Source organism: Protopterus annectens, chromosome 1.part2 (genome assembly GCF_019279795.1).
Source record: "Protopterus annectens isolate FY-2018-M chromosome 1.part2, PAN1.0, whole genome shotgun sequence".
Lineage (NCBI taxonomy): Eukaryota > Metazoa > Chordata > Ceratodontiformes > Protopteridae > Protopterus > Protopterus annectens.
The window spans coordinates 757576455-757864812 of NC_056727.1; positions in this window are offsets into that span (position 1 = coordinate 757576455).

The window sequence follows — 288358 nt, forward strand, 5'->3', positions numbered from 1 at the left end:
AGGCAACTGTGATTGCAATGCTACATGTGTAATATATGTTGACACCTGCAGTGGCTGTACAGCATTTATGTAAGAATAAACATTTGGAGACTTAGAGACTGAATGGGTAAACACCTTTATGACATTAAAAATATCAATCCGACAAATGCCTTGCTTAAACATTCCACAACTTGTTTGAATTTTAAGTTTATTACTGATCAGTTCATTAGATCTGTCAGAGGGGTGATGTTGATAAATTAGAATTAAAACAGTTGACTTGGCAATTGAGATTAAATGCATGCCAGCATCCAGGATTCAATGAGTCTACTTCTATTGCAAGTTTATTAAATAGTAGAGCAAGTAGACTTTGAAGGTTATTAAACATCAATAGTATTCAAAGTAACACATATACAACATTATACAAGTATAACACCATTTATTATATATAATTTATTGTTAGTACATCAGTATATATCAGAATGTAGTTGGAAGTGACGACAATGCAGTATGTAGAAATATTTCATAGGCTATTAAGTGTATTTAATATATACAAATATATATTATATATATATATATATATATATATATATATATACACACACACACACACACACACACACACACACACACACACACACACACACACACACACACACCAGGTCAGAATTAGGTGGAAGTTAATTGAATACATTGTTTAAATGAATAATGTTTTTAAGATGATTTTTATAAAGTTTTTTTACTTTTTTTAATAACTATTTAGTGATGAAATATGGTTGTGATTGTTTTGTTTGTTTTGTTATTGGTACGTGCATATTTTGAATAAGTACTATGTCACTTTAAATGAGTCTTCTCAAAGAGTTTATTTCATTGTTAATTTAAGGCACTAAATTGGTTCTGATTGTGGGATTTATGTATGTTTAAAAGGAAGTATGAATGGTTATATTGCAACTCTGTTGAAGTGCTTTCATCAATGAGTGAAGGCACTTAGTTATACTTTTCTGTGCTCAGTAAAGTACTTTACTTTTAATGGAACCAAATGCTGTTTTTGCTTGATTTGGAGCAAGAAGTAACTATAACAGAGAACTTAATTTGTTCACAATTTAGTGGCTAATGGGATACACATGCTAAGATCTAATTGTGTGGTGCCAGCTGGAGTTCTATTGGTTATAAGTATTTTCGTTCGTTTTTGTAACAATAATGTTATGTGTCATGCTCACACTTCTACTGTGTGATGGAATTTGCTGAAAAATACTCCATTTAGCAATAAAAATGAGATGATGCCACAAAGTTTTGAGTGACCCATTTAAATTCAGATTTGTACAATTTGACTACATTCACTTAGTGAAGTACATAAACTGAAAATTTTATTGGAATTAGCTGCCCAGATTTCTCTGCAGATATACCTACTTTTCAAGGCCTCCAAACCAAATTTTCGATGGCTGCTGGCTTAGAGGTGTGTTAGAGAATCTATGCTCCTAAGCTGTAATGATGGCAATAGACAGCAGAGAGACCTTACCCTCTAGAACGCACTGCGACATAATGGCTGTAGAAACTGCCCAGTCACACCATTTCATTTGCAGAGCAGGTTAGTGTGAGCAGGAGAGCATCATCACTATCGTCATCATCAACCGCTTCTTCCCAATTTCTACACGGGGTTGGAGTCTTGTGTCAACTGCCGCCTTCTCTCTCTCTTCAGTGCTACTATACTACCTTTCTTCAGCACTTATGCCTGGCTGTCATAGGTCATCTCTCACACAATCCATCCTTCTCTTGCTGGATGACCTAATTTCCTCTTGCCTTCCAAAATCTTCTTCACCAGATTGTCTTCATACTGAGGTATGTAAAAGAAGTGACAATGACTCATCGAATCAGATGAGTGATAAGCAGTGGAATGGTACACAAATATCTTGAAAGCAGAAATAACATACTGTATGCATAACAGAGAAGCACTGAGAAAGACAGTTGTCTTCTTTTGACACAATTTGCCTTTGTTGCCTGCACAAAACCCCTCCCAGCTAACTGACTTATTCATCCTCCATCATTGTGGCAAGGGTTGTGCAGGGGGTGCAAACATTAAGGCAGACATCATGTTTGATTCATATTTTTTTCTAACATAAGCTTAGCAGCCATACATGCTTGGAAGGTAGGACATTCAATGGCTTGGGGATGCGAAACATTCAATCACTTGTCAAGAGACATACATCAGCAAGAACTACGAACCTCAAAGCACAGCAGATGGTTTAACCAGTTTCCACTGGAGAAATACGACGATCCTTACGAGCTGCAAGAGCATGCACAACTTCTCTCCTCCCAGAGACAGGCATGAGTGCCATGTCCCTTCACTCCTTTCTCTTTCTGCCTGGCTTGTCCAGTGCTGAGGCTGTTAATCAAATCCTGAAGGAAGGGCTTCATCCCTGAAATCACAGAGCCAATAGAGTGAGCTATCTGTCTTTACAGAGTAGTAGGTGGTCAGAAAAATGAAGGACATAACATAAAATGGAGGTAAGATTATGAAAGGCTGAGTTGTACATGGTACACTGATAAAGAATAGAACAGCAAATGGGTAAGATGATGAAGGACAGAGCAGTAAATGAATACGATGATGAAGGATAGAGAAACTGATGAGTAAAATTATGAAAAATAGAAATGTAGACAGGTAATAGTAAATGTATATGATAGAGAACAGAACATTCGATAGGTAAACTGATGTAGCAAAGAATAGGTGGGTTAGATAACCAAGGACAGAAGAGTAGATGTGTAACTTTCTGAAGAACAGATTAGTATATTGGCTCTTAAGGGAAGCAGATACCTAACTGACCAGTGACTCTCTTAAGGGAAGCAGATACCTAACTGATCAGTGACTCTCTTAAGGGAAGCAAATACCTAACTGACCAGTGACTCATTCTTTGTCCAAATGCAACTGCACAGACTGTATATGGTCTTCAATTGAATTTCCAAACAGGGATCAGTGAATTACTTTTATTTTTCACTTAACAGAAATGCCATGCCAAGGCATTGTACTACATTTTGTTATGTGTCTGATTAGATCCAGAAATCATCACAATGGGAATTTCCTAGCTGAGAGGAATAATACTGTACATAAACGTCATGTAAGCACCTGTTGAATTCTGAAAGATGATAGTAGGTCATTGTATAAAAATTAACATTCCTTTTCAACATGATGTGGTTAGGTAAGTAAAAACCTGAAGTGAACTGAAAGTTCTAATTTTCAAAAACGTTAGCATAACTGACTGAAAACTGCTGCAACATTGTCATATTGTTCTCTGCCACAAACAGCATCTTCATAAATTTTCTAAAGACTCATATCAGTTAGATCCTATGTGAAGACCGAGACAGTTTTTCAGGAGGTAGTTCATGCAGCAAGCAAATCCTCATGTTATAGAGCAGCGCTGAACAGATTCTAATCAACCAGCTATTAATCAACATCATTGATTTAAAGAAAGGCTTTGATGGTGTCCACTGAGAAACGGTTACTAAAGCTATATGGTATTGATGTCAAATATATAAATATCTATAACATTAAATTAAAACTCCATCTATGTCAGGATTAGTACAGCTATTTCAGACAACTTTGACATAGTAACTGGACCAGATTGCAGAGAATCGCCATTTATTTTTTCCTCGTTACCATGTGTAAGGAAATTTGTGGCATATTTTGTGGTGGTACAGCGGTAGTGTTGTTACCTCAAAGCAAGAGGTTCTCCCGTTCGATTCTCAGCTTGGCTTGCGAGTGCCTTCTGTGTGGAGTCTGCATATCCTCCCTGCGGTTGGGTAGCATTCGAAAGACATGCGTGCGCAAATGGGTGTGCCTTCATTGAAGGTTGGGCGTCAAGCTGGCACCTCGGCGTTTCATAAAAATCTACTGCCAATCATTAGTAGACCGGAGTTCTGCTGTGGCAACCCCTTACCGTGAAAAAGACGAAAGACAAACAGCTTTTGGAATTAAATGGGAATGCAGGCAGCTGAAAGATACTGATTTTCCTAATGACACTGCACTTCACAACTAGATACCAGAGTCTCTGAAAAATGAGTTGATGAACATATGAATAGCAAATCCACACTAAGACTATCTGTAAAAAATGCAAAGCAGATGATACATGGGGTACACAACATCACATCCATGCAAATAGCAACCAAAACACTTCCCTAGTTGGGGAGTTATGTTATTAAAAAATGAAGACAACATTGGACAAAGCAGTACATGTTAAGGCTGGAATAAGGAAAAAAGGTTTCTTATTTTCAACATATTCACCCAATATGGTCAGTTATCGCAGTGAGAACAAAGATCAGACTGTGCCTCTACATGTTAGCTGTCCTGCTTGAAGAGCGTGATGCCTCAGAAATGTGGAAGAATACACCATTATTAAAACAACACCTTAATGCTTGTTTCTGCAGTAGCCTAAGACTAATCCTAGATGTTTTTTGAAAGGCCATAATTCATCATGATGGACTGATGGAAGGATCTGTTGTAGAAAGTGTGTAACACATTTCTGTATGCTTTAGAATGTGATGGACGAAAGACTAAAAAGTCAGAATGTATGGAAATTACATGTAAAGTATCAATGAATCAATGAAGTAGGTTTGAGACAAGGGTTATGGAGGCAGCACAAAATACAGGAAGATATAGTAAGCATTATAAACAAGAACTTAGTGAGGGATGAACTACTTGGGAATATGCACACTCTATATCCATGAAGCAAGACCGCCTCCTGATATTTCAGAAGAAATGGCAGTTAGAATGTCCAATACTCAACATGCCTCTCTTTACTTGCAAAAAAGATTAGGTGAACAGTATCATTCCTATGCTGCTGTATTTCCCATCAAATTAACCTCCAAAATCAGCCTTTCTTGTGATTATGAACCTCCTTTAGCACTACCGTTTTGAACCAGATCACTGCTAGGTACAGATCACAAAAAGTCATAACTCAGTTAAACTTTAAAACAAAAAAAAAATCCTACCGCAGTTAACAGTTCAAATGTAAGTGCTTACAGTAGGTTTTACATGATTTCATCAGCTAATTAAGATAAATTACTCTGTTGCAAAAAGTCTTCTATCAAATACCACAAAACTAGCATCTAAGACATTAGCCCCTTCATTGGTACAAGCCAGTGAATCATTTCCCTTTACAGTGCATGTCAAACCCATTTTATAAAATTCTGACTCATAATAATAATAAGACCTAACCTTGGGAAATAAAAGAGCTGTCTCATTTCCAACAGTTAATGTGGGAAGCACACCTCTGGTATGGTAGTGTTATATACCCTACTCAGGAACATATCGATTTATCTGTATTCTTTGTGCATTATCGTTATTAAATTTGCAATCTTGGCCTACATCAGAGCTATAAAAAGTCTGAAAAAGACCAGTATACTTCCCAGTTAACAAAGCTAATATATTTGATATTTATACAATGTGTATAGTGCATAATCTGGTTTCTTATTTATAGAAAGTTCTACTATATTTCAGTGCTATATCCATTTGCTCCATTTTTGTTTTTGGCATAGGTCATGAATGAAAACTCTCAACTGGGCTTTACTGTTTACCTAGCTATCAAATTAATCAAATGAATTCATACAAAACCAAACATGTTGCAAAGGCATGTAAGATTGTATCAGTAAAGTGATAACTCAATAACTTAAGAAGCATCATCTTCTTCTTCTTCTTTCGGCTGCTCCCGTTAGGGGTAGCCACAGCAGAGCAACTGTATCCATGTCCTCCTGTCCTCTGCATCTTGCTCTGTCACACCAACCACCTGCATGTCCTCTCTCACCACATCCATAAACCTTATCTTAGGCCTTCCTCTTTTCCTGTTACCTGGCAGCTTCATCCTTAGCATCTTTTCCCCAATATACTCAGCATCCCTCCTCAACACATGTCCAAACCAATGTACTCTTGTCTCTCTGGCTTTGTCTCCAAACCTTCCAACCTGGGCTGACCCTCCTAATCCTGTCTAGCCTCGTCACACCCAGTGCAAATCTTAACATCTTTAACTCTGCCACATCCAGCTCTGACTTCTCCCCTTTTGTCAATGCCACTGCCTCCAACCCATATAACATAGCTGGCCTCACTACCCTCTTGTAAACCTTCCCTTTCACTCTTACTGGTACTCATCTGTCACAAATCACTCCTGACACTCTTCTCCACCCACTCCATCCTGCCTGTACTCTCTTCTTCACCTCTCTTCCACACACACCATTACTCTGAACTGTTGAACCCAAGTATTTAAACTCATCCACCTTCACCACCTCTACTCCCTGCATCCTCACCATTCCTCTATCCTCCCGCTCATTCACACACATATATTCTGTCTTAGTCCTGCTGACCTTCATTCCTCTTCTCTCTAGAGGATATCTCCACCTGTCCAGGGTCTCCTCCATCTGTTCCCTACTCTCACTACAGATCACAATGTCATCTGCAAACATCATAGTCCATGGGGAGTCCTGCCTTATCTCGTCTATCAACCTGCCCATCACCACTGCAAATAAGAAAGGGCTCAGAGCTGATCCTTGATGTAATCCTACCTCCACCCTAAACGCATCCACCACTCCCACCTCAGACCTCACCGCTGTCACACTACCCTCGTATATATCTTGTACCACTCTTACATACATCTCTGACACTCCTGACTTCCTCATACAATACCACAACTCCTCACCAGGCACCCTGTCATATGCTTACTCTAAGTCCACAAAGACAAACTCCAACTCCTTCTGACCTCTGTACTTCTCCATCAACACTCTCAGAGCAAACATTGCATCTGTAGTGCTCTTTCCTGGCATGAAACCATACTGCTGATCACTAATCATCACCTCCCTTCTTAACCTAGCTTCCACTACTCTCTCCCATAACGTCATGCTGTGACTGATCAATTCTATCCCTCTGTAGTTACTGCAGCTCTGCACATCACCCTTATTCTTAAAAATTGGTACCAAAACACCTTTTCCTCCATTCCTCAGGCATCCTCTCACTTTCCAAGATTTCATTAAACAATCTAGTTAAAAACTCCACTGCCATTTCACCTAAACACCTCCATGCTTCCACAAGTATGTCATCTGGACCAGCAGCCTTTCCATTCTTCATCCTCTTCATAGCTGTCCTTACTTCCTGCTTGCTAATTCATTGCACTTCCTGATTCACTATCACCACATCATCCAACCTTCTCTCTCATTCTCTTCATTCATCAGCCCCTCAAAGTACTCTTTCCATCTGCTTAACTCACTCTCCTCACTTGTGAGTATGTTTCCCTCATTATCCTTTATCACCCTTACCTGCTGCACATCTTTACTAGCTTGGTCCCTCTGTCTAGCCAATCGGTACAGGTCCTTTTCTCCCTCCTTAGTGTCCAGCCTTTCATACAACTCTTCATATACCTTATCATTAGCCTTTGCCACCTCTCTCTTTGCCATGCACCACATCTCCTTATACTCCTGTCTACTTTCTTCATCTGTCTGAAAAAAAACACTTCTTCTTCACCAACTTCTTTCTGTCTATGCTCTTCTGTACTTCCTCAATCCACCACCAGGTCTCCTTGTCCTCCTTCCTCTTTCCAGATGTCACACCAAGCATCTTTCTAGCCATCTCCCTTACTAGCTCTGCTGTAGTTACCCAGCTATTTGGTAACTCTTCACTGCCACCCAGTGCCTGCCTTAACTCTTCCCAGAACTCCACCTCACAATTACCCTTTTTCAATTTCCACCATTTGATCATTGGTGCTGCCCTCACACTCCTCCTCCTCTTCTTGATCACCAATGTCATCCTAAAAAACACCATCCTATGCTGCCTAACTACACTTTCCCCTGCCACCAGTTTACAGTCTCCAATCTCCTTCAGACTGGCCCTTCTACATAAGATATAATCCACCTGTGCGCATTTTCCTCCACTCTTGTATTTCACCCTATGCTCCTCCCTCTTGTTAAAATATGTATTCACCACAGCCATGTTCATCCTTTTCACAAAATCCACTACCATCTGACCTTTTGCATTCCTTTGCTTAACACCATACCTACCCATCACTTCCTCATCCCTTCTGTCCCTTCACCAACATGCCCATTGAAATCTGCTCCAATCACCACTATCTCACACTTGGGTACAGTCATCACTACTTCATCCAACTCACTCCAAAATTTTATTTTCTCATCCATTGCACACCCAAAATATGCACTAACAACATTCATTATTACATCATCAATTTCCAGCTTCATAAACATCACTCTATCCGAGACTCTTATCACCTCCAAAACACTCTTAGCATACTGTTCCTTCAGGATAAGCCCTATGCCATTTCTCCTCCCATCCACACCATGATAAAACAATTTGAACCTGCCTCCGATACACCTAGCCTTGCTCCCCTTCCATCTGGTCTCTTGCACACACAATATACCAACCTTCCTTCTGTCCATCATATCAGCTAGCTCTCTCCCTATTCCAGTCATACTGCCAACATTCAAAGTTCTGACTCTCACTACCACAATCCTAGCCTTTACCTGCCTTCGGGCATGCCTTCCGCCTCTTCTCTTCCTTCGGCCAACAGTAGCCCAATTTCTGCCAGCTCCCTGTTGGCCAACAGTACTGGTGGCGGTCGTTGTTAACCTGGGCCTCGACCGATCCGGTATGTATATCTGTACTGTTGTCCACATGTATGATTTGGCAACATTTTATGCCGGATGCCCTTCCTGATGCAACCCTCCCCATTTATCCGGGATTGGGACCGGCACAAAGAAATGCATCCCCAGTGGCTGAGTTAAATTGATAACTTAAGAAGCATAATTTCATGATTTGAGACTCAAATTATTACCGCAATATCAGCCATAAAAATGTTTAAATGTGGGGTAGGTATCAGATAAATGAATATGAGATGCCCTGCATGATGCCAATCCAAACTGAAAACTAAAATTTTGCAAGCAGAAAGGCTTGTCTGTTTTATACAGAAGACAGTGACATATGATCATCTGGATTTTGTTGTCCAAAACAGGAATATTGCCTTTCAGGCTTAATATACAGCTAGGATTGATGCCTTCCATGCCATAGCACACCTCTAATAACTTATAAAAATGTGATGTCTTACATGGCATCGAGGCATATATATTCCACCCAGGATGTCCCTTCACACAAAGTGCTCAACCTTAAATTAACATTAAAGTCATCAGGGTCATTATCCACAAGACAGGCAAGGCAGTTTTCTTTCTGCTTTATATGTGTTTATGGGGGTGCACTTCCTTAATTACCACATCATAGCGATAAATGTATAGGCAGATGTCCTACTGATCTGTCCTGCTGATGCACGTTGTATTTAGATATTTGATACAGAGGTTAATTTCTTTGATGTATTCATTATACAGCCACTTTTATGTAGCTATTTTTAACCGAAAAATTCCTGATCAAAGTTTTTTTTTTTTATCCTGGTGCTACATTTCTGCAAAAAAATAAATAAATAAATAAAAAGAGTGAGAATTACCTGATGCTTCAGTGCATGCACTATTGCAATTGCAATGATTTTACCAGAACCATAAGAGTGTAAACCACAAAGACATTAACAGGCTCCCTTTCGAGGAAGACATGAACTGCTGCTGATGTACTAATAGGTTCATACATTCATAGGTGTGTACTAGGCTAATGGCCCTGGAGCCCTTAGAAGCCTAGCCCATAGACGTGCCCTGGCATCATGCTGCCTGAAGTTAGTTTCCAGTCTCTATCAAGTAGAGCCACCAGAGTGATCCCCAGGGTGAACTTTCTATTTCCCATCCACTCATCAAGATTTCATTTGTAGAGGGCCAGTGAGGTTCTCAGCTTGACATGTATGGGAAGTCTATTCCAGAGCATGGGCAGTCTCAGGGTTATGAACCTGTCCCTCCAGCATGTTCTGTTGATTGTGGTAATGAGGCTGGGGTCTCTGGAGCATGTGGTGTGGAGGGATTGGGATTTCTTTAGCTGTAGCATTTCTAACAGAGCTGGGTCAGACATGGCTTTGTAAGTCAAGCAGAGCGTGCCTCTTAGTAGATGATATGAGACAGAGAATAGCTGGAGTTTTTTTAGTCTGTCCATGTAGGACATGTGTTTAAGGCCTAGGATCCTCTTTGTGAGGTACTTTTGTGGCCTTTCCAGTTGTTGAATGTGTCTAGTGAGGAATATTCCAAATGGGCCATTATACTCAATGACTGGCCTAATGAGGGAAGAGAAGAGAGAGATGATGACCTCTTTTTTCCTGGATGCAAAACTCTTGGTAATGAAATGTGCCACACAGAAGGACTTTCTGACCACAGTGGCAATGTGATGGTTGAAGGAGAGGTTGCTGTCAACCTGTGTCCCCAGATCTCTTATAACACCTTCAGTGTTCAGTGTGCTCCCATCGATGTGGTAATTAGTGGGAACTGAGTTTTTCCCAAAGGCGATGACGAGACATTTTTTGGCATTAATCTTAAGGCCATGGTTTTAACACCAGACATTGGTCTCAGTGAGGCCTTTCTGTAGGATATCTACATCACTTGGGGAGTTAATAATGGCTTCCAGCTTGCAGTCGTCTGCGAACTTGGTCAGCCAGAGTCCCTCCATGTTGGCCTGGACTTCTGAGAAGTAAATGTCAAACAGGATCAGACCCAAGACTGATCCCTGTGAGACTCCACTTGTGACTGGTCGGCAGTCTGACTTGGAGTCCGCTACTTTCACACTGTGGGTTCTATCTGCGAACCAGTTTGCAACCCACCTAGTGATATAGGGGTTGATGCCTAGTTTGGTGAGTTTATCAATAATTACTGAGTGGGAATGGTATCAAAGGCCTTGGCTAGATTGAGGTAGGCTGTATGAATGGTCTTGCTTTCATCCACAGCTCTGGTGACTGACTCAAAGAAGTCAACCAGGTTGAGTAGGCATGATCTACCTTTCACAAAACCAAATTGCTTGGGATCTAGAGTTTGGAGATTCCTTATATCCTTGTTAATTAGGCCCATGATGATGTGCTCCATGGCCTTACATATCGGACTCATCAGGCTAATGGGGCGATAATTCCCAGGGTCAGTAGTCACTCCCCTTTTATAGAGAGGGATGACTGTAGCAGTGTGCCATTCGGTAAGGACAAAGCCTGAGGTGAGGCTGTGATTGAACAGGACACACAGATGTGGTGCCAGTTCACTTTGTAGTTCATGTAGAACACATCCAGGGATATTGTTGGGTCTCATGGAAGCTGTATTCTTGGCCTTGGACAATGCAGCTTTAACCTGCGCTACAGTTATGCTGGGAGCCTGACATTCCTCCGGTATTGTGATTGGTCCTTTAAGGGGGGGAGAGAGGGGTAAAGTTGTCACTGAATCTTTCGGCCAGTATGTTTGCAATATATGTTGGCTCAGTATAGGCAGTACCATTGTGCAGTAACTCAGAGCAAACCTGGGTATTGCTGTGGAGATTCTTGATATATTTATAGAAGGCTTTGTGGTTGTTTTTAGTGTCTGCCGTAATTCTGCCTTCATAGTTGGCCTTAGAGATTTTGATGAGGCATATCAACTTTTTACTGAGGCTAATAAGGGAGTTTTTCCAGTCTTAGGACTTCACCTTGTTTGCAACAGTTTTTCCTTCTGTTGTAGAGTTTATTAATGGCAGGGGACCACCACATTGGCTTCCTTTTTTTGGAGGAGAGTGTTTTGGTTCTGTTGGGTATGGCTAGTTCCATGCATTTATGTACGTGTTCGTACAGTGCATTGTTGTATGATTCGGCAGTCATGCATCTATTTTCCACTGACATGGGTGCCGTGAAGTTAGCCACCTCTGTTTTTAGGAGCCCAAAGTCAGCTTTGGAGAAGTTTTTCATGGAGGCTACCTTTGCAGGGGGTGTGGGTGAGATGTGGATTTCCATGGTGATTAGTTTGTGGACGGATCTAACCAAGGAGGAATTGACTATTGGTGTACAGCAACGGTTGCCCATGTTAGTAATAACCAGGTCAAGGATGTTTATTGTTTTACCTTCAGCTGTGTTAGCTTCGGTACTTTTTTGTTTTTCTTAGTAGTTACTTGTTACTGTACCAATCTATTTTTATTCTCAGCATACTTTTTACACAACCAGGTCAAGGATGTTGCTTCCTCTAGTGGGGGTAAGAATGGGCTGGTCCAGAGCATTGGAATTGATGAATTCCAGGAAGCATTGGGCCAGTGTATTGGTGCATGAGTAGTTTTCCCAGTTTATGGAGAGATAGTTGAAGTCACCTAGTATAAAAGTGTTGGACCCTAATGGCTTCCAGGGTGCTTAGGAATGTGGAATGAGAGTCTTGGGACATAGTTGGGGACCTATAGCAGGCTACGACCTGAATCGCCATCTTACCCAATGTTAGTTGTACCTGAAGTATCTGAGATGCATTATGCTGGGCTACTAGTCCAGAGGTGAGCATATCCTGTATGAATATGGATACACTACTGCCTTTGGAGCTTCTGTCCATATTCTGGGGCTGAAAGGTGTGGAATGAGTTATAGCCTGGTAGCAGAGGGGTGCTTTCTGCTGCTTTAAACCAGGTCTCCATTACAGCACAAAAGTCGATATTCTCCATTTTGAGGAGTGGTTCGAGTAAGTGCATCTTGAGATTTAGATTTCTAGCGTTGAGCAAAATGATCCTCAGACTGCATTTATTTATAGGTGTTACGGTGGTAATTTGGTCTTTGGAACACCACCTAAAAAAGGCACTATAGGGGTGGCAAGAGCTTAGCCAGTATCCAGAAACCCTGGGGTGACATATGTAGGCCATCTCTGGCAAAGCATTGAGGTCTGTCAATTATGTCATCACAAGTAGACAGATACTGGATCCCTTTAGAATGACAACAGAAACTTACCCAATTATTGAAGTCAATCATTTTCTTCTTGTACTGGGGTATCATAGGATGTTGCTCAGGGCTAGGGTCATACCTGCCTTGGCCACATAATCCAAGAGCTCCTCCATGTCTCTTTTCATGTAGTCCAGGGAGGTATGTCTCAGGTCATTCACACCCACATGGACAGTGACAGAGTCATACTTGTACTTGTTGTGGAGTGACCTGAGTGTGTGTCTTATGTCTTGGATTCTGGCACCTGATAGACAGCTGACTGTTACGTTCTCCTTATTCAACCTAGTGAGTGGGACATTAGTGTGCCTCACTATCGAGTCACCTATGATTAGTGTATTGGTCAAGCTGTTTTGCCTTAGGGGCTTAGGTTGAGGGGCACACTGTGTAGGTGAGCTATGTGTCTTGTGGTTTGTGCTGTGTTGTGATGGTCAAGTGCATTTCTACCTTGGAGGTCTCTGCTGTTTGGGTAGATTTCTATTGAAAGCCTTCGCAAAGGTGGGTGTGTGGTTTGTGTTTTTATATGAGAGCTGTAATGGTAAGTGTTCTGGAGGGATATGTGATGTGCTGCAGGTGTTGACCTTCTCCTCTTGAGCAGCTATTCCGGTCTTGGCTTGAGAGTGCATGGCTTCTAATTTGGATATATAAGTGCATCTCTCACAAGTCTGAGTGTTGAGAGATAAGAGGATATGGTTGTCTGTGTACATGAGGCAGTTGCTGCACTACCTCAGAATGCCCAAGTTCACCAGTTTAATCGGAGAAAGCACAGGGAGCTGACCTTTAGACATGCCATACCTTGGAGGTCTCTGCTGTTTGGGTAGATTTCTATTGAGAGCCTTCGCAAAGGTGGGTGTGTGGTTTGTGTTTTTATATGAGAGCTGTAATGGTAAGTGTTCTGGAGGGATATGTGATGTGCTGCAGGTGTTGACCTTCTCCTCTTGAGCAGCTATTCCGGTCTTGGCTTGAGAGTGCATGGCTTCTAATTTGGATATATAAGTGCATCTCTCACAAGTCTGAGTGTTGAGAGATAAGAGGATATGGTTGTCTGTGTACATGAGGTAGTTGCTGCACTACCTCAGAATGCCCAAGTTCACCAGTTTAATCGGAGAAAGCACTGGGAGCTGACCTTTAGACATGCCAGGAGGGATGGTCTTTATTACTAAGTACTGCAGCTGTTTCCTTATATATTCCTTCCACAGGAAAAATGTCACTCAAGGTGTCTGTGTATGTACAGGGGTCTATATGACTTGGTCGACAGTTCATATGGTCGACTGTTTATTTGGTCGACAGTTCATTTGATCGACAAGCATTTTAGGTGGGGGGCTTCACCCCCCACCCCCCCACCCCCCCCTAACTATATATATCAACTCCAGGGTCACACAACATTGGGGAAGGGGGCAAATGCTTGTCAATCAAATGAACTGTCGACCAAATAAACAGTCGACCATATGAACTGTCGACCAAGTCATATAGACCCATGTACAGAGCACTGCCAAACACTTGAGGGGAAACTAATACTTAGACCCTGAAAATTTAAGCATGAAGTATTTAGGCAGATATTCTGAAGTTAGGAAGAAATCAAACAGTACTTACTGAAAAATAAAGAATTAGCTTGTCAAGAATGATGAAAAGAGGTAAGTTACATGAATGGCTACTGTCTGGCTACTATTAATGCTGGTCTCAGCACAGCTTCACTCTGTTGGGATACAATACTCCTTTGTTTCTTTTCTCACCAGAAGCAAAATGTCAGCACCAATCCCAAGAATATTTAAATTTCCTTGTGTGTGTGTGTATGTGTGTGTGTGTGTGTGTGTGTGTGTGTGTGTGTGTGTGTGTCTGTGTGTGTGTGTGTGTGTATATATATATATATATATATATATATATATATATATATATATATATATATATATATATATATATATATATACACACATATGTATGTATATGATTCTACCATGAAAAGGTGAATACACAAATGAGAGAAACTCAAAAACTCAAAGAGAGTAATTCACAAACATTAACTTCTCTTCCAATAAAAAAGTCTTATATCAGTAAACCCAGCTACAAGACAGAGATTAAGTGTTGTCTTGGTAGTGGTATTGTTAGAAAAAGGGGATTTAGTAGTATAATGTGCCCCCCTGCCCACCTTACTCATATGAACTATCCCTATCCCTAAATCTAACCCTGGCCTTGACTCTAAGAATAACCCTAATCCTGTGCATTATGTTACTAAACACATATTCCCTAACACTATCACTATACAAAACAAAAAGGTTGCAGAACACACATGGCTCCAAACTTGCACAACACAGAACTGATCTCTTTACCTAATCTTTATTGTAACCCTAACCCATGGACACTTGGGCATACTGTCCACTTGCTATAATGCAGTCTTGCACATACTGACAACTACCATTTTTTCATTCACACATTAATTTTCCTGCACACTCCTACTTATCTACAGTTTATAAAAGTTTAAATCAACCATATGTGATTCATGCAAATGAGCATTTACATTATTTCATTTTATACTCACAAAAACAACCTTTTGAGTTACATTCATATATGAATGTATATGGATAGATTGATTTTACATTACTTGATATGAGTTTAATTTGACCTCTGTATTGTCAATAAACCATGGTCAACAATACAGATGGTCAACAGATGTGTGAGAATGGACAATTTCTTGGTTTGAAGAATATGCCCTTCCCTGGGGATTGTGCCATGCTGGAGTTAGTACATATAATTAGCAAATAGTATAGGTGAGTGCAGGGGGGCTTTCCCTTGCAAAAAAATGTTTTTGTTTATTTTTTGATTTAGGTTTTGCATGTGCCAAGGTTTTTGCTCAGTGTAGTCATAGTTGTGTTTCAATGTTCGTGTTGTCGACATTTGAGTGTTTTGACAAAAATGAGTACATCCATATATATTTATATATATATATATATAGAGAGAGAGAGAGAGAGAGAGACACAGAGGAGTGCAGAAATATATGAGATAAGGAGCAGCATACTTATGCAGATAAATTACAAAAAAAAGAAAATAAATATTTTTACTGCTATTGTAAAACAAGTGCAGGATTGTTTATACACATAATTTAATATATATGGGACAGAGATGCAAAAACATGTTTATTCTAAATTGCTATTATCTAAATTATTCTGTTTTGTTTCCATGTCAGTATTTTTTTGTGTGGCAAAATGTGATAATGGAGTATTTGTCCATAGAATGTTCCAGAAATAAGGTAGATTGTTGTGATGATCTGCTCATTTGACAACTGATTTCTTTACTATATTTTAAACAGTAGATGAAATGCAGGGTTCAGTATCAAATCACTTAGTTACTGAAGCTTCAAAAACTGTTGTATGATCACAGATAGCCTAAAGTGTAAGTAGTCAGGTTTTTTGTGATAATATTTTCGTCATCCAATATATACTGTCAATGAGATGGCATTAATTAAATATTCATGCATGGGATATTTCACTAATGAAATTAAACTACAAAAACTGACTTACTTTGATTTATTATTTTCTTGATTGATTGCACCATGATAGAGAGAGTGTTCCCCTAAAATATGTTGTCCCCAGCATATATTTTTATACAGATTATAATATCTATAGTTACTCTCATTAATGTAGTTCTGTAGTCATGGTGGGGTTCAGGTAGTAGTATTTGTATCATTTAGTTCTCGGCTAGCAAAGTTATAAAAGACCAGTGCCAAGTTGCTTCATTTTGAAACACTAATACTTAAAAGCTCATTTTGGGATATTGCAGTAACGTATCATGGACTGATTACATAATCAAAGTGTTTCTGACAATTGATGGCAAAAATATGTTATAACTAGCCTTTTTACAGGCAAACTCTCTTTTTTTTGTATTTCTAGCATGTTGATGTTAAAGAATACAGAAGATACTCGTCAACTTATTTTCCCATATGATTCTTCATGACCAGCACATGCTGACAATGTAAATACTGATAGCCATAACAACTGAAACATAAACTACCTACAAGACACCAAAAACGCATTTTTGAAGGGGGACAGTGCTCCTGCACTCTTTATCTATATACACTAATTTTGAGCTTTTGCTAGCTCAGAGAACGAGCACAATTTATTTTAAAGTATATTTTAACATGTATTCTTTATTGCTGTCTATATGATCATAGCTCACAGCCCAAGAAGTATTTAATCTGAAGATGTTTAAACATATATAACCTGAGCTAAAGATGTATACTGATAGACTCCTGTGAACAAAGGGGGTTGACCTGCTTTTGCTTTGTTTTTCCAGTTTTGCTTTCCTCCCACCCATCCCAATCTACTCCACCCCTCAATACACTTACACTCTACTGTGCCCAAACATGAAACAGCTCTCAAACCATATTTCTTAAAGATACCTACATACACAACATAAAATCGGCTTCATAGGAAACAAGCAAGTCTTAACACAGATAATTATTCCTACCCTCATTCTTACTTAGCATTGCATATTGTACCTTATTTTAATTACACATACGCTTGTCTTGTGTATATTATCTATATTGTTGCTCATCCTACATACCGCCCATCAATGCCCCATACACCCTACATACCACACATCAATGCTCCATACACCCTACATGACACCCATTAGTGCCCAATGCACCCTATATACCACGCATTAATGCTCCATACACCCTACATGCTACCCATCAATACCCAATATACCCTACATAGCCCCATCAATATCCACACACCTTACATACCACCCATCAATGCCCCATACACCCTACATGCCATCCATCACTGCCCAATACACCCTACATAATACCCATCAATGCCCCTTACACCCTACATACTACCCATCAATGCCCCACACATCCTACATACCACCCACCAATGCCCCACACCCTACGTGTGACCCATCAATGCCCAATACACCCTACCTACCACCCATCAATGGCCCATACACTACTGTTTAGGTAATGGTGTCTTAAACATGTTAGGAAAATGTATACTATCCATTAGCTAAACATCTCCTACCTTCAGCAATTCTTCTGAACTTCTCCTATCTCCATCCAACATATACCCGTGTCATTTCTGCAAAACCTCATAAGGTCACTAACAATATCTTCTACTTATTGTACTTTCTACTGCATTCCACTTTATCTTGATAAAGCATAAAGTGCCAGAGTTTACATTCTTACCTATTACAGTTAACGTGGCAAAAAAAAAAAAAAAACTGTTTTGAAAACTAAATGTGCATATCTGTCAACCAATGGACAATCTCAGACTTCTTTTCTAAAATGCATCTCAAAAAGTTTTGCACATTTTCTAAGATTAATTATACATGGACATATATGGTATTTAATCCTTTCCAGAATGTGGAAAGAATGTAAACGTATTCCTGTATTCAAGGGAGATAAACACAAAACTGAAGTCTACAGACCAAATTGCATCCTCAGTCTGCTGACTAAACTCCTCAACAGTTGTGCATACACAGCTGGGGGACTAGATAATCATATAAAATAAACTCACAATGACCCAGCACGGTTTTCATTCTGGCCATTGGAGCCAAACTTCATTAGTGGATATTGTTAACTATATTACAAATAAATGTGACAAATGCCTATTCACAGCTAATCCTTCCTTAGAGCTCTTAAAATACTTTGACATTTTAATCATGTTAGTCTTACCCAAAAGTACTCAAAATATTAGGTTGCAATACATATTCAATAATAGTTTACTATTTACAAAACAGAACTCAGACAGTAGCATGGCAAAACTCCCTGCCAAATAAATTCATCCAACAACTGCACCCAAAGTCCAAAGCGTTACACTGTGTTGATGACTCATTCATAACATGCAGCTACAAAGACATGCATACAGTTAACACTCGGTTGCAGCATTCAATAAATATGCTACTTGGTCAACTCAAGCCAACTACTGCTTAATGACAAAATAAATAAATAAAGTCAATAAAGATATAAAGTGTTGCACCTAACATTCTCCAAATAACAATATTGAGACATTTAATTCCTATCAATTCCTTGGTATGACCATGGACAACAAACTATCTTTGAGCACCCGTGCTTTGAACTTAAATTGAAAATGTGGCACCTTCCATAGATTTAACAAAAGCCTGCCCCCATGAACAAAATTCAGTGTTACAAATACAGTTATGATGCCAAAACTCTTCTACAGCTACTATATCATACACAATACAAACAAGAAGGGTAATCCAAAGCTTAACTCATCATAATAAAGAATAGATATATTTGCAGGCCAACCCTAGTCAGCCCTAGCACCAATTATATTTTCAGTAAATACAATGGATGTTCTTCAGTGATAAAATCAAAGTTATTCACCTCATATACACACACACACACACACACACACACACACACACACACACACACACACACACACACACACACACACACAGACTTCATCACCTGAACGAATGATCACTCCTCAGATATTTACTGTACTGGCATACAACAAATATGCCTCCTTGATCAATAACAAATTACTCTTCAGACAAAGAAAACAAACACGTTAAGAGACAATAGCATCTACTAAATATCTCTCAACTGTCCAGAACACTCTAACATTGGTATTAGAGGCTATAAATAACCTGCCACTTTCAAGTCAACATGGAAATTGTACCTTGAAAATAGCATACTTGTCTGACCACTTTTGCATTTAGCTATGTGCAGTATTCTCCTTAGCTAGTCAGTAACTAGCATCTTACTTGTATTACCCTTCTTACTACCCAACTTCATCATTTTAAATCACAGCGAATAAAGGCTCGTTGCTTTGAAACACTACCTGGTTTTCATGATTTTTGGGAATTATTGTGACTGAGCACATCAACAAAGATTTAACACCTCTAGTTTTTCTGTTTTTATTATTTGTTCCTCAACACTTGTGGTAGCAAGGTTAGAACTAGACAGATTACTATGCTTGTTCATTCATTTTTTTAGTATTGTTAAGAATATTACATTAACAGATCAATACCATAAGTCTTGTAGAAACTAACCAAAATCAGAATTACAACATAAAATGTTATGTAATCCTAAAATATAGCATATTAACATCAATTGCCAAGGAAAATATTGGAGAGCAATTTTGATTAGATAGGGTTATCATGGCATCTAACAAGAGGGTATGGTCAAAAGTCTATCTGTATTATATAAAACCAGATTGGTCAGGAGAGATAATATGGGCAATTATAGGCTTAAGTCTGTTATCCAGAATTGAAGCAAAAATGTTCATATCTAGGTTAATCAGAGAAATAGGTCTATAGTTCCATAGGTTTTTATGATCAGAGTTTTCTTTGAGGACAAATATTGTTTTAGAAGCATTGAGGTGCAGGTCCATAATTTCATTTTCTTTAATATAATTAAATAAGCGTAAAAGAATGTTTGAAATTTTCTGGGTGAAATTTTTATAAAATGCTGTGGTAAGCCCATCTGGTCCTGGAGAATTTGTTCAGTTTTAGGTTGTTTTTTGTCAAAATTATTTCTTGTTGAGTTATAGGGGATGATAAGGAGTCTTGTTCTGTCTGACAGACTTTCAAGAAATTAGTTGATTTAGGAAGTAATATAGTTCTTGTTCTCTCAAAGGAAGATTGGAAGCACTATACCCATGGGAGTATACGTTCTCAAATGGATGGACTGTATCTTGACTGGAGTAATAAGTTTTGTCTTGATAAGGTATCTCAGATATAATAGGGGAGAGCTTTCTGTGAAAATCAGAGGAAGCTGTCCCAAGAACTTAGACAGCATTTGTGACCATTCTGAATAGTTCACAAGCGTCTTTATTTTTTGGAAGGATAGGTGTTTCACGTTTAATAAGCATAATTCTTTCTGAAGCTGGATTATTTGCTTTCCTATTTCTGGACTGAAATTTGACTGTAGTTCCATCTCCACTTTGGTGATTTTATTTTTAATTAAAGATTCTTTGACAATATATTTTTTCCATGTAATAAGAAGCGTTATTAATAAAAATTCACATAATTATAGATTTTATAGAGGCCCAGTGAATATTGTAGTAATCAGGAAAGAGAGTGAAACTCTTGTAAATAGACATAACGAATTCTTACTGTCTAGTGCAAGGGGCATATATATTTAACAATAATACTGGTTTATCTAGATAATATCTCTTAGAATTTTATCAAAAAGAATAGAGGTGGATTATTAAAACATCATATTTGCACATTTACAAAAATAATTTTCATATCGAATATAATAATTGAAAAATACATCAATTCAACTCCCGCACTCTTTTTGACACCCAAAACATAATTGTCATTATGCTTCACAGTTCTGAATTTTTATAATAAATTTCATAAATTCTTGCCTCCTACGTATGCAGACTAAATGAGAAAACAATATTATTTATTGCTTCAATACAATAACATATTACCTTGCAACAGCATACCCATTTCAACCCTCCTAGCCTTTATTCATTCCACAGCTTTTTTAGGCATTTCCACAAAAGTTCTAGCCTGATAAAAGTGGAACAAAAAATGTTTTACCATTTCTTTCTCTCCTTAGATATGACAGCTGGACTAAGTAAAAGTTGTAAAGAAAGAAAGAAAACATATACATAGTTTATGGAGTATTGTGATTACGTTAAAAAAACTGTTAAATAATATCCTGGTTAACACTACTACCCAATCTTAACACTGCTTTGAGAATTGTTAAGCACCCCTATATTTACTTAAGGTCAGGTCTGCACTAAAAACAGAGATCTCTGACCAGTAAAAAAATGCATCTGGTAGAAACCGCTTGATTTCAATTTCCATTTCTACCTACTGCCTGCTAAGCTGCACAGGGCATTTTGAATTAACCAGCTTCCCTTATACAGGGAATGCAAAAGGACTTCAACCACTCCCCCACAGGTTTGGCTTTTGAAGCCAGTACAATGCATCTCATTTTTTTTTATCTAATTTTTGACTAATTTGAAGTACATGGAAAAGATGAATCTCCATGCACTGCAAAGAATTATGATTAGCTCTCTGATTGTAAATACATATAATAGGTCCTTGACATGGATGTCAAGTTTGACCTTTAGAGCTTCGATTTCAAGGTGAATTTCTTGACATCCATGTCTCGAAGACATAATAGATTAGTTACGATCAGTGACCTGATCATGATCCTCTGTGTAAGGTATACATAAAGAAAACTACTAATATGGTTTGTTTTCTTATCTATTAATGTATGTGTCAATGTCTTAAGTGATAATTTAATACAGGTGTTTAAAAATCTAACAACTAATAAATAATATCCTGCATTTCCTTCCTACACCAAAGGCCACAAAACATACTGATTCAGATTTTATAATGCTAACATTATGTCCACAAAGAACACACCAGGTAACTCTCTTCCAAAAAAACAGACTCCAGGCAGGACCTGCCTGGAGTCTGGTTTTTTTTGGAAGAGTGACCCTGTGTGTTCTTTGTGGACATTTGGTTTGGACTTTTTGTTTTTATTGTTTATAATGCTAACATTAATAAGTGAATAAAAGAACCAGCTTCATTTATATTTTTCCTTCTTTGTTTTTCTGTATCTAACTATATGTGATATGTTCACTATCTTCGTTTATTTCTTTCCTTGTCCCTCTGTTTCAAATATTCATACTTCTTTTCAGTAAAATATCATTCTTTACAAAAGTACATTCTTACTATCATCTATGTTCTTTTTGTTTCACCTTTTTAGTCCCCAAACAAAACATTCACCTGTCTACTCAGTAAGATGTCACGTTCATTTTTTTTCATTTTGAATATTATTTTTTTCTCTTGCTCTCCCTCAGCCTCTACACAATCAAATCAAATATGCCCTTTAAATATTTTGTCTATCATTTTTCGATTTTACACTATGCTCCTTCTCTACACACTGATTACAATGCCTCATATTGCATTTTCTTATAAAAGCCTTTTCTAGAATACTATACATATCTTTCCCTGACCAGCATATTTTTCAGCCTCTTCTTTGTCATTACAGGGGCACAGGCAATATGATGACATTATTTTATTTCACTAATAACACTGTCCCCACATCTCATGCTCTGCTCCATAGCAGATTGCCATGCATCTTTTTCTTAATACTTTCAGTATAAGCACAATCCACTGAAAAACTCTCACAATTCCTTTTTTAACTCCTGTTCTAAATTGTACAGTTAAAATTTGCATCATTTGGATATACATATTTGAAAAATATACTAATTCCAGGGGTAACTGTCCTTCGTTCTTTTTTTCAATCAACAAAACAAACTTATCTGGCAATTGAAATCCTTAAATATTATGTCATAAATATGCTTAAAGTCTAAGTGAATCACTGAATGAATGTCCTGACCCTTGGCTAATTTAATTTTTTCCAGATGACATACCAGTCAATGGTCAGTTTCTTCTTTAATGTAATCCTCTCCTCACCACTGGTCATTCTCTAGGGTGCATCCAGTTTCTACTCATACTTCTGTCTGCAGCCATAGATGCAAAACAACACCCAAACTGCTATGGCTCCCACAACCTTGCCTTAGACTCTGCAACACTTCGTCTTAATGTTCCATTCCCATACTAGTTCTACCAAAAACGTGGTCTAGTTGAAGAATTATTTCTAACAGTACATCATCACCTCTGATCTTGAAACAGTGATTTTTATCTGCAGGATCATTTTCATTCATTAAATCCATCAGTGTTGTATCATTTAATCATCCTTCAGATAAAAGAATAACATCTGATTCCTTGGAGTGCACAATAACTTCACTCTGAATAATGTATATTTATGCCTTGCTAGATTCAGCAGTATCACCGCTTTCCTTTACATCCATGTTAGCAACTTTCTCTGTCTGATGGCAGCCTCCATCCACCCCTACAAAGCAGTAGGGCTATTTTACAATAAAATCAAAAAAATCATAATTTTACATCAAACATTTCACTTTCGGTGTTTGTCTGTCAGATTCATTATGCACATTTCTTTTAGTACTTCAATGTTTTCATATTTTGTTGTTATACAAAATATTCACACAACTTCTCTTCCAAGTAACTATATTATCCACATTTTCTCTATTTACAGTTTCATAATATCCATATATCACAATACATTACCCCAGACTATTTAAGTAACTTATTTGTAATGCTTTTGCTATCATGTCCCAAAATGTTTTTATTTTATCTGGTCACATGCAAAAAAAGACTTGTTTAGTTATCGCATCTGCATCACACCCAGCAACCAAACATTTTCTCTCTTTAATTTTTGACTTCATCGTATTTTAATAGAAACCTTCCTATGTTAAACTTCCATAGAAAACCTCATATTTTAGGATCTTACTTGAACCCTCAACTTCTGTCACCAATATTCTCCATTTTCTATCTCTCTCAAGGCCATCCTAATTCCAAACCACATAATGTTTCTGTAAAATATTATAATACCATCTTCTTCAGTTTATGTATGCTTTTCATCTCTTTTTTTTGGTTACTACACTTCATTCTAAAATTGTTCTACATTTTTCCCTGTTAATTTTCTTAAAATTAATAACTTTCATCTCCCAAATAATAGCTTCATAATTTCCTTCTCAATAACTCCTTCAGTAAACCAGTCCCTTCTTAAATGATACCAGTTATCCTCACTAAATGTAAAGAAAAGCACCATTTATGTCCTATCCAATGCAACCTATTTCCTTCTTTCTATAAAAATACCCTTATTTATGAGGTTCAGACACAAACACCATACAAAGGCGGCTGTGGTGGTGCAGCGGTTAGTCTTGCCGCCTCACAGCAAGAGGCTCTTCGGTTTGATTCTCGGCTGGGGTGCCTTCTGTGCAGAGTCTGCATGTTCTCCCTGTGGTCATGTGGGCTTCCTCTGGGTACTCCAGTTTTCTCCCAAAGAGAAGGTAGGTGGATTGGACACTCTAAATTGACCCTAGGTGTGAGTGCATGCATGTGTGTGCCTTCTGTGGAAGGTTGGGTGCCAGGCTGTCAACTCAACACTGTAAAACTCCACTGCAAATCAAGAGCAGTCAGGTGATCCACTATGGTGACTCCTCACCGGGAAAAGCCAAAAGAAGAAGAAGACACAAACACCATGCAAGTCAAAATGCATTCCCATCAATTCAGCTAATACATTTTTTTTGAAAATGTTGGACCTGAAAATAACAAACATCACTTATTTTTATCAAATACATCTTTCTGTATGCCATTTTGTCAGATTTCTGTTTCCCTGTAACAGTTTTATATTGCCAAACATGGAATTATCTTACACTACACCATAGCTGCCATACCTAACTACTAATACCTCAATATTTGTATCATATACCTTCTAATATCTATTCTTCTTTCCTATTCAAATGTCTTACATTTTTTTTCTTTTCAATTCCAAAATAGTTTCTCTCAGTACATTTTATAGATTACATCATCTGCATAAGGCAAACTGAAATGCGAACCTAACCTGTTCCCAGCCACACATTCCACATTCCTCACTCTTCTCTAAACTTTTACAGTGACTACATTTATATACAGCCAAAAAAAAATCAAGTAAATTAATACACCGCTTTTCTGAATGCCACTGAATATGTAGAGTACTTCTCCTACATACCCATTTATATATAACACTACTTACACATTGATATACACCTCTTCCATAAAACCACTAAACTTTCCAACAAAAGCATACTCCCTTAATAATTCTAACATTGCCCCATACCCTAGATTATCATAAGTTTTTGCTATGCAACCTTCAACAAACCCCCTTTCTTCCCTTCTTATTACTTCTGCCACTTCACCAACTAAGAAAACAATTTGTATATCTTCTAAAACATACAACTCAACTTCTACTAGTATGTTGGCTAGTCATTCTCTATAAATCATCTTTAATCTTTTTGTTAGTATATTGCAGTCACTATTGGCCAATGCCAAAATATTTCCAGTTATGTAATTGCTCTATTTGCTTCTCCTTCTATATGAACTTAACCCAACTGTCATAAATCCTGTTCCTGTAGTCTCTGACAGACCAACATTCCTCCAACACCTCATTAAACATTCCAGTTGTGCATAATCCATAAAGTTATAAAACACGTAAGTTAAATAATCTTTTCCCGATGTACTCTTCTTCTTTACCTCTGGCCATGACCTTTCTTATCTTTCCAGTTGTACTATTCACTTCTGTCATATTCCTTTCCTCTTTACCTAGCTTATTAATTCCCTAATAACCCCTATGTCCTATGCCTATACCTGTACAGATTTGCCAGAAATACTCTTTTATATCCTACTGCTTTTCACATACTCCTGTTGTCTCACATCATTTATGCTTCTTTTCACCTATCCATCCAACCAAAGGTGAGTCTCATCACTTTTTCAATTGACAAAATGTTTTTGATTCCTCGTACTTTTCTCCTGATCATCTTTCAATTTCTTTGAACAATTGTGCTTCTTTAGAATCATCTTTCTTCATGTTCTTTTTTCCCTGAGCATTAACTGCTGTCTAAAATAAATCTTTCCTCAACCAGTCTGCAATATCCCCATTACAAAAATCCTTATGATCTGAAAAGCCTTACGTTTCCATCTAAATATACTTCTCCTTAAACACTTTAGAAGAAGCAAAGTAATTAATTTGTCAACACATATCTGCTTTCTTGTAAGAACTATTTTGCTTCTCCACAATAGATAATTCTGCTGTTCCCATAAAATCATTCAGCAAATTACTTCCTCTCTCATTTTTGTTTCATAGATAGCAAACAAATTACCTGCACATACTCTGTCATATCAACCACAAGATAGTATTCACATATTTCAATTAATTCCTACCTTGTAGTGGTATATATATATATATATATATATATATACATATATATATATATATATATATATATATATATATATGCATATATATATATATATATATATATATATATATATATATATATATATATATATATATATAAGTGTGTGTGTCAATCTGATTAGCTTTTTCTTCCAGTAATATTCGAATTCCATTTTTTCCACCCCACAATGTTTCAGATTTTCTCCGTTAAAAGTGAAAAACATACCATGTTTCTTTTTAGTTTTTAAATTCTAATTTTAGTTTATCTCTTATAAATAGGATCATAGGGTCATAGGAGATTACTAGGCTATTGATCTGGTGGTCATTTTAAGCCTAGCCATTTCAACCAAATGTAATATTGTAGAGGTACTAGTCAACACCCAAGATTGCATTTAGTGATGACTGCCCATGTCCAGGAGGGTTGTGGCCACTATCTCCAATAAGCCATTATGGTGGCCCATCCACTCATCTAGGTTCCTCTTGAACAGTATCATAGAGGTGCTCTGTTTCACATGAATTGGTAGCCTGTTCCAAAGATGCAGCAGTTACTGGGAGATAAATTTGTCCCTCCAGCATGTCTTATTTAAGTCGCAGGCCATGTATTTGTACGCATAGCCCAAGACCCATTTGATTTATGAATATGCAGTAAGATCATTAGGTTTGGGTCTTGGGTTGCTCTGTAGGCCAGGCATAAGTCTCCACTAAGAAGTCTATATGATATAGAGCATAGAGACAGTGATTTCAATTGGTCTATTTAAGGCACATGCTGGAGGCCCATTATCTTCTTTGTTAGAAACCTCTGAGTTTTCTATAATTGCTGTAGGTGTTTAGTATGGTACATACTGAATGGGGCATTATACTCAATTATGGGCTAGATAAGTGCTGAGTATAGGGGACTTATAACTTCTTTTACTCTTTTGCTGTCAAGGCAATGCTTTTACTAATTAAGTGAGCTACATGGAAAGCTTTCCTTATAATGGTAGACATGTGGTGGTCGAAGTTAAGGTTGTGGTCAACTTGTGATCCAGGTCCCTTACCCCTTCATGGGTACTTAGGATATTGTTATTGATTTGATAGGGTGAAGGGACGTTATTTGCACTGAAGGGAATGATGATGCATTTCTTTCAGTCTGAGACCATGACTAATATGCAGTTGTTGGTCTGTGTGTGACCATCCTGGAGTATACTGACAACATTTGGGGATTCATTGATTGCACCTAGCTTGCAGTCGTCTGCAAACTTGGTCATCCACAACCCTTTAGTTTTGACCTGACCTTCTGAGAAGTATATACCAAACAGTAGGGGGCCCAGCACTGACTTCAGTGGCACCCCACTGTAATGGGTCAGGTCTACTTGAGATTACTGAAATCTCAATAGACTGACAGTCAGAACACTAAGAAGACAAGCACAAAGTTTCACATTAGCAAAACTTCACATTGCCGAACTACAAATGCCCGACACTCCAAGCTGAGCAGAACAGGAGATCCTCTCATGTGCACGTTGTAGTGTGATCTCGGAGTTGGTAGCTGTAAGTAGCAGGTGTTGGGGGTGAAGGGGGCATCGCCCCCACTAGAAATACGTTAACTGGAAAGGTTGCTGTCATTTGGCAACTCACTGACTATGATACTTCTTTCGGAATGTGTCAGTTTGGATTGTCGGGCATTCGTAGTTCAGTAATGTGAAGTTTCGCTAATGTGAAACTTTGTGCTTCTCGTCTTGGTGCTCTGACTTCAGTCATTTTGATAATCTCAAGTAGACCCAATGGGTCTGCTGGCTGATGTGGAGTCACCCACTTTGATAGTGTGTGTCTTGTTTGTGAGTCAGTTGGCAGCCCATCTTAGAATGAAGGAGTTTACAATTCAGTTTACTAAGTTTATCGGTAATGCCTAAATGTGGGATTGTGTTGAAAGCATTTGCCAAGTCAAGGTTTGGTGTGTGCACAGATTTGCCCTCATGAATGGCCTTGGTCACACTTTCAAAGAAATGCACTAGATTTAACAGGCAGGGTCTGCCATTCACTAAGCTGAATTGTGTAGGATCCAGGGTTTGGAGGTCACCTATATCTATTTATGAGGTCTATAATGATATATTCCATGGCCTTACAGATGAGGCTGGTCAGGCTTATGGGTCTGTAATTCCCGGAGTCTGTTGCTATACCACTTTTGTGGAGGGAAATAACTGTAGCTGTTCTTCATTCTGCAAGAACAAAGCCTGTGGTTAGGCTATGACTGAAAAGAGTACTTAGGGGTAATGCTAGTTCATGTTTTATCCTGTTTATAAGACAGCCTGGGATGTCATCTGGTCCAATAGAGGCCGTGTTCTTTGCCTTGGACATGGCTTTGATGACATGCTCTTCAGATATGTAAGGTGGGAGGGTTTAGGGGAGGGTTTGTTATAAGTTAGGAGGGGATAAGGGAGTGAAATTTTCACCAAAACTATCCACTAGCAGGTTTGCTAACTATGGTGAGTCAGTGTGTCTCCTTGGCAATGCTTGCTATGTTTCTCTCAAAGGAGCTCTTGGAGGATTTGACAAGTTGTTTTATTTACCTGTTAAAGCTGAGGCGGGTGATTTTTCATTGTTGGATCCTTATCTTGGTGTTCTTGGACAGCAACTTTTTGCATTTGTTGTAGAGTTTGTTGATGCTGGAAGTCCACCATAGCAGCTTGATTTTACTAGGCCCTCTGGCTTTGATTCTGTCTGGTACAATTGAGTTTATACAGTTATACAAGTGATTGTACAGGACTTTAGTGTAAGCTTCAGCGTAGTTCCCATTTTCAGCATAGAGTGGGGCCTTGAATGCATGTATACCTTCAACTAGGAGGGTATAGTTTGCCTTGGTGAAGTTTTTTGTCTGATTTCAGCCTTTGTGAGTTCTGGTGTTAGTGTCAGTTCAAAGGTGACTGATTTGTGGTCAGTTTTAACTAATGAAGGTCCAACAGTTGCAGCAGTGCACCTGTTTAACATGTTGGTGAGCACCAGATCTAGAATGCTTGTTCCTCTTGTTTGGGTATAGATTAGGGCAGTTGAATTCAAAAAGTCAAGGAACTTTTGCACCAGTGAGTTTGGGCTTGAGTAGACTTCCCAGTTGATGGTGGGATAATTGAAATCCCTCATTTCTATTTTCATAATTTCCTCATTTTTCCCAGAGACATATTTTGGCCCCTTGCACAATGCACATAATCTGTTATTAACAGAGATATTAGCAGAATTGTTACCAACAAATATTTCATTCCCTGTGTAATTTTTCAAGTTGACCTCCATGTTCTGTAGACTTAGTATTAATAAGTTTGTTGGGGCCTTTAGTATGTATATTAGTATTCTTGTTATTATTTGCAGTATCGCCTTGTACTTTTTGAAAACATTATTTTTAAAATTAGGCTACATATCCTGTACTGGAGGAATGCCTTCCATACCATTGACCAATCCCTATCCCATTCATATCCCATCCATATCCCATCTATATCCCATTCTTTTGCAGCTGATACACTCCATACCAAAAGTATTTTTGTATACCCTATTTCTCCATACCTCTCACTTCATCTCCTCTGATAATCTTTCACTAAATGTCCAGATTAACCACAAAAGCAGTAATGTTTGAGTCACCCCGCTAATAAACATTTCCTCTACATCCATTTGCAATTATAATATTCAGCAAGTAAATCTCATTTCCTTGTTCTGTTTTCAAGGCTACCAACACAACTGATATCCTGTCCAAAAAATATTGACATCATTTAAGTTATCCAGTCTGCAGATTAAAGCACAATTCATCCAATGTCTTTCTGATGGATAACTCTTTAACAATGATTTTTTTTCCTTACATCTTTTAATGCCAAACAGCTACGCGCTCGAGAGACTTGAACCTCAGCACTGAAATAAATAGGACATGCTGGAGGGACAGATTCATAACCCAGAGGCTCCCTTCACTCTGGAATAAAATCCCAGTCCAGGTTAGGCAGAGTCCCTCATTGACTCTCTTCAAGAGGAATCCTGATGAGTGGATGGAAGATCGTAGGTTTACCCCGGGTATCACTTCTGTGTCACTGTTAGACAGAGGCACAGTATACTAACCTCGAAAAAGGGCATAGCAAAATTAATTTAAAATGGGTGGCGAAAGCCAAACACATTCTGGCTAGGCTTATAAATGCCCTAGGGCAGATAGCCTAGTATGAACCTATGAACCTATGAACAATATATACATTATTTATTACAGTTTCAGATAACAAAAATAAAGAAACATGGAAAAACAGAGATAAAATACTGTGCTGAGGGATGGGGAACTGTATTAAAGTTTTACCAATTTTTAAGTCTTCAAGCTGCTTGTATATATCTGATGGGTCTATATTATATCATCGAATGCTTAAAAACGCGAACGCTGATTGATCGACCTAATTTAAGTGAAAGATTACAATCTTGAACTGTCAGATCAGCGATTTTTTTCCCAGGGAAAAAAAATCATTGATCCAAAACACATACACACAACACAAGCACACCAAACAAACAGAAATCCACACACATACACCTAAAATCTGATACCTAACCCTACACTAAACTATGCACACACCACTAACTACCCACTTACCTTAACCCAAACCCTAACCCTAAGGTCCGTCACTATCGCACACTCACCTCACCCGCTCCCTAACCCTAACTCACTTAAATCCACCCTAACCCTCATGTCCACTCAATCACACACACACCTAACCTGAGCCCTAACCCTAACTCACCTAAATCACCCTAACACTCACATCCACACAATCGCACACTTACCTGAATCCGACCGGTAACTTTCCACCATAACATTGAAAATACCAAAGCAACAGAAATGGACAACCAAATTCTTTCCCTAGGAAAAAATTTGAGTTTCTGCTGCTTCGATATTTTGCAGTTTCGCGAAAATAAGTTCGATCAATCAGCGTTCGCTTTTTTAAACATTCGAGGATATAATATAGACCCTATCTGATAAACAAATGGAGAATTCTGCAGATGTTGGATTTGATAGCTCATTAACAATTACTTACCTGAATTACATAGCCGCCCTTTTCTTAACAGGTCCATCAAATAGCTTTACTCCATTTACATCCCAAAGCATCTCTTCTTTTAATTCATTAAACCTGATACAAAAAGGCAGATTTAGTTTCAAAATAAGTATAAAAATAATAGCAGTACCCAAATGAAGTTTAACATCAATTTGAATGACTGGTACAACTTTGGGTTTTAGCCAAAATATCCAGTGCGAATGTCTAGTAGGAACAGTCTCAGATGCATAATTCAAATGCATTAGATGTCTCCTGGATTACACACTTACAGGAGAGCTCACTCAGTTTCTAACAGTGTCGATGTCTCCTGGATTATACACTTACAGGAGATCTCACTCAGTTTCTAACAGTGTCGATGTCTCCTGGATTACACACTTACAGGAGATCTCACTCAGTTTCTAACAGTGTCGATGTCTCCTGGATTACACACTTACAGGAGATCTCACTCAGTTTCTAACAGTGTCGATGTCTCCTGGATTACACACTTACAGGAGATCTCACTCAGTTTCTAACAGTGTCAATGTCTCCTGGATTACACACTTACAGGAGATCTCACTCAGTTTCTAACAGTGTCGATGTCTCCTGGATTACACACTTACAGGAGATCTCACTCAGTTTCTAACAGTGTCGATGTCTCCTGGATTACACATTTACAGGAGATCTCACTCAGTTTCTAACAGTGTCTGCATATGAAACTCTGTCAGCATTTCACACTTGCTGCTACTTTCTCATCTCCAATCATAGGTATCAACTTCATCTTTCTTAGAATTCTCCAAAATCACTTCCTTCTGTTTCAATGTATCCAGTCTCAACATGGCAACCCCCAAAGAAAGTGCAAGTTATGGATTCTCTTCATTTATCATCTAGTGTAGCTGTGAGTCACTCAGTCTACCGGATTGAAACTGTTATTAAAATCTTCTGACTCTCACTAATATCCAAATCACATAATAAATCCATAGTCGGCTTCTTGTGAGCCCCCTTCATCACTTTTCCTCCTTTTCTTATAGTGTCTCTCTTCCCACTGGCCTCTGTACCAGAAATGGGAAGTGCATCAAAAAAGTCAATTTTTTTGGAGGTCTAGCCACATTTCCTTTGTTCAGTGTGGATGCCAGCTCAGGTCACACCTGAAAATAAACCACAGATTTAGTGGGACTAATTCAGTAAATAAAACATAAATACAATGAATAAGAGAACATTTCCTTCAGTGATCCATAGATGACTGCCCCAAAATTTCCTCCTTCATCATCTTCCCCAACACCTCTTCTAATCTGCCTAACAAATCTAGCAAATAATTTTGCATCAGAATTGATCAAAGAAATCAGTCTGTAGTTTGCAAGCAACTCCTTCTGCTCATTGGACAACAAATTTATGACTGCCTCACTCGCAAAGATTTTCAAGCCCTAGCAACAGCTGAAATATCATTCATAACCTCCCTCAAAACTACATTTTTCCCACCCCATCAGGTTATAGTAATCTACTGGGAAGCCATATACCCGTCTAGCTTTCCTACCTCATAAGATGATGAACTGCTGAATAAGCTTTCTTCTTATGCATACATCTCCATAGTTTAGTTTATTCATTCTCAGCATAGTCTCCCTTCTTCCTTTCCCTATCTTTCCCCGTCCACCTCTGATAATTTCTATGCACTGTTTTATTTACTGGATACCACCCAAAACAGGATTCTTTGCAAAACTCTCTGCCACTCCCAGCTATCTGAATACCTAAGTTGCATTAAACTACCAATGTTGTCATTCTTTTCTCTTCTCTCTTTTTGCCCTTATTACACAAATGTATTTATTTATAAGGCCCTAATCTTAACTTAAAGTTTAATAAAAGTTTTCTATTCTCACAGTCTTGAGGGAATATCAAAAATGTCTAACCATATAATAGCAAACCCAAAAGCTAAAATGTGGATTATATGTAAGTGCATAACAAATCCCACCCACTTTCTAAGATAGTCTAACTTTCTAAGATAGTCTAACTTTCTTTCCCATGAGTGGAGGAAATGTTGGGTTGACAGACTGTTTTTTGTTCCACTTCAACACAGCTGATTATCAGCTACCACCAGCTCTTCTCCTGGTCTTTCAGGTGTGCTAGACCTGCTATTGGCTCCTCTGTGCTCGACCCAACCAATGTCTAAGGGAAGAGAAGGGGTATACTGGTGCAAAATCATACTGCCACTTGAGATTGTGCTGTGACCCCCACCCCCTGAACCCTTGTGCTTCCACATATGCTCAGACTTCAGCCCAATCAGTTAGTCTCTTGTAGCATGGAGCCTGCCTGGTTCTTAATGCTGCTATTGCAGGGAGACATGGCAGCATCCCTTCCCTGGTTTGAGGTCTGTGTCTTGGTGTGTGGGAGGAGGAGGAAAAGTCATGCAAAAAAAAAGACCTCATAATGTAGAGTGAGGCGCTATGACCATTAGAACCACGCTGGGTATTAATTTGCTAAAATATTTGAAACTGTTGTCTTGACATTTGGAGTAGGAGGCTCATGAAGCCTGTAGCTTGGGACTAAGCCAGAAGACAGACAATCTTGCAAAATTTTCTTCATTATAACCAGTAAGTTAGGATGGAATAAAAAATGTCATTATAAGGAACACAGTAGGCAAAAAAACATGATTACAACCTGGAATGTTTTTTGAACTTGTCAAGAATGCATCAGCTCTTGAACAAGAGAGGGGATAACAATGAGCAAATTTGAAGACTGTTGCATTAAAGAAAAAGGTGAATTTGAATAATTTGCTTTGCTGGTGTTTCCCAGGTGGCATATTGTCCTTCCTTATTTTTATTGCAGTTGCAAGCTTCTGAATAAGTAAAGCTGGAAGTGTTAGTAATGAAAAATGTTGAAAGTAAACTTTACAGAGGTCACAGTAAGAATATTCAGGAATATTAATCTGAAGAAGCTGTCAGTGGAAACTTGATATTTTTTCCTCTCACTGTTCCATTATTATTACTGGCCAGACCCTCATGCCTGGTCCAAGCCGGGTAAACCAGTAGTCTATGCCCCCCTGGAATTATTCCTCTAATTTCTGGGGCTGGTCATGGATCCTAGGCACTGGGGCTTGGCTCATCTGAGCTTCCGTCTTGGTGGGTCTTACTTTTGCCTACCCTGTTACTCCCACTCCCTTCTGTGGCAGCATTGTATGGTCCTAAGGGACATGTAAAGTGGCATCTACATCATACTGCCCTTCTTCCATGGTATCTCAGTCAAGTCCCACTGCCCTCCACTGACCATACTTCCTCTGGTGACATCCCCAGCCTTCACCAGGGATTGATGACATCTGGAGACACCCACACTCCACCCCCACCCCTCAGAATGGGGACACCCATCCCTCCCTACCAATATGTCAGTCACAGAGGACGTTAATTGACCTCTGGCCATCCGGGTCAAATTCAGGGCTTTATCCCTCTATGCCACCAAAATGGTGCATGATAACTTGATGTGTGGATAGATCACTTGGAGGAAACAAAGTGGAAGACAGATAGAATTCTTTTTTAGATGCAAATGACAAAACCCACAAAAGGGTCATGCCATTCAATTGTAATAACTTAAAAGGGCTCCCTGTTATTACATTATACTTTCGTCTTCCCTCTCCATACAAATAGATGCATGAACGTTGTGTGTGTATGTGTGTGTGTGTGTGTGTGTGTGTGTGTGTGTGTGTGTGTGTGTGTGTGTGTGTGTGTGTGTGTGTGTGTGTGTGTGTGTGTGTGTGTTTCTTATGCCCTTCTGGATGAATTTCCTTTATTAACATTTTTCAAGAAAAAGAACTAGGACTTCATAAAATAAGAACTGTATAAATGCTGAGTGCCTGTTTTGTAATGAATGTAAATTTTATGAGGTATAATATGGTTCCAGCAATCAAATTATTCCTCTTCACAGCAAGAATCTGTTTTAGGTTCATAGGTTTGTACTAGGCAAACAACCACTGAGGCCTTTTTAAGCCTAGCCATGCATCTCAGATCTCTGACAAATACTGGTCCACTTGGTATTGAAGCAGGGCCTAAAAAGATGAAACATTTACAAGCAGAGGCTTGAGAGATGAACCATTTACAGGCTGCTTGTGTCCATTAGAGACATAGGTGCCAAACCAGGGGTGAATATCTGGTTCCCCATCCATTTGTCCAAGTTAAATTTGAATGAGGTTAGGGAGGAACTTTGCTTCACGTGGATAGGGAGCATGTTTCAGAGAACAGGTGGTCTCTAGGATGCATACTTGTCTCTCCAGCAGGTCCTATTTATATGATAGTTATGGTTTAAGTCTTTAGAATAGGTTGTTCTGATGCTTTGTTTTATGGATATGCAGGAGTACCATCAGAGTGGGGTCCAAATATGCCTTGTATGTCAGGCATAGATCTCCCCTCAACAGCCTGTAAAAGAAAGAATACAGTGATAGGGCTTTGAGGCGACCTGCATAGTATATGTTACTTATGCCCTGTATTCTTCTAGTGTGGAACCTCTATGAATGTTCCATTTGCTGGTTGTGCCTGGTTAGGCACATACCAAAAGGACCATTGTACTCAATGATAGGTCTGATGAATGCAGAATAAATTGGAATAATGACCTCCTTGGATCTATATACCATACCTTTGTTTATAAGTTGCAAAACATAAAATGTTTTTTCTCACTACTGTTGATATGTGATGGCCAGAGACTTGATTATTGCCTGTGTGTCCCCAAGTCCCTGCCAACTGGGTCTAATTTTAGGGGTATATTATCAATATGGTAGTTACCATGGGTAGCTGACTCCACAAAGGATATTATTATGCCTTTGCTCACAGTGAAGCATAGCGGTGACATAAAATCTCAGGCACTCTATTGCTTAGAGAATGTGGCAAGGTTTTGCAAACAGCTTAGCAAGCTCCACTCTAGAGGCACACTTTGCAAAGTTTAGAATTTTACAGGGATCCTAATGATTCTTTGGGGCCTGCAAGAAGGGAGAGGGTTGGTATATACAAACATTTATATATGTATAAATGAAAAGACTGTTAAAATGTGTTTTTTTTTCCTGAGAAAGCAAAAGGCAACAGTTTATTGATTATTCTCCTGTCTTTGTATCCTCCAATTCTTCCTTACGTCTTTTGCTCGTCTCACAGGAAGAAATTGGAACAGTCTTTTAATTTTGTAACTGTGAATGGTCACAATTCCCAGGTGGAATATTTTGATAGTGTTTTCACTAACTGCCAAATATAGAATGCACCACACTTCTGCATTAAACACACTTGTTTGTATAGTCTTATTAATAGAAAAGGTTGTTTTAAATTATGGCAGTTTTTTGGTTCCCTTTAAATTGTAATATGGAATACTTTTTTGTGTGTCTGTTCAGTTGGTGGTAGGAATCTAATGTAGCCACATCATGTCTAATAATTTTGCTAGGTAAACAGTTGGCCTTACTTTTAAATTTGGTGAGTGTTTACAGCTGATTTTCTTTGTTTAAGTCAAAAGTGAATGCTGGGTATATGTGCTAGTGTGGTAGACATCTTCAAAGTGACACCTGATTTTGTTAAAAGGTTACAGAGCTATCTGCTGTCTAAGGGAGGCCACATGGGCCTGCTGTAAGTGCTCATACCATACAGAGGTGGTAGGAGTGCTGTGAACACCAGAAATACTGTGAGAAGGTCATTGGTTTGACCTAAAGGTTAAAGATCAGGTAGCCATTCTACTGAATGGAGAACTGAGGATTTATTTTAAAAAAAGTAAATATATGTATACATATAAACTAAAACAGTAACCAAGATGAAAGTAAGGAAAGTTTTTGAGAATGCTGGGTAGCTACTTCTGTCAGCAGCTGTAAATCTCTTTGATTTAAACATGGGCAGCTTATTACCGGAGTATGCTGCAACAGACTGATGACATCTTCAATTTAGTGGCCTTAGTATTTTTGGCATGTACACTTTTGGTGGGAGTTCAAGTCACATGATGCATGATACAGTAGTTTGGGCATGTTTAGGCAGGGGACAGTCACTATTTAAGTTTTTTTTAATATTCTTTTGTTCTCCTTAGACCTTATTATTACTGACCTGACCCCCCCCCCCATTCTCCATGTCTGTGATGAATCTACTAGCCATCCTCCTATTACCTGATGGACTTAATCCAGAGTTTATGGGGCCAGTTGTGGGTATTAATAGTGTCCTGAGTGCTCAGTCATCAGTTTTTTTTTTTTTTTGCATGATATGCAGTACCCACTTTCCTTTTCCCTGCCCCAGCACTCTTTGCTCATATCCAAGGGTGACTCCACTCTTCACTCTTTGAACCAAACCGCCCCTTAGGGGGCATCATCAATGAGTGCCCTCCCCCTAGGGCATACATGCCCATCCCACACTGCTTCTCACCTGAACCATTAATTGGACCCAGGTCAGCTTGGCCACAGTTAGAGCTTTATCCCTCTACACTTCTGGAGTGGCTATGCCATTATTTAAATTTTGACCTATATCTGAAGAGTATATTAATGAAAAATAAATGTGTATGCAATAATAGTTCAATAAAGTGTTCTTTTTCTCTGCAAGCCCTCATATCAAATGTGACTGGGAAAAAGGAGTTGTATCAATAATGATGCTTCTGCTGCAACAGTGGCCCCGTCTCTGTCGATCTCACCTCTTTCCCCTCTATTGTTCTTTCTCTGTCTTCCAAACTGGATTCATTCATGTCAAATGCATAACACAGGATGTTTTAAGGAGCTACATGGTTAGAAAAGTAGGTTAATCAGTGTTGTATAGAGTTGCAGGACCAATGACTACCTAAGCTCTCAGTGGGGCATCTCAGACTATTATGGGGGCTGGACTTAAGGCACTTTGTTACTGGAGGCTGGATAAAGATGCACAGAAGAGCAATAAAAAGCACTTAGTGGTGCTGAGTAGAAGTTCAGCTTCTGTGGTTGGAGGCATCATGCACATGTGGATGGTGAGTTGGTGGTAAAAGAATGGACTAAAATACAAACATGTTAGGCTGAGCAGTAGAAAATAATGTATAATAATAAGACATAATATAAATTTTTTAAGAAGAAAAAATTACATCTGACTTCTTAAAGTATATACAAAGATTCTTATTTGTTAAGGGCATTACAGAGGATTAGTACAATTTAGTCTGTTAAAGCATGGTGGGTGCAGAATAGGGTCTATATTATAAACACAAAAGCTGTAAATAGTGAATACATCTACATCAACACATAAAGGTCGATGTACAGAAAGAGCAAAATACGTAATCGGCAAAAATGAAAACGCCGAACGTATTTCATCAACCAACAGTGCCATGCAGGTAAGCTCAAACTAACTAAATAAAAACACCCCCCTATTTAAATATATCAACTCTGAGACTGCACTACAGTGGGGAAAAGGATATATTTCCTCATCCCCACTATCGCCCTGCTGGCCAAGCAAATATTTTCAGCGTTTTTACTTTTGCCGATTACATTTTTCACTCTTATAGTACATCGACCTTTATGTGTTGATGTAGGTGTATTCGCTATTTTGAGCTTTCGTGTTTATAATATAGACCTGTAGAATAAAAGAACAATAGCGAGTGCCAGATGCTAGGGTCAGTAATCCAAAACGTTGCAGTGACCTCCCTTTCTCACACTCTAGCTGATGAAAAGACAGTTTGTCTTCAGAAAAGAGGTAGAAAACACTGATCTGCCTAACATAGAATAGTTACAGGGAAAGTTTAAGGAGACACAAGGGATTGAACCCAAATATTTGAGACACTCAGTGGGTGTAGTTATGCAGACAGAAATTTGAAGCAGAATGGAAAAAGATTTAGGAGTGCCAGTGCACAGGGAGTAACTTGAGTTGATTTTCAAAAATAGGTTGCAGATAGAGTGCTCTGCATAATAGACAAAAGTAGAGGTACTGTGGATACTCCAGGTAAGTAGAGGGATTTTCAGAGTATTGAGAATCCAAATAGAGAAAAATAAAAAGAAGTAAAGAAAAAGATACATAAAATGGGAAAGAAGAAGGTACTTGGTGCATGATGGTCTGCAAACAACGGAGAAGAGACACCTGTGGAACAGTCAATATGGTGACCTAACTGATTTTTCTTGATTTTACATGGGTAGTGTTAGCCAGTAATTTCTAGATGTATTTGAAGAAGTGTGCAAGCAGACAGCAGACCCAATCAACATCTGTCAGCTGCCATGTGTAAATGGAATTTGCATAATTCATTGTTCATCATTACATTCAGGACCGATTATTTAGTTTGTATTTTAAAGAATGAATACAGATTATTTGTGCAAAGGAGGTTTTCCTGGACCATATTCACTCCCTGGTATACTTATTTTTATTTGGCTGGGTTTCCATGAATTCAAATTTAAACACATAGCTAGCAGCCAGTTTTCTCAGATGGAGTTTCAGGATTGTAGTAGTATGCTGGTATGTAATTGGTGGAGGATAGTTTAAAAATATAGCAGATAGTAACAATCATACAATTTAATTATTATTCAGATTTGTTTCTTTGTGAAATGCAGGCATTATAGGATGTTTTTGGCCAGATAGAGCTGCACACAGAGATCTGTTATAGCTATGGTACAGTAAGATGTAAACCCAGACATAGAAGCCTGATCTCAAATAGGTCTTCTTTCTCAAAACCAGTAAATTCCAAGTTTCACTTCGCATTTCACTTGATGTGGCAGACACTTGTTTATTTCCTCATGAAAGAACTAGAAGATGACAGTTTAAACTTTAAATGAATAAAAGTACTCCTACAGTTCTTCACTGGGATACAAACCTGGTTACAGTGGAATTCCATATATTTAATTATGACTGACAAATTCTGTTTATTAAATTATGACAGACAAATGCTATTTCTGCATACCATTAGGCTGTAAGACGGAAACTTTCAGTTTGTATGCAGTCCCTTTTTCCCACTGGTCTTTATTATTAGGTAAATGTGTGCACCCATTTAATTTCTGTACTTCAAGGAACATATTTTCAAATGGTAATAGCAAGTATATAGCCTGTCACCCTCTATACTCAGCTAGTAACATGTTTTGTGTAAGCTGAGTCTATGGGATGGTTTTACCTGCTAATGATGTTATGAAGAGCTAACATTACCCTTACCAACAAAGAGGGAGATCACAGACTTGTAATAATAATCTTAAGGTGAATTCTAAGTTAATCAATTAATTTCATGAATTAGGAAGAGGCCACAGAAACATTTAGAGGTAGTTTAGACATTGTGTTCAAAAGAAAGAAAGAAAGAAAGAAAGAAAGAAAGAAAGAAAGAAAGAAAGAAAGAAAATGGGAGGAAAGCAAATGGTGCAGGACACATTAAAGTAATAGTAGAATGGTGAGGCAGGAGGCCAAAGTCATGAGACAGTACTAGTTATCTTGTTTTCTTATACGTTCTAGCTGAACTGTGGCAAGTTCATGTACCACTATTAGGGCAGGCATAGACACTGTGGTATCTGTGAACTGCTGAGAACCACATGGAAAGAGATGGAGTAAGTTACATTAAGCTGGGACACAGAGGCCTGATCAGAAGTGAACAAATGCATGCTAGTGATATTTGGAGGAGAAATAGCTTTAAGAATGTAATAACGGAACTAATTGAGGATTTGTGGAACTGACTAGATGAGTACATGAAAATAAAAATAAGTTTGGAATTGCTAAGTTCACAAATGTTAGTTAGGTTCATAAAAATGTAGAGAAAAAAATTGTCCTGTTAGGCTATCTGGTTCAGGAGAATGTCTTAGTAGAATGATTTATCACATATAATTAGGTGCAAATTCTAAACATGGCTCATGGGTCATATTCATACCACTCATATATATCATAGTTGGTAAACCCATAAATCGGGACAAATTTTAAAAATTGTTTCTATAAACTTAGAAAGTTGGTAGAATAACAGGATTTTGATTAGCATAATTTTCCGGAGGATATAAAGTCTGCAACTTATATGCCTGTCGTTATTTACGGATTGCAATGCTCAGTGATTTGCAAGAAGAAAAACACATTTTATGAGGTTGTTGTTGTTTGTCTTTCGGCTTTTTCCTGGTTAGGGGTCACCACAGCAGAACTCTGGTCCGCTAATGATTGGCAGTAGATTTTTACAAAACGCCGAGGTGCCAGCTCGACGCCCAACCTTCAACGAAGGCACGCCCATTTATGCACGCATGTCTTTCAAATGCTACCCAACCGTGGGGAGGACATGAAGACTCCACACAGAAGGCACTCCCAAGCCAAGCCGAAAATCGAACGGGAGAACCTCTTGCTGTGAGGTAACAACGCTACCACCGTACCACTGCGGCAGCTCTTACAGCTCAAAAATAAGAGGCAAAAAAATTGGACATCCTGAAAAATTGTGGACAGTTGAGAGGTATGGATCTCTTCTGGAGACCTAATGGCATGTTGTTGAGGTACTATTGATGGAAGTAGCTAGACCAATCTAGGTTCCTGTACCTCAGGCCCCTTACAGGTCTAGAGCAGTAGGTTAATGTGGACATAATTTTGAGGAGAAAGTGAGATGAAAGAAGATATAGACTGTGGTGGAGGTATGAAATCAGCATTAATAGTATGGGTCAGGTATGGGATGCATTATTGCCTTATGTTAAAGGCAGGTGCAGACAATGGTTTAGGGGTATAGGGAGAAAAAAAAAACAAGACATTGGTAATGGACTGAGAATGGCATTATGATCCATCAGTACTTGGATAAAGGAATTGACTGGATACCAATCTGAAGAAGTAAATTAAGGCATGAGCAACTTACATTTATGTTAAAAAGATTTGGGGTGAGTAAGATAAAAGGTATACAAAGGAGAAAGTTAAATAGAAAGGGAAAGGAAAAGGAATGTAAACCCACACTAGGTGGAGACTGATTAAGGAAAAGTACAGTGAGGCTCAGTTTAAGCAAAACAAAGTCATGGTTTATTGCAGAACAGGAAAATATATTAATAATTAAAAATATATAAAGCTAGATTTAAGAAATAACACAGGAGAAAAAAGAAAGAAAAAGTAAAAAAGAAGTAAGAAGGGATGGTTTGCCAAAACAGAAGGGGGAGTAGTTAGGGTGCCTATCCCAGCATGATATATACATGGAGGAAAGGTTAATAGGGATTACTAGGGGAAGAATGTCACAATTTGTGTCCTTTGTGGAATGCAGCCACCAATGAGAAGAAATGAGGGCTGACAGAAGAGGAGAAGTGAAGGTGTTTAGGGTGCCTATGCCAGCCTGATACATTTGGGGGAAAAGTTAATATAGGTTAATAGGAGAAGCAGGTCGCAATTTGTCTGCTGTGAGGAATGCAGCTAGATGGATGGATTGAGATTGTAGTACAGTGCAACAGTCAATATATGATCCCTTGAGGGAGGTCCAATGCCTCCTAAATAAATACTGATAAGGAACTGAGGAAATGTCCTTTTATGGCCTATCACCTTTCCTGGATTTGCACAAGGTGACATGAAAAAAAAATTATTTTATTATAAAATAAGATACATGGGATTATATACATGTGAATATAGCAAGGATCAGGGGATGTCCCATGCAATAATGGGAGTAGGAGAGACTCTTACACTGGATGATATGGTTATGAATGCAAGAGGACACTTCTGCATGAATGCGTAGGTAATGTATTTGCAGTCTCAAAGGAAGACTAGTCTGAAGGAGTCATCTCCTCTCTCTGTACACTTTTAGGACTTACTGGCAGAATGCTCATATTTAAAGATGATAGGGATGATGGCAATGCTAATAAAGCAGTAGAGCTCACAAAGAACTTATCAGTCTTTGCTCAGCTAATATTTAAAACTGGACTATAAGCACTTTGCTCTGGTATGGGCAACCTGCTGAAAGGACAAACTGCTGAAAATGAAAAACTGCTAATCCACACCAAAGAATCCCGAGTAGACCTGTATCACACACCAGATGAGTCCAACTAGATCCACAAAAGCAGTATTTATTAAGATCAAAAATGGTAAGACACTTTTTGTTAATCCACAATAGTTTAACTTCATCAGATAAACACTTCCTTAGAAGCAAGAGTTTAAATAACCCACTTGTCACACCACATGGTCTACAACCAAAGGTTGTTGGGTGTGGCAGCTAACACTCCTAAAAGGAACCCTTCCCTCTGAAGCACAAAAGCTAATTTTACCTATGCATGTGCCAAAGTTGTAGACAAAATTCTAAAGAAATATGTGCAATAAGAACCACAAATATATAAGGATTCATGGTCTTTCCTTATCAGTATTAACCAAATTCCTTTCAGTATAGATTTTAATTTTTTAACCATCGATGTCAAGGATTTGTATTCATCTATCCCACATGAGGTGGGTATAAAGTGGGTGGTCTCCATGATGTTGAGCAAAAAAGCACCAAATGATGAAATTCAACTGGGGAGTGAGCTCCTTGACATAATTCTTTCATATAATTTTGTGACATTCAACAACAAATTATTTTTACAAAAAGTAGGTGTAGCCATGGGTTCGCCATGTGGGGCTAGCCTGGCAAACTTAGTCATGGCACACTGGAAAAAGGAATATGTATTCGGTAACTCTTGCCGGCAGGATCAAATACAATACTATACACGATACCTGGATGACATCTTTATGGTGTTAAAGGGTGATGCTTTAGTCACGCAGGAACTTGTAAGTTATTTAAACTCCACAACTGACTTCTTAAAATTTACATCAATATTTGCAGAAAACAGGATAGGATACCTGGATGTGGACTTAATCAAAGATGTCCACAATAAGTGCTACATAGCCAAGATCTTCAGGAAAGAAACATATTCTAATTCATTCTTGCAGTTCACCAGCTGTCACCCCTTCGCACAGAAAAAATCTGTTGTGAAGGGCCAGCTGGTTAGAGCTGCAAGAATGGTTTCCAGGAATGAGGATTTTATTGATGAATGTAATTTTCTGAAGGGTATGTTCTTGAGGAGGGGGCACCTGCCTAACCTAGTTCAAGATTTAATACAAGACGTACAGATGAAAAGGGATAGGGATGTTTACCCACCAATTTTAAACAAACAAGTTTGTGGACATGAACCAGGTGTCGAGACAATTAAAAGACAGGAGTTGAGTATTTGTAGCTTCATATTCACATACAGCCTGGATGCAGAAAACATCGTATCTGTCATCCGCAAAAATTGGGATTTGATTGCGAGAGATAGCTACCTAAGGGAGAAACTTCCTGAGACACCTAGAATTGTCTACAGATGAGGCAATAATCTCAAACAAATCTTGGAGAGTCGAACCAAGATTACAACCACGAGCTGTGCAATGTAATATGTGTAGGTATTGCAAATATATGGCAGTTGGACAGTCCTTCTTAATAAGAGATCAGAAATATAAAATCAGAGGCAAATTTGACTGCCAGAGTAAACAAGTTGTTTATATGGCAAAGTGCACACGCTGCCCGGCATTTTACATCGGGAAGACCGACAGGAAACTGCGGGAGCGTGTGTACGAACATATTTACAGCATAGGTCGAAATAAGGTCGAAAATGCCCTAGCAAGACATAGTATGGAGCATCCAGGTCATGACCTTTTATTCAGAGTTATTGACCAATTTTTGAATGATGGGAGAGGGGGACCAGACTCACTTAGTTTAGAAAGAAATTGGGTTGGGAGGGTCAAAAAGGCAGTTAGCTTAGTACTAACCTATGAACCTAAATGAACTGCTATGGCAGTTGAGATTAGATTCTTGCCATTACCCTGGAATCAATGAAATAAGTTCCATCATGTGCATTTTAAAACTGAAAAGTTTGAATAGATAAACAGTAGGTACTATCTCAGTAACTGTGTGGGGCTGATATAGTGGTACTGTCTTTGATATTATTTAAAAGGCATTGAATTGCACTAACAATTTGTTTTTTAGACTTGGTTAAAGTGTGTGTATCTGTAAACACTTGTTATATCAACTTTTAGTGTAACAGTAACAGGGTTGCTTGTTTGTTTGAAAAACAGTACTTGTTTTAAGTATTTTATTGGTATTTTAAATATGCATTGTTTATTTCTGTATTTTTGAACTGCAGTGTGTTGCATTCAGTGAATCTTTCACTTGTATGCATTTACACGCATACACTGACACATGTTTATCAAACTGGATATTTTATTTTGTGTTACAAAATTAGCTTTTGTGCTTCAGAGGGAAGGGTTCCTTTTAGGAGTGTTTGTGTAGTGTGACAAGTGGGTTATTTAAACACTTGCTTCTAAGGAAGTGTCTATCTGATGAAGTTAAACTATTGTGGATTAACGAAAAGTGTCTTACCATTTTTGAGCTTAATAAATACTGCTTTTGTGGATCTAGTTGGACTCAACTGGTGTGTGATACAGTTCTACTCAGGAACCTGCTGAAAGGACCACAAACTGAAGACACAAACTTGTTAAAAACAAAAAACACCAAGCAGGGAAGTGAGGCCTTTCCAAAGTTTAATGTAAGCGCTTTCATCTTGACTAATGTCAAAACGAAAGCGCTTACATTAAACTTTGGAAAGGCCTCACATCCCGGCTTGGTGTTTTTTTGTTTTTAACCTGCTGAAAGGAGGTGATTTAATGGGAACTAAACATTTGCATTTTTTGATGTTTGGAATAAAAAAATTGATATTTTGGCTGGTGGAAGGAAATGACCTATGTGCATAGGATATAAATGGTTTGATTATATATTACATTTGGAATTTAAGTAATAATGATGTATGAAGTTGTATATGATGTCTGAAATCTAGCTGATGAAATGGTCTGATGTGGTATGTTAATCTACCTGAAGATATAATTGCATGGTGTGTGTGTGTGTGTGTGTGTGTGTGTGTGTGTGTGTGTGTGTGTGTGTGTGTGTGTGTGTGTGTGTGTGTGTGTTTCAAGAGAAAAGAAACAGGACACGTTATTGTCCAAGAGCTATTTTGTACAATATTATCTATTTATTTATGTTGGTTAATTGAGATATTCCAGCTAAGCAATTGCCACTTTTCAGCAGAGTCCTGAAGAAAGAGAAGCTTCACATACATAATGCAAAAATATGATTAGTACAATTAAACAGCAGCAGCAATACAGAAATGAATAATAAATATAGCTTTGTCTTTGTTTTTGATGTGTAGATATATTAGCTATGGCACAACAAAGGAAAAGAGATAGGGTATTACCTAGTATGAATAGATGTGTTAATTATACAATTAGAAATATACCTTGAAAAATGCTAGCATATTACATATGGCCTCATTCAACTTTCTTTCTTTGAAAAAAGGACCCCACAAATTCTTCTGATGATTTGATTCACCAAGCATCAATACACTAAATCTAATTAACTTCAAGGTGGTAATTATTTACTTTTGATCAGCTGATTTGTTCTTTTCTGCTGTCCTCATTTTTAAACCATCTGAAAATTATTTCTCAGTAAATTGGTAAAGCCCAATAGACTCTGACTTCTAATTAAACAGAGATAACTTTGCACACATCAAATTCCATTTAACAGGCCTCACTGCTCTTTTAAATAGTTTTTTATGCAGTAAGCAAATCAAAGGTTTGGTAATATTTAATTTCTGCAAACTGCACTTGACAATTTAAAAAGCAATTTTAAGTTGTTAAAGATACCTTGTACGGCATTTAAATAACTAAACTACTGCTACATGGGTTATAGCCCCAATATAATATAAATTATGCTGCTTTGGATGTTAGGGCAATGAAGAGTACATGCTTAAAGTTTGATGGATTTTATAAAATACTCTAAAAAGGATTCATCTGCATCTTTATTATCAAATCACAAATACAAAGGTATACTGAAGCGAAAGCAGTAAAACAAGAAACAGAGCACACTTACAGAAATCTTTCCTGTATACCCTGGCACAAATAACTGAAAATGACCAAGTAAGAAAACTAGCAAATTGTTAAAGCCAAGTGCAAGTGATACAAAAAGTCAGAACAACTGTCAGAATGAAAAACAAAGGATAAAACAGTAATTAGGATCTGCAGCTTTGTTAGATTAACCAAAGTGTAAGTTGTCTCAACATAGAAGCAACAGGACAAGTGCTGGAAGTGTTTGCCTCAAGACAACGGGCAACATAAGAGACACATTGCCAAAACCAGAACAATATCCACCCATGCCACAGCAGTAGTCCAAATAAGCATGTTTCCATGGTGACAGGGAACAAATGAGAGAATGGATAAAGACGTTGTACTCCTTCCCAGAAACAGTTGTCCATGTACAATCCAAAAGAACATAAGCAGTGTCCTCTAAACCATGAAAGCCAGGTCTGAAACACAAATATAGTTCCGCTGGTCGGAAAACCAATGAGGCCTTGGTAGGTAACTTGTTCAGGGTGCATCTCCACAAAAAGTATTTGAGTTGAGGCAAATTCATGTATCATTTTCTCCTGGAATTTAAACATTGCAGACTCCAAAAGGAGTACTCCTAGTACCCATCAATGGAGTGAAAAGTCTCAGGAAGGATATTGTACCATTTTCTTCTGGACTGCTGTAAGGAAGGTAATGTAACTTTCCACCACAATAACATTGTCAGTGTTCAGCATCTGGTGGCAGATGACTTCATTTACCTTATAGGCAGGCATAAAAGACAACCTCATAAGGAAAGGTCTGGGGACTGTAAATTTCACAGAACTGGGTGTAAAAACAAGGTGTGTAGAAATAAGAGATGATGAATGAGGAATACCCTTTCCCTTTGAGGTGGAGAGAAGAGGATGTCCCTCCAGACTGGATTGAGGACAGTCTACCAAAGAAATCAAAAACAGCTGTCATGAGTGTCGATGTCCACACAAGCAGAAAAACGTATACAGTAAACACATAGCCTAGAAGACTCAGAAAAGTTCCATTCAGCAAGTAAACCTTTTTAGTGTATGAAAGAGTGAAGGTGGACCAAAGCACTCCCAAGGTCTCTATGACTCATTGTTTCCACTTTTGCCATCTGCCACATACAATCTCTGCCTCTAATTAAAATGTTCTTACCCTCCACTCTGATGTCTTATACTCCAAGTGCATTATTCCTCTTCCATTTGATAGTTGCAACATCTTCTATTCCCATCATCAAACCTCTGCTCAAGTGAAATCTGCCTTAATAAAGACAAATCACTCACTTTCTACAGTAGGATTTTGATCTATTTAGTATTACTACTTCCACCTGTTTTACAAATAAACTCAAATGGAACCTTAAAACTGTTGATGGCTATTTCTTTCAGAACAATATGTAAAGTAGAGACTCTATTCTGACTGCCATATTTATGCTCCTACTGTGTCTGCACTGTCTGTTGTATTATCATTAATGAAGAAGACTGTATCAAAAGTGTTACAAATGTATATTTGTATAAATTTACAGAAATATTTATGCATTCATTTATTTAGGGAGTTTGTTTAAAACGTATTTATTTCAAAACTAATTAAACAATCCCAGGAATGCATTAAGATATGACTTGAGGTACAAATACCCTGTTACCATGATGCAGTGGTTTGTGATTAAGAGATAAATTAGCCACAATAAGGAAAGACACTATAATGAACCAGTTTGCATGTCTACAGATTGTGTAACCAACCATGAAGTGTAGAGCAGCAATTCGCACTGTAGGTAACAGTGTTGGCAGCCACATCATGGAAGCAGAGGCACCCCCAGCCACTCACACACACACACACACACACACACACACACACACACACACACACACACACACACACACACAGTGGATGATGTGAGATTAGAACCCCTACCTATCTAGTATTACACACTGCAGCTCATAGCTCATAGTACTTATCGCGCACACCACAGGTTATGTCTGTTTTACATGTGGATGCAGGCATAGTAATTGTGGAGTATGCAAAGTGGCCTTGTGTTCGATAGCATGTGTGGCCTGCAGAGTGATACTGCTTGGTACTGTTATTGTATCTAGTGTCCTGGAGATGGGATACCTGGTAATATCCCTGCTATGTGTGCACACTTACCAGTCTAGCCATATGTGGCTGTTTGCAGTTTGATAGGCAGACATGTGGCCAGGGAATATATGGCCTGTCCAACGTGTGCGTTGCACCCATTGTACGTTACACCACCTGCGTACCTGTGTCTATCTACAGGGTAACAGCCTGCAGGAACAGGAGTCTGTGGGCAAGTGGATTATTATGTACTGCTGCAGACTTGGGCTGGTTCCATCAGACAACTGTTGTGATGTGTAAGTGCAGATAACCCCAGCATTCTGGGGTATGTGGGGACATTCGTACATCCCTACTCATATCTATATAAATGTGTATAACAGGGATGTCTTCTTAACTGTTGTGTGTGTACATTATGTAAATGTGTTATGCAGCTATATCTGGAGGGTCTATGTATCATTGTACTTTATATATATATATATATATATATATATATATATATATATATATATATATATATAGCAGGTTATACCTCATACCATGCTTTTCGGCCCCAAAACTTGGACCGAACCACAAAAGGAGGGGGAGTATCGATATTCATCAAAGATACCCACACCTCCAGGTTGGTGGCAAAGCACGAAGCATCAGAGACTATCCATGTGCAACTAACAGTGGGTAAAACTGCCTTCCATTTTATAGCCTGCTACAGACCACCCTCTCAAACCCAGGAACACCACTCGGCCTTCCTGAGAACACTGGAAAATATGAAGGTCTCTCCAAACACCATTATATTGGGCGACTTCAACTACCCAAACTTAGACTGGGAGCATTACTCTAGCTCCAACACCCTAGCCCAAAGGTTCCTAGAATTTATAAACTCAAATGCTATGGAACAACTTGTTACCACTCCCACAAGAGGGGAAAACATACTGGACCTGATCATCACCAACATGGGGACTCTATGCTCCAGACGAGAAGTGTATCCCTCACTGGTAAGATCAGACCATAAACTAATCTCACTGGATATTCACATCCCGATCCCACCCCCTGCCCAGAAAACCACAGTGAAAAACTTCCGTAAAGCAAATTTCACACTCCTCAAAACTGAGGTGGAATCCTTCAAAGCCCTCCGGCCTGTGGAAAATACGGCCCAGACCGCAGAATCCTTTATAAACGCATTCTATGAACACCTTCAGGAATGCATGGATCATGCGATCTCAAATAAAACCAAGACCCAATCCTCCAAAGGCAGACGTCCTGTCTGGTGGACCCCAGCCATAAACAAACTATACAATAGAAGGAGGAAGCTACTAAATGATAGAGCAAAATCCCAAAAAGGGAAGGCATCACTGATCAGTATTAGCAAAAAACTACGGGCACACATAAAATTGTCTAAGGCCAGCTTCGAGAGAAAAATTGCACAGGACACTAAGGATAATCACAAGGCTTTCTTTAGTTATGTTAGGAACCTGGGTGGTAATTCTCAGATATGCTAAGAATTAGTCCAAAATGACAAAAAATACACCGAACCCACAGACATTGCCAACATCCTAGCTGACAGGTTCAGCGCAAACTTCTCCCCCCCCTCCCCAACAAAAGGGAAAATATCTATCCCAGCAGAGTGCTGCCCCCCTGACATCTCAGATGCTCAGGTAAGAGCCGCCCTCTCCAAAGCAAAAAACACAGCATCAATGGGACCAGGCGGTGTCCCGGGCTGCGTCCTACATGAACTCCAAGAAGAGCTAAACCCAAACATAAAACTACTGTTCAATCTCAGCCTTACTACAGGATATGTGCCCAAAGAGTGGCGTACAGCAACAGTGGTCCCTCTCCATAAAGGTGGTGCCTCAACGGGTCCTGGAAACTATCGCCCCATAAGCCTGACTAGCTTGGTCTGCAAAGCTATGGAAAGGATCATCATGGACCTCATAAATAAAGATATTGGGGACCTACAAACACTGGATCCTACCCAGTTCGGCTTTGTTAAGGGCAGATCCTGCCTCTTAAACCTGGTTGATTTCTTTAAAACAGTCACCAAGGCCATTGACGAGGGGAAGGTGGTCCACACAGCCTACCTGGACCTCGCAAAAGCCTTCGATACAATACCCCACTCGGGCATTATAGATAAGCTCACCAGCTTAAATATAAACCCCTATGTCACTAGATGGATTGCAAATTGGCTCAAGGACAGAACCCACATGGTTAGAATTGCTGGAGCCATGTCAGACTCCAAACCAGTTACAAGTGGTGTCCCACAAGGCTCAGTCCTGTGACCTCTCTTGTTCGGTATATATTTCTCGGAGGTACAGGCCAACACGGAAGGACTGTGGCTGACCAAGTTCGCAGATGACTGCAAACTGGGCCATAATCGACTCTCCAGCCGCACAAGCATCCTCCAAAAGGGCCTCATAGAAACAGACAACTGGTGCCAGAGCCATGGCCTCAAGCTAAATGCCAAAAGTGTATAGTCATCCCTTTGGCAAAACAAAGTTCCCACAAATTACCACATAGGTGGCAATCTATTAAGTACATAAGAAGTAATTAGGGACCTGGGGACCCAAGTTGATAGCAATCTCTCATTTGACAACCACGTGGCCAAAGTGGTTAGAAAAACATTTTATATAGCCCACCTAATCATGAAGGGATTCACATCTAGATCAGGGACGCCATCGTGCCTCTTTACTCATCCCTCATCAGGCCCATAATTGAGTACAATGCCCTTTTGGGATGTACCTTACCAGACACCTGCAGCAACTGGAAAGACCCCAAAAGTACCTCACCAAGAGGATCAAAGGGCTCAAACAGATGCCATATGCTGCCCGGTTAAAGAAAGTCCAGCTCTACTCAGTGGCATACCGCCTGGTCAGAGGCGATCTGTGCCTGACGTATAAAGCCATGTCCAACCCGGAATTAATGGACATGCTGCACCTCAGAAAATCCAAATCCCATCGAAGCCACGCTCGAGAGACTTGAACCTCAGCACTGAAATAAATAAGACATGCTGGAGAGACAGATTCATAACCCAGAGGCTCCCTTCACTCTGGAATAAAATCCCAGTCCAGGTTAGGCAGAGTCCCTCATTGACTCTCTTCAAGAGGAATCTTGATGAGTGGATGGGAGATCATAGGTTTACCCCGGGTATCACTTCTGTGTCACTGTTAGACAGAGGCACAGTATACTAACCTCGAAAAAGGGCATAGCAAAATAAATTTAAAATGGGTGGCGAAAGCCAAACACATTCTGGCTAGGCTTATAAATGCCCTAGGGCAGATAGCCTAGTATGAACCTATGAACCTATATATATGCCACATACTGATAGATATACTAACTAAGCATCAGGGGGATAGGGAATGACAGATATGTATATGTGGCTGTATGTATGTACAGACATATTTCCACATAGCAGGACTTTGGGCAGTAGAGGCAACAGACTTGGGCTCAAGCTAGCTAAGTGTAGGAGCATGCCCAGTCTGACTGCCAATACTCACAAGGTGACTCCAGACCACAGCTATCTGTTCTCCAGTCCAGGATTATGTGTGTTGCAGGCCATTGGCTGCTGCACCTGTTACCACAGTACTGCACTTCCCTGATATTGTGTAAGGCATTCCCTGGCTGATTGCTGACCTTAATATGTGACTCATACCTCACAAATGTACAGAGCTTCACAGACTGTCTGGAATTTTGCCTCATATTTTTGGTCCATTTTACATAATGTTGTTTTCTGGTAAATTAGTGGCAAATCAGTGAAAATTGAAGTCAATAAATAATGACAGATATTTGGGTTTCAGACACCATACACATCAGGAGATTCATGCTAATGCAAGACCTGTTATTCTATCAGCATTCTATATTTATTAGAGCAATATTTAAAACTTGTCCCTATTAGTGGGGCTTTCTTCCACTTTTATTCATGTCTTTGGCCAGATTTCTTGCTTTTACAGGTTGAGAGGTATGATGTGACTGGGGTACATGATGTAACACCACACACAGGGTGACAGTCTGCATACCTCTCCCTGTACTTGTTTTTGCTGAATGTCCAGCATTTTGACCGATATGTCTGCTCTGTTCCTCATATATTTGTGGTTTTATGATACTATACTGTAAAATGCAGTCACTGAACTGTTGTAACTGCTGAGACATTTAAGTGATGGCCTTTACATCCTGCAGCTAATCTGATCTGTTGCAACCTGCTGTTATACTAGCCACCTTCTAGGTTACTCTGAGCATGTTTGGTATCTACTTCTCTGAAGTACAGGCTAACATAGAAGACCTCTAGCTAACAAAGTTCACAGATGATGACAAACTAGGAGCCATAGTCAAGTCCCCAAATGATGTAGACATCCTACAGAAGGGCCTCACTGAGTCAGATGCTTGGTGTAAGAGCCATGGCCTCAAGCTCAATGCCAAAAAGCTCAGTGTCATCCCCTTTGGAAAAACTCTGTACCCATGAACTACCACATAGGCAGCAATCTACTTAACACCGAATGTGTGATAAGAGACCTTGGGACCCAGGTGGACAGTAGTCTCTCCTTTGATAGTCACATTGCCACAGCAGTCAGGAAGTCCTTCTACATGGCACACCTCATCATAAAAGGGTTCTCATCCAGGAAAAAAGAGGTCATTGTTCCCCTCTACTCGTCACCCATTAGACCCATTATAGAGTACAACGCCCCTTTTGGAATGTACCTCACAAGACATCTGCAGCAGCTGGAAAGGCCACAGAAGTACTTCACAAAGGGGATTACTGGCCTCAAACAAATACCCTACACTGACCACCACAAAAAACTCCAGCTTTACTCCGTAGCATATCGCCTACTCTGAGGTGATCTCTGCCTAACATATAAAGCTATGTCAAACCCAGAGCTGTTGGACATGCTACACCTAAAGAAATCCCAATCCCTCCGAGCTACACACTCTAGGGACCTAAACCTTGTCACCACAATAAACAGGACATGCTGGAAGGATAGATTCCTGTCCCAGAGACTTCCTATACTCTGGAATAAGCTACCCATCTATGTCAAGAAAAGTTCTTCATTAGCACTCTTCAAGAAAAATCTTGATGAGTGGATGGGAAATAGGAAATACACCCCGGGGATCACTTCTGTGTTTCTGCTCGACAGTGGCACAGGAAAATAACTTTCTTGGGTGGCATAAGCCATGGAACCTTGCTGGCTAGGCTTACGTAGGCCCTTGGGCCGATAGCCTAGTACCTACCTATGAACCTATGTATAATGTCTGTCTTTAGGTTTGGCCCTTTGTCCCCCCCATTCACTCTGGCTTTGTCCTGCTTTCTTGCAGTAACAGATTGAGGGCTTATGACAGTCCGTGAGATTACCACCTAATGCCTACCTCAGTTGCAAAAAATGTGGCTACTGCCAGATTCAAACCATCAACACCATCACCCACACTAATGTTCCTAGCCTACTGAGCCACAAAGGCTGCTAGACAGGATTGTGTCATTCATCACACAAGCAACAGCATACAGACATATGCATTGTCACCCCTGCATTATGTGAGACATAGAAAGTGTGGCCAAGTTCTGTCTCTAAGTCACAGCCCTGGAATTGGGTGGTCTGCTAATATATCATTGGGAGTATACTGCTACAGCTGTTATATGGGTATACTGATGAGGTGGGGGTGGGGGACGACTAGCCCATGCTCTGCTGGCATACACAGTCATGCGACTGTTTTCTGATACCACTGCTTGGTATCTCCATTGAATAATGTAGTGGGATTTCCAGATATGTGGCCTAGTGAATATTATGGGGCACATATTGGACAGAGTACCTGTTGTCCCAAGTGTCTATTAGATCTCTGCAAGTAACCCAGTAGTTCACTATATTCCTTTGCATACATGTGGCAGGTCCATACATATGCTACCATATTCTAGTACTCCTTACAAGTGGTGAGTAGCTGTGTGACTTACCTTGCGAAAGCAGCAGTTGACAGACCTGTAGTTCGGAGATGCCTTTGTCTGATGCATGCAATCCACATCCAATACATGGTGAGGTACAGGGTGTGTGAACTGGCTGGCATAATTTTTACTAATATGCATGTGAGTCGGAGTAAGGTGTCAGTCCCTGGGTCCCTAGCTTGTCAGTGCATGTGCTATGCATTGTCTACTGCCCAAGGCCAAGGCATACTGGGCACACCTACATCTGCCTACAGGGGCAACCGCAGGGTTATTCTCCTTGGACTCCCCCTGTGGGTGTGGTTGTGGTGACCTAGCCACTGGTGGGGGTGTGTGTCTCCATTCCCTTTGCTGATCCTGCTGCAGCTGTTTCTGCAGGATCATATTATGTACCATGGTACATACTGTGAACATGTGTTCACATGTGACTGGAGAATACTGCAGGGCCCCACCAGATATAGCAAGGCACCACAACTGTTACTTCAGCAGCCCAAACACATGCTCTATGATGTTCCTAGTTTGTGCGTGTGCCTCATTATGGCATTCTTCAGTGGGTGCGTGTGCATTTCTGATGGGTGTCATCATCCACAGTTTCAGTGCTTAGCCAGCATTCCCCAGTAAATGCTTGTGTGGGATTATCCCCCTAGCAAACATCTGGTACAGCTGTGATGTGTGCCAGATATGGGAGTCATGATAACTACAAGGGCTGCCAGCACACACATTCATGATAAAAGCCCTGGGCATTGCACTTGACCTGTCAGTTAATGAAGTGATACCCCTTGTTGTTCCATAATATCTACAAATAAATCAAACTACACTATATCCAACCTAATAACTATCAAACCTAACTACTATCCTGTTTCACTACTCCTGTCAGGTGATATCCACCCTAACCCAGGGCCCAGTCCTAACTCTATCACTCCTCACAATACCTTATCAACCACAAGTAATTTACCAAAAAAAAAACAAACAAATCTCCTTTTACTCTATAAAAACTTGAAGCATACTTAATAAAGTTAGCCAACTTCATGCTTGGATATCTGCTCAAAACCCAGACATTATTTCCCTTACAGAAACATGGCTTAAACCACAAAACCTAGATAAGGACATATTCCCTCCTGGATATAATATAATACGGCTCGATCGCCCTAATAAAAAAAGAGGAGGGATTGCAATTGTATATTCCAACAACCTCACTTTTACATACCCAAAGCTGTCTATACCTTCCTTTTCTCCCACGGAATTACTGGTAGCAAACCTTAAGCTCAATGACTATACTACTATTACTGTCATATCTATCTACATTCCACCAGGGGACAACATTCCCTTATTGGAAAGCATCCCATGAGTGGAGGAGATCCCTGGTCAGCCTCAGTAAGAAGCTGAGATCCCTTATAAGATCCTCCAAAGCTAGCTATGAAAACAAAATCACCACTAATTCTAAGGACAACCACAAAGCATTCTATAGCTATGTCAAGAATCTTGATGGCAACACCCATATCTGCTCTGAGTTACAGCACAATGGCACGTAAATTACTGAACCAACTGATATTGCCAACATCCTGGCAGATAGGGTCAGTGCTAACTTTACCCAGCCTCACCCCCTAAAGGGCCTATATCTATACAGGAAAATGCAGAGTCCCTGTAATCACAACTATGCAGGTAAAAGCTGCACTCTCTAAAGACAAAAACACAGCATCCATGGGACCGGACAACATCCTAGGCTGCGTTTTACACAAACTTCAGAACGAACTGGCTCCCCACCTAAGCACCATGTTCAATAATAGCCTCACATCAGGTTTTGTGCCCTCTGAATGGTGCACAGCAACAGTTATCTCACTCCACAAAGGAGGAGCCACCACTGATCTCGGGAACTATCACCCTATTAGCCTGACGAGTCTGATCTGCAAGGCCATGGAACGTATCATCATGGAACTCATAAACAAAGACCTTGGTAACCTCCAAACTCTGGATCCCACCCAGTTTGGGTTTGTGAAAGGCAGATCATGCCTCCTGAACCTGATCAACTTCTTTGAGGCAGTCACCAAAGCCGTAGATGAGGGCAAGGTGGTTCACACAGCCTATCTTGACCTCGCCAAGGCTTTCAAAACCATCCCCCATTCTGGAACTATAGCTAAACTCACTAAACTAGGTATAAATCTCTACATCACAAGATGGGTTGCCAACTGGCTCACTGACAGAACCCACTCTGTAAAAGTTGCAGACTCCAAATCTGACTTCAAACCAGTGACAAGTGGAGTACCACAGGCTTCAGTCCTGGGACCTTTCCTGTTTGGTATTTACTTCTCTGAAGTACAGGCTAACACAGAAGGCCTCTGGCTAATGAAGTTCGCAGATGACTGCAAACTAGGAGCCATAGTCAAGTCCCCAAATGATGTGGGCATCCTACAAAAGGGCCTCGCTGAGACAGATACCTAGTGTTAGAGCCATGGCCTCAAGCTCAATGCCAAAAAGTGCAGTGTCATCCCCTTTGGTTAAAATTCTGTACCCATGAACTACCACATAGGCAGCAATCTACTTAACACCGAATATGTGATAAGATACCTTGGGACCCAGGTGGACAGTAGTCTCTCCTTTGATAGTCACATCACCACAGTAGTCAGGAAGTCCTTCTACGTGGCACACCTCATCAAAAAAGGGTTCTCATCCAAGAAAAAAGAGGTCAATGTTCCCCTCTACTCAGCACTCATTAGACCCATTATAGAGTACAACACCCCTTTTGGAATGTACATCACAAGACATCTGCAGCAGCTGGAAAGGCCACAGAAGTACCTCACAAAGAGGATTACTGGCCTCAAACAAATGCCATACACTGACCATCTCAAAAATACTCCAGCTTTACTCCGTAGCATATCGCCTACTCCGAGGTGATCTCTGCCTAACATATAAAGCTATGTCAAACTCAGAGCTGTTGGACATGCTACACCTAAAGAAATCCCAATCCCTCTGAGCTACATGCTTTAGGGACCTAAACCTTGTCATCACAATAAACAGGACATGCTGGAGAGATAGATTCCTGTCCCAGAGACTTCCCATACTCTGGAACAGGCTACCCATCTATGTCAAACAAATTTCTCCATTAGCACTCTTCAAGAAAAATCTTGATGAGTGGATGGGAAATAGGAAATACACCCTGGGGATCACTTCTGTGTCTCTGCTCGACAGTGGCACAGGAAAATAACTTTCTTGGGTGGCGTAAGCCAGGGAACCTTGTTGGCTAGGCTTACGTAGGCCCTTGGGCCAATAGCCTAGTACCTACCTATGAACCTATGAACCTATTCTCTCCTACTTCTCCCACAACATCCCTAATGAAATCATCCTCCTTGGGGACATGAACATAAATTGGGAAACACTCATCAGTCCTAACTCAACATACCATATAAATCTATATGGCTTTTCACAACTTATCTCCCAGCCTACTCATATCAATAACACTCATTCTACCAGTACACTCATTGACTGGATTCTTGTCTCAAATCCCTTTAAATACCATAGTCCTGAAACACTCTCTGACTCCAGTGGCCACTCTCCAATAAAATTACTTAAACATATCTCCCACTTATCTAAACCACATAGATACATAACCTGTCATAAATTATCCAAATTCAACCCAGAGACTTTTAATAATCTCTTACTCTGAATGAATTGGAACTTCCTCACCCAGATCTCACTTGATGAAGCAGTTCAAGCTTTTAACTCAACCTTCTTAAATAGCTTAAACTCACTAGCCCCATTACGGAAAGTAAGGAAAAAAGCTACTATATCTCCTTGGCTATCTAAGAATACTCACACTCTCATGACAGCCAGAGGCTGAGCCTGGAAAACTTGGTCCCAAACTAAACTACCAGCAGATCTGCAAAAGTATAAAGAACAGAGAAATAAGACAAAAAAAATATTGATAAAGATAAAAAAGACTTCTACTATAACCCTCCAGCTGCCCTAAAATCCGATCCAAAAAAATTCTGGAATGCCATAAACCAAATACTTCATCCTGGTAATCCTACTTCACCTAATCCATCTCCTGACAAATCTCCCAAAACGACTGCTAACACCTTTAATGCCTATTTCATTCAGTCAATGGACAAACTTTTCAATCCTAATCTAAAATACTCCAGTAACAATGTTCCAAATTGCTTGGAACCTCCACCCACAGCTAACTCTGCAAACTCCTTTTTCCTTAAATCAGTCCCTACTGCTTACATCAAAACCCTTCTTTCCAAACTAAAGCCATGCTCTGTTTCGTTGACAGTATCCCATCTTACTTTCTTCAGATTGCTGCTCCCTCTATTGCTTTGACAGTATCTATTCTAATCAACGTTCCATCTCTGAAGCTAAAGTACCTGATATCTGGAAACAATTCTACACCATACCTATTCACAAAGGTGTCAATTCCACAGATTTCTCAAACTTCAGACCAATAGCTATCCTCTCCCCTCTGTCTAAAGTCTTAAAAAATGTATACATACACAAGTAATGCAATATCTTATACAGGGCACACTCCTCACTACCACTCAGCACAGTTTCTGACCCAAACATAGTACCACTACAGCTTTCCTTTCCTTTCTCAACACCATTTCTATAGCTAGAGATAATCATAAACTTATATCATGCTTATTCCTTGACCTCTCAAAAGCCTTCGACACTGTCTCACATCCTCTGCTACTGAATAAACTATCTGATCTCAGATTCTCTACTACAACAATAGCATGGTTCTGTAGCTATCTCACTGACTGACAGCAATCAGTAAGATGGCACTCCTCACTATCATTTCCCCTTCCAGTGAAAATGGGTGTTTCCCGAGGATCCATCCTTGGACCACTACCTTTCAATATCTTCACCAACTCACTCTACTCCTCTTGTCCACAATCCTCATTAGTCCAATATGCAGATGACTTCACAGTTATTACCATTGCTAACTCACCCTCTGAACTTCTAACAGCTACCCAGTCTTCTTTTAACTCTGTTGAAACCTGGCTCACCAATAATCAGCTCATCCTTAATCCCCCCCCCAAAAAAACTCTTACTCTTTTTCCCCTAAAACTGTTACTCATATCAAATCTACTTTTCAAATAAAATCACTAAATCACACTCTCATAGTTGCTGACTCTAGTACTAAACTCCTTGGTGTAACCATTGATGATCATCTAAAATTTGACCTCCGTGTAAATAACTGTATCAGGAAAACCCATCAAAAACTAGGACTTCTCTACAGAAATAAAAAATTCCTAACCCCTGAATCTAGAACCACAATCACATATGCTTATCTTTTGACATGCCTAACATACTGCTCCCAAATATTCACAAATCTTAACTCCACCTTACTTAGCAAACTTGAATCAACCTATCACAAAATAGCCAGATTTGCTGCACAACAAACCTACAAATCTCACCACTGTATCTCTCTCAAACATCTAAACTGGCTCGAACTACCACACCTCCTACTCCTCTCCATTATTTATTCACCATCCTACTGTCCAGCACTAGGCACCATAATCTCCCACTATGTCCCATCCAGACTACTCAGGAGCCCCACCCAAGACCTATTACAAATTTACAAGCCCAAGTCCAAAATAGGAGCCATTACATACATCTACCATCCCTTTATTGCTTGGAACAAACTCCCACAAGAAGTTAGATCCCTTTCACATCCTAAAGTATTCAAACTAGATACTAAAGAGTACTTAAAAAGTCACTGGATTTGTACCTGTTCTCAGCTTCCTTGAATATACCTTCACTAAATGTCGCACAAAAATGAGTCAGCAAACCAGGAAATGACACAAGCTGGAACAACCAGTAAAGCAGAAACGGAACCTCTGCACCGATATAAAGAGTCTTTTAGAAGTCTTTTAGAAGTCTTTTTTAAAAGTTTTAAATTTTATTCTCCAAAGCAACTTTCACACTGGTAACAATAAAATGAAACACAAATAAACGTGAAACGCAGCATGCGTTTTTCATTCTACTTAGTAGTTGAACTTCCTCAGACAAAAAAACTTTGGTCCAGTGCTCTTTTTAAATACATACATTGGTAATTACTATAATTAACTACCAATAATGTTTTAAAGTGCTAGTGCTATCAATATAATATCATAACTACAAGTTTATCACATGAGGTTATGACCTTTTTTATGACTTTTTTTATGATTTTTTTCATGACTTTCTATGACTTGTGGTTTATAATTTTAGCATGACTTGTTTTTAAATAACATTGTGATAAACTTGTAGTTATGATATTATATTGATAGCACTAGCACTTTAAAACATTATTGGTAGTTAATTATAGTAATTACCAATGTATGTATTTAAAAAGAGCACTGGACCAAAGTTTTTTTGTCTGAGGAAGTTCAACTACTAAGTAGAACGAAAAACGCATGCTGCGTTTCACGTTTATTTGTGTTTCATTTTATTGTTACCAGTGTGAAAGTTGCTTTGGAGAATAAAATTTAAAACTTTTAAAAAAGACTTCTAAAAGACTTCTAAAAGACTCTTTATATCGGTGCAGAGGTTCCGTTTCTGCTTTACTGGTTGTTCCAGCTTGTGTCATTTCCTGGTTCATACCTTCACTAAATAACAAACCTAACTTCCTTTGTCTTACCATCATTTCTTCTCCTCTATACCAAAACATTTACAACTTAAACTAGTCTACTTCATCATTTTTACCTAACACTACCTCCTTTCCTTCTGCTGCAGTATTCTTCATAAGAGTTTTATAGATAATTGTAACTGCATATATATATATGGTAACTGTTCTACAAGTTTTATTATGAATGATTATAATGTTAACTGTGTTTGTAATGGTTATATATTTTTGTAACTATGTTTTGGAGTTTTTCTCCCCGGGCCTTTGCTGAAAAAGGGCTTTTGCTCAGTCAGACAATCCCAGTTAACAAATGTAAAATAAATAAATAAATAAATAAAATAATAAATTCTACCCTCCTCACCAGGTGGCACCTTAATGCGTACATGAGTGCAATCTATGGCACTTAGTACCTCAGGGTAGTGTGCTACATGGTAGAAGTGTTGCATACTGCTGGCCCTCACCTCAGGGGTGAGGGGAAAATAAATGTGTTCACTGGCATGTGGTAACATGGAATCCAGGAACTGGTGGAGTATCCTGGATGCAGATGCCTGTGAGACCCCAATCATGTACCCAGTTGGTCTTTGGAATGTACCCATAGCTAGTATCCTACAACCTACACATACCTTAGTTTCCACTGGGATGGGTTCCCCTCTGTTGGCTCTGGGTCTGAGTTGAGGTCAGAAGAGTTCAGTGAGTTCTTGTAATATGTCCCTGTCCACCCTGTAGCTCTCTACAATCTCCAGCTCATGTAGCCCCTGGAAGGTTACCCTGGGCCTGAATACTCTTCCCCTTCTCAGTCTAGGCTTATGTTCTGCATCAACAGCAGAAGCATTGATCCCAGCATCTAGTACATACATATATAGCAGACCTGCAGCAGCCCCTAGCATTTCATTAGCTAAAAGTCCCAAGTCTGTACTCCAGTGGTGTGAAGTATGGGGGTAAAATCAGATTGTAGGATTTCTGCAACCTTTAAAATGCTCTGCTGTAGGTGCAGCCTTTGTGATTGGCTACGTATGATGCATTCCACCTGCCAAGTACATCATTAAGGACTGTTACTGGTCCTAGTTCAAGTGGAACAGGGGCCATCAGTAATTAAGATCTCATTGCCTTTCTCAGACAGTTTTTTTAAACAACCTTCTTTGCTCAGCACTGTGGAGTGCTTTGCAAACATGTGTCGCGAAGGTAAACAATGCTCAGCAGTCATTGTACATGCCCCCATGGAAGGTCATGTTCTGCACAGTGGCGTGCCACACAAACACACTTAAACACTCTGAAACATGCACCCCAAAGGTAAACAAAGCTTAGCAGCCAGTGTACACACCCTCTTGCTGGGCACAGAAGCATGCCACACAAACAAGTGCCATTGATCAAAAATGAGCTTTAAAAGATGCAGACACATCCACCTTTTAATGTTGGCTACCTCTTCTGTGGACACCAACATGGTTCTCTGCCTATACAGATGGGATCTGTGGACACGGATACCCATTTGTGCTATTCAGTAACTCCAGCTCATTTGCATAAAGATTTGTGCACAAAACCTGGGAACTAGACAGCTCCGGCCCTGCATCATTAGCAACCACAGCAGTCTACCGTTGTACATACTCCACGTAAGTCCTATAATGCATTACTGTAACATAATACTAATTTTTGTTTTTACACGTTTTACATTTTTTTCTTAACAGCGTGTTTTCACACTGTAGCATGCAGCACAAACATGATCTGATTATTAAAAAAAATGTTATTTTCCATTAGGTTTTGCACACACACACAGTGGAATGTTTTGCACATATGTGTCTCTGCTGTGCTATTTCTATCCTTCTGACTGCACATTTACAGCCCTTGTTCTCTGTTTAGCATCCTATACATGGAAATTTTCTGTGTACATTTCTGACATCAAAACAGGGTCTGCAGGACTGATTATCTGCTTGCTGGATCGCTATACCACCCTCATTTGCATGGAATTCACCTGCTTATGAGGTGATTTGCATGCCACCGACACTTCCATGTTGGCGCGCTCATGCATGCCCCTCAGCTCTGTTTCCTGGATCGCACTCCTGCTTACTTTCATGTAAGCAGTGTGCCATTATGCCTACATGGAAAATAAGTCGTGTAGGGTTTATTAAAGTCCCCCCCATAGTCTTCTTCTTCAGCAAATCTATCTTCATTCAGTGCATGATCTAATTAGAGACAGCACCCTGAGCACTCCAACCATAAACCTCCTACTGTGCATCATTCAAAGACCTGGGTAGTTTTCCATGAGTTGCATTATCCCCAAAGTGAGGGCGCTGGCCAAGATGGTAAACCTATTCTTCCTTTTGAATTTCAACTGTTCCACTACTAACATTTGGGCATTGTTCAAATAGAGTTATCAAATGTTTTGATATTGTTTTCCCTGTGAATTACCTCATATTCATCTAGCAATATTTGATATTCACAGAGACAAATATGCTGGCCTAACTGTGCTATTGTTTAGGGGATTGTTAATGCTGAGTCACTGTGGAGACTGTTTTTACAGTGGTACTTTAATAAATATCCATTTGTGGTGCAATGGAATGTTTAGAACATAATGGACCGAATGGTTATTTCAGTGCATTGCATGAATACTGTATCTTTTGGACTGTATTATAAACTTATGCAGTGGCTATTTTTTCAACAGCATACACTAGGTGTTACCAGTTTTGATGGAATGTAAGTGTACTCCATCAGCTAACACAGTAATCATGTACCCCAGACAAGGTGCTGTTCCTACATCTATTTATTAGGGCTTGCATAGGAGGCAAAGCCTTAATTAATTACAGTCACATTGCTCTATCCTCATAGTCATCTACTGTAAAACCAATAACTAGTACAGCAGAGAGGATATTCCTTTTAATAAAACTTAAATGTCTCTTTCATAGATTGTTTATATGCATCTTATTCAATAGAAGTTCATGCTTATTATTAAGCTATTTGTACTGCTATTTTTCAATATTCTGGCATACAAAACTGCTGAGCAATATTCAGTGTACATGAATGGAACACAGTGATCACCAAAATGTAAAATTACTAGGTGCTCCTCATTTTTGTGACAGGAAGTATTAAATGATTGCCATAAGCCTATTAGAGAACAACCTTTTCCATCAACAAATCAGAAGACAAATGAAAAAAGGAATAACATGTTTCTGTGTAACAATTTTGGATTATCACTTATTGTTCAGATCTCCATTATTCTTAAGTTGTTAGAGGTAGTGAACTAACAGGTCATATATTGCTTGTTTTTACAAATATTTTAACACTGAAATAATTTTAACAGTAACAGACTGTCAGCTATCACACTGTGTCTTATCACTTAACCAAAGGATGTGCAGGGAGTGGCCATCTCAGATATGGTATAAAAGGAACAAACACTTTTCATGTGTCATTCTAGTGAATTTAAAAATGTAAGAAATCCACAGAGAAAACACTTCTGGTGATATTGTTTTGTGGTACTTATATTTAATCTGGACTGCAAATTAACTGAACTATGGTGCCTTGAGGAACAGTGGTTAGATATTTTTATAAACTGTAGCCTCTAATTACATGTTTTAAATTATAAGTCTGCTGCCACTGAGATTCATGTTTTTCATGAACCTCTGCATTTCTTCTCTTTGTGATAACTGTACCCCCAAACTTTCCTACATCTCAAGGGATCTCAGTCAGGTCATAGGGCTTCAAACTCATCCTCCCATCTTGAATGGCACCAAGTCCAATGGAGAGGCTGTATACACCAGCCAACTGGTCACTTTATACTAGTTAATCAAATCATCTGTGAAGTACTTTTGGCACAAAGTTAGGGCTTTTTAACTCTGCATTCCAATAATAGCCTGCTTACAGAAATAATGAACTCTTAGCTTTGACTGTAAAGGCACAGCTCATAGACTTAATATCATGAACTGGCTCAGTTAACCAGTATTGATCTGCTTCACTAAGTTTGACTCAATTTCACTCTCTACATGATCCCCATGCACCCCATCCCAAGGGCTATTTCCTTTCTACACTGTAAATCACACCCCCACTTCCATGTGCCATTCACAACCACTCATTAAATATATCAAAAAATTGACATATTAAAATCTCCACATATTGTGAACTCACTCACACTCCAGCTAATCATTTACACTAACATAATAAATATCAAACCTCAAAACAGCTTTACAAATCATCTGTGATAATTCTCATTTCCCACAAAATTCTCCAGCAGCTACATCACACTGAACAGCACCTAAATTATAAAGGAACCTCCTTCCTGAACCATATAACTCAAATTGCTACCTACAGCTGTAAGCAACGAGATAAATATGAAACAATCACCAAAAAGCTAACTACTTACCAAAGTTTGATCCAAAAATGCACACATACTCACACATGTGTACACATGCACACACATACAATAAAGAGCTCTAACAACAACCCTAACTCCTTTTTTGTGAAAATCATCCTGTCCACCACTTTAATGATTACTGTTCAGAGATGCACAAAGGCAGGCAAAATGAACTATACATACCTAGGCATTATTAATGAACCTATGCCACAGCTTACACTAACTCAATTCAAGCCAAATATTCACATTCAACTAAATCCCCATTGTGTATGGTATTCCCTTTAGAAACTCAGATCATCACTGTCTCAGAAAACAAAAATCTTTATAAGAATCAAACTTACCTCCTCCTTCATTATATAGGGCTGTAAGAAAAAGCTCCAAGCTTATATACCTGGCAAACGTCATTCTCAAAAGCTCTTGTGACACCAGTCCTAACCTAAGCCCAATAAGTCCAGGGCTAAGCAACCAATGTCCCCAAACTACTTCCCAAACAACACATAGATTTATAAACCAATGGGAAAAGGGGTTGAGGATGGATGGATGGCTGGATGGATGGATGAAATGTCTAAACCTCAAAATAAATTGGACCTATTAGAATTCTGAGTAATCAGCCATAGTACTAATCTCCAAGGTATACTGAAATCTTGTTTAATGTCAACATATAGATGTCTGCATTGTTTAGAATAAAATATATATTCGGTAACAGTAAACCAAGTAAGAAATGGGATTTATGACTATGATTTTAATAAAACCTGATGTACAGATTAACATCAGATAGCAGTGCTAAGGATGAAGATTTCACACCAATTTTGGTTATTAGTCAAAGAAGTAAACTGCAACAAAGTACAATATACACCAATAGTGTACACATTTCCACCTTATGCCATAAATTTTATAATCACCCTTGACCAAATTCTAGCAAAATCACTGTAGCAGGTGACTAAAATGTATCTCTCTTAATGCAGAAATTCTGCTTCTTGGACATGTATTTAAACACAAACTGACTCTCACAAATGAACAAGTTCTCCTATTAGACCAAACTCACCACAGGTGAAAATACTCTAATATAGTTACTAATTACTAACATCCCATTTAAATATCAATTTATAGATATATTAGCCTTACCAAGCTCACTCAGTGACTATCGCCCTATCCAGGCAATCATATCTTACAAAAGCCCAAAACTCCATACAATGCGTTAACATACAAGGCTTAATCAGAATCAAAAGACGGCTAGCATCTGAAGTAGAAAACAATACTAAGTTCTCAGTACACCAAGAATATTCACCGACTACAGTCCTTTTAGCATTCAACTCTGGAAATAATTCAATAATACAAAAGGGTTACACTTACTAAAAGAAGAATAAAAGACAACCCTAGTGTATGGTTAAATATTGAAATTAAACAAAACATGAAAGTCTGTCATTGCACATGGTTAAACATTGCAATTGAACAAAACATAAAACAAAAGACAACAAAGTTAAATACAAACAGAGAACAATGCACACTATCAGGAAAGGAAGCCAGACCTAACCATCTATGACAAAAACAAAATGTACTTACAACAACGCTAAAGCAGCTCTGCAAACATACAAAATAAATCCCAAAAACTGATATGAGGAAAACAGTCTTAGGCTATCAAAATATTGTCTTTTTGTTATGAAAAGACTTTTACCAAACATATTGTATGAGAAATCTGAAATACCATAAACAATGGATACTCCTTTATACTCCCTCCCAAAGAATAGACTAACTTATCCTAAACAATGACATTAACACCTACAATAGCTTCATCTCAAATCACTATTTACCCCCTCCCCATTTCACTGCGACAGTCACAGCTAGAGTCCAAATAGCAAAGAGACAGAAAGTAAACAAATCTTAATGCAGCCATAATTTCTGCATATGGCAACACCACACATTAGCAAACACAATTGTACACATATTTAATTTATCCTTAACTACAAGCAAAGTTCCATCTCAATTCAAGACTGCACTAATATATGTAATATCTAAAAATTGCACCTACTATGCCCAGTGAATAAAGACCCATTTCACAGCCAGTCAAGAGGTGAAGGAAGACACTCACACCACACAACCAGTCTCACATAGACAAATCGCACCAGCAAACAAGACACACAAACTCACAAAAACATACATGGAGGCTCTAAATAAAAATCTGCCAAAACAACAGAGACCTCCAAAGCAGACATCCAAGCAACCACTACCACACAACAACATCCACGTAACACATACTTCACAAAGTCAGTGTGCTACACAGTCACAGCCACTAAGGCTAAATAACACACCTAATACACTAGTAATTGGAGACTCTATTGTCAGGCACACTGACGTCCCACTCACCAGACTGAACAAGGAGAAGGTCATTGTAAGCTGCCTGTTGGGTGCCAGGATCCGCCACATAACACAAGCACTCAGGTCACTCCAGCAGGTGCAAATATGACTCTGTCATTGTCCATGTTGGTGTGAATGACCTGAGACGTACCTCCCTGGACTACATGAAAAGAGACATAGAGGAGCTCTCTGATCATGTAGCCCAGGCCAGTATGACCCTGACCCTGAGTAGCATCTTACCCTCACCAAGAATGATGCCACAGTATAAAGACAAAATGATCAATTTTAACAATTGGCTAAACTATTTGTGTCATTCAAAGGGGATCCAGTATCTGTCAGTCTGGGATGACATGCTCGACAAGCCACGCTGCTTTGCCAGGGACAGCTTGCACCTGTCACCCTTGGGCTTTCGAATACTGGCAAAGGCTCTTGCCACCCCCATAGTGCCTTTTTTAGACAAGACTCAGAAGACAAAATCACCTCCATAGACAATACCAGAAACACAAAGCTAAGGGTAATGCTACTCAACGCCAGAAGTCTAAACCTCAAGATGCACGCACTTGAGGCACTCCTCAGCATGGAGAAGATCAATATCTGTGCAGTAACAGAAACCTGGTTCAAGGCTCCAGAGAGCACCCCAGCATTACCAGGATACAACTCATACCACTCCTTTCAGCCACAGAACTCGGACCGAAATATTAAAGGCAGGGGAGTATCCTTCTTCATCAAGGATACTCACACCTCCAGGTTAGTGTCATTGCATGAGGCAGAGGAGACCATCCATGTGCAACTAACAGTAGGTAAAACTGCTTTTCAGTTTGTAGCCTGTTACAGATCACCTACCCAGACTCAGGACCACCACTCGGCATTCCTGAGAACATTGGAAAATAAGAAGGTCTCACCAAACACCATGATATTGGGTGACTTCAACTACCCAAACATCGACTGGGAAAACTATTCAAGCCCCAACTCCTTATCCCTACGGTTCCTTGAGTTTATAAATTCAAATGCCTTGGAACAACTGGTCACCACTCCCACAAGAGGGGACAACATATTGGACTTGGTCATCACCAACATGGGGGCCAAATGCTCCATACCAGAGGTAAACCTCTTGTTGGTAAGATCAGACCATAAACTAATCACAATGGACATCCATATCCCGACCCCACACCCAGCAAAGGAAACCACTGTGAAAAATTTCTCAAAAGCAAACTTCACACTCCTCAAGACTGAGGTGGAAAATTTCAAAGCCCCCGAGCATATGCAAAATGTTACCCAAACCGCAAAATCCTATACAATTGCACTCTATGAGCACCTTCAGGAATGCATGGATCGTGCCATCCAAAGTAAAACCAAGACTCATTCATCTAAAAACAGGAGACCAGTCTGGTGGACCCCTGCTATAAATAAGCTATACAACAGAAGGAGGAAACTATTGCATGTAAGGGCAAAATCCCAAAAAGGGAGGTCATTCCTGATCAGTACTAGTAAGAAACTTTGATCCCTCATAAAATCATCAAAGGCTAGCTTTGAAAGAAAAATCGCCAAAGACTCTAAAGACAATCACAAGGCGTTCTTTAGCTACGTCAAGAACCTGGGTGGCAACTCTCAGATATGCTCTGAGCTGGTGCAAAATGGCACAAAATACACTGAACCCACTGACATAGCCAACATCCTGGTGGACAGGTTCAGTGCAAACTTTACCCCCCCCCTTTCCCCAACAAAAGAGCCAGTGTCTATCCCAGAAGAATGCAATCCCCCAGACATCACAGAGGTGAAAGCAGCTCTCTCCAAAGTAAAAAATACAGCATCAATGGGGCCGGATGGTATCCTGGGCCGTGTCTTACACAAGCTCCAAAATGAACTAAACCCTCACATAAATTCACTATTCCAACTCAGCCTTACCTCAGGTTATGTACCCAAAGAATGGCATACAGCAACAGTGATCCCGCTCCACAAAGGTGGTGCCACAACGGATCCAGGGTACTATCACCCTATAAGCCTGACTAGCCTGGTCTGCAAGGCTATGGAGCGCATCATCATGGATCTCATAAACAAAGATATTGGGAAGCTCCAAACACTGGACCCTACCCAATTTGGCTTTGTTAAAGGCATATCTTGTCTCTTAAATCTAGTTGACTTCTTCAAAATAGTAACTGAAGTCATTGATGAGGGAAAGGTAGTCCACACAGCCTACCTGGATCTCGCAAAGGCCTTCGACACAATACCCCACTCTGGCATCATAAACAAGCTTACCAGCTTAAATATTAACCCATATGTCATAAGATGGGTTGCAAACTGGCTCAGGGATAGAACTCACATGGTCAGAGTCTCGGGTGCCATGTCCGACAGTAAAACTGGTTACAAGTGGCGTCCCACAGGGCTCAGTCCTGGGACCCCTCGTGTTAGGTATATACTTCTCTGAGATATAGGCAAACACAGGAGGACTATGGCTTACCAAGTTCGCAGATGATTGCAAACTGGGAGCCATAATCGACTCACCGGCTGACATAAGCATCCTCCAGAATGGCCTTACGGAGACGAATACCTGGTGTCAGAACCATGGCCTCAAACTAAATGCCAAAAAGTGCATAGTCATCCCCTTTGGGAAAAACAAAGTGCCCACAAACTACCACATAGGAGGTAATCCACTAAGTACAGAAGAAGTAAGTAGAGATCTGGGGACCCAAGTAGATAGCAACCTCACCTTTGACAATCACATTGCCAAAGTGGTTAGAAAAACCTTCTATATAGCTCACCTAATCACAAAAGGGTTCACATCTAGATCAAGAGAGGTCATTGTGCCCCTCTACTCATCATTCATCAGGCCCATAATTGAGTACAATGCCCCATTTGGGATGTACCTTACCCGACACCTGCAACAGCTGGAGAGACCTCAAAAATACCTCACCAAGAGGATCATGGGCCTCAAACAGATGCCCTATGCAGCTCGACTAAAGAAACTCCAGCTCTACTCAATTGCCTACCATCTACTCAGTGGCGATCTCTGCCTGACACACAAGGCCATGTCTAACCCAGAATTGTTGGACATGCTCCACCTCAAGAAAACCAAATCCATCAGAGCTACACGCTCCAGGGATCTAAACCTTAGCACAACAATAAACAGGACATGCTGGAGGGATAGATTCATATCCCAAAGGCTTCCCTCGCTCTGGAATAGAATCCCAGTACATGTTAGGCAGAGCCCCTCACTGACCCTCTTCAAGAGAAATCTTGATGAGTGGATGGGAAATCGTAAATTTACTCCCGGGATCACTTCTATGGCCCTGCTGGACAGAGGCTCAGGAATCTAGACTATAAGGGAGGCAAAAGCCAACACATTCTGTCTAGGCTTGTAAATGCCCTGGGGCAGATAGCCTAGTACCTACCTATGAACCCATGAACTTAATCCTATGCCCCCTAATAAAGAATGTAAAATTTGCTTTGCACCCAAACAATTGACTACATTAGCACATACAATCTACTAGTAGGCCCACTGACTCAGAGCAGAATACAGTATAATAATGGCCATATACACAATCATTGTCAAAATCTGCTCAGTAATGGATAATAGAAGACTGAAAGAATAAACGCAGACCTACAAAGGGCATCTGAAAGTGTAATTTGCTTTCTCACCAAACTAAAAAAAGATTAGGTCACAGACATACCTCTGGATTCATGAAGCTTGGCGCAAGGACGGTTTTAGCCTTGCGCTGTGTCCTCCTTACAGATGGTGCAGCAGCACCATATGAATATTTATGAGGGTGCGCTGCCGCACCCTCGACGTGCACAGGTAACGTGTGCAAGTGCAGGGGGTGTGTTTAAGTGCTCTACGGAGGCTTAAACATGCCCCCACAGTTGCACAACCTAAAATGCTTACTATCAGAGCCCACCTCTAATAGTAAGCAATTAATTCAGTGCCCGTGGATACTGAAATGCATGCTAAGCATACAAGAGTGTCCACAAACACTGAAATAAAATCAAAGTACTAAACACACAAGCACGTAGTGGAATGTTGAGCCCCATCCCTAGAACTGTCATAAATAGATTCCCTGTGTCCCTATTTTTCATTTGTATTGCTTCATTATTGAAAGTGTAAGTGAAGAGCAGTGTGTTCGAGCATCGTTATATATATATATGAAGAATGAACGTCGTGACAATAAAGCATACAAAAAGAATGAAAAGGGAATCAACAGCAACCCCAGTATTATTTAGTGCTGTCAGCTTATGTCATATCAAGCTGGGCAGGAGTGAGCAAATCACTGCTACTCACACCACAGGCAGGACACTACCAGTCGGAGCAACATTGTTGATCTGCTAAGTCTACTTTACAATCACATGGTAGTCCCTGGTGGGACTACCCAAAAATTGCTAGGCGGTGTGGACTTCCGACCATTACACAAGTAAGGGCAGGTATGTTCAAGGACCAAATGGTGGGAGAGCCTGATGATACATGGGTTGGGACAACATACGTGTAGGGTCCATAATGCTTGGGAGATGGCAATGTGTGGAGGTGGGTCATGGCTGTGATAGCAACCGGAGAATGGATGGTTTGCGTGTATGTCGAACTCGTGTGGGGTAGAGAAACCATGGGTATGAAATTATGGATCCAGGTGTGTCAGGGTGGATGGCCTGGTTCTAATTGGACCACCTTGTGAAGGTCAGCAAGTTCGTTATAAGTATATATGCATACACACATGCATACATGTATATGTAGAAGTACATTCCCTGTAACACATGCATTCTTTTTGCAGACATAAATAACATGAAAGTGCCCCTACAAACCTCAACAGTAGATAGAATAATAGGTTGTGCATAAGAGGGTAGGGACGAATCTGCAAAAATGCAGAAGTGTGTACTTTGTCCAAAGTCAGTGCTGTTATCAAAAAATAAATTGTGAGGACTTTCTCACTATGAAATAGTGGAATCATTCCTGTGATCTGCCTGCTACGGCAATGCCAATAACTAAACCATAGCTATTTGTAATATAATGTCGCCAAACTCGTACATTACTAGCTCTCATGTGTAACGTGTACGTTACCACATAGTCATAGTTATTAATTTATTGTAGTGACTTGTTAATGGGAGTAATGATGTAATGAATTATAGAGTCTAATCTTGAAATAAAAATGTGTGTCCCAGGTGGGACAACCCAAAAATTATGAATAGTGTCCTATTGGTCACTCATTTCACCACTGTTTGTGGACTAAATGTTTGGGATGTCTGAGGATATGTGAAGTGAGTCAACCCATGGGATGGGTCTGCAGGAGTAGGGAGTGGCCAATGTATAGTGGTGTGGATACACCATGTATCCAACTGGAGAATGGGTGACTGCTGTGTCAGTGAAGTGTTGGGGTGGGTGTTTGGGGAACTAGGATCCATGGGTATATGGGTATATATGCAAATGAAGCAGCACAGCAATAGTGTAATGGTTTAGGCATAAATAAGCAGTAGTAAGCATATATAAGCACCAGTAAGTGTGTTTAAGTGCATTTGCGCGGGGGTATGCATTGCCTACACAGATTAAGCAAAGTAGAAGCTAACTGAGTGTAAGAAACTGTAACCGGAGGTTACAGACACACACCACACACACACACATATATATATATATATATATATATATATATATATATATATATATATATGGGTCTACCTGAGATGGTCGACAGGCCATATGATCGAAACTCATTTGGTCGACAGTTCATTTGGTCGACAGGCAGATTTGCCCCCCTCCCCAATATTGTGCGACCCTGGAGTTGATATATATAGTTAGGGGGTGTGTGGGGGGCACAGCCCCCCACATTAGGGGGGGGGCGAAGCCCCCCACATAACATGCTTGTCGACCAAATGAACTGTCGACCAAATGAGTTTCGATCATATGGCCTGTCGACCATCTCAGGTAGATCCATATATATATATATATATATATATATATATATATATATATATATATATATATATGTATATATATATATATATATATATATATATATTTATTTATTTATATGTGTGCGTGTGTGTAGATATACACAGATATACAGCTATGATAGGAAACAGCACACAAGAATGACATATGTTTACAGGCTATGCCAATGGAAGTGAGGGACCCAAGCAAGAAACATGTAACACGTAGCATGACCCCCCCAGCCGGACAGAGGAAACATACACAAAAACCCACAAACAATGTAAATAGTCCACTGCTCCCCAGACCACAGGCAGGATAGAACCAGGGGGGTACAGAGTGCACCCGTGAAATCTAATCTTGGAACACAGGCAGGAGCGTCCCTTGCGGGACGCCCAAAAACTGACATATAACCAAAGGAAGGTGATATGACGACCATTCTGGCTGGGGTAGGTACATACCCGGAATACAAGGGTGGGAAAGTCTGATGACCCATGGGTTGAGACAACATACAACATGGGTTCCGTGAAGTGGAGAGTGGGCAACGTGTAGTTGTGTGTTCAGACCTGAACTGCACCCAGAGGAAGGATGGGTGCTGTAGAGGAGGTGTGGGTGGGGGAACTATAGGTAGCTAGTTATGGGTATAGGTGTGCAGGGGTTGGCTGATGTGGGTCTACACGACCAGCCCTAGGGATGTGAGCAAAAGTGATCATTGGGCAGAGGCATCGCCCAATATGCAGCCACACCTGCCACGAGTCTCACTGCAGCAAAGTCTAATCTACATGGCAAAGAACAGAATAACCAGATGTAGATGTATATATGTAGAGGAATGTGTGTGTATATCTACCCATAGCTACATGGAGATATACCTCTCCCTCTCCGAAGTACAAATGTATACAGAGACAGAATACATATACATATATACATACCCACATATACATATATACATATGCAGACACCCATAGACCCATATGCTGTTAGATATACATAGACAGCAATATATAAATATATACATGTATGCATACATATACAGATATATCTGTATATAGTAATGTATATATATCTATATCTATCTATATATATATATATATATATATATATATATATATATATATATATATATATAAAATATATATATATGGGTTCCATACACTAGATCGAATTTTCACTAATTCGAAATAGTGCATGGAATGCTCACTGCAGCGAAAGTGCACTTAATCGAAAGTGCACTTACGCGAAGTTCAGTACAACAAACGGGTGTTGTACTGAACTTCCATGTAGTACAGATCTTAGGTTAGGCACGTCATAAGGGGATAGCCTGCAGGGCTATCCCCTTACCATGACCTGTGCCCTAACCCTAAGGTCTGTGATGACTCCAGCACAGTGAAGGACATAGCAATGTCTTCCACTATGGTGCAATAGTCACAAACTTTAGGGTTAGGGCATGGGTTAGGGTAATGGGATAGCTTTACTAACTATCCCCTTACCCTAACCTGTGCCCTAACCCTAAGGTCCATGACTATCACACCATAGTGGAGGACATAGCTTGTTTCTTATGTCCTCCACTGTGCTGCGGTTTTTTCGGTGAAGTGCACTTACTCAAAAGTTCACTTTCGTTAAAGTGAACTTTTGCAGAAGTGAGGCTTCCTATTACAAGTTTGAAGTAGTGAACTTTCGTTCTTGTAATAGGAATCTATATATATATATATATATATATATATATATATATATATATATATATATATATATATATATATATATATATATATTTATATATATATATATAGATAGATAGATATATATATGAGTGTGTGTGTGTGTGTGTGTGTGTGCGTGTGTGTGTGCGTGTGTGTGTGCGTGTGTGTGTGTGTGTGTGTGTGTGTGTGTGTGTGTGTAAATATACACATGTAAATAGCTAGGATATGACATAGCAGTTACGAATTACATATGTTCACAGGCCATGCAAATGGGGATGAGGGGTCCAATCAACAAACGTGTAACATGTAGCATCATCCACCCCCACCTAGATAGGTGAAACGTACAAACACAAGATACAAGTAAACACACCACTGCTTCCCAGATCACAGGCAGGATACTACCAGTGGGAGAGACCTGCCAGGTCTAATCTTGAAACAAAGACATCGGTGTCCCTTGTGGACACTCCAAAAATGAATGATCATCGGAGTCAGTCCCTGTAATGATTCATCCAACCAGTCTGTATACATACACGGACCAGTAGGTTGTGCAAGCCTGATGTCCCATGGGTCGACACAACGTACGACATGGGTCCTGATACATGGAGAGTGGGCAGTGTGTAGTGGTGGGGTTAGACCCCACCTGCTCCCAGAGTAAGGATGAGTTTTGTAGAGGAGGGGCAGGTGGAGGAACTATGGGTATGCAATTATGGGCCTAGGCATGCAGGTGTTGGCTGTCGCAGTTGTATTAGGACCACCCCAGGGATGTAAGTAATATTCCGAAATGGGCAGAGCTTACGCCCATACCTCTCAACCCCTAAGAGCAAAACCACTGGACAGAACATAAACTATTGGGGGAACAAATAGGGACAGAAAGCACATATTCCACTTGCAAGCTTAGAAAGCTGATGGAATGATAGGTTATGCATTAGCATGACTCGGCTGAAGGATGTGGGGACCTAAACCCCATTACTTGTCTGTATTTAATGGTGTCAGTTCCCAGGTATTTGCCAGACAGGTGCAGATTGTAAGAGGAACACACCAATAGTATGAAGCAAACTCTGGACAGGCCACGGATTCTGTACAGTCGACCGGCATGCTTACGCCTAATGGGCAGCCATTCCCAATATGGGTCCCACCGCAGCACAGTCCAGTTTATATGGCTAAGTACGGTATAACCATATCTGTCATTGCATAACCCACTAAACAACACCTACGAACACATGGTTGCAACACCCCACTGTAGGCATGTAAGCTGATGTAATAGGCATCACAAGGTATTATTGTAGTCCTCACCCCCACCCAGAGGTATGAGTGTCTGATGCAAACACCAACTGCAGTGCATTTGCAAGTGCGGGAGCAAGTGGGTGCAAGCCTGTTTGGCCGCCGGTATGTGAGTACCACACTGGTGAAGCAAACTGTAACCGGAGGTTAGCATTGCTTAGCTCCACACAAAACTGTGCACACCCGCTCACAACTCCTTTAAAGTGCCTTAATCACTCTGTACCCAATAGCTCGTGTTCTGGCCAGCAACAAAATAAGCAGCCTGTGCAAGGCTAGAACTCTGGACTCTGTACATCACAGTCACAGTAGTTAACCACTATGCCATGATAGCAATACATATAAAGGCGGTATCAGAAACTAATCCTCACCACAGGGAACTCAAATCAAACATGTGAACTGAATCTATGTACAGTGTAATGTTCTATAACCCGCCACAGACCATAAATATGTAAATTGGAGTACTGCAGTAAAGATAGAGTTGAGGTGTCACTGTAATAAAGTTATGAAGTCCCCAGGACCCCATACAGTGTATGTACACATGAATCACGAATGCCAGACACATATATATCCTGTAATGAATAAGACATAGCTTAGCCTTTTCAAAACCGGCCAATTACGGAAAAGTGCAAGAATTCAGCCCTACTTAAACCAAAGAGATGGGAATATGGCTCATAACTGGTTGCAGCATCCCCCTCCAGGCAGAATGGCTGGAGTGGGAGAAGGCACTCACTTTAGAGAACAATGCTGGGGCATCCAGGAGTCCAAATTCATGGTATGGCTCCTGGTAAAGCACCATGACAGGAGACTACTGCAAGGCCAGTACCAGGGCTCTCAGTACAAAATGGAGGCCTGGGACAGTCTTTCCCATGACCTCACTAGTGCCACAGGTATCCCCCAGACTGGTGAACAGGTCAGGCACCACCATGCAAACCTTAAGCGGCAGCGGGGGGATGTTCTGGAACAGTGGATCCAGGAAGCAAGGCAGATGCAGAATGCCCCAGAACTGAGTAAGTACTCCTTCCACTACATAGTTAATAATTGCCTAGCTTATGTATACTATGGATAGGTATGGCTAAATATCACTGTACCTCTCTAACAGCTGCAGATGAGCTTGCTGTGAACCAACAAGCCTAAGATGCTAGGCTGCAAAGGATGCGTCGCAAGGCAGGTTAGTAAATAGCCTGCATGTACTGTCATAACAAATAAATGAAAGAGCCTCAGAAAGTGTTGTACCAGTATACAGAATTGTGTAATATGCTGTGAATAAAGGTGTAACCCCTGCATTGCTTCTGTTTACTCTGCAGTCATATATTGTTGTACTGTTGCAGTTATTAAATAGTACTGTTGTAGTAAGCAGTGTTACCCACACTGTGGTATGCAGATAAAATGTGTATGAAGTGCTGTATAATAATGTTAGAAGTGCAAACAGGTCAGTCATATTAGACTAAATATATTGCAAAGCCTCACAACAATTGCCTAATAGCATAGTGTACAGTGATTTTAACTGTAATGTTTTTGTCACACACAGCAGGGCTTTGGATCCCAGGAGCACTAGGAAGTTGTATGCATAATCATTCCACACAATTGCACACAGTTTGTTAGAATGTTCAGAAAGAAAGCTGTATGCATATATACACTTAACAACTGTACAGAGTTTGCTAGAATGCTCAAATAGAAAGTGGTATACATATTCATACCCCTCAACTGTTCCAATCTGCCCAGTATGTCCTGATAAATGGCCCACGTCACCTGCCTTTTGCCCTGTTCCCCTGACAAATTAGTGTGATGATCCAAGAAATGTAGGCAGCTGTTAATGACATATAACTGATAGTCAGACCTGTACATAGTCAGAGAATGTACATGCAAACATACCTGTCATCCCAGCATCTCACTCAAAGTGTATGACAGCAGTCTCAAAACATGTTGCATTAACACCTGCATCTTGTCAAGCCTGTGCATAAGACACAGGTCCCGTACACGCTAATCTACAAACATACCATTGTACAATATAACGCCATTGGGTAGTGTAATAATACATGTAAGGGACAGACCACTGCAGTGACTATGAATGTTGTGGAAACTACAAGGATTTATTAGTTGTTAATTGAACTCTCTCTCTCTCTCTCTCACCCCTACCATATGTGCAAAAATAACCAATTTACTCCACTCATTTTGTATGTCTACACTCCTAACCTTTGTTGGGACATATGTCCTATTGGTTTATAAATATTCACATCTGTTTCTATGCATGTGCCATGTTAAAATGCTCCCATGTTGGTGTCCTGTTGCCATCAATGAAACCTGCATGTTGTTGTAATGGCCACTGTTTACCCATATATGCATGTGTTCTGCCTGCTCTGCAACTATTTTATATCTGGTGCCCTGGGTAATGGGAATACCTATGCATGCTGTTATAACTAATCGTGAATGCTGTTGATTATTACTAACCCATATCTGCCTTAAACATGCTACAACATAGCTTGTATGGGAAGGCCGGTCCTAGCGGACCCACCTGTCCCACCTCAGCTGGCCATGGCACCAGCCACCAGCCACCCAGCCTGGGACCTCCTCGTCCATTGTCCCTGCACCACCTTCAGGTGGAACCGCTGCAGAGGATGGGGCTTGCCCCCCCCCCCAGGAGCAGGAGTGGACAGGAACTTGTCACCTGTGGTATGGTACGGGCTGTGGTGCGTAGGGAGCTCAACAGGGAAATTCGAGACTGCCTATGCCAGCTTGAGGGCCGAGTGGTGCAACTAGAGGGTGAGCCTGCCCCTCCTAGACAGCCCCCAGCACAGACACCTTCTGGGCTGTGAAGGTGCAGTCGTAACTGCCCATGGGTGGGGACCTCAATCCCACTGTATCCATTTGTGGGCTCATGGGCTTGCGACTTCCAAACACCCCTCCCCGTCCAAGGTGTCCCCCCCAACATGTGTCATATACTGCTCCTGTATGTGTCTTGTTTGTCTTGTCTGTCATCCTACCCAACCTATCCTCCCTGATCATACCTACTCTCCTTCCCCAACATCCCACTCTCACCTAAACATAAAAGAAAAAACAAGGTAATCTGTTCCCGCAAAAAAAGCATGCCCCATACATAGCTGTCCATTTCTCTCACATGTCCACTGGACACATGTAAACGTTTCTAATTGGCATCACAACATACTATTGTTGTCCTCACCCCTCTCTCAGGGTTCTGAGTGTCCAAATGTACCGCCAAATTTATTGGATATGCACAGCCGTTGCAGTAGAAGAAATGGACAGTTATGGACCTTCCCTACACCCTTCCTGCACATACCTAGATACCTTGCCTACTGTCTTTCCCTCTTTGTGCCCTTTTTTCACCACTTTCCTATCACCCCTTTTTTCTTTTCTTTTAAAGAAATTAGCATGGGCGTAAGTGGGAGTAACCACTTTTAAGCAGCAGTGAGCGGGTTTCAGCCTGTTTGCATGGGGGTGAGCACTGCCTACACAGGTTAAGCAATCAAGAAGGTAACTGAGTTTAAGGAACTGTAACGAAAAGTAACCACTGTTTACCGTTGCACAAACCCATGCACACCTGCTCACAACTGCATAAAAGTGCCTTAATCACTCCGTATCCAATGGCCCTTGTTCTGCCCAGCAACAAAATAAATGGCCTCTGCAAGGCTCAAAACCAGGACCCTACACACCACAGCCAATGTGATTTACCACTAAGCTATGGCAGATATACAGACTTTGGATGTTATCACAAACATATCATCCAGCACAGTCATTCAACAGTATCAGAAATGTATTTCATTATGTAGATGTATGTGTGCGTGTTTATGTCCAAATATATATATATATATATATATATATATATATATATATATATATATATATATATATATATATATATATATATATATATATATATATATATATATATATATATATATATATATATATATATATATATATATATATGTGTGTATATATATATATATATATATATATATATATATATATATATATATATATATATATATATATATATATATATATATATATATATATATATATTAGATATACATACATAGATATAGATATATATAAATATAGTAAGAACATACCATGTGACAACAAAGCATTAAAAAACAATGAAAAGGGAAACACCAGCAACTCCTGTATTATGTAGTGGTGTTGTCCTATGTAATATCAAGACTACCTCAGACAGACATATGTCATTAACACATGCAAACATTTGTACATTGCCCAAATATATTACTTTGAGCATTTTATTTACATTAACAAAACAGTTCCTGTTCAATCATTATGTGAGAACAGTACTCTTTCAAGATGCTGTGTGCAACATCATCATCATTAAAAAGACCGGTAGTGCTGTGTGTACAATGGGGTCATCTGCATCAAGTGTATCTGGAACCTTTAGGAGTCTTGTGCATACCAGGATCGTGTGTTTGAGAGAGGGGTGAGGACAACACTAGTATGTTGTGATGCAAATTAAAAAGGTTACATGTGTCCAGTGGACACGTGTGTGAAATGGACAGCTATGTATTGGGCAAATGTTGTTCTGGGAACAGATTGGCCTTTTCATTCCATTTTTGTAAGGTGAGAGTGGGATGTTGGGGAAGTAGAGTAGGTATACTCGTGGAGGATAGGCTGGGTAGGATGACAGACAAGACAGACAAGACAGCATACAGGGGTGGTATATGACACATGTGGGGGGATACATGTTGCACAGGGAGGGGTATTTGGCAGTCACAAGCCCATGAGCCCCCAAATGGAAACAGTGGGATGAAGGTCCTCACCCATGGGCAGCAACCACTACACCTTCACAGCCGCAAAGGTGGCTGTGCTGGAGGCTGTCCAGGAGGGGCAGGCTCACCCTCTAAATGTGCCAATCTGCCCTTGAGCTGGCGTAGCTGGCCTCAAAACACCTTATTGATCCCCCTACACACCACGGCCTGGACTGTATGATGGCTGACAGGTTCCTGTCTGGACCTGCTCCCAGGGGAGGGCAAGCACCATCCTCAGTGGTGGTTCCATCAGAAGCTGGTGCAGAGCCAACAGAGGTGGAGGTCCAAGGCTTGGCCCCAGATGTGCTGGTGCCCGGTGCTATGGCCTGCTGAAGTGGGACAGGTAGTTCCGCCGGGACCTCCAATCCCATACAGACTATGGTGTTGCAGTTTTAACACAGATAAGGCTTAGTAATAGTCAACAGCATTCAGGATTACTTATAACAGCATGCATAGATATTACCATCAACCCAAGACAACAGATGTCATACATTTGCAGAGGGACCACACCACATGCATATATACTGCATGACATCTGTCCAAAGCGTAGATGACTTGTGACTGTAGCTATGAACAGTGGCCCATTATTGGCATGCCACTGTGATAACTACAGACAGTGACTGTCATACCACTGTTCCATGAGAAGTATGCCCAATCAGGGATGCAACGGCAGTAACTCTCATCACTGTCACCGTTTACTGACTGCAATCCTCACACTATGCTTCTGCAGTTTGCAGATGTGTGTTCTGTGAGTAACACCAGAAACAAATGGTTCCACACACTGACCAGTCTACAGATGACCCTACAGATGGGGGGTTTCTTGTCAGTTATTAAAACATGCAGACTAGCCATTACCACACACAACCTGTTAAATTGGCATTAGTCTGAATGAAGCATAGCTACACTTGCATGCTGTAGTCATGTCTGGCACATCACCCTCCTGTCTTTAGGCTATTTTCCACTGTGTATGTTGTTTGAGGAATATCCAGATTTCATCTATGATGCTGTTTACCAAACACCAGATCCAGGTTCCACTCACAGCAACTGTCATGGGCAAACACCAACATGATGTTCCTAGATATTGTACTGTGTTTCCATGCAATTGGCTATGGAAATGTCACCACAGCTGTTCCACATGCAATCAGCTAGAGGAGGACTGCAATAGGTGCAGAGGCCATCACCTGATCATGACCATCACTTACAAAACACAAGCTGCTGCTGAGCAGGTGTACATCTCCACACCCACCAGAGAGTGTGTGGGAGGGACAGACAGAGGCAAAGTACATCAGAGAAGGGCTACAAGTGCATGCAGTTACTCCATGTGCAACATAGCTGACATGTTGTTTTGCTATAAGAACATATATGTGTGCTGGTGAACGACATCTGCAACAGAGATATAGTAGACATACATTAGGTGTAGCACACATGGCTATCCACATGAACAGATGTCATTGTCAACACAGCCACACTCTCTAAGAGACTCACACACATTGGCACACTTTGGCAGGCTCACAAATACACTTCCTAGCTACTTAGTTTGCCACAATACATTAATGCACAGGTATTACATGCACCACAGGGGTTATGCTGAGGTTCTATGGGCTAGGGCATGTGAACATGTCTGACATCAGTCAGTATGCCAATGGGAGTTATACTGGGTGTGACTGTGGTTGGGAACATCATACCCCACATGCAGACACAAGGTGCCTGTACTGACATGCATGAGTGCATTACTTCATGGGGTGTAGTGGTTGGCTGTGCAAGATGGCTGTACAAGGCTGGGTGAGGAGTAATCCTTGGCATCAGGCCACCTGACAGTGCTCTGCAGTGTGGTTCAGGGTTGTAGTGTCTGCAATGTCCCACACAGATGGATATTGTATTAACCATCCTGTCATCCTGGTTACTATTGCGTGTGGCCATTGCTTTGCAATGCATGCCATGTCTGTGTTTGATAGTCCTTGACATGGACATTGCCTGGCATGTGCATGTCCCACATTAATGTACAGTGACATGTTTAAGTGTACCTGGCTTGCTTGGCACATTTTATGTACACAGACTGTCATCATCAGATGTGCCAATCCTGGCCTGGTGTGGCAGGACCTGCTAATAAACATCAGATTGACCCTGCACCTGTACGGATAGCATGAAACAGGTTTTCCCTGGTGTCAGTGGCATCTATCCATACAGGGTATGTGTGTAAGGCACTGTATGTCCTTTGTGGATCACATTTGATGGCACCACATATGTTGCAGGCATCCATTGGGAAACATTGTGACGGCGCATTGTCCACAATTATGTGCCTATTGTACTGGTGGGCAGGGTGCCATGCCCTCTGCAGCCCACTGCAATCACACCATGCCTACTATCTGTCAACAATGTGCAGTGTACTAGCAACATAGCGGGATTTTCTAGGCATGTGTGTTTGTGTATAACACATGGGTTCAGACCTTATTCTGGGTAATAGTAGGGTTGGTTACTTTGTTCACCAGGCCTTTTGTTAGATGTAGGGGTATAGCTTGCCAACCCAGTCTCTTGGCTGATTGAAATCTGTAATCCTTGTGAGGTGGACATTGTGACATATAATATGGCCACCATATAGGAAAACTACAAAACCCAGTCCTCAACATGTCCAGTGGTTAGACACTCACATCCACCTCCACACAGGCTCTGACTGACAAACACACACACACCTGCCATCTCTTGGAATAGAACTCCTACCTAACTAGTTTATCACACTACAGCATTATGCAGTCACAGCACGTGCTACCGAAATTACTGGGCTACCTCATCCCCAAAGGTGTATTTCACAAGGAATGACATCAGCAGGTTTACCAAAGTAGGGCATTTCAAATTTCCTGCAAGTGATTAGCCCAAAATGCATTGCTCACAAAACAGAAAGTGAAACACACAACTGACATGTGTGGGTATAGAACCCATGACCAAGATCTACATTACACTACTGCATGGAGATGTTATAGGATGCACCATGAGGATTACTAGGAAACTCCAGAGGTGTATTTGACAAGGAATGACATCAGCAGGATTACCAAAGTAGGGCATTGTAAATGTGAGTGAGTAGGCTATAATGCATTGCTCCCTACACAGACATTGAAACACACATAAAACATACATAACTGCCATGGTTGTGGATGGAACCCTACCACAGTTCTAAATCACACTCCAGCAGTACGCAGTTACCCAAAGCGCTACAGAGATTACTGGATTACAGCAGTCCCAGAGGTGTATTTCTAGGTGGGTGACATTAGCATCCTTGCCTAAGTTGAGTATATGAATTGTAAGGAGTGTGCTTACTCTAAAAAGCATTGTTCCCTTCTCAGACCGACAGACACACACACAGTTGGCAAGCCTGGAATTAGAACCCCTACTAAACTAGCTTATCACACTACAGCATTACACAGTTACAGGATGCACTACTGAGATTACTGGGTTACAGCAGTCCCACAGGTGTATTTCTAGGTGGGTGACAAGAGTATCCTTGCCAAAGTGGAGTATATGAATTGTAAGGAGTGTGCGTACTCTAAAAGGCATTGCTCCCTTCTCAGACAGGTAGAGACACACACACAGTTGGCAAGTCTGTGATTAGAACACCTACCAAACTAGCTTATTACACTACAGCATTACACAGTTATAGAATGCACTACAGAGATTATGGGGTTATAGTAGTCCCAGAGGTGTATTTCTAGGTGGCTGACATCAGCAGTATTGCCAAAGAAGGGCATTTCAAGTGTACTGCGAGTTGTACATGTCTTTTAACTGTGTGTACTCCCTGCTTACTGTTGCGAAAACACATGTACACCTGCTTATAACTGCCTTATTCAGTCCTAAATTGCATTTTCAACAACCCTTCCAGGTCTTGAACCCAAGACCATGCACACCAAGGTCACTGGACTTTCCACTAAGCCATCTAGGGTGTATACATGTTTTATGGTTTTTATAATACACATTTTACTACAGGTATTCCACAGTATTGAAAACAAATGGGACAGTCACTTTGTGTACATATGTATAGTACCCTTGAATGTACTCTACTCTGTGAAACAACATAGACAAGTCTACATATCTACAACTGCTATAACTATATATTAAATACATATATGCACTTACGGGATGTATACATATACATACACACACACACACACACACACACACACACACACACACACACACACACGCACACACATATATATATATATATATATGAAAACAAAGAGTTAAAAGGTCACACTGAAAAACCAATGAGATGAAGTCCAGCCAAGCTAGAATTTTCAAAGAGTGACCTCCCAAACCTCCTCTAACAGAGGCCCATGGGATATATGCAAATGACCCTTATGAACATCAGGTGTTTCAGCTATATGGCGATTCTGAATGCCCATGACTTTTACGTTTGAAGTAATTTTAATGGACAATTTGCCAATAAGCCACCCCACTAGCTATGGATATGCATATTGCCTTGTTATGACCTCTTCAGCATAAGCAGAGTGTTTGAAGCTTAAGAAACATGAGGATGTTATACCCGGCTGATGTCCATTTTCATTAGGGTGATTGCAAAATATCCCAAATAACAAATTAAAACAAATAAAAAGAAAGAGTTAAAAGGTTACAGGAGGTTTGGGAGGTCACTCTTTGAAAGTTCTAGCTTGGCTGGAGTTTTCATTTAGTTTTTTTTTCTCATTGGTTTTTCAGTGTGACCTTTTAACTCTTTCTTTTTATTTGTTTTAATTTGTTATTTGGGATATTTTGCAATCACCCTAATGAAAATGGACATCAGCCGGGTATAACAACCTTGTGTTTCTTAAGCTTAGTCAAACACTCTGCTTATGCTATGCTGAAGAGGTCATAACAAGGCCGAAATATGCATATCCATAGCTAGTGGGGTTTGGCTTTATTGGCCTGAAATTGTCCATTAAAATGACTTCAAACGTAAAAGTCATGGGCATTCAGAATCGCCATATAGCTGAAACACCTGATGTTCATAAGGGTCATTTGCATATATCCCATGGGCCTCTGTTACAGGAGGTTTGGGAGGTCACTCTTTGAAAGTTCTAGCTTGGCTGGAGTTTTCATTTATTTTTTTTTCTCATTGGTTTTTCAGTGTGACCTTTTAACTCTTTCTTTTTATTTGTTTTAATTTGTTATTTGGGATATTTTGCAATCACCCTAATGAAAATGGACATCAGCCGGGTATAACAACCTCGTGTTTCTTAAGCTTAGCCAAACACTCTGCTTATGCTATGCTGAAGAGGTGATAACAAGGCCGAAATATGCATATCCATAGCTAGTGGGGTTTGGCTTTATTGGCCTGAAATTGTCCATTAGAATTGCTTCAAATGTAAAAGTCATGGGCATTCAGAATTGCCATATAGCTGAAACACCTGATGTTCATAAGGGTCATTTGCATATATCCCATGGGCCTCTGTTACAGGAGGTTTCGGAGGTCACTCTTTGAAAGTTCTAGCTTGGCTGGAGTTTTCATTTAGTTTTTTTTCTCATATATATATATATATATATATATATATATATATATATATGCATATACACATACACAGCTATAGCCATATATATAAACATGTCTGAACACCCTTTGTGACACAGAAGGGTTCCAAAGGAATTGACGTGTACACAAAACAGAGGCAACTCTTGTATTATAACATTTAAATCTTAATCAGTTCACCAGAGAAGGGATGGTTGTTGTGTATGTGGAGTTTGGGTTGGGGAATGATGGCTAAGGAAATATACCCCGGGGATTGTGAAGTTTGGGTGGGGGGTTGTTGGTTATGGAAATACACCCCGGGGACCACTTCTGTGTCACTGCTCGACAGTGGCACAGGAAAATAACATACCCAACAGTAGTCATTCTTGAGTGTCTATTCCTTTCTATTCCTAACTATTGTAATAATTTGTAGACTCCACTCACCACAGATGACTACCATGGTGTGCAGCATGTTAAAAGACATAACACATGTGCATGCCTGGCTACAGGGTAGTCACACACAAACACACGCTCACATACTTGCCAGCATTGTGCTTACAAGTCTTGCCTATGTAAAGGTAACTAGTAGGGTGGTATGCAGTTGGGGTATGTGCCACAGAACCCATACAATTACACTTAATCTGATTCTGCTTCTGAGCTGGGTGACATCACAGGACTGATTACTTGCAGTGGGGAGGGGGGAAAAGGGTGGTTTAGCAGATAACAAGGATAAAGGCCAGTGCAAAAGGTGGTTTCTCTTTGGAAAGCAGTAAAACCCACTGTCATGACAGGATGCAGACACAAATACACACACAACCACACTCAGCCATTTGCTGGCACACACACACAGTTGCCAGTGGTGGGATCAGAACTCCGGCCTATCTACAGATCACTATTACAGTACTACACAGTTACGAGACACGCCACAGAGATGACACATTTTAAGGTAGTCAGAATGCCCTTCTAAGATTGAGGACATCAACATGGATACTGACAGTTAAGATGTACATAGCTGTAAAGCTGTGTGTTTAAAGTATTAGTCCATTACAACCTGTATGCACAAACAAGACACATCATCTGCAGGTAAGACATAGGTAGGCCTGAGAGGTATAGTTGTAATACAACAAGCCCTGAACAGGAGTATGCCCATCTGTGGAATGGACAACTACTATCACTATACAGGGTTAAAGTGGTCATGTTCATACACATAGAATCTCAGGACTTGTTTGGATGCATTGACTCCAATTACACAAGGTGACAGTGGGCATGCTCATACACTTAGTAGAACAGGGCCGTTTGGGATGCACTCTGACTACAACTACACAAGGCTATACTGGGCATGTTCATACACTTAAAAACAAAGGGCTTGTTTGGATGCATTGACTCAAGTTACACAAGGTGGCAGTGGTTACGGTCATGCACTTAGTAGCACAGGGCTGTTTGGGATGCACTCTGATTCTAATCACAGAAGGCCACAGTGTGCATGTTCATACACTTAGATGTACAGAAGACATTGTAATGGACTCCTATTGTAAACACACAGGTTTACAGCTATGTACATCTTAACTGTCAGTATATATGCACATCATACAGGTTTACTACCAGATGCCTGTATGTGGCCTGTAAATGATATATCTGCATCTGTGCTTTGTGATACACATGCATACATGTACATGAAGTACTGCCATATAAATGTGAAGTATACACAATCATGCATGTGGGGAAGTGACAGACAATTGGTTAACTGGGACACACAAGCAGATGCAAAGTACAGCATGTGTCACACACATTACTGCCCTGAAAGGCATACATTGATATTAGGTTGTGGACAGTGGCATTATACTTGGAACAGTGGCATGTGCAAGCATAATATGTGAGCCGCATTGTCTAATGGTACTGAGGTGCAGGTGTCAAGATGACCTCTCCCGGCTGTGTTAGTAGTTGTCATTATTAGCAGGACCGCTCCACTAAGTATATCTGACATTGGTCATCTACACAATGTCTGCTGCTGTCACCTTAGATGTAGCATTTGATACCAAGCACAGTACTACCACTCGCAGTCATGTCATGGTACGAGTGGCAACCACTTGATCAAAGCAATGAGCCAATGTCCTGCTGTAATTATGAGGTTGTCCAGTGTCTGTCATTCCGGGATGACATGACTGAAAGAAGACAAGCCTTTGTCACAGATCACATGCATCCATGATTCAAGGGAGTGTGGATAATACCTAGGTCGTATTTACCCATATAGTGCCATTCCAAGGCAAATGTCCTAAACACAGATGTAACACCCTTGCACCTACAAGACAATTGCATTGGATGCTTATGCTAACCAGTGCTAGATGTGTGGCTGTCATAATCCATTTGCTCAATGTAGAACCTACAGTGGGGAATACTGACATCTGTGCAGTGAGGAACACCTGGCTGAAGGCTCTGTAGTGCACAACAGCACTACCACCATATAACTCAGATCCAGACATGTGGGCCATATCACTGGTATGGACCACTCCATGTGGTGTTGACCACATATTCATAAAGGCTATTCACAAGTAAAGACCACTACTCCAACATAATGCATCACAGATGAGTCAGGTACAAGTGACAGTGGCAAAAGCTGCATTCTAGGTTGTATCCTCATATACATCCGCCACCATGTCCTCAGACTACCAACACACATCCATAAATGTGGTATGAAATAGTATGGTACAACACCAAATAACTTTCGACTGGAGGATTGTACCTAGCCCTACATCAACTGTGCAAAGTACCCATGTACTGACACAGTTGCATAATGTGTTATGCAATACCACTGTTTGCAACCAGGTCAGTTGTACGCATACCAGGGTCCCTCGGATGTTGTCAGCATTAACACAGTTGACTGTTGCTGTACACCAGTAAACAATACCCTCATGGTTGGATATGACCAAGATGTACCTGCCCTGGATATGTACATGCCACACTCATACAGCATAAATGAAAATACCATAGTTGTTGTCATTTGTACATACAGGTGGCTACATTCATTACACACATCGCCATGGAAGATAGGTCCATGGCTGCTGAATGCTAACAGTACATAAGGTTTGATATCTATGTTGACAGAGGTAATATTCCCTCTCTACTGGTCACCCATGACACCTAGCATATCATACAACAACCCATGTGGCATGTATGTCATTAGACATGTCCACCAAATGCAATGTCTACCAACATACCCAAATAACAGGATCACAGGACCTACACCCATGGCCCATATTGACAGACTCAGGAAAATACAGCTATGCTTTGTATGCTCCTGAGCAGTTACAGGTGATATGTCCATGACATGTACAGCCATGTGTGACCCACAGCTCCTACATATACCCCATGTCAACAATTGCAAGCCATGCATGCTGTGTGCTGTCTGGACATTAACCTTATTACCACAATAGCCAGAATGTGCTGGGGTGAGATGTTTACAAGCCACAGACCTCACACATGCTTGAATAAGTGTAATGCCTAGCCCAAACAGAGCACATTGTTGGCACTCTTCCAGTAATCATGAGGTGTGTGTGGCGAATATGATGTGTGCGTGGCAAATACGATGTGCTCACTGTTGACCATTACAATGCCCTGGCTTCACAGCTGAACTGTTAACTAACAGTTTGTGGGATCATGACATGGAATATTGCTGTGTGTGTGTGTGTGTGTGTCTTGCTGATATGTGCTGTTGGCATAAATGTACACTTAGCTACTCAGTGAAGGTGGTTGCGTGTCCTACCAGTACATGAATACAACATTCATTATGGTGTAATGCTCAGCTAGGTTTCACACATGGTGTGGGGAAGGTGTGGAATGTATCCTCATGACCTGCTAGTCCACTTACTGATGGAGATTGCATATGTGAACATGTATTGATGTGTGTTTAGATTCCATGCATGTGCAGTGTCTGATGTTTGAAGGTGACTACTGTCTTAGTACATCATGCAGTTGCAATGCAGCCTCAACATTGCCAACTGCATATGGTGATATGCTCAAAGTACAGTAAGCTGTACCTTAGGTATGGACAGATGTTTGGACATAACTACTAAGTGGTGGGGCTACTTTGCAGATGAATGATTACTGAGGACAGCTCACAGGTGTGTTACAACCATTCCTACAATAACCTGTGTAACTGCTAAGCTATGGTTTTGTTAATTGAAGGGGAAGACACACAACATAGAATGCAGTAAGGGTGACACTGAAGGTAAACCTCTTGACACCTGTAACAGTAACACCTCCCCTGTGTATATATTGTGCATATATCAGCACAGTTGGCAAAGAAAAGAGCCAGTATGCTTTTTAGCATGTGTGATAGTGCTGTAACTCTGTAATACCTATCATGAGATAGGCAGGTGTTTGATTCACAGTACTGGGACATGTGGGTGTGTGCGTGTCCATATATGTCACGTATGGTGGGAAATACATCCCAAATGTTTTTCACTCTCCTGTACACTGTTGTAGACATCTGTACAGAGTGAAGTGTAGAAAGCAAGACATAGGCAGGAGTTTGAATCTCACACGTCAAGTGTATGTATATGTGTGACATAGGTGTAAATCTTTGTGAATGCCACAGAGTGTGTGTGTGTGTGTGTGTGTGTGTGTGTGTGTGTGTGTGTGTGTGTGTGTGTGTGTGTGTGTGTGTGTGTGTGTATGTGTGTGTATGTATGGCTGTCTGGTCCCTGGAGTGAGGCTGTATTTTACCATAATGAAATGATAAGACCCCCTCCCCATCCACTCAATGCAATCTAGTATCCCTGTTGATGTCATCAATCTTAGAAGGGTATTCTAACCACCTGTAAACATGTATGCCCTGGGGTGAGGCTTGTTGTTACATAGCCTACTGATGAACCCTCCTCCCCACATACACTCACCACATTCTAGTATCCCTCGATCTTAAGCCATTCTGACTACCTGTACATCTGTAATCTCTGTGGTGCATCTTGTAATTGCGTAGTACTATAATGATGATTTGCACATAGGCAGGGGTTCTCATCCCAACACTGGCAACTGTGTGTGTGTCAAAGTGTGTATTACTGTGTCTGTGAATCCCTGTGGGTGTTTATGTGTGTTTGCATCCTGTCATGGGAGTGGGTATTACTGCTTCCCAATGAGAAGCTACTTTTTCCACTGTCCTTTACCCTTGTCATCTGCTAAACCACTCTTTTACCTCCTCCCCAATCCAGACAACTATACCTGTGATATCACCCACTATGGATGTGATGACTCTGGCCACAGTAGCTTACTACACAGCTATCATGCTCTTGGATCATTAGATCAGTAAACATGTTTGAAACTTGGGAGATTATAACTGTGATCTGGAAGCTACAAAGTGCATGCAGGTATTGTCATACAGACCTGTGAGTAGTCTACATTTACATATGGGACACTAACCGCGAACACTGACATCCCCCGGCACATGCAATTAAACCTGAAAGAGGAAGGCAGAACATCAAGATCAACACGCAGTTACTGTTGTTACACATAATACATACTGTCAAAAGTACAAAATACATTCTAAAACTGTAGTACATGGTATGTCTGCTGCTTGTCAACACTACTCAACAATGGTAATCTACAATTGTCTTCCTAGTATGTTCACCTTGTGCATCAGACTGTATGAGCATGTCCCTGCACTGATGGTGTAGATGACAGGGATGCGGCACAGGCATCATCATTTGCAAAGGGTGATAATGTTTGCCAGAGGCCTAGGCTGCACCATTGGATGACATCATGTGTGTGGGATAGGGCCTTTTATCTCATTGGGCGTGTGTGGATGTTATGTGTGTGTTTTGAGGTGCCCTACATTTGTTACTGGTGTGTGTGTGTGTATTTATGCACACAGGTCTGGCATGTGTCTGGCCTACACAGGGGTATTATTGACAGCTGCAGACTGTACAGGGCAGGGTTTACAGTTCACGGTGTCTGGCCACGTCCATGTGACCTGTGCCTGCCAGGGGTTGCACAGGCACTACCAGGCAGATGTCCAGATTGGGTACTGTCTGATGACACATGTCCACTGGAACTGTGTCCCATTTGGGAATGTCCAGGACCACGTGCACATGGCCTGCTGTGTCCTGGTGTGGACAGCACAGCAGCAGCTGCACTGCCGGTGCTACCGTCACTATGAGAGCAGGCATGTGATGTAGCATGTTCACGTAGACCTTCAACAGGTGATGTAGCTGGCCTACGTCCACGTTCCCGATGCCTCACTCCCACCAGATGTATCAGCACAGACATTCCACGCTCGAGGATTGACATGCCATGGTCAGGGACTCCTACCATGTCACCCAATCATCTATCCAAAACATCTGCAAGATGATGTTGAGCATTTGCAATTGCCTGGATGTTGTTAGTTAAAGAAAGGACAGCAGCCCTCTGAAACCTCAGACCTTCTCTGTTGTGCCATTCAGCATGTGCCTGTGCCTCCATTACAGCCTGAAACATGCATCTGGTGACACCAGCTAATGTGCTATGTCTTGCAGGGGCATGATGGCCAGAAGTCCTCCTATGAGCAGCCCTGGGCACATGTCTGTGTGAGACATCAGCAGTCAGTTTGCTGGGATCATGGTGTGCAGGCACACCTTCCATAGTCTCCACACATTCCTGTTCCATGCTAGCACCCACCAACTGTCCTTCCTCTATGGCCACTGGTGATGTGGTATGTGATAGTATGAGAACTGTGTGCGGGGATGAGGGGGATGCAGGTGGAATGGCAACCAGTGGCACAGATTCAGCCTCTGACAACCCTGCCTGTGCCTCAATCATGCTTTCATCATCACTGCTAGAGTCTGTGGGGACACTAACATCAGGTGGACCGCAGGAGGGCAACGCACCTACAGCAACACCTGTGAGGGGCAGACAAGAACCGTACATTACAATTTATACAGCAGAGTATAGACACACAGACAGACACACAGACACACAGACAGACACAGACAGAGACACATGATATGGCACGCAACGGCATGCAACATGCATGTGATATGGCAGAAGGCATTTAGCTTAGACAAATATAGTGGTAGTTATCATGCATCCCTGTTTTGCACACAACAGCATGCATGTGTTATAGCAGAAGGCATGCAACTTACACAGTTATAGTAGTAGTTAGCATACATCCCTATGTTGCACCATTTGTGTTAGTAGGTCATGCCCCAAACCTGAAACACAATGCATGCACTATGCACCGTTGCACTGCACTGCCATGTTTTTTGCAACGTACGTCATATTTTAACAGACCATCATTGACCTGTGTACATCTGCCACTGATGCTTTGTGTTGGCCACTGCCCCTATGTGTGATGAGAACATGAGCAGAAGGGTATGTTGAGTAAATACTATGTTTGACTGAGCTCTAGCTTGTATATCTCCCCCACAGCAGTGCATGTCTGTTCAACATTATTCTTCTTACCCCTGAGCTGAGTCTGCAGACAATGTGCATGTGGCTGTACACACATGTTTGACATGGCTGTCCCTACTTGCAATGGTGCCAGAGACCAGCACAGGTTAACAGTACACCAGCCTGATGTGTGGCATATGACCTTGCCAATCACATGTAGTATGACATGTCTTCTGCTGACGTGGGGACTGACATGCATGCATGTTTAACACAATAGTGTCCTTTCAAACATACAGCAAGGTAATGGTGTCCCAATGCAGGGACGTGTTATACTAACACGGACCTTCAGCTGACGCAATGTTGTCACTCCACCCTACAGATATACAGTGACATGTTGCACATTGAGCTGATGTGCATAGCCATTGCAGGGCATCATGTGACTTCACTATTGCTATACAGTGTGAGTTACACACAGTTCATAGCCATGACTGTTCAGATACAATACATATCTAATGTGGAATGTGACCCACATCACTGAGGTGTATACACACTAAACCTAATGTGGAATGTGTGACACAGGTTACTGAAGGGTATACAGATGACACCCCTGCACATCTGCAACCATATTGCTGAGAGTATCAATATTCGTCAAAGATACCCACACCTCCAGGTTGGTGGCACAGCATGAAGCATCAGAGACTATCCATGTGCAACTAACAGTGGGTAAAACTGCCTTTCATTTTATAGCCTGCTACAGACCACCCTCCCAAACCCAGGAACCCCACTCGGCCTTCCTGAGAACACTGGAAAATATGAAGGCCTCTCCAAACACCATTATATTGGGTGACTTCAACTACCCAACTATAGACTGGGAGCATTACTCTAGATCCAACACCCTAGCCCAAAGGTTCCTAGAATTTATAAACTCAAATGCTATGGAACAACTTGTTACCACTCCCACAAGAGGGGAAACATACTGGACCTGATCATCACCAACATGGGGACTCTATGCTCCAGACCAGAAGTGTATCCCTCACTGGTAAGATCAGACCATAAACTAATCTCACTGGATATTCACATCCCGACCCCACCCCATGCCCAGAAAACCACAGTGAAAACTTCTAAAGCAAATTTCACTCCTCAAAACCGAGGTGGAATCCTTCAAAGCCCCCGGGCCTGTGGATAATACGGCCCAGACCGCAAAATCCTTTATAAACGTGTTCTATGAACACCTTCAGGAATGCATGGATCATGCAATCTCAAATAAAACCAAGACCCAATCCTCCAAAGGCAGACATCTTGTCTGGTGGACCCCAGCCATAAACAAACTATACAATAGAAGGAGGAAGCTACTACATGATAGAGCAAAATCCCAAAAAGGGAAGGCATCTCTGATCAGTATTAGCAAAAAACTACGGGCACTCATAAAATCATCTAAGGCCAGCTTCGAGAGAAAAATTGCACAGGACACTAAGGATAATCACAAGGCTTTCTTTAGTTATGTTAGGAACCTGGGTGGGAATTCCCAGATATGCTCAGAATTAGTCCAAAATGACAAAAATACACGAACCCACAGACATTGCCAACATCCTAGCTGACAGGTTCAGCACAAACTCCCCCCCCCCCCCCCACAGGACTAATATCTATCCCAGCAGAGTGCTGCCCCCCCTGACATTTTAGATGCTCAGGTAAGAGCTGCCCTCTCCAAAGCAAGAAACACAGCATCAATGGGACCAGACGGGGTCCCAGGCTGCGCCCAACATGAACTCCAAGAAGAGCTAAACCCAAACCTAAAACTACTGTTCAATCTCAGCCTTACTACAGGATATGTACCCAAAGAGTGGTGTACAGCAACAGTGGTCCCTCTCCACAAAGGTGGTGCCTCAACGGATCCTGGAAACTATCACCCCATAAGTCTCACTAGCTTGGTCTGCAAAGCTATGGAAAGGATCATCATGGACCTTATAAATAAAGATATTGGGGACCTACAGACACTGGATCCTACCCAGTTCGGCTTTGTTAAGGGCAGATCCTGCCTCTTAAACCTGGTCGATTTCTTTGAAACAGTCACCAAGGCCATTGACAAGGGGAAGGTGGTCCACGCAGCCTACCTGGACCTCGCAAAAGCCTTCGATACAATACCCCACTCGGGCATTATAGATAAGCTCACCAGCTTAAATATAAACCCCTATGTCACTAGATGGGTTGCAAACTGGCTCAAGGACAGAACCCACATGGTTAGAATAGCTGGAGCCATGTCAGACTCCAAACCAGTTACAAGTGGCGTCCCACAAGGCTCAGTCCTGGGACCTCTCTTGTTCGGTATATATTTCTCGGAGGTACAGGCCAACATGGAAGGACTGTGGCTGACCAAGTTCGCAGATGACTGCAAACTGGGCGCCATAATAAACTCTCCAGCCGACACAAGCATCCTCTAAAAGGGCCTCATAGAAACGGACAACTGGTGCCAGAGCCATGGCCTCAAGCTAAACGCCAAAAAGTGTACAGTCATCCCCTTTGGCAAAACAAAGTGCCACAAATTACCACATAGGTGGTAATCCATTAAGTACAGAAGAAGTAATTAGGGACCTGGGGACCCAAGTTGATAGCAATCTCTCATTTGCCAACCACGTGGCCAAAGTGGTTAGAAAAACATTTTATATAGCCCACCTAATCATGAAGGGATTCACATCTAGATCAGGGAGGTCATCGTGCCTCTTTACTCATCCCTCATCAGGCCCATAATTGAGTACAATGCCTTTGGGATGTACCTTACCAGACACGTGCAGCAACTGGAAAGACCCCAAAAGTACCTCACCAAGGGATCAAGGGGCTCAAACAGATGCCATGCTGCCCGGTTAAAGAAACTCCAGCTCTACTCAGTGGCATACCGCCTGCTCAGAGGCGATCTGTGCCTGACGTATAAAGCCATGTCCAACCGAATTAATGGACATGCAGCACCTCAGAAAATCCAAATCCCATCGAGCTACGTGCTCGAGGGACTTGAACCTCAGCACTGAAATAAATAGGACATGCTGGAGGGACAGATTCATAACCCAGAGACTCCCTTCACTCTGGAATAAAATCCCAGTCCAGGTTAGGCAGAGTCCCTCATTGACTCTCTTCAAGAGGAATCTTGATGAGTGGATGGGAGATCGTAGGTTTACCCTGGGTATCACTTCTGTGTCACTGTTAGACAGAGGCACAGTATACTAACCTCGAAAAAGGGCATAGCAAAATTAATTTAAAATGGGTGGCGAAAGCCATACACACTCTGGCTAGGCTTATAAATGCCCTAGGGCAGATAGCCTAGTATAAACCTATGAACCTATGAACCTATGCCTGGCAACTATGCACAGACATGGCTAACCTAGCAGTACTCCATGTCCCACATGCTATCTGTGTATCTCACACACATGAGGAGCAAGCATTACAGTGATGTCTGACACCAGTAAGGTGAATTTACTGTATATGTGGCCTGATGTGGTTGTATGTGTATGTTGTGCAACACATGTATGTATTTGGATACTGTATAGGTGAAAGCTTTCATGTCGTGACACACTCAATATGTTCAAGACATGTTATGTGGTGGTTTGATGCCATGCCTACACAAGTTGTGCACAGGTCTGTATGATTTTAGTGTGTCACATCTGCAATATCACCATTATATAAAGGCCATAGTTGTATTGTGTCAAGCCAATGTACAACAGGGTGTACATACATGTACATCCCTTCTACTATATGTGTTGATTCATGTCTCTGGCCATCCTCCATGGCCATGTGTAAAGATGTTTTGTCCAATGGTTGTGATGGGCATTTATTCCACATGTCAGTGTTGTCCCATATGACATACACCCGTAAATGTCATATGCTCCACTGAGGACAAGGTTATGCAGACAAAGGCTGGTATGTTTGGGATGAAAGATATGTTTTGCAGGATAGTTAACCAGTGTTGCAGTCAGCCCACAAAATGTCATGGACATGTCGGATAGCACATGACATTGTGCGACAGTCATACCACCATACATTATGTGTATGTGTGTTAAATGGCCACATGGCAGATAGCATGCAATTAATATGATCTGTGCATTATCAAGCCGGATAAATAATAACAATCTTACCTGCAACAGGTTGCTGTCACTGCAAAATGCCAGAGGTACCTAAATAGGAGTGTCACAGCAGTAAGATTATTATCCACACCTGTGTGATAGTTACAGGGTGCAATGTGCATGTTAGCACATAAGCCAGTCCAATAGACTATACTATGGAGTATGCACATCTGTGCATATATAGAGTAGAACACAAAACTCCACAGCAACGGAAATAACAGCGCAGACTAAAACTTATTTGTACTTTAATAAATCTGATTCTGGTACCTCGGCATTCGCCTTCAATGGAATGAATTACAACTCAGACAGAGTCCTATAAGTAACATCTTGAATTAACATTAATTGAAATCAATTAACAATGAATAAATATTTAATTAACAATCAATATTTGAATTATAAAGTCACAAATACTGAAAAACCACTGTTGGACAACCTTATAACATGTAACATAATAATTTTACAATACCAAACACCAAATATTCAGTATCATATTCAAAAAACTCTTATATTTCCAGATTTAAACCATTAGGACAGAGTGTATTATAATTAATAATATATCTTGATTCCATCTCTAATAACCTCTTCAGAAAACTCTTATTTGATCCCCCCTCTCCATGAGGTCTGGCTATGACACTAAAAATTAAATCTCTAACTGAACCCCCATGTTCTTTACAAAAATGATTAGCCACCGGACTATTTAATCTTTCATTCCTGATGTCCCCTAGATGTTCCAATATTCTTAATTTTACCTTACGCTTGGTTTGTCCAAAGTACCATTTGGGTGCAGAACAATTGCACCCAATAACATAAATAACCCCTGAAGAATTGCAATCAAAATGATCAATGGCATTATATATAATGCAATTGATCATAAACCCATCCAAATTTTTAATCTTATCACAAACTTTGCACCGACCACATGCATATACTCCTGCATTAGCTAATTTCTTTCTTCTACCGTTGTTTCTAACTAACTCCTTCAAATTTTGATTTCAATTAATGTTAATTCAAGATAGTACTTATAGGACTCTGTCTGAGTTGTAATTCATTCCATTGAAGGCAAATGCCGAGGTACCAGAATCAGATTTATTAAAGTAAAAATAAGTTTTAGTCTGTGCTGTTATTTCTGTTGCTGTGGAGTTTTGTGTTCTGGAGTTTACAAACTGTTTTCAGCAGTTTGTGGTGTTTTTTGGTCATATATAGAGTAGCAAACTATAGTATGTGGCATGTGTGCATACATACCTTGCATATGATGTTATATTAAATATTGTACAGTGACACATGTTAACTATATGAAATATAGTTGTGTTCTATGTGCAGTAGTGACTTACCAGGCAACTCCCGGCTCAGTGGTTGTGAGACACCCACCTCCACAATTCTAGTTAAAGCTTGTGAATGGAGTTCTGCAGGTGTCCCCTTGTTGGCCAGTAGCTCCTCGGTACGTGTGAGTGGGGGCTGGGTGAGTGGCCCCACCTGTTGCAGCTTGTTCTCTGGTGATTGCATTTGCATGCTGTTTTGCCCATCTAATGAGGTCAGTGCAGTGTTGGCACACCTGCTGATAGGTGTGATTGTGGCCGCTAACATCATTTACCCTCCTGCAAAGTTCCTCTCACTGGGCATCCCACTGCTGTGCATCCTGTGCACATGGCTGAAGAGTGTTTCATGGTTGTCAAGGAGGTATGGAATGAGGACCTCATCCTCCAAGTGGGTGTATGGTGGAAGCCTGGCACACTGCATACCTGGAAGACATAATGATGGAGGCAGGTTACAGTAACTCACAAAGAAGTACAGAAGCACAGATGCACATACATGTGTATCACATTTATTATGATTACAAATATGTCTTTGCACATCTGCATGACACTAACACCACTGACATGTTTAACTCACACACATTTGACACTTACTGGTGATTTGATGTTATCACCATATCTGTGTGTATAAAAGTGATGACATTGCTCATACTCCATGTGGATGTTTTCTTGATGTGGGCATGTCTGTTTGCCTGTACTGGTGTCTTTACCTATCAACACATGCCTGGATGTGTTCACATTAATGCAAGAGACCTTAATGCTGTGTATATGTCACATATATAGTCATACACAGCCTTAAGGGACATGACCTTTGACCCTGCTGACATGTTCACGGAAAGTTTTACATGTATGTGTTTTGCCATATACATCTATATCGCACTGTACAGCAGTAGAGCATCCTGCCATGTATTACCTGTATTGCACACGTGAAACACATGGGACAATGACTAGCTTGATGGTATTTTCAGGGTTGGATATCAACTATAGCATATATGGTCATAGTGAACTAGTAGGCTATATGCCCTGGGCCATTTATGAGCCTAGGCTGAAAGGTTACCTAGCTGTAGCCAACAGACAGGTAGCTTGCAGTGGCCAGTTCAAGCAGTGCCACAGAACTGATCCACAGGGTTAGTGATATATTTTCCATGCAGTCATCACACCATGTCTCAAAGAGGGGCAATGTGCAGCTTTGCTGGGCAGGGATGTATAGTATGACAGGAGTATGTAAAGTGTATGGGACAGGGATCTGTCAGGCATGTTATGATCCTTGTACTAGACAGGTGGATGTCCATGAAGTATGTGTTTATTTGAAACCAGGATGTGTGAGTGTAGCATGTCCAACATCTCTGGGTTGGACATGGTTTTTTTCAGGGTAGGCATCATGCTACATAGTGGAGCTAGGGTTTGGGAAGGCTGGTGTAGGCCCTCCGAACATGGCCAATAACCCTTAAAGGAAATATGTGATCTATTATGGGTCACTTGAGTGTTGAGTATGGCTGAACAATGATCTCTATATTCATGGATGGCACCCTGTCATAATTAGGGATGCCACTTATGACTACCTGACTGGTGTGGTGAAGTGACTATCAAAGGAAAGACTACTGTCCAGCTGCATCCCATACACACACAGTTTCTATTATGTTGACCGCTGCCTAGGTGGTAGTTCATGGGTATAGGGTTTTTAACATAGGGGATGTCAATGCAATACTTAGCTGTCAGATTGTGGTCATACGTCACACACCACACATCTAACCCACAAAGACCCTTCTGTATGATGCCCGCAGCACTCATTGAGTCAACTACTGCTCCTAGCTCATAGTCATTTGCAAACTTCAATAGGCAGATGCCTTTTGTGTTAGTCTGTGTGGTATAGATAACAAAGAGGGGGAGTACCAGGAATGAACCCTGTATTACTGTAGCTGGCACTGGTTTGATGTGCGTGTATTAGTCAGACACCTTCTGTAGTGTTGGTTCTGCCAGCAGTCCAGTTGCCAGTCATTCCTATGACATAGGAATATACACCTAGTTTACGGAATGTAGCTAGAACACAGTATGGGTGATGGTATTCTAAGACCTGGCAAGGTCATGATATGCTGTGTGAATCAACCTTACTGTCATCTACATCTGTACTGACTACATCAAATAAGTTGATCAAAGTTCACGGCCTTACAGACCAGACTCAGCAGGGTAGTAGTGCACTATTACCCATTATCAGTGGTGACTCCCCCTTTGTGGGGTGTGATAACTGTTGCTGTGCACCATTCAGTGTGTACACAGCCTGACATGAAGCTATGATTGAACATGATGTGTATGTGGAGAGCAAATTGTTCTGAAATTTGTGTAAAATACACCCTGGGATGTTGACAGGTCCCATGCAAGCTGCTTTAGAGAGTGCAGCTTGTACCTGCATAGTTTTTATTACAGGGGCTCTGTAGTGTACATGAATATATAAATATGTGTACCTGTTGGGGGAAAGGTGAGAGTGGGTTTAAGTTATCCAAGACCCTATCTGGATGAATAACTGCTATTTCCTGTAGGTGCAGTACTTCTCATGCCATAGTGCTGTGAAGCACAGCAGGTCTTGTTGTTGCCATTACGATTCATGACACAGCTATAGAATGCTCTGTGGTTGGCCTCATAATATGTGGCTGATTAGTTTCACAGTAGCTTTGTGTGGTTTTATATGGTGTATCTGCATCTTACTGAGGCTGACCAGGGATCACCTCCACTCATGTGTGCTCACTCTTGCAACAGTTACTACCTTCTGTGGTAAGTTTAATCCAGGGTACCACCTGTTTGCCTTCCTGTTTGTGTTTGGTTGAATCTTGGTTCTGTTTCAATGGCACAATCCCTGCACTTATGTGAGTGCTTAAAGTGCATTTGTGTAGGATTCAGCATTTGCACATGCATTGTCCATCTGCATGGGTGACATGACAACCACCACGTCACTCTTAAGAAGCATAACACTGACTTTGGAGACTGACTATGTGTAAAATACTGTTAGCCCTGTTTGTGTGACTATGGTGATCCAGGTCATTGGGGTCAATGAAATCCAACATGCGTTGAGCACAGGTGTTGGTACATGAGGAGTCTTCCCAGTTCATAATGGGATAGTTGAGAGTAGCCATTATTATGGTTTTCTGTCTCAAACATAATATTCCCCATTGCAGCACAATATGACAGCTGGGAATTCTGAGGCATGGTAGGTGATCTGTCACAAGGTGCAAATTGGATTCCAGTTTGGCACAAAGGTAGTTGCTCAGCATAATGCATTTGAAGTTATGCAAGTGCAACTAGTGTGGGGGTGTTCATATCCTTCAGGAATATGGACACACCTGTGGCCTGTGTGTTCCAATAAAGGATAATGGCCAAGAGGTGAGGTATATGTTATAACATGGTCATGCAGGGGTGCTCTCTGGAGCATTGAACCATATCACAGTCACTGCAGTTATGTTCTCCATGTTAAGGATTGACATAAGTGAGTCCATACTGAGTTTCTGAAATGTATGACTGAGTAGCAAGACCCACAGTTTATTGCTTGGCCGTCCCTGTTACAGCAGTGGACTTTCAATTGAACTTTGCATGATGATGGCACTAGCCAGTATCCAGATTCCCAGGGGTGACAGGTGCAGGCCCTGTCTGGCAAAGCATCATGGTCTGTCAACCATGTTATCCCAGGCAGAGAGATACTGGATGCCCTTTGAATTACACCAGTACATTAGACAATTGTGGAATACAGTCCTTTTGTCCATGTACTGCAGTATCATTCTGGCCAATGGCAGAATACCACCCAGGCCTTGGGACATACCTACATGGGCTACAAGACCTGACAGTTCCTACATGTGCGTTTCCATGCAGTCCAGGCTACTGCATCACAGGTCCTGCACAACAACATGGAATATGCCAGAGCCATGTGTATAGTTCAAAAGGTGGTCTGAGTGTATGGGTATGTGGCTAATCATGGCAGACAGGCTGCTGGCAGTATGTTTGCCCTTATATAGCTTGGTGTGTAGCATAGTGCTAGAGTTTGCATTCACAAATGAGTACTGTTGGGCATGTTTCTAGCCACGTGTTCTGAGGGGTGGCACAATTTGGCAAACTATATCATACAGTTTGTGTATTAGTAAAATGAAAAAAGGCTTCCACCACAACGAGAAGTGCACTGAAAAATTCTGTTAGGATACAAGCTTTAATAAAACAATGAAATAAATAGCACAAATTGTGCTGTTCAGATTGCAGATCATACAGGATAAGCACTTTCAGTTAAATAACCTTCAGATCCTAGTGTGTAGACCTGACTTACTACTGTTAAAATAGGGATCCTTAATTGCTCAGCCAATCACATACAGCAATCAAACACACACATTCCTTAAGCCTCCATTTCATTTCTTAATCACACTTTTCTCTCTCAAAATGGGTTTAATAGGAACTACTCTGTTAAGCCCTGGAAACAGATTAGCTCTAAGGATCATGATCCATCTGGTTTCTTCCTTTTCAGTTTTGTTGACAATGTCTCCTCCACGAAGGTTAGTAGTCACATTTGAAATAACCATAAAACTAAATGAATGCCATGTATTTTCAGACACATGTCCATACAGGGCATTAGTTACCACTTTATTCTTGATGTCTAACAGGTGGCAAAGTATCCGTTCCTTGAGTTTTCTATTGGTCTTTCCTACGTAATAAGCTTGGCATAGTTTGCATGTGCCAACATTTATAACATTCCTGTTGTTACAGTTGGCAAAACCAGAGAACTTATAGCATTTGTTGGTTACTGGGTGAACAAAACTGTTGGAACATTTAATGTGGCTGCAAGCTTTGCAAAAGCTACATTTCCAAGTTCCTAACCTATTTCTTCCTTCTGTACTCTGCTTGTTAGGTATTCCATCATAGTTGCACAATAAATCCTTTAAGTTCTTCTTGTTTTTAAAACCAAACTTAGGTGTTTCCCCTACAATTCTCTTAATTTTCCTGTCAGCAGTTAGGACTGGCCAAAATTTTTTGCTGTCAGCAGTTAGGACTGGCCAAAATTTCTTGATGGTTTCACGGACATCAAAGGAGTCAGTGCTGTAGGTCATCATGCATCTGAGACTGTTACTGTTACCACCTTTCTTCACATCACTCTGCATCCGCTTTGAGAAGTATGGTTGCCTTTTGTTATGTCGAATGGATATTGATTTGCCTTTAGTCATATCCAGTTATTTTTTATTATAGCCTCTTGAGGCAAAATTCTGTAAAAGTTTGTCTTGTTCCTGCAGAAAATCATCGTCAGTACAGAGCTTGGATATCCAGGTCACTTGATTTTCAACAATATTCTGAAAAACATGTCTTGGATGTATGCTATTATAATACAGCATATGGCTCCTCCATTGAGGTTTCCTGAGTATAGTGGTGCCAATTCCTTTGCTATTATTCATTGAGATTCTCACATCTAATAACTTGATCTCACTTACTGACGTTCCCACTTCAAATCTTAAAAAGCTGGTCATTTTTTGTAAAATAGTTAACAAAATCATTTTGGCATTGCATACTGCCTTTCCATAGGACTATAACACCATCCACAAACCTATTGTAAAAGATGATGCATTCCTTCCATTCATTTTTCACATCCATTTCCCATTGCCTTTCCCATTCAGCTAGAACTATATTGGCATAGCTGTTTTTACAGGGGGTGCCCTTGGCTACCCCCATTTCTGACAATAATAGCTCTCACCATAGAGGAACACATTGCTCTCTAGGACCAATCTCGACAGTGGGATGATTACTGGGAACAAAGGAACTTGTTTTTTTTCAACACAGATGATGTGTAGTTTGTACCGGTGTTTTCATTATCAAAAAGACACTTCAGCGTAACATTCCTGCCAAAGCACCTTAAATCTGTCACTAACTCACTCAGGTCAGAACGTATTGAGGGTATAAAGCTCAAGCCTCTTTGCAGTACACTCATTTGGGCAGCTGTTAACTCATAATCAGATATGTTAATTACCAACTAAGTTGATTCATCTGAGCTCACTAGAGTTCCTAGGTTACCTTTCTCTTTTTCCTCTCTCTGCTTTCTGACCTGGATCTCCCAACATTTTTCTGTGTTAATAGAAAAGAGAGTTGCTGTAGCAAAAGTGCATGGACGGATCCCTTCTTTGGTATCACGCTCAAAACTATTTCACTTGAAGGCTGAGTGCTTCCAGCCGAAGAAGTGTCTGCATTTGCTGCATTGTCATTTTCCATTAGCGATGTAATGACCTCAAGCATACCAGAATCATTATTAACTATACTGCCATTAGTCCTTTTGTTAGGAGTATTGCGAGAGGCTAATTCAGAATGTTGCCCATTGGTGAGTACATCACTATGTACTTCCGCTTGTATGTTCACACTAGAAACAGTCCTGCATGTCTCAGGTACATTTCCCATGTTATCAGAGCATTATTTTCTATCAGGTGCTCTCTTATCCCTCAGCTAATCAAACAGGCGACCGTTAGTAAAATCAAGATAATCTCTCTTCAGTTTATTAATTTTTATATTTTTCAATTTGTTCTCATAGGTTTCCAATTTATCTTGCATGGGTTTCTAGCTTAAACAAGCAGCTATCGGGTAGTTGCATAATTTCCATTTGCTTTGGCTTACATTCAATAAGGGCAGAAGCCTCATCTTCATGTGGCTTAAAGTAATCTATTGGCAGCTGCATATAACTGAAGCTTGTCTCTGTGTTAATCTCCTGCCATTTGGCCAGGAGGTCGGGGTAGGTGTTCTCATAGCTGGGCATACACCTTATTCTCAATCTCCTAGGTATCACATTGTGATGTAAACACGCATCCATGTGAAATCGCTGCCATTGCAGCCTCTTGAGTTTGTAGGCTGCATTCTCAACTTCTCTAAAGATGTTATCAAATTCTTCATTACCGTCTGTAATCAGTTCCTGATTTGTGCCAGTCTTTATATTGATGTCAAATAAAGGATTATGCATAATTGCATTAAACGTAGCATTAGTTTTCCGACCATTTTCCATCATCGAGTACAGTGTTATCACCAAAGCAGTAACAAATAACGACTGTGTAAGGTGTTGAGGTAAAAAAAACAAACACAAACAAATAAACCGAAAACCACCCCCAAAAAAAGCCTTAATAGGCAAAAATAGTAAAATGAAGTATGCAGTACCTTAATGATTTTGTTAACTATTTCACAAATACGACCAGCTTTTTATGGTTCGAAGTGAGAACGTCAATAAGTGAGATTGGGTTCTTGGATGAGAGAATCTGAATTAATAATAGCAAAGGAATTAGCACCACTATATTCAGGAAACCTAAATGGAGGAACCATATGCTGTATTATAATAGCATGCATCCGAGACATGTTTTTCAGAATATTGTTGAAAATCAAGTGACCAGGATATCCAAGCTCTGTATTGACAATGATGATTTTCTGCAGGAACAAGACAAACTTTTACAGAATTTTGCCTCAAGAGGCTATAATAAAAAACAATTGGATATGAGTAAAGGCAAAGCAATGGCCATTCGACATAACAAAGGGCAACCATACTTCTCGAAGCAGATGCAGAGTTATGTGACGAAAGGTGGGAACAGCAACAGTCTCAGATGCATGATGACCTACAGCACTGATTCCTTTGATGTCTGTGAAACCATCAAGAAATTTTGGCCAGTCCTAACTGCTGACAGCAAAATTAAGAGAATTGTAGGGGAAACACCTAAGTTTGGTTTTAAAAACAAGAAGAACTTAAAGAATTTATTGTGCAACTATGATGGAATACCTAACAAGCAGAGTACAGAAGGAAGAAATAGGTTAGGAACTTGGAAATGTGGCTTTTGCAAAGCTTGCAGCCACATTAAATGTTCCAACAGTTTTGTTCACCCGGTAACCAACAAATGCTAAAAGTTCTCTGGTTTTGCCAAATGTAACAGCAAGAATGTTATATATGTTGGCACATGCAAACTGTGCCAAGCTTATTACATAGGAAAGACCAATAGAAAACTCAAGGAACGGATACTTCGCCACCTGCTAGACATCAAGAATAAAGTGGTAACTAATGCCCTGTATGGACATGTGTCTGAAAATACAGGGCATTCATTTAATTTTATGGTTATTTCAAATGTGACTACTAACCTTCATGGAGGAGACATTGTCAACAAAACTGAAAAGGAAGAAACCAGATGGATCATGAACCTTAGAGCTAATCTGTTTCCAGGGCTTAACAGAGTAGTTCCTATTAAACCCATTTTGAAAGAGAGAAGCCTGATTAAGAAATGAAATGGAGGCTTAAGGAAGACGTGTATTTAATTGCTGTATGTGATTGGCTGAGCAATTAAGGATCCCTATTTTAACAGTAGTAAGTCAGGTCTACACACTGAGATCTGAAGAAGGTTTTTTAACTGAAAGTGCTTATCCTGTTTGACCTGCAATCTGAACAGCACAATTTGTGCTTTTTATTTCGTAATTTTATTACAGCTTGTATCCTAACAGAATTTTTCAGTGCACGTCTCATTGTGGTGGAAGCCTTTTTTCAGTTTACTATTTTTGCCTGTTAAACTTCCTTTGGAGGTGGTTTTTGGTTTGGTTGTTTGTACAGTTTGTGTATTATGTTGTCTGTCTATTCCAGCTTGGGAGGTCTCTGGCTTGGCCATATACTTAGAAGCCTCTGTGAATGTGTGTGATTTCTGGTGGTATGTGTGGGTGTCCTTACTGTGTTCTGGTAAGGGTATGTGTTGGTTGTGGTGATGAGATGCATGTGTTAACCTAAACCTCATGACTGTCCAGTCCAGGCATGGCTGTAGACTGGACTGCCTTCCAGCTTACCCCTGTAGCTGCATCCCAGACAATATGTGGGGTGTGGTGTTAGGTGGGTTTGGCAGTGTACATGGCATAGAGATTACATTCCCCCAGGATGGCTACATACACAAAGCTGACATTAGTAAACACCAGTAGCTGACTAATGGATATGCCTGTATGAGCATTCAGTACTACAAGTACCAAGTACTGTATTTAGTTTACTTATTGCTTATGAAGATGTTTTAGACAGTGATGCTCACACATAAATATTTGTGTTATGGACGTGACAACACTGGCTATTACAGAAACATAGTAGCTACCTTTAGCAGCAATCCTCATCTGAGGAGCACATCACATCCTGATAGTTGATTACAGATGATGCAAGTGTCAACAGGTCTGTATCCTTTTCTGGGTATATACTCACATATCCACCAGAACCATGAGCTCTGTTGAGCACAGACACCCACTCCCCAAACAGAGTCAAGTATCAATAGACCCTGCTGCCACTATCAACATGATCAGGATATAATCAGATACTGTAAGCCATCACCTATGAAGCGGCTATTACACATGGGCATCTGTCTCCTACATCTTACAGTCCTACTGCAGATGTTACACTGGAGTTAAAGATGATATGCAACCTGTTTCATTACCAGTGCTGTGCACTACCTTACATACAGTATGTGCAGGCGGCTGTTAGGTTGGCAATGAGAGCTTAGGCTACACACACCTGGTAGTTCAACCAGTGTGTCTGTACTCTCAATATCCACTCTATGTAGGTGTGCACATAGCCATTTGGCCCAGCCCTGTAACATGGGTCACTACACATTTGCATAGCATGTACACATGCACAGCTGTTATTGCTTGCAAACGATACTAGTGAGCTGGATATTACATGTCTTATATGCATGGATAGTTACCTAGCTCTTCCAATTTTCTTTGCTATCATGCTGCTAAACTGTCAGATGAATACAAGTGATATGTATCCTGTTATTGAGTATTGTAGACATAACTACAGTTTGCATAACATAACAGAAATGCTATGTAGAATGAAATACAGATCTGCCTAGAATACTGTACATTACACAGTTATTGGCACAATATCCCATAATGCAAATTATATTTGCACAGTAAGCCCACCTTTGACATGCTCATCTCACTAATACACCCATACATATGTCTACTGTTATAATATATCAACATATACTATCCCCTGTTATAGCACATACTTGTTGGACCAACCCTGACACTGACAGTGGCTGGAAAAGAATTGGTGAATTCCAAGCCCATATATATCATCCCTTGTGGTGTATGAGGAGTTTGCCTTGTGACCTACAGCAGTACACACATAGAATACTACAAGTATTACTACTGCTCAACAATACATCACTACAAGATAGCTATTTCCACTATATGCACTGATTACACTGTAATTATTACAGAACAGGTACTGCATACACAGACATACTAAATGTTATACATACCTTCTTGGTAACTGGAGGTGTTATTGACTGGTATTTTAATCTTTTTTGGTTTATGTTTCAATCTTCTGTTGGGTATTTTGTACTGTTCTGCAGGTATATACAGATGGTTTGAATGTGTGACAAGGCATCCTTTCATAGTTAGAGATCAGTAACATGTGCTATCCTGATCACCAATTGGTGTTCCGATGTAGTTAATTACATGCACATCAGCTGTGCAGCTACTCAATTAGCCAATACCATGGCAACAGTGGAGTATAACTGAGTACTCCACTTGGGCGTTGTCCCTTTGCCTTACTTGTGAGGAAGACAGCCTGGAAGTGTTGTCTGAAATCTATTGCAACAGCTGTATGGTGACAAACCCAAATATATTGTGTGTAATGCCTAGAGGATTTGATCTAAATATTAGTACTGCTGTTATATTTTTGAACATTGCTACTTGTGCAGGATTTGTCAGTACCTAATACTTCTGCATATGTTTCAGTCTGGTCAGGATGTTTGACCAGCTCAAGGCTGTATGGCTATGCATATTATGTTAGGGGGTTTACAGTGTGCTCACCAGACATCTTTAGTTTGGTGTAAATGTATATCATACTGTGCTGATAATCAGTAATTGGTAACACTTCCTGGTGTAATTACTTTTCAACCCTCTGAAACAGGATTAGTTCAAACAAACCCTGTAACATCAGCAGCTGTTCAATTGTATAACAGCAACTATTTCACATAGGGCCATGTTAGTGTGTCTCTGCCCAGGTATGTCAAGGTTTCAGAAGATGTCGTACAGTGGGTGAATAATTGGTTATGGTATGACAGTATGTATTGTTGTAATTAGTTTGGGTGTGGGGGAGATGTTGGTGGGTGTACATAGCAGATACAGGTGTGTAGGAACTGCTTTTATACATATTCTATATGTATGTAGGTGTTCTTTCCCTATGTGAACACCTATCCCTTAGTGGACTAATACTATATGCAGGCTGATTCATTGAGACACTGTTAAATGCTTCCTGTATAGCATGCAGGTAATGTTAGTCCTTGAATCCTTTTGGCAATACATTGGAATGTAATAAAGTTTTGCTAAATGAAAGATGTCTGTGTATTTCTGTCATGGATATTTGCAGTCATTGTAGTTGTGTTGGTGACCAACCCTATTTGGCTCATGTCCATAGAACATATTTGTAATAGTGTATTGGCATATGCTCTTCATATGATATGTTCATATTGTTTGGGGGTGGCAGAATGTGTTATTGCTATGGTCCAAGTTATACTCAGATTTGAACACTTCAGATGTTGTATGCACACATGTATATATGTATGTATGTATGTATGTATATATATATATATATATATATATATATATATATATATATATATATATATATATATATATATAAGATGTTTTTAACCTATCTATATATCTACATATATGTATATCTCTATATATCGACATGTATCTATGTATCTCTCTCTCTCTCTCTCTCTCTATATATATATATATATATATATATATATATATATATATATATATATATATATATATGTACATCTGTATATATAATATATATATATGTATAGCATGCACCTTTTATTGGGTGCATGGCGGTTTGTCCTATTTCCACACAATCTTCCCTTTTGTGTTTTAACCTGTCGCAATACACAACTGGCATAGGTACATCTCAGGTAGCTTACTGGTAGGTTACTCTGAGGATGATGTACGTTTGCAGGTTTTAATCCTGGAAGTGGTTATTATTTTACCTCTCAGAGCAGGCATTGGTAAGGAAAGTGTGATTAACGCACATTTAAGCAGTTGTAAGCAAGTTTGCCCATGGTCTGCTTGACAGTAAGCAAAGGTTACACCTGTGAAGCGCTTATACATTTATCCGTGTTTAAGCGCTGCTTACCGTTGCACAAACCCGCGCAAAACCACTTATAACTGCTTAAAACCTTAATCAACCTGCATCCAACAGCCCTTATTCTGGCCCTCAAAATAAATTAACAGCCCTTGAACCCGGGACCATGAACACCACAGTCACTAACTTTACCACTAAGGTATCTGAGACATGTACAAATGTTATGGTGTTTAGAATATACATTTTACTATGGGCATTCCTCACTACTGAAAACAAATGTGATAGTCAGTTGGTATACATATGTATGGTACTTGTTAATGTTCATATGTTTGTGGAATTAGGTGTTGCAATGTGACATGACAGGGTGTATTATCAATAAGAAAGGTTCTTGTTTTGTGTCCTTTTTATATTGTCCCCATACTCCATGTATACCCCTCCAGTTCACTTATTGAACATCCGACCCAGGCTCTCCTTGATGCATGATTTCATTACCCATCATTCCTCCCCCACCCCAATCTCCACATACACAACAACCATCCCTTCTACAGTGAATTAAGTTAATATTAATAGTTATAATACCAAAGCTGCATGTGTTTTGTGTACACTTCAATTCCTTTGGATTGCTTCTGTGTCACGAAGTGTGTTCATAGATGTTTATATATATGGCTATAGATGTAACTGTATATATATATATATATATATATATATATATATATATATATATATATATATATATATATATTTATTTATATCTATGTGCAGGCATCACTGACTTGCATATATACACATATGCACACCAGCACTACCGGACTACAACCCTTACCACACATTTCGGCCACAGAACATGGACTGACACAAACATGGAGGGGGTCTATCCATAGTCATCAGGGATATCTACACCTCCAGGTTAGTGGGGCAGCATGATACCTCTGAGCCCATCCATGTGCAGCTAACATCAGCCACAACTGCAATGCAAACTGGGGCCTGCTACAGATCACCCTCCATGACCCAGGACCTCCACTCCACCTACCTGGAGACAGTGGAAAACATGACAGTCCTACCGAACACCTTTGTATTGGTCAATTTCAACTACCCTACCATTAACTGGGAAACCTACTCGAGTACTCACTTCCAGGCTCAGCGCTTTCTGGAATTTATCACCTCAAATGCCCTCTATCAGATAGTAAACTCCCTAACCAGAGGTGGACACATACCAGAAGTGGTAATCACCAACATGGGCGACAGGTGCACCACAGCAGAGGTAAACTGGCCACTGGTTAGATCTGACCATGAACTATTCACTGATGATTTCCACACCCAACCATCTCCACCACCCAAGGTAACCACAGTGAAAACCTTTCCTACAGCTAACTTCACACTACTAAAGACAGAGGTGGGAGGTTTCACAGCCCCCTCGGTAAGGGAAAACACTGCTCAAGATACAGAAAGATTTACAAATGCACTCTATAAGCACCTACAAGGATGTATGGATTGTGCCATCACTGGTAAACCAAGACTCGCTCCTCCAAGATAAGGACACCAGTCTGGTGGACACCTGCAATAAACAGGCTATACAACAGAAGTAGTACAGCAGTCCAGAAAAACAGCAAATCCCAAGAAGGGCAGACATCCGTGACCAGTATTAGTAAGAAACTTAGGTCCCTCATGAAATCATCCAAGGCTAACTTCAACAGGAAAATAGGTAAGGATTCAAAAGATAACCACAAAGTCTTCCTTGGCTATGTCAAGGATCTAAGTGGTAACACACACATTTGCACTGTGCCGGTGCAATATAGCACAAAATATACTGAACCTACTAATATTGCCAACATCCTTGCAGATACATTCAGTGCAAACTTCATCCCCTAAAGAGCCCACAACAATACCCGTAAAGTACAGTATCCCAGACATCAGAGACACACAGGTGGAAATAGCCCTCTCAAATGGCAAAACACAGCGTCAATGGAGGCAGATGGTGTCCCAAACTGTGTCTTCCAAACACTACAAGATGATCTAACCCCCCACCTAATTAAGCTTTTCAGCCTCCGCCTCTAACACAGGTTACATGCCCATACAATGGCACATAGCAATGGTTATTCCACTCTACCAAGGTGGAAACACAACTGACCATGGTAACTACCACCCCATAAACCTGACTAGCCTGGTCTGCCAACTATGGAGCGCATCCTCATAGCACTCATTAACAAAGACATTGGTAACCTCCAAACACTTGACCCAACCCAGGTGAGTTTGGTTGAGTACAGATCATGCCTACTGAACCTGTTTGATGTCTTACAGACAGTCAACAAGGCATTAGATGAGGGGAGAGATGGTTCACACATACTACCTGTACCTCGCCAAGGCTTTTGACACCATTCCCCACTCACATATTATTGATAAACTCACCAGCCTGTACATGAACCCATACATCACAGGATGGGTTGCCAACAGGCTTACACACAGAACCGACATGGTAAGACTAGCAGCCTCCAGGTCCAACTCTTAACCAGTCACAACTGGTGTCCCACAGGACTCAGTCCTGGGACCCCTACTGTTTGGCATATACTTGTCAGAGGTACAGGCACACACAGGTAGACTACAGCAGACCATGTTTGGCAATGACTGCTAACTGGGAGCCATAACTGATAGTCCAGCTGACACAGACATCCTTCAAAGGGCCTCACAGAGACTGACACAGGGTGTTAAAGTCATGGCCTCAAGCTAATTGCCACAAACTGCATGGTCATTCTAGTTGGGAAAACCTAAACACCCACATATTAACACATAAGTGGCAACCACCTTAATACAGACGAGGTAATAGGGGATCTGGGGACTAAGGTAGATAGTGATCTCTCCTTTAACAATCATATCTCCAATGTAGTTAGGACATCCTTCTATGTAGGCCATCTGATTACTAAAGGGTTTGCATCTAGACATACTGAGGTTATAGTGCCCCTTTACTCGTCACTCATCAGTCCCATCATAGAGTATGATAACCCATTTGGGATGTACCTCAGAAGACGATTCCGACAGCTGGACGGTCCACGAACGTACCTCGCCAAGAGGATTACTGGCCTCAAACATATGTCCTATGCAGCCAGACTGAATAAACTCCTGCTTTACTCAGTGGCATCTCGTTTACTCAGAGATGATCTCTGCTAGCCAACAAAGCCATGTCCAACTCAGGCTTAATGGATATGCTCCACCTATGGCAATCCATGTCACAGTGAGCCACATGCTGTAGTGAGCTAAACCTTGCCACAACAATAACTAGAACATGCTGGAGGGACAGATTCCTATCACAGACACTCCCCATGCTTTGGAACAACATACTTAATTACATTATACAGAGCCCCTCACTAACACTCTTCAAGAGAAACCTTGAAGAGTGGATGGGGAACAGTAGATACACCCAAGGGATCCCGCCATTGGCTCTACTCCACAGCGGGACAGTTAATTAATCAATGGGGTGGCAAAAACTGACATTTTGCCTAGGCTTATGAATGATCTTGGGCAGTTAGCCAAGTACCTACCTATGAACCTATGAATCTATGCATACAGTATCAGCACATGCTGATAGCTTAATTTACTGTTCAGGTGTTGACTTACCTTGTGCCAATAGCAGTTGTGTGTGCAATAGTTGAGGGCTGCCTTTGTTGGATGCATACAGTAGACTGCCTATACATGACAATTTACAGATAGTCTTGTGTGTGTGCCATCCATTTTTACTGTGTGTGTAGGTGGAGAAATGTGTCAGTCCCTAGGTACCTACACTGTCAGTGTGTGTGCTATACATTCCCTCTTTGCAAAGCATTGGCATACTGGGCATGCCTCCATCTGCCTACTGGGGCTGGCTCAGGGTGTTCATGGTCTGAGTACCTCTGTGCCTGTGGGACCCTTGGCAATGGTGGTGGGCTGTGAGGGCCTTCACCATTCTGTCCCTGCTGCAGCTGTTTCCACAGGATCATATTGTGTAGCATGGCACGTACTATGAAGATGTGGGCACACATGCCTGGAGAGTACTGCAAGGCTCCACCAGATATGTCTAAGCAATGGAACCATGATTTCAGCATTCCAAACACACGCTCTATGATGATTATGGTTTGTGCGTGTGCCTCATTATGGCGTTCTTGCATGGGTGTGTGTGCATTTCTGATGAGAGTTATCATCCACGGTTCCAGTGCATAGCCAGCATCCCCCACCAGGTGGCCATTTGGGATGTCCCCCCTGGCAAATACCTGATACAGCTGTGAGGCATGCCAGATGTAGGAGTCGTGATAGCTTCCAGGGCTGCCAGCACATACATCCAGAATAATGTCCTTGGCATTGCACAGGACCTGGCAGTTGATGGAAGGATATCCCTTGCAGTTTATGTAGCGCCTACCCTGCTTGATGTGTATGTGCGTGCAGTCTATTGCAACCTGTACCTCTGGGTATTCTGCCACATGGTGGAAGAGACGCATATTGCAGGCCATCTCCTCCTGCATTCAGGGGAAGTATATGTGCTCATTAGCATGTGGTAACATGGCATCCAAGAACTGGTGAAGTACCCTGGATGCTGATGCCTGTGAGATCTCCATGATATCCCCAGTTGGCCTTTGAAAGGTACCTGTGGCTAGTATTCTCAGGCTTACACATATACCTTCTTATCCACTGGGATGGGTTCCCCTCTGTTTGTTCTGGCTCTGAGGTGTGGCTGGCACAGCTCCACAAGTTGCTGTAGGGGGTCCCTGTCCACCCTGTAATGTTCTACTATCTCCAGATCATGTAGCCCCTGGTAGATTACCCTGGGTCTGAACACTCTTCTCCTCTTCTGGTGCCTGAGGTGGTTGTCAGCATCATCCTCCACACCACCTTCAGTCTCCAACACATGCTGGTGGATCAAAGCTATGGCAGCCCGTAACATGTACATATTAAAAGTTCCCTGTATGTACAAACCAATGGTGCAAAGCTTATGGGAATACACAAGTGTATGTGAGGTGCCTTCACATTTTATACTATTGTGCTATCGATGCTGCTGATGTCATTGGCTGTGTATGAGCAGTTCCAGCTGCAGGGTATCTTAATTATGGGTTTTATAGTGAGTACTGCAAGTATGGGGCCTGTAGTGTGGAGTTATCCTTGCCTTCCTTGATTAATCTGTTGCCCTTTAATTCACTTTTAAACCTGGATCCCCTCCCATTGCCAGGCATGCCTACTTTCTTGTTTTGTACTTTCCCTACCCAGTCATGTGTTACAAAATGTGTTTTGTAGCTGATATAATGCAATTCTGCTTTGTTCTGCTGTGACACTTTACTGTTTTCTTTGCAGTACAGCCCTTTCCCTTTCTTGTTCTGCATGTAGCTGCTTGCAGCCTTGTTAGCTGTTGTCAATGGCCCACTGTAGGTTCCTAGGTGTTAATTAGTCATTTGTACTCCAATTTCCCTGCTGCAGCATTTCCTTATTTTTTTCCTATATCCTTCCTGTTTCGGCTCCAGTGTGCACTGCACAAACCTGTTTACCGAGTTTAAGCACGTTTTAATCTCCATTCACATGCATCCTCGGTTACTTTGTGTGCTCTCAGCTAAACAAAGATATAGCCAGTTCAACACACCCCTTTCCTGCAGCTTTGCTTAGCTACAGGAAAACTGGATTAGCAATGCTCCAATCTGCTTACAGCAAAGGTGACACACCCCTCTTTTGATGTTATTTTTATCTCAAGGGCACACCTCAGTGTTATAACACTACTCTGTGAGGTGCATCCTTACACCAGTGGGGAATCTGTGATCCACTATTACTCCTCTCATTTGCATGGCATTGCCTACTAATTCCTAGCTGCCGTGCAAAACACTGTTACAGCCCCTTAGCAACCCTTGCACCATGGTGTGATGTAACATGCCTGCCATTGACTATTATGGGGAAATCATGATATGTGTTATATTGCAGTTTTATGCTATATTTTTCTAGTTTCCTTTCGATCTGGTTTGCGCGCTGCTGCCCTGCGCTTAAACTTTGCGATAGTGCGAAAAATAAAATTAAATGTTCTTTTTATATTTTGTACATTTTTATGTCAATGGCTATATATTTAGCCATTGGCATATATTAACAATATAATGCATGTGTTTGGTCAGCTGTCATAGCTCCAATTTTATGTTTGCAAAAATGTAAACCTTTTTTTACGGATTACATTTCTGCATGCTTACACTACGCCTGCACCACTTCCTGGATCACTAAATACCTTCATTTGCATGTTACACTGCTGCAAATGGGGTAATTAGCATACAGGGGCCGGGAGTTGTGTGGGTGTAGCTTACGCAGGTAGTGCTCGTGGAAACAGCTCATACCTGGATCGCACGCCAGCCATATTTGGTGTTGGAACGCCAACGCTATGCCTGCACCTAGCGCAAGCTTCATGAATCCCGGGGATAGTTTATTAAAATGTTTCCAGGATTAACTTCACGATAGAATCTTCATTGTATTTAATGTTGTTGTTGTTTGTCTTTCAGCTTTTCCTGGTTAGGGGTCGCCACAGCAGAACTCCGGTCCGCTAATGATTGGCAGTAGATTTTCATGAACACCGAGGTGCCAGCTCGATGTTCAACCAATACATGCCCATTTATGCATGTCTTTCGAACGCCTACCCAACCGCTGGGAGGACATGCCGACTCCACACAGAAGGCACTCCCTGCACTCCAGCCTTAATAACAAGCAGAAATCAGTCTCAGATTCATTCCACGTAGGTATGCCTCAGGTGTTAATACTAGAATCTATACTTTTTTCATTATTTATTAATGACATTGTGAAGAAATTAGACACTGTCATCTGTGCTAACATGTCTGGCTGAGGTTTTGTATATAATTTCAGATTAATCTGTGTATTATTATGCCAACACGACTAGCTATGATATTGTAAATAAGTTCTTACATGTTGATTTATAATGTAGTTGTACAAAATGTTTTAAAGACTTAAACAGTGTTCATATACATTTCTAACTCTGTATTTGTGAAGAAGATTTGTAATGCAGACTATCTCAGAATCAGCTGATCTGCAGATGATGTCATTGGAATGTTGACATTTGCTATGTGATACTGTCAGAGGCTGAAAGACAGGAAGAAATTTTAGTAAGCAGCTGTTGGTTGATTTTCAAAATATGAAATGAAAATTAGAACTGGAACAGTTGTGGCAGTTAAGCTAGTCTATAAAAGAGCCTGCTGAAGCCAGTTGAAGCCAATTACAGTTACAGTTGTTGTCAGTTACAGTTGCAAGCTGCAGTTTTCAGTTGTTCACAGTTGTACTGTGCAGTGAATACCCAAAAGGACTTACCAAGAACTGTAAGTCTGTCTTTGCTCTAGCTATAACTATAAATTATCTTCAATGCATTTCAATAAAATGTTGTATTATGCTTTTTGTTTTAACTATGTATAAGACAAAACTACTTTCCTCCTATGTTAATATGCCTAATATTTACTGTATTTTAATATTTATTTGGGTGTTGTCTCCTTGGGTCTTTGCTGAAAAAGGATATCTGCCCAGTCAGACTAACCCAGTTAACAAATGCCAAATAAGTAAATAAATAAAAAGTAACTAAGTAGTTAGAGTTTCTCTAAATCTTGTATTTCTATCCTACAATATTGATTTATTTTTCCTGGTGATTCAGTTCTGTTTGTTTATTGGAAATTGCTGTTTTATATATTTTCAATAATTTTGCTCATTATTAAATATTTTTATTAACTTACATTGTAGCTGGTCAATCAGTGTTTTCTATAGTGATTTCTAAGTGCTTATACCTGCTTTGATAACTTCCTGGACCACTACAAAAGCCTGGCTGCTTTAGGTCATTTGCTGTCATTTGTTTTAATATCTAATTTTCATAATTAGACACCCCTTTAAAAGAGCACGTAGGCTCTCTGATTGGTGCCAGCATGTTAATGTATTATTTTGTGGAAGAGGCACAGATGGAAATCTGTGTGAGGCTTTTCCAGAAGTGTTTGGATGTGTGAGCTTTAGTTTATTTAGGTGTGAGTGTATCAGAGGCCTTAAACTGGGACACATTGCTCTGGACTGTGTAATAAGGAGTTACATTAGGGATGGACAGAAGTATACAGTCCAGTCCCAGGCTATATAGTATGTTCCTGTTGTGCTCTTAGGAGAAAATTGTGAAAATATTGCTACTGTTAAGTGACGGCCTTGTATTGAATTTAGTAGTGAGGATTGAAGCTCCTTAGTTACTGACCCAGGATAGTGGTGGGATGTCATTTTATTGTTGGCAGTCTGTTAGGGCATTGACCAGATGTTACATTATTTGGTGGCAGCAGTGTGGGATTTTTAACTGCACTTCAGTAGCCTTTGGGTAGTTGTCATTAAGGTGTGCACTTTCAACAGCCACAAAGTAAACATACAGCATTTCAGTTCATCACAGTTTTGTTTGGTTTTAGTTAGCTCGTCAGGGATAGCAGGCAAATATGTCAGCAGAAGACTATAGTAAGCTAACAAAGAATCAGTTGGCCAAGAATTGTGAAGCCACAGGACTGGTGCATGCCAAACTGACTAAGCCTTAGTTGCAGTGTCAGCTCAGATGAGCCATTTGAAGGCTATCCAGTTTGGTACTGGGGATGGGCAGCCTGCCAAAACAGGACAGACCACCTTTTCTTCAGAGGATCTGAAAATCCATTTGGAGTTAGAGAGACTGTGCCTAGAGGTCAAATGACTGGATACTGAGGAGATGCAGTGTCAATATGAACTGGAGACCATCTTGAACTGAACTCTGCAGAGAAGCTGAGGCATTTAGAAGCTGAGAAGACAGCCCCAACATGAAGTGGAGTTTCTTACCCTTCAAGATGGTCATGGAAGTAATGAGGAAGGGAATAACCAGATCCCAGAAGCTGTAAAGGTCAGAAAACATTTTGCTCAATACAGGGTTGGGAATGTCAAGCAGAGCACCTCATTGGCCCTCTTCAAGAGAAATCTTGATGTGTGGATGGGAAATAGAAAATTCACCCCAGGGGTCACCCCAGTGCCTCTACTCGACAGAGGCACTGGGAACTAAGGTTGGGTGGCACAATGACAGGGTAATCCTATGGGCTGGGCTTGCAAAGGCTCCAGGGCCATTAGCCTAGTACACACCTATGAACATATGACTTTGATAGTTTTATCCACATATTTGAGATGGTATGTAGACAGTATGATGTTGAACATGAGCTCTGGGTTCAGCTCCTGACTCCCTTACTCACTGGTAAAGCTGTTCAGGCCATGTTAAAATTGTCTGATGTAGATTGTTTGAATTATATTAAAGTTAAAAACTGTCTTCTTGATTATTTTAAATTAACACTTGAAGCTTATAAAAAACATTTCATGAACATAGACGCAAGGCAGATGAAAAGTGTATGTGATTATATTGCTGATTTAAGTACTTACTTTCACAGATGGGTGAGTGGGTGTTGGGTCACCACATTATTAGTAGATGGTATACAGGTTACTGCTAAGAGCTACACAGCTTCTGATATAACTGTTGTGAGGCCTGCAGTTTTTAGAGAAGAGCAGTGCTTGTTTGGACAGTCCACTCCAGTCAGAACTTTGGGAGGCACTCCATTCCAAATGCCTTTGGCTAGGGTTCATCTTGACTGGGAGGGTGGAGTGTTTGAGGATATTCCTGTAGATGTCTTGATAGGAAATGACTTTGATGATGCAGCGCCTTGTGTGCTTGCAGTGACATGCAGTCAAGCTTGGAAACAAGTATGTAGGTCTGGTAGCCTGTGGTGAGACCCAGACATCTCATACCTGAAGCTGGAACTTGTGTGGTGGCTGTTTTAGAGAAGGAGCTATCCTGTAGCAGTAAGTCTGAAAGTGAGTCATAGCTGCTGGTAGGTACTGATGTTCCCTTGGACATGGTGACTGCAACAATGGAGGTGACTGATAGTACCCATATTGACAGTGAAGCACAACTGTTGGAAGTTACTAGTCTTCCTGTGGAAGGGTTGCTTGTGTTTGAGGATATTCCTGCAGATGTCCTCATAGAGAATGACTTTGATGATGTCTTGATAGAAAATGACTTTGATGCAGTGCTTTGTGTACATGCATTGACACGTAGTCAGGCTTGGAGACAGGCATGTAGGTCCGGTAGCCTTGGGGACACCCAGACAGATCTCATACCTGAAGCTGGGACTGGTGTGGTGGCTGTTTCGGAGAAGTAGCTATCATGTAGCAGTATGTTTGAAAGTGAACCACAGCTGCTAGTAGGTGCTGATGCTCCCCTAACACAATGACTGCAAGTAAGAAAGAGAGTGGTAGTACCCACATTGACACTGAGGTACAGCTGTCAGAAGTTACTAGGCTTCCTGCAGAAGAGAAGCTTGGGAGGGTCACAAAAGTAGAGTTGAGGCAGGCTCAACTTATAGCCCTACATTACAAAGCCTGAAGGAGTTGGCTAAGGAAGCACCTGAGGCTCAAGAAAGAGGGGAGTCTGTATACAGAAACAAGGGGGTGTATAAGAAGTGGACTCCTAAGAGAGGGCAGGAAGGTGAAGTATTATGGCAGTTGGTAGAGCCTAGAACCTACTGTCTGCTACTTCTAGCTATAGACCCTAATATTCCTTGTGCAGGTGATATTGAGGCAGAGAAGGAAGGTTTGCTGTATAGAAATTGGACCTCTAAGGGAGGGCTGGAAGATGATGTAGTACAGCAGTTGGTAGTGCCTAGAGCCCACCATCTGCCACTTCTAGTATAATACCCAATAATCGTTTTGCAGGTGATATGGATATAGAAAAGGTGGCAAGTGGTTTGCTAGAAATTTTCAGCAGGGTATGTCTTCCATGGGAGATACTGACTGACCAAGCTACCAACTTCATGTCAGACCAACTGACTTGTTTGTGGAAGCATTGCGGGGTGAAACATTTAAAGATTACTCCCTATCATCCCCAGACTAGCAGTCTTGTGGAGAAGTTAAACTCTACATTAAAGACTATTCTACAAGCATTTGCAAACCAGTTTAAAAGGGCAAGATTAACTGTTAAAACCAGTATTAGGTGGGTATGGCAGAGGTAACTTACTTAGGACACAGATTGGGGACTGGTAAGATTAGGCCAGAACTGGTCAAAGTGGAAGCTATTCAAGTGTGGCCAGTTCCTGTTACTAAAAAGCAAGTGAGAGCATTTCTAGAGACAGTTAAGTACTGTGGGAAATCTGTGCCCAGTTGCAGTGCAATGGCTGCTCCCCTTATTGATCTAACTAGGAAAAATAAACCAGATAAGGTAGTGTGGACCATAGATTGCAAGCAGGCATTAAAAAAACATAAAATGATTTTGGGAGGACCCTCATTGTTAGCCATCTCAGATTATAGTAAAGAATTTGTTGTGTAAGTAGATGTTTCAAATAATGGGGTGGGGGCTGTACTCAGCCAAATTTCCTCAGAAGGAGAAGAATACCGCAGTGGGGTTAATAATGCCAACGCAAATAGATTGTCCATTAGAGGAGTGAGATGATATTATCAGACAAACCCATTTTTTTCTCGTGTCATTTTTCAAGGGTAACTTGAAAACTGTGCTTGAGTCATGGGGGGAGAGAAATGTGAAGAAATTAGACACTGTCATATGTGCTAGCATGTATGTCTGAGGTTTTGTACATAATTTCAGATTAATCTGTGTATTATTATGCCAACATGACTAGCTATGATATTGTAAATAAGTTCTTACATGTTGATCCACAATCTGTTTGTACAGAATGTTTTAAAGACTTGAACAGTGTTCCTTTACATTTCTAACTGTGCATATTTGCCAAGAAGATTCTAAATGCAGACTGTCTCAGAATCAGCTGATCTGCAGATGATGTCATTGGAATGTTGACACTTGCTATGTGTTACTATTGAAGGCTGAAAGACAGGAAGGAATTTTAGTAAACAGCTCTTGGTTGATTTTCAAAATATGAAATGAAAATTAGAACTGGAACAGTTATGACAGTTAAGCTAGGCTATAAACGAGCCTGCAGAAGACAACTGAAGGCAGTTGCAGTTTCAGTTGTTGTCAGTTTCAGTTGCCCATTCCCGTTGTCAGATGTTCACAGTTGTACTATGCAGTGGATACCCAAAAGGACTCACCAAGAACTGTAAGTCTGTCTTTGCTGTTTTAATAATTTAGTTTCAATCAGGGACAGTGTTCTTTAGTCAATAGGACATTGTAACTAATCATAGTTTTTCCAGATCTTGAATTTCTGTCCTACAGTATTGATTTTATTTTCCTGGTGATTCAGTTCTGTTTTTATTGGAAATTACTGTTTTATATTTTTTTAATCATTTTGCTCATTATAAAACATCTTATTAACTTACATTGTGGCTGGTCAATCAGTATTTTCATTAGTGATTTAATGGTGCTTATACCTGCTTTGATAACTTCCCAGGCCACTCTGAAAGCCTGACTGCTTTAGGCCATTTGCTATCATTTGTTTTAATATCTAATTTTCATTATTGGACACCCCTTTAAAAGGACATGTAGGGTCTCTGATTGGTGGCAGCATGTTACTGTATTATTTTTGGGAAGGGGCACAACTGGAAATCTGTGTCAGACTTTCCCAGAAGTGTTTAGATGTGTGAGATTTAATTTAAGTGTGAGTGTATCAGAGGTCTTAAACTGGGACACGTTGCACCGGAGTGTGTAATAAGGAGTGGACAGAAGTATACAGTCCAGTCCCAGGTTATAGAGCATGTTCCTGTTGTGCTCTTAGGGGATAATTATTAAATATTATGCCTGTTTAAGTGAGGGTCTCCTATGGGAGTCAGGAATGAGGACTGAAGCTCCTTAGTTACTGACCCTGGATAGTGGGGGATGTCATTTTATTATTTGCAGTCCGGTGGAGTATTGACCAGACATCACAGACATAATCTTTATTATGTTTTCAAAACTATCTCATTCTATATAGACAGCCACTTTCTTCTCCACCCAGGGCCTAATGCAAAAAAATTACAAAAAAATCTGAAGTCATAATTTTCTCAAATCTGAAGTTGGATCTCAGATAATAATCTGTGATTCCACATTAAACAAATTAGCTACCACACAGTTTGGCATCCAACAATAGATAAAACATGTTACCCAGCTCTGTCAGTATACAGCACAAGACAAAATAAAATTGTCCAAGACCAGCAATACAAATGTCTAGACCTCAATACCATACTCACTTTTACCCCATATATATATGCAATCCATACCAAAGTCGGACAGTTAACAATCATCTAATCCCTAAAGCATGGAAATCACATGCAAGAAATGTTCTTATTCCAAAACTAGAATATACTCTATCAATAACAGGCTCATAGAAACTTTCCAGGCTATTAATCTATGAGTATCTTAAGAAGCTTAGTCTTACATTACCATGGCAGTGTATAGCTTTGTATATTGTGTATAAATAACTCAGAGGCAGGCAGCAAGAACATGTTGGGGCATTTACTTGTTGCACCTATCCATAGTGGCATGGTTTCTAAACTGGGGAGTGAAACTGTGTCTCCCACCTGTTCATCCAAACTTTGTTGAATTGAGTAAGAGAAGTATTTTACTTTGTATGGCTTGGAATGCTGTCCCATATATGAGGTATTCCCTGAGATACGTACATATTCCCCCAACATCTATTTATATTGTGAAAGAGATTGAATCCCTTAAGCATGTGTTCATGCTACCATTATACTTGCAAGTATAATATGTCTGACAGGATAAGGTCTGTTGAGGTTCTGTACATGAGGCAGAGGTTACCTTTTAGTAGCCTAAATGATACTGATGAAATGGATGAGACTTTGAGATGGTCTGCATAATTTTTGTGATTTAGACCACAGATTTTATTGGGTGAGAAAGCATTCTACTCAGTCCAGTTATAACAAGTTTTTGGACAGGTACGTACCAAATAGGGCATTGTATTCAATGAAATGTCTGATAAAATCCAAATACCATGGAATGAGTACATCCCTAACATGGATGTTGAATCTTTTGATATAAGCTGTGTGGCAGTTCATTGCTGATACAGATTCCAGGATCCCTAACTATAGGATCAGCTTTCAGGGGTGTGATGCCAGTGTCATAGTTACAAGGGAAGTCATGTGCCCTGAAGGATGCAGTTATACTTTTCTTTGCATTTAGTTTTAGTCCATGGTTTTGACATTAGACATTTGTTTGGGAAAGGTCATTTTGAAATATGTTGGTATTATCTGGAGAGTTTATAATCACATCAAGTTTATAATCATCTGTGGACTTGGTCAAACATTAACCCTTAGCATTTATTTTGACCTCCAAGAAGTACATGCCAAAGAGTAGTGGTCCAAAGACCGAACCCTGGGTTACATCAGTAGTGACAGGTCTTTTAGAGGAGGTACAACCACCCACCCCAATTTCCTGGATTCTATTTGTGAGTCAGTCTGCTATCCAGTGAGTTACATATGGACTTACATTTAAGTTTAACTTCTCCAGGTCTTTCAAGTTTCTAACACCATGGCAGGAATGGACCCATTCCTAAGTCAAAATATTATTAAAGTTCATGAAATTAATATTGTTTCAATCTTTGATGTCAGCCAGAAGTGCTTTTCACAGCATCTGCAATGTGCCTAGAATTGATTCCTTCTGCAATTTTAACGGGGTTACTTGTGTCAGTAGCATATCTAAATAAGACTGTAAATTATTTTTTATTTAACCAGTTGTTCCTACAACTATTGGAACTGTCTGGGCATCCTCCTTCCACAGTGCTCACATTTTTGCCTGCAAATCATGATATTTTATGACTTTATGTTTCTTTGTACATAAAACACTATAACCACTATAGCAAGTTCAATGATCAGTGCTACTTTTGTCTTCTTTTCATGAGCTACTGTATCCGTTTCTCTCACATCTATTTTGATTTGTTGGTAATGGGTAATTCCATGTGATATAAACTTCATTATTCTCTATAAAGCTTTGTGGCTCATGTTTCCAATGCTTTTCAACTTCTACAATATTATAATGTTTGCACAATCCCCAATGCAACAGTCTTGCCACATTATTATGCCTTTCAGTACACAGGTCCTTTGCCATTAGTGTATCACATCAGCAACAATATGTGCAACTGTTTCTAATTCTGTTTTACAAAACCTGCATTTGTCTGTTTTGCCTACATATTCAATGGACCTTTTAAACCAAAGTGCAATTTAGTCTACTTTCCTGGGCCATGAATCTTAACTTTTCATCTTTTGGTTTAAATTCACCAAATCTTAACCATTCCTGTATCAGATCTTGATCAACATGAGGTTTTTCTAGTTTTCTGTACTTGCAACTATATTTATGCCTTTTACACATGTTTTGCCTTCTCAGCAGATCCTGCGCCTTATATTCTTTCTTTTGTTTTTGACACATTCACTTGCTGCCTGATTTTGTCTACTTTCTGGTTTGGTTTCCATTCCTGCTTGGCCCTGATCTACATCTGCTAAACTAATCAGGGAAATCATCTTAGATTTGTTCTCTTCATACTTCAAAACTTTCACTATGTTTGGATCTGATGGAAATCAACAGATATGAAGTGCTATGATTGCAGATTTATACAAATAATCAATTTTGAGGAGACCCATACCTCTTTCAGAATGAGGGATATATAATTTTGGTATACACTGATTTATAAATATCAATTATTAAGTGTGAAGTATCTTGTTTTCCTGTCCAACTGATCCAATACCTTTTGGGGCAATCAATTACCCCAAAACTATGAGTAAGAACAGGAAGAGCAAATTGGCTTGTAGCTTCAACTTTGTTCCTAGATGTCAGGCCTGTTTTCAGTATTAATTTTAGTCTTCTAAAATATTCTTTACTGGGTTTTGTTCACATTTGGCTATGTTTCGTTGTCAATCCTTCATCAATACCCATATATTTATACACTCCCTTCTGCTCAAGTTTCTCTATATCACATTTTTATTCCAGACTGGTATTTACTTGTTGCTGCAACTTTCCTGCTTTAAATGTTGCTTTTGCACATTTATCAAGACCAAATGACATTTTAATATCATCTGAGAAAGTTTTGACCACTTACAGTTGTGGTTTCTGCTCCTCATCTAATGAACTATATAGTTTTAAATCATCCACAAAAGAAGATGAGATGTCTTTACACTTTGCTGTTGTCTGGGAGCCAAATTGTAACCATGACCTAATCTGTTAAGTAGATAGATTAATGGGTTAAAGGCAAGACAAAAGATCAGTGGTGACAAAGACTCATTCTGGAATATAAATGTTTGAATTTTTATCCCTGGAATAATACTTTGTCCTTCACCATGGCTTAGCTGCAAAGTGGCTTGCCACTGTTTCACGGTCACCATAATGTAATCGATCAATATCAGGTATATCTTATACATCTGAAAGCACTCCTTTATCCATGAATGTGGGATACTGTCAAATGCTTTTTGCAATTTATCCATGCCTTACTTAAATTCTTCCCCTTTTCACAATTCTCCATTATGACTTTATTTAACAACGAATGATCCCTTGTTCCATATAACATTCTTTTGTTACCCTTTAGTTCTATTGTCACGATTGGATTTTCTTCTAAATGACTATAAACTATGTGGGCATTAATTTCAGTATATAGTTTATACATTATCAGAAGGCAAGTTATTGGTCTATAGTTTTTATAATGGCTTGTAGGTTCATTTTTAAGGAGGAGTATCATTTTTCCTGTTGCTAACCTTGATTGGTGTATGTTCAGTGTGTGCATATAAGTAGTTCTTACTCAGGGCTAAATCTTCATTTAATGATATTAATACTTTTAGCTAGAAGTTAGGTACTGCATCATGGCCTGAAGCTTTCCAGTTAAGTGCTTTTCTTAACTTGTTTTCAGTTTCTCTGGTTGTTACCGCATCCCATTTTATATTCTGCACATTTGAATTTCTTAGTGTTGTTTATTTCTTTTATCCATTCAACATCTTTGTTATGTTCCACTGGGTCTTCACAGATATTTCTTCAAAATGTGTTTATTTCTTCTTTTTTTTGTTGGTCTTTCTATTCCTTTAGTTTGTTTCCCAATTTTCTATACAATATTTTTTGTATCATCAATGAATTGCTTATTTTATACTTCTCCTTTACTGCATATCTTCCACGTTTCCTAACTGTGCTTATATCTTTTGTTTATTATTTGCAATAATGCATGATAGAGCCTGGTCTGTTCTAATGATGTGCATTGCTTTAATCACTTCTATCTTCATAAGTATTTTTGCTGCACTGTTCCCTCTTCTATAATCTTCTAGCGGTGACACGTCTAGTCTTAATTGCTTTATAGTTTTTTTTCTATTAGATTATTCCATGATAGTACTTAATTTCTTCCCCTCCTTTCCCTTATTGCTCTGTATTTTGTGGTTAGAAAACAAACACCCCTGTAAAGTGGAGGCCATGCTGTTGCAGATAAGACAGTTGTAATGGCAACAAATGGGGGAATTTAGAAGAAGCTGAGAACTGAGATTGAAGGAAAAATGTTAATTTTGCTGCACAGTAATATATCCTATTTAATTCTCTTATATCACATAGGTTCCTGTTACTAGTCTTTTTTTACTAAATATTTTTTTTTATTATTTCAAATAAGATGTCTTAAGAAACATTACATGAAATAAAGATAAATAACATATTTACAATTCTAAAACATTACTAACTTCAAACCATTATATAACTATTTACATTGGTGTCTATGCAAATAATATTGAAATTCTATATTATATAAAGTTAGAAACATAAGATGATATATCTTCTTCGATCTTTTCAAGTATTTCCAGTACTTTCCTGTTACTAGTCTTGATTGCTGTGTTCATTTGTTTTATCAGACTTCTAATATGTTGGGTCTTATTGCCTTTCTGTAATCTATTTCTATCATCAATCTTAATAGATCTTTTTCTTATATTCTGAGGGCACTTTCTTTATTCTCTGTTTCCTGTGAGCATTCTACAGGAAGTTCCAAAACATCTTTGTGTGACATTCTCTTCAGCTGCATTCTGCTTCATCTTTCGTCTTTCATATGGGAACTCACTGATTTGTCACTCCATAACAATGACTGCTTCAGAATTGTCACCATTTAATGTTTCTTCCCCTGCTGTGCAACTTACATTTAACTGTGAGAGTTTATCTATAATACTTGAGTGTAGAATGGTATTGAATACCTTAGTGAGGTCTAGATATGGGTGTATATCCATTTTCCTTCACCCATTGCTTCAACTACTATTTTGAAGAAGTCCACCAGGTTAAGCAGGTAGGATCTGCCCTGCAGATTATCTATGTCCTTATTTATTAATTCCACAATGATCCTCTCCATAGTCTTAAAAATGATTATGTTAAATTTTTGGTGTTATATAAGGCTTTATAAAATGTATTCACATATTTTGTAATTAAAGAAATGTATTGCTTGCCAAGATGTTTTCAGACTTAATTTTTAAGGGCAGTGAATAGAATCCTCTCTTTTTTTAATTTAAATATAGGGACTTTCCACAGGAGAAAAGATAAGACTTCCTGTATGTTTCTAAATTAAACTTTGCATGTGCTGTCTTAGATGTGCCTCATTAAATATTATCGCATAAATAGTTGTATAGAGAGGAGCATTCAAATATATAGAAAAAAGTAGTTGTGGTCTTTTTACAAGAACCATTCTAACAAAAGGAAATATACATTTTACAAAACAAAAACTCTAAGATACTCACAAACTCTTTTTTTTAATAAGCAAAGTAGCGGTACAAGTACTTGACTAAAATGGTTCATTATGCTTTAACATTCTCCATTCATTATGTGATTCATGAAGTATGATATTTATGGCAGTATTGGAGTATAAAAGAATTTTTTTTCATGGTGGCAAATGTTTATTGGATTCCATTCATGGGTACTAAAAGAGCAAGATAATTTTTAGAAATAGTAACCACTAACATTACTATTGATTTGATTGTCGAGGAGACTATAATTCCATTTGAAAAAAAGGAGATACAAGTGCACAGTAGACTACAAGGATTTTTCACTCCTTTAAAGGCACTGGAACAGTGGACTTAGCATTTAGATTTAAAGATCTAATAGACATTGCTAACACAAGTACTCTGCATTACACTCATTCATTTATTTTTAGAAGACAGATACAGGTGGAGAAATTTGAAGTTATACTATGTCTTCTCTTAGACTGCAATGTAAAAATATATAAAAAAAATCCAGTGTTCGAAAACCAAGAACAGTAAAAAGTATATTAACAGAAAACAACAAAGAACCAAAAGTTATACAAGAATCCAACAAAATTCCCATTGTACATAAGAATACCTGCATCTATGACTAAATTGAATGATTTTTAAAGAATGGTCATTATGTGAAATTGATGACATAATGAAATCAAATAATAATAATAATGAGGAAGTGGATATAGTTTTTTGGGGACCATGCTAAAATATTTTTATTTTATAGTTTCAAAGTCTGTTATAAAAAGAGAGAAATGAATGAGAAGGCATGTTAAATTTAATTCTGGAGAAATTATATAAAGCAAAACTAGAACTTCAGAAAGGAGATAAAAAGAAAACTTGTCGGCTCAAATAGTTAAACAAGGAATACCAAAATATTTTAAAATGCAAAGTGTCAATGCCCCTAACAAAAGCTGCACTACAAATATATACTAAGACCCCACAAACAGATACAAACTCATAAACAAAGCTATACAAATTAAGAGTATTATTATTTCAGGTTCTAAAAATGAAGAAAAATATACCAGGGTCACTGTGTTTAGATTTTACCCAGATGGACAAATATTTGACAAAAGTATTTCAGGTAGGTTATAATCAATAGAAAACATAGGATAGTGCTTTGAAAGAAAACAAAGCACCATATTTAAGTGGCTTAATGTCAGTTGCTTACAAATTAATGCATCAGAATATTTGTAATCATTTTAAGATGACTTTTGATCTAATTTACAGTACCAATACCATTGCCCTTTCAAACACATATTCTACAATTTCCTTTATTTTAAAGTATATATGAAATAGGAATTGTGTATCTCACACAGACCAATATTCTTTTTGTATTTTGATTACAAAATTGATATGTATATTTTATCAGACAGAGTGAGAAATAGTTACAATAGTTAATAACAGAATGATAACATAAGAAGAATAATTACTTCAATATGTTATGCTAATAAAAGATAAATATGGCTACGTTAGTTTATATATAGAAGATGCCTTTAATTCTTTGAAATGAAGATATTTAAAGTATTAACAATTTATGCATTTCCAGTATTAATTCGTTGAAACTTCTCTATAGTGTTTTTATATCTTACATTAAAATTGGTTCTTGTTTATCATATGGGAATAAAATATGGATGCTTTATATCCCATTGTTATACTTATTTAGCAAGTGAACCATATGCAAACTCTAGAAGATTAATAGATATAGACACACACACACACACACACACACACACACACACACACATATACATATATATATATATATATATATATGTGTGTGTGTGTACACACATTTAAAAAATAAACTGGGATCATATATGTTGCAGGAAATAAAATTTACTTGTTTGCAGATGATTGCAATTATTTTATTAGTAGTAAATGATATTAGCAACAATTCAACATTTATATAAGAATACATTACTAAATTAAACAAAAAAAAACTGTCCAAGTGAAAATTCAATTATAACAAAACAGAAATAATACTAATAACTTATAAGTATGCAGACAACATACATCGACACCACAGTTTTACATGAAGTAACAAAAAAAAAAAATATATAGGCATATTTTAAAAATAAGTAACAAGAGGGAGGAGCATAGGGTGACATACAAGAGTGGAGGAAGATGCACACAGGTGGATTATATCTTATGTAGAAGGGCCACTCTGAAGGAGATTGGAGACTGTAAAGTGGTGGCAGAGGAAAGTGTAGTTAGGCAGCATAGGATGGTGGTTTGTAGGATGGCATTGGTGATCAAGAAGAGGAGGATGAGTGTAAGGGCAGCACCAAGGATTAAATGGTGGAAATTGAAAAATGGTAATTGTGAGGTGATGTCCAGGGAAGAGTTAAGATAGGCACTGGGTGGCAGTGAAGAGTTACCGAACAGCTGGGTAACTACAGCAGTGCTAGTAAGAGAGATGACTAGAAAGGTGCTTGGTGTGACATCTGGAAAGAGGAAGGAGGACAAGGAGACCTGGTGGTGGAATGAAGAAGTACAGGAGAGTATACAGAGAAAGAGGTTGGCGAAGAAGAAGTGGGATTGTCAGAGAGATGAAGAAAGTAGACAAGAGTATAAGGAGATGAGGTGCATGGAAAAGAGAGAGGTGGTGAAGGCTAAGGATAAGGCGGATGATGAGTTGTATAAAAGGTTGGACACTAAGGAGGGAGAAAAGGACCTGTACCAATTGGCTAGACAGAGGTACCAAGCTAGTAAAGATGTGCAGCAGGTAAGGGTGATAAAGGATAATGAGGGAGATGTACTCACAAGCAAGGAGAGTGTGTTGAGCAGATGGAAAGAGTACTTTGAGGGGCTGATGAATGAAGAGAATGAGAGGAAGAGAAGGTTGGATGATGTGCGGATAGTGAATCATGAAGTGCAGTGGATTAGCAAGGAGGAAGTAAGGATAGCTATGAAGAGGATGAAGAACGGAAAGGCTGTTGGTCCAAATGACATACCTGTGGAAGCATGGAGATATTTAGGTGAAATGGCAGTGGAGTTTTTAACTAGATTGTTTAATGAAATCTTGGAAAGTGAAAGGATGCCTGAGGAATGGAGAAAAAGTGTTTTGTTACCAATTTTTAAGAATAAGGATGATGTGCAGAGCTGTAGTAACTACAGAGGGATTAAATTGATCAGTCACAGCATGAAGTTATGGGAAAGAGTAGTGGAAGCTAGGTTAAGAAGGGAGGTGATGATTAGTGATCAGCAGTATGGTTTCATGTCAGGAAAGAGCACTACAGACGTGATGTTTGCTTTGAGAGTGTTGATGGAGAAGTACAGAGAATGTCAGAAGGAGTTGCATTGTGTCTTCATGGATTTAGAGAAAGCATATGACAGGTTACCTAGAGAGGAGTTGTGGTATTGTATGAGGAAGTCAGGAGTGTCAGAGAAGTATGTAAGAGTGGTACAGGATATGTACGCGGGTAGTGTGACAGCGGTGAGGTCTCCGGTGGGAGTGATGGATGCGTTTTAGGTGAAGGTGGGATTACATCAAGGTTCAGCTCTGAGCCCTTTCTTATTTGTAATGGTGATGGATGGGTTGACAGACAAGATCAGACAGGAATCTCCGTGGACTATGATGTCTGCAGATGACATTGTGATCTGTATTAAGAATAGGGAACAGGTGGAGGAGACCCTGGAGAGGTGGAAATATGCTCTAGAGAGGAGAGAAGAGAAATGAAGGTCAGCAGGACTAAGACAGAATATATGTGTGTAAATGAGAGGGAGGATAGAGGAATGGTGAGGATGCAGGGAGTAGAGGTGGTGAAGGTGGATGAGTTTAAATACTTGGGATCAACAGTTCAGAGTAATGGTGAGTGTGGAAGAGAGGTGAAGAAGAGAGTACAGGCAGGATGGACTGGGTGGAGAAGAGTGTCAGGAGTGATTTGTGACAGACGAGTACCAGTAAGAGTGAAAGGGAAGGTCTATAAGAGGGTAGTGAGACCAGCTATGTTATATGGGTTGGAGACAGTGGCATTGACAAAAAGGCCGGAGTCAGGGCTTAACGTGGCAGAGCTGAAGATGTTAAGATTTGTACTGGGTGTGACGAGGATGGACAGGATTAAGAATAAGTATATTAGAGGGTCAGCCCTGGTTGGAACGTTTGGAGACAAAGCCAGAGAGGCAAGATTACATTGATTTGGACATGTGCTGAGGAGGGATGCAGAGTATATTGGGAAAAATATGCTAAGGATGAATCTGCCAGGTAACAGGAAAAGAGGAAGGCCTAAGATAAGGTTTATGGATGTGGTGAGAGAGGACATGCAGGTAATTGGTGTGACAGAGCAAGATGCAGAGGACAGGAAGAAATGGAAACAGTTGATCTGCTGTGGCGACCCCTGACGAGAGCAGCCGAAAGAAGATTTTAAAAAATAAGTCACAAGATATTAACACTTAACAAAAATTATTGAATCAATTAATCAATTCATTTAATTAAAGAGATTAATTAAAATTAAATGTTATTTGTCATTTGAAGATAGGTTACAACTAATTACAATGATTTTACTTCCTACATTATTATATATACTCAGATGATTTTCTTTGTGCCCGATAAACTAATTGAAAAGAAGTTTAATAATGTTTTTTAAACTTTTTACTGCATACAAATAGGTCTGGAACTGCTTTTAAGTGCCATATGAGATTATGGTCAAAGTGAAGCGCTGGGTTTCCAGATATAGAATCCAGTACAATAGTCACAATATTAACAATAAGCAATTTGTTAGATTCATGATAGGAAGCTACTCAGAAAGAAATAATTACATGAGGTGAGATTCCAAAAGAGTTACTCACAGTGTATGTCTGCCTTGCTTTTGAAAGACTTGGTCTCAGTGTAAGTGACTCATAAGGCCCACCTATAAAAAGGCTTACTATGGGGTCCAGATTCTAAAACACCTGCACTCAGCCTGCTCTTAGTGTCAGTGGTCACTCACCGAGAGCAAGTCTTTTGCAATCAGGCCCATGGAAGCATTCTTCTTAAAATCTAGATTAAAAGACCTGAAAATGCACGTGAATTTATCAATATTGATTTAACCTGGCTTCAAAAAATTACTTATTCAATTTTATTGTAAATTTCATAGATTCTTTATATATTGAGAATCATATAGAATTGTATTTATAAACACTCAGGATTCAAGAGTTTGCTATTTAGAATATTCCTCATTGTATTTACTATTTCCATCTTAGATGGAGCAAACTTATGTAATAATAAATACAAACAATAGGGAGCTATTTTTTGGTTTTGAAAGTTTGAATGAAAATACAATACTTTCTTCAAGTAAAATTGGTAGGATTTAAAATTAAATTCAAATAATTGGATAATCATTCAAACCATCAGGAAATATTTGCAAAGTCAAATATAAGGCATATTTAAAAGTAACGGGGACACACCATTCTATATTAAATTACTTGACTCAAATCATTGCAGGTAAACAACAGCATTCCAATAGAAGTCTGTTAACATCATACATATTGATTTTATCTTTAATTATTAGAATACATGATTGTTATTGGAGATGTATGGAAGACTCATCACTGGATTATTTAGATGAAGTTAAGAATTGATACTGACTTTTTTGAGTTTAACAACCATTGCATTGTTTTAAAGACAATTTCTCGGAAGTTTATGCACAGATCATTCTTCACTTTTCATAGGATAAGGAAAATGTATAACAATCATAATTATAAGTGTTCTAGATGTGGTGGAACAATGAGAACATTTATAGATGTTAAGTTCTTTGGGAATTTCTAGAAAAATAGAAAATTTCCTGAAAAGGTTGTGGTCTGACAATTGTTATTTACATAAATGATTAAACATATTTAATGGCTCTATTCCCAGATTTATTCAGAAACAACAGTATTCCTTTACTATAGATTTTATTATAAATACATAGGCAAATGTTCAGCATAAATTGGAAAAGTAACAGAACTCCACTATTTTTTAATTTATTTTGTTAACCACTGATATTGACTAGAAAGAGATTAGTTTGCTAAAAATGAATTCAAAGAATACTTTACCAAAATCGAAGTACTAGACAAAGATGAATATATTATTTAATAAATTCAAGTTTAATTTTATGTTTATTTTCTGTTAGTAGGTTGTGTCATTTTATATTGAAGAGTGAAATCAAATGTTATGAATCAACTAGTAAAGGCCTATTAAAGGCTGTTGTTGCTGTTAGTTGATTATTATTTAATATCAATTGTTAATAAAAACATTTGGAAAAAAGAAATTACTAATGAATAGCAGAAATTGCATTTAAAATTAGAAAATGGAGCACAGTGTGACTGTATATTTGAGTCTAAATTCAGAAGGCTACCTCTTAACTATAGTGTATGTAAATCTGCATGTATGTTGATTTTATTATCTTGATTCAAGCTAAAGCCAGAGGGAAGATCTGATTAAACCATATGTTCAAATGTAAAGTATAAAAGTAACTGTTTCAAGCTGTAGCTCTGCACTGTCAGTTAAATTAACCTAGATAATGGGCGAAGATGTTTGTATGGCAATGGATGTGATTAAAAGAATGCATACAGTTCAAATGGAAAATCACAGAAAATGCAGTCATCAGCCAAAATGAACAATATGTGACTAATACAGAATTGCAAAAGACTTATACAATGCAGGTCTATGAAAAAGTGAGAGAGGGTAGGTGATGTGCTTGCAGGGATAGAAGCTCAACTGTTTAAATTGTGGTAAGGAAAAGCCAAAACAGGCACAGTCTAAGACTGATATGAAAGCAACTATTATCATTAGAAAACAGAGATTTCAGAAATTATGGACAGAATGCTCACAGACAGGAGGAAGAAAAAATGTATGTGTTTTTATTGCTACAGAAACATAATGTAGAATGCTAGAATGAAGCTTCATATTTTGAAGAACTATTCTTATTTATTTGTGGTTCTAGAATGCTTAAGAACAGATTATCATATTTTGTTATCAAAAGCTATGCCAGTGGTACATGCATCATGGCAAGTCTATTGCTTTTAATGAAAAGACAAATCAGGAGCTTAAATGCATGACATCATGTGGTATGATAGAGTGGTGAAGCCTGTTTGTCAACAGAATAGTAATTTTTAAACGTCATAGCCTCAGGATTTGCATAGACTCAAAGGATCTCAAAAATGGATTGTGAAGGAACATTACCATTTACAAACTGTTGAAGAGGTAATTCTAAATGGGTTCATTACAAAGCTATTTACAATGCTGAATGCAAATCTGGAATTTCAGCAGATTAAACTGCATAAGGCAAGACCTAAGCTGTGTACATTTAATGAGCCCTTTGGTAGATATTGATTCCTGAGACTACCTTTTGCAATTTCACCAGACCCATATACATCTCAACATGCAGTATCTAACACAATGAAGGGCATGGAAGGTATTGTGAATATTATTCACAACAGTCTAGCCTGGGGTGCCACAAGGCAAGATCATGACAGTAGATGGATTATGCTACTAGACAGACCAAAGTCACAAAGTCTAAAAGGAATCAAAGCAAACTGTGAGACTGGAGTAATATTTTACAGGAGAAGGGTTGGGAGTGTACATTAAAAACTGTCACAAGTAAGTCTGAAGATGATCAAGGTGGAGAATATAAAGTGGTCACAGAACTAAAGTAAAGCCCACCAATGTGCAACGTACTGTTCATGTGGTTGTTATACCACGTGTCACCATGATCAGTGCTGTATCCTACCTATCAATGAGGCAATGTATAGTTCAAAATGTTTGACTCCTTTAGGCTGGTATGAAAGGAAGTTGGTCAGTACAAAGAGAGCTAATGAGAAGACCATACCAGGTGATGTGGGATAATCCCATAGAAATGTCCAGTTCCAGCAACATCAGCCAGTAATAAAAATAGAGTGGCATGTATCTTTCTCTCTCTCTCTGTCTATATATATTTCTCCCCGGGATCTACTGAAAATTGGCTTTGTTCCAAGTTGGACTTTCCTGGTAAACAAATGTTAAATAAATAAAAAAATAAATAAATAAAAATTCAACAAATAGATGCAAGAAATCCAGACATAAAAGTCGATGAAAAGACAGAAGTTTCACTGATAATTGAAATTGCTACATTGAGCAATTACAGTGTCTCACAGACAGAGAGAAAGTTATAAAATATCAAGAATTGCAGAAAAAAGGAGATAAATGCAGAGGAAAGATACTGAGATAGTTCCTATAGTAATAGGAGCAATTGGTCTAATAAAATAGAATCCACAGATGTATTTTGATATCCTACCAATACATGTAACTCCATATGAAATGTAGAAGCAGTCAATTCTGGGCACATTGTAGGTGCTGTGGAGAGCACTTTTGGCTACATCAAAGAGTGAAACAATATTGATTTCATGAACTTTAATTATATATATAGTTGTATAATTTAATTATATAGATTTTAAAAGAAAATGTACAAAACTCATGAACCTGCTCATGCCAAAATCCATCATAACTTCTTTCAGCCAGTATTTTTGTCTACTAACTTCTTCTTCTTACTCTACTCATCTTATCTACTCTACTTCTCTTTCTTCTTTTTGCCTTCCTTCAGATTTTAACTTCTCTATAACTTGATTTCTCTTTCTTCTATGCCTGTCTTATAATTTCCCACTACTACCTTTTACTTCTTCTTCCCATCCTACTGAGTCCCACCTCTTAGTGTAATTTTTGCTCTAATTGTTTGTTTTTTTATTTAAATTTTTAAGCTGCACTCTATCTATGTATTATATCCCATATAGTCTGTTAACTTCTGTTTGCAACAATTTTTTTATTGTAGTTATATTTCTGTATAGGGCTTCCCCCCAGGTCTCCACTGAAAATGGGCTATTGCTCAGTTGGACATACTCAGTTAACAACTGTCAAAATAAATAAATACTCTGACTTGGGAATGGGACCATTCCTGACATTTAATTAGAAACCCAAAATATATGGAGAAATTAAACAGAGAGTGTACATGAGTGCGATGATCAGTCCATGCAAGCCAGTTGTGTACTGAGTGGCAGTGTGTGTGTATGTGTGTTATGCACTGTGTCATGGATGTAGTGTAGCTGTTAGCCACTGTATTTGAAAGTGCTATTATGGGGTTGTTCTTTTATTCAGTCTTCATTTAGTTTGGAACTCTTGTGGGGTGCCAAATGTCGTATTGCCCAGGACAGCAGTAGAGATAGCCACAGCTCTGCTTTCCTCTGTACAGCTGCAAGCCATCTCTACGTAAACAAATGATCTCATGTGGAAGCTGAGCAATTACAATTACCTGTATCTGTGACTACTGGAATCATTATTCCATCATAATTCTGATCCTTTCTCCTGCCACTGCTAATGACAATTTCCTAATGCCATTGTCTCTAAATCGCTGCTGTGTTGAATTGTTTGCTCAGTATAAGTTCTGCTGCTGGAATCTTGCTTCCTCACTTCAGTACAGAAAATAATCCAAGAAGCTTTAATGTAAGCCTTCTCCCCATCAATAACTTAGCTTCTGATAGTCCTATGGCTTGTCATAGTGCTTTTCTATACTCCAGTAAGACTCAATAACTGCATTACATTTATTGAAAATATTCTGTACAGCTTAAACTATGTAATAAGCTTGCCCATTAGAGTATGGAAACATTGGACTTGATGCAGCAAGCTTAATTAAATTCCCAGACATTTAAAATAGTTTGGAATTCCTGGCACAGGAACTATGGACCAATGCCTGACATGTTCTGTTCTGGTGTACTGTGACTTGCATGTTTTGATATGAGCAAATTAATCACTAAGATAACTGATACATAGTTTAATCTGAAAATTTTCCAGATATTTGTAGAAATATTTAACAAAGAGTGGAAAATTGAGGTGATTGTACTGAAGTAAATTGATTTTCAACTTTATATGTGGCAATATTTGAATGCCATGTGAAAGTATCTCCTTTTTCTGAATTTATTTCATACCTAATTCACAAAGCCCAGCTGTTAGCACAAAGGATTATGGCTATGATCTATTAATAAGCTGATTCCTGTGGTAAAGCATTTGAGCCGAACTAACTTGTTTAGCCAAATAATGCCCCTGGGTCTTCACTGAAGATTTGTCTCAAACCAGTTATCAAAGTGCAAATAAAGATTGTAATTTTGCGCTATAAGTTTTGTTTGTATTGTGGTTTTGGGCCAGTGCATGATATCTCTGGTTTTATCTTCGCGCTTTGACATTACCAGATGTGATTTATGTATTTTCAATAGCATTTGACTCCTTAGCTGAAAGGTAATGATGTTGCAAATTAAGCTAAATGCAAATGTCTTTCCAGATTTAAATGATCATCCCCTGGATTCAGCAAGCATCCATGCAGGAATAAGTTATTCCTTCACGGCAGGGACCATTCCTGTTCAGCACAGCAGAGTGCCATGCATATGTCTGAAGGCGTGCTGCCGTGCTGTAAAACGGAGGAGAGCTTTCACAATATACATGACCCCTGCACTCCAAAATTGCCTTTTGGCAATTTAAAACAAGCAAGAACGCTCATAACACCCCCAAGCCATCAGAATAACAAATCTGGTCAAAGCCATAAGGGACAATCATCCCTACCAAGACAAATGTTGTTAGAATAATACATTTAGCATAGGCACATAGCACACACGTCCCAACCCGTCAGAGTAAGGAATGTGGACAAAGCCAAAAGGGACAATCATCCCACAAAGAAAGTTGATAGAATAACAGGTTCAGCATTAGCATTAGCATGGATATTCTGAAGGGTACAAATAAAATAGCACAACATGCAATAAAGTTTAAGCATAGCTGCATGGGTGTGCCCATTGCTTAGCTATGCTTAGTCCAGTTTAAACCGCATAAGAAGTTAAATAGCAAGAGACATCTAACATAAACAGTATTGCAATAGTTTAGTAGTTAAAGCGTATGCTTTGCAAGCAACCATTCCAGGTTCAATCCCCACTATAAAAGTTTGCATTTCACATGTGAAAGCAGTCCATAAACATTTTTTTTAATAATTAGCTACTAAATAACATATATTTGTTAACCAGAGTACTGTAGTAGGTCCAGATGTGAGGTGTTGGTTTAATAAAGTTGTGAAACCCCCATATAAACACAAGTGCTCCATACAGTATAGTCACACATGAATAAATGTAATGAAAGCACATTGGGGGATGTCATGGACAGTAAACACATTTATAATATGTAATGAATCAATCCCATACAGCAGATAGTCTATAAAATAAAAAATAGTCAATGCTAAGCATTGCACAGCTCTGCTTACCAGGTGTAAGCATTGTGTAAATATGACTACTAACCAATAAGTAGCCCAGTTAAGTGGGTTTGCCCATTGGTAAGCAATGCTGAACCTTCCCTTTTAAGCACTGCCAAACTTAGCTAAGCAGGTTTGCCCATAGCTTAGCTTAGCTCAGCATATTCAAAACCGTCCAATCATGGCAAAGGGTGGAAAATTGGCCATATTTAAACCTCACAGGTGGGAATACAGCTCATAACTGGTTGCAGCTTTTCAGTGTAGGCAGTATGGCAGGAGTTGGTGAGGGCATGTGCTTCCGTGTGCAGTGCTGAGGCATACAGGAGTCCAAGGTCATGGTAGAACTCCTGGTACAAAACCATGATAAGAGACTGCTGCAGGGTCAGTATCAGGGCTCCCTATATAAAGCAGAAGCCTGGGACTGTCTCACCTGTGATCTCACCAGTGCCATTGGTATCCCTCAGACTGGTGAGCAGGTCCGGCATCACTAGTGAAGCAGAGAAAGAGGGAGCTCTTGGATGAGTAGGTCCAAGAAGCAAGGCAGAGGGGTGATGTCCCAGCAGTGTGTAAGTAGTCATACCAATAACTGTTTACTAATGTCCAGCCTGTATATGGGATGGATAGGTATGCCTAAATATTTCTCTATTTCCCTTACAGCTGCAGCTGAGCAGGCTGCGAATCAGGAAGCCCATGCTAGTAGGTTGCAAAGGCTGTGTCACGAGGCTGATGAGTAACAATCCTGCTTGTAGTAGTCATAGCAAATAAATATAAAGTAGTAGAAAGTCACCTGGCAGTATAAAAACTGTGTATGAGTTGTACTGAATAAACCAGACAATATGACAGTAATAGTCCCATATAGGTCATATTTAAATAAAACTGTAACTGCCTGGCAATAAAGTTCTAAATCCTGGACTGGTTGTGTTTACTCTGGTATTGTATGGCATTTAGTGTTGTATTCCCTGAATAGTAATGTTGTGTTAACCACTGTTACCCACACTGTGCTACATAAAAAATATCTAGAAATGTCTATATAAGACTGTTGTAAGTAAGTACAAGATCAGATTGTACAACCAAAAGAGACTTAGACAGAAAACACTGAAGAGCTAAACAGTAATATCCAAATAGCACACAGCTATGGTTTGAATCCTGGGAGTGGTAGTAAGCTGTATGCATAATCATACCTCTCAAATGTACAGTTTCTTGCAGAATGTCCAGATAATTGGCTCAAATTTTCTGCCTGTTCCTCAGTCCCCCTGGAAATCAGTGGGATGATCTCAGAATTGTAGTCACTAAATAATGACATACATTTGATTTTCAGATCTCATAACCTTCAGAAAATGTATATTAAAACAAACCCTGTCACTCTAGCAACTCTCCAAGTTTATGAGAGCAATATTCAAAATATGTCCCTATTTGTACCCCCATTTTGTCAAGCTTTGTCCAGAGTGTGTGCATTAAGAGATTGAGAGGTATGTGCATTATATTAACTAGGAATCTGGGAAAATGTGTAGAAACAGTCAGGTAGTGTTAACAAACATTCCCCTCACAGGTCTCAGATAAGAAAACTGTAACTGCCTGGCAATAAAGATTTAAATCCTGGACTGGTAGTGTTTACACTGGTATTGTATGGCCTGATATGTACCATTCACCAACATATGATATCAGAATAGTACTGTTGTGTCAACCATTGTTTCTCACACTGTGCTACATAAACTATGTCTAGGAATGTCTGTATAAGACTGTTGTAATTACAAGGTCAGATTGTACAACCGAGAGAGACTTAGACAGAAAACACTGAAGGAATAGCCACTCTGATGAAACTTAAATTGTTGTATTTTCAGCAGACACAGCCATGGTTCGAATACTGGGAGTGGTAGTAAGCTGTATGCATGATCATACCTTTCAGCTGTATAGATGTTTGCAGAATGTCCAGATAATTGGCTCATATTTTCCGCCTGCTCCTCTGTCCCCCTGGTAAATCAGTGGGATGATCTTAGAATTGTAGTCACTAAATAATGACATACATTTGATTTTCAGACCTCAGAACCTTCAGAAAATATATATTAAAACAAATCCTGTTACTCTAGCAACTCTCCAAGTTTATGAGAGCAATATTCAGAATATGTCCATATTTGTACCCCCCTGTTGTCAAGCTTTGTCCAGAGTGTGTGCATTAAGAAATTGAGAGGTATGTGCATAATATTAACTCAGAATCTGGGAATATGTGTAGAAACAGTCAGGTAGTGTTAACAAACATTCCCTCCACAGTTGAAGTATACACTGTGTACAAACATATCACTGCCCAAACCAAGGCCATAGGGTATTGTAATAACACCTGTAGAGTAATGATTAGAGCAATAATCATTAAAGTTGGGAGTACTGCAAGGATATATAAGTTGTTAGTTGACATCCCCCCCACCATATTTGCAGCAATAATCTAAACACACAAATCAGTGGGTATGTTTACACCAAACCTACTGTTGGGAAATATGTCCTATTGTTCAACAAATATTTGAAATGTGTGTGAGGTCCCCAAACATCAGCAGTCACTACTGCACCTTCACAGCCCCAAAGGTGGCTGTGCTTGGGGCTGAGCAGGAGAGACAGACTGACCCTCTAATTGTGCCATGTGGCCCTCAAGCTGCTGTAGCAGATCTCCCAATTGTCTGTTGAGTTCCCTATGCACCAGTCCCCGAACCTGACTTCAGGTGACAGGATCTTGTCTGAGCCCACTCCCGGGGGGGGGTGAGCCCCATCCCCTGAGGTGGTTCCACCCGAAGGTGGTGCAAGACCAACAGATGAGGAAGTCCTGGGGTGGGTCCCAGACATGCTGGGGCCTGGTGCCATGGCCATATGAGGTGGGAGAGGCGGGTCCATTGGGAACGGCTTTCCCAAACATGCTATGATGTTGCAGTTTTAGAACATATGTGGGTTAGTAATAGTCAACACAATCCAGGATTAGTTATAACAGCATGCATAGATAGTTCCATTAACCCAAAACACCATATTTGGAACAGTTGCATAGCAAACAGAACACATCCATATATGGAACCACAGTGGCCATTACAACGGCATGCAGGTTACATTGATAGCAACAGGCCACCAATGATAGTGTTTCAACATGGAACATGAATAGAAACACAATTCAATGTTTGTTGAACAACAGGACATATGTCCCAACAGTAGGTTTGGTGTAAACATACCCTCTGATTTGTGTGTTTACTATATTGTTGCAGATATGGTGTGGGGGGGGGAGATGACAATTAACAACTTTTATATCCTTGCAGTATGAAGTCCTCTGACCTTTTTTCCTGTTTATGTCTTCCAGGAACAATGTCCCAGGAATGGCTCCCTGCATATACACCCCAGGAAAATGGTGTCATTATAAACTTCATCATACTACATCTTGGGACCCTATTTGGCCGCAGGGCCCATGAGCTGCAGGAGAGGACCGTCCTGTGGAATGAGCTCGTCCACAGGGTAAATGATGTTGGCCTGCATAACTACAGTTATGAGCAGGTGCGGCATTGGTGCACTGATCTGATCCACCACGCCAGTCAGTGTGCTGTTGCAGTTAGGAGGGACCAGCTTGCCACAGGTGGGGGTCATGTCATCCAGCCCCCACTGACACATGCTGAGGAGCTCCGAGCCAGCCTTGAGGCACCCGCTCGTCAGCCAAGCCAGCACCTGAAGATAGCATTGTGGTGGTGGGTGCCATCCACACAATGGATGAGCAGCATGCAGGTAAGGCCCCAGGCCACATTAGTAGACCACTGTTGCTTATCCATCTTCATCTGTAAAGTATCTTATAGGTTCATAGGTAGGTACTAGGCTATCGGCCCTAGGGCCCATGCAAGCCTAGCCAAAAAATGTACCCTGGCTTTCGCCACCCAAGAAAATTATTTTCCTGTGCCCCTGTCGAGCAGAGCCACAGAAGTGATCCCCAGGATGAATTTCCCATTTCCCATCCAATCATCAAGATTTTTCTTGAAGAGTGCTAATGAGGAGCTCTGTTTGACATAGATAGGTAGTCTGTTCCAGAGTATGGGAAGTCTCTGGGACAGGAATCTATCCCTCCAGCATGTTCTGTTTATTGTGGTGACAAGGTTTAGGTCCCTAGAGCGTGTAGCTCAGAGGGATTGGGATTTCTTTAAGTGGAGCATGTCCAACAGCTCTGGGTTTGACATAGCTTTGTATGTTAGGCAGAGATCGCCCCTGAGTAGGCAATATGCGATGGAGTAAAGCTGTAGTTTTTTGAGACGGTCTGCATAGGGCATCTGTTTGAGGCCAGTAATCCTCTTTGTGAGGTATTTCTGTGGTCTTTCCAGTTGTTGTAGATGTCTTGTGAGGTACATACCAAAAGGGGCGTTGTACTCTATAATGGATCTAATGAGTGATGAGTAGAGGGGAACAATTACCTCTTTCTTTCTGGATGAGAATCCTTTTGTGATGAGATGAGCACCGTAGAAGGATTTCCTGACCACTGTGGCAATGTGATTATCAATGGAGAAACTACTGTCCACCTGTGTCCCAAGGTCTTTTATCACATTTTCGGCATTAAGTAGACTACCAGCTATGTGGTAGTTCATGGGTACAGAGTTTTTACCAAAGGGGATGACAATACACTTTTTGGCATTGAGCTTCAGGCCATGGCTTTGACACCAGGTATCTGTCTCAGTGAGGCCCTTTTGTAGTTTGTCCACATCGTTAGGAGTTTCGATTATGGCTCCTAGTTTGCAGTCATCTGCAAACTTTGTTAGCCAAAGACCTTCTGTGTTGGCCTGCACTTCAGACAAGTAGATACCAAACAGGAGAGAACCCAGGACTGAACCCTGTGGTACTCCACTTGTCACTGGTCTGATGTCGGATTTGGAATCCGCTACTTTCACAGTGTGGGTTCTGCCCATGAGCCAGTTGGAACCCATCCTGTGACATAGGGATTTATACCTAGTTTAGTGAGCTTGTCTATAATTTCAGAGTGGGGGATGGTGTTGAAAGCCTTGGCGAGATCTAGATAAGCTGTGTGAACCATTTTACCCTCATCTATGGCTTTGGTGACTACTTCAAAGAAGTCAATCAGGTTTAGGAGACATGATCTGCCTTTTACAAATCCAAACTGGGTAGGGTCCAGAGTTTGGAGATTACCAATGTCTTTGTTTATGAGTTCCACGATGATACATTCCATGACCTTGCAGACCAGGCTCATCAGGCTAATGGGGCAGTAGTTCCCGGGGTCCATCGTGGCTCCCCCTTTGTGGAGTGGGATAACCGTCATGGTGCGCCATTCAGTGGATACAAAGCCTGAGGTGAGGCTATGATTGAACATGGTACTTAGGTAGGGTGCCAGTTCATTCTGTAGTTCATGTAGAACGCAGCCTGGGATATTGTCAGGTCCCATGGATGCTGTGTTCTTGGCTTTGGAGAGTATGTTTTTACCTGTGCAGCCATGATTATAGGAACTTTGCATTCTTCCAGTATAGAGATGGGCCCTCGAGGGGGTGAGAGGGGGGTAAAGTTAGCACTGAACCTATCTGCTAGGATGTTGACAATATCAGTTGGTTCTGTATATTTATGCCATTGTGCTGTAACTCAGAGCAGATCTGAGTGTTCCCATTTAGATTCTTGACATAGCTATAGAATGCTTTGTGGTTGTCTTTAGAGTCAGTGGCAATTTTGTTTTCGTAACTAGCTTTGGAGGATTTTATGAGGGAACTCAGCTTCTTCTACATGCATATGTCAATTAACATAGTCTGTTGCTACAGTGTAGTAATGAACAGATGTGCATAATATCTAGTATTGTGGGTTTGTACTGTTGATGTACTGAAATGCTGCTCCCACCTTGTACCAATGCCACAGATGTGGCTACTGACATTACGTCTCTCACACAACTATGTAGGTCCCACTGGTACACAACTGGGGAAGCAAACTGTAGCTGGTGAGTATGGAGTTGTTTTGTTCAGGTTTGCCAATACACCGGCCATGTTATGGTCATGGTATTTGCCATGCACCCATAATGCATGCTGTACATGTTCGCTTATTGTTGCTCTTAACTGCACTGCCTTACAGTGGTCACCATGGTGACATATCTGAAGGGTATGTAAGATTCCTGCAATATACCTAACAACCTGCCAGTGCAAGATGTGTGGACAGAGATGAACATAATGGTGGGACAAATGGCGTACAGTAGGGACATGTCTGAAACATTATACTTATACAGTGGCTACAACAGTGTATACACCACTATTGCAATGGCAACTGTTTCTGGTCTAAACAACAGCAAATCACAATACCACATTCCACACCTTTTACAACCTGTAATGTGATCCTAACATGAGCAATGAATGTGTAATATGGAATCCTGTGTTAGGACAACAAATATGAGGAATACATACCTTAACAAACACTGGAAACATATGTGTGCACACACTCCAAATAACATATTGTGGAAGCAGCTTTTGAGGTACTGACAGCATTCACTCTTCTTGAGTACACACCTTCTATCATGTACAGGGCCTCAATGTCACACCAAGTAATGGTCTGCTGTCCAAGAAGTATGTCCATGACATTTGCCCACTCACCTGCAACAGAGGCAGTCATGGCTTGCACACATCTTACAAACCATGGAATGGATCCCATATCTGAAAGGTAGCACTCAGGAGTGGGAGAAGTAGCCTTACCTCACCATTGCATATACCATGGCAAACAGTGCAGACAATCATGTATGTGTGCATAAAGTATGGGACAATATTAATATAGAAAATAAACAGATGCCCATCCAAGACAGATGATAACATGTGTTGCAAACTTGTCACAGAGGCTGCCAAGAAACATGCAGCAACACTGTGGGACTTGCATGAATGTCTAGCAAGTACTGCCTGTGCACTACCTGTGTCAACAATCACCTGGAACCTGCATAAGTGTGGCCTATGGGTTAGGGTAATCATATGAAAGAGTTGTTCCACAGGAAAAATCATCCAGGGCTCTCTACAGGTAGCTTATGCATAACATCAAGTCTCCCAAAGGCATGTGTTGCAATGTGTAATGGTGTACTGAGACTAAGGCTGAAACCTACAGACAGTATTAATACAGATACATGTGGTGCACAAGCAACACCTCACTGCACCTCAGGCCCACCATCCCCATTTTTACCTTGCTGGTGCCCATGTACACCTTTAGGTTTGCTGTTCATTAGCAGGAACTAGGCCAGTAGACATGGCATTCTGAATTTGGAACACTGCAAAATAACACTTATGTGTGGCCCATAGTTGTCAAGCCTGCAATAAGGCTGAGGTTGGGGAGGGGTATCATATTGAAACACAACAGTGAACTGAAGCATACATGCAAAGCTCGCTAAGAATGACTCTAACTGAATACAGTCAAGGTCGTGAATTGTGCCAGACATAACCCTGACTCCACAGCAATAGTGAAGGCACTGTGTGACCTCCAAGCACTGTGCACATGAGCTGACCTTGCAATCTGGCAGAGTTGGGGGACATTTGTATGGCAGAATGGCCAAATAATAGCAAGTGAAGATGGGCCATGCTAGTATACCCCTTCCAGGAAGAGTGACTGCTGTAGTTCACTTAACATGTGCTACAACAAATCATTGTGTTAAGGGTGTGCACACTTATGCAACCCACATATTGTATGCATCTCACTCAGCATCTGCATGACTAACACATTTGTTTGATACTGCATTTGACTGCACAGGTCATATGTCACATATCAGGTGTGTGTAATGTTAAAAAATGCAGTATTGTGACCCCATTGCATATTATGGAAGAGGCTGGCATGCCAACAAGGGTGTGTACTATCCTCATATCCACATTAAGCTTTGAAGGTTGTCAGTGTAATCAGATTGTATTGCTCATACATGCACTGCTGCTGCTGATGAGATCTGTAAATCAGAGGTCAGACATTGAATATTGACATCACTCCTCATATCATCCCAGGTATGTGTCAGACAAACCCATAAGGGCTGTGAGAAGCAGAGCAAACATAACTGCCACACATATACACATTCACCACTCGTGAGGTATGGTGCACAGTACATGCCAGGGTGCTCTACACATGTACAGCAATACTGTGTACATGGGTGGAGTGTGTTCCAGGGGAAGAGGCATCAACTACTAACACAACTCATGCATCACAGAGATGTATAATGTTGGTAACAGGGATTGAGTTTAGCTGCAGTGCATGCTGTTGAGTGCCATATGTCTTGCATGTTGACTGTTGGGTAATGAGAGGTCTGTGTAATATCTTTGTGCTAAGTATGTGTGTGTGTGTGTGTGTGTGTGTGTGTGTGTGTGTGTGTGTGTGTGTGTGTGTGTGTGTGTGTGTGTGTGTGTGAGTGTGTAGAGATAGGCAATAACGTACAGGTCTTAAATAACATTTTTTTGTTTTCCCCTCACAGGTGGTGAGGTGGGTCAGAGTCCCTCCTGCAGGCAAACTGATGTTAGTGTCCATACAGACTCTGTCAATGATGATAGGTATGGTGAGGAACTGGCAGGGTTGTCAGGGGCTGAAGCTGTGCCATCAGTTGACATCCCTCTTTTATCCACCCATCCCCACACACAGTCACAATGCCCATACATACCCCATCACCAGTGGCCATAGATGAGTGACAGTTGGTGTGTGGTGCCAAGGGACAGGACAGTGCAGGGACTATGGCAAATGTGTCTGTACACAGCAGCCATAGCTAGATGACCAGTGAGGTACCACACAGGCAGATGTACAGGGGTGCTCGTAGGAGGGCTGCTGGCCATCATGCACCTGGCAGAAGTGCCACAGCAGGTGTCACCAGATGCATGTTTTGGGCCATCATGGAGGCACAGGCATGTATGGAATGTTACACCAGACAGAGTCTAAGGCTCCAGAGGGCTACCCATTCTGCTGTACTTGACAACATCCGTGATCTTGCAGGTGGCCACCATTATTTTGCAGAGGTCCTGGATACACCGTTGGGTGAGATGGTGGAAATCCATGACCATGTAGTGTTGGTGTTAGAGCATGTGGTGGGAGTAGGGCATCAGCCACATGAGCGTAGGTCAGCAGCACCAACAGATGAAGGTCTGCGTGGATGTGCAACAAGTCACAGAGGCACCCATAGTGGCAGTACCAGCATCAGCACTGCAGGGGGGGTGTTGTCCACACCACAACACAGCAGGCCATGTGCATGTGGTCCTGGCTGGTCCCAACAGGGATGCGGATCCAGCAGACAATTGTCATCATCAGGGGAGAGTAACATATCTGGGCTTCTACCTGGTAGTGCTCATGTAACCCCTGGCAGGCACAGTTTCTGTGTCCATGGCCGGACACAGTGAACTGTACACCCTGCCATGTATAGTCTGCAGCTGTCCAACAAACCCCTGTATATGGCAGCCACATGGCAGAACTGTGTGCATACATACACACACACATCACCAACACAGCTAGGGCACCTCCATACCTACACACACTATATCTGTACAGCCCAATTGATAAAGAACCCTCTAACACACACACACATGATGTCAACAAAATGGCTCAGCCTAGGTCTCTGGCAAACCCACAACACACCCTGTGCATATGTTGATACCTGTGCCACATCCCTGCCATCCATACCATTGATGCAGGGACATGGTAATATGGTTCTGATGCACAAGGTGAATGTACTAAGGTTTAGCAATGCAATGCTGTTTAACATGTTTTCAACTGGAATGTTTAATGCTTACATGTCAGGGTGTGTAGCTGTCCAGCCATGATGCATTATAGCTGTTATTAACACTGACTGATTGTAGTCTCCATGATGTATTCAGTTTATGTTGTAGGTGTCTATGTGTCAGCAGGCTGTTGGTCTGCTGTCCTTTCCTACAAGGGGTATGGCACTGTGGTGACACATTGACTGAGTCATATCCTGGGTACAGCTGAACACAAGTAACAGGTCTGTATAACAGTTGCTGCATGTGCCACATGGCTGATAGGGCTGTGGGGTGTATACAGGTTAGCGCATGATGGCTGATATCAGCAGCTCTTCTGCAGTGGACAATGGTAAGTACTGTACTGGGTGGCACATGCCAAATGTTTGTGAATAACACACACACACACACACACACACACACACACACACACACACACACTTTTGTAGTGATGTAATAAGCAGAGAATACTGTACACATGGATGTACTTAATTTTGCAGTGAACTCATTTTGGCCTATGTAATTCCGCAATGACCAAATAGGCAAAACATCACATCAGTTAATAATCAGTCTGCCAGTTTAATGTCATTGATCATGGTACTGGCAGGGTATGTGTCCTCTTCCTCAATGTAGTGCATTCCTGGAGTTGGTAAACATAGGTGTGCTGGTGTGGGTGGTACAGTCCCCCACTTTAGAGGGTGTGGGGTGCTGTAGAACCACACATAATGTGATTAACAACTACTTAACCTGTTGACATGAACTGTACAGTATAACAGCAGACTAAGTAGGGGGATACACACAACAATAACCCCAATGTGGGTGGTTCTGCCCACACCAACCACACCCAACTATATATAACAACTCCAGTATTGATGTACAGCTGTACAGTGGGAAAGAGGGCATTTACACATCTACTACTAGTTTTGATGGAATGAATTTTAACAAGATGATTCCTTTAAAATGTTACCTTTTGTCAGTTAGTTCTCAGACAAATGATCTCCTAGGACATGTACTTTCTGCAAACTGAAGTAGATCCCTTCACATACAGACACACTTACTTGGCAACACTGAGAGTAGAACCCCTACCTAGGTACTTATTGCTACTAATGTGTTTGGCCTTAATTGCACACCACAGAGCTTTTAGGATGAGGTGTGTCCTGAGTTTCTTGTTAAGTGAAGAACATCACCAGACATTGTACAGTATGGTAATGGGGGATGTACTGAGTGTTAATGAACAATACATAGTATGGCATACTGTCATATACACATTGACAAACACATAACAGTCATAGACACATTTGACAGACCTGGGTTTAGCAGTGCTAATTACCTTGTCAGTGAGTCCATTCTGTTACAGAGAATTTGCACACAGCACATGCATCATTGGGCTGGATAGTGTAATCAGTTACCTGCATGGTTGATGGTGACAGTGGTCCTCATACAGTGGACCTTGGGACATGTACTGGGGGTACCATGGTGTAAAGGTTGTATACCCAGCACCTACACCCCACATTGGATATTATACTCACTGAAACCCATGATAATGCTCTGATATACCCACAATCACACATTGACCAGGACTACAATACAACCCCTTGTCTATCCAATCAGTGCTACTACAGGGATATGCATTTATTGCACATACCACAGGGATAGTAGAGTGAGGGTTTGTCATTGCTCTTCTAATGTCAGCAACATCACTATCCCTTATAATGTATGGCAATGTTTATTGTATTTGGAGACTGTGGCCTCAGAATGCTGTCTCCTACAAATATACACACTTGCACACATACACACACTTGCTATGACTCAGAGGGTAACCCACACCTATCTGCCCATTTGTAGAACAGTGTTATGCTGGCATTACAAGCTCCAGGTAGCCCATAGGGTGAAGAGTGTAACAAGGTACATTTAACATCAATTACAGCAGCAGCCATTTCTAAGTATGGCAATGGGAAGTGTAGTGGGTGAGAAGGCCCTCAGGGTATTGTCAACTACAAGTTTACAAGCACACAGATACTGTTATTCTCAGTAATGCAAACTGATACATTTGTCAGTACTGGGGTCCATAGGTGCAGGTGTTCCTAGGTGTTTACTGGCTGATGTCCATGGAGAGCTGAGAAGAGTAGGGCATGTGGGTACACTGATATCATGCCACCTGACATTTGTCAGCAGGCCATCTATCAACCGGTGCCACTTGAGTGATCCCCAGGGTGACAGCTAAATTTAACATCCAATCATCTGGTTTTCTCTTGCAGAGGGCCAGTGAGGTGCTCCAATTGACATGTATGCAACTTATATTACATAGCTTGGCCAGTGTCTGGGTTAGAGAACTGTACCCAAGCATGTTCTGTTGACTGTGGTAGTCTGGTTGAGGTATCCATGTCATGTGGTGCATACAGGGTGGGGTTTCCTAGCTGTGGCATTCATAACAGAGCTGGGCAGACATGTCAGTGTTAGTCATTCATAGATTGTCTGTAAGCAGCCATGATGGATACCTGACATCTGCACATCTGTACAGAGGACAGACAGAAATCAGCTAGCCAACAGGTTATGCATTAGGATGAATGTTTTGACAGACAGACATCTGACACTGATAGGTATGCCATTACTATATGACAGCAGCCCCCAATGACATGTCATAAACACATATTAGTCTACAGTTAATATCCACATATCAGATCAATATCCAGTAGCAGATACTTAATACCATACACCTCACACACCAAGAATATGATAATCAGTACTCAGAGTCCTGCTTTGCATGCAGGGGTGTATGGTTCCAGTACTACAATCTGAAATCTATTCTTACTTGGAAAATCACTGTTAAACGTAGCAATGGAATGATACAATACATGCAAGTGTGACTGCATATAACCTGGGATACTATCCATGTATGAAACACATACAAAGAGAAAAGATTGTTGTACTAGCCATGTATACTTAGGTGTCCCATACAGTATACTCACACCCCTTGCTACTGTAATGACAGCACATAGAAGCATGTTATATACATGGAATTAAATACACGTACTAAAGATGTCATTACCCTGCTATTTTATCAGACTGGAATGTGATCACTGGTTACCAGGGCTGAGCTATGCTTAGCAGGTGTAAGCATTACTTAAATGTAAATGCTAAGCACATTTGTGCATTGGTAAGCAAAGCCTAAACGGTGTAAGTGCTTATTTGTTTAACCATACATTAGCAGTGCTTACTGTCATGCAAACCCAAGCAAACTCACTTAAAGCTGCTCAAAACTGCCTTAACCACTCTGTGTCCAATGGCCCTTGTTCTACCTAGCAACAAAATAACAAGCCCTTGCAGGTTTTGAACCCAGGACCATGTACACTATAGTCACAGCAGCTAACCACTAAGTTATCAGAGCTGTGAAAATGGTGGTTGTTTTTTCAAATAAATCATTCAGTACACATACTAAATAGTAGTGAACAACTGCTTTGACTGCTACAATTGTTTAGTACTTGTAAGTGAAAATAGTGTTGAATCAGTCATGTTTTTATATCTAAATATACACATATCAGATAAATATGGTGGGATACATCTGGGTAGGTTATACAACACTCATGTTTACACATAACAAGGTATGGATACATACATATATATATATATATATATATATATACATATGTAGATATATGTATACATGTACATAAACACACACACACACACACACACACACACATATATATATATATATATATATATATATATATATATATATATATATATAGATATGGATCTAGGACTTTTGATCAAAAGATCAAAAGCACAAATCCATTACCACTGAACGCACTTTAACGAAAGCACTTTCATCGAAAAATTGCTTTCATTAAAGTATGTTAAAAAACCCACAAAATCTACTTGAATGCAGGGGGGCAAGCCAGATCACAGTAATGATCCTGTGGAATACAGCAGAAACATGACCAATAAATATGGACAGTCTGACACAATATGGTCAGTCCAGAGGAATACACAGAACTCCTTAGTGCAAGACGTGTGGACCAAGCCTGACAAAGGGGATGTTTACAGCCATGAAAATGGGGCTATCACACAAATACTGGAATAGATAAGCTTACACAGTTGATGCATTCACACCCTCCTGTCTGTCCTAACACATATTAACTGGAGGAGCGGAGGTCCCAAGACAACATACTTCCCACTAGTTAGTGACATACATCTTCACAGCATCCTACTGCTTTTTCAAAAATACACAATACATATTGCAGCCAGGCAACAGTACATCTGACAAATATCTGGACATAACATCACACTAGGTAAATACACTGAGCTGCTAGGCATGTCACAAAGCACTATGTAAACTACATGCAGACTGCCACAACACTGACCCAAGTTTCCTATGGAGGAATGCATATGTATTTGCAAATATAGTAGGCTCTACAGGCATGTAACAGCACAGAGTAACAGGCACCAGTGTGAAAGTGCATACCCACAACCAATCTCAACACAGTCACAATCACATTATGGTAAGCATAATTAATAGTACAGTATATGGACTGTGTGAACAAAACCATTCTCATATTTGCCACTCACACACTAACCCTACATATACTGGCTCAATACACAGTGTAGTTTGATGCCTAACTGTGGTATGGGACATGTCTCAGTCTGGCCCTACAAACATATATGCTGATAGGGTACCAGAAACTGGAGCAGCTTGCAACATCAGATAGAACAGGACCAAGAACATTGACATCTACCACAGTCTGTGCACAGGCAAGTAACATATTCACAATACACTGCTATACAATACTGACACTGTCAACAATCATCATAAGTACACAGACCTCACTACTATACAGACTACAACAGCATGTCCAGGTTTTGTCCTCAAATATAAGGCCTACTATACATAACATGTCTAGCAGTCTGATATCTCACTGGCTTGTTATCAGGTATGATGTCAGTAAATAATGATATATTGTACATATGCACCTCTTACTGCATGACATATGGACAAAGGATGACAAACTTGGGAGACAGAGGCAAAAACACAGGGCCAATATTGACATATTGCTGTGATAAACTAAGAAAATTCCTGGTGTAACAGGGTTTGTTGTGACATGTCTCTTCTGAGGGATACAAACTCAGTAACTCACATGGAAGTCACCATGTACTGACTGCAATCATCAGAGTATGCTACAGCATTTCTAAAGATAGAAAATGTGTGAGTAACACACCACATGTAGGACTCCAAACTCTGGCCAGTCTGCAGATAGCCCTACAGGTGAGAGTTTCCTCAACCACATAACACTGTCATACCAGACTTTAAATCATGTAGAACAGCCATATCCATACAAATTCTTTTTAACCAACATTACTTCAAATGTAGAACAGCAATGCTTTCATTCTGTCCCCATGTCTGGAACATTCCCCTCCTGTTTGTTGTAAGAGGTATTTCCAACTACCCTCTGTGATGCTGACACCCACATAAAGTCCTGCTCACAGTGAAGGAAAAGGGCAAATACCCACATGAAGTGCTTAGTTATAGGAGTGTGTTTCCATGCAATTGGCTATAGGAATGATACCACAGCTGTTCCACATGATATTAGCAAGTGGGGGACTGCAATTTGTGCACAGGCCATCAGCTGATCATGAGCATTACTTACAAAACTCAAGCTGCTGCCTATGCAAAACAGATGTGCTTTTCCACATCCACCAGAGAGGTGGAGAGTGAGAGAGAGAGAGAGAGAGAGAGAGAGAGAGAAACAAAGACAAAGTAAGAAAGGAAGGGAGTAAGAGTCAAGCATGTTTGTGTATGATCCGTGGGTGGAGAGTGGTATCTGGGTATTATAATGGTTGCCTATATTGTTTACTAATCCATACTGTCACATAGTAATTGCACATGGCTGTACACATTTATGATTGAGGTTTGTCTACAACAACCTCTACAGTGTTTGAAAACTGTTGGCCTTGTAATGTGGACATTGGGACATATAGGTCCTCAATATAATTATGTAGCAAAACCCACACTGCATTTGATCCTGTCATTACACAATCATCCCAACACAGGATACTGATGACACAAACACACACTTACCAGTACTGAGTTTTAAACCCATACCTAACTATGTATTGCTATTACAGTGTTACACAGTTATTGCACACGCCATAGAGCCTACATGTTGGAGAGCTGTCCGAAAGTATATTTGAAGATGAGTGACATCAGCAACAGTGCTAACGGAGGTTAAGAGAAGTGTAGTAAGTGTGAATGTCCACAAAATAAGGTGTCAACAAAGACACATACACATTCTCTCAGAGAAAAATATACACATTATCACAGTTGGCAGGATCATGATTAGAACTCTTACCTATGTAGTTTCCTACACTATAGTATTACTCAGTTATCGCAAGTGCCACAGAGCTTATAAGGTTGAAAAGTGGCCAAAGGGTTATTTCACAGTAAATGACATCAGCAGGCATGCTAAAGTAGGACAATGGGAGGTGTAGTGAGTATGAATGACTTCAAAATCATTCATCTCCACACACAAACACACACACACACACACACACACACACACACACACACACACACACACTTGCTAGTACTGAGATGCATAGGTTCATTGATTCATTGCTTCACAGGTGTGTAGTAGGTGAATGGGCCTGAAGGCTGTACAAGGCTAGGCAAAGGGAATACATTGGCAAGGCCACATGGCAATAGTCTCCAGTGTGGCTCAGGGGTGTAGTCCCTGGAGTAGTCCCAAGGGGTGGGTATTGTATTCACCATCCACTCATCTGGGTTACTATTGTGAATGGCCAGTGATTTGCACTACTTCCCATGTCTGTGATCTATATTCTATAACATAGACAGTGTCTGGGTTGTGCACATGTCCCACAGCTGACATGTGGAAGTGTACTTGAGGTCTCGGGGGCATGTTGTGCGGGCATATTGTTATCTTCTGCTGCAGCATTCCTGACCTCATTTGTTGAGACCTGGCTATGTAACTGAGGTTGTGCTTACACCTACATTGACAGCATGATACAGGTATTCAGTGGAGTTAGTGGTGTCTGCCCATACAGGGCATGTGTATAAGACATGGTATTCCCTTTGTGGGTTACGTTTGCAGACTCTACAGTTGTTGCAGATGTCCAGTGGGTAAAATAGCAAAAGGGTCACTGTAAACATTTATTTGCCTACTGCGGGGATGGAACAGAGTGCCATGTCCTTTTACTTGCTGGATAACACACACTCAGTCAGGAGATGTAGCACATCAAAGTACTTTCTGATGTCAGTGGCACTGTTGGGGTCAACAGGCATGTAGTCCATTGCAATCACACCATTATTACTATCTGTGAGGCAATATGCAGGGAACTACCAATATAGTGGTTGTTGCCTAGCCAACTGTGTTTGTGTATGAGAAGTGAGTGGAAAGTGTTCTCTGAGTAATAGAAGGGTTGCCTATATCGTTCATCAATCCATAATGTCACATGTAGGGCTATGGATTGTCTACACCAACCTCTCCAGTCTTTGACATCTGTTGTCCTTGTAAGGTGGACATTGTGACATATACTATGTCCTCAATATAATAATTTAACAAAACCCACCCCACAATGAAACCTGTTATTACACAATCACAGCAACATCTACACAGAATACTGATGACAGACAAAAACATACATAAACACACAGACATACTTGCCAGTACTGCGATTCAAACCCCTAGCTAGCTATGTATTGCTACTATAGCATACCGCATTTATCGCCCATGCCATGGAGCGTATAGGATGGATGCTGTCTCAAGGTACTTCTAAGGTGAGGAACATTACCTGCCCTTGTAAATACTGGCATTGTGGGATGTAGTGGGTGAGAGATCCCAAAAATAATTTTACTCTACACATACGTTTCCTAGGGAGTGAGGTTCAAACCTCAATCTGACAATCTCTACGGACCATTACGGTTACGCATTTACCACATGCACCACTGATCTGACATGGTTTAGGGTTGGCAACAGGTACTTCTAAGGTAGATGATATCTGCAGGGCTGCTAAAGCCAAGCCCTGAGATGTGTACTGGGTGTAAATGGGGACAAAATCTTTGAGGTGCAGACATACACATGTACACACACAAACACTTGTCACAGATGAGATTCAAACCCATACCTATGTAGTTACTGCTACTACATTATTCCACATTTATGGGGCATGTCATGGAGCTTACATGTTGGAAAGTTCTCCAAAGGTATCTTTGAAGGTGACTAATATCAGCAGCAGTGCTAAAGGAGGGGTAAGGGGAGAGTAGCAAGTGTGAATGTCTATAAAATCAGGTATCATCAAAGACGCACGCACACACACTCACAAACAGTTGCCATGTCTGGGATTAGACCTCCTACCCAACTAGTATGCTACACTAGAGTATTATGCAGTTATCTCAAGTGCCACAGATATTACATATTAGAGAGCTCTCCACAGGTATCTTTGAAAGTGACTAACATAAGCAGGAGTGCTAAAGGTGGGGTAAGGGGAGAGTAGTAAGTGTGAATGTCCATAAAATCAGGTATCATCAAAGACATACACATTCTCTCACACAAACACAAACAGTTGCCATGTCTGGGATTAGAACTCCTACCTAACTAGTATGCAGTATTACACAGTTATCGCAAGTGCCACAGAGTTTATGAGGCTGGCACTTGTCCAAATGGTTATTTCAAGGTGACTTACATCAGCAGGCTTGCTAAAGTAAGACAGTGGGAGGTGTAGTGACTGTGAATGGCCTCAAAATCATTCATCTCTATACACACACACACACACACACACACACACACACACACACACACACACACACACACACACACACAGTCACACACAACTTTACATTTCACAAGACTGGGTATACAAATGCTAGATGAATACTGATTTGTACTATCGTGTTACACAGTTATCACAAGCACCACAGACACAATAGGGCTGAGGGCTACCAAAAGCAATGTCTACAATGACTGACATCAGCACATCATGTGATATTGGCCAATTGGATGTGTGGTGTGTGGGACAGGTCTCATGATGGAAATCTCTCTGTCACATCTGTCTCTCTCTTCCCCACATCCCTGTGTGCATATGTTTGACATATTATAGTGTGTTGGCCTTGGATATGTGTGAATATTCCTATCTAATGTGGGTGCAAAGCATGAATAGTGTACCATGTGGTGTGTGTGCACAGACATCTGCGACTGACAAATATGTATAGTCCACTGTGTTGTCAGACATGGGCTTCATTTTTCTAAGTGTGGAGCATGTCCAGTATGATCTTCTGTACTGAGTCTGTATGAATCCCTTCCAGGTAGGTTTTACTCCAGTCCAGGATATGGTGTTCTACACATACAGCTAGTAACCTGTTTCTGCAGGATATCTGTAGATAGGCTGACAATATGGAGTCACAATGGGTGACAGGTAGTGGGATACTGTAACTATTGTGTCTGTGTTGCTTGTGTTACATGGTTGGTGTTAGCAGAGGTATTCAGACATAGGTACTGTTTTACACTGTGATGTATTATGTCATCAACTACGGACAGACATACTTATTTGCTCACAGTTATTTCCTGGGAAATACAAGATGAATGAAGTTGTGTCCAGTATTGTGGTCTGCAGCCTACATATTCTTGCACACTCATGCCATTCTGGAGGGGTAGCTGCAGCCACTTGCTGATGGGTCTGTGTAAATGGTCCAGCACCTTAGTACTGTAGTGGCTGAGGATCTTCTGCTTGTACATATATCGACACAACAGAATGGCCATATCCTGCTGTGGCCATACCTCTCAGCTGTATGGATTCACCCAGGTTACCCAGAGGCAGGGCTCATATATCTGGTCAGTTCCCCTTCACATTGTGGTTTACAAACAGGTTTGTAGCCACCCATTACTGGGTTTGCAGGCAGGGATAGTATGGGCACACATTACAGTTTCAGACTTCACACACTCCATGATGTCCATGCTTCTGCACTCCCCCACTCTGTTATTCTATCCTCTTTCTAACATTATGCGAAAGCTATCTGAGAAGTATCCCTATAGTTGTCCCTTCATCCCAGTGGTATTTAGGGGTTGGTCCACAGTTCATGCAGTAGTACATGGTGGGCATGCTACTGGGATTTGTCAATATGGCCTTGCATTTGTGTTCTGTTGACTATGTTATGTTTTTAGTTGGGACCCCATGAGATAACATACATTGGCAGTATGGGTGAGGCACAGGCCTTTGACAGAGGACTGTAGGGCATTTGGTAGTGATGCGGGCCATCTGTAGCAGGCCAGTGCATTCTGTCACTTCTACATTCCCAGGCTGCAAGCCACTGGATTCCCCTGGGGTGACAAGGTAAGTGTGCGAGGTGTTAATGGCAATAGTTCCAGTCCATATTAATCCATTGGTCTGGATGCTGGCAAGGTGCTGCTGACAGCTAGGGACACACACCTGCATGGGACACCTCTTCATCATGCTGTATTCTGTGGGTATTCCCATACAGAAGTGGGGGGGGTCATACTGTACTCATTCCCAACAGCAGGGATATGACCTGTCATAAACCTGTAGCTGATGGTGGGGTGAGCTGAGTGCATGTGTGATATGGAAGCTTCTTGCAGCTGATTCACATATATACCTTGGACATTCCCCTTATGCTGCCTTGCTCGGGGACATAGGCAGTCTCTTATTACTTCATAACTGTGCCTTTTGTGGTCTGCCACTGATTGGCAAGATATACATCAGTATTCTATACTACACAGACAACTAATGTGCTGCTAACCTGTATGTACAATTCCAAAGGTGTGTGCAGTTGGCAGTTACATTCCATCTACTCTGTCTAGGGTACTTCCACCTGTGTACTGTGTGTATGTCTGGGCCCACATTCATGGCATGTCCACCTTTCAGACGGTGACTGATATTGACATCTGGACAGTGAGTATGGATGACTGCTGACATGGGTATTGCTGAGATGCATTGTGGTCGCACTGCAGTTGCCGGAACATGGCCCTGTCATCAACAGTACTGGCCATAGGCCACCAAGACACAACCCTCCATGCCTACATGCTGACCACTTCCAAACAATATTGAACACACAACAACCTAACACACGGACCCCTGCATATTGTACATATGCACAATCTATCCTGTAAATTGGGCCAGCTCAGGTAATCTGTGCTCCACTGTTATTAAACCCACACGTACATGTTACTGCATTTCTACATAGGATTGTGGAGGGAGGGCATACCTGACAACTGCAAACATTTTCTATGACTGTCCTGGTATTTCAGGTACTCTGTTGGCTTCCATTTCATTTTGTATTCTGACCTATAATGCAAAGTACAGCCATATCAGTAGAGAAGAGATATTAGGTTTTCTTGACCTACAGCTCAGTTTCAGACTTCTTACCCTTCAGAACTAACATACAACTGCCACACCTATTGTAATCTGTCTGTGTAGATCTGGAGGAGGGCTGTTCACCATTGCCATCAATTGGAGGCCTTAACACAGCCTTTCTTTATGGTCATCTACACCTCTCCTGCTGGCTGAGGCTGGTATTGGGTATGTGAGCCTCACTGACATGCATGTGTGTGTCCTATGGACACACATTTGGACCACCACATGTCCTGCAGTGGGTTTTGTCACCTTGTCTAGTACTGCCTACTTTGTTGACACCAGTATTTGTTATGGATTTCATGCTGCCCATATAGGTGTCCACTATCTGCTGCCATCCCATTCAGCCACCCGATTCCCTTGCATGCTCACATCCATACCATAGATACCAGTAGCAGAACATACTACTGTATTCAGCAATTGATAGGAAGAGTCACTTACCTTGTGGTTGAGGATGGTGCTGGAGGGATGACTATGTTGAATGCACATAGTACACTCCCTATACATGGTAAAGCACAGGTAGTGTCATGTTTGGCATCTCTTTTGCTGTATGTGCAAGTCAGAGAGAGGTATCATTCCCTGGGTCCCTACCATGTCAGTGTATGTGCTATGCATTGCCTCTTTGCCAAAGCCTGGGCATACTGGGCATGCCTCCTTCTGCCTACATGGGCAGGCTCAGGTTGTTCCTCCTCCAAGTCCCTTTGTGCATGTGATGGCCTTGGCAATGATGAGGGGCTGTGTGGCCTTGCCCCATGCTGTTCCTGCTGCAGCTGTTTCCGCAGGATCATATTGTGTAGCATGGCACATACAATGAACATTTGTATACATGTTGCTGGACAGTACTGCAAGGATCCACCAGATATGTCCAGACAGTGGAACTGTGACTTGAGCATCCCAAACACATGCTCTATTATGATGCTGGTTTGTGCATGTGCCTCATTATGGAGTTCTTGTTCGCGTGTGTGTGCATTTCTGATGGGTGTCATCAGCCACGGCTCCAGTGCATAACCAGCCATATGGGATGTCCCCACTGGCCAATGGCTGGTACAGCTGTGTCATATGCCAGATGTGGGAGTCATGATAGCTTCCAGGGCTGCCAGCACACACATTCAAGATAATGCCCTGGGCATCGCACACGACCTGATAGTTGATAGAGGGGAAGCCCTTGCGGTTTATGTAGACCCTATCCTGCTCACCAGGTGGTGCTTTGATGTGTATGTGCATGCAGTCTATAGCACCCACTACCTCAGGGTATTCTGCTATTTTGTGGAAGAGACTCATATTGCTGGTCAATGCCTCACAGGTGTTGAGGAAATATATGTGCTCACTGGCATGTGCTGACATTGCATCCAGGAACTGGTGGAGTACCCTGGATGCTGATGCCTGTGAGATCCCCATGATATCCCCAGTTGGCCTTTAGAAGGCACCTGTGGCTAGTATTCTTAAGCCTACACATACCTTGGTGTCCACTGGGATGGGTTCCCCTCTGTTGGTTCTGTGTGTGAGGCGTGGCCTGCACAGCTCAACAATCTGCTGTAGAATGTCCCTGTCCACCTTATAGTGCACCACTATCTCCAGCTCATGTAGCCCCTGGTAGGTTACCCTGCATCTGTACACTCTTCTCCTCTTCCTCACTGTGGGTTGGTCAATCAGCATTCACATCCTCACCACCCTCAGTCTCTTCCACATATTGATGTATGAGAGCAACAGCAGCCCCTAACATTTTGTTATTTTTTTCAGGTAAAATTTCCCCATCTGTGTACACTGGTGGTATAGAGTTTGTGGGAAAAACCAGAGTGAAAGGTGTTTGCATAGTTTATAATAGTGTGCTTGGCTGGGCTGCTGCCTGTGTAATTGGCTGATTCTGATACATTTCACCTGTCAGCTATGCTGGTTCTCCTTGATTGCCTTCCTACTGCTGTTTTCCCTTCCCATTGCCTTCCTGTTTAAGCCCCGAGGAGCACCACTCATACCCAGTGCTCAGATGTGAACAGAGCTGCTATTTCCTGTGTGTTTTTTTTTTTTTTTTTGGTTTAAAACCTGGTGCATGGCATGCACACCTGTTTAGGCAATGTAAACACTGGTAGGCAGCCTCAGACACACCCCCTTCCTTAGCTGTGCTTACCTAAGGGCAAGCATGGGCCACAGAGTTCCAGACTTACAGCATGCATGACACTCCCCCTTATGAGGTTATTTTACCATTTATACTTATACCATGGTGTTGCTACACCTACATGGTTGGGTGCAAGCTAACACTGAGAGGAATTCTGTGAGTCAGTATTAATCCCCTCATTTTCATAAAACAGAATGCTAATTCATAGTTACCACACTCACAATGAGCCTTCCCCCTTGGCAACCACTATCCCCTGGTATTGTTGTCTTATGCATGCCATTGACTATCATGGTAAAATGCTGATTTGGGTTTAAAAGCTTATTTCCAACATTTTTTCATATTTTTGGGCCGATCCCGTTTATGCACCCCTGCCCTATGCTTAAACGGCCAAAATCAGCTAAAAAAAATAAAAGTTATTTTTTATAATTTTGCAACTATTTCCCATGCCAATGGCCATATATCTGGCCATTGGCATGCTTACTACATTGAGTACATGCTTTCTTTGGAGCTGTCATGCCTCCGTTTTGTAATTTGCAGAAATGTATTTGGTTAGTAACTGAATACATTTCTGCAGGTTACACTATTCCTGCACAGATGCCTCCCTGCTTCCTGGATCGCTAATCACCTCATTTGCATGTTTTTCAGCAGCAGATGTGGTAATTAGCTTATAGCAGTGGTGTCCTTGTGGGAATAGTGTAGGAGTGCTCATGCACGTCCCAGGAGCTCATTCCTGGATCGCTCATTGGCCATATTGCCTGCAGCAGCTCTTGTACTATTCCTGCATACCGTGCAGAGCTTGCTGAATCCTGGGGCATATATCTATAGCCAGTATTTTATGTTTAAAATCATACAAGGTTTAGGATGGTATGTTTTTTCTGCAATGTTCATTAATTTTTATGAGTTAGTGTGTTGTGATACTTTAAATGGTTGTATTTTAAGGAAGTGTTGTAAGTCTATTTGAACATTTAATTGTTTTATTGTTTTTAATTATGTGAATTGTTACTGGTCTAGTATTTAAACAAGTTTGGTTGAGAGATGTAATGGATTCTGAGGAAGTCTTTGGTTACACTCTGAAGAAAGCGCTTAATCCTTCAATAAAGGCTGATTTGAGGAGCTGCTGGCCCTGTTTTTCTTCAGTGTTTACTCCTTCCCTTGCTGTGGAAACTCAACTGAACTTTTGTACTGGTTTCCTGCTGAAGGCTCCAGACTAATTTGAGGAGTCATTATTCCATCATGTGGCATTGCCTGAGTTGGATTTTCTACACTAAATCCTTTACTTCACTGGTAATCCATAACTTCATTTTCTATTTCTTTTAACATCTTCATTACTAATCTTATTTTGTTCTTTCCCCCTTTGTTTTCTTAGTTTTGTATTGTGAAATTTTTAATTTCAGGCTGCCTTTGCCTATATTTTTTATCAAATATTTGCAGTGCTACTTTTTTGTATTGATTAGTTTTGCTTTCTCCTTTTCAAAACTTGCACCATATCAACTCTCGTTTTCTTTCCTATGTCCATATTTCTTTTCAAATGTCTCCTGTGCCACCTGTTTCACCTTAATTTGGGGACTCATTATTCCTTCATTTTTCTGACATACCCTCTATTAGACTTTCTGTGCTAAATCCTTCACTTCACAGGTATTCCATGACTTCATTTTCTGTTTGTTTAACTTTTACCTTACTAATTATCTGGCCTACATTCCCCCTTTGTATTCTTATTTTTTTGTATTGTGAAATTTTACCTTGGTGTCTTTGGTTGTACTTCCGTTCATATATCTTTGGAGCTGTTTTTGGTATCAAAATCTAATTAAAATTTAATTTGATTTAAAGCAAATCATTTAAGCAGCCAGCTAGCAAAGGTGATCACACAGCTGGCTTGCATGGACTGATTACTACACCCCTCCAGAATCTTATACAGTACTGTTCATGACCCTAAAAACTGGCACTCAGGGCATCCACTCCCATTCATCCCAACCTAGTTATGGCTCTGGCAGAAAACATACAGTTATTGAAGCTACAGTCATAAGTACTTGTCTCAGAGAAGCAATTGAATCCATGTAATAAAAAACTGTCAGAGAGTGTAGTTAAGTCTTCAGTAAATCAGTCATCAACTATACTTGTGTCTGCAGATAGTGCATCAGATGTGGACTTAATCAATGAACCACCTACCAAACTGCTAGAACTTACCACCCAGGATGCTGTTTGTAAGACTGCTGTTGGATGAAACAGGACAGCCAGTACTATATTCACTGCAGTAGACTGATCAAGAAAGCACCCCGGTATCAGAATTGTGCATAAGCTGCACTAAAATAGAGTTCAGTGTAGAGTTTTCTTAAGTAGCTAACAACCCCATGAGTCACTGGCTATAGTCATGGAAATCAGCATATAGCTGTATGTGGTGTTTAGAAAGGTAGAAGGGCATCTTATTTCAAATAAAAGGAAGAACTCACACTGTTGTTATGTGATTCTCTGTCTTTAAAAGTACAAGGAGTCCAGCATGTGAGTCACATAACTATGAAATGTTTAGAAATAGTTTTCTGTATGTCTTGAGTATTCTTAGGTCTCCATGCCTTTGTAAGTTGCATTACATTAGAAAGTCGGTTTCACTGCAGGTCTAACAAACAGGAATTCATTAAGTAATAACACCACCTTCTATATATCCTTAAGACAAAATCAGGTACTGTAGTTGCTGATATGATATGCAGATCAGATCTTTAATTAGAAAAAAAAAATCAAAGGCTGAGCATGCTGTACAAATCCAAAGCATTTTTGATAGACAAATCCATGGTTGCATCTGTGACAAGTGCTTTTACTCTTTTGTCTCTTGCATGGATTTGACATTTACACAACTGGGCAAGTCTCGCATGCTCAAAAATTCATACAGGCTTTTGACAGGACAGACCTCTTCCTTATTTATTTATTTTATTTATTTAGGTTTGATGACCAGGGAAGTCTACTGGGCCAAGAAGAGACCGTTTTCAGTGGAGGCCCATTGAGAAAAATTCCACGATAATTGCAAGTTACATTTCACGTTACAAAAGGACATAGTTCATACAGCTAATTAAACATTTACAGATAAGCTCCATGATATTTGCAATTGGCTTGTCACAATGTCACAAAAATGAAAGGACATAATTCAATACAGAAATTTCAACATTTACATAAAGTGAATATTTTTGTTATAAACTCAATTGTAGGTTTAACATTTCAAAATATGCAGCTACTAGCCATTAGTAGGTTAGGAAAATATTATGCATGGAGAGGGTAATAGTATATTTGAGATTGGAGAGTATAGTACAATAGATATTAAAGAGAAAATTAGTTTTAGTAGCAGAGGGATTGTTTTGGGTCGGATGAAGTAATAGTATAGGTTGTTGGATGAGTCAGTGCAAGGTGGAAGGGGAGAGGGGTTTAAGTTAGAACGTGGCAAGGGCATTCCCATTTGGAAGAAAGATGAGAGAGAAGCTGAGATTTGAAATTTGCATGGTTAGGTAGGGTGTATAGGTGTGTGGGGAGAGAGTTCTACTGTTTAACTAAGGAGTGGGACAGCAGTAGATGGCCAGAAGGTAGTGCAGGTTTGTGGACCTGAAAGAGATTTTGGTTTTTGGAGCTGAGTGAGCATTTGGGAATGTAAGGTTTTAAGGAAATAGTGAGAGCTGGGCAGTTAGCAAGTTGCTTGTGGGCAATGGTGAGTTCTAGGTAACTGAGGTAGTTGGGTAGTTCAAGCCAGCTGAGGGTGAGGAGGGAATGGCAGTGGTGGGATATGTTTTTTGAATTGGTTGCAAATTTGGAGATCTTGTGGTAGCAAGATTCAAGTTTGGACCGAAGGTCAAGATCGAGGTTGGTGAAAAAAGGGGCACCATACATAAGGGAGGGGAGTAGGAAGGTGGATGCAAGAGTTTGATGGGTAGAGGGGCTTAGGAAGTGGTTGTGCCTGTAGAGGAGACCTAACTTTTTGTGAATTTTCTTGATTGTGTTGTGGATGTGGGTGTCAGATTTTAGTTCTTCATCAATATTGATGCCAAGAAGTTTGGTGATGGGAACAATTTCAAGGAGGGTGTTGTTTTGGCTCTATATGGTGAATGTGGATTTGTCAATGGGGTTTTTGGTAGGGGAAAAAACATTAGTTTGGTTTTATTTACATTTAGTGCCAGATGGTTAGACTGCATCCAGGTTCCTGTTTTGGAGAAGGCTAGTTGGGTTTTTGCTAGGAGCTCGGATGGGGAGAAGGCTGAGCAGATGATTGTTGAGTCATCTGCATACTGGATGATAGATGAGTCTGGGATGGTTTGGTGAAAGTTGTTAATGAATAGGTTGAAGAGAAGAAGGCCAAGCACAGAACCTTGTGGGACATCTGTGGGTGTGGGAAGGAAGGGGAAGGTTGAAGTTTTCCATTGGACAGCTTGTTGGTGGTTGGACAAGTAGCTGGAAAACCAGGCAATGGTGGAGGGAGAGAGGTGTAGGGTGGAGACTTGGGATATAAGTAGGGTGTGTGAGATGGTGTCAATGGCCTTTGACAGATCTAGGAATAGTGTGGATACGAACTTGCCTGAGTCGAGTTCAAGGTTTATGGTTTCAAGAAAGGAAAGAAGGGCAGTCATGGTGCTGTGGCCAGGGCAGAAGCCATGTTGGGTAGGGGAGAGGAGATTGTTTAGTGTTAGGTGTGCCATGAGTTGTGCTTGCATTGTTTTCTCTAGTATTTTAGAAAGAGTGGAAAGGATGGCAATAGGTCTGAAGTTGGTGGTATCAGTATTTTTGCCATCTTTGTGGAGGGGGATGATGTAATCATGGCACCAGATAGAAGGGACATATGATTCTTGTATGGATCTATTTATAAGAATAGAGATGGGATAGGCAATGCTGTCTGCAGATTGTTTGAGGAAGGTGGGTGGAAGGTTGTCGGGTGCACTGTGACAGGGTTTGAGTTTGAGGAGAAGTCTTTTTATAATGCTTGTGGGGATGGGCTTGAGGCAGAAGGATGTGGAGGAAGGTTGATAATTGGGGTGATGGTTGGGGCAGGAGGGGGTGGTGGTGGAGGATGGGGGTGGAAGGTGGCTAATAGTTTAGCTATGCAGTCTATGAAGAATGAGTTGAACTGGCTAGCTGTTTCAATGTTGGAGAGGTTGGGGTCTGGGCAGGGGTTTCTTTGTTGCCAGGATGCAGCATGGATGAGACGGAGTCCCATAATTATTTGGGATTTGTTGAGTGCAAGGACTGGAGTTTGGAGTAGTGGGCTTTGCGGTCTTTAATTATTAGTTTTTTTGCAGAGTTTCATAGTTGCTTATACTCTAGGAGGGTGTTTTTATGTATTTTGATATTGTTTTTATTTTTTGTCCCTTTGGTGCAAGGCTAGTTTAGTATCTTTTCATAACCATAGGCAGGGATTGGTTTTGATGCATTTGGTTGGGAGGGGGGGATTGCTGATTGAGAAGGTTAGGAATGAGTGGTTAAAATAGGAAATGGCATCATCTAGAGGAAGGGTTTTTAGAGGGGACCAGTCAGTATGCTTTAAGCATTTGGAGAAAGTTAGAGGGTTGAAATAGGAGAGGTTGTGGGTTTGGATGTGGTGTTGTTTATGCAGTGGAGATGGGAGATGGTCAGTGAAGGCTGGTAGGTGATCACTGAGAGGATCAGGTAATGTTCCGGCTTTGGTGATAGGGTTTGGGTGAGTTGTTAGGATCCAGTCAATGATGGTATGAGAGGTGGGGTAGATTATTGCTACTCCACCTTCTTTTTTTTTGTGGGCTCTGTCATTGCAAATGATTTGGAAATCTGGTGGTAGGATTTTGCTGTCTTTTATATCGGTTTTCAGCCAGGTTTCAGAAATGGCAGTAATGTCGGGGTGGTTATGGGAGAGCCAGGCATGGAGGTTAGGGATTTTTTTTTTTTAGGCTTTGTGCATTAAGTGTTGTAAGGTGAATGGACTTTGAGTTTGTGGGTTGAGTGGAGGGCTTGGTGAGATTGATGTTAGAGATGGGTCCGAGGTTGGGGTGGATGTCGCCGGCTAGTGAGAGAGAGATGTGGTGGAGTAGAAGAGTAAGGCAGTGTGTTGGGCAAGGGTAGTTTGGGTTGTGTGAGAGTAGTGATTTTCTGGTACCACATTTAAGAGGGAAGTACAGGGGAGGTTGGGTTGGGAGCAGTTTTGGTTTGAAGAAATAGATTGGGTTAGAGGTAAGGAGTTCATGTGAGATGGATGAGTAGGATGGGAAGTGAGGTTTATGGTAAGATGTAGTGGAGTGTGTGTGAGAGTTATGACAAGGGTTGGAAAAAAGTGTGAGATAGGTAAGAGAAGAGAGAGAGATTAGTAGGGCAAATGGGGTTATAGGAAGAGATGTTATGTAGATCATTGTAGGAGGGGTAGATGTCTGGGATGATGTAGATCTACAGGTAGGTGGGGTTTGGCTTAGGTGTGTTGTGAATGGAGAGGTGTTGGGTGGGGAAGAGTCAGGGGATGTATAAAAGTACAGATAGTGGGGATGGGTGGAATTTGGGAACAGGGTAGGGAGGCAGAGTGAGCCCAAAGGGCGAATGGAGCAGGTTGCACCTTCCGGGAGGACCAGCAGTCACCAAACAGAAAACAATCAGTGAGAAGGTTAGCAACTCCAGAAATAGGGCAGCCTATCATTTTGGTTTGAATGTTACCTTTCTGTTTGTTTTTATTATTTATGCACCAATGGGGAGCTGCAGTTCACTGAGAAGTAGGAAAATAATGTAGTTATGCCAGGGGTTTTAGAAAGGGATATGCAGTAAGTACACACTACTGAGGGATGCCTGTGGGACATATAGAAACAGAGTGTAGTCAGGCAGAGGTTTTTAGTATTTAAAGATGGCACCACAGCTCAGGGGAAGAATAAGTAAACTCTCAAGAGGAAGAGGGAGGGAATAGACAGGATTGACAGGGCTGGGAAGCTTACAATAAGATTATGTTAGGAGACCGAGAGAAGGGGGGGGGGCTAAGAGCCAGGGCCTGGAGAAAGCTGTGAGAAAACAGGTTTGACAGCGCTAGGAAACTTACACTAGAATTATGTTAGGAGAACAAGAAAAGGGGGGAGGCTATGGACCAGGACTTGGAGAAAGCAGTGAGAAAAGAAAAACATTCCACCAGCTAGCCCAGGTTAGTACCTAAAGGTATCGGTTTATCTGTATGAATTCAAAAGCAGATTTAGTAGAGCATCAGAGAAGTAGAATATAAAATAAATGTAAAGCTTTGGAAAACTGTATATATTTGTTACAATAAATGGGAGAATAAAATATAAGAATATAAAAGAAATTTGATATACAAGATAAATAAAATATAAGAATATAAAATAAATGCAAAGCTTTGGAAACATGTATTTATTTGTTACAGTAAATGGGAGGAAAAAGGGGGGGGGTCCAGTAGTGTGCACAGCAGAAGAATCAGTAGGGAGTATCACAGAGAGATTATAATGGACCTACACTGCCCACAGTGTGTTGATAAAAGTAGAACTTGCAGTGGCTTTTACTGGTTTGCATGGGGTTCTGCTCTCTGTGTTTTTGTATGCATGCAGTTGCTTCAAGTTTTTTTTTTTTGTTGGACCTTTGAATGTGTTTAAGGGAACTGCTCTCAGTCTGTTGATAAAAGTAGAACTTGCAGTGGCTTTTACTGTTTTGTGTGGGGTTCTGCTCTGTGTGTTCTTGTATGCAAGCAGTTGCTTCAGGTTTCTTTTTCTTCCTCCTGGTTTTCTTTCAGGTTCGCATCATTTTGTTGCCCTATATGCAGTAAAATGGTTATATTTCAGCAATTACTGCCATCTGATTCTGCAAATTCTGCTAGTTCGACTCTTTCAGCAATGTACCTGATTATTCTCGCCTATCATATGTCTAGGCTTTCAGTTTCAAATCTGATTAATTGTGCTCTCCGTATATGACTGGTATGGTAACTCCTGTTTCACTCTCTAGTTATTTTTAAGCTGTGGAACAAATTGTCTCATGAGGCTACAATAATTTCCTTAAACTGCGTTTGCTAGAAACTGAACTTCTTGTAGTGATATTATATGACATTCTAAATAGTTTGCTCTGTTCCTTAATTTTGCTTAGTTCTTCATTGTGTGTGCATCCAGTGATCTGTGCTACTCTGGGACATTCTGGTTTATTTTCAACTTTTGCTTTCTTAGCAGACCCTCTTCCCCCCTTAGCATACTGCAATGTACCTCTCCAGAATCTATACCAGTTCTTTCTTCCCCCATGTACCGTCTCTCTCTCTCTCTCTCTCACACTTACTGATTTCAACATTCTTTGTTTATTCTCAGTTTGATCATTTATTCCTTCCCTCTTGTTTTACTCTGATATTACAGTCTGGCCCCTTCAGCCCCTACCTACCCCTTACACTTCTCCTTTTTACTCGTACTTTACTTGATCGTAACCTGAAGGTACCATGTCAATCACACTCCCCTCACCATAAAAAGACATGAATACAGCCTGCTCAGCTGATGCTTTATTGCATGACAAGTTGCTGAACATCTGCATAATACAAACTACTTATTTATTATCACTTCTTACTGCTCCGTGTTGCTAACCATTGTGTCAATATAGTGTAGATGGTTAGGTCTGTTACTAATTTTTCCTCTTTCATTCATTTATGCTGTTACACCTTCTAATGAAATGATTTATTTTATATATTCCCACTGTTGTTGCTGATGTTATTATAATGTACAACTCACAACTATTTGTAAACCATTAAATTGATACCTGCAATTTCAGAAAACATATCTTCTTGATAATGTACCACATTTTGTGGCTATAAATTCAAATGTATTACTAAATATGATGCATATATTACCTCCAAGGGACTCTACTTAAATGTGTTAAATGTCATGCTTACATTTTTGAAACTCTTGTTTTTTTCATCCATAGTCTATGGTGTTGTGATTAATTTAAATATGAATTTTCTGCCACATTTTAGCTATTATGTTTAATCTTGTATCACAGATGTATCACTGTATTATTATTTCTGAGTTTTTACCCCAGACCATGAATATATTCTGCTCACTAGAAGTTTTCCTGCATTTTATTATTTCTGCTTCTTTTGTTTTATTTACATCTTGGTGTCACTGTCTTCTGCTTCTTTCCCCCAAATCACCTCACTCTGACAGTCTTTTACTGAATTGTATCCTCACACTACACTTATTCATTCCTTCCGATTATCTACACCTCTAGTTTTCTATCCTGTTTTTTTTATGGTTTATGAAATTATGCTTTCACATTTAGCTGTTGTCCAGTATTCTTTTGTGTATTGTTTCATATGATGAGCCTGGGCTGCTGTGTGCATAGTGACATGAGAATTTATTTCATTGCCGACCTTATCTGCCAATTCTGCACCTTCACTAACTAAAGCTGTAACTTGTTGCACAGTGCTCTTTTTTGTGCATATATCACTAATAATATTGTGCCCACGCATTCCTTTCTTTTACCTCTGTGATTTTCCCCTATTCCGTCAAGTGGTTACCCAGCATGCACAGCACATTGTCTTAAATAATATTGCTCATTTTGTGTTAGCATTATACTAGAATCTTTACCTTCACTTGTTACATTTGTATATTATGCCTGCTTTTCTTTTACATTTAATTATTGCTTTTGTGTTATAAATGCCCTTATAGCTGTTGACAAGATAGGTCTAGATGCATTCCTTCCCTCATGCACTGATGGGCAAATTCATTTTAGTGATTTGTTGTTCTTGCTTGCTTACTATGTTTCCATACCTTGTTCGGCTGCAAAACATTAGATGAACCTGTTACGCATGTGTAACATACACGTATGTGGATGTCATACTTTAGCCAGAATAGCTCTTAGTGTCACACATTTTGAGGTGTATTACCCATTTGAATTCTAAAATCCCTTTCTACGTATATGCAAATACATGTTTCTTATTGCTGATTAACATTTAAAAAACATAATGTATGATTATTAGTAAGGGTCTGTATTCAACAAACAATACGAAGAGTGCTGCACTTGATTTCACTACGTTTTGTGCTTCCAGTTTCAGGTTTAATCACTTGTCACACATTTCCCCACATTCTTTCACACATTCTCTTGAAAAAAAGGTTGAGGCCATCTGGCTAAGATGATCTGTAGATATGTTACCCAGTACAAGGCGTGCTGACACTGAACCTAGCACTCTACTGTACTGTTTGATTAACATTTGATTTCCTGTTTCTGGTGGTTTCTTTTTGAACTTCCCTAAGCTACTCTGTGCGAGAAGATAACTTTCATAGCAGAACTGCACAGGGTGGTAGGAGAACACATTTGTGGTGCATGTTCTGCATTTATCGTACCACTGCAAAGACAGCGTCTGCCTTACATTTCTGGTTATGTCTCACTGTTAGATTGCTAAAATGCTAGGCTAGTCTTCATAACCTGTAACATATGATGCAGGTTGCCTAGTGTTTGAGTGACTTAGTCATTTCTTCTTGTTTACACTATTCAACATATACCTAAATCATGTGATGTCCCTGCATTTCAAAAATACCCTGCATTGTGAAGTTGTTTTGCTGGAAGGCCGCGGTGGTGCAGCGGTTAGTGTTGTCACCTCACAACAAGAGGAGCTCCATTTTGATCTTCGGCTGGGGTGTCTTCTGTGTGGAGTCTGCATGTCTGCCCTGTGGTTGTGTGAGTTTCCTCCAGGTGCTCTGGTTTCCTTCCACATCCCCAAAGACATGCTGCAAGTGGACTGGACATGCTAAAATTGGCCCTAGACGTGAGTGTGTGTGTGTGTGTGTGTGTGTATGTGTGCCTTCTGTGGAAGGTTAGGCACAGGGCTGGCAACTCGACACCATAAAAACTCCACTGCCAATCATGAGCGGACAATGTGATCCACTGTGGTGACCCCTAACCGGGAAAAGCCGAGAGAGAGAGAGTGAAGTTGTTTTGCTTCTAAATTTCAGGAGTCATGATATATGTTACTCTTTATTGCTAAAAACACACTTGTTGTACTATATGGTATTTATAAAATTTTGTGGCCTGCATAGTCATCCACAAAAAAGCAAAACAGCAGACTGCACATGAGTCTTATTACCTTAAAACAAAACACATCTACTTCCACTGTACAAAGTCAGTTCTAGCTCAATTAAAAAAAATAAATAAATAAATAAAATAAAATTTCATGTTAAAAGGCAAGGTAATAAGATATGTTATCTCTGGTTTTCAAGACTTCATATCACAGACACACACACACACACACACACACACACACACACACACACACACACACACACACACACACACACATAACATCTGTATAGATGCGTATGAGAATCCATATTATTTCCCTATTCTAAAATGCTGTGTTATTCCCACTGCATTATTGCTCTCTTTGGAGTACTATAAATGTGTAATTTTTAACAAGGCAACTAAACTAGCTAAACTAAAACCATTAAGGGGTAGGGTATTCTGATGGCTAAAGTCTTTACCTCACAAATATAAAGTACAGGATTTGATTTTAACTTCTGGTTATTGATAAGGCTTGAAATGGTCTGTATGCTAATAATGAATCATTTACTTATATTATTGCAGATCAGGAGAAAACTATGTAAAGGTAATGACATATTCTTTGTGGTGGAGCTCCTGTGGCATAGTTGCAACAAAAATAAACTAAATAGCTGTTATTTCCCTCCTTTTAATCCCTGTTCCCGCCATGATCATCAGACATGTATCCCCTGCTGGGTCATTTGTTTCTTTTCATTCTCACCTGTGAGAGACAGGAGAGTATTGCAGCCATCATCTAACTGATATTAGGAGATTTTTTTTTTGCATGCTGTACACACCCAGTTTACTTTGAAAAGGTAGTGTAGTCCAACCTCTGCTGAGCCTAGTTCCAATGTGTGCTTCCATAATGTTATGATTTCTAGTTAGGATGCATGGACACTAATTGATAGACTCATGTTTCAAAAGTGCCAGGTTCTAAGATTTGCAGTATCCTGATTTCCATAGGTGGCACTCTTGGCAATACCATTCTTTTTATACTCATCAGGACTGTCAGGTCGGCGCTGTTTGTTCATTCCCACACCTGCATGGATCTAACATCCACCTAAGTCATCTGGAGCATGGTCAGGGCTTCATCAATCTGCACCATGGGACCACTATGTTCAGTGAAGATTTATTCACCTTAAGTAAGTTTTAATCCAGTTACTTCAGTCCATCTCATGCTTCTAACTCCTTTAAGTAACATGTTAACACCTTGTTTATCCTGTTAATGCACTCTTCTTCCTCTGTTTGCCCTTCATAATGTTGGTAGGCCATGCTATCCCCATCATCCATTTGGATGATTCTACATCCCACTTTAAAAAATAAGGTAACACAATTACTAACATTTGCACAGATTTGGCTTGGGTTGGGAGTGCATTCTGTGTGGAGTCTGCATGTCCTCCCCACGGTTGAGTGGGTGTTCGAAAGACATGCGTTGAATGGACATGCCTTTGTTGAAGGTTGGCCATTGGGCTGGCAACTCGACACCATAAAAAACAATTGACAATCATTAGCGGACTGGATTTCCATCGTGGTGACCCCTAACCAGGAAAAGCCGAAAGACAAACAACAACCTTGAGAACCATAAACTTCTAAATGTGACAGGACTTGGTTCTCTGATAATGAGACATTTGATTTTTTTTTAAAACTGCTTTTTTTTAACTTTGGCACAGGTAACTTCAGCAACTATCTTGATAATGTATTATCTTCTGATAGAATTAGCTCATATTTAAGGTAAGCAACTGATAGTACTATAAACAGACTCTAGTTTTGTTTTGTATTGAGGTACTTCCATTTTTGTTAACTTTCTTCAGCTATGAGAATGTGTCAGAAATAATTAACAGACACTTTTCTGGCTCTAGATGTATGCTGTACTGTCTGGCTCAATTCTCTGTTTCATGTGCTTATTCTTTATGATACAGCAATAAAATATATTTGGCAATAGTGCAACATTTTCAAAACTGTCAAACAATTATTCAGTTTGATTTTATTAATATCAACAATAAAGTTGATGAATTAAATGTATTAACCCTGGAAATTGCTACAGGAAAAGATACTTATGCATTAATGGTGCTTTACCTACCTACAGGAATATTAACTTTGGGATTAGCATAATTGGACAAGATTCAGAAGAGACTAAGCTGTTATGCATAAAAGGTGAGAATAATTATCCCTCAAGAACATGATTCTTTCTATGTCTTTAAAAGTTAATGGTCTCATAGATGAATGGTTTTTAGGATGGTTATTCAGCAGAATACTTCAGGCAAAGGAAGACAGGAGTACTTATATTAATTGCAAGAGGAGCTCCAATAGTAATAGAAGATGAAAAAAGACAATAATGGTATATTTGTTCTACTAAGGGGCTACTGGCAAGGGAGGAGGTTTACACTGGCATGTATTTATACTCCACTGAAAACTGCTATAATAGAGCTTATGAAAATTCTAGAAATACTCAACTTTCAGCAAGGAATATTACTTATAGGTAAGGAGTGGAATTTGATTTGCACCAGTGATGATGTGTCTGGGGGGACCCAGAAAGGGAAATATAACAAAAGAAGGTAGATTTTTAAAGTAATTTATGAAAATATTTGGCATTGAAGATATGAATTCAGTACTAGGAATTCAGAGTGAATTTACAAAAAACGGGCTAGGCTAGACAGAATTTACATTTCACAGGAATGTGTGCATTTAATTGAAGGTCTTGATATGCACCCAATAACTATTTCAGATATATGCCAATAATAACTAAAATAAATACACAGGGTAATAAAAGAAAAATGAGACAATGGGGCTTCCCCACCTATCTGTTGAAAAGAGAGAGGAATTTAAGGAATAGGTAGTGAAAATTATTCAAGAGCTATTAGAAAAGATAGAAAATTCTTCTGAAAATATAGCTAGGGAGTGGGATAAAAGTAAAAAGTGGAATTGAAAAAGATTGGAAATAAAAGAAGGAGATATGGTTAAGAAGTAACAAGAATTATTTATTGTAACTGACAAATATTAAAGTATTGCAAAATAGGAGGAATCTGACCGAACAAGAAGAGGAGCAACTACAGAATACTAAACAAAAGGGACTGCCTTAATAATAAGCATGAGTTTAGAAAGATTGCTGTTAAGCAACTGTTTTTGATAATAACTCTACAGCAGAAAAACTTTTAGTACAATGACTCAGATAACAGAAAGTAGAAAGGGCTGTCACCAAGCTTAGTGAGCCTATTTCAAGGAAAATAACTAGGGATCCTGTAGAAGTATTAGAAATATTTTGGAAATTCTGTGAAACTCTTTATAAGAAAGAGAAATATGTAAATCAAGAAAAGGTACAAATGGAAATGTTTATGGAAGAATTAAATATGCCAAGGCTACAGGAAGAGGAGGCTCAATTACTAACAGTTAGGATAGGAGGGGATGAGAAGATGAGATAAAAATGGTGATCTATAAGCAGTATACAAGAAAGTCTTCAGGATTAGATGGTATTCCTGTGGTAGTGTGGAAGCTAGGAATGAAAAAAAAAACTGATGAAGGTCCGGAAGGTTTTGTTTAACAGTATTTTAAGAGTAGGAGATGTACCAACATCCTGAAAGCAGTAGTAGCCCTAATACCTAAAGGTGGTAAAGATCCATCAGATCCTACTTCATACAGGCCCATTTCAATACTAAACCATGATTATAAAGTGTTTATGTCTATAATGGCTAGAAGAATGGCAAACACAATGCCAGGATTTATAGATATGGATCAGTGTTGTTTTGTAGAGGGAAGGCAAACATTTGACAACATAAACAGAGCAGTGATGATGCAGAGGGAAGCAGAATTCAAGAAAATACTACTGTTGGGTCTTGATGCAGAGAAAGCATATGACAAAGTAAGTTGGGGTTTTATGAGCAGAGCAGTGGAAGCATTTGCATTTCCTGATAAAATTATAAGGTTGATTAGGGTTAAAGATGAAGGACTGGAGGCAAAAATTAAATTGGGTGGGGTTCTCTCTGATAATCTGTGCTTGAGCAAAGGAATCAGGCAGGGTTATCTTCTCTCTCCTTTGTTACTTGCATTATATTTAGAACCATTGGCAAAGAAAGTAAGGGACTCAGAAATTCAAGGATATAATTGGTATGGTAGTCAAGAAAAGCTGGCTCTATTTGTAGATGACAGTATTCTATACCTGACAAACAAGGAAGTGGATATTACAGTGCTGTGGAACATATTCAGACAGTTTCATACTTTTTTCGGAATACAAAATTAAGGAAGCAGAAACAAAAGCAAAAGTGGTAAATTATGCATCCGCATGCAAATTGGCTCAGCAATATCCATATCTATGGAGACATGATATATTTAGGGGCATGGATTAGAAATTACACTGGTGTGGCAGCTAAGGATATGTGGAAAGAGACTAAAAAGATAATACAAAAACTGAGAAAATGGGAGCTCTGTTATTTGGATATTGATAGTAAGATACAAGCATTTCAAATGTTTTTAGTCCCTTTAGTCTTATACACTGGTCAGGCATATTTTTATCAACCAGCGGAGAAGTTGTGGATAGCAATTAATAAATAGCTGAAGGATTTTATCTGGGAAGGAAAGACAGTAAGTGTCAAGTGGGATAAGCTGATTCTTCCAATAGAACAGGGCAGATTGGGATTACCCGAGTTGAAGGGGTATTTCAGAGCAACGCAGTTAAGGCTCCTATACATAGTACAAGCAGAAAACTAACACTAAAAGTGGAAAGAGATGATGATGAAACAGGAGGGAATCTCAAGTAACAGAGAGAGGCTGGGATTTTGGATGCAGACCTTTAAAGAGACCAACAACAATCATACAGAATATTATATTCATAAAGTACTGTAGCAGAAGGTCTTCTAAGAACTAAGCCAACACAGGAATGGAAAAAGGAGATTCTGTTGATAGGTATGACTCCAATTAGGGATACAAACATTACACAAGAGGGGGAGGGAATATATTAGAGAAAAGTGGGAAAGGAACCTAGGTACTGGGAGCAAATAACTAGAGAGGGAAAGGCAATAGAATGAGAAGAGGCCAAGAACTTATTTGGACTGTAGGCTAAAGATTTACTTCCATATCAAGGATTGATATCAGAATATAGGCAAAGAGAAAGAAATAGGGGATCCAAAATGCAAGACCAGCACTGGTAGAATTTTTAGTAGAATCTAGAACAGAAATTGCCATTAAGAAAGGAATAATTAATAGAGCATATAAAATTTTGCGTGATAACTATAAGAATCAATCAGAGGAGGTTAGGAAGTATTGGAAAGAGAGATTAGATAAGCAATTCACAAAGAAACAATGGGGGTTATATGCATGCATGTCTCCCAAATATGCAACAAAATCTAGAACATTTTGGAGCTTTGCCTAGAGGTGCTTTTTTATTTTTGTATTGTGAATTTTTTTACTTCAGGCTGCCTTTGCCTATATTTTTTGTCAAATATTTGTAGTGCTACTTTTTTGTATTGATTAATTTTGCGTTCCCCTTTGCATAACTCGCACCATATCAACTCTCGTTTTCTTTTCTATGTCCATATTTCTTTTCAGATGTCTCCTGTGCCACCTGTTTCACCTTAATTTGGGGACTCATTATTCCTTCATTTTCTGACATACCCTCTATTAGACTTTCTGTGCTAAATCCGTCACTTTACAGGTATTCCATGACTTCATTTTCTGTTTGTTTAACTTTTACCTTACTAATTATCTGGCCTACATTCCCCCTTTGTATTGTTATTTTTTTGTATTGTGAAATTTTACCTTGGTGCCTTTGGTTGTACTTCCGTTCATATATCTTTGGAGCTGTTTTTTGTATCAAAATCTATTTAAAATTTAATTTGATTCAAAGCAAATCATTTAAGCAGCCGGCTAGCAAAAGTGATTACACAGCTGGCTTGCATGGACTGATTACTACACTCCTCCAGAATCTTATACAGTACTGTTCATGACCCTAAAAACTGGCACTCAGGGCAGCCACTCCCATTCATCCCAACCTAGTTATGGCTCTGGCAGAAAACATACAGTTGTTGAAGCTACAATCCCAAGTACTTGTCTCAGAGAAGCAATTGAATCCATGTAATAAAAAACTGTCAGAGAGTGTAGTTAAGTCTTCAGTAAATCAGTCATCAACTACACTCGTGTCTGCAGATACTGCATCAGATGTGGACTTAATCAATGAACCACCTACCAAACTGCTGCAACCTACCACCCAGGATGCTGTTTGTAAGACTGCTCTTGGATGAAACAGGACAGCCAGTACTATATTCACTGCAGTACACTGATCAAGAAAGCACCCCGGAATCAGAATTGTGCATAAGCTGCACTAAAATAGAGTTCAGTGTAAAGAGTTTTCTTAAGTAGCTAACAACCCCATGAGTCACTGGCTATAGTCATGGAAATCAGCATATAGCTGTATGTGGTGTTTAGAAAGGTAGAAGGACATCTTATTTCAAATAAAAGGAGGAACTCACACTGTTGTTATGTGATTCTCTGTCTTTAAAAGTACAAGGAGTCCAGCATGTGAGTCACGTAACTATGAAATGTTCAGCACTTGTGAGTTAAGACTTAATGAAGAAATAGTTTTCTGTATGTCTTGAGTATTCTTTGGTCTCCATGTCTTTATAAGTTGCATTACATTAGAAAGTCGGTTTCACTGCAGGTCTAACAAACAGGAATTCATTAAGTAATAACACCACCTTCTATATATCCTTAAGACAAAAATCAGGTACTGTAGTTGCTGATATGATATGCAGATCAGATCTTTAATTAGAAAAAAAAAATCAAAGGCCTTATACCCGAGGCAGACTTCAAAGAATTTTTCCTCAGGTAGACAGCAAATGTTAGAGGTGTGATGGGGCAGAAAGCATAAGCGGGGACATATTTTCTGGGAGTGTAATGAGTTGGTAGATTTTAAAGATTCCCCACAGACGGATGCTGGGAGAGCAATTTGAAGTGACTAGGGAATGATTTTTTTTAGCTATGGTACAAACTTGAAATAGCCTAGACATAATAAGGTCTTGCTGAGTCTAGTTAGGATGGCTGCCAAAAACGCAACAACTAGAAAATGGAAATCAAAGTCTAAACCAAATTTACTAGAGTTAAAACAACTGGAAATGGGATGTTTAGAAAAGGGTAGGAGCAAATTATATAGGAAAACTGGGAACTGTACAATCAATACATGCAGAGGAGGAACGAGGTTTAAAAGAAGGCAGGGTTTGAATGAGCTATGTGATGGCTGACTAACAATGACTGGATATGTTAAAAGTGATGTATAATGTTTGCAGCTAGAGTTGTGTTGACATGGTTTGTAAAGTATAATGTTTGCAACTCAGATTGTGTCACCTTGGTTTATTGTCATTTATATAAATGTAACATGGCCTATGTCATACATGATAATTTAATAAAGATGTTTCTTGTTTAAAAAAAAAAAGATTCAGAAGAGACTAACTAAAGACAAAACAATGGATTGTGTCAATGATGTCTGTCACAATTAATGTTAGCTTAATTTACTGATATCAGAACAACTCGCAGCAATGTTCTTTAGCTAATAGACTGGCTGTGTGTGTGTGTGTGTGTGTGTGTGTGTGTGTGTGTGTGTGTGTGTGTGTGTGTGTGTGTGTGTGTGTGTGCATGTGTGTGTGTGTGTGTGTGTGTGTGTGTGTGTGTGTGTGTGTGTGTGTGTGTGTGTGTGTGTGTGTGTGTGTGTGTGTGTGTGTGTGTGTGTGTGTGTGTGTGTGTGCACGTGCATGTGCGTGTGTTTGTGTGTGTGTGTGTGTGTGTGTGTGTGTGTGTGTGTGTGTGTGTGTGTGTGTGTGTGTGTGTGTGTGTGTGTGTGTGTGTGTGCATTTTTTTATTCATCAGGAAACCTTGCAAAGTATTGGAAAAGAATAAGAAAACTATCCCAAAATATTGCTGACCGTGCCAGCTTTAGCAGTATTTAAAATGATTCATGTATCCAGGTTTACCTAAGTTCAGACATCCAACCACTGGTGGTACACCTGGATTTATTTTTACATGTGAAAGGTTATTTTTTCTGTCCTTGTACTGGGAAGGTATGTTGCAACAGCCCTTTACATTAAGAAGTTCACCTCAAAACCTACCAGATGGTGTGTGTTTTCTTAACTGGCATATTAGGAAAGTAAATGTGAAAAACAGTAGTTGAAATTATATTAAATTATATTAATGTCCCGGTTAAACTATATCAGACACTTCTGATAAGTATTATGTAGTGTTTCAAGAAATAGTTTGATGTATTGTGTTGTTCTTTTACTACTGAATCAACTAACAGCTTGCCATACTGTCCACTATCAATATTATGGACAGCATGTCAGACATGTTGGACAACTGTTCTTCATGCTTTTGTATATTGATAATACATGCAAAATCTTTTTTATGCACTTTACCCTTTGCAAGATATTATTCCGCTAACTTGTTTTCATACATCTTCCATGTAGTTTAACTGGTGTAGAATCTTCATCTACTTTATTGTTTTTAAGCTGTTCTGCTTTGTTTGCTATGTGAGTTACTCTTTGATCTAAGCTTCCTCAATGCTATTCAAGTGTATGATGAATGACCATGATATGCTCATACCTTCAGCCAGTCCAGAAAAGTATGAAATATCTAGTTTTCTTTCAAATGATAAATGTAACCCAGTATTAGGTAACCTTAGTCAAAGTTTTTGCAATTTAGTATGGTTTATCACTGTCTTGCCAATCTTTAACTTCCATTCTCTTTGTTATAACATAGCATTCAGTCATTCTGAAACAAGTGGAAAATAAATTTACATTGACTGGATGGAACAACCAAGTATCGAAACTGCCTCCTGTATTTATCAAACGTCCAATATGTAAAGCAACAACACATTTCTGCTTTTGCTTCGGAGTGTAGTACCCAACAAAATGTAACTTCCAGATGATGAGTGAATCTTGTCTTTGTGTCCGACAAGCTGACTGAGGCCCAGTTAACAGGTGGTATTGAAACTGTGGCTGAATCCCTCAGGTATAAAGACATCTCTAGTTCTAACTATTTCATTAGAATGCATGTGATTCCAGTCATCAAGCAATAATACTTCACAGGATTTCACAGACTAACTTTCAGGCCTTTGCTTTACCACACCAAGTAATGTTATGTTGCACAAGCATCTAATAGTATAAAAATACTGCTGTTGGAAGTTTGTCCTAATATACTATGCAGTGACTCCTTTTGTGCTCAAACCCTGCCACATATAGTTATTTCAAAACATCAGAGTTGTGACCACATATTACTGGAAATTTGCATGCTTATTATTACACAATGTAATGCTCTGGGTTCTTTAACATTAGACAGAGATATAGTTATCAGAGCAGTACAGTTTGTTGTGTTGTCTTTTTAAAACATTTAGTGTTAAATATCTTTAAGCACAAAAGCAATATCAATGCTGCATAGTGTTAGTAGTGGTATTGTCTCTGATTACCTTGTATTGTATCTCCAAGCTCAGAGTGCACAGAGTAAAGGGAAAAGGTGAATGTTTCTATTTTAATACTGTGTCTTTTTCTCTTGATTTGTACAACCTTGGAGGCATGTTTTGTCACGTGAAGAAGTCTAATAAAATGAGACAATAGATGTATGATAACATTACTGAAGATAATATTCCAGCTAAATTGTCTGGAAGAACTATATACCACATCCATACACTAACTTGACTGTGTAGTTCTCATGTATCAGTAGGTGCCACTGACTCATAGACAATTTGTCTGTTGTCTTGTAAGACACAGCTGTTATACTCTTCAGAATGACATCTACTTTCAGTATAATTGGCTTATTCACATCATAATATTTTAAAGTTGGAGTAAATATAGCTAGTTAATTAATTGTTTCAACTTTAATGCTGGAGCATCTATGGCTTTACATATTTTAGCATTGTCCTTCTCGCAGGCATTTAGATTTGGGTGGAATGTTTTTGTCATTAAGATGCACCTCGTGTATTTCAGACTTTTATTTAACTTGAGATTATGTGGTCTTAGTCTATACAGTTGCATCAATCCCTTTTCAATGTAATTCTTGTCTGTGACCTCTCTAGGAATCATTAGTTATGTTTATAATGCCTTCCAGTCTTAAGTGACTTGAGCAATTTGGCATGTCTCTGGTATTGACGATATACTAAATACATGTCTAAGAAATCTGTACATTCCCAGTAGTGTATTAAATGTCATTATTTGGAGCATCCTTTGTATACTCTTGTCTTCCAGAATCCTTACCTTGCATCTAGTATGGAAAAGAACCTAGCACTGGAATGTTTCAGACCATTTCTTCAGCTGTGTGCATTGCCTAATGTCCTGTTTTAATAATTTATTCAGATATTTCCAGAACTGAAAGACTGAATGTGCACAAGTTTGCATTACATATACTGAGTACAAGATCACCATGTCTTTGAGTATCAACTTTTCTCCAAGACATTGTGATTTCCAAGTTACTATATCTATCTATCTTTATATATATATATATATATATATATATATATATATATATATATATATATATATATATATATATATATATATATATATATATATATATATATATATATATACACACACACACACACAGACACCTACATATATGTATATGTCCATCTATATATATCCCTAATTTCAGTATATCAAACTTACAAAGTCGAATACTCACATTTCCGAAACCGGCAAAAGAACAAAATTCAAAATACCGAAGTATCGATATTTCGAATTTCTGCTTTCGTGGTACGGAATGTGGATGTTTAGGTTTTATTTTGGTAAGTTTGTGTGTGTTAGTATGTTGGTTAGGGGTTTAGTGTGTATAAGTGTGTGTTGTGACTGTTATATGTGTGTTTGAGGGACTGTAAGATGTGTGTGTGTGAGTTTCGTTTGTGTTACTGTTTGTGAAATCTCAGAGTTAGAATATATAAGTAAGGGAGTGTGTGGGGGTGATTAGTTTGTTTGATTGTGGGGGGAGTTCTGTGTATGTTTATGTGTGTACTGTATATGTAGTGTGAGTATGAGATTTTGAATTTTGCGGTTGTGTGTTTTCGAGTTTGTGAGTTTTGGTTGGATTTTCGGCTTTGTGGTTTTGGAATACTGAAATCTGGGATTTCAGTATTCCGAAATTACAAAGTGGACCCATATATATATATATATATATATATATATATATATATATATATATATATATATATATAAGCATCAGAGGTACTGTGGGTGTCCTCATTATTTAGGGGTGAAAGGGGGATTGCCTCATGTAAATAATAATGTAAAGAGGAACAGCAGTTATCCATATTTGCTGATGTACCTTTTTTCAGTTTTGGAAGTTTGGAACTTGCATCTATAGGCCTCAGAATTAAACTTTTGAACCCAAACACAAATCTTATCCTTCTTTATAACAGCAACCATACTTTTCATCTATTAAAAATTAAAGACGTATGTGGATTGTAATACTAAAAACGTAGTATATGCAGCAACTTGTGATAGTTGCCCAGGATTGTATGTTGGGAAAACCAATAGACTTTTTAAGAAGAGGATTCTGCACCATCTTAGTGATATTAGACTTAATATACAGACTAATGCTTTGTCACAGCATAGTCAAAAGTATCCTGGTCATAAATTCTCCTTTCTAGCCTTGGAAAGAGTGCTAGATAATATAAGAGGTGGAGCTTTATCAAATAAAACTGAAGTCTTGGAAACATGCTGGATAGCTGATTTACAAGCAGACAGGAGCTCTGGCCTTAACGGAGTGGTGCCTTTAAAACCTATATTAAAAAGCAGGAAGCTCAGGAGATGACTTGACTGGATTAGTAACAATAAAAAATGAGGTGTTTTAGTGTGAACAGGATCTGTTGAAGGCATAACCAAAAGCGCTTATCCTGTTTGTTTTTGAGGATTTACGTCCTGTTGTTTTGAAGAATGATATCTGTTTATTATTAAATTGTGCTGATTTTATTTTGATTTTATCTGCGGAACACATATTGTATTCTCTCTTCGTGGTGACATTGCAGTACTTGTGTTTAATCCTCAGTCATTGTTTTAACACTGCAGTCTTCAGTGGTTAGTGTTCCTTGTTTGTTTGTTTATACTTTTTCATCCACTAGGTCTTATAAGTTCTTAATGACACCTATGTTCTCTGTTCTTGAGTTCCTGTTTTACTTTAAATTTAAGAGCTACCGTAATTTTTCTTGTAGCATATATCACTGGCATATCAGAAAACATTCATCCAGTATATTAGGATAATTCAACTTTTTATATGCCTGTATTTGAAAAAGGAGCTTGAACGTCTTAGTTTTGTGTTCAAGTTTGCAGTGTTTGACCCGGTGGTGCTTTCATCTCTCAGGAATATGTTAACTATGTAGCTGTACCTTTCTCTTGAGTATTTTCTTATTGGAGTTGTTTATTTTCTGGCAAAACACTGCACTATATGCATGTGTACTGTACTCTTTGCATGCATCTAGTTTGTATTCCACATAATTTCCAGTAACTCTCAATATTTTTTCAAGCAATTTAGCTTGCAATCCATATTGTTTCAGATAATTTTTTCCAGATTTCTGTATAGCTAGGTTTTTCATTTCAATGGTACCCACAAAGAGTTAGTTTTCATGTTTCAGTTGAGCAAACTTCACATAATTCTAAACACACATTTCTTTAGTGTGCACATTTTAGAAAATGACATTCTTTTGCACAGATTCTACAGTAATGATTAAATGCAGGGCTGTTCTTCCTATCATGCTTGTAGCCACACACACACATGCACACACACACACACACACACACACACACACACACACACACACACACACACACACACACACAAACACACACACACACACACACACACACACACACACACACACACACACTGCAAGAAGTATGAATTATAATATTGGAATGCTTTCTGTGACCTCCATCCTGGATTTTTTCTGGGTCAAAAGAACTTCATGCCACACAGTTAAGTAGAGTAGGATAATGTCCTTAATTGCAAAGAACACACATATATGGGAGGCTAAGCAATTAATGTCTTGTCTCCATGAACATAAAAAACTTCATTCTTTTATATTATCATTGATTTTTTTTGCAGAATATCTATTTAACTATGGCCACTGGCCAATCAAAGCTGTACATCTTTTATTCTGCTTACCAAGAATCTGCAGACCCCTTATCCATGTCTGTCCATACTAGGTACAAGTTCAGGTCTTCCACGGTGGGATTTTCTACACTGACAATATTCAGGTTAGCAATATTCGTGTTGGCAGGAAAGAGATCATCAAAAACAGGCCTATACTGTTGGGATACCTTTTGTTTCAATATGGTTCCAAAAAGAGAATATATTCCCCCGGATTTATTAATCTCCCGTGCAGGACTAATCTATTCCTGCATAGAAGCAGAAGTTTAAGAGGAGGACGGCAGCGCGCCATGCATATTAATGAAGGTGCGCTGCCTGAACGTCTAATGCTACATGGAGTGTGGATCAGTGCAGGATGTGTGTCTGAGAGCAGAGCTCTCAGAATAAACACACCCCTGCAAAGTAGAACAGAAGAATGTGTAAATAAATGAACGAGACCACTCATAAGTGTCTGCATAAACCCATCAACAGTCCCCATGTCTTCAACAGCAACAGTGCATTTAAATAAAACAAAGAAACCCTTTTAGTTATTTTTTAAAACCCCGAGTACAGCTAGCTGTAGGTGCGCGGGTTTGCCCATCGCTTAGCTAGCTAAAGTAGCTGAAAAGGCTGAAGCGGATTACAAGTAATATATATGCGACTGAAGCAGCACAGCAATAGTGTAGTGGTTAGAGCATCCACCTAATGAACAAGCAATTCTGGTTCGAGTCCCACTGCAGCACATACCATTTTCCATGTGACATCTGCATGCGAACATATTTTTACATCTTTTAGCCATATAACCTACATAAAAACATTTAAATGTGAACTGGAGTACTGCATTAAATGCACATGGGAAGTGTCAGTGTCATAATGAATAAGGCACTAGTAAGCAGGTTTAAGCACAAATAAGCAGTAGTAAGCACATATAAGCACTAGTAAGCATGTTTAAGTGTGTTTGCATGGGGGTAAGCATTGCCGACACAGATTAAGCAAAGTAGAAGCTAAATGAGTGTAAGGAACTGTAACCGGAGGTTAGCAGTGCTTACCGTCACTCAAACCCACAGAAACCCACTTACAACTACTTTAAAGTGCCTTAATCACTCTGTATCCAATGGCACATGTTCTGCCCAGCAACAAAATAAACTGCCTCTGCAAGGCTCAAATTCAGGACCCTGTATACTACAGTCAAAGTAGTTAACCACTAAGCCATTATAGCAATAGGGATGAATGAGGTATCAGCAAACTAGTCTTCACCACAGGAAAATCAAACCAAACATGTGAACTGAAACCATGTACAGTGTGAAGTGGTATAACCAGCTACATAACATAAATATGTAAAGTGGAGTACTGCAGTAAGCATAGATTTGAGGTGTTATTGTAATAAAGTGTAGAAGTCCCCAGGTCCCCTTACAGTGTATATACACATGAATCATGGATACAAGACACATATATAACCTGTAATGAATAATAAATCACTGCCAAAAGGCAAATATAGTGCTAGTTAACAATTAAGCAATGCTAGCTGCAGCACAGCTCAACTTAGTAAGTGTAAGCAATGTGTAGGGAAGCCAATTCAATCTGCCCAGTGGTATACATCTTTAAACAATGCCAACCTTAGGTAAGCAGGTTTGCCCATAGCTTAGCCTTTTCAAAACCGGCCAATCATGGAAAAGTGTGGGAAATCAGCCTACTTAAACCCAAGAGGTGGGAATACAGCTCATAACTTGTTGTAGCTTCCCCTTGCAGACACTATGGCAGTAAGGGGAGAAGGAGTGCACTTCCGGGTGCAGTGCTGGTGCATCCAAGGTCATGGCTGGACTCTTAGTTAAAGACCGTGCAAAGAGACTGCTGCAGGACCAGTACCAGGGCTCCCAGTATAAGGCAGAAGCCTGGGACCGTCTCGCCCGCGACCTCACCAGTGCCACTGGCATACCCCAAACTGGTGAGCAGGTCAGGCACCACTATGCCGACCTGAAGCAGTGGAAGGGGGACCACTTGGAGGAGTGGCTCCAAGAGGCTAGAGCATCAGGCAATGTCCCAGCTATGTGTAAGTATCAGTCCACTACCTGTTTAACAATGGCCAGCTCAGGTATAACATGGATAGGTATGGCTAAATATTCCTCTTATGTCCCCCAAAGCTGCAATGGAGCGGGCAGTGAACCAGGAGGCCTACATCTGCAGCCTGGCATGGTTGCAATGCGAGTCAGGTCAGTAATACTCATGCTTTTACTGTCATAGGAAATAAAAATAGTAGTAAAGTAATTGCTAGTATAAAACCTGTATTGTTCAAGGCAAGTACTGCATACACTAGGAAATATGGCAGGAAGAGTCTATTATTGTTAGTATGGCAATAAAAGTGTAATACCCTGACAAAACAGGTTTAACAGCTGGATTGTATGTGTATATTCTATTATCATATGGTAATGTAGATTTGCAATCATGTAATAGTACTGTAGTATTAAGCACTGTTACCCACACCATGCACCACAACGTGAACGTGTAGGAATGCCTGTATATGACAGGTGTAATCCCCAGAGGTCATTTAGTACAACTGAGAGACACATAGACAGTAAACAGGGGAAATGCAGACAACAAAACCCAAATCGCACATGCAACTGAGATGTGAACTGTTGTTTTATTAGCACACACAGCCACGGTTTGAATCTTGCCAGTGGTAGTAGTCTGCATTTAGAGTTATATAGCATGACTGTACAGATATATCCAGACTGTCTATTAAAGGGGCCCATACCTAATGCCTATCAACATGTCCCCCAGGGAAATCCGTGGGATGACCCCAGGCGTATAGGCAGCAAACAGGAAATAAAACTGATTGACACACATCTATGACAACAAACCTGGCACACTAGCAACTCCCCAATACCCTATGTGACTAAGAAGCTACGTATGTCCCATTCACATCCCAACCTGTTAAGCTGTGGTCAGAATGTGTACAGTAACAGAGTGAGATGTATGTGCATAATACTAATGTGTAATCTGGAACCTTGTGTGGCAACAGTCAGGTAGTGCTAACAAGCATTGCTCCCACAGGTACGTTGGATACGAACACTGTGCTGTGAAATACAGACCAATATAACCTGTACTGGTACTGTCCACCCTGGTATTATAGGGGATTGTGAGTGTTTCAGTTTCTCTGAATAAGAAAGTATCAGTGGTCACTGTTGGCCATACTGTGCTACATAATATAACGGTGTAGAAAAGCATGTACATGTGTGTGTCAGGTCACTAAAGGAGGAAAACGGCAATAGTCTAGATATGTCCAGGCATACCAGCATGTGGTCAATACATGGCCAGAGTCTGTGCCGAAAGAGTTGGATAGCATAGTGCAGAACATCAACCCAGAATCCCACTGTATGTGTACAGTTAGTCAGTGTTAACAAACATTCCCTCCACAGGTAAACCAGGTAAGAGGTCTATACTGCAGGTAAAACCGGGTCATGTATAATGATGTTGACAGCCATATCAGTCTCCAATATAGGTCTATAGGATAGTGTAGTAACACTTGTAAGGTACAGATAACAGCACTGACTAGGAAAGTAATGTGGAGTATAGGAATATACTACTTAACTGGCAACTTTCTCTCCCCCCACCTTATCTTCAATAATCAACATTCCCACTCCAACTGGTATATACTGACTCTGATAATGGCCAATCATTTGATAAATATTCTAATGGTTCCCATGCATGTGCCATATTGAATTATTCCAACATTGTTGGCATGGTGCCATCTACATACCTGCATGCTGTCCGTATTACCACTGTGGTCCCATATATGCATGCGTTCTGTTTGCTGTGCAACTGTTCCGTATCTGGTGTCTGGGTTAATGGGAGTATCTATGAATGCTGTTATACCTAACCCTGGAATGTGTTGACTATAACTAACCCAAATATGATGTTGAAATCTAAACACTATAGCATGCTTGGGAAGGCCGGTCCCAGCGGACTCACCAGTCCCACCATAGCTGGCCAAGGCACTGGGCACCAGCATGTCTGGGGCCCAACCCCACACCTCCCTCTCCATTGGTCCTGCACCACCTTTGGATGGAACTGCCTCAGGGGATGGGGCTCGCTACCTCTGGTAGTGGGCGTGGACAGGCACCTGTCACCCATGCTCAGGTCGAGTTTGTGGTGTGTAGAGCAATCAACGACCAGGTCGGTGATCATCTACGCCAGCTTGAAGGCCGTGTGTCACAATTAGAGAGTCAGCCTGGCTCTGTGGCTCAGCCCTCAGCACAGCCACCTTCGGGGCTGTGAAGGTGCAGTGGTGACTGCCCATGGGTGGGGACCTCAGTCCCACTATTACCACTAGGGGCTTGTGGGCTTCCAATATCCCAACACCCCTCCCCATCAAGGTGTTTACCCCCCACATGTGTCATATACTGCCCCTATATGCGTCTTGTGTGTCTTGTCTGTTAACCTACCCAACCTACTTCCCAAATATACCTTCTACCCCTCCCCAACATCTCACTCCCACCTGAAAAAAAAGGGCAATCTGTTCCCACAAAAAAATCTCGCTCCATACATAGCTGTCCATTTCGCACGTGTCCACTGGACACATGCAATCTGGTGTAATTGGCATCATAATGAATTATTGTTGTCCTCACCCCTCTCCCAGGGGTTCGAGTGTCCAAATCTATCTCCAAATACAGTGTATATGCAAAGCTGTTGCTGTAGAAGAAATGGGCAGCTATGGACCTTCCCTACACCTTTCCTGCACATCCCCTAGCAATTTTCCCTACTGTCTTTCCCTCTTTATGCCCCTTTCTTCACCACTTTCCTATCAACCCCTTTTTCTTTTCTTTAAAAGGAATTATTGCGGGGGTAAGTGGGAGTAAGCACTTCTAAGCAGCAGTAAGCAGGATTAAGCCTGTTTGCGTGGGTGTAAGCAATGCCTACACAGGTTAAACAATTCAGGAGCTAACTGAGTATAAGAACCATAACTTAGCAGTGCTTACTGTCATGCAAACCTGCGCAAACCCACTTGCAACTGCTCAAAAGAGCCTTAACCACACTGTATCCAATGGCCCTTGTTCTGCCTAGCAACAAAATAAACAGCCTCTGCTAGGATCAACCCGAGGACCCTGCACACCATAGCCAAAGTAATGCACCACTAAACCATCTCAGATATACATATCCTTGAAGTATTCACAAACATATCATCCAGCCCAGTCATTCAACAGTACAGAGAATGTATTCCAACATGTAGATGTATGTGTGTGAGTAAATATATTAATGTCTAAACAGGTACAACATATCAATATATGTGTGTGAGTGTGTGTGTGTGTGTGTGTGTGTGTGTGTGTGTGTGTGTGTGTGTGTGTGTGTATGAAAATAAACATGCAAATGCCTACATCTATAGATATATATGTCCATATCTACATGTCTAAATATATACGGCAGGTTATATATACATGTCAGCAGATATATATATATATATATATATATATATATATATATATATATATATATATATATATATATATATATATATATATATATATATATATATATATATATACACATATATAGGTATATACGGACATACATCTGTAGATAACAATGGGGAAATAACAAAACATATATGTCCTCATGCAATGTTAATGGGGTTGAGAGGCCCCACATAATATACATCTGGTATAAATAGGTATACCCCCCAGCCAAGCATGACCCCCCTGTAATACAGTACCAAGTGTTGCAGATCCCATAACCAGGACCAGACACGACATGGCCATCCCTAAGATACATATACACAGACATATATATGCAGATACAGGTATATATATATATATATATATATATATATATATATATATATATATATATATATATATATATATGTATATATACATATATATGTAACTACACATACACACACAGAGATTTGTACACTAATATACATATGTAGTACATGCACACAATATGGAGCAGCCATTATTGCTACAGTCACCACCTTACCAACTGTATACTATATGAGCCACCCATATGACATTCATACCTGCAACATATACCCACAGATATCAAAGGGTATAACACCACACACAGGTGTGCATAAATGAATGTGAAGGCTTTATTTGTGTACTATGACAGTTGTATATGCTATGTCATGTAGCTGTTTAAACACTGACATCCATATGAAAAGTGTAATGCAACTGTGAAACAGTTATACTAAGACAGTAGTCTGGAAAGGTTGACATATTTTGCTGTCCAGGCTGAGGCCTTCAAGTAGTACATTAGTAATGACAGACTGGGCCACAGCATACCAGACAATCAACAGTACCTAATGCAGATGTATAGATCAGCAGTGGGTAGCTACACTCTGTACACAATCCCTAGGGGGTACAGACCCCACTTAACACACTGGGATGTATCTGTTACTTAACAAGGCATACCTGACACCATCACAATAACACTGACAAACAGAACACCCCGTATGGCAGGAAGCAGTAGGCCTTCATTTACTCAAAGTGGATTGTATGGTAAAGTACATCCAGATACCTTAAGGCAGCTTATCCCAGATACCCACACATGTTGTATCAGCCTAGGTTAGTCATGGTGCACCACCCCTACACTCACTAATACTTGGTAATACTGGGTCATATACCACTGTTACATACACTGGCCTCTGGAGTGCATTAGTGCACACAAGTATTGTGTAGGTGAAGCCCACACATATATGGCCCCAACCCCCCAGTATGTGTGGGGGACATAACAGCAGTGGAGTAATGGCAGGAATGACATCATGACATACACACAGCCCACTACATAACAAACCCTGACAGCATGTCATATGTGCAAAGCCTGGTATGTAGGTGGAGGACTGAGGCTGAAACACAGGCACAAATGTGTAAAACTGTTGTCATACAGTAAGCAAGATATGGATATGTGTATATATCTATATGGATATATGTATACTTATATATACATATATGTTCACCATATGTCCTGCAAATGGATTGGAGCCCTACCTCAGCCCCAATAGTCCCAACCTCTCAGTGCAAGGGGATGTCACGTATGTAGTGCAAGTATATTTGTAGACTATTGCTACTGTAATAGGGATTATCTTCACAGAAATGGTGTGTGTGGGAGGCCACATCTGCTGTTAACATGTGCAACATTGGTTACTTACAGACATCCTACGGTCATCATAGTACAGTACAACTGCTAGCACAGTAATGCCCCTGTGGACTACAGCTGTGATATGGCCAATATATGTGGACAGTCTGACACACTCAGGTCAGTCCAGGAGTATACACAGAACCCCTTCATGCAAGACATGTGGACCAGGCCTGTGAATGTGGATGGTAACAGCCATGTAGATGGGTATAACACATACATACTGGTATACATTTGCCCCCATAGGTTATGCATTCATACACCCCTGTCTGTCCTGCCACATATTAACTGCTGATACAGAGGTGCCCTGGCCACATACTATCCACTAGTTACTAACATACATCTGAACAGCATCCCACTGCTTTGTCTGACATACATGACTGTTATGGTGGCCAGGCAGCAGTAGATCTTTCAAGTATCTGGACATGACATCTTTCTGGATAAGTACAGTAAGCTGCTAGGAATGTAACAAAGCACAGTGCAGGCTACAGGCAGACTGACTCAACACTGGGCTACATCTCCTATGTGGGAATACACATGTACCTGCATAGATAGCAGGCTCTACAGGCATGTCTCATCACAGAGTAATAGACACCTGTGTGAAAGTGCATAACCGCAACCAATGTGAACACAGCCACAACCACATATGGTAAGCTAGTGTACTATTACAGTATATGGACTATCTGATGTACACCATCCTCATATGAGCCACTCACACATCAACCCTACATATACTGGGCCGCTACACAGTGTGGTCCGATGGCTGTCTGTGGTTTGGGACATGTGTCTCTTCGCCGCTACAAACATGTAAGCTGATAGGGTGACATACAGTGGAGCATCATGTAACATCAGATAGAACAGGACCAAGAACAATGACATCTACCACAGTCTCTACATAGGCCAAGGTACATATGCACAATACACACACTGTCGACAATTACCAGACTTACACATACGTCAGTACTGTACACACAACCACAGAATGCCCAAGCTATGCCCTTAAATATAACCTCTACTATACATAACATGTGTAGCAGTCTGATATCTCAAAGGCTTGTTATCAGATATGCTGTCATTGAATAAGGTGTACAGAACATATGCACCCCCTACTGCATAACATATGTACAATGGTTGACAGGATTGTGGCTATAGGCATAAACACAGGGCCAATATTGACATGTTGCTGTGATAGCCTCATACATTTCCTGTCATAACAGGGTTTGATGCAACATATGTTCTACGAAGGATATGACGTCAGTAACTCTCCCGGCTGTCACCATCTACTGACTGCAATCCTCACACTGCCTTCTGCAGTTGAGAGATAGGTGCTCTGTGGGTAACACAGGGAACACAAGGCACCACACACTGCCCAGTCTGCAGATGACCATACAGATGGGGATTCCTAATAAACATAGCACTGACATGACAAGTATTAAAAGATGTAGGACAGCCATATCCGCACACATCCTGTTAAACCAATATTACCCCAACTGCAGTATAGCAGCACTTACAGTCTGTAGTCAGGACAGGCACACCCTCCTCCTGTGTGTGTTGGCCTGTTTCAACAGTACATGGTGTCAGAGGTAAGTCCCCACTCCATCTGTGATGCTGTTTGCCAAACAACAGATCTAGTTCCTGCTCACAGTGAATGAAAAGGCCCGACACCAACATGATGCTCCTAGACATTGGAGTGTGTGTCCATGCAATTGGCTATGGGAATGTTACCACAGCTGTTCCACATGCAAACTGCTACAGGAGGGCTGTAATCCATGCAGAGGCCATCAGGTGATCATGAGCATCACTGACAATACACATGCTGCTGCCTAAGCAAAGCAGGTGTAAGTCTCCACATCCACCAGAGAGGGAGTGAGACAGGCTGACAGAGGCAAAGATAAGTTAGGGTGAGTTGGGAGAGTAAAAGGTAAGCATGTTTGTGTCACACACTTATCACTCCAGGGTATCGAACCCGTGACTGACTATGTACTGATATCACATATGTTATCCCTGCATGGTGGATATTGTGATTTATGCTAGGGGCACCATATAAAAAATATTAAAAACACACTCAACATTGAGTCCAATTGTTACACATTCACAACCACCTCTACACAGAACACAAATGACAAACATCAATACACACGTCACATCTGGGATTAGAACCCCTACCTAACTATTACACTACAGCACTACACCCTTATAGAACACATCACAGAGATTACTGGAGCACTTTTTTTCCCAAAGGTTTATTTCACAGTGAGTGACATCATTAGGATTGCCAAAGTAGGGCAAATGAATTGTAGTGAGTGTGACTAGCCAAACATGCATTGCTGTCTACACAGGCATAGGAACATACACAAAAGCATCCACAACTCCCATGTGTGAGAATAGAACTCCTACCAGAGTTCTATATAACACTACAGAATTCTGCTGTTATAGCATGCACCACAGAGATTGCTGGAGTACTCTTTTCCCAAAGGTGCACTTCACAGCGATTGACATCAGCAGTATTGCCAAAGTAGTGCAATTGAATTGTATTGAGTGTGACTAACCTAAATTGCCCTAATTAGTCTGTATGCATTGACTGCTGTTCTGGCCAGAGCAAAATTAACCTGCCTTTGCAGATCATGAACCCAGGACCCTGCACACTATAGTCACAGTAACTAACCACTAAGCCATCACAACAGACATGAAACTGTGGTTTCATCAAAGTAATCCCACCATAGGCTAATCAAACTGAACACGTGAAAGGAATGTATATACAGTTATCCGTAAAAGACCTTTCCAAGGCCAACTTCATGCTACTCAAGGCAGAAATGACAATGTCTGTGACACCCATGGAGACAGGAGCTGACAGTTCAACTGATGAATCCTGCACTAAGGCCCGTATAAGCACAGCCACTTGTGCATGATTCCTGACATCTCACATAGAACCATGATGCTCACCTCCCAAATAAACAAGCCTGTCTGGTGGTCTTCTGCCATTAGCAAATTATACAACAGACGATAGACACTGTTGAAGAAATAAGGATAATCCAAGGATGCAAACAACTCCTTTATCAGCCCCAATAAGACATTGAGATCCCTCATGGAATCCTACAAAGCTGGTTATGTAACTAAAATTGCCACAGATTCCACAGACATCCACGCAGAATTCTATAGTTATGTCCGAATTCTAACTGGCAATGCTCAGAAGTGTTCTGAGCTGCAGCAGAATGGGATTACATAGACTGCTCCCACAGAATGTGCCAATATCCTGGCAGATTGATTTAGTGCCACATTCACCCCCTCTCACCCCCAAAAGGACCCATGTCAAGACAAAAAGAGTTACATTGCCCAGTAATCATGGCCACACATGCAGAAACTGCACTATCCACAACTAAGAATCCAGCATCCATGGGACTAGATGACATCCTGGGCTGTGTACTACATGAACTACAAAATTAAATGGCAACTTGCCTAACTGTCATGTGTAATCATAGCCTTGCATCAGGCCTGGTGCTCACTGAGTGGTGCACAGCTGCAGTTATCCCACTCCACAAGGGGGGATCCACCTGTGATCCCTGGAACTACCGTCACATCAGTTTGACAAGCCTGATCTGCATGATCATGGAATGTATTATCAGGGTTGTTTTGAACGTAGACACTGGCAACCCTCAAACACTGGAACCCACTCAGATTGGGCTCTTGGAGGGCCAGTTTTGTCTCCTGAAACTGATTGACTTCTTTGACTCAGTCTGCATAGCTGTTGAAGAGGGTAAGGCAGTCCACAAAGCCTATGTGGACCTCACCAAGCCCTTCAACACCATCCCCTAGTCTGGAAACATAGATTAACATACTAATCCGGTGATACATCTCTATGCCACTCAATAGTTTGCCACATGGCTTACTGACAGAACCCAAACTGTAGGTGTAACTGACTCCAAATCCATCCCCAGACAAGTGACATGTGGCGTGCCTCAGGGTTCAGTCCTGGAACCACTGTTGTTTGGCATCTACATCTCTGAAGTTCAGGCCAACAGGATGGGACTCTGGCTAACAAAGGTAACCGATGACTGCAAAATGGGAGTCATTATGAGCCTGACTGTACTGCATGATATGTTACTGATACCAGTCTGACATCATACAGGTGGGATGGAGTACTGTTAACATCTTGTGCCTTTGCTGTATAAGGTCCTGGTTATGGGATCTGCAACAGTTGGTAGTGTATTGCAGGGTAGACATGTATGGCTGTGGGGGGAATACTCATTCATGCATGACATATGTTGTTTGTGCCTCTCAACCCCATTAATGGTGCATGTAGACATATATGTTTCTGCTATGTTCCCACTTTATCTACAGATGTATGTCCATATATACCTATATAGCTATAAATATCTGCTTACATATATGTGTATATATATATATATATATATATATATATATATATATATATATATATATATGTTGTATCTGTTTAGACATTAATATATTTTCACACACACACATATATCTACATGTTGGAATCCATTCTATGTACTGTTGAATGACTGGGATGGATGATATGTTTGTGAATACAGCAGGGTTATGTATATCTGAAATGCCTTAGAGGTAAATTACTTTGGCTATGGTGTGCATGGTCCTGGGTTCGAGCCAAGCAGAGGTTATTTATTTTGTTGTTAGGCAGAACAAGGGCCGATGGATACAGAGTGATTAAGGCACTTTAAAGCAGTTGTACGCGGGTTTGCATGGGTTTGCGCGGATGTAAGCACTGTTAAAGTCTGGTTACAGTTTCTTATACTTAGCTGCTGAATTACTTAACCTGTGTAGGCATTGCTTAGCTCTGCATAAACCTGCTTACAACTACTTTAAAGTGCCTTAATCACTGTGCATCCAACGGGCCTTGTTCTGCCCAGCACCAAAGTAAACAGCTCTTGCAAGGCTCAAACCAGGGACCCTGCACACCATAAACAAAGTGATTTACCACTAAGCCATAACAGATGCAAAGAGAGTTGATGTTTTCAGAAACATATCATCCAGTCATTCAAGAGTACAGAGAATGTATACCAGCATCTAGATGTATGTGTGTGTGTACCTATATTAATATCTAAACAGATACAACATATCCAAATATGTATATATATATATATATATATATATATATATATATATATATATATATATCTTTCTAAAAGTATATACATATATATCAATATATATGCACATATATACATGGATATGCCTAAATCAACACATATATGTGTCTACACCTATATGTCTACATGTACACAGCACATTACATATGTGTATGCAGATATATATCTATGTAGGTGTATACGGACATTGTTATATATAAATCTATATAGGTATATATAGCCATGCATCTGTAAATAGCAATGGCAGATAAACAAATACACATATGTCCACATGCATCATTAATGGGGTTGAAAGGCCCCACACACTATACATCTTGTATGAATAGGCATCCCCCCCACAGCCAAACAATTGGCTGGCCTTGATGTCACATGTATGGATATGGCTTTGCACCACAGCCTCTCAGCTAGTTTGCATCTGTTATCCCTGTATGGTTGCCATTATGATATATAGTAGGGCCACCATAAAAGAAATAAGAAAAACCCCTACCCATTGCTCACAGGTGTCATGCACTCACAACCACCTCTACAAGTTACAAACACACACACACCTTTCTTGTCTGGGAGTTGCACCATTACCTAACTAGTATATGACACTACAGCACTACGCAGTTATAGTATGCACCATGGACATTACTGAAGCACTTTTTCCCCAAAGGTGTATTTCACATTGAATGACATCAGCAGGATTACAAAAAAAGGCAACTTCAGCTGTACTGCAAGTGACTAGCCTAAAATGCATTGCTCCCTACACAGACAGTGAGACACACACAAAATATCCACGACTGACATGTGTGAGTATAGAACCCCTGACCAGGGTCTATGCCACATGACAGCAAAGAGCTGTTATAGGACACACCACAGGGATTACTAGAAAAATCCTTCCCCAAAGGTGTATTTCACAATGAATGACATCAGCAAGATTACCAAAGAAGGGGATTTCAACTGTACTACAGGTGACTAGCCTAAAATGCATTGTTCCCTACACAGAGAGTGAGACACTGACAACCAGCATGTGTGGGTATTGAACCCCTGCCCAAGGCCTATATCACACTACAGCATGGAGCAGTTATAGGTCACACCACAGGGATTACAGCAGACGTTTTTCCTCAAAGTTGTATTTCACAATGAATGACATCAGCAGGATTGCCAAAGTTGGGCATTCATAATGTACTGTGAGTGAGTAGCCTATAATGCATTCTTCCATACACAGACATTGGAACACACAAACAAAACATCCAGAACTGCCATGGGTGGAGACGGAACTCTACCACAGTTCTAAATCACACTACAGCTGTACGTAGTTACAGGACATGCTACAGAGATTACTGAGTTGTACCTTTCCCAGAGGTGTATTTCTAGGTGGGTGACATCAGCAGCCTTGCCAAAGTTGAGTATATGAATTCTAAGGAGTGTGAGTACCCTAAAAAGCATTGTTCTCTACTCAAAGGCAGAGGGAGACACATGGATTCACACACACAGTTGCCAAATCTGGGGTTGGAACATCTAACTACATTATCACATTACAGCACTACGCAGTTACAGGACACGCTATGAATTTTATAAGGATATACCCTTCCCACAGATGTATGTCTAGGCAAGTGACATCAGCAGCCTTGCCAAAGATGAGTATAAGATGTGTACGGAATGTGAGCAGCCTAAAAAGCATTGCTCTCTACTCAGTCACACACAGCTGACAGGTCTGGGGTTAGAACACCTACTTAATTACTTTATCACACTACAACAGTATGCAGTTACAGGACACACTACCGAGATTACTGGGTCATGAATTTCCCAGAGGTGTATTTCTAGGTGAGTGACATCAGTAGCCTTGTCAACTTTGAGTATATGAGTTGTACGGAGTGTGAGTAGCCTAAAAAACATTGCTTTCTACTCAGTCAGACACACACACACAGTTGCCAAGTCTGGGGTTAGAACCCCCACCTAACTACTTTATTACACTACACAGTTACAGGATGCACTATGGAGATGCCTAGGCTATAACTTTCCCAGAGGTGTATTTCTAGGTGAGTGACATCAGCAGCCTTGCCAAAATTGAGTATATGATTTGTATGGAGTGTGAGTAGCCTAAAAAGCATTTCTGCCTCCACAATTAGACACACACACACACACACACACACACACACACACACACACACACACACTTGCCAAGTCTGGGGTTAGAACTACTACCTAACTAGTTTACCACTACAGCAGTACACAGTTATGGGACGCGCCACGGAGATTACTGAGCTACAGCTCTCCCAAAGGTGTATTACACATTGCATGACCTCAGCAGGCTTTTCATAATACTGCTATGAGGAGGGCAGTATGTGCATGGGCCATAACCCATTTATGTAGGGGTTGACATGCCACATGCGGGCACACATGGGGTCATATGTCACAGGTACATGTATACAGCTACTAGATGACTACTTCCTTGTGCAGTCATGTTGCACAGATGGCACGTGCACCACATAGTCTGTCATGCTGACAGATACTGGTGGATAGTATCTGCAGTGAGTGACATCTGCACCTCATGTGTTTGGGGCCCTTTGGCTGTGTGCTGGGTGGGAGAGGATTGGATGGCTCCTTGTCACAGTCACACTCTTCCACACATCTATGTCCATCTACCTTTGGCTTATTATAGTGTGTGGTCTTTACAAATGTGTCTGTATTCCTATCCACTGTGTGTGAGAGGCAGGAGTGGTGCATACTGACATGTGCCTGCGCTGAGAACTGCGACTGCCAGATATGTCTGGTCCACTGGTGTCTGCAGACATGGCCTTCATGTGTTTAAGTGTGTGAGCATGCCCAGTATGACCTTTTAGTATTTTGTTGACTGACATTGCCTTCATTAGTGTGTGAGCATGCCCAGTATGGCCATCTGTATTGCATGTGTGGATCAAGTCCATGTAGTTTGTACTGTGGTGGTGACCTTTGTGTTGTACACCGACAGGTAGCATGCTGTGTCTGCAGGGTATCCATTGATCATTTGGCATTGACTGTTGCTACATTTCTGCATAGCGGGGAGGGGGGACACCTGACTGTTTCTACATTTCTACACAGGGGTGTAGGGGGCACACCTGACTGCTACTATAAGTGTACGTAGGATGGGGGGGCACAACTGACACTTGTAGACATTTGCTATGACTGTACTGGTATGTCAGGTACTCCATTTCAGTCTGTAGTCTTACCTATCGTGCTGGCTAGAGGCATACCAGTGTACTACAGATCTTAGCTTTAATTACCTACATATTAGTTTCTGACTTCCTAGCCTTCACAACTTACATCCAACTGCCTGGCCTGCTGTAGACTGTCTGTATAGGCCTGGGGGAGGAGCTACCCATAGGGCTCATTCAAAGGCCATAGTACAGCATTTGTTTGTGTTTGGCTACACCTGTCCTGCTGGCTGAAACTGTTGTTGGGTATGTGCACCTTCCTGACTGGCATGTGTGGGTCTAATGGACTCGCATGTCACTCAGCTCATTTCTTGCAGTGGGTTTTGTCACCCTGTGTGGTACTGGCTACTATGTTGACTCCAGTATGTGTTACAGATGTCATGGTGCCACCATGTGTGTCTACTTTCTGCTGCCATAACATTTGCCCACCCAATTCCCTTGCATGCTCACATCCATACCATAGCTACAGGTAACAACACATTCTACTCCATTTGGCAATTGGTAGGTTGATTGACTTACGTTGAGGGTGTGCCAGACTTGAGGATGGTGCTGGAGAGCTGCCTATGTCGGATGCACATAGTACACTCCCTATACATGGTTGAGCACAGGTAGTGTCATGTTTGGCATCTCTTTTACTGTCTGTGCGAGTCAGAGAGAGGTGTTATTCCCTGGGTCCCTACCATGTCAGTGTATGTGCTATGAATTGCCTCTTTTCCAAGGCCAGGTCATACTGGGCATGCCTCCTTCTGCCTACTGGGCAGGCTCAGGTTGTTCCTCCTCTGAGTCATACTGTGCCTGTACACGCCTTGGCATTGGTGGGGGGCTGTGTGGCCCTGCCCCATGCTGTTCCTGCTGCAGCTGTTTCCACAGGATCATATTGTGTAGCATAGTACATACCATAACAATTTGGGTACATGTAGCTGGTGAATACTGCAAGACTCCACCGGATGTGTCCAGACACTGAAACCATGACCTGAGCATACCAAACACACACTCTATTATATGTCTGGGCTGTGCGTGTGCCACATTATGGCATTATTGTTGAGGTGTGTGTGCATTTCTGATGGGTATCATCAGCCACAGCTCCAGTGGGTACCCAGCACACTAGGTGACCGTAGGGGATGTCCACACTGGCAAATCTGTGGTACAGCTGTGTCAGATGCCATATGTGTGAATTGTCACAGCTTCCCGGGCAGCCAGAACACACATTCATTATAATGCCCTGGGCATCACATACGACCTAGCAGTTGATGGAGGGGATGCCCCTGCAGTTAATGTAGGCCATACCCTGATCACTGGCTGGTGCTTTGATGTGTATGTGCATGCAGTCCATAGCACCCACTACCCCAGAGTATTCTGCTATTTGGTGGAAGAGATGCATATTGCTGGTCAACACCTCATGTGTGTTGAAATATATGTGCTTACTGGCATGTGCTGCCATGGCATCCAGGAAATGGTGGAAGACTCTGGATGCTGATGCCTGTGAGATCCCCATGATATTCCCAGTTGTGCTTTGGGAGGTACCTGTGGCTAGTATACCTAGGCCTAGACATACCTTGGTATCCACTTGAATGGGTTTCCCTTGGCCAGTTTGGTGTGTCAGGTGTGGCCGGCACAGCTCAACAATTTACTTTAGGAGGTCTCTGTCCACCCTAAAGTGCTCCACTATCTTCAGCTCATGTAGATCCTGGTAAGTTTCCCTGGGTCTGTACACTCTTCTCTGTCTCCTCACTGTGGGTTGTTCGGCAGCATTCACATCCTCACCACCCTCAGCCTCTTGCACATGTTGTTCTGTGTTACCTGCTGCAGCCCTTCTCATTTTGCAGGTTAGTTTGTTAAAATCTCCCCGCTTGTATACACCAGTGGTGTAGAGCGTGGAAAAACCAGAGGGGAAGGTGTTTGCTTAGTTTATAGTAGTGTTCTGGACTGGGACGGTCTGCTGTCTTTGTAATTGGCTAATCCTGATACATTCCACCTGCCAGCTAAGCTGGTTCTCCTTGATTACCTTCCTACTGCTGTTTTCCCTTCCCATTGCCTTCCTGTTTAAGCCTGTGTGCGCAGTGCACAGAGTGCTGAAATGTGCACAGAGCTGCTATTTCCTGGTTTAACTTCCTTTTTCTTCCTGTAAAAACCATGCACACCCACTTACACTTTGTAAAGAGTGCTAGGAAATTTGGACACACCTCTAGCTTAGCTGTGCTAAGCTAGGAGCAATCCCGAGCCACAGGGATCCAATCCACTTACAGTATGCCAGACACCCCCCATGATGTCACCTATATCCTAGTCTTGCACCCAGCTATTTATACTCTTATACTCTTCGGACCTGCTTCACACCCTGGGAAAATCTTGGATTCACTATCCTTCCCCTCATTTGCATAGGATTGCCTGCTAATGCATAGCTACATGTCTCACACTGAGCCTCCCACCTTAGCAACCATTACCCACTGGCCAGGTTGTCTTATGCCTGCCATTGACTTGCATGGCAGAATACTGCTTTTAGTTAGAATTCTCATTTTAAGTTTATTTTCTTATTTTCTCCCGATCCCATTTGCGTGCTGCTGCCCTATGCTTAAACAGCCGATATCAGCAAAAAAAAAAAGTTGATTTTTTTTATTTTTTAAACACTTTGCAATGCCATCGGCCTTATAACTGGCCATTGGCATGCTTCCTCAATGATATGCAGCCTTTATTTGGAGCTATCATAGCTCTGTTTTGGACTTTGCAGAAATGTACTCGGTTACTAACCAAGTACATTTCTGCAGATTGTACTAGTCTTGTACGGACTATTGCAAGCTTCCTGGATTGCAAAATCATCTCATTTGCATGGATTTCTCCTGCAAATTAGGTGATTTGCATACCAGGACTTAGTTCGTGCAGGATTAATGCTGGAGCTCTCGTGCACGCCCCTGCTAGCTGTTCCTGGATCGCACTGCAGACATTGCCTTCGTGAGCTCCTGCACTCATCTTGCACTCCGTGCAAGCTTTTGAGAATCTGGGGGATTATGTATACACTGAAAAATTTTCCCATCATTACACTTCTCCCTTTACAATCTCCCATTTAATGCTGTCAAGCATCACTGCAGTCATATAGTCTCTAATGACTGGACAATGGCAACAAGTCTTTGAATGGGTAGACACTTTTTTACATGCAATCAGACATTCCTTACATGTTATTTCTTTCTGACCTTGACATGTACAATTTTATATTGACATTTAGCAAATATGGATTTCTGAGCAATAAAACCATGTTTGTGTTTAGATGGAATAAAAAATAGTTTGAATATTTTTCTACTTCACATTCTCTCAAACAGGTTTTCATACAAATCCTTCAACACACTTTCCTCACTATCCTCTTCTTCATTATGATTGTCTACATTTTTTGGTCAGTGTCAATGTTTCTACTCTATTTTTAATATGCATATTTTGTAATGTGATGCTTTTTCTGCATTCAAGAAACTTTATGATAAACATTTTCCGAATAAAAAAATGATACCTAAAAGTAAAATGATTGTAGCAATCAACATAAAAAATTCAAAATACATCTTCTCCACCAGAAATCAAGTTAGTTAATCATGCTCACTGAGAGCTGACAGACTCTTTTATATGATACAGCTCTGTAAGCTTTTGTATAATTTCTAGGTGACTGCAAATGACATTTGCATTATTGAGAATAAATGAGCAGCACTCTGTTTTGATGAGTGCACATGTACCTCACTAAAAAGCAAGTGTAAATTTGAGTGCCATTCTGTTTTGCAGCACCACTGCACATGGCAGTCATTTCAACTATAATCTGATTTATTGATTAAAATGTAGCATTACTTAGTATTTATAATAGTTTAGGCAATTTTCTTAACTTACAGATTGGCTTCACTGCTCCATAAGTGGACAAAATTCCTGCTCCTGAAATAACACCATCACCCAGCTCCAGGTGTGCTAGTCATTTAAATACAGTCTTTTCTGTGGTATGATAGCAAACCAGAGAAGTGACCATTTTTGGACTGGATTTTTAATGTCCTCTGCTTCCCTGTTTTGGCTAGCATTGTGAATCTTCCCACTAGGTAAAGACTGCATGTTGAAAAGCTGGAATTACATTGCCTATATTATAACATCCTGACAAGTCTGTTGGTAACCAGGGATACACTTGTTCTCTACAGATATAATAAAGCTCATGTAATTCTACCATAAAACTCATGTAACCATCCAGCCTCATCATATATTTTTCAAGTAAAATTGCAGCTGCTCCATCTGACATAAAGTGTCCCATAACAGGTATGTCCCTGTAGTCACTGATAATTGAAGTGGAATCAGTCTAAATTGGGTATGATTATGCAAAGAATTGTGTTTAGCTTTCCAATTTATGGTTAAAAAGTTTGTGCAAAATAATGCTTCAATTTCTGTCTCAGTTGTGGGTATTGGAAACAAAGGAATACCCCCATCGTGCACAGCTGGTATATGTGTACACACCAACAGTTACTGACATTCATAACTTTTACATAGGTATACAGTGCAGCAGATAATATGCTAAACTTAGGATGCCAGTTTAGTGTTCTATATTCAGTCTTAACCAAGGATTTATCTCTGACTTTAGTTAAGCATTTACATCTGATAAAAAATTGTTCAGTACTCACAGTTCCAATGGCTCCATTTGAAAGAAAAAATGCAGCACAATGTTGATGAATACCACAAAAGTAAAGCCAGTAATAAGTCCATACAAATATTAAACAAACAGGGACTGGAGAGGGTTATCAAAGATTTACAAGCAAGGGAGCAAACATTTTTTGTAGTCCATATAGCATTAAGTCCCAAACAAATTGAGCTCTGAATTGTTTGGAGTTCCACAAGTGACGCTTGGTCTTGAATCATTGCTTGGATCTTGAGATGATTTCCACTCATTTCCCATTATAGATGATGTCACTGGATCATTATTCCTTACTTGTGATTGTGTTGTTGATAATAACATTGCTGGCATTGAAGAAGAATCACTAAACCTTATTTCTGACCATGACAATGTTGCTGAATCACTGGGTCTCCCTTCTGAATATGTTGGTTCCCTGTTTTTTCTTCTGGTGCAGGATGTGATGGGCTCATCATCAATGAAAGGAATGACATTGATGCATCGTGTCACTATCCATCACTAGGGGAGGCTTTCTTGACATGTGACATATGACTACCAGTTGATGATCCTTCACATTTGAGGGTAGTAGCTGTTGCAAGTAAAACTATGAAGGGTCATTCCCATTGAGGTTGGAAGGAGTGGTTCCTGGAGAATGTCTGGATGAAAACCACATCTCCTGACAATGCATCATGCTAGAAGATTGGATCCATTTGCTGCTGTGCTTCTATGAAGTTAGGATGTAGGTGCTATTGAACAGAAAAGTGACACTTGCAATAAAGAAAAACAGATTCAACAAGATTTTGTAGCTCCAAAGTTTTGGGCAAGGGTGTGGCAGACATTCCCATAGGTATTCCACTGAGATTTTCATGTGGGGAGTGCTTTATAATACTATTAACTAAACTCTGTAAACTAAATAATACTTGAAGCAATGCCTCTGCCCACCTGAGACCTGTTTCTTCACACAATTTAGTAAGTCTAATTTTCAATGCGTGATTTATTTTCTCAACAATTCCTAAAAGTTGGGTCCTGTACTGTCAATGATATTGCATGTTTACTTTTAAAAGATTACATACCTGTTGTACAACTTGACTTGTAAAATATGTCCCTCTATCTGATTGAGTACAATAGGGAATACCAAATCTGGGCATTAATTCCTGTAGAACCTCTTGGCAACAGTAATTGTATCATTTTTAGCACAAAGGTAAGATTCAACCCATCCAGAAAACACATCAACAATCATCAAAACATATTTATTTTTTTTGTGACAGCAGACATGCAATGAAATCCCACTGCATATAACAAAAAGGTCTCCATGGTTTTTTCAAAGACTGTGTAGGGACAGGAACATTTTTTGACACATTGTAGTTTAGACGTGTCATGCATATGTTCACAAAATATGAATGACTTCTGAAATGTATACCAATCAGTCAAAATTTGTATTATAAGTGCATTTTTTCCAAATGAAGGGGCAAATGATAAGCCCAAACCAACTGCGTTAGAAAGGAGCATAGGGCTACTTGCCACCTATCTAGGAGCCACCACAATGGGTCTGGAAAGTGACTCCAGCCATCACAAATCCACCTTACCCTTTTGTAATCAGTTTTCATTTTGAAAAGACAAAACTTTGTGTAAAGGGACAGGTACTTTAGTTTCCTGTAATTGCTGCAGAATTGAGGCCTGAGCAGGACAAGACAATGCAGCTGTCTAACCACCAAATTTGCAAAACTGTTTCCTTTCAAAACATATGAATTATCGGTCCTATGTGTGGTGCACTTGACCACAGATATTTCCTTGACCAGTAAAACTGCATTTAATACTTCATGAACAAAACAGTCCCTGCTGATGTCAGGTAACCTCTTACTCTTCAGTGTCTCAAATCATGAAGCAGATAGCAAGTTCATAGGTTCAAAAGAGGCTACTAGGCTAGCAGCCCTAAAATCATTACAAGCCTAGCCATGTTAATCTCAAGTATCCCCATTTGTTTTTTTTGGGTAGTTTGCAGGACAAATTTATGAAAAGAGTTGTGGTCTGTGATCAACACCAGCTACCCCTGTCCATGAGGGACAAAGGTGCTATCCAGGGGCAACTTTGCTGTCTCCCATCCAATTATCTAAGTTGCATTTGAATAGGGTCAGTGACAAGCACTGTTTCATGTGAATAGGGAGTCTATTCCAGGGAAGCGTCAGTCTCTGGGAGACATATCTGTCTTTCTAGCACGATCTGTTAATGTCACAAGCTAGGTTGAGATCTCTAGAGTGAGTGAGTGACTCCTGAGCCATTTGACTTGTGGATGTACAGCATTTCCATTAAGGCAGGGTTGGAGATTGCCCTATAGGCCAGGCACAAGTCACTTCTCAGCAGACAATGTACTACAGAGAAAAGTGATAGGGCTTTCAGGCTGTCCATGTAGGTCATAGTTGGAGTCCATGTTTTTCTTAGTGAGAAACCTCTGAGGTCTCTCCAGCTGCTGCAGATGTCTGGTGAGGTACATGCAAAAGAGTGCATTATATTTTATTAGTGGTTTGATGACAGTCAAGTATAGTGGAGTTATAACATCCATTTACCTGGATGCTATGCCCTTCCTTATAAGGTGTGCTACATAGAAGGCTTTCCTTACCACTGTGGAAATTTGGTAGTCAAAGTTCAGATTGCTATCAACCTGTGCTCCCAAGTCTCTCTCTGCTGGGTTGGAACTCAGGGGGTGGTGTCAATATTGTAATTTGTAGAGAATTCCATTTTGCCAAAGGGAATATTAATGCATTTTTACATTTAGTTTTAGACCATGGCTTTGGCACCAATCATTTTTTTGTGTTAGCCCTTTTTGTAATATGTTGACATAGTTGGTGAACTTAATGATTGCTCCCAGTTTGCATCATCAGTGAACTTGTTGAGCAAAAGGCCATCTACTTTGGCCTAGACTTTTGACAAATAAATACCAAACATTAAGGAGCCCAGCACAGAGCCCTCTGGTACTCCACTGGTGATGGGTCTACTGATGGAGGTGAAGTCACCAATTTTGACAGAGTGGGTTCTGTCTGTGAGACAGTTGGCTACTCATCTAGTAATGTAAGGGTTAATCCCTATCTGGGAGAGTTTTTCAATGATGCCAGAGTGGGGAATTGTGTCAAAAGCCTTGGCAAGGGTGAGATAGGCTGTGTGCACTCTCTTACCTTCACCCATGGCTTTGGTGACATTCTCAGAGAAGTCTACCAGGTTTAATAAGCATGCTGTACCTTTAATGAAGCCAAACTGGTTGGGTCCAGCATTTGGAGGTCGCCTATGTCCTTGCTGATAAGGTGCATAATTCTTTTAATGGCCTTGCTGATGAGACTGGTTAGACATATGGGTCCATAGCTCTGAGGGTCAGTTGATGGTCCACCTCTGTTGCCGTTCTCCATTTTCTAGGCATGTAGCCAGTTCTCAAGCTATGACTGTCTGTGAAAATGTTTATGCTTTTGTCCTTAGTTAATTTACATGTTTCAGTAATGGCTACAAACCTGATTACACTTTCATTTAAATGTCCTGCTATGAGTACTTTGTTCTCTGTGCACATGGAAAATGCTGCTACTAATGTGTCAGGTTCCTTTCAAACACAGCATCCATTGACAAACAGAAGTAATTCAGAATTTGATAATTGGGTATATTTTAAATTTAATTTAGGAGGAAACACATGGTTAACTACAACAACACAATTATGTGTTTCTCCTTCATCCACTGTAGGAATTACAGAAGTAGTGTTAAGATGTAGACATCTAATGATCTATAAAGAAGGGTTATTAAGAAAAGATAATTCATATTTAGACAATCATGTATAACATATATACGTTGTGTTTTTGGTTCTTACTTGTAACATTTCTATAGAATGCAGAACTGCCACAAATCGCTTGTGCCTGAGAATTAGTGTAGCCACCATTTCTATAATGTGTGGGGTTGTGTCCACTGCCCTAAGACCGTGCAGGAAATCTGCTGATACTGGATCAAAACTTGTACTGAAATAAACAACAGGTCCAACACCATTATTTCTATAATGCGCCAATAGTCCTAATGTTACTTTATTCTTTTCACAACAGCATATAAACAAATATTTTTAATTATACCATGATCCCCCCAAAACGTGCATGCTGATTGGCCAGCGTGCCCGTTGTAAATCGAGTTATACTAATGGAAAAAGGTCCGGTCGCCTGGACTTTTTTCCATTAGTATAACTCGTTTTTTTAAAACACTGTCTCGCTATGTTAAATGGGTTTAACATAGCGAGACAGCTTTAAAATAAGCAACGGAGATCTCCGTTGCTTATTTTAAAGCTGTCTCGCATGTTAAACCCATTTAACATAGCGTAGTGTTTAAAAAGCAACGGAGAAAGCAAGATCTCCGTTGCTTTTATGTCTCGCTATGTTAAATGAGTTTAACATAGCGAGACAGTTTTAAAATAGAACGGAGATCTCCGTTGCTTTTATGTCTGCTATGTTAAATGAGTTTAACATAGCGAGACAGTTTAAAATAAGCAACGGAGATGTCCGTTGCTTATTTTAAAACTGTCTCGCTATGTTAAACCCATTTAACATAGCGAGACACTAAAAAAAAAGCAACGGAGATCTTGCTTTCTCCGTTGCTTTTGCCCACAGCTCTGATGTACTGCCAGACATCTGCGGAAGGGCAGTAAACAGGCATTATACTATGCCATTATTTAAGAAAAGTAACAGTTTCTTTTCTTAAATAATGTCATATAATAGCAATAACTCACTTCTGGGTGTGGTAATGCTAAATTTACCCACGGTTGGCTTTGTTTGGTCCGGGCTCACTCGGGACCAAACCACGCCAACCGTGGGTAAATTTAGCATTACCCACACCCAGGCGTGGGTTATTGCTATAATATTCAGGTAACCCAAAATCAGAAGAGTTAGAAACTCAACTTTTTAATCAAACAAAAGCTTGTTCTTGATTTTCTTGCCAGGGCAAGGATTCAGGAGAGTCTTTCTTTAATAATTGCATAATAGTTTTACTACTTCTACATACTTAGGAATTGTTGGCAGTAACCTGCTAGTCTCCAAAAAGCCCACAACTGTTTTAATGTTGTAAGGTGTGGTGCAGCTTGAATAGCAGTAATGCATGAAGGTACAATTTGCGGAAAGCCTTCTGAGAGGAGATGTTGTACATATTGGACTTATGGTTTCCACAAATGCAACTTTGCTTTATTAACCTTAAATCATAGTTCTGCTAGTTTTGTTAAAAGAAAAGTGTTGTATTTTCTATAGTTAGGATATAAATCAGAAACTAGAAGCAGATCATCTACATACTGTATTGAGGCAGAACCATATGGAAAATGAATTTTATGTAATTGTTTTTTTCATTTTTCTAGAGAAAAGAGTAGATGATTGTGCAAATCCTTGGGGTAATCTTGTTCATATATGTTGCTGTTCTTTGTATATAAAAGTGAATAAATACTAGCTATCTGGGCATAGAGGAATACAGAAGAAGGCAAAAACAATTTCTATCACTGAAAATATGGTAGCTGTCTGTGGAATAGAACTCAGTATTGTAATGGGGTTAGGTACTACAGGTAAAGTTAGCACTACTATGGCATTAACTGTTCTTATGTCTTATTCAAACCTATAGGTGTTCTTGCCTGGTTCTAGTTGCCTGGTTCTAGTTGAGACAATTATTTCTTGCTAAAGTAATTTAGAAATGACAGGTTCAGTTCCTTTTTCTGCCTTCAATGATAAGGGATACTCAACTACCATGAGTTGGTGCTCATAAGGTTTTAAAATAACTTTCACAGGTTTGGCATTTCTTATGTGTCCTGTCTCCTTATCATGGGTAGTCCACAACTGTGGAGAAATGGTTTAAATTCCCTCCAAAGCAGTCACAGTAGAGATCTCTTCTGATCTAAGTACAGTGAAGTGTGAGTGTGTCTTTGCACAGATATCAACTAAATCCAGACACAAAAGGAAGATTAATTTGGAATATCTAAGAAAACTCCATCCAGTGTACAAAAAAATAGTACATTAACAATTTACTCAGTAAATCTCTACCTAAAATATTTAAAGGGCAGTAGTTCCTACAATAAAAGCAGATGGCTGTTTTAATTTTCCTTTCTGAATGGGAATAGATTTTGTCTCTGGATTATCCAAGGTACACCCAGGAACAACACACTAAACAGATTTTGTGGAGTGAGGAGGTTTTCTGCATTTGATGAGGTAATCATGAATCGAGTCACTCTTGTTTCAGAAAGGAAGGAAGAATAATTACACAGTGTAACATTAACAAAGGGCCCTTTCTGGTCTACTGGTATCAAAGGAAATAGCCATGTCTCCTGTTCATTCCTATTTCATATATCCTGTTCATTCCTGTTTTAATGGTCTCGCTGCCACATTGGTGGCTACTAAGCAGTATTCTAAGTGGGAGGGTGTTTCTCCATTTGCTATGGTCCTCAGGCATTTATAGTTGGGTGAAAGGATACATCTGTTTGTTGAAAGAAAGGGATTCATTGCACCAGTGTCCACTCTGACCACAGTTAATGCACAGGCTAATACATGGCCAATGCTGCTGAGACTGTGGTGAGGTATGGGGGTAAAAATTTCAGGTATATTATCCAGGAGCTTGTTGTGAGAAGAATCTGAATTGACTTCAACCTCCCGAAGTTTTTCCTGCCCCATCCCCTTCCCTGTGAATCGGTATTAAATTGCTGAAGTTGAACATTTCCTAATTTCTTTGACTATTCATTTTCCTCCCTGACTATAATTTCTGATATATATTGGGCTTGGTTAACAATTTCATGAATACCTAGACTGGGCCACTTCAGGCAAACCTTCTAATCTGTTCCTGTATTGGTGGTAAATGTGTGGATGAGATGCATCAATAGATTTTTTTCTCTTTCTCTATGATTGCTTTTACTCTTGCCCAGTTAACTGTTGGAGGCACACTGTAGAATTTGCTTTCAGTAGATTATCTCTTGCAGTCAGCAATTCATTATATGTGTGTTTTGGAATATTATCTCCTATAGCTTATTTTCCCATATTTTTCCTGAAATATCTGGAGAAGTAGATGCTTTTAAAACTGCATGCAAATTTTCAATAGTAGGATTTTGTAACTGTATATGTCCTACAATTTTAGCATATTAAGCTGAATGTTTTTTAATAAGACAGATAGAATCTACAAATTTCAATAAAAAACAAATTAAAGGTGATACTGCTAAACGCTAGGAGTCTAAACATGAAACTGCAATCACTGCAAGCATTCTTAACCCTGGAGGATGCTGACATTTGTGCAGTCACATAAACCTGTTGAAAGCTACGGAGAGCACCCCAGCCTTACCTGGTTACTCAACCGATCATACATTCAGACCCCAAACTGTGGGTAGCAAAGCCAAAGGAGGTAGAGTTTCAATATATATTAAAGACATACACACCTCTAGGCTGGTCAAACAGTGTGACGAACAGGAGACGCTCCAGGTGCAGTTAGCCATTGACAAGACCCCTATTCAAATCATAGCTAGTTACAGGCCCCCAAATTTGACTCAAGTTGCCCAATCCACCAATCTAGACTGCTTCAAATCTGTCAAGATTCAACCCTTTACTCTGATTCTGGGTGACTTTTACTACCCAACCATAGACTGGGAAAACTACTCATGCCAAAACACAAATGCCCAGAAATTTTTTGATTTTATCAATGCAAATGCCTTGGAACAGTTAGTCAATACCCCCACAAGAGGTGAAAATATCTTGGACTTAGTTTTAACCAACATGAGTAACCACTGTAGCACCCCTACAGTATCATTTTCCCTGGTAAGGTCCAACCATAAAGCCGTCACTTTTAAAGTCACCATCTCCCCTGACACCCCACCCCCCCCCCCAGCATGGGTCAAACAAAAAAATTCTCCAAAGCTGATTACAACCTCCTGAGGGATGGTATAAACAGCTTCACAGCCCCCTCCCCCTCTGTAGTAACTGGCACAAATGTCCAAATCTATACCAAATTACTATATGAGCATTTATATAGATGCATGGAATCAGGAATACCTGACAGGACAAAATCATCCTCCTCAAGGAAGAGTAAACCTTTGTGGTGGACAGCTGCACTAAATAAACTCTATAACAAAAGGGAAACATTTCTGTCCAGGACCAAGAAGGAGCAGGTGCCCAGTTGGAAGCACTCTCTCCTTAGCCTGAACAAGTAAATAAGAGCACTAGTGAAATCATCTAAAGCTAACTTTGAGTCCAAATTGGCCACATCTACTAGAGGCAATCATAAGGCCTTCTTCACATATGTCCACAATCTCAAAGGAAGCACCCAGATCTGTTCAGAACTGGTGGTCAAGGACACCACATACAGAAATGCTGTAGATATAACCAACCTACTGGCTGACAGATTTAGCGAAAATGTCTCCCCTCTGTCTCCCCCATCAGTAAATCAGGACATCCCTAGTTCCTGCCCTTCCTCCTCTTAACTCTAGGAAACAGGTTATCACTGCCCTGTCAAAGGCAAAAAATACAGCCTCCATGGGAAGCGATAACATCTCAGGCTGCATCCTATATAAATTCAAGTATGAACTTGCAGCATCATTAGGCACCCTATTCAAGCAAAGCCTGACTACCAGCTTTGTCCCAGTCAAGTGGAAGACAGCCACTGTCATCACTTTACACAAAGATGGAGCGTCCACCGATCTGGGAAATTATAGATCCATCAGCCTAACTAGCCTGATCTGCAAGGTCTTGGAATGGATGATCATTGACCTCATTAACAGAGACATTGGCAACCTCCAAATACTTGACCTCACACAGTTTGACTTTGCCAAGGGGAGGTCATGCCTGTTAAATCTGGTTAACTTCTTTGAGATAGTCACCAAAGCCATGGATGAGGGGAAGATGGTGCACTCTGCCTACCTTGACCTGGCCAAAGCCTATAACACTATTCCCCACTCGGGCATAATAGATAAACTCTCTCAATTAGGCATTAGTCCATATGTTACCAGATGGGTAGCAAACTGGCTCACTGATAGAACCCACCTTATCAAAATAGGGGAAGCCACCTCAAGCAGTAGACTCGTAATGAGCAGTGTATCCCAGGGATTGGTCTTGGGGCATCTGTTATTCGGGATATACTTCTCTGAGGTGTAGGCCAAAACCAGTGGGCTATGGCTGACCAAGTTTGCAGATGACTGTAAGCTGGGCATGGTCATCAATTTCCCAAATGATGTGGATGTCTGCCAAGAGGGTCTCAACCAAACAAATGTCTGGTGCCAGAAACATCGCCTCAAGCTGAATGCCAAAAAATGCATCAACATCTCCTTTAGGGAGAGTGACATCCCAACATATTATCACATTAACAATATTCTAAGCGTACAATCAGTCATAAGGGATTTGGTACCCTGGTGTATAGCAACCTGACTTTTGACCACCATGTTGCTTCTGTTGTATGGAAAACGTTCTACATGGCCCACCTCATAACTAAGGGTATCTCATTCTGGGACAAGGAGGTCATTACATCCCTGTATTCTTCCCTTATAAGGCCAATTATTGAGTACAATGCCCCCTTCAGCATGTACCTTGCAAAGCACATGCAGCAGCTGGAGAGACCACAGAGGTTCCTCACCAGAAGAATCCAGGGCTTCAAACGTCTACCCTACACAGATAGGCTAAAAACCCTGTCCCTTTACTCAATTTCATACAAACTCCTCAGAGGTGACCTCTGTCTGGCATACAAAGCAATCTCAGATCCCGCCTTGATGGGACTGCTGCATATCCGGACGTCAAGCTCCACTTGAGTAATCTGCACGCGCGACCTTAACCTGGTCTGTGACAGCAATAGGACTTGTTGGCTGGACAGATTTGTGTCCCAGAGACTCCCCCCATCTGTGGAATATACTCCCTCTCCACATCAAGCAGAGTACCTCATTATCCCTTTTTAAGTGCAACCTGGATAACTGGATGGGAAACAGAAAATAGACTCCTGGGATTCCAACTATGTCCCTGCTGAACAGGGGTTTTGGGTGCTGACTTGTCTAAACATGGGCTAAACTCTTGGCTAGGCTTATAAGGGCCTCAGGGCCAATAGCCTAGCAACTTCCTATGACCCTATGATCTACTGCAGTCCACAGGTGTTCTACCCTTATGGTGGGTTTGGCATCACCATTCTGGGGTGCTGCAGGATTAGGTACCTCCTTCAAAGGGGGAATCTGAGTATCAGATGATGAATTAGTGGTGGGTGTGTCATTATAAGAAGATGAAACATTGTTTAGGAGGTGGTTTCCACCTATGTTCTTCTTCATTAATGATTATTGGAAACTGTGTAACTAACTTTGTAACTTCTTTAAAGTACTCGTCTTAGAAAGGGTACTTTTATCATATCATTTTAGTTTGCTTATATGGTTTATGTAGATGCATGCTTGTGTTTTTGACATAGCTGTCTAGCCTTATTTGCTATTATCATTAACAGCTAATCTCAATGTAAAACAGAATGTTGTCACTTTTGTGGAAAGTTAGTGTTGCAAAGTAATCCTTGTAGATGGGCAGAATTACTGGGTATGACTTGTGAAATGTCACCGGGAAATAACAAAGGGGCAATCTTCACATTGTTCCCCTACCTGCTTTCCTGGAGAGGGAGGGCTATCTGCTTCATAGGAAGTGGAACAGTCACAAGGGAGGGGCAGTGCTGAAAGAATCAAAGTCATCATCAGATTAATTATGTTACGTTACTGTCAACTTTTCTAGCTTTTTCAAGGATAAAGACCACAGGTACTATGAGATTTGTTATCTTTTGGACATTTCTGAAATGTACCTACTGTTTTATTATCTGCCTGCAACTCTGTCTTTAATCTAGTTGAATTACATTTTAAGTGTCTTAACTGCAGACTCCTTTTCCTTATTTTTAGATTCTTCTTGCTAGTCATTCAAAGCTGACCGGCAAGAGGAGGATACTTAGCTTCCTTTTTGTTTAACTTCCTTTTAAGAGTCCCCAAAATAGCCTTATCAAAAGTTCCATCCTCAGGGAACTGCAGTGTATTATAATTTTTAGTGAGCTTAAACCACTTTACCAAATAATTCCATCTCTCTCATCCTTATTTATTAATCATATATCTGGTTGGTGTCCCAAATTCCAGCTCTTTTAATACACAAACATCCATAATCATTGAAGTTTCAATACAGTGTTAGCATTACCCACTCAAATACATTAAAACCCACTCTCATACATTATATAGTAATATACAACTATGATTAAAACCCACTCTCATACATTATATAATAATATACAACTATGATTAAAACCCACTCAAATTCTTATATATATGGCTAGACCCACTCTCTCACAAAGAATATCTTTTTATTTTGTGATTAGAACCCACTCTCATATGAAATATATATGTATTGTAACCCACTCTCATACAATTTTAATCTATTTTCATACAAATTTAATCCACTATCATACAATTAATCTACTGATATAAAGATGGTTTAACAAAAACTTACCAGCAGAGATTTCAAACTCTGCTGAAGGTGGAAAAATATCATTGTGTGCTGGCACGGCACTAACCCACCAGACAAAAGAACCTGTCAAGAATGGGCCCAGAGGGGATTTCTGCTCTAGCTCTCACAAATGGCTTGAAAAATAAGATGGCACCAAACTGTTAAGGTCAAAAATAACTTCATAGAAACACATGACACTACACCAGAAAAAAATATAAAGTTCTTTACTGATGTCTCCGGTACCTCGGCTTACGCCTTCAAGGAATACATTTTTACACCAAGCAACATCCATTTATACAACTCAAATTACTAATGTGACAATCAAGCAATAAGGAAACAATCCCATTCTTAAAGAACCCATACATATAGGCAGAGACAATAGACATTTTCAAATACATATATTATTCATTGCATACATCTTAAATATTATTATTAATAATATTATTAGTTCACATTGTTAAAACCCTACAATCTTAATTCTCAAAATTTGTGCATGTATTAAAGTATATATTCAAAACTTAAATACACATTCTAATGCCAGTATGAATAAGTATAGTGGAAAAAACATACTAAAATTATGACCTTCAATATTATGCCAAACCTTGTCCTGTTGGTCATACCCCTGTCGAGTCACAATGCTGGAGGGAAATTAGACACACATCATTACACTAGATGTGGTTGCATATAATAAATATCCCTAGTGGAAATATATATGCACTCTGATTCACTATTGATGTTCAAATCCAATTCCTTGTTTAACCCCCTAGGATATAAAGTTCTGAAGTTAATAATGCATTCTGTTTCCAATAAAGTCAAATTTCCTGCTGTTGGTCCTTCCCTCTGTGATTTAGGTCTAGCTAGCACACCAAAAAAGAAACTTTCATCAGAGCCCCCACAGGCCTCAGTGAAATGTTCTGCAATGGGACTGTCCATTTTTGCCCTTATGATGTCCCCCAGATGCTCCATGATTCTCTTTTTGACAGTTCTGTTAGTCTGCCCTACATACCACATGGTCGGGGTGCATCTACAACCAATAATATAAACTACTCATTTTGTATGACAGTTATAAAACTCCCTTGCAGTGTATATCTTTCCATTGATGTTCATGCCATGTAGATTTTTAATTTTCTTACACACTGTACAATTTCCACACAGGTAAATGGACAGTCCCGTTGCGGAACATTTCATTGAGGCCCATGGGGGCTCTGATGAAAGTTTCTTTTTTGGTGTGCTAGCTAGACCTAAGTCACAGAGGGAAGAACCGACAGCAGGAAATTTGACTTTATTAGAAACAGATAGCATTATTAACTTTAGAACTTTATATCTTAGGGGGTTAAACAAGGAATTGGATTTGAACATCAATAGTCAATCAGAGTGCATATATATTTCCACTAGGGAGACTTATTATATGTAACCACATCTAGTGTAATGATGTATGTCTAATTTCCCTCCAGCATTGTGACTCAACAGGGGTATGACCAACAGGACATGGTTTGGCATAATATTAAAGGTCATACTTTGAGTATGTTTTTTCCACTATACTTATTCATACTGGCATTAGAATGTGTATTTAAGTTTTAAATGTATGCTTCAATACATGCACAAATTTTGAGAATTAAAATTGTAGGGTTTTAACAATGTCAACTAATAATATTATTAATAATAATATTTAAGAGGTATGCAATGAATAACAAATGTATTTGAAAATGTCTGTTGTCTGTGTCTATATGTATGGGTGCTTTAAGAATGGGATTGTTTCCTTATTGCTTGATTGTCACATTGGGAATTTGAGTTATATAAATGGATGCTGCTTGGTGTAAAAATGTATTCCTTGAAGGCGTAAGCCAAGGTACCGGAGACATCAGTAAAGAACTTTATATTTTTTCTGGTGTGATGTTGTGTGTTTCTTTGGACATTTGGGATTATCGTGTGTTTTTGCAAAAATAACTTCATCCCACACAGTTCAGCTGAGTAGAATAATCTCCTCTATTGCAATGAACGCACATAAGTGGGAGACTAAGCAATCGATGTCTTGCAACTTGAACACAAGAAACGTCATTCTTTTATATGGCAGTTGCTTGTAGGCATGCTATTTTGTACCTATTTAACTACAGCCACTGATCAATTAAAACTTAGCACCACCTTTGCATTATTCTGCTTATTAAGAATCTGAAGACTTCTTATCTGTGCCTTTCTATATTAGGCATAAGTTCTGATCTTTCCCATTGCAACTTTCTACACGGGCAACATTCATGTTGGTGATATTCATGTTGTCAGGAAAAAGATCATAAAAACAGGCCTAAACTGTCAGGATCCATCTTGCTTTAAGATGGATCCCAAAAAGAGAAAATGTTATGTATATAGTGAACTTGTTTTCCACCTTTACACTTTTCACAGATAATTCTCAAATCTCTGCACTAGCACTTTCATCTTTACACTTTTCTCAGATAATTCTCAAATCTCTGCACTTGCTCTTTCACTTGCTCCTCAAACATCCACAATTTTTGGTAAGGCCGAGCTTCTTTTCTTTTAATAATACAAGGTAAAATGTCAAGCAGTACTACTTTATTAAAAGCATAAAAATCCTGCCATCGTGGTGGGGCACTCATGGGAGTATAACATGTAGAAGAACAAGATCAGTTAGAAAGGTATTTCAAAATGTCTTCTCTGGAACATCCTCTCTAGGTCTTAAAGAACCGAGTTTTAAAATAAACACACTTGCATAGATCAAAAAAGCAGCTGTTCAAGAACAGTGCTTTTTAGCTGACAGAAATGATGTAAATCAAAATGCCTTCCAACAGAATTTTCCTTGCAATCATTTATCATTCCCAAGTATTCCTGCAAACTTAGGTTAAAATGTCTCTGAGTTTTTCCAGTGTAACATCAGATGGAGGGAGGCCTTCTCAGGGTATAAGTAAATTATTCAGCACTGCAACTGAATTTGCTGGGTGTCATTCATTGATCAAAAACTGAAAATATTGAAACTCAAAATATTGAAAACTCATATTATTGAAAGCTTTTTAATGCAGGGGGGGCAAGCCACCCCCCGTTGTACCCCCCACCCCTGATAATTATATGTACCAGTTCCAGAATCTCGCAACAGTGGGCAAAATGCAAATTCCCCTTTTCAATATTTTGAGTTTTACATTTTTTGAGTTTCAGTATTTTGTGATTTTAATTAAATGAATGGCACCAAAATGTACTATCTGTCTGAAATCTAATACCACTAATCTCAGAGAATTTCAAAGTAATATTAGAACAGCATGAATAAAAGCTACAGGACAAGGTCCCTTGTGACTAATGCACACACTTACATTATAAATAGTACAAAGAACATAGAAACTGTGGGTCAACATATATCATTTGCCCCTTTTATACAGTACACAATGTACACTGCAAGGAACATTATGAGGTGTAGGATCTGAGTCAGAAAAAAGACCAACATTTCTTGCAATGTTACAAATGCAGAACAAGTGAGTTTATATTCAGTAACAAAGTAAACTTAGCATTTGTGAACATTCACCTTCACACAGAAACTGAAACAAACTGTCTGCCATTGCTCTATTTTTCTGGAATCCCAGAAGCACCATGCATAGTCATAAAACAAACTTTTAAAGTATGCTTTGTAACTAGATTAACACAGCTGGCCTAGTAATGAAAGCACTAATCTCCAGGTTTACCACTTTCCATAAAAAGTTAAATAACGTATAATGAAAGTATTTCAAACCACGTCTGGAAAAAAGATATTGTCATGAATATATCCTCATTCAAACAAACCCATAGCTATATTAGCACATAATAAAGCAAATGGGGTGAACATTACAGTCCCTTCAAGTTATTGTTAAATTTTGAAATTAATAATTTGAAAGCAACTGATAAAAAAAAAAAAAAAAAAAAAAAAAACGAATTTGGGAAAAACAGGTAGATCATTTATTTAAAACCTAGTTGAGGATATTTATATTACCAATGGAAGGATTTCTTCAGAGCTAATTAATTATTTATTGATTATTTTATTTATTTCATGTTTGTTTACTGGGAAAGTCCAAATGGACCAGAAAGTACCCATTTTTAGCAGAGGCATGGAGAGAAAAGCTCTACAGTAGCAATCTTTCAAAAATCAATTGAAGATATTTTAAATCACAAAGTATCATATTACACTACAAAACATAGGTATGACAAAATGTTGCAATGAGAAAAACATAGAACATACGTTTCATAATAGAGTACAATGAAAAACAATAAAATGAATTGGAAAAATATGTGAGGAAAAACTCATTAGTCATATTATTTGTTACACAGATTAGTATGCAATAAATGAGACTTGAGACAATTCTAATAAGATACTTAAAAGAGATATTAGAGATTACATGATTGAAGACACTGAGGTGAAACTGACTGATGTCTAAGCATGAGATGGTGTTCATATTATGGTTACAGAACGAAGAAGGATGGAGAGAAAACGAGATTATAAGAGCGCAGGGAAGGGTGTCTTCAGGTAGCTTAGGTGAGTAGGGAGGAAAGGGAAAGAGGCAGAGGAAAGGTCTGCAGAGATAAAGTGGATATGGTAAGGTAATGGGAAAAACAAAAGAAAGGAGTGGAATAGGAGGCTGGAGAGGACCGTGACGTGTGACTTAGGCTGAAGCCCATGACTAAACTAGAATATGGGGGGCCAAAGGGTGCACCAATGACAATGCTTTTGAGTTGAAGATAATTTTCTTAAAAGCAAAATATCATTACAAAGGCAAAATCTGTTAATTCGATATGATATTCAACCATCTGAGATACTTAAGAAACTGTACGTGCCTCAATACATCTTTATGATTGATATTTATCTATAAAGCACTGACATTCATAACTGACTAATGCTTATCTTTGTGTCAAATTTCATCAGTTTTAGGGAAAACATCAACAGAATCTGCAATGTAGGAATGAAGACCAAAAAACATCAAACACAGAGTCCACATTTTACAACAAGCTGCCACAACTGACATTATAAGCCATCCTGGTGAGATCTGAAAATTTTTTGTGTATTTTAGGAATACAATAAAATACATATAATTTCAATAAAATAACTATACAAACCCTCATGTTAATGAGCTTACAATATTCCTTGACACGGTAGCCATAAAGAAATGTGTCCATAAATTTGGAAGTGCTAACATTCTCTAAATATTCTAAATGCATTGCTGGACATTGACTATTGTTCATAATCACTAAGATTTCCCTTCATCTGCCTGACAAAGTAGTTAACAAAGCAATCAATTGAACTTTAGTTAATCTAAAAGTGATCTCATGTTTATACATAGAATGTAATGCCGCGGTGGTACGGCGGTAGCGTTGTTACCTCACAGCAAGAGGTTATCCCGTTCGATTCTCGGTGTGGCTTGGGAGTGCCTTCTGTGTGGAGTCTGCATGTCCTTCCCGCGGTTGGGTAGCGTTCGAAAGACATGAGTGCGTAAATGGGCGTGCCTTCGTAGAAGGTTGGGCGTCGAGCTGGCACCTCGGAATTTCATAAAAATCTACTGCCAATCATTAGCGGACCGGAGTTCCATTGTGGTGACCCCCTTACAGGGAAAAAACCGAAAAGGCAAACAATAAATAGAGCAGATAATGAACAGCTACAGACCAAGGTGGCTAGAATGCCCACAAAACTAAGAATTTGAGTGCACAGGTAAAGCATCGGGAATATGAAAGAAACAAACTGAAAAGCTTCATTGATGCTTTACTGATGGAACATGAAGCCTTGTAAAATCATTCCTATAAGGAGAATACCAGAATTATTGTCTGGAATGGTCTGATCCAGTTAAATTTGCATAAGGTTGGATAGCGGATCTGCTGTGGGATATTCCAACCATGGATTTACAGGTTATTAGATTTTATAGAGCTGGGAAACTATATGAAGGTGCAGAGAATCCTAGGTAACTTGTAAAATGCCATATCTTCAGGGCAACGAGTGGATGTACAGCATGCAGCAGTTAGAAAATATATACTCGGCTGAAGTAAAGGTGAGAGATGATGACTGCTCCATGACTGTGCATCAGTGCTGGGTGAAGTTATTGTTTTTAATGTTAAAGTTACAAAGAGAGGGAGCTGTGGTATGTCTCTTCTATCCCACTGTTGTCTTACCTATATGGCATGACTCCATCTATTACAGTAAATCATGGGAAGAAACAATTAAAGTCTGCACTGAAGTAAAAGGAGGAACTAACCCTTGGAGATCAGTTGACTGACAAGAGTGGACACAATATATAGATTTCCAGATGTGGCATGACATGAAAAGTAAACTGTAAATATGCTGTCAATAGGCAACTTTTAGAATTTATTGGTGGCAGTATCCCAGAAGGTAAGGAGAAACATAGCCTGGTGCCCATCCGAGCTGCCTAGAGATATGCCTCTATCAGAAAATGCTGATACAAGTGCACTTAAAACAAAACATCTGACACAGGGAAATGTGGGGAAATTAATGATTTGAACAAAAGGAATTGTTGCTGGAAGGTGCTGGAAGAAAGACGTAGTACAGCATCTTGTAAGGCTGAATGTGGACTGAAAGAGAAAGGACACAGCCATGGTAAAGATGCTGACACTATAACATGATGGGTCTAAAGTGGTTTGCAGTGGAGCATTGCTACAGTAGCTTAGTGAATAAGTGAGTTTGGGACTGCGGTGGTTCATAGGATTATCTCTGTTGCACAAAACGAATATGTTGTTCATTTTCTTTGTCTGTACTTGTTTTCCATTTATGTTCCATTGTAATCAATGGACTGAAAGCTGTTAGATATGTATCTGAGAAAGCCTGAGCATGCTGCCCATGGAAACTTGTGACATGGTTGCTAGTTCCCAGTACCAGGAGTTGAAGAACTTTTGGGTAATATAGATTTTCTTTCCAACAAGAACACTCTTTTTGTTGTGACTGCAGGTACTACATTCAGCCAACACTCACCACACTAAAGACATGAAGAACTTCCTTCCACAGAGAAGAATAGATCAAATAATGATTCCCACAGGAATGACTGCCTATCTCCAGACTCTTGATATTGCAATAAACAAGCCATTCAAGGACCATTTGCGCATGGAACTCAGTGACTTTGAATATATTTGAAAATAGAATAGAGAAAAATCAGCATGGAAACTTTGTGAAGCCTAGCCTGCAAGAGGTTGTGACTTGGGTGAAGAATTCATGGGATAAAATCACTGACAGCTGTATTGCTAATGCACTAAGAGCAGGCTACTTGGATGAGCAGTACTCATTTAAAAAGAGCACTATTGCTAGGCATGATAGATTGGGGCCAATTGTTCTACAGAAAATGGAGTCGCAAGAAATTCAGGCCAGAATTCGGGGGTTGGAGACTTATGACAATGTTCCTTAAGAAGATGACATGACTGTATTTGAATAACTTTTCCATTATCTGGGCAACAGAATGGATTGCTTCTGCTTTCAGCTGCCAGCAAGCTCTTGTCAGTTTTTGACTTTATTGTATTAATGTAACGTTTCATTATCAAGGGGTAATTACAAAGTAAGGCCACTGCTTCCCAGACTTAAATTTTATGACTTTCCATCCTTCTTCTCTTACAGTTTGGGTAAGGAATAAAGAAAGCATCACCACTTAAAAAGTGGCACTTATTCACCTGTTTTATTTCCCTCCCCCAATACACATGTATTGAGATTTTTATGCACTTTCTGTTAAGACTGAAATATTGCACTGTGAAAGCCAAGGTGTAGATATTCTGAAGTTGAAATGTTTGTTGCACTGTTTATGTAGAATTCTCACACAACTGTTAATGTGTTACCTAGAACTGCTGCCCAATAACGTAAAAGTACCAAATCAATGTCAGTTTGTGCACATGAATAAATGTTGATTTGTGTACATGAATAAATGAATAAATGTAGATTGTTGTAAGGGGGGGTAAATAAGGCATCCCCTGATAATAAGCCCTAATGTGAATTTTGGCGGGGGAGAAACGGGTCTATATTATATGTACAAAGTTTTATAACTTCGAATACCATATGATCGACACCATATGGTTGAAGTTATAAAACTTTGAATAGTAAAAAAAAAAAAAAAGAAAAGAATAAACCCTAAGGGTTGTAGGCAGGGTGTCAACTCCACACTATAATGCGATAAAGGGAAGACTTCCCTTTACTGCACTGTAGTGCAATCTCGGAGTTGGTATATTTAAAGAGCAGTGGGTGTGGGGGGTGTGGGGGGGTTTGGGAGGTGTGACGGTGCTTGCCCCCCCTACTTTAACCCGTTAGATTACTTTTCTGTTTTTTTTCTTTTTTTTTTCATAACTTTTATAACTTCAACCATATAGCGTCAATCATATGGTATTCAAAATTATAAAACTTCATTCAAATAATATAGACCTGGAAAAAAGCATAAGACCCGGTCTTATTTTCTGGGAAATATGGTTTGTCTAGGCAATACAGGCCCTGTATCCCAGCTCCAAAAGAATAATTTCCTTAGTAACAGCCATTTACTCACCCAATCTGTCTGACAGAGTACTGTATAGGGAATTTTTAAATTCTGCCAACTCATTACACTCCCAAAACTTATATTCACAGTTACTTCTTTCTTCCCCATCACACCTCCAACATTTGCTATCGATGAGAGGAAACATTCTTTGAAGTCTGTTTGGGGTGTAAAACACCTATGAAAATGTTTCAAAGCAAAAATTCTAAAGCACTTGGACTATGTTGCATACTTGAGATCCATGCATATGTCCTCCCATTGTTTCTTTGTAAATTGCTTTTCTAGTCTTTTCTCCCGATCTTTTTTAACCTCCTCTGATTGATCCTTATACGTATTGTGCATTCATTTATTTGCCCTACTAATTATCTTTTTTTTAACAGCAGCTTCCATTCTGCATTCAACTAAAAACTCTACCAGAGCAGGTCTTTCACTTAGGACTCCCGTATCCCTTGTTCTTGTATATACTCTGTTATCATTCTCTGATAGAGAAAGCAGTTTCTAGTTTAGAGTCCAAATGTCTTCTTGGCCTCATCCCACTCTATTATCTTTTCTTCATTAGTTATTTGCTTCCAATACCTTGGTTCCTCTGACAGTTTTCCCCAGTAAATTCCAGCTTCCTCTTGCCTATTTTCTGTATTTCTGCTTGCAGTCATCCCTAGTGAAAAAAAATCCTTTATCTATTTTCATGTTGGCTTAGTTCTTAGAATACTTTTTCCACTTTATGAATATACTATTCTGAATGTTTATTATTATCATCCTTAAAGATCTTCATCCAAAATCAAACTATATCCATGTTTCTTGAACGTCTCCCCTTCCTCATCATCGTTCCATTCAACTATATAACCTTCTGCTTGAGTTTTATATATCTGTAGCTATATCTATATCTATATCTATATCTATATCTATATAGATATAGATATACACACTCACACGAACACACATGGTCACATAGTCTATGTCAGAAGATCTAGTTTTCAGAAACTTGATATTCATATGGTCAAGACTATATAAAGTTCAAAAATAAACACAAAAATCTAACTTTCTTATGTTTTTGCAGGGGAGACAAGCTCCCCTGTACCCCCATGTGGGGGGGTTGCAACTCCACACACCACTGAAAATTACATATACCAACTCTGAGATCACACTACAGTGGGGAAATGGGGAAATTTCCAGATCCTCACTTTACCGCAATCTCCATTCAAAACCTAAGGGTTTTCAAAAACTCGATCATATGGTCTTGACCATGTGAATTTTGAGTTTGTGAAAACTGGGTCATCTGATAAAGACCCATATACACACACACACACACACACACACACACATATATAGATATATATATATATATATATATATATATATATATATATATATATATATATATATAGATAGATAGATACAAATATAGACACAGATATAGATGTAAATATATATATAGATATGTATTTGAGGCTTAACTGTGTAGCTCTAAAATATCCCTGCAAATCAAGTAATCCTAAACCATCTTTTTCCTTCTATTGGGAGGATAAACGTATCCCATTTAACTTTTGCCCTCTTCCCCTCCCAGATAAATTCCTTCAACCATTCATTATTTATTGCCTACATCTTTTCCTCTCATTGATAAAAATATGCCAGACATGTATACAAAACTAAACAGACATAAAACTTAACAAAAATTGATGGAGGTATCTTCATTTAGCTGGAGTGCCTATTTGACCTGCTTCTTCCTGACTATCGTTAAGCTCCCTGCATTTGATTTTTGAAGTGAAGTTTTTCATTTAAGGTTTAGTTACTTCTATTATCTTATATTACATTTGTTTTATTTTAAGTATTTGTTTGTTCTGTTGGAGTTTTAAAAGCTCTTGGCTAGAGTCAGTTAGAAAAGTTTGAAAATAATTCCTTTGCAGACAATGAATAACATCAAGTTAGTTAGTGGGAGGAGCTGAGAAACATCATTCCTCTTTGACTAGAAATTGTTGGAGGTATCTTCATTTAGCTGGACTGCCTATCTGACCTGCTTCTGTCTGACTTTTTTATTTTTCTCACCCACCTGCCCAACTGTTGTTGTACTCTAAAGGCTGGTGGCTTTTGACTTTACCCACCCCTTCTATTAATCAGTTGGGAAGGCCTAACCCCTTACCCTCTTAAACTTGAATTATGTTCTGTTTCCTTCCGTCCCACTTACTAAAAAAAAAAAAGACTTTATGCAGCTACTTTTACTGTATCTGTGCTTCTTCATGGTTTATTACTTATTTTGCTTTTTGTTACTTGCTCTTAAAAGTCTTCAGTTGCATTTATTACTACTTGCTGGTAGCCTTTTTTAATTGTGACTGCTATTATAAGCCTCTTAGTTTTGATTTAAGCACTTGGGCTTCAAAATAGTTATCTTACATAAGAAAGGTTGCAGTGTACCCTCTTATGGCAAGAGAGGTAACTGATTGAAGGATTATTGTGTCACTTATCCTAAAGTGTTTAAACACTTGGGCTTCAAGCCAGTTATTTTACATTAAGAAGATTTGTGGATCTACACTCTTCTGGGAGAAGAGGGTAGTCTCCACCCTTCTGAGCTGGGAATTGCTGGTTGAATGCTTATTGTGGCTGTTATTCTAAGTGTTTTTATTTTCTGGTTTAAGCTCTTGTACTGTGTTTAATTATATTTGTTGTATTTAAACCATATCTGCTGAAATGTCAACCAATTTTGTACTGTTTTTACTGTGTTTTGATTATTGGTTGCACTTCTAGTTGCTGTAGCATAAGTTAGATTCAGACCTGCTAAATCTAATTCTGGTTGTGCAGCTTGAGAACTAAATCAGAAAATCTTTTGTTAGAGATGCCTACCTGTGTCCTCATGGGAGGAATGTAAAGTTTGGACTGGTTTAATTGAAGGTTACTGTAACAGGGCTCAGTTTTTGAGCTTTAGGATTAGTTAATTGTTTCCAACAATTTTCTCGTTTGTTATAAAACTCTTGTGTTTGCGTGGGTTTGCACTTGTTTTAATACAGCTCCAGTGAGTTTGGTGACCTGACTCTGCTCCACTGATATTCCAAAGCTAGATCAACAAACACAAAGTGCCTTATTTAAACTGTTTTCTGCACTTGTACTGTGCTTTAATTGTATTTGCTGCTTTTAAACCATATCTGTTGAATTTAAAACTGTTTTTTACTGTTTTTACTGTGTTCTGATTCTTGGTTGCACTTCTAGTTGCTGTAGCATAGGCTAGAGTCAGACCTGCTGAATCTGGTTCTGGTTGCACAGATTGAGCACTAAATCAGGAAATATTTTGTTAGATAGGTTCCCCTGTGCCCTTGTGGGAGGAAGGGACAATTTGGACTGATCTAATTGAAGGCTACTGATACAGGGCTTAGTTTTAATTGTATTTTCTGCATTGAAACCATATCTGCTGCAATTTCAACTGTTTTTACTATTTTTACTGTGTTCTGATTTTTGGTTGTACTTCTTGTTGTTGTAGCATAGGCTAGATTGAGACCTGCTGAATCTAGTTCTGGTTGTACCGCCTGAGCACTAAACCAGGAAATCTTTTATTGGAGAGGTCTCTGTGTGCCCTTATGGGAGGAAGGTACAGTTTGGACTGATCTAATTGAAGGCAACTGTAACAGGGCTCAGTATAGAGCTTTAGGACTGGTTAATTTGTTTCCAACTGTTTTCCTCTTGTTTGTTATAAAAGACCGGCATTTGCATGAGTTTGCTCTTTTTTTAACACGGCTCATATGAATTTGTTGACCTGCCTCTGCTCCACTGATTTTCCAAAACTACATTGTGATCAGTGAATGCTCTACTTAGTAACAGGTCTAAACCTATCATTATTGAGAGTCAGACTACCCTTATTTCTCCTTCCAAACTGGTTAATATGGGTTTCCTGAGGCAGTAGAGCAACTACCTCGTGTATGCAGACAGCCCTCTTAAACTAAATAACTCTAGTATGGTATGTGAGAGATGTATCTTGCACAAAGACACTGGAATCCCTGCTCTCTCATGCACCAAACAATTGCACCAAAGAGGTTGTCAGTTCATACACCACAACACTTACACAAAACACACATACCACAACTCATATACAAAGCTTTGAACTCAACACATAGTCCATCATACGTGGAGGTACTCTCCAAAAATTTACCTAAACACCAGGGACCTCCTAAGCACAAGGTTGTTACACCTGACACAGCACCTGCAGCACTCAAGGTATATAACAACACCACTGTCTCACCAACTAGGCCCTTAAGACACAACACACCCAAACCTAATTTTCTTGTTATTGGAGATTCTATAGTGAAACACATTGATGTCCCGCTCACCAGGTTGGATAAGGAGAAAGTCACAGTCAGCTGTCTGCCCTGTGCCAGGATTTGTCAGATTACACATGCACTCAAGTCACTTAACAACAAGTACTGTTATGTCATAGTTCATGTTGGTGTGAACAACTTGAGACATACCTCACTGGACTATATGAAGAGAGACATCATTGAGCTCTCTGAATATGTATCCCAGGGAGGTACAGTATGTCCCTAGTCTAGAATGATGCCGCAGTATAAACAAAAATGATTGACTTTAATAATTGGCTTAGTTTCTGGTGTCATTCAAGGGGGATCTAGTTTCTGTCAGCTTGGGATGACATGGTTGATAGACCTTGCTGCTTTGCCAGAGATGGTCTGCACCTGGAACCTCTGGGCTTTGGGCTGCTGGCTAAGGCTCTTGCCTCCTCCATGGTGCCTTTTTTAGACAAGGTCTCAAGAACAAAACTTTTGAGGTGGCAATATCCAGCACAAAAAAAATAAGGGTTATGCTACTGAACGCTAGGAGTTTAAACCAAAAGCTGCACTCTCTGGAAGCATTCATTTCCTTAGATAATGTAGAAATTTGTGCAGCCACAAAAACCTGGTTCAAGGTCACAGAAAGAACTCCAGCCTTGCAAGGCCTGAATATCTTCCACACCTTCAGACTGCAAAATGAAAGTATGAGAACTAAATGTGGTGGAGTATCTATCTACATTAAAGATAAATACTCCTCCAGACTGGTTAGACAAGATAACTCTATGCAGCTACTCTAAGTTTAGATTACCATAGGTAAGACCTCCCCTTCAAGTCATTGTTAGTTACAGGTCCACCTGCATGAACCAAGATGCTCATGCAGCTTATTTGACTTTACTTGAGCCAATAAAAATACAATCTTACACTCTTGTCATGGGGGATTTTAACTATACTACCATCAACCAGGAAATCTATAGAAGCCCCAACTTACCTGCACAAAATTTCCTTGACTTTGTTACCACAAATGCCCTGGAACAAGTTGTACAAAATCCTACAAGGGGCTCAAATGTACTTGACCTGGTTCTCACCAACATGACAGACCATTGCTTTACCATATGTTTAGGACCCTCATTAGTAAAATCTGATCATAGGTCAGTCACTTTTGAAGTAGCAATAACTCCAGAGCACATCAGAGGAGAAGTCAGATTAAAAAACTTTACCAAAGCCAACTAGGGGTTGGCATAAGTGATTTCCAAGCCCCAGTCCCCACATATGGTCTTGGCAACTATACTAAAGTATACTCTGATACCCTGTACTAACACTTATTGATATGTGTAGACTTGGCTGTGTCATATAGGACCAAAGTAAGAGTCACAAGAAAAAAAACAAGGTACTCTGGTGGATATCTTGCATAAATAAACTATACAACAAGCATAAGAAGCTGTTGTATAAGAATACCAAAGGGAGGTCACAGCACTGGAAATGTGCCCTCCAAAGCCTAAATAAATAAATAAGACAACTTATAAAATCCTTTAAGGGCAACTCCAAGAAAAAAATAGCAAACACAGCTAAGGATAACCATAAGTCTTTCTTCAGCTACATCCATTGCCTAAAATGTAGGACCCAGACGTATGCTGAACTAGTGACAAATTATATCACTCACACTGATCCTGCAGAAAATGCTAACCTACTAGCCAACAGGTTTGGCAAAAATTTCTCCCCTTTATCCCCTCCAAACATATCACAAACCATACCTTCAATAGTTCCCTTGCCCTAAGTATCTAAAGAACAGGTCATCAAAGCTCTGTTTAAGGCAAAAAAAACACAGCCTCTCTGGGTCCTGATGGTATTCCATGCTGCATTCTAACTAAAATAGGAATTAGCAACCCCCTTAGGCACCCTATTTAACCACAGCCTGAATACAAGATTTGTCCCAGCTGAATGGAAAACTTTGACCGTTATCCCCCTCCACAAGGGTGGCTTAGTGACAGATCTGGGGAATTATAGACCCATAAGCCTGACTAGCCTTATCTGGAAGGCCATGGAACATATCATCATGGACCTCATAAATAAAGATATAGGTGAACTCCAAACCTTTGATCCAACCCAGTTCAGCTTTGTAAAGGGTTGATCATGCCTCTGAAACCTAGTAGACTTCTTCAAAAATGTGACCAGGGCCATAGATGAGGGCAATTCTATGCACACAGTGTATCTGGACTTGGCAAAGGCCTTTGACACAATCCACCATTCAGGCATTATTGACAAATGCACCCAACTAAATGTCAACCCCTTTATTGTTAGGTGGGTCACAAATTGGCTCACTAACCGTACACATGTTATCAAAGTGGGTGACACCACCTCATCCAGCAGACCTGTCCCTGGTGGGGTTCCACAAGGGTCAGTACTGGGTCCCCTTTTGTTTGGTATTTACTTCCTGGAAGTTCAGGCCAAAACAAAAGGGCTGTGGTTGACCAAGTTTGCTGATAATTGCTAAATTGGCATGATCGTTGACTCCCCAGATGATGTGAGTGTAATCCAAGAGGGGCTTACACAGGCCAACGATTGGTGCCAAAGCCATGGATTCAAACTAAATGCATAAAAATGCATCATCATCCCATTTTTTAAAAGCAAAGTACCTACTAACTATCAAATAAACAGCAATACCTTAAGTACGAATGCTGTAGTGAGGGATTTGGGCAAACAAGTAGACTGTGACCTAAACTTTGACCACCATGTATCCACTGTTGTAAGAAGGCCATTCTAAGTTACACATTTGATTAGCAAAGGCATAGCCTCAAGGGAAAAAGAGGTTATAACCCCCCTATACTCATCCCTTATCAGGACCATATTGAATATAATGCCCCCTTTGGCATTTTCCATACCAGACATCTGTAACAACTGGAGAGACCACAGAAATTTTTAACTAAGAAGAGCCAGGGTCTTTGGCACATGCTTTACAGAGACAGATTGAAGTCCTTGTTACTGTACTCAGTAGCATATAGGCTGCTTGAAGGACACTTGTGCCTGGCTTACAGAGCAATCTCTGATCCCAACCTGATGAAGTTTCTGCACATTGGTAAGTCAAATGGGACTAGAATTACCCACTCCAGTGACCTAAATCTGGCCTGCCATTTAAATAGGACATACTGGAGAGACAAATTCATCTTACAGAGGTTGACACTTCTCTGGAATAGGCTACCAATTCATGTTAAGCAGAGAACCTTTATGACTCTGTTCAACAGCAGCATGGATGAATAGATGGGAAACCAGAAGTTCTTGCTGGGAATATCTCCCACATCCATTTTGGACATGGGCAGTCATTACTAATAATAATCTTAGGCATTGACTAGACTTGTTCTCTTGAAATATGATGGGTGTAATAGACTAGGCTTAAAACAACCCTTGGGTCAATAGCATAGTAACCTCCTATGAACCTATGAACCAGACTAAGAACATTTTTGCTACTTGTATCTTACTATCCATATTCATAAAGAAGAACTTCCAGTCTGTCAGTTTTTGTATTATTTTTATTTAGTCTCTTCTCACATATCCTTAGCTATCATAACAGCAGCCGTTTTGATCCTTCACATTAAATACTTAATCTTATCATGTCTTCATAAATATTAAAGTATAAAGTATTGTTAAACCATTTTGTGTGTGGGTACATAATTTATGAATATAGCTTCATAATTCTACCTTCATTAAGTTTATATCCCAGAAAGACTTTAAACTGTCTCAAAATGTTCCACAGCACTGATATGTCCTTTTCTGGATTTATCAGGTACAAAACAATATTATCCGCAAATAAAGTAAATGTTTATTGATTATTATAACAATTATATCCCTGAATTCCCTTTAATTTATTTGCAAATTGCTCTAAGTGTAAAACAAATATCAAAAAGAAAGAGGGGATACCCCTGCCTGCTTCCTCTTTTCAAGCGCAACTTCTCAGAGAGGAAACCTTCCACTTTAATTCTTGCCTCTGATCTTTCATATATCCTCCTAATTAACCTTATTATTTTATCAGGGAATGCAAATGCTTCCATTGCCCTACTCAAAAAATCCAACTTACTTTGCTGAATGCTTTCTCTGCATCAAGAGCCACCAACAGCAGTATGTTCTTATATTCTGTTTCCCTCTGGATCATCATTGTTCTATTAATATTGTCAAATGTTTACTGTCCCTTCACAAAGCCACATTGCTCCATATATATCAATTGTGGCAACCTGTTTGCCATTCTTTTAGTAAGTATGGACATAAACACTTTATAGCCATAGTTTTAAATTGAAATCGGGCTATATGAAGCTGGGTTTGATGGGACTTGACTATCTTTGGGTAATACATCTACCACAGCTTTCTTCTAAGATGTTGCTGCTTTCCTCTTTTTAAAATACTATTAAACAATACATTTCAGATCTTTATCACTTTCTTCCCTACTAACTTCTAAACTTCTACAGAAATACTATCCAATTCTGGACAGTTTCCTACAGAATGAGTGTAAATAACCATTTTCATCTCACCTTATCCTATCTTGACTATTAATAATTGAGCCTCCTCTACATCTAGCCTTCGTACATTTATGTCTTACATAAATATTTCCATCTGTGCTCTGTCTTGATTTCCATATTCCTCTGGTTTATACAAATTTTCATACAACTTCCAAAATATTTCTAATAATGCTACAGGATCTCTGGTAATTCTTCTTGTTACAGGTTCCCTGAGTTTAAGACTCTTTCTGCTTTCTATTACCTAAGTCATTTTACTAATGTTTTTTTGCTCCAGAGTTGTTATTCTACAGGATCTGTGGTAATTTTTCCTGTTACAGGTTCCCTAAGTTTAAGACCCCTTCTACTTTCCATTGCTTAAGTCATTGTGCTAATAGTTTTTGTGTTCTGGAGTTGTTATCAAAATAGTTACTTAACAGTAATCTTGCTAAACTCATTCACATTTTCCAAATACCCTCTTATTTTCTCTTTAGCACTCTGCAACTGCACCTCTTCTTGTTCCATGAGATTCCTCTCATTCTACAATACGTTCACCTTTGTCAGTTACTCTAAATAATTCCTATTACCTCTTAGCCACAACTATTTCTCTTTTATGTCTACTCTGTTTTTAAACTCCATTTTTATTTCATCCCACTCACTAGTTATTACTTCTGAAGAAATTTTTATCTTCTTTAATAACCACCAAATAATTTTCAAATACCCATTCCTTAAACTCCTCTGTCTTTAATACATAGGTGGGAAAGCATTGGTATCTCACTTTTACTTCACTACCATGCATTTTTATCTTAGTTTTTATTGCTGTGTGATCTGTAACAGTTATTGGATGGGTGTTGAAGCTCTCAATCAAATGCACATTAAATGTAATTAATATACAGTGTAGCTCAGTTATTGTACCTTGTAGAATAATGTGTAAATTATTATTGAGTTCCTACTACTCAAATTACATTTTCCATACAAAATATTTTCATAAATTTCTTTCGAAATCTACCGTCTTCTTATATTTTCCCTTTGAGGTCCCCCATGATGCATTCTCACTGTTGCAAATCAAATTCCAATCCCAACCTATTAGTAATATTCCCTGCTGAAAGCTGATTATTTCTCCCCAAATTTTGTACCACAACTGCAATTTTTGCTTTAATATAAATACATGCTAGTGTAATCTTCCACCTTTTCCAATAGCCCCTTACTGCTACAAATCTACCAGTTTTGTCTTTTTTCCTCTCCTGTCACTATTGGAGCCCCTCCAGTAATTAGTATTATTACTCCCCTTTTCTTTTGTCCTGATATTTTGCTGAATATCCATCTTAAAATCCTTTTTTTGTCAAATTTACATGCTCATTTCTTGCCAAATGTGTTTCCTACAGCACTGCTATTTGTAATATAATTAAATACTCTTTTATTTTTGTCTATACCTGTGAGACCATTTACTTTCAAAGATAATATGTATAGCATAGCTATTATGGCAAAAAAGCTATTGTTCCCATGTAATATACATGTGTATTTCCAGCATTGGTATTACTTGCACACAGTAATGTGTGGCAGTTTGATCTTTTATACAGTTATTTATCTAATATCTTGCAGATGCAAGGAACGTAGCATTGTTCATGCCTTTCAACATTTTGTCTTATTTGTCAGGTATATTTGCTTGAAAATGCTTGTTTATAGCTTAAGCCAAGGGTATTTATCTAGACATCCACTCTTGTAAATAAGAGAAATTATCTTAATTCTACATATATTATAATTAAGGCACTTTCATGCCCAACCCAGCCCTCACCCCACAGCCCCAGATCACCTGTCAGGTCTTTCTTCTCTTATTATACTGCAAGGGCCATAATTCTTACAACTAAAAGTGCTTGTTTACTTTAATATCTTTAATACATATAATAGTCACTGAAAGACTCTCCCCACATTTAAAATAGCCTCGATACGCATTATATAAAACTGCTTTAATGTAGAACATGCAGTTTATACAATAGAATATTTCTTAGAAACACTGAAAAGTGTTTTACTTACAGCTGTTTGTTTCCTTTTCATGTCATTCTAAACAGTAGTGACACAAAGTGTGTTATATGGTTATAGTTCACCCACAAATTTAACAATGTCAGCAAAAGTCCAGTCTTCTCAGCCATATTTTCTTGTAAACCCATATTTCACAAATGTGACTGATGCTGTATAGTTTCCCATTTATTCACTAGTTTCAGTGCTGCTGGTCTTCATCCTGTTCAACTCCATCTCCCAACACCAGGCTCGGGTTTAAGCCCAAGGTACTCCTGATTCTTTTAGTCGACACCTATGTTTCTATCTGTTTTCTAGGCATTTCTCTTTGGAACATTGGAAAAGGTTTCACTAGCAAGTCTCTCTTTGAGCTTTATGGTCAGAAAAATGAGAAGCAGTCATCTTCTATTTGCTAGCACACTTTTTATTGGATAAACATTTTATTATCCTCTTTAAACTGCCCTGCATTGAAAAATATATTTGATCAACCAGGAAAAATATTCTAAAGCCAGCTGCATGCAGCAGCAACTTGAATTTTACACTTGTCTCTCAACATTCCCTGATTGTTGGGTTAAACTTGTATCTCTTCTGCCTGGAATATGGTGAATAATCATTTTCCAAAAATACTTTGCCGTTTCCAATTTACAATACTTTTCCCTTCTTCCACAGTTTTGCCAGAATCATCTCTTTTGCTGGCATGATTGCATCTTCACTAATATAGGTCTTGGATACTTTCTAATGGACAAGTTTGGAGCAAGCGCTCAATATGTCCCTTCAATTAACAAATTCTGCTCTGGAATATCAATCCAGTTTCTTATTTGTGCGTTCATAAAATTAATGCAGTCTGTTGCTTCCAATTTCTCTGTTACAGCTAAAAATATCAGATTTTCTCTGGGCACTCTTTCTTCTAACTCTTAACATTTTCTTTTGAAATCTGCTACTCAGCCAGCCTTTTATTTCATCCGCTGATTTCTGCAGTTGTATCAGTTCATCTGAATAGCTACTTAAAGCTTATTGTATTTTTACAGCCTTTTATTATTTAATTTTATATATTTTTTCAGTGTTTCATTTATTTTAATCACACATGAGTACATTTGATTATATGACATATTTTTTTTAGGAGAGAAGGAATGAAAAATGCTATCACCATGTTTGTATGAGGGGCAGGGAATGATTAAAGCTAGAATAAGGTAATGAAAGCAAAAGCCAGATGGGGATTCTTTAGGTTGACAATACAAAAAGGGTTTGAATGAGGTAAAGAAAAACTCCTGGATGTATAGTAAAATTAGGATTATTTATACTTCCCTGAACACAATTCAAATGAACAGCTGCTGCTCAGCTTCACTTCCTGTGCCTCCTGTGGTAGGATATGAGTCACCCAGCCTTACTGCCTTTGAGCACACTCCCTGCCATTCCAGGATGGGCACACCTGTCTTTCCGTACCTGAGCCACTAATTAACCTCAGCTCACCTGGCTAACAGTTTGGGTTTCATCCATGTATGCCTCTAGAGCTGGTTTATGCTTCTAAATGAGCACCATACATCAGGCAGAATTCCTGAAAAGATAATGGTCAATCAGCCAGCCATTATATTTTTTGTCTAATTTAAGCAAGAAAAAAAAAGAGGTAACAGTATTTACGTTTTAACAGTTTCTGATTATAACATCAGAAATGCTTGATGTTGAATTTAAGTACAACACAAATCATGGCTTTCCTGTTTTGTACTCTGTCTTTCAAAAAAATATATTTTTTTATCAAAAACAAAATGAACACTTCTGTTGTATTCAAATTTACTATGCATTTCACATTTTAACATACAGATGATATATCTGCAGATGTTTGACAGCTACACGTGACCTTTATATACTTTACTGAACTATACTTACAACACTCTTACCTTTTTAATTCTTTCAGAGTTTTGTATTAAATTGCTATGGAATTAGTACTACTCACTTTCCATGATGTATTTTAGCAGTATCAAATGGAGAATGCCCCATTAAGTGATATGATTTTTTTTTTTTTATCAAATTTCTTCTTATTAAATATTTTCACAAAATATGCAGAAGAAGATAAACAAGACATATAGATGTGGTACAGTTGATGTTACAGAATGCATACCATAAGCAAGTAATAATAGATATTGCACACTTTACTAATTAACATTCAAATTAGGTAGATCTACAATTTTGTATTACTACGAGGATATGCTTATATTGTGATTAGTCCAAGAACTTTTATCATATAGCAGTTCTCTTGCACATTATTTTGAAATTGCGAGCAGTACTAGAGGTATAACATCAACCTATAGAATGATAACAATTTACTCTACTATACCCTATTTACATATATACAAATATGTCACCTTAATTATGGTTATTAATCTCAACTAAGTGATGTGTTTACTATCCTTATATAATTAGCATTTAACTTACTGTTTATGATAGAATATTAATTAATGCTTTACAGTACCTCTGATAGTAAATTTGGTTCTTCTGACTTTTTGTATAAAGCTTCTTGGCCAATATATGTTTTTTCGCCATGCTTTTATATTCTGACCAGGTTAGTCTTGATCTGTTTATCCAGTTTTTCGCTAACTGAATACATGTAGTATAGCTGTCTCCCATGACAATGTGAATTTTGAATAGCCTTATTCTTCTTCTTCTTTCGGCTTTTCCTGGTTAGGGGTCACCACAGCGGATCATCTGTCCGCTCATGATTGGCAGTGGAGTTTTACGGTGTTGAGTTGCCAGCCCGGCGCCCAACCTTCCACAGAAGCCACACACACACTCACACCTAGGGCCAATTTAGAGTGTCCAATCCACCTTCAGCATGTCTTTGGGATGTGGGAGGAAACCAGAGCACCCAGAGGAAACCCACACAACCACTGGGAGGACATGCAGACTCCACACAAAAGGCACCCCAGCCAAGAATCGAACCAGAGAACATCATGCTGTGAGGCAGCAACGCTAACCGCTGCACCACCGTGGCTGCCCACCTGAATTTTGAATAGCCTGATTTCTCTAAAAGGAATCTTAGTGAGCACCATAGTTTATAAACTGTTTTGCAACTCCAAAAGATGTGGAGAATATCTGCCTCTATATTAGGACAAAAGGGGCAATATTGTGACTTGGGTGGGTTGAATTTGTTAAGGTGAACAGGTGTATGGTAGGCATTGTTGAAGATCATGATCTGTGTGTATATTAACTTTTTATATGGTGTCAGTTTCATAGTATTTCTAATAGCTACTTCCTTTTGATTGTCTGTTATGGTGTTATCTTTACTTTCCCAAAACTTTGAAAAAAGAATTGTATTTTGATATTTAATATTAGCTATTAATTTGTATGTATTTAATATCATTTTCTTTTTACTCAAAAGCAATTTTAGAACTTGTGCTAAGTTAACACCTTGCTTAACTACATTGATATCTTTGGTTATATTACTTACTAAGTATAGATTTGTTTAATTATCATTTTATATTTATTGCTTGCTTTAAGTAGTTTCATGATATTATCCATTGAAAGGTTATTTAATTGTTAAAAATCCCATACTGTATATTTTTTATTAAAGGGTATTTATCTAGGTTTACCACAGTGTTTGCTAGTTTTATATCTGGGTTGTTATGTATTGGTTGCAATAGGGTAATCATGTCGTTTACATTTATTGATATCAGTAGCTTCTTGAAAATTTCACTGCTGTTTATAAGATTGGATACATTTTTGTTGTCTTAAGAGTTTCTTGTTTTAAGAAGGCAATTGTTTTTGGATTAACTTTGTATGTTATAATGTTCTGGTGAAATAATTTAATCCATAATGGGTACCATTCATTACCTATAGGGTCATGATTTGCAATTTGCATGATGCGACTTGCATTGATAATTTCATAGTACAATTGAAAATCAGGAAGGCTTAAGCCTCCTTTTTCTTTTGAGGGTATTAGCTTATTATAGCTAATTCTTGTACTTTTTGGGTACCATATGAATTTTGCCAGTCGAACTTTTAACTTGTTGAAGAAGGTAACTGGAATGTTCATGAAAGTGGCATTCAAATGGTATAAAATCTTAGGCAATATTTTCATTTTTACAATTGAAACTTTTGATAATGTAGATAGTTTAAGCTTTTCCCATTTATTAATGTCACTGACTATATTTGGCCGAGTTTTAACTATATTATTATTGAACATATCTGATTGTGTATGGCTAAAATTTATACCAACATATTTCAAAGTATATTGCACTTTAACATTAGTCTCTGGAAAGTAAAATTCCTTATGTCCCAGCGGGTTAATTGGATAAATATTTGACTTTTTAGGATTAATTTCATAGTTGGATACTAGGGAAAACTTATCTGTGGATGATAGGATTTTATTTAAATCAGTATTAGGATATCGAGAGTAAATATTGAGATAGTCTGCAAAAGCTGTGTATTTTATTTGAGTTTTTGATACTGAAATAGGATGATGGTATGTTCTCTGGGTAATTTGCAGTAGTAATGTTTCTATATAGAAATTAAACAAGTTTGGTTAGAGTGGGCATCCCTGTCTGGTTCCATTAACTACTTGTATTAGGTTAGAAGTTTTCTTTTTAATATAGAGAGTTGTAGTTGCTTTAATATATAATGTTTTAATCATTTTTATGTATTCTTTTGGGAATCCAAATTGATGAAGTACAAACAGGAGGCATTTTGATTGACTCTGTCAAAGGCTTTTGTTGCATCTACTGATAATGCATATTTAGGGGACTTGTCCTTGGCACATAAGTGGGTTAGGGCATTGATGGTTAATGTGTTGTCCTTTACTTGTCTCTGACTCATAAAACCTAGCTGTTCAGGTGCAATCATAGCTGGGGCTACTTTCTGTATCCTTTGTGCTAAAATTATTGAAAATATCTTAATATCCATATTCATCAGAGGTATGGGTCTATAGTTGTTTGGATTTGTGGGATCTGTATTTGGTTTTGCGTTAAGTACAGTTTTGGAGTTGTTCAGATAAAGGGCTGATATCCCAACTTTTATTACATAGTTGCATAATTTTAAAAGTACTGGTGTTATTTGCTGCTTAAAATGTTTATAAAATTCTGCTAAATACCCATCAGGACCAGGAGCTTTCCCAGATTTTAATTTATCAATAGCCTTAACTACTTCCTCTTCTGTTAATGGACTTTTGAGATTATTAGATTGAAAGTCATTAATCAGAGGGAAATCTAGCTTAACCACAAAGGTTTGGAATAGATTGTCATTAATGTGATCTTGTGGACCATAAATGGTTTGAAATATTTCTTCGAAAACCCATATTATTTCAATATCAGAGTTATACATTTTGTCTTTATATTTTATTTATTGTATTTTACATGTGGGGTTCCTTACATTGATAAGTCTTGCTAACATTTTAGAAGGAGTTTGAGCCCACTCCACATATTTGTGCACAATTCTAAGTTCTGTAAATGTATACTGTTGCATTATAATCTCATTTAACTGTTTCTGTAGACTTGCTATTTGTTTCTCAATTGTAGGAGTGTAGTTTCTTTGTAGTTCCAGTTCGAATTGTCTTAGCTTATTTTCTATTTTACTTATATTTTCCCTTCTTTGCTTTTTGTAATATGATGCTTTTTGGATGAGGGTACCCCTAGCTGTAACTTTAAAGGCTGCCCATTGACTATCCAAAGGAATATCACTGTTTGCAAAGTTTCCATTTAAGTGAATAAGGGAGTTTATAATTTCTTGTTCCTCTTCTTTAATTTTCAACAGGTTTAACTTTAATGTCCATTTTGATGTAACGTGGGTAGTAAAACCAGTTTTAGTTTGTGTTATTGTTAGATTTATTTTTGAATGGTCTGATAATGATCTAGGTTCTGAGTTACATTGCACTTTATATTGACCAAAGCTTTGAAAAATTAGAAATATGTCAATTCTAGACCAGGATTTGTGGTATGGGGAAAATATGTGTATCTGCTACATAGAATGTCTGTGTTGTTAAGTTCAAAGGGATCTGTTAGGTTGAAATCTTCAAATAGTTCTGATGAATATATTGTGGTTTGGGGAGATTGAGTATAATTTTTATTCAATCTATCTTTGAATGGATTCATTGTTATATTCCATTCTCCACCAGTTTATAATCGGATGATCTGGGTGCTTAATTAGTAAGTTATACATTTTGATTAAGAAATCAAGCTGATAGTTACAAGGACCATAAACATTACAAAGTAATACAGGTTTTATGTATGCTGGAAGAAAACATGTGAAATAGCACTATCTCCCTTTAGTATCAGAACTATGTTTAATAATGTTCCCTTTAAAAGATTTCTCAATTATTATAGTTGTTCCTCTTGATGAGGTACTGTCCCCAGCTGCTATTATTTGCTGAATCCACTTATTGTTTTTTTCTCTTCCCTTGTCCCATTGTTCCATAGTCATATAAGTTTCCTCAAAAATGTTATATCTGACTTCGACTTGTATATGAGGTGCATAACTAGCTTTTTCTTCTTAATGTCCTGTAAGCCATTTACATTCCATTAGGCTATGTTAATCATCTAATGTGAGTATTATTTTGAATAATCTTGTACCTGAATTAACTGTGTGTGTCATGGGGGGAGATTTGTCAAAGTATTGTGAGTACTGATTACTGCATGTTGAGAAATAATAGCATGAGAGGAGAAGGTGACATAACTCTCTTTCAGAATTTCCTTAGTGCCTGACCACTTACCACTATCCTCTGAAGGAGAAAGGTTAATCCAGTAAACAAGTAACATATACATCATTCTAGAATTGAAAAAACTAAACATATATACAATTTTAACTATCTTACAGTAAATATTTTGCATTCCAAAAAACATCACAAGACTGCTAGGATAAACGCCACCCAGCCAGCAACTTAAATAAGATAACAAATACAGATGTTATTAACCCAATTAGGCAGTAGCACTCACAATGCAGACATACCACACATGCCCTTGTACACATGTGGCAAGTGGATGGCCAAATGTCCTGCAAAAAATGATGCAAAAAATATGCATATTATCAAAGCCACAGTAAAATCTGCAGGCTTTAATAAATGATATTGCAAAAATCTACTTCACAAAGTCATTTATTTTTGGTTCTGAACAGGACAGACATAACAGGTGTGTCCCATTTATTTAAATTATTAGTGGAACCAGTATGTTGGTCTTACAGTCTGCTTCAAAACTGCATGCGATGAAGGAAAGGATTCAGAAAATTGTGTGAAGGGGTAAACTTAATATTGAAAATAGGCGCATACCTTTAAAACAAGCTCAACATGTAAATATATAAGCCTGAAAATAGGTACATAACTCCAAAATAAGTACATTTGAGAAGGCTGCATCCACATGTTTAGTCATCTGAAGAAGTGAAAGCAGATCACTTCTGATTCTCTGTGTGGTAGATTGAGGTGTTTGGGCCATCCGCTCCCACTGACTTATGATGCAGACATGTTTGGGCCACTAGGATTTATGGAATGAATTTACCAAATTAATTTGTAACAAAGACTTGATATTCCTATCATGGGATGCCAATGAGCAGGGTGAACATGCTGGCTTATCTGAGGGTAGGATGCATGATGTTCTGGGTGGAAATACAAATGTTATTTTTTGTTTTATTTATTTTGTTTGTTAACTATGGTAGAGCACATATCCACATGGTCCTTATTAAGGCACAGCCCAGAAGTGCTATTTGGTTAAGTGACTTGCTTAGAGTCAATTCATAGGCAAATTGAGGCTCAGAGTATCAAACCCCAGACTAAAGGAAGCAACTCATTAACATCTCATTAAGGATACATGATATAATGTATTTATGTTAACTTAGCACCATTCTTTTAATTTTCACTTCTCTTTCTACTTTCTGTCTAAACAGCAGAACATGGGAAACTGGCAGGGAGTTATTATACTTACTATCTCAGGATAACTCGGAAAATGGGACAGTTTTTTTTTCCTTGCACTCCTAGAGGCATGGTTAGTAGTTGCTTGTTGCTCTAATTTTGTTAAATACATTTCTTTGTTCTTGCTTTGCTTTTTTTCACCCTCTTCTGTTCCTTTTTCCCTTCATTACAGTATCTGGATGATGTCATTTCCTTATTTGGCATGATGAAGACGGTACATTAATGAACTGGATTATCCTTCCAGTAGAGTGGACATGATTAACATAGTAGACCCTTACGTGTAGCCTATATTGACTTATAGGAACTGTTTTCTGACAGAATTAAAATCTGTGAGTGCTTTTTCCCCAGTTTTGCTAAGTTTCTTCTGTATTGTCTGGTACGTATATCTTGTTAATTAGAGCACACCTATGTTCATAACCTGCAACATCTGAATTTGTCTGCACAGTATCTTTATTTTGGGGCTGTGTTACTCTGAAGTTTCTGCCCATATACTTTGCTTCTGCATTATTAATATGTCTTGGAATTAAGAATAGTAAGTTGTAAAATGGTACTGTGAATTTTGTTGAAATAAATGCAACACAGTGTTACAAACACAAACTTCATGACAGTGTCTATTTTTCATTTGTCAAACATATAACCTTTTAGCAGGGTACTGGAACATATAATATACACTTTAAAACCTGGAAAGATGTTTTTTTTCTCGGTATCATCTTTGTTCATATTTTAAGTACACCAGAGCTACCATCAAGTAACCATTGTCTAATAATAATGGCAGATATTAAAATTTGCCAGTATTAACAATTCTCCACTTATTGCGATTTGATTACTTCCCCACTACCATTTTACTACTAAATACTGCAAGCATACTCACCCTTCATAGTAGAGGCTGGTACCCCACCCTGGACAACTGAAGCTTGCCTCAATTCCATCCACCTTCCCTTGTACTATCCCTATACTTTGCCCACAGTACCACCACTACCTCTGTCCTGGTGCAAGTTGTCAGAGCTTGTTACTGTATGTGTCACTACTACTATAGTCCATCAACTACCCCATCCATTTTTAACTTATCCCTTTGCTAACTTTCATTTGCATGCACCTTCCTCTCACATCTTGTGGCTTAAAATGCACCTTCAGACATGTCGCTGTCTCCTTCCTCACCTACCTTGTCAATATCACCAACTTACGTTTTCTCCCTCTTGCCTTCCAAGTCTCCTTCCTGTTGCACTGCACACAGAAGGAATTTCCATTCTCTTTCTTGGTGTACACCTCCTCCTTTAGCATGCCGACCTTGCATCCATTTCTTGAATGTCTCAGTATTCACACCGTATATATAGATCTCTTGTTACCTCTCCCTCATAGCTCCAATAAGAATTTCCCTGCTTCTACCCCATCCCCAAAGATTTTCTAATGTCAGATGGCAGTGATGTACCCACAACAACATCACCAACTCACACGCATACTTTGTTTCAAATAAATCATCCCTCCATACCCAGCTAGTCTTTATCCATTCATTCCATAGCTGCATCATACCTTCTCCTACCCTTTCCATTCCTGTATATATTACCACACTACACACCCAATAAGTGTGTTACTTTTACCCTGCCTTCCTGTTTCCTCAGTCTGCCTCCAAATGGTATCAAATCTTTTGACCCTTCCCTTCACTAGTATGTCTCAGAGATCCACAAAAACCCTTTTGTTTCACAAATTCCTCCATCCCTCACCTCCATTATATAATACTCTGGCAGCAAGGGAGTAATACGTCAACAGTTCACAGACTTCATAAAATAGATCAGAACAATAATATGTATACAAAGACACTTACAAATCTCCACTTAGCAAAGCATGGGAGATGCATACATCTCCCCTAAAAATTAAACCGATGTTTCTGCATAATAGCACCCAATTCTTCAACAATACTGTACTAAAAATAGGAAGCTAAACAATTTTAAAATAATGTAATTTCTTAAACAGTATAATGACAACTTAAATTATTAATCCAAGAAAGAATGCTTCATGCCAAGCGGCCCAGCCAAAATTATATCAAATATTTATTCAGAAACACAGCCAATGTGGCTGTGTTTCTGAATAAATATTTGATATAATTTTGGCTGGACCGCTTGGCACGAAGCATTCTTTCTTGGATTATTGTTTTTTTTTAATGCTTACGCAACTGTTTTTACAACTTAAATTATGTTTTTGTAATTATAAAAAGGAAAACCCAAAAGAAAAATCTAGCAAGGCTAGACTTTTCACTGTGTAATTCCATAAACTTCTTGTATTAGAGGTAACATGGGATATATGCAAATAACCCTTTACGAGCATCAGGTGTTTCAGCTATATGGCAATTCTGAATGTCCATGACTTTTTTTCTTTTTAAGTCTATTTATGGACAAATTCAGGCCAATAAAGCCAAACCCCACTAGCTGTGGACATGCACATTGCAGCCTTCTTATAGCATCATCAACACAGCATAAAGTAAGTGGAATGTTTGGCTAACCCTTAGAAACACAGGGTTATCATACCCAGCTGATATCCATAAACATACCAACCAACAAACTAAGACAATGAATAGAAAGGTCACACAGAAAAAACAATCACTAAAAACCAAAAGGAAAATCTAGCAGGACCAAAAGGTGGACAGCAAACTAAAAAGATTGAATGTTTTCAGATTCCAAGATGGCTGCCAGCTAGGAAGCAGACTTCTCAGTCAGCTTCTGACAAAAAGTTATAATCTCACCCAATCCAGGCTTCAGCACCTCTGCCAACTCATCAAAAATCAAGAAATACTGTACTATGCTGGATACTAAAGCATCTTTTCAGAAGATTTTATAAAATATACAGAATTTATATACTTATCTGCAAAGTCACATGTACTGAAAGGGGAATTTCTGCAAGCAGTTCAGGCCTCACTGATAAACTACAGGAAGCTACATAGAAAATAAAAAACTGATAAATACAGAAACATGGACTCAATGGAAGCTCAAACATCAAAAACAAGACTTTCACAATTAATTTCACAGGAGAAAGAAGTCTGTACAAAGAGACAAAAAACTGCAAAACAGCAAACAGACCTACAGAAGCAGACTGCCAAAATGAAGACAGAACAACCCCTTTTTATGGAAGAACTAAAAGCAGCCCTAACACCCTTGCAAGAAGAAATACACTCCTTTTTCTACAAAACTAAATGCTTTTGGAAGTACTTTAGATCAAATATTTTCTAGACCAGAGAAAAATGAAGAGAAAACTGTAGAAAATGAAACTAAGATAGAAAAAATCAGAAGTACTAATGCCACAGGAAAAACAGTGTCTGAACTACAACAAAAATAATAGATTTAGAAGCAAGATCCAGAAGAAATAATGTGCTTATCAGGGACATCACTGAGTCATACAAACAAGCTTCTTTACATACTGCAATAAAAGAAATCTTTGAAATACTCTTGGACAAAAACACTGCAGTACAAAACTTTGTAATAGAGAGATTTCATAGAGCATTAAGAAAATCTCAAACTCTTGATGCCCCAAGGCAAGTCTATGTGAGACTACTGAATGCAACTCATGCTAACATGGTTTTACAAGCTGGCAAAACCAAAAAACAAATCATTTGGAAAGGCAGTAAAATAGCAGTTGCACAAGACTTACCCTTAGCTATCAAGCAACAGAGACAAATTCTATCACCTTTCTGTGCACACTTAATAAAGAACAAAATAAAGTACCAAATGAAGTATCCTGATTCTCTGCATACCAAGTAAAAAGCAAATAAGAAGCAAAATCAGCTTTCTTAAAAGCATTCAATGAAATCCCTCCAAAATAACCAGTGAAATGTAAGTAACATTTATACTGTTCTTATCAGCATTTAGAATGCATTTAAACTGTAAATTACATTAAATCCAATGAAATACAGGTGTCACTAATATTTTTATGCATTATTTTGAAGTTTCTGAAGATTTTTTACCTTTATATTGCAAAAAAAAAAAAAAAGTTTCCATGGGCTTTCTTTTCCATTGCAACATTCTAAAGCAGTTTCTCTAGGAACCTGTGACATATCAGACATCCTGTGACTTTTGACCTCACTTCGCACATGCTAATTATCTCATTCAGTTATGTAAGAGCCAATTCCAGTCTATGGCAGCCAAGAAGTCCCAAAAAGAAGCAAGAACCATGTGAATGCATTGTGCCATGCAATAGCTTGACTAGATTGACATCCAGGAAGTAAAGTGCAGTATTACAAAGTTGAAAATTGAGAGGCATCTACACTTAATGAAAAAGAACAATTCATGGCTCAAAATTCACGCAGGTACTGCAAAACTTCCTTAATTTACCAACTGTAAGCTTTAAAAGGCAGCTATTGAAGAATAATATTTATCTAACTATTGGCAATGTAGATAATGTAAAGGAAGAAAGTAAGCTTTAAACTAGAACTAAATGAGAAAGCTAATGTTACAGTGATCACTCCAGAATAAGATGGGTTATGAAGAAAAGATACACTGCAGATTTGGACTTGGCTGAAAAATTACTGTAAATAAAAATGATTTTATGCTCATTCAACAGTTTTTTTTATCTCATTGGATTAGTATTAGTCTGAATACCAGAAAAAGTCAAGCAACAACTTTGTGTACTATATGCATTTTAATATGAAGCATATAGGGAGCTATATCTTATGTTGATTTTCTATATGTTTGTATAGAGGTAACACAAGAAGGGTACTTATAACATATGCTCATATTATGTCTGTATAATACACTATGTAGTAACAGAGTCCATTTTTCTACTAAAACAAGTTTCAATGTCTGAACTATATAGTACTCAAAAGAAGGTTTTGAGAAAACAGTTTATATCTAGCCACATGGTTACATCTACAAGATTATATTTTTGTATTGAAATTTGACATTACAAGTGATATGGTTTCTTGAACATAGATGCAAGCAAGCATTAGAAGAAAAAATATTGTGTAGTATGTTCGGATGTAGAGGTCACAGTGGTATGGCAGTTTGTACTGTAGTCTTAATAAGGTAACCTCTCTTCAATGGAAGCATCTGCATTCCCTGATAAAATTATAAGGTTGATTAGGAGGATATATGGGAATCAGAAGTGAAAATTAAAGTGGGTGGGTTCCTCTCTAATAACTTCTGTTTGAGCAGTGAAACCAGGCAGGGGTGCCCTCTTTCCCCTTTGTTATTTGCATTATATTTAGAACCACTGGAACAGAAAATAAGGGTCTCAGAAATTCAAAGATATAATTGGTTTGGTAGTCAAGAAAAGATGGCTCTGTTTGCAGATGATATTATTTTATACCTGATAAAATCAGAAAATGACATTTCAGTGTTGTGGAAAATGTTTTGGCAGTTTCAAATTTATTTGGGATATAAAATTAATGAAGCTAAAACAAAGGCAATAAATGTAAATTACATACTCACACACAAATTGGTTCAACAATATCCATATTTATGGGGACATGATAAAATGAAGTACTTAGGCGTATGGATTAAAAAGGATACTGGTGTGGTAGCTAAGGGTATGTGAAAAGAGACTAAACAAAAGATAATACAAAAACTAAGATATTGAAAACGGTGTTATATGGATATGGATAGCAAGATACAAGCATTTAAAATGTATTAGTCCCTTTAGTATTACATACAGGTTAGGCATATTTTTATCAACCAGAGGAGAAGTTGTGGATATCAATTAATAAAGAGCTGAAGGATTTCATCTGGGAGGGGAAGACAGCAAAGGTCAAGTGGGATAAGCTGAGTTTTCCAATAGAACAAGGAGCTCTGGGATTACCCGATCTAAAGGGGTATTTCAGAGCTACACAATTAAGACTCCTATACATAGCAGAAGCAGAAACCTATAATTGAAAATGGAAGGGATGGTGATGGAAAAGGGGTAAGCTCAAGAAACAAGGCGACACTGGGGGTTTGGATGCAGATCCTTAAGGAGAACAACAACAACCATATAGAATATTATATTCATAAAATAGCAGAAAGTATTGTAAGAACTAAGACAACATGGGATTGAAGAAAGGAGATTCTGCCAATAGAGATGAGTGTAAGGGACACAGACAATAGGCAAGAGGGGTTGGATTTTATTGGAGAAAACTGGCAAAAGAACCAAGGTACTGGGATCAAATAATTAGAGAAGGAACGGTAATAGAATGGAAAGAGGCCAAGAATTTGTTTGGGATGCAGGCTAAGGATTGCCTTCCCTATCAAAGATTGATATCAGAGTTTAGGCAAAGATAAATAAATAGGGGGATCTTAAGAGAAAGACCAGCACTGATAGAGTTTTAGTAGAATCTAGAGCAGAAGTTACTGTTAAAAAGGAATAATTACTAGAGCATACAAAATATTGCATGATAACTATAAGGATCAATCAGAAGAAGTTAGAAAGGATTAGAAAGAGAGACTGGGTAAGCAATTCACAAAGAAACAATGGGGAAATATATGTATATCTCCCAAATATGCAACAAAGTCTAGAAGATTTAGGATCTTTTCTTTGAAGTGTTTACATAGGTATTTTTATACCCCAAGTAGACTGCAAAGAATTTTTCCTCAGGTAGACAGCAAATGTTGGAGGTGTGATGGGGAAGAAAGAGATAATTAGGGACATGTTTTCTTCGAGTGTAATGAGTTGGCAGACTTTAAATATTCCCTGCAGACTGCTCTGTCAGAGATTCTGAGTATGCAAATTGGTGTAACCAAGGAAATTATTTATTTTGACCTATGATACAGAATCGGAATTGCCTAGACACAGTAATGCCTTGCTGAGTCTAATTATGGTGGCTGCCAAAATGGCAATTACTAGAAAATGGAAATGAAAATCTAAACCAACAGTACTAGAAGTAATGAACATAGTAACAGAGACAAAACAGCTGGAATTGGTATAGTTGCTGCCAAAAAGGCAATTACTAGAAAATGGGAATGAAAGTCTAAACCAACAGTACTAGAAGTAATGAACATAGTAACAGAGAGAAAACAGCTGGAATTGGGATCTTTAGAAAAGGGTAGGAGAAAATTACATAGAAAAAATGGGAACTGCGGGAATAAATGATGCATGCAGAGGAGAAATGATGTTTAAAAGAAGGCAGGATTTTGCATGAGCTATGTAATGTATGACTGACAATGACTGGATAGATTATAAGTGATGTATGATGTTTGCAACTAAAATTATGTCAATATGGTTTGTTTTCATTTATATAAATGTATGATTGCCTATGTCATAACTGATAATTTAATAAAGATGTTGCTTGTTTAAAAAAAAATAATAAGTTAATTTTTTTATTTGGTTAATGGCATGAATCCTTCTGTCCAAAAGTAAGCTGATAGTCAAGTTGTTGGTCCCCTTAATAACCCTTAAATGTATGAGCTGTGTATTATTTTGAGTGTGCATGTGTGTTGGGGGGGATTAGTAGACTGGCATCTTGTCCTGAAGTGGATGCCTGCCTTATGCTCATATGCATTGATGGATATTATTCATTCTTAACCTTGAAAAAGATACAGCAGGCATTAAAAAATGAATAAATGAATGAATGTCTGCATGTAACTTTGCAGTTGTGTTAAAAACCTTTCTAAGTATGTCTGACCATGGTTGCTGTCTGCTGGAAAAGTAAAGGAAATCCTTTTAAAGCAATATCCAGTGGCAACAGTACTACCATTTTGCTTTTTCAAGTATGATACCTAGCAACCAGTTTTATCAATATTACGTCATTCTAACAGATGGATCTCAGCAGTTTTTATTTGTTTGTCCTTTGTTAGATGGCTAGTAGCTTCTTTTCAGGGGAGACCCAAGGTGGTATTTATGATATTAGGGGTAAATTGGCCATGGAACTGAGGCACTTCCCTATTCTATTCAACAGGTGCTGTGGGACTCTCTACATCTGCCTGAGCAACCACTAACTCAAGCAGATGGAACCTTAGTTGAAAGGCTATACACTCCGGAGTGCAGCACCCCCCTTGTATTGCACTGCAGTGTCAGCAACCAATCTACCTGATGTGGGAATAGAACCCACGGTCTTCTACATCAAAGGCAAGTGTGCTACCTGATGTGCCACTGTCACTGGATTGACTTAGTAATACATAGAAATTCTAAAATGTAGATCGTGCCACTTGCACTGGAAATTTTCATTTTGTTAATGAGCTGGCCTAGCCAAACTGTTTATAGTTTCATAGTTTCATAGTATAGTACTAGGCTATCTGCCCTGGGGCATTTGTAAGCCTAGCCATAGTGATGTGGCTTTTGCCACCCCATGAACTGGTACAAAAAATGTACAGAATAAATTTAGAATACTGTGCCTCTGTCTAGTAGTGACACAATGAAGGTCCCCTTATATAATAGAATTAGTTTACTGTGCCCCTGTCTAGCAGTGACACAGATGTGACCCCCGGGGTAAACTTACAATCTCCCATCCACTCATCAAGATTTCTATTGAAAAGAGTCAGTGAGGGGCTCTGCCTAATACGAACTGGGATCTTGTTCCAAAGCATGGGAAGCCTCTGGGTTATGAATCTATCCCTCCAGCATGGCCTATTCATACTTGTGCCGAGGTTTAGGTCTTTAGCTCTCGTGGTCCTGGTGAATTTGGATTTTTTGAGGTGGAGCATGTCCATCAGATCCTGATTTGACATGGCCTTGTACATCAGGCAGAGATCACCTCTGAGCAGGCGGTATGCTACTGAATAGAGCTGAAGTTTCTTTAGTCTGGCAGAATAAGACATATGTTGGAGACCCTTGATCCTTTTGGTGAGGTACTTTTGTGGTCTCTCCAGCTGTTGCAAATGCTGGGTGAGGTACATACCAAATGGGGCATTGTACTCAATCATGGGTCTGATGAGGGAGGAATATAGGGGTACAATGACATCCTTGGATCTGGATGTGAATCCCTTCATGATGAGGTGTGCAAGGTAGAATGTTTTTCTAACCACTTTGGCAACGTGGGTGTCAAATGAGAGGTTGCTGTTGACTTGGGTCCCTAGGTCTCTGATTACTTTTTCCGTACTCAGTGGGTTGCTGTCTATGTGATAATTTGTGGGTACTTTGTTTTTCCCAAAGGGGATGACTATACATTTTTTGGCATTTAGTTTAAGGCCATGACTCCGGCACCAGTTGTCCGTTTCTGTGAGGTCTTTTTGTAGGATGTGTGTGTCTGCTGGTGTATCGACTATGGCGCCTAGTTTGCAGTCATCTGCGAACTTTGTCAGCCACAGCCCTCCCATGTTTGCTTTAACATCTGAGAAATAAATGCCGAACAAGAGGGGTCCCAGGACAGATCCCTGTGGGGCACCACTTGTGACTGACTTTGAGTCTGACATTGCTCCAGCGATTTTAACTTTATGGGTTCTGTCCTTCAACCAGTTTGCAACCCATCTAGTGACATAAGGGTTTACTTTTAAGCTGTTGAGCTTATCTATGATGCTTGAGTGGGGTATTGTGTCGAAGGCCTTAGCCAAGTCCAGGTATGCTGTATGGACTGCTTTGCCCTCATCAATGGCTCTAGTGACTGTTTTGAAGAAGTCAACCAGGTTTAAAAGGCAGGATCTGCCCTTTACAAAGCCGAACTGGGTGGGGTCAAGTGTCTGTAGGTCCCCTATGTCTCTGTTTATGAGTTCCATAATGATTCTTTCCATAGCTTTACAGACCAGGCTGGTTAAGCTTATGGGTCAGTAGTTTCCAGGGTTTGTAGAGGCACCCCCCTTGTGGAGTGGGACCACTGTTGCTGTACGCCAGTGTTCAGGTACATATCCCGAAGTAAGGCTAAGGTTAAATAGCATTTTTATGTGTGGGTTTAGCTCCTCTTGGAGTTCACGTAACACGCAACCCGGGATACCGTCAGGTCCCATTGATGCTGTGTTTTTTGCTTTGTTTAGGGCGGTTCTCACTTGGACATCTGAGATGACAGGGAGATTACATTCAGCTGGGATAAGTATTTCTTCTTTTGGGGGTGAAGGAGGAGAAATTTGCACTGAACCTGTCAGCCAGAATGTTGGCAATATCTGTGGGTTCAGTGTATTTTATGTTGTTGTGAACCAACTCTGAGCATATCTGAGGGTTTCCACCCAGGTTTCTAACATAGCTGAAGAAGGCTTTGTGGTTATCTTTAGTGTCCTTAGCGATTTTTCTCTCAAAGTTGGCCTTGGATGTTTTTATGAGAGAACGTAGTTTTCTGCTAATGTTGATCAGAGATGTCTTCCCTTCATGGGATTTTGCTCTGACGTGCAGTAGCTTCCTTCTTTTGTTATACAATTTGTTTATGGCTGAAGTCCACCAGACAGGACGCTTACCTTTGGTGGAGAGGGACTTGGATTTGTTTGGGATTGCATGATCCATGCATTCTTGGAGATGTCCATAGAAAGCATTTGTGAAGGATTCAGCATTGTGGGATGTGGTATCCACTGGCACAGTGGGCTTAAAGGATACCATCTCAGTCTTAAGAAGTGTGAAGTCTGCTTTTGAGAAGTTTTTCACTGTGGTCTTTTGTGCTGGGGGTGGAGGTGGGATATGTATATCCAGGGTGATTAGTTTGTGGTCAGATCTCACTAGTGAGGGTATACTTCCGGTGTGGAGCATTTTGTCCCCATGTTTGTGATGATCAGGTCTAGTATATTATCTCCCCTAGTGGGAGAGGTGACTAATTGTTCCAGTGCATTTGAATTTATGAATTCCAGGAACCTTTGGGCTAGGGTATTAGGGCTAGAATAATGTACCCAATCTATGTTTGGGTAGTTGAAGTCTCCCAGTATGATGGTATTTTGTGATACATTCATATCCTCCAATATCTTCAGGAAGACTGAGTGGGGTTCTTGAGATTGGGAGGGTGGTCTGTAACATGCTACCAGTTGTATAGCAGTTTTGCCTATGGTTAGTTGCACCTGTATGGTCTATGATGCTTCATAGTATTTCCACTGAAAACAGACAGTAGGTGATATGACAAAGTGCACATCAGTATAACTGAAATTTACAGTGGTGCTTTGCTTTTAGACTACTTCAGATTATTGTACCCATGTAACTTTTTATAAAATGTGGAACATTTAATAACAATTTGAAAATCAACATGGCTATCCAACAGCCCAGGCTAGACAATATAACTGTCAGTCCATTGATCATGGCACCTCTGTGTATCACAGGAAGATATGACAGCATCAGTGAGTTAATCACCACCATCATACAATAGTTAGGTTTTATCCCTCAACAGTGTGTGCTGCACACCATACAGGAGGTAAACCCAGAAATACATCACCAAGTTCAATAACCACAATAAAACAGAAATTAATGATGCTAGTAGAAAGGAAATTAAAATGTCCACCATTTCTTGCTCCCATTATGTGGCAAAACCAAATGGGAATAAAACTGCATATATATTTTGTCAACATCTGTCCTGCATACACACAAGACAATACTTCATTAACAATGAAAAGGACCTCCTTTTACATATTTTAATTTCTGCATTCCATCTGACTCCTTTAAAATCTCCATATTCTCTTGAGTTGTAGCTGGCAGGAAGTGGCACAGAATGAATTCCAGCCCTATACTGTGAATGTATTCTCACTGGCACACTCACATGTAGTATGTTTGCAACCCATTTTCACAGACTTACATCAGTGGATTGAAATGAACTAAGAATACATTTTATACTATAGGATGGTGTTTTTTAAACATGTGCTTCTTTCTCAAATAACATCATTGTAAAACAGAAGGATTATGAATATTTAATATATTCACTTATACTGGGGTGAGAGTTCTAGTTTAATCACATGGACTATGTCATTTTGACCAAACAATATTCCCCACTGTCAGTAAAGATGAACCTATTTGATGTCATCACTTATTACCAAATAATTATTTATTACAAAATTATTAATCAGCTGGCAAACATCTAAGAAATAGAGGTTACATTGTAGTAAATCAGAGTAACATTTTGTTGTCAGCATTTCTAAGTGGAGTATTTTTTTATCAGAATTGAAGGTCCAAGGTCAAATCCAAGGTTATGGAAGACAGTAGATTCCTTTACAAGAATAGAAAAGCATTTGCTCATTCATATGTGTCAGTTCTTTAAGCTGCAGAGATTAAATGCTGGAGAAATTCCTTTGATTTCCTTACTCTACCTTGGCAGTAGAGATTCAGTTAATTTTGTTCTCCTATGAAACTCAAAGCATCTGCCTTACAGGTACTTCATATTTTATCAGTACACTTCGGCATTTATTACTGATGCAGATATGTTGTCATTTTCTGCAGTGTTCAGACCTGCTTTATTTTGTACCATGTACTTTAGTGATGCTAGAGGCCAAGATCAACATAAATGCTGATGCTACAGAAACAGATGCAGTACTCTGATACTGGTGTGGTGGGCAGCCATCAGGCACATTTGTAGTAGCTTACAATGCGGCAGAAAGTTGGCAGGTTCAGTGTAGTAAGAATAAATGTTATTTACTTTTACTGGGGAGCCTATGAACAGCATGCAGTCTTATTAAGATTATCATAATCAGGATAGATCAGGAAGTGACCTGATAATAATAATAGACATTCATGTGAATGAACAGTGGGAAAGGTCAATAGATGCTGGGGCATCTAGAGAACTGTGTAGAGTTCAGTGGCTATACTGAACGAGGACGTGGAAAAAAAATATCTGTTGTGCTACTTCTATGTAGGGGAGGGGGAAGAGTAAATAGGCTAGTAGAAATTGCTCAATGTAGATTCAGTAAAGTGGTGAATCGGCTGGGAGGACTGTGGTATAAGGTAAAGCTTTAAAGGTTGGGCGTGTACAGCAGTGAAGAGAGACGAATGACAGATGACACAATATTGATGCATTCAATGTAATTAACTGAAGAGGCAGAGCTGAAGGCAACAGATGGGAGTATGAACAATGGTGTCTGAGGGAGAATGAATTTCAGCTAAAAATGAAGGAATTCTGCTTTAAAGAGGTGTGGGCTGACTGCATGAACATATTGCTTAAAGCAGTGATAAACAGTCATCAGTAGCACTCTGCATTTGATAGGATAGAAACAAAATGGGGTAGGATAAAGGTAGGATCAGCTGCATATAAAAGATCTGATACATTTGGAAAAATTGATTAGGACAGTAGGACAGTGTTCTTTCAGCAACATCTTTGAATAGTCTTATTAAAGTAAATTATCCTCATAATAGGGAGATACAGAAATGAAATATGAGTGGTTAGTTTTAAAACTAGTCACCTATAGTTACCCAGATGAAGTTTGAATGATTAGTTTTAAGACTAGTCACCTAATACTTTATGTCAGCACCACAAGTACTGTTTTAATGGATAATTTCAATTTTAATTTTGTCATGTATATTATAATATAGTTGTCAAAATCATAATTTATTGTCATAAAAAAGGAACAATCATTTTAAATTTGTTTTGAGCACTGGCATTAAGTATACCTTTTAGCTATCTTGATTGCCTTTTGTTGTTAGCCAGTATTCAGGCTAAAAGTAGAAAAGTATTATTCACAATCTGCATTATAATAACACTGGATGGGCTACAGCATATTCTGTACTTACTTGGGCCTGAATATTTTGATATATGAGTCATCATCAGAGAGATATTTGTGTCTAAAAATAAGCTGTTAATTGCTGTCCTTATGAATTCCATCTTGTATATTTGTCACAATCAAACAGAACACTAATGATATTTTTCGGTGATAGAAGCATAATAAATTAGCTTGCACCTCAGCTGTTTCTATCAGCAAGCAGTCCATCATGAAACAATACTGATTAATGGAGAACAGATCTGTAAAATTAATTGTATCCTGTTGGAATTTGAGTCAATTCCAGAAATACGAAAAGTTCAACAGCGTAAGCTAACAAAAGCATTTCTAGCTGCATTTTAAATGCATAACGTAATACAGGTCTAAATAAATTCTTGCTGGGTAACTCAGAATTTACATATTAGAAAAACTGCAGGCCATATAAGGCTTATACCAACTGATAAGGAATGCACAAAAATATTATTTCAATACGACTTAAATGAGAGTGTGTAAAGAGAGGGCAGACCAGGGGCAGTGAAATGCAAATGTATAAGCTGATAACTGAGGTAACATATAGACACATCCTTTAGATTTAATAACTTTTGGCATTTTAACACCCTGAATGTTTCTATAAGGGTTTCAGGAAAATACCAAGCTGGTTACTGAATAACCATACAAGCATAGCCTTAAGATATAGTAGCCAGACATAGCAACAAGAAAGTCTTAAAAGAACTATAAAAAGATATCACATTGGTAACCAAGTTACATATAGACATAGCTATGATGTATAATTTGATAACGTGCACACACACACACACACACACACACACACACACACACACACACACACACACACACACACACACATATATATATATGTATATATGGGTCCCCTTGACTTCATTGACACGCCGAAACACCGATGCTAAGAAGACCGACATGAGAAGACGGACGAGACAGATGATCGACAATGTGAAATCCCGACAGCCGAAACACCGACATGGGCAACGTGTGAGTGCGAGTCGGTAAGTGTGCAATAGTGAGGGATTTAGCATTAGGGAGCGGACAGGTAAGTGTGTGCTAGTGAGGGATTTAGCGTTAGGGAGCGGACAGGTAAGTGTGTGCTAGTGAGGGATTTTGCATTAGTGAGCGGACAGGTAAGTGTGCGATAGTGAGGGATTTAGCGTTAGGGAGCGGACAGGTAAGTGTGAGATAGTGTGGAATTTAGGGTTAGGGTGCGAGAAAGGTGAGTATGCAGTAGTGACGAACTTTAGGTGTAGTGGCGGGTTAAGTGAGTTAGGGTTAGAGTGCGGATAGGGTAAGTGTGCGATAGTGATGGAATGTAGGTTTAGTGGCTGGTTAAGTGAGTTAGGGTTAGGGTGCGGGTAGGGTAAGTGTGCGGTAGTGTCAGACCTTAGGGTTAGGGTTTGGGTTAGGGTTAGTGCATGTATAGTTGTGTGTTATGTGTAGTTTACATTTTGTGTGTCGGTGTTTTGGGTGTAGGTGTTATGGTGTTCGGTTTTGTGCGTTTTCGGTGTTTTGGTGTCGTTGTTTTGAGTGTCGGGTTTGTGGCGTGTTGGTGTTGTGATAGGGATCCGTATATATATATATATATATATATATATATATATATATATATATATATATATATATATATATATAGATATATATATACGCACACACAATATATATAAATATGTGACTCTGCATTCCTCAGACACTGTTTTTGCATTCCTCAAACACTGTTTTCTCCAATCCTCAGATTACCTTTCTCAGTGCACTGAATCACAATTCAGGGAAACTCTGAAGTGGGCTTTAATATGGCTCCTGCTTGGGAGTATAAGTCCATGTTTACTCTGCACATCATGGTTGAGGAATTGTGTTACAATATATTTTTTATTGACAGTCTGTGCCTATGTATATACATATGCACACACACACACACACACACACACACACACACACACACACACACACACACATACAGTGTGTGTGTGTGTGTGTGTGTGTGTGTGTGTGTGTGTGTATATATATATATATATATATATATATATATATATATATATTGCATGTGTGTGTGTGTGTATGTATATACATACAGTATATAAATATATATATATATATATATATAGAGAGAGAGAGAGAGAGAGAGAGATGTATAGATAGATTTATATATCTATTTATATATATATATATATATATATATATATATATATGCATACACACACACACACACACACACACACACACACATATATGCACCCGCACACACACACACAAATATTTACTGACATTTACAGGACAGTAAACGTTTGGGTTACTATTAACCTTAGGCCCCTTTTGACTATATAGACATTGCTACATTTCCATGTCTGTCATCCAGCAGCAGAGAGAACACTTGCTTCTACTATCTAAGCCACTGTGATACTCCACATGCACACTGGGTTCTAGACTAACATAAATCAGTTTTGATACATTTAATCATTGGAGCAGGCTCGAATGAAACATTAAGTTTAATACTGATAGTAACACATTATGTTTCAGACCATCATTCTTAGTCACTTCCAAGTCAGTTACCATGTCAATACTTACACAAAAGTCACTATTAGGGCATACCCCAATTTATACTGCTGTATTGTAAGAGAATATTACATTTAGTGTAGCCAGCAAGATTGCAGGGTTATTAGTGAGGCAAGGTAAGAGCCCACATGCTTTTTGTTGACAATATCAGTATTAAAGTCGCATTGATTAATTATCTTGGTATACATGTAAAACAGTGGTTTCCACCAAAAAAACAGGTGTGTTGGTTATGCAAATTACAATGGCACTCAAATAAAACTAAATTTACATTTTTATTTATTTATTTATTTTTTACAACCAAATCTCCCACTCTAGAGTTAACCATCTGCTGCTACCAACTCATCTACTTGCTCAGTGGGTCTGCCAGACCCACATTAGACTCTCTGGATTCATACTTTCCCACATCTGGGACCACTGAGAACACCAAGGATGTTGGTGCAGAACCGCACTGCTGCCAACGAGTGTACTGTAACTCCCTCACAGCAGTCAGCAGCCTTGCATTCCCCACAATTTCTACCTATAAGATGCACATGAGTACTTCTGTGCATGTGCAACCTTCTGTCCAAATGGTGTACAGCATGCAGTGCAAAGCTTACTGGCTCTTCATGCTGTTGTTGCAGTGAATCTAGACAGCATACCTTTCCCCCAGCATAGGTAAGCTGGTGACAGCTGCTGAGTCCCATCCTACCCCCATCTGGCCCTCCACCACCCATTCTGCTAGTCGAACCAGGAACATCTAGGGTACAGTAAAGGTTTTTTTCTCTCTGTGTCACAGGGTTAGATCTAATAAATTTGACTTAGTAAACTGGAGCATCCTGGGAACATTGTCTGTTTAAGTGGATTGCTCAGTCACTCAGTAGTCAAAGGGAGACACAAGGAATCATGTCCTCTACCCTAAGCTATAGGAGGTGGCTCAGGACTTTAGTCCTGTGCTTGAACTACCAGATCCAGCTTCAGAACATTGTTAATGTCTTGTTTAATACATAATATACATGGTTCTAATCCCAGTAAATAAAATGGTAAGCAACAAGTGAGAGAATATTGTCACCTGTGCAGCAAATGCTGATGACAGTTTCAGACCATAATAATCAATCACATATCAGACTATGATCTACAATACGTAGCGTGAGCTCTGCGGCAGAAATGTATGCTTAATATCTGTAAACTAATAGTGCAGGTAGTTGGCTTTTGCAAGTATGGAAAACTCATATACACTCTAATGCTACAATTCATGGTATGTTTGAATTCAGTGTGTTGGGGTGCTGGAAATGTTTGCTAATGTTATGCTGTCAGTACAGATGTGCATAAAAATGATAACATTTGCACAAAAATGTTGCAAGTCGCTAACGATGCAAGTTACACACACACAAGGTACCTGTAAGTGTTTCCTGCTGATTCTCCATTATAGATGTGCTAATATGTCTAATGATCCCCGGTTGCAGAATGTATGTATTTATCTATTTATTTTGTTGACCAGGAAAGTCCAACTGGATGGAAAACCACTTTTCAGAAGGGACCAGGGGAGAAGCTCCACAAGATAAAAAGAGAAAATAGCATATGTACACATACAGTGTGATGAACCAATTAAGCATAAAATAAAGACAATGATTGAGCATGCAATAGAGATAAAACAATACCTCTGTCAAGATACATATGAATAGTCAGCATGTAAACATGGTATAATCATGATATAGACAATGCAATCATATGAAAAATCATTCAAAGATAGCTCAGAATTAATGTTTTGACAAACAAGGTTCAAGCCAAAGCTATTTTATAATAGTAGGACAGTGGCAAAGGGTCCATCCATAACAATGTTAGGGTGAGAAAGTAATGGTACAGTGTATATGGCCGAGTATACGTAATGGCAGAGGATAAGATTACTGGCCAAATAGTTATTTTAGAGCAGGATCAAAGAAAGTGGACAAGGACAGTTTAGGGGGATTGGACAGATGTGGTGCATAAACAAAGCCATGAGCCCTTTAGGAGTAATTTTGATAGTTGTTTGATGGATTTCAGGTTGATAGTTTGTCTGAGTGATAGCGGAATGGAATTCTAAATATTAGATGTGAGAGGAATACAGCTAGTCTCTTGCAGCATTGCTTGATTTAATTGGGTGCAATAAGAATTTGTCAAAAAAGCAAAAAGTCACAGATGGGAGTAAGAATGGATAATAGTGTATGGCATTTTTCAGGTTGGACCATTAGACTGTAGACAGTTTTTTGTTCTGTGAATGTTAGATAGAGCCAATTGTAATCAATTTATCTGTCTTAGTACTATGCGGTGATGTGATTTATAAGGAACATCAGCTGCAATTTTAGTTACTTTGTTGTAACATTTTTCAAGCATGATTATTTGGGTAGTTTACAGGTTGACAAACATAGGGGCAGTATATAGGAAGGTGAGTAATAGTAGAGCAGAGTACAGTAGAGTAGAGGGAATGGTTTGTCTAGCCTGGTTAGTCAGGTAAGGTTTAACACAATATTTTTATCTACTAAGCTATTCTTACTACCAGTGCCCTACATAGCAAGTACGCTTTCTCATTAACTCCCTACTTTATATAATTAACTTTATAAAGTAAAATGGAAACAATAACAATTATACATACTTACCTTCTTTGAGACCAATTCACTGACTGAATGTTTTCTGTCCCATAACATTCTGAACAAGCGGAACCCAATTAATTCACCCTAGCTCTTCTCAGACTCACTCCGCTCCCCTTCCCTACCCACTATTCTTACCCACCACCATTAATTCTAAATTTAAACTTTCCTATCTCCACCCTCCTCAAAGCTCAACCAATGTGAGTTAAAAATGGAAGTCAAGGATGAGAGAGTAGTGAGGGGTTTGGGGGGGGTGGAATCAAACAGGGAAATAAATGAGTAGTGGAAGAGGACAAGAAAGTGCAGAGATGGGAAGGGAATAAAGAGTGGGCCATTTTGGAAGGGAAAAGTGAAGATGAATTGGGGTGGGGAATGGGAGAAAGAGACTATGAAAGAAGATGCAAGTAACGGATTGCCAGCAAAACCAGGCAGAAACAAATTATTGCAACTCTTTTAGAGCAACAAAGCTTTCTGTGTAAAAAAATCAGAACTAAAAATAATTGAAACCATATGTAAATATAGTACTATATTTCATAATACGTTTTGCCTTAATCTTCTACGGATATTTTTTAGTGTTGCTTTATTCACTTTATAGAAAGATTAACTTTAAAAAATGCATATCATGTCATGCTTCTGTAGTTATTATTATGCTTTTAAAATGTTTTACTGCTCTGTTGACAAATTTCAGTTGTCTGTATTTCCTCATATGCTCTTGATCTTTGATGAAGTCTATGTTTTGTACTGGGACAAAAGAGCTAAGATCATAACAAAAGGATTATTTATTATTTTATATGTGCACTGTTTAATTTATGGTGTTCAGCTTACAACTGTAGTGGCACCGTTAGTCATGGAAGGGGTTTACTGATGAAGTTAAGCAGTAAAAGAATACAAAGCCCAAATTGAGATGAGAAGCTCACAGGGTGCATAAGTGTTTTTCTGTTTGCAATGTTTTTTTTTTTTATACCAGAACGTCTTGAGGTTAGGGTCAAATAAACTTTATCCTGATAAGCTTATTTTGGCCACTTCTGTTTCCATCAGCATATTGTATGATGACAACCAAGTCAATTTACCAGATACATTTTCCAGATTGCAACTAAAAAGAGCATATTGTTTGGTCTAGTCAGGTAACCCTGGTTAACAAATGCCTTCACAGATTATTTTCTCAATCACTGTGTTTATGAAAAGCCTAATTTAAACAAATGTTAAGCCACTTGAGCTTGGGGAGCAATTTGTGAAAAAAATGGCGAGATATTTGTATCTGACATTTCTTTGATCTGGTGAAGAAGATTTGGGACAGACAAGAAGATGGTAAGACAAAATGAGGATGTTTAGCAAAGAGGTGGCTGGATTGTGTGAGAGAAGATCTGCAACAGTCAGGCATTAGTCTCAAAGCAGGCAGGAATGAGGCATTGAATTGAGAGAGATGGAACAGTTAACACTATACCCTGACGTCATGTAGAAAATGGGAAGGGGGGGGTTGATGATTTCTGTCATGGTTTAATCCCATCAATTTCTACCTCATTGTTTTCAGGATATGTGTTATGAATCTTCTGTTCATTGGTCCAATGGCCTCCATTTCAATGAGTTTATTGGGTTTTTGCATGTCACAGTAAGGTCTCCGCTGCTCAACTGAATACTTATATCATTAGGTAAAGAAAATATTTATCAGTTTATTTCAACAAAGTAAGTATCATCCTGTAATCCATTATTGCGCATCGTATTATCCACAACAGTTGTTATGATCAGATCAGGATCCAGTCTTTAATTTGCCCTAACTTACCTCCACACTTAAACAAATACAGAACAAGATCTGGGAACCTCCTAAATAGAAGGAAACATAGCTGGCCTTACCATCTCTTGGGGAGGAGCAAATGCAAACAAGGCACAAGAGCTGTGAAGATAGTCCTGAGAAGGACTTAAGGTTGTAGGCTTTGTAAACTCAGCATTAACCAACCTCCCTTATCCTAAGGACAGTGACTACCTGCAGAATGAAGCTAAAAAGGAATGCCACTGTGTAAAAATCCAAGTTAGTACAATTTTGCAAACAGTGCACTGACCTTTTAGTCAAAGTTAAAAAATCCTTTAGTGTCGAGATAGATGACTGCTTTGTTACATTTAAATAAAACATGCAAATATTCGGCTTAAATACACTTGTTACAATAGGCATGGAGTGCCAGGTGCAGTGGCCTATCACTGGTCAGAAGCGCACTTATTTCAGATTGGTCAGGAAATCTGTCCCTTTACTTACATATTGGGTAGTTCTGACCAACTGAGATTGAGATGGTGTACCAGACTTAGTGACAAATCCCTCTAAACTATCGCAAGTGGCATAAAACTAACATCAATAGCTGCCACCTGAATATATGTTTACCAATCTATCCTATTAGCTAAAAATGTTTGTTTGTTCCTAGCACTTTTGAATAATCAACTTCAGATCCATCTCAAAAAAAAAGGGAAAAGAAACATACAATCTTTAATGAGAAGTATTATAGTCCATTGACAGTAGTAATTCAACAGTTCTTAAAAAGTGCTCAATGATCAGCTAAAGTGTCCAGGATTTAATAATAGCTTTTGTGATTACATTTTTTAAGAACTATATGCTGTGGATTGAACAACTAGAGTTGAGGCCAGGGATACAGTTGACATTGAGTATAATTTGCCAAAAGAGTTATTTTTTTCTCAAGCATAAGATCAAAGGCAGCTGCAAAACTTATGGCTGTTGTTCTTGCTTCTTTCACCTATTTTGATTCAACAACAGACAGATGAATATGGATGTGCATGTTAGAAATCCAGTGTTAGTGGGAGTTGTGCAATGCAACACCTCAGAGTTGTTAAATATTACAAATGTAAGCAAGGATCTTGGCAGTTGGTAAATGTAGGTCAGTGTCATATATAGAGCAAGTCCCATTTGACCGATTATCCAAGAACATATATATTTCTTTACTTAGATCACCATAGGTAGTATGCTACGTTTTTCTCATGAGCCAAAAGCATGTTACTCATCCAGTGATAAAATGTTAGTGATGGTTTATTAAATGTGCTTTCACATTCCCATTTTTGCATTTTGAGGTCTGCAATGGCATATTCTGACAACTACCAATGTGATGCATCACAACACGCAATTGTATGCAGAGAAGAAATAGGATAATATCCTTACCAATATAAAGGGATATTACATAATGAGAGTAAATAAATAGAAAAGAATATCACCTGGAATGAAAGAAGAAGTGTGATGATGCATTAAATCAAATATGAAAAAAGAAAAATAATCAAAGGTGATGATGTCATTGAGGTAATATGGAAAGTCAGCACAGTAAATACTTTCTCCCCTGGCAATTTAGTGATACCTTAGTAGAATAAGAATAAGATAGACCAGAGTTAGCAGGAGTTGCAGTGAAGCACTTATGCAAAGTGTATTTTATCATACTAAAGAAAGAGGTGGAAAGAGAATGGAATGTAAAAGGTTTACTTGTTTACTAAACACTGATTACATTTTGGAGAAACAATGGATAGTTGAATACCATACATGAGAGCTGGGAGTCAGAGATATTGCAGACATATAAATAATAGTTTAAGAAGGATGAGAGAGGAGGAAACAAAAACTGCAATTATCTTTAATAGACAAAAACAGGTATATGAAATTGTAAATTGTGAGATTGTGTAGAAAAAAAAAACAAGACAGCAAATAGAGGAAATTATTAAGGAACCTCAAAATATGTATAAAAGCAAACATAGCAGAATACTAGTGAATGTCTGGTAGGAATATACTTTCACGAACAAAAGGAAATTGATTAATGTTATCCTGTTATTTAATTACTATGTCTTTCTTCAAAATCTATGTATTGAAAGGAAATGGATAAGACTGGAAAGTAGCAATGTTTTAAGGCAAGAGAGGAAAAGAGCTAGAAGAAATATTTGTGCATCCAGATTTGTTTTTTTTTTTTTTTGTTTGTTAAGAACAAAGGCACAGTGAGAAGACATGCATTAAATGCAGGTAAAAGTACGAGAAAAGATGGTTTTGATTAAAGGAAAGATAATAGGATCATGTGTGGATTAGGTACAGAAATAAGAAATACAAATGAAAAATAAGGACAATAATGGTAAAATGTTACATGTACCCTAGGATTCAATAAACTCTGTGTACATATCTCTCAGCCTGGAAACATCAAAAATATGGACAAGGCATATGAAAAATAGGTGCAAATCTGTACCCTGATTAACATAAAATGTGCATACATAATTATGTGACCCCACCCACTGGTGGAATTGTGGGAAACTTTTACATGCAAATTGAAGAATAGACAAAATATTAAACACAAAATATAACCAGAACGATAGTGTTTTTATTTCTAATAACATTTAAACTTGCATAAACATAGCATTAGGCATCACATTTTAGCCATGGCAATTATTCTTGCTTGCCCCCCCACCCCACCCCCACCAGCTCCCCTTTTTTCCACTGCTTAACATTAAAAGCTGAACAGGTTACCACCAAAAAATCATTATCATGTCAAAATCACTCTTTATGCTCCTTTCATACTACTGGCTAAACAATGCAATTGTTTTATTCTGAATGCAAAGGCTACTGTTTATGAATCAGTTTGGTTTCTGCAGTCCCACATCAGTCATTTTCTTGCAAATTTAATAACTGGTTTCTTTATCATGTAGAACAGAATTGCTGATGTTGGCTTAAATAAATTGTCTTTTTTGCCAAAACTGCTACATGCAAATTATTTTGGCACCTAAACTCATACACCCCAGGATTCAGCAAGCCCTGCATGGCATGCAGGAATAGTGCAGGAGCTGCTGGAGGCAATATGGCCACCGTGTGATCCAGGAATAAGCTCCCGGGACGTGCTCAAGCACTCATGCACTATTCCTGCACGGACACAGCTCCTGTATGCAAATTACCCCATTTGCAGGTGAAAACCATGCAAATGAGGTGAATTTGCAATCCAGGAAGGTGGCAGCCAGCTGTGCAGGACTAATGTAGTCTGCAGAAATGTAATCAGTTAGTAACCAAGTACATTTCTGCAAACTACAAAACAGAGCCATGACAGCTCCAAATAAAGGGTGTATATAATGTGAAAAGCATGCCATTGGTCAAATATATGGCCATTGGCATGGAAAACAGTTGCAAAAATAAAAAAAAAAAAAAAAACTTTTATTTTTTCTTAGCCGATTTCAGCTGTTTACACATAGGACAGCGGCGCACAAATGGATCGGGCCGAAAATAAAAAAAACTTGAAATAAGCATGCTATCCAAAATTACAATTTTGCCATTATACTCAATGGCAGGCAGAAGACAATATGGCCAGTGAATAGTGGTTGCTAAGGGGGAAGGCTCAGCGTCAGACTTGCAACTAGGCATTAGCAGGCAATCCTATGCAAATGAGGGGAATAATACTGAATCTTAGATCCCCCCTCATGGCTAGCCTGCACCCAACCGTGTCGGTGCAGGAAGACCATGGTGCAAGCCTAAGAGCTAGCTGACATCATAGAGGGGTGTGTCAGACATACTGTAAGCTTATTGGAGTCCTGTGGCTTGGGTTTGCCCTTAGCTTAGCAGAGCTAAGCAAGGGTGTGTGTCTGAAGCTGCCTAGCACTCTTTACATTGCCTAAATGGGTGTGTGTGCGCTGTGCACAGTGTTTTAAAGGGGAAAAAAAGGTAAACCAGGAAGTAGCACCTCCATGCACATCTGAGCACTGTGTTTGTGTGATGTGCTTCTGGGCTTAAACAGGAAGGCAATGGAAAGGGAAAACTGCAGTAGGAAGGTAATCAAGGAGAGCTAGCATAGCTGGCAGGTGAAATGTATCAGAATCAGCCAATTACACAGGCAGCAGCCCAGCCCAGCCCAGCACACCACTATAAACTATGCAAACACCTTTCGCTCTAGGTTTTCCCACAAACTCTACACCACCGGTGTACACAAGTAGGGAAATTTTACCAAACAAAAGGAACAAAATGATAGGGGCTGCAGCAGCTACAATAAATCAACACGTGGAAGAGGCTGAGAGTGATGAGGATGAGAATGCTGACAACCAACCCACAGTGAGGAGAAAGAGAAGAGTGTACAGACCCAGGGTAACCTACCAGGGTCTACATGAGCTGGAGATATTGGAGCGCTATAGGGTGGATATGGACCTCCTACAGCAAATTGTTGAGCTGTGCCACCCTCACCTCACACACAGAGCCAACAGAAGGGAACCTATCCCAGTGGATACCAAGGTATGTGTAGGCCTAAGAATACTAGCCACAGGTACAGGCATCAGCATCCAGGGTACTCCACCAATTCCTGGATGCCATGTCAGCACATGCCAGTGAGCACGTATATTTCCACAACAGCCATGAGGCGTTGGCCAGCAATATGCATTTCTTCCACCAAAAAGCAGAATACCCTGAGGTAGTTGGTGCTATAGAATGCATGCACATATGCATCAAAGCACCACCAGGTGAGCAGGGTAGGGTCTACATCAACCGAAAGGGCTTCCCCTCCATCAACTGACAGGTCATGTGCGATGCCCAGGGCATTATAATGAATGTATGTGCTGGCTGCCCTGGAAGCTATCACGACTCTCACATCTGGCATATGATGCAGCTGTACCAGAGATTTGCCACTGGGGACATCCCTTATGGCCACCTAGTGGGGGATGCTGATTGCGCACTGGAGCCATGGCTGATGACACCCATCAGGAATGCACACACACCTGAACAAGAACTCCATAATGAGGCACAGGCACAGACCAGAATCATAATAAAGCAAGTGTTTTGGGATGCTCAAGTCACAGCTCCGGTGCCTGGACATATCCTGTGGAGCCTTGCAATACTCACCAGCTACATGTACCCAAATTGTCATTGTATGTGCCATGCTACACAATATGATCCTGCGGAAACAGCTGCAGCAGGAACAGCATGGGGCAGGGCCACACAGCCCCCCACCATTGTCAAGGCTGTACAGGCACAGAGTGATTTGAAGGAGGAACAACCTGAGCCTGCCCCAATAGACAAAAGGAGGCATGCCCAGTATGCCCAAACCGCGAAAAAGAGCCAACGCATAGCACATACACAGACACAGTAGGAACCCAGGGAATGACACCTCTCTTTGACTTGCACATACAGTAAAAGGGATGCCAAACATGGCACTACCTGTGCTTAACCATATATAGGGAGTGTACTATGTGCATCCAACATAGTCAGCCCTCCAGCACCATCCTCAATACTGGCACAGCCACAAGGTAAGTCACTCTCCCTATCAATTGCTGAATGGAGTAGTATGTGTTGTTACCTGTATCTATGGTATGGATGTGAGCATGCAAGGGAATCAGATGGCTGAATGGGATGCCAGCAGATAGTAGACACCTACAGTGGTAGCATGGGATCTGTAAAAAATTCTGGTATCATCACAGTAACCAGTACTAGACAAGGTGACAAAACTCACTCCAGGAAATGTGCTGGGTCACATTTGTGTCCATATGACACACACATGCCAGTCAGGGAGGCTCACATACCCAACAACACTCTCAGCCAGCAGGACAGGTATAAACAAACACAAACAAAGGCTGTTCTAAGGCCTCTGATTGATGGTTATGGAGAAAATCCCTCCCCCAGACCTACACAGACAGACTACAACAGGTCAGGCAGTGTGATGTTAGTTCTGAAGGGTAAGAAGTCTGAAACTGAAATGTAGGTCATTCAAACCTAAGACCTGTAGTACACTGATAGGGTCTATATTAGAACATCAAAGTTTCAAAACTTCGAATGTCCTAATATCGAACCCTATTCAGAGAAAGCTGAAAATATTGAAGCAACAGAAAACCAAAGTTTTTTTCCTAGGGAAAGAATTTGGTTGTCCGTTTCTGTTGCTTTGGTATTTTCAGCCCAGTGGTGGAAAGTTACTGGTCGGGTTTAGGTAAGTGTGTGATTGAGTGCAGGTTAGGGTAGTTAGGGTTAAGGTGCAGGTTAGGTATGTGTGCGATTGTGTGGACGTGAGGGTTAGGGCGGGTTAGGTGAGTTAGGGTTAGGGCGCGGGTTAGGTATGTTTGCGATTGTGTGGACGTGAGGGCTAGGGCAGGTTAGGTGAGATAGGGTTATGATGCGGGTCAGGTAAGTGTGTGATTGTGTGGATGTGAGGGTTAGGGTGGGGTAGGTGAGTTAGGGTCAGGACGCGGGTGAGGTGAGTGTGCAATAGTGACGGACCTTAGGGTTAGGGTTTGGGTATAGGTAAGTGGATAGTTAGTGGTGTGTTTATAGTTTAGTGTAGGGTTAGATGTAAGATTTTAGGTGTATGTGTGTAGATTGCTGTTGTTTGGTGTGCTTGTGTTGTGTGTATGAGTTTTGGTTCAGCAAATTTTTTCCCTAGAAAAAAATTTGCTGTTCTGTATGTTCGATGTTTTCAGCTTTTGCTGAAAAGGGTTCGATATTAGAACATTCGAAGTTTTGAAACTTCAATGTTCTAATATAGACTCCACTGATATGCCTCTAGTCAGCATGATAGGTCAGAATACAGAATGAAATGGAGTACCTGAAATACCAGTACAGTAATAGCAAATGTGTACAAGTCTCAGGTGTGTCCTCCCACAATCCTATGTAGAAATGTAGTAACAGTCAGGTGTGCTCCCCCAATCCTATGCAGAAATGTAGTAACATGTATGTGTAGTTATAATAACAGTAGCGCACAGATTACCTATGCTGCCAAAGTATCAGGATAGATTGTAGCATGTATACAATATGCAGGGCTGCGTGTGTTAGGTTGGTTTGTGTTGTATATTGTGTGAGAGTGGTTAGTATGTAGGCATGGTGAGGTTTGTCCTGGTGGCCATTGGCCAGTACTGCTGATGACAGGGCCAAGTTCTCACAACTGCAGTGCCAAAAACAATGCATCCCAGCAAACACATTCCAGTAGTAAGCCATAGTAAATGTTTGGAAGTAATATGTGTCACCATCTGAAACATGGACATGGCATGAATGTGGGCCCAGACATACAAACAGTACACAGGGGGAAGTACCCCAGACAGACAGTGTATAATATGTTACAGTCAAATGGACAAACCTTTGGAATTGTACATACAGGTTAGCAGCACATTAGTTGGGCTTGTAGTAGGGAATACCGATGTCATCTGGCCAAACACTGGCAGACCACATAGGTCACAGGTATGAAATATTGAGAAACAGCTGATGTCCCTGCACAAGCCAGCATAAGTGGAATGCCCCATGCATATCTGTGAGTCAGACGCAAGTAGTGTCCATAGAACACATGCACCCAGCTCACCCCACCATCACCCACAGGCACCTCTCCGTTCCTATCCCTGCTGTTGGGAATGAGTACAATATGACCCCCATCTCTGTATGGCAATAACCAAAGAATGCAGCATGCAAGACATGTGCCCCATGCACGTGTATCCCTAGCTGTAAGCAGCACCCTGCTAGCATCCACACCACTGGATCAATAATGACAGAAAGTATTGGCATCAACACCTTGCACACCTACCCTGTCACCCCAGGCAAATATAGTGTATTGCAGTGTGGGACTTTAGGAGTGACACAATGCAACGGCCTGCTACAGCTGGCCTGCATCACTACCAAATGGCCTACAGTCCTTTGCCAAAGGCCTGTGTCTCACCTGTACTGCCAATGTATGTTATGTCATGGACTCCCAAATAACATAACACAGTCCACAGAACCCAATTGGAAGGCCATGTGGACAAATCCCAGTAACATGTCCACCATGTCCTACTGCATGAACTGTGGACCAACACCGAATTACTGCTGGAATGATGTGATAACTATAGGGAACTTATCAGATAATGTTTGCATAATGTTTGGAAGAGGATACAATAATGGGGGGGGTAGGAGCATGGGCAGCATGGAGTGTGTTAAGTTTGACACTCAGCCATGTGCACATACTATCCCTGCCTGCAAACACAGGAATGGGTGACTACAAACCTGCCCGTAAACCACAATGTGAAAGGGTAATGTTCAGAATTATGACCCCTACCTCTGGGTAACCTGTGTGAATCTGTACAGCTGTGAGGTATGGCCACAGCAGGATATGGCCATACTGTCATGTCGATGGATGTACAAGCATGGGATCCTCAGCCACCACTGTACCAAGGTGCTGAGCCATTTACACAGACCCAGCAGCAAATGTCTGCAGCTTCCCCTCCAGAATGAGATGATTGTGCAAGAATATGTAGACTGCAGACCACAATACTGGACACAGCTGCATTCACCCTGTGTTACCCAGGACATCACTGCAAGCAAATATGTATACCTGACAGTACTTGATGACATAAAACATCACAGTGTAAAACAGTACATATAGTACATATTTCTGAATATCTCTGCTAACACCAAGACCATGTAGCAGAAGCAGCACAGACACAATTACCTACAGTAACCCACTATCCTTTGCCCATTTAGACCCCATATTGTCAACCGATCTACAGATATCCTGCAGAAACAGGATGCTAGCTGTAGGTGTAGAACACAAAAGCCTGGAGTACAACCTACCTGAAATGGATTCACACATTCACTACAGAAGGTCATACTGGGCATGCTCCCACACTTAGAGAAATGAAGGCCATGTCTGACAACAACATACTGAAAGGTCATACTGGGCATGCTCACACACTAGAAATGAAGCCCATGTCTGGCAACAACAGTGGACTACACATACCTGACAGTCACAGATGTTTGTGCACACACTCTGCAGTACACACCAGTCATGCTTTGCACACACATTGGATAGGCATACACACATATATCAAAGGACAACACACTATAATAGGCCAAAATTGCACATGCATAGATATGTGGAAGAGAGTGACAGACACTGACAAAGAATCTCCCATCATGAGGCCTGTCCCACCCAGCACACATCCAATTGGCTAAAACTACATGATGTGCAAATGTCAATCACTGCAGACATTTGCCTCTGGTATCCCTCAGCACTATAGAGTCTGTGGTGCTTGTGCTAACTGTGTAACATGACTGTACAAGTCAGTAGTCAGCTAGCAGATGTATACACGTATCTGTGGAATATAAACCTGTGTGTGCCTGAGTGTTATGTGTCAGCTTCTAGATGAATGGGTTATGGCCCATGCACCACACACTGCATTCCCCATTGCCCTACTATGGCAAGCCTGTTTATGTCTTCACCTTGAAATACACCTTTGGGGAAAGAGTAGCCCTGTAATCTCTGTGGTGTGTCCTATAACTGTGTAATTCTGTAGTGTGCTGTAATAGTTAAGTAGGAATTCTAATCCCAGACATGGCAACTGTGTGTTTGTATTGGTCTGTGCAGGGATTGATGCTTTTGAGGCCATTCACACTCACTACAATTTCAAGTGCCCTACTTTGGCAGGGCTGCTGATGTCATTCACTTTGAAATACACCTTTTGGAAAAGAGTAACTCAGTAATCTCTGTGGCACATCCTATAATGGTGTAATGCTGTAGTGTGATATACTAGTTAAATAGGAGTTCTAATCCCAGACATGGCAACTGTATGCGTGTCTCTGTAGGGATCAATGCTTTGGAGGCCATTCACACTCACTACAATTTCAAATGCCCTACATTGGCAGAGCTGCTGATGTCATTCACTTTGAAATACACCTTTGGGGAAGAAGTAGCCCAGCAATCTCTGCGAAGCATCCTATAACTGTGTAATGCTGTAGTGTGATGCACTAATTAGGTAGGATTTCTATTCCCAGACATGGCAGCTATAGAACTTTGCGTGTGTAGAGATCAATGCTCTTGAGGCCATTCACAGTCACTACAACTTCTATTGCCCTACTTTGGCAAGCCTGCTGATGTCATACACTTTGAAATACACCTTTGGGGAAGGAACAACTCAGTAAGCTCTGTGGTGTGTGCTACGACTGAGTAATGCTGTAGTGTGATATATTAGTTAGGTGGGAGTTCGATTCCCAGACATGGCAACTGTGAAACTCTGTTCATGCGTGTAGGGATCAATGTTTTAGTGGCCATTCATAGTCACTAGGCACACCTAAAAATGGAAAACATTGATATCTGTGCAGTAACGGCCTGATTCAAGGCTGCAGAGATACCCCTCCAATACCAGGTACAGCTCTCACCACACTTGTTGGCCACCAAACCAGGACCAAAACAATAAAGGTGGAAGAGTGTCCATATTCACCAAAGACATTCACACCACCAGACTACTTGCCCAACAGAATGTGTCTGAAATACCCCCGGTACAACTAACACTAGGTCAGACTGCAATCCAAATTGTATAGCTTGCTACAGATCCCCCACCATGCCCCATGATTCCCACTACAGCTTTTATAACATACTGGGAAATATTATGATACAACCAAATACCCTAATACTGGGTGACTTACACTACCCTGCCATTAACTGGGTAAAATACTTGTGTACCAACACGTGTGCCCAATGGTTCATGGAAGTCATAATTCCCAGTGCCCTGGATCATGTAACCCATAGTCCCACCAGGGGCTCAAATATCTTAGATCTGGTCATTACCAACATGGGAAATCAATGCTCCACACCTATGGTCACCCCATCAGTGCCCAGGTCTGCCCATGAGCTAATGACCCTTAACATCAACATTCCTCCCCCACACCCCAGTAAGGAGACCTCCCTAACACACATCGCCAAAGCCAATGTCATGCTATGCATGTCAGACGTGACTAACGTCATGACACCCATGCAGATGGGAACTGAAAGGATGACTGCTGAATCCTACATGAAGGCACTGTATGAGCACATGCACGAGTGGATGTGCTCATACAGTGCCTTCATGTAGGATGACTGCTGCATCCTACATGAAGGCACTGTATGAGCACATCCACTCATGCATGAAGCATGCCATCCAATATAGAACGAAGATGCACCCCACCAAGAAAAGGAAGCCAATGTGGTGGCCCCCTGCCATAAAAATACTGTACAACAAAAGGAGGAAACTGTTGCAGAAACGGGGGAATTTCCAGGATGCAAAATACTCCCTTACCAGCCACAATAAGAAGCTGAGATCCCTCATAACATTCACCAAAGCTAGTTACAAACATAATATAGCCAAAAATACCAAAGACAACTGCAAGCCATTCAATACATATGTCAGGAATCTAATTGGCAATGCTCAGATCTGCTCTGAGCTACAACAGGATGGTATTAAATATACTGCTCCCAAGGATATTGTCAATATGCTGGCAGATTGATTCAGTGCCAACTGCACCCCCCTCCCACCCACGAAAGGGCCCATCTCAACATGGAAAGATTGCCAGATTACGGTACTAATGGCCACATAGGTAGAAATCACACTCTCCAGAGTTAAGACAACAGCAGCCATGGGACCAGTCAACATCGCAGACTGTGTACTACATGAGCTACAAAATGAACTGGCACCTCACCTATGTGCCATGTCTAATCATAGCCACACCTCAGGCTTCATGACCACTGTGTGGCGCACAGCTACAGTTATCCCAGTCCACAAGGGGGGATCCACCTTGGATCCTGAAAACTATAGCTCCAGCAGGATGACATGCCTGATCTGCAAGGCCATGGAATGTATTATGGAAATGAAAACAAATGCAGTGACATCCTGAAACACTGGACCATAACCAGGTTGGATTTGTGAAGGGCCGATCATGTCACCTCAACCTGACTGACAACTGTGGATCCCTCCCCAGAGCTGTGAATGAGGGTAAGGTGGTTCACACAGCCTATCTGGTCCTCACCAAGGCCTTCAACACCATCCCCCAGTATGGAATCATAGATAAATGTATCAAGCTGGCCATTAATCCCTATGTCACTGATGGGCTGCCAACAGCTGTACTGACAGAACCCACACTGAAAATGTAAGTGACACCAACCCCAGCCTCAGACAAGTGGCAGTTGGTGTACCTCAGGTTTTGGTCCTAACACCACCCATTGTTTGGCATCTACTGCTCTGAAGTACAGTCCAACAGTAAGGGACTCTGGCAAACAAAGTTCGCAGAAGACTGCACACTGGGAGCCAATATTGAATCTCCACATGATGTGGTATTCTACAGAAGGGCCTTACAGAAAGACATGCTTGGTTCCTGAGCCATGGCCTCAAGATCAATGCCAAGACATTTATAGTTATCCTCTTTGAGAAGGGACATGTACCTGTGACGTACCACGTAGGTGGCAGTACATTAAACACCTAAAGTGTGATAAGAGATTTAGGGACACAGATGGACAGTGGTCTCACCTTTGATAACTACATCACCACAAGGCACAGGAAATCCACCTATGTGGCACACCTCACCTCTAAGGGCTTTACATCCAGGAAAAAGAAGGCCAATGTCCCACTGTAGTCATTTCTCAGTAGACCCAGTACAGACTACAATGGCCCATTACGTATGTACCTCACAAGACATCTGCAACAACTAGAAAGGCTGCAGACATACCTCACTAAAAGAATTACAGACCTAAACCAGATGCCCTGTGCTGACTGTCTGGAAATCATCCAGCTATACTACATCACATAATGTGTTCTCAGAGATGGCCTCTTGTCAACATACCATGTCATGTCAAACTCACAGCTGCTGGTCCTGCTACACTTAAAGAATTCCAAACCCTCACAGCCACATTCTCCAGGGATCGAACTCTTGTCATCACAATGAACAATACGTGCTGGAGGGATGTGTTCCTGACCCAGAGACTCCCCAGACTCTGGAATAGACTGCCCATACATGTCAAGCAGAGTGCCTCATTGGCCCTCTTCAAATGGAACCTGGACGATTGAATGGGAGATAGGAAATTGACCCCGGGGATCATGTCAGCTACCCTGCTAGACAGGGTCCAGGGAAGTAAATATTGTGGGAAGACATAGTCAGGGAATTGTCATGTCTAGGCATGTATAGGCCCTAGGGCCGATAGCCTAGTACCAACCTATGAACCTATGACCTACACTTTCCATTGCCCAACCTTGGCAAGGTTGCTAATGTCATTCACTGTAAAATATATCTTTGGGGAAGGAGTAGCTCAGTAATCTTCATGACGCATTCTATAACAGTGTATTGACTGACAGGTTCAAAGAAAGGGGCTACAGCATGGGTTATGTTACTACTGCCAGTAATTATGCATCCAAACTTAACCGTGATGATCTCCTTAGATACAGAAACAAATTACCGAGTAATAACAACGCTTTGAGATTTACAACTACTTATGGTAGAAATACCAACAAATTCATTGATATTATTAAACGACACTGGAATATTCTTTTAGCAGACTCTGCTTTGTCCAACCATATACCTGAAACATGTTTATTTTCATTCAGAAAAGGGAAAAATTTGGGTGCCTATTTCAATCATTACAAACATCATTCAAAATGCAGGAATTTGCATATGATCCAGACTTCAATATCAGGTGATAAACTTGTGGGCTGTATGCCTTGTGGACATTGCAGTAATTGCAAATATGTATTGAAAACTAAACATTTTTCTAGCAACAATAGCAGTCATATTTTTGACATTAACTTTTTTGCTAACTGCAATACTGACTGGATAATTTACACGGCCTCTTGTAGCTGTCATGCTTTTTATATTGGTCAAACATCAAGACCTTTTAAACTACGCATGTCGGAACATCTAAGTGATATCAGATGTAAAAGAGCGAGTAATGCATTGTATAAACATACCCTTAAACATAGTACGGCCAGATTTCATTTCACAATTATTGATAAAATAATTGGTGATAGAAGTAATAAATCAGGATGGCACATTAAACTGAACGCAAAAGAGAAGAAATGGATAGTAAAATTAGGTGCATTATTTCAGCCTGGACTTAATGAATATTTATGAATAATTATATGTATATTCATGAGCTCACCAATCATATTCTGTTTTCAATTATTATGTATTATATAAAGGACTTCAAATGTTTTATGTGGATTTGCACTGATGAAGGCTAGGTAAAAACCAAAGCCGAAACCGGTCTGTTTTGTTCATTGGAAGTTCTATATATGTTTTACTAATTAAATTAGTTTTCACAGCCCACAGTTGCTGACTTTTTCTTTTTGGAATTTACATTTGCTTTAGCCGTGCAATAGCTTCCATGCAGGGGAAGGCTTTTGAAGGAGTAGCTCAGTAATCTTCATGACGCATTCTATAACAGTGTATTGCTGTTGTGTGATGTACTAATTAGGTGGGGGCTCTAATCCCAGACATGACAAGTGTAAATGTTTGTCTGTGTAGGGATCAATGCTTTTGAGGCCATTCACAGTCACTACAACTTCTATTGCCCTACTTTGGCAAGCCTGCTGATGTCATTCACTGTGAAATACATCTTTGGGGAAACCCTAGCCCAGTAATCTCTGTGGCATGTGCTATAACAGCATTATGTTGTCATGTGATGTACTAGTTAGGTGGGAGTTCTAATCCCCAACATGGCAAGTGTAAGTGTTTGTGTGTGTGTTTATTTGTCTGTGTAGAGATCAGTGCTTTTGAGGCCATTTACAGGCACTACAACTTCCATTGCCCTACTTTGGCAAACCTGCTGATGTCATTCACTGTGAAATACACCTTTGGGGAAGAAGTAGCCCAATAATTTCTGTGGTGTGTGCTATAACAGTGTAATGCTAACATGTGATGTACTAGTTAGGTGAGAGTTCTAATCCCCAACATGACACGTGTAAATGTTTGTGTGTGTATTTGTCTGTGTAGAGATCAATGCTTTTTTGAGGCCAGTCACAGTCACTACAACTTCTATTGCCCTACTTTGGCAAGCCTGCTGATGTCATTCACTGTGAAATACATCTTTGGGGAAAAACTAACCCAGTAATCTCTGGAGTGTGTGCTATAACAGCATTATGTTGTTGTGTGATGTACTAGGTAGGTGGGAGTTCTAATTCCAAACATGGCAAGTGTAAAAGTTTGTTTGTCTGTGTAGGGATCAATGCTTTTGGGCCATTCGCAGTCACTACAACTTCCATTGCACTACTTTGGCAAGCCTGCTGATGTCATTCACTGTGAAATACACCTTTGGGGAAAGATGAGCCCAGTAATTGCCATGGCATGTGCTGTAACAGAGTAATGTTGTTGTGTGATGTACTAGTTAGGTGGGAGTTCTAATCCTAGACATGGCAAGTGCAAATGTTTGCGTATTTGTTTGTCTGTGTAGGGATCAATGGTTTTGAAGCCATTCACAGTCACTACAAATTCCATTCCCCTACTTTGGCAAGCCTGCTGATGTCATTCACTGCAAAATACACCTTTGGGGAAAAACTAGCCCAGTAATTTCCATGGCACGCGCTATAACTCTGTAATGTTGTAGGGTGATGTACTAGTTAGGTTGTAGCTCTAATCCCAGACTTGGTGTGTGTGTGGGTGTGTGTGGGTGTGTGTGTGTGGGTGTGTGTGGGTGTGTGTGTGCGTGGGTGTGCATGTGTGTGCGTGTGTGTGTGTGTGTGTGTGTGTGTGTGTGTGTGTGTGTGTGTGTGTGTGTGTGTGTGTGTGTGTGTGTGTGTGTGTGTTTGTCATACGTATCCTGTGGGGAGGTAGCTGTGAAATGGGTTTTGCAAATTTCTTATATGGTGGGCCTATTATATGTCACAATGTCCACCTTACAAGGATAACAGATGTCATACAGTATAGAGGCTGGGGTAGACAATCCATACCCCTACATGTGACATCAGGGCTTGGCGGACAATATAGGCAACCCTTGTATTACCCAGAAAACACTCTCCACCCATGTCACATACACAAACAAACTTGGCTAGGCAGCAACCACTATGTTGGTAGATCCCTGCATATTACCCACACTGCAGACTACTGTCATGTAGCCTAATGCTAAGGTATACCCTTTACCTAGCCTTGTACAGCCTTCTGGCACAATCAATCACTACATACCTGTGAAGCAATGCACCCATGCATGTCAGTACTGGCAAATCTGTGTCTGTGTGTGTGTGGAGTATAATAATTTGGACGCCATTCACACTCACTACACCTCCCAATGGCCTTCTGAAGTATGCCATCTGATTTCAGACACCTTGACATACCCTTCACCCATGTATCATCCTGATAACCCCTGTGGTGTATGTGATAACTGCGTATTACTGTATTGTGGCAAACTAGCTAGTTAGAAAGTCTAATCCTGACCCTACCAACGGTGATATTGTGTGTGAGTCCCTGAGAGAGTGTGGCTATGTTGACCTTGACACCTGTTCATGTAGGCAGGCATGTTAACTACACCTACCTTATCCCACCTTTATCACTGTTGCTGATGTCACTCACCACTGAATATACCTTTGGACAGTTCCCCAACATACAAGCTCTGTGGTGCATGCAATAACTGCATGGACATGTGAAAGCAATACATAATCAGGCATGGGGTTTAAAACCCTGTACTGGTAAGTGTGTGACACAAACATGCTTAGGTTTTACTCTCCCACCCCCTCCCTGTCTTACTTTGTCTCTGTCTGTCTCTCTCGCTCCCTCTTTGGTGGATGAGGATAAGTACACCTGCTTTGCTTAGGCAGCAGCTTGTGTTTTGTAAGTGATGCTTATTGACAGCTGATGGCCTCTGCATGAACTGCAGTCCCCCACTAGCTGATTGCATGTGGAACAGCTGTGGTAACATTCCCATAGGCAATTGCATGGAAACACACTCCCATAACTAGTAACATTTTATTATTATTTATTTATTATTATTTTATTTTATTTTACATTTGTTGACTGGGATAGTCTAACTGGATATATGTCCATTTTCAGTAGAGGCCCGGGGAGAAAAGCTCCAAGCATTAGCAGTGACAAAGATTACAATATATAGTAATAGTCAAATGAATTACAGCACATTGTTACATTGAGGTTCAGATAAACTTGTACAGAGTCCTTTAGTAGGTTAAACCTAAGATCAAATACATAGAGCAATCATTTGAGAGAGAGCAATCAAAAGAACAAAATTTTGAATTGTAAAACATTATTATCAATTTTTTTTTTTTTAGTAGTAAGAAGTTAATCAATATTACAGGTATGTGACATAGAACAGTGGAGTAGAGAAGTGTAGAGAGAGCAAGAAGGGGAATGAAATATCAGTCAGGGTTAGAGCATGGACAAAGTCAGTGAGTTTTAAGATATTCTTTAAGATGCTTTTTAAAAAGATGAGTGGAAGCAAGAGAGGAAAGTTCACTAGGAAGCTGGTTCCAGCTTTTTCCTACTGTGTTGGTGAAAAGTGAGTCCCCAGCTTTGTTGTTGGATTTAATAATGGAAACTAGAATCTTGTTAGCTGAGCATAGTGTTGCAAGATTTTTGTAGGGGGTAATCAGATTAGTAAGGATTGGGGTATTATTAGGGTGATAAAGGATCTTTTGGGTGATGACAAGTTGTTGACAAAGTAGTAAGTTCTGCAGTTCTATCCACCCCAGTTGTTTGAGGTTGTGACAGTGGTGAGTTCTAAAGGGGGTGCCAGTGGCAAATCTGGCTATGTTATTGTAACTGGTAGAAAGTTTGGTGAGGTTGTTTCTAGATAGATTGGTATATATTGCAAAAGCATAGAACAGGGTAGAGATCAGGTGGGTCTGGGCAATAGTGATTCTGGCTGAAGGGGTAAGGAAGAGTTTGATTCTGTAAAGGGTGCCTAGTTTTTTGTTGACAGACTTTATTGTAGAATTAATATGGTCATCATAGCTAAGGTTGTTGGTAGTGCTGCGGTAGTGTTGTCGTCTCACAGTAAGATGCTGTCCGGTTCGATTCTCAGCTAGAGTGTCTTCTACATGGAGACATGCATGAATGGGCGTACCTTCGTTGAAAGTTGTGCATCAGGGCTGGTAACTCGGCACATAAAAATCAACTACCAATCATTAGCGGACCGGAGTTCCGCTGTGGCAACCCCTAACCGGGAAAAGCCGAAAGACACAACAACAACATCATAGCTAAGGTTGTTATCAATTGTTACTCCTAGTAGACGGGTTGTAGTGTCAGGGGATATGTTAGTTCCATCGTTAGAGGTTACTGTGAAGTGTAGCTGAGGTGACTTATGAGTACATCATGTGGGTGTTGGCCCTTTTCATTCACTGTGAGCAGGAATTCATGTCGGTGTTTGGCAAACAGCATCACAGATGGTAGTGGGATACACTTTTAACAACATACACTGTGGAGACAGGCCAACAAACAGGAGGGGGATGTTCCAGACATGACTACAGAATGTAAGTGTTGCTCTTCTGCATTTGGAGTAATGTTAGTTTAACAGGGTTTGTGTGGATATGGCTGGTCTACATGATTTAATACCTGTCATGACAGTGTTATGTGGTTGAGGAAACTCCCACCTGTATGGTTATCTGCAGACTGGCCAGTGTTTGGAGTCGTATGTGGCTTGTGTTACTCACAGATCACCTATCTTAGAACAGCAGAAGCATAGTCTGAGGATTGCAGTCAGTACATGGTGTCAGCCATGAGTTACTGACTAAATATCCCTCATAGGACATATGTCACAACAAACCCTGTTACAACAGTAAATGTATGAGGTTATTACAGCAACATGCCAGTACTGGCCCAGTGTTTCTGCCTCCAGCCACAAGTCTGTCAACTTTTGTACATACGTCATGCAGTAAGAGGTGCATATGTCCTGTACACCATTATGTATTGACATCATACCTGATAACAAGTGAGTCAGATATCAGACTGCTAGACATGTTATGTATAGTAGGGGTTATATTTGAGGGCATAACCTGGGCATGCTGTGGTTGTGTCTATAGTAGTGAGGTCTGTGAACTTATGGTGATTGTCGACAGTATGTGTATTGCAAATACGTACCTTGGCCTGTGTACAGACTGTGGTAGATATCATTGTTCTTGGTCCTGTTCTATCTGATGTCACATGCTGCTCCAGTGTATGGTACCCTATCAGCTTACATGTTTTTAGGGCCAAAACACACATGTCCCATACCACAGACAGGCATCAGACCACACTGTGTCAGGACCCAGTATATGCAGGGTTAGTGTGTGAGTGGCACATATGAGGATGGTGTTGATCAGAGAGTCCATATACTGTAATATTAATCTTGCTTACCATATGTGGCTGTGGCTGTGTACACATTGGGTATGCACTTTCACACAGGTGTCTGTTACTCCGTGCTGTGGCATACCTGTAGAGCCTGAAATATTTGCAGGTACATGTGTATTCCCCCATAAGAAATCTAGGCCAGTGTTGTGGCAGTCTGCCTGTAGTTTGCACAGTGCTTTGTTACATGCCTAGCAGCTTAGTGTAATTACCCAGTGTGATGTTATGTCTGGATATTTGCCAGATGTACTGCTACTGGGCCACCATAACTGCCATGTGTTTCTGATAATGCAGTGGGATGC